The 288,358-nt window shown below is 44.2% G+C and overlaps 3 protein-coding genes across 9 annotated transcripts; all 3 read left to right on the top strand.

Annotated features, from left to right (window-relative positions):
• The first annotated feature begins 89,428 nt into the window (after nucleotides 1-89,428).
• Nucleotides 89,429-211,818, top strand: RGS17 (regulator of G protein signaling 17). Of its 5 annotated transcripts, XM_059714177.1 has the most exons (6): nucleotides 123,136-123,286; nucleotides 124,620-124,701; nucleotides 173,413-173,556; nucleotides 201,318-201,407; nucleotides 203,279-203,513; nucleotides 208,355-211,818. In XM_059714177.1, the coding sequence occupies exons 3-6, from the start codon at nucleotides 173,438-173,440 to the stop codon at nucleotides 208,541-208,543; spliced, it is 633 nt and encodes a 210-aa protein (XP_059570160.1). In that variant the 5' UTR covers nucleotides 123,136-123,286; nucleotides 124,620-124,701; nucleotides 173,413-173,437; the 3' UTR covers nucleotides 208,544-211,818. The 5 variants fall into 5 exon arrangements, with proteins under 5 accessions (XP_019343851.1, XP_059570160.1, XP_059570172.1 ...); XM_019488306.2 differs by lacking the exons at nucleotides 123,136-123,286; nucleotides 124,620-124,701 and adding an exon at nucleotides 89,429-89,561; XM_059714189.1 differs by lacking the exon at nucleotides 124,620-124,701 and having other exon boundaries at nucleotides 201,330-201,407.
• Nucleotides 211,819-218,544: 6,726 nt separating this feature from the next.
• Nucleotides 218,545-248,704, top strand: MTRF1L (mitochondrial translation release factor 1 like). 2 transcript variants are annotated; one of them, XM_019488303.2, is made up of 7 exons: nucleotides 218,545-218,888; nucleotides 225,632-225,711; nucleotides 227,345-227,528; nucleotides 233,870-234,033; nucleotides 237,184-237,301; nucleotides 242,461-242,597; nucleotides 245,271-248,704. In XM_019488303.2, exons 1-7 carry the CDS (start codon nucleotides 218,627-218,629, stop codon nucleotides 245,484-245,486), a joined length of 1,161 nt encoding a protein of 386 aa, XP_019343848.1. In that variant the 5' UTR covers nucleotides 218,545-218,626; the 3' UTR covers nucleotides 245,487-248,704. The 2 variants fall into 2 exon arrangements, with proteins under 2 accessions (XP_019343848.1, XP_014461047.1); XM_014605561.3 differs by lacking the exon at nucleotides 218,545-218,888 and having other exon boundaries at nucleotides 225,626-225,711; nucleotides 227,370-227,528.
• A 92-nt stretch (nucleotides 248,705-248,796) lies between these two features.
• FBXO5 (F-box protein 5) lies at nucleotides 248,797-265,412 on the top strand. 2 transcript variants are annotated; one of them, XM_014605560.3, is made up of 5 exons: nucleotides 248,797-250,237; nucleotides 256,957-257,684; nucleotides 258,774-258,864; nucleotides 262,181-262,354; nucleotides 264,282-265,412. In XM_014605560.3, the coding sequence occupies exons 2-5, from the start codon at nucleotides 256,975-256,977 to the stop codon at nucleotides 264,531-264,533; spliced, it is 1,227 nt and encodes a 408-aa protein (XP_014461046.1). In that variant the 5' UTR covers nucleotides 248,797-250,237; nucleotides 256,957-256,974; the 3' UTR covers nucleotides 264,534-265,412. The 2 variants fall into 2 exon arrangements, with proteins under 2 accessions (XP_014461046.1, XP_059570132.1); XM_059714149.1 differs by lacking the exon at nucleotides 248,797-250,237 and adding an exon at nucleotides 256,289-256,732.
• Nucleotides 265,413-288,358: the final 22,946 nt, after the last annotated feature.

The raw sequence follows: 288,358 nt of genomic DNA, 5'->3' as shown, positions 1-288,358 counted from the left end.
AGCTTCCACAACTGCTAAAGCAGTCAATTAAAAACACACACAGGCAAATACAGGTTGAACATAGTTATACTAAAAGGTTAGATAATGGATTGTATAGAATGGTTTAGATAGAGATAATCCTGCCTCAGGCAAGGGGTTGGACTAGATGATCTATGGGGCCTTTCCAGTCCTACATCTCTATGATTCTGTAAACGAATCTGAGAAGCCTAAAATGTCTTTCAGGGCAACAGAAACTGAGAAGAGGGAGGGGGAGCAGGGTGGGGGGAAAGACTGACATCTGTAGCTGGCCAGTGACTGTGATCTTTCCCTGAGTCCCCTTCCAATCACAGCGGTCTGGGAAAGAGACTTAGAAACAGCACATAAGCCTCTATCTGCAGCCTTTCTGTCCCTTTTGTGAGCTGTATCTGCCTGAGCAACAGTGTCTGAAAGGTACTGGACTGGTTTGGTTCCTAGTCAGTTTCCTGCTAGTTTCTGTTCTTGGAATGGATTGAATACAGCTTACTAATTACCCTTGCCTAGAATCCCTCTACTTATCCCTATCCAATCCATTTCTTTCAACTTATTCTTCCCCCAAAAACCTCTTATTTGTTCTTGGTGCCCACCCCCCACCCTCCCCTCAACTTTTTAAAAAGAAAGCTGTGTTTTCCCTGGCAGTGTGATCCATCACTGTACAGTAAAGCACGTACATTTCATAGATTTCATAGACATTAGGGCTGGAAGGGACCTCGGAAGATCATCGAGTCCAGCCCCCCGCCCAAAGGGCAGGAAGTCAGCTGGGGTCATAGGATCCCAGCAAGATAAGCATCCAGTTTCATCTTGAAGGTGTTCAATGAAGGCGCTTGAACAACCTCTGGTGGCAGGCTGTTCCAGACCTTGGGGGCTCGGACAGTAAAGAAATTCTTCCTTATGTCCAGCCTGAAACAATCTTGTAGTAGTTTGTGACCATTTGACCTCGTCATCCCTTGGAGTGCTCTGGTGAACAAACGTTCCCCCAGATACTGGTGGTCACCCCTGATAAACTTGTAGGTGGCCATCAGATCACCCCTGAGCCTGCGCTTTTCCAGGCTAAAGAGCCCCAGGGCTCTCAGCCTGTCATCGTAGGGTCTGCTTCCCTGACCTCTGATCATGCGTGTGGCTCTTCTCTGGACTCTCTCAAGCTTCTCCACATCCTTTTTGAATTGTGGAGCCCAAAACTGGATGCAGTACTCCAGCTGCGGCCTCACTAAGGCCGAGTACAGGGGGAGAATGACGTCCCGGGATTTGCTTGAGAAGCATCTATGGATGCAAGCCAGCGTTTTGGTCGCTTTACTAGCCGCAGCATCGCATTGCAGGCTCATGTTCATCTTGTGGTCAATGATGACCCCCAAGTCTCTTTCTTCCATAGTGCTAGCCAACATAGCACTGCCGAGCCCATAAGGATGCTGTGGGTTTTTTTTCCCAAGGTGGAGAACCTTGCATTTATCGGCATTGAACACCATCAGATTCTCATCCGCCCACTTGCTGAACCTGTCCAGGTCAGCCTGGATCAACCGCCTGTCTTCTGGTGTGGATGCTTTGCCCCAAAGTTTGGTGTCATCGGCGAACTTGGCCAGTCCGCTTCTGACTCCAGTGTCCACATCATTAATGAAGATGTTGAACAGTATGGGTCCAAGGACAGAGCCCTGGGGGACCCCACTGGTCACAGGACACCACGATGAGTGACTTCCATCAATTACTACCCTCTGGGTCCGACTCCCGAGCCAATTTTCCAGCCAGTGGATCGTGGAGGACCCAAGGTGACAATTGGCCAGTTTCTCCAAGAGACGATCATGGGACACCAGATCGAAGGCTTTTTTGAAGTCAAGATATATGACATCAATCTCATCTCCCTTGTCCAGGTGATAGGTCACCTGGTCGTAGAAGGAAATGAGATCAGTCAAGCAAGACCTACCCGCAACAAACCCGTGCTGGCTATCCCTTAAGATGTTGGTGTCGGCCAGTCCATTAAGGATGGCCTCCTTAATAAACTTTTCTAAGATCTTCCCCGGGATAGAAGTCAGGCTGATGGGCCTATATTTAGCCGGATCCACTTTCCTCCCTTTCTTGAAGATAGGCACCACATTGGCCTTCATTACACACACTCACATGCATACACAGAGAAGAAGAGGAGAGATTAATATTAATTACACACACATATAGTAAACAAAACAGAGAAGAAGTCAGACACATACAGTAATCGGAGAAGAAGAAGAGATATTACAGCTGCACACACGCACAGACACATTTTCCAGCACAGGAAAGATTAATGTGAAGTGTGCTGGAAAGGCAGGTGCTAGGTCTTCTGGCAGGGGAGGGAGAGGGCCTAGAGTAGGTAGGAGGAGAGCTAGAGCTGCAAGTTCCCCCTCCCCATCCCAAACTTAGACACATCCTTTTTCCTGGCAGTGATGAGTCTTCTGCTGTCGGTGGGCGCAAGGAGGTGGGAGAAGTACCTGTTCCTGCACCGGCACCACCTCCCCTAACACCAGAAATAGCCACCAGCAGCAGAATGACAGTCTCTTCCACTCCAATTTCATTTCCCAGCCTCCCAATGCCAGAGGAGGACCTGGATCTGGAACCAGGGGACCTGAGCACCCTAACAAAAGAAACTCTGGGGACCAAGAGGGAATCTGACTTTGAGCTCCACACCCCTCAAAATTCCCCTAGAGCCAGATCTCTTTTTCTGGAAAGCACCTTGAAGCAGGTTGAGGTTGTGGAGGCAATTGGCTCAGCTGAGTCAACTCTTGTTGTTATGCCTCAGCCTGCTGAGGAGGGGGATAAGGCAGGATCCCCATTCTCAACTGAGGAGCAGTTAGCTCAAGGAAACTGTTAGCTCAAGAAATCCACAGAATCACCACTTCAAAGCTTCAAGCTAGCTGTTGCTGGGGCTGGCAAGATACTGACCATCAATTAAAAAAAAAAACCAAACCCCTTCAGTATAACCTGAAAGAAAAGTAGAGAGCCAAATCAATTAAATTATCATATTTATCCGAATCCAAGACAACTTTTAATTTAAGATGACCCCCCCCCACACACACAAATAGATTCCTTCTATGGAATCTAATTTTTGGAGGGTCATATTAAATTCTTATCCCTTCACTGATGTGGTGGAAAAATCAGAGGGTGGTGGTGTGGGGACAGACCTCTTGTGCCCTCCCTGTTTGCCCCTCCACACTGTGCTCTCCCCCCTGACTGACTCTCTGCTGCCAGTTCTCCTCCTAGTGCCTGCCCCCTGCCTTATGAAGCAGTGTTGGCAGTTCCTAGATTGGCCACGTTGGAGCCAAAGGGACCAGAACCAGAACCAATGGTGGGGTACGTGGGTGAGAGGCTATGTAGTCTCCCCTGCTCTCCCCATCACCCACTGCCCCCCAGCTGCACACCACTGGTTTCTCTTCTGCGCCTTCACCTACCTATGTGGTCTCTATCATGCCCCCCCCCACTACAAGCCACCTCCATGGATGCCTGAGCTACCCTGGGCTTGATGCTGAAGCCAGAGCTGAGCTGCTGCCTGCCCTGCTGCTGCCAATCTAAAATAAGACTTTTTCCTTTCATGTTGATTGAGGGGAAAAAATCTCATCTTGGATTTGAGTAAATATGATAATAGGAAATTTATTTACTCCATTACAGTTTTGAAAGCCCCACCCAGTGCCCAGATATATGATTAAATACCTTCAGTAATGACAAAACCTGAGCCATAATCTACTGAAAAAAAACTCTGTACAGTAAAACCATGACTGTAAGCCTGTCAGTACAAAACTTGAAGTGCCTTATATGATGAGTTTGTTTTGCCGTATGGTACTTTTTACTGTCATGTTTCAAAGATGTTTATCAGGTAAAGACATGTTTGCAGTATCCACATTAATCTGTTCTCTCTCGGTGCACAGCTTAATTGTTTTATAGATGGCCGACAAATATACTTCCGGAGCCTGAAAAGATGTTCTCCTGTTACCAGTAGTAGTGCACTGACAGCAGTGGTTACTCAGCATAATTGTTCTGCAGAACAGTTTTGTTAATGTGTAGACCACTGAATATTCAAACTGTTTACACAGACAGTTAGCAATATAGTACATCTCAGAAACCCAGTATCATGATTCTAAGTTAATATTTTCTTTATAAACTGATTAAGACCGCCTCATCCATCAAATGATTTGTTAATTTTCATTTTAAATAGAAAACAAAAGAAACAATCTCAAGGCTATTATTCTACTGTATGCAAGTGAAAACACAGGGAAAAAAAGGATAACTCTTTAGAAGGACACATGAGAAACACTTATCGCAATCTTCTCTTATCTATAAAAAAATTTTTTTAAGTGCATGAGGAGAACAAGCAGGGTTGTGTTCTTTGTTTCCATTTGTTTTCCAATGAACATGCACCATAAACAGACTCAAGCAGTGATTCAGTCAAAATTCAGAGACTGCTATAGGCTTCATTCTAACAGCTTTTAATGTCCTCCCTTCTTGCTTTGCATCTAGGATATCACACTAAGCAGAGAGCAAGCTGTACCTGGATCTTGAGGAACTGTTGATCTACTTTGCTCTGTTAATTAGATCCATAATATAAGGGAGATTAATGACTAATCCATTCTATTCAAACCATTGTTCAGTCAGGGCATTCATACACACACTTTTTTGTGCTGCAGTGCACTGGAGATTCAGTGCATCAGACCAGACTCAGTTAATCAAGTCTGCTCCAACCACGAGCTGATGCGCACCATGCTGCATCGCCTGCAGTTGTATAAGTAGCAAAATGTGCATCAGTGTGGAGAAAATGGTGGCAGTGCACTTTTGAACTAACCACCAACATTTTCTGTATGCTGATGTGCATTTCACTGCTTATAAACTGCATGCATTGCAGAACTGGGTGCTTTCCAAAACACCTGGTGCTATACCGTGTGCATGCGTAAAAATGCCCTGAGAAACTATGTAATAGACTCACTGCAGCAGCTACTGCTTTCTCTGAATTCTGCTCTCGAGTTTAACATCACTATGTCTCAGTTTCATTCTACACAAGATGGGGGAAATACTTATTCCTTGTCAACTGCTTATAAAACTATAAAGTTTTATGAATATTACATACTAAGCATTACTGCTGAAGAACATTAGTTAACTGTCACAGTTGTAGTAATAATGTCCTATGTACATAAGCCTTGCATTAAAAATGACCCCAAGAAAAGATTCCTTTACTTTGAAGTACAACTGTATGCTATGTAGGTTGTAACAAAAACCCAGATCCACAAAAGGACCTGTATACATAGAGGGTGCATCCGCACATGCAGGCATGTGCACTTGCAGCAGCTCAAGCAGCAGTGGCACAAATTTGTGCCAAAGATTTGTGCTTCAGCACGTGCCTGAACATGCACTTTGGTGTGGGGCAAATTGTGCCACTTGGGGCAAACTGGCCCTGCCCAGCTCATTCCAGATCTTCAGCTAAGGGGAGCTTGAGGCTGGGGCCAGCACTTGTGCTGTCCCCAACAGTATTAAAGCTGCCATGGCAAGCAGTTCAGGGATACTTGCCCTTAGGAGCTTCTGAGGGCACTTGGTATCTGGGAATACTAGCCCCTTGTGCCAGCTGGGCTGCTGAAGCAGCCCTAACCTAGAATTGCCTGCACCCTGTACCCACTGAAGCAGTCTGGCAGTGGGGGTTGCTGCCTGGCTGTGAACTGCTGCCACCTGTGATAGCATCTGCCCCCTTGGACCTGCGGCTCCGTGCCTGGGTGCCTGTCAGACCTGGACAGGGACTGCACAACCACCTGGGTTGTGGTATGGGCATGAATGATGCATGTCCCCAGAGGCTGGGTGGCATGGCGACTGCCTGCAGGTGGCGGTAGCAGCAGCAGTGGTGGGGGCATGGCGGTGGCAAGGTCCCGCAGGAAGCCATGGTAGTGTTGGTGGCAGGGGCAGGCCGAGTGGGGAGCTCTCACAGTTGGCTACAGTGGTGTCAGCAGTAGGGGGAGGGTGGTGAGTGCCAACCAGCAGTTGGCGACCACCCACAGATGCCTCCAGCTGTGGTGGCCAGCGGCGATTGGTGACTGCCCACAGATGCCGCCAGCGGTGTCAGCAGCAACAGGGGTACTGGTGAGCAGCTACCACCCATAGGTGCCTCTGGCAGCATCAGCGGCACTTCTTTCAGGGGGGCGCACCACCAATCTCAGGAGGTGCACATGAACCTATGTGCACCCCCTATGCATTGCCAGTAGGTATGGGCACTGTAGCAGAGCCTTCTGCACCTCTGGGCCAGCTGCTAGTGGACCATGTCTGCACAGCTGGCCTTCATGTAGCATTGCTATTATGTCTGCTGGTACCCCAGTTCTACCATTTCCCAGAAGATGTGCTCATTGTAGTGACCCACTTTGAACTGTCAAAGCATGTCCTCCTGACACCAAATGGCTAGCAGGTCACCCACCTTGTCTGCCCTCCAGCTGAGTCCCCAGTGCTGACCCTGGGCAGGCTCTGCTGCCCAGATCCCACCACTTGCCTCACCAGCATGGATCCTGGTGTTCCCTGTTTAAAAATTGCCTTTATCATCATAACGAAATAAATTCTAAATATCTATATACTTTGGCATTTGCTTTTGGTTTTTTTATCATAGAAAAATCAGAGCTGCCTCTGCTGCCTTCACTCACCAAGATGTGGTGACAGCTAGAGCTGGACCCACAGCTGCTTTGTGGTGCTGAGCAACACTGCTATTCCATTGCCCTACACCTGCCCATCACTCCTGGGCTGCAGCCCCTGCCTACCATCCACTCATGCCCTGCTGGCAGCAGCTCCATTCCAGCACCAGGACATGGGCTCAGCTGCAGCTGTCCCACCTGCTGTTTTGGATCTCTGAGCAGTGCCAGCCCTTACTGTTCTGCTCCCTGTACCTGTGCCCAGGCCCTGGAGATCACCATGCTGTTACTGGGAATCCCTCAACTGGGGCCCAGGGACTGGGCTGGGCAAGTCCCTTCCCTTCCAGGGAAATTTCTCCCTGCAGAGGCTGCTCTAGAGGGGCAGGGGGGATTCCAAACTGAGCTTTGATGGCCTCTCCTATCCAGAGCACTCCCACATCTCCCACCCCTATCTCGCTTTCTGCTGCTACCCCTGGCCCATCACATACACCCACAGACCCTGCTACCACCTCAATCCCCCGTGCCCATCAGCCACCTCTACCCCTCCCCCCAGCCCATCACACTCCCCCAAGTTGTTCCTGGGGCCAGGAGCACCCCCCAGGCTGAGGCCATGTGTCCCAGCATTGGTGTGGGCATGAGGCAGGGCTGCAGTGTGGCAGTTGTGTTGGGGGTGGCTGTAGGGGTGAGTGTGGGGCTTGTGGAGGGATGTGAGGGTGGGTTTGTGGGTGGATTGTGGGAGGTTCATGGGTGTGGGGTTTGTGGGGGAGGTTTGCTGAGGATGGCATGTGGGGTTTGTGGGTGGGGGTGTGGGTGTGGGTGTGAGGGGTTCATGGGTGTGGGGAGGTTCATGGGGGTTATGAGTATGGGGTTTGTGGGGGGACCTGCCACATGCCCAACCATCCACCCCCAACAGAGCACAGCCCCTGCGGCAGCAGCAGCTAACAACAGGACCTTGGTGTATTCATGGCCCACTGTAGGCAGAGCCCCCAAGCAGCTCTACACATGCAGCGAGCCCTCAGGGCACTTTTGGCTCACAGCAGACAAAGCTCCCTGACAGCACATGCTGCCGCCTGAGTCCCAGGGGCTATATGTGGTGCATGGAGCCAGCCCACTCAAAACCAGGCCAGATCCTGCAGTCGCCCAGGTCTCCCAGCACTCAGACAGGAGCCTTGCACCATCAGGAGGCAGGAGCTGTCCTGACCTGATGGTGCACAGCTGCAGCCTGCAGTGCCAGAAACTCTGGGTGGTGGCAAGAGCAAGCCTGGTCCTGTGTGAAGGCACATGCCAGCGGACCAGGCTGGCTCCATGCACCACATGTCATCCCCAGGACTCAGGCAGTGCTGTGCACTGCCAGGGGGGGCTCTACCTGCAGTGGACCATGAGCACTCTGAGGGCCCATTGCTGGCTGCTGCTGCTGGTGGTGGGGACTGTGTGCTGTGGGGAGGCGGGTAGGGGACAGATCCCTCCCAGAGTCCCCCTCACTCCATAGTTCCCCCTCCACCCCCACACAGGCTCTGCTTACTGGGGACAGAGCCTGTGTCCCAGATAGCTCCAAGCTGCTGCTGCCAGCCTTGCCCCAGTTCTATTTCCTCCATCACACTGTGCAGCAGAGGCATAGCGCAGGCACAGAGCGATGCTCAGGCTGGGTGCTAGAACATTGGTTGGGAGGACCCAGCCTCCAGTTGCTTTGGGGCATGCTCCAGGAGTATGCCCTCTGCTGCTTTTTTCTGGCATGTTTTTGTTTTGGAATTCCCTAGTATCAAACGTAGAGTCCATGTTGCATATTTGCAGGGCAGAGAAAATTTTTTCATTCATGGCACGCCTCCTGCAGCATCTCAAACTGCTTTGAGATGCGGCAACAGACGCATGCTCACTTGTGTGGACATGGCCAGAGAGGGATTAGGTAGGATTTCAACACTAAAACTAAACTGTAACCCTCAGAAAATTCTGCCAATGTGCCTTATCCCTGGAGGTCCCTAAGCTCCATAGGCTGGGTGACTTCATTTCTTTCAAGTTATCAGTCACCTACAATTCAGTTTTTGTGCATGTCCAACAGTGTTTCAGTCTTCACAGAGCTGAGTAGCTTGTCTCCTAGTTCATAATTAAACCCCACCAGGATGCACAAGCATGACATGCTTGTATCTGGCTTCCCTGTTGAGATCTATTCAGAAGTCATCTATTGGACTAGGCTCTGGAAAACTTGCGGCAGCAGCTGATTACTTTTAAAACGTCTTGAACATGATACCTTTCCTCTCTTCCCACTCCCTTTACAATAGCCCACTGATTAGAGCTTTCACTCAGAAAGCTGAAGACTTGATTTAAATGCCTGTGTCTGCCTAAGGGGATTCAAACCCCTTCAATCTCCACTGCAAGGGAGACTGATACTTTGAGCCTATGGTTAGGACGCTCTTGAGAGGGAAATATCTTAAATCCCAGTCCCTGCTCTAAGGTTAGTCAGTCTTTGATTAATATTAAATTAAACATCAGATAAAAGCCATGCAAAATGGAACAGTTTTAGCAGAATAATTCCCCAGCTCCAGAATAGCCTGTATCTTGTCACTTGGTTGCTAGAATGCTCTTCTGGCAGAAATCCTCCTTCATTAACAGAGCTGAGGTGCTGTAACAAGCTGGTCTGTCCCCTCAAGAAGCGGCAGTCAACTCTGTAAGGGACACTCAGCTGTAGGGCAGTCTGGTAATGCAGGGGTATCCCACAGGGAGCTTTAAAACCCTAAAGAGGAGAACAAAATAGGAAGCAAGCAGCTTGCAAGGAGAAGAAACCAGGCTGCTCTGTTGGTGAAAAGCCAAAGTGGAAATTGCCTCTTCTTCTAATGTCTGGAGAGGATGGAGGATTTTATTTGTTCTGTTTGTGTGTGAGAAACTTAAGTTTGTTTGACAGGAACTAAACTGCCTGAGGAACTAATAGCAGAGCCAACTGACCTAAAAGAGACATCAGGACAAAGGAGCCTATTACAGGTACCTACTAAGAGAAGTCCAAGCTGTAAATCCTGCATGGAGAGAGCTTAATCCACGCAAATCTGGAGCATAACAACAACCACCACCACCCTTGATATGAAGCATGACATTTTATATCATTGGCCACTTTTTCTGACTAAATATATGGAATCAAATATGACAGTAACCTTGGTACCAAAGGAGTTATCAACATGATCATGCTAACTAGACAATTAACTAATCATTGGCACTTGTCAGAAATGTCATGAAGTTCTATAAACTCATTATTTGTATAACAAAAGGATTGTGTTTCTCTCTTTGGCAATCAACTATCTGGGATGCAATCAGAAGTTAAGAAATTTATTTTAAAACAGAAAATGTTTGAATTTTAAGAACAGTTGGCGCTGCTTAAATCAAAGGAATGGCATATTATTTTTCAACAAATGGGTACTTCCGATACCTGTGATAAGATAAGAAAATAAAAAAATCATTAATGCCAAAGTGAAATGACTTTACATGCCCTAATGCATGATTTAAAAATGGAAGCATACAAGATAAGACTAACAATGATGACAACCATGTTTACAGTTTATATACAGATTTTCACCAGTAGATCTCAAAGAGCTTACAGAAGAAAGTCGGTATCATTTTCCCCATTTTATATGTGGAGAAACTGAGACCTAGGGGGTTGAAATAGCTTGCCTGAAGTCACGCAGCAAGTTGGTTACTCACCTAAAAATAATGCCCTAGGTCTCTGAGTCCTAGTCCACTCTTCTGTTTCACAGATAGACTATAATATATAGTGGATTACATTTATCCTGATAGAACTTCATTTGCAATTGCCAGCGATAAATTTTGCTTACATTTAATGTTGAAGAGGAAAAAATTCACTTAAAAAATATAGCTTACATTATAACTAAAACTTCTTACATTCTATGTCACTGAAAAGCTTCTGAATGATCCTGTTAGATCTGTCCCATTAAAGCTGTCTCAAAAAACAAATTGGGTATAGTACAATCATAGAGGAATTAAGAATATTATATTAATAATTTTTTTTTTATAAAGTCTGGAATACAATTTCAATCACCCTTCTACCACACACCAGATGGCAGCAATAAGGGCTGAGTTCACCTTCGGGTTTTACACAAATTGATTATCTTGGTTTGAGCCCCTGCCCAGAAACTTGAGGAAATAATTTCTGCCTGGGTCTTCCAACATGAACAAACTTCTTCACTTACAAGCAATATCAGACTATGACAGGGTTTATTAATGGGGGGAAGGGAGATGGGATGACAGAGTTAAGAACCCCTTAACAATCAGTAGCCCACCTCAACTGACTATATTAACAGTTCAGCACAGCCAATAGGTTTGGATCTCTTGCTTAGTCCCACACAGAATGAATAATGTAGGCAGTAGACCTAGCACAACTCTTAAGCTTGGGTGGTGAGATGCAATGCTACCTCCTAGGAAAGCTCCAATATACAGTCTCTCCTCCTCCTCTTGTGATTCCTGAGCTGAGGGTCCATTCACCTCAGACTTCCACAAACATCATGGTGAGCACTGACCCCTCAACTACAACTACTCAACCTTCCTTTATAGCATCAGTCCCCCTATTAACTTTACAGTTTTAGACAGTGGCACTAGTGCACGCGAGCCTGACTTCCTCGGCCTCTTATATTCAAAATAACAAAAGCAGTTAAACATGTTATCACAGTCAAAACAAGCACACAGATGTTTTTCAGTCCCTTGCCCATGCATACCAATTCAGAATATGCAGATAAGGGAGACAGTCCCCCACAAGCCTATCTTACCTACCAATGGTGGTATGCAAATAATCACCACAGAGAGGTTGACATACAGGTACAATAGCAACAGAGTCACACAGAGATTATCCACTGTAAAACTGGCCAATACAGTAGGGGCTTGTCTGTACCACTGCGGCAACCAGCTTCCAGTGATGATTGGACTGCATCTTCTTTCGACAGCACTGGGTTCCTTACTTATCTGCGATTATCAGCTATGAAACAGGTAACAGTATATATGTTGTAGCCAGGTTGGTCTAAGAAATATAGACAAACCCAAGAGTTTTGTTTGTCTAAGTAACAGTATAAACATTTATATTTCAACTGCTAGACATCTGCATCAACACCTTACTAAAGTACATGGTCATAAGGTTTGGAGACTTATGTTGTTCTTTTTTAAAGGAAAGTAAGAGTTTTGGAGAAAAAAATGACAACTTGAAAGAGGCAAGGTAAGCTCCGTTGTTGCATCTCTCAGCTGTCCCCATTCTTAATCTATTTCCCCAATTCAAGTTTTATTGCATTTCATCTGGGCTTCAAAGTTGAGAACCTGGACATTTCACCCAAGTCATGATCTCTCACAATTTAAAGCAGGCATTAAGTCTGGAGAAAATGATCCAGCCATTTTGATAATTAGTCTTTGGAGGCTAATTGGAGATGCGCACATCCTGTGGATGAATGCTACTTTCACAGCAGGCAACCATGAAAGTTTCGAAAGCGCCTTATTTTTTTTCTCACCTACCAACCGAGTTTGTTTTCTAGGCACCCTTTTCCTAAGCTATGCTATCACTGATCACCTTGGTATATGAAAGATGCGTGAAAACGCAACCAGGAGGTCATGGCTAAAATTCTTGTGGTGGAAGTCGCATGGCAAACATGTCCAGTTGTGGCATTTAGAGTTTTCTTGGGTTTTTTTGTTTCTTGGCATACTGTCCCTGTGAGGGAGGTTAATATTTATATTTTCTACAGTAGTTATCTGTAAAGTTACAATCAGCTGCTGTGATTCAGGGAGTAGGCGAGCTGCTTCAGGAGGTTAGGTAAGATTAATTTCTCCCAGGATTATGTTAACATTCAGACCCTGCAGGGTTGGAAGAAAGACATTCCCAGTTTGCTTATGGAGACAGAGTACTTCAAGCCCTGAAAGTTTGAAAACTCCTGCCTTGAGGGATTTTTAGACAGCCTTTAGGCCTCCCTCTGAGGAATGGTAATAAAGTAATGGTAAATAGGTTTTCTGGCTTAACATAAAAAAGCCAAATCCTATTTCATCCATTAGATGCTAAGGTGTGACACTTTTCCACCCCGTTCAAATCCCTAAAACATTGTTAATGCATCTACTTTTATAACACACTTTCATCTTAGCCTTAAGATAAAATTACAAAAAGCAGTAGACATGCCTTTTGCAGAATTTTTTTTGTGGGAGGGGGGAGGGAAGAAGAGGGTTTTGAGTAGGGTCCACTGTCAGAGTAGGATTGCGTTTACATGCATATGTCTAATTAGGCATATAATAGGCCAATTAAAATTTGGCTGACTATATCTTTGGGCATAGACACACAACACTTAGATTGGTTTAAATGAAGTTTAAACCTGATGCAGACACATGTACAAGCCTGTTAAACTGGCTTAAAGCTACCTGGAATGCTTCAAAGACTATCTGGGAAACCAAGTACTCTTTTAAACCAGTTTACTGTGAACCAGGGCAATGTTACATGTGGATACTAAGTGTTCCATGATAGGGGTCTGGTCTATTCTGCAGTCATCCTCCTCAACACTCCTCATCACCCTACGCCACCACCCTCTGCCCCCTCCCTCACCACTGATGTAACTGGCCAAAACTCTATTGCCTTTTATTTCCTCTTGTGGACACTTTTTATTCATGATATCCCTTGCACTTCTTAGTCAATAAAATCTCTCTTTCTAACAACTAGCTACATCCTCACTATCTACTCAATTGTGCCTCTTCAGCATACCCCCACAGCTCCTGGGGACCCAAAAACATGGGTCCAAGCACTACACCTCTCCTAGGGCCCCCAAGTCAAGCAAATACACTGCAGAGTTCAGTCAAGTGCAGGCTCCTGAATTTTATTGAACTTTAGCAGAGAATGGAAAGCAAAAAGAGGGAAAACACCCCATCACAGGTCAGCCACCCTCTGGGAACCTCCAGCAAAACACTCTCTCCCCCCCCAACCGAGGCAGGTTGAGCTGGGTGTTCATTGCCACCACACGGTGTCAGAGCCACAGCACTTCAATGCCTAAAAGGTGACCACTTTACCTGGAATGATAGGACACTGTATGTATGGACATCTCTGACCTGTGACAATTGTGAACCAGTGTCCAATTAGTGATTTGGGATTGGTTGAATTGCTACATGTGTCCACACACTTAATATTGTAAAATAAAAATGTTTGGAAACATTTGCAAAGTTCTCTGGAAGCTTTTGGACCATACCCAGAATACAGACTACCGTGGGCTGCTGACCTCATGGCAAGTCATTTCACTCCTATGTAACTCTTTCTTCATCTGGAAAACGTAAAGCAACAACCTCCTTTTATAAAGCACTTTCAAGCTACTAATGGAAAATATTATAGAAGAATTAGGTATCATTACTGTAATAGTGTGTATGTGGGTATGTATGGTGCAATAGAAAGGATTTATTAGTATTCCATGGCATGACGAGGTCACTGACTTGTAGCTTTACCTACAAGCCTCCCAATCTCATGCTGACCAAGTCTTTATACCACATTTGGTTTAGAAATACACATGCATGTACACACAAACACATACACAAACTATACCTATGTAAAAAGAATGCTACTGTTGCCTGGTTTTAATCAGGAACTGTCTTTGTAAGGATTGTGTATGCTAAGCAAGTCAGTAGATTCCAAATGGAAAGGAGCACAACCAACCAGGGAGCAAGCTGATTTAAAGCCTCTCTTCAGTGGCTCCCAACAGTGAAGTTTGTATACAACTCCATGGGAAGTTAAAGCTATTACCCTCTGACTATAAACACAGCAGCTGCAACAGCACAACTCCCTTCTAGATGAAAACAACCTCCAGTATAAAGGGCTTAGTTGGTCATATAATCAGTGTTGACAGCCGGTGTGCTAGCAGGTGTATCATGTAGAGGAGAGAACCTTCTTAAGTAGGGCATGATGGCACATTGAGATAGTCAACAAGGCAGAACAATAGTCTTGATGTTTCTTGGTACTTTGCATGTTCTGCAGTCCCTCTGCTGAGCCACCATATGTCATTGCTCATTCTCTCAGCATGATGTTTAATACTACTTTGTATCCTTACCTTGGGATTCCTGCACCCTTTCCCTCCCACGTGACTGGTGTCAGTCAAGGCAGGATCTAACTCTACATCCAAAAGCCTAGGGTTCCAATTTTTGGTGTGAAACTTCTTGCTTCATGTTGCATACGGTCATTTTAGAAATGGCCAGATGGTAAAGCAGATTCTCCAATACCTTCGGGTTTCATTTCTGTTGTGTTACTTTCTTTACTTAATAGTGGACCCAGTCAGCATACCTCTTCTGTATAACTGGCCTCCAGACTGAAGGACAGTATTTGAGTGTTCAGCCCACAATTGATTTTTTTTTTCAAAAGTGTTATTTCTTTAAAAGCTTTGTCAGTCATGCTGTGAGAAAGACAGCAAAGACAGTGATTTCAGATGCTTTTCTGAACTTTTATCATTTAAAATGGCTCCAATTTTAATCTAAAAAGGTAAAGTGGTTTATTAAGTGTCACAACCCAAAGTTGTGATTTTGTGTTTTGTGTGTGCTTCGGCACTGCTAAATTATTTTCCCGCTAAATTGCAGCTTCTTTGCACGGTGGAGTTTTCTGCTGCAGAAGAGAACCCCGGTGCAACGGAGAATTTCCTGCCAATTCGTAGCTTTCTTTGCATGGTGCATTTCTTTTTGCATCTAAGAAATGCTCGGTGCAAAGAGTTCCCGCCATTTGTATTCAAATTCGAGCCACATTATTGGTTCACGTTAAATTATGCATACGTGGCAGCTAGCGATTGGTTTGCTAGCCATATAAAGAGCTTAAGTGGTTTCCGCCCAAGTTGGAGGACTCCACGAACACCAGGAGGAGGAGACTTCATGCTGTGTGAAGATCTCTAAGCACTGCGGATCCTGACGGACCCAACGCATTTCTTAAAAGGCAACAGGGGCCTGACCAGCCTCTGGCCTCTCCCCATCACCGATAGATTCCTAGACATATACCTTCCTGCGAGAAAAAAAAAAACGGAACCATGGAGCTTCAACAACTCCGTGGGAGAGAGCGAACTTGTCGTAATCCTCAAAGGAGGATTTAAGCAGAGCTGTGCCTGGAAAACTGTCCAGCCTACACCACGACCATCTTTGGTGTAAGTAAACAATCTTTAAATCAACCACTATGCGTCCGTGACTAATTCTAGCTCGCCCCCGGTCTTCTCCGACCCCGCATGCCCGGGCTGCTGGCCACAGCCCGCGTGCGCAAAGACGGGCCCGGATCGCTCCCGGCCCGCACATGGCGATGAGGACGGGATCAGGAGAAGACATGTTAGAGCTAGAATTGGTTAAGAACTACCCTTGGCGCGATAACCAACACCAAGTGAAAAGCTTTGAAGAACTGGAGGCGCATATCGCTTACCAACTGGAGGCGGGCGGAACAGGTGAGAGATTTGTCAGCGGATGCCTGTCACTGAAGGGAGAAGAGGGAGTCTCCGAAGACGGAGCCCCGAGAGAGAGGGAAGTGTATTTGCTCCCCGCGGCGTTCGGATGTATAATGAGGGACGAGCAGGTCCTGTTCAGGCCCCTCGATACTGTGTCCCTTGCCAGAGTTAACCCGGCGGGCGAAGCGAACCCGACCCTCACCTGGGAGTGTGCCCGATGCCTACGATAAGCTTGGGAGAGTGAAGAGCTGGTGCCGATCGGCCGGTTCCCTCCCCTCATGGTGTCTAGATTAAGGGGTCGCGAGCTTCCATCCGAGCTCCGCGAAGATCTGGAGATGGAGGAACGCGCCGCAGATGAGAGGGTGGCCCTGCGGTACGACAAGGGGGGAGAGTTAAGTGCAACTTTTCGTGCGATCACTAATTTAATGCACCAGAATTTAAGTTTGAAAACCCAGCTGCACATGCCTGTTCAAGTGGTCAAAGAAGCGGCTGAGAGAAAGGATCCTGAAACGCCAGCCCAAGATGGCGCCGAGCAAGAGGGAGACCACATGGAAGAACCGGAAAAGAAGGGTGGAGCTTCGGAGGAACCCGCGAGAGTTTGGTCAGCGACTCCGCCCATCGACGCAGCGTCGTCTCCGGCAACCCCGCCTAGCGACACAGCGACGCCTGTACCAACCACGCCTTCCTGCCAACGAAGGAGAAAGTCAAGCGGAGGAGTGCATCCGCCCCTCCTGCCTGAAGCAGCAACAGCAGCAGTAACTCCCGCGGTAGTTCAGCCTAGAACAACATCAACTCCCAAAAGAGCAGCTTGCCCTACAGCCACAGGCAACCAAGCAACTGATGAGCGAGATGTCATCACCAGTCGCATTCGTGCTTGGACAGAATTACAACAGCTATACAAAGAATCTGAAATGGAGTCCAACGAGGCTATAGTCTCATGGCTAGAACTCATGTCCATGGAGTTTGGGCTGGACTAACCGCCTTGTTGTGTATAAATTTTGTAAATATTTGGAGATACGTTAACTTATTTTTTAAGAGTTTTTTGTTTGCAGATCTGGAATTCAGAGTGCGTGGTGAAGAGAAGCCCCGAGAAGGATAACATCACCGAGAAGTGAGGGCCTGACGCGCGACTTCGCCATGACACCCACTGAAGCCCTGATCGTGCAGTTTTTAGTTATGAATCTGATTATGTGTATATGTATTTGTGCTGGTTATTATTTGATTCGATCCCTAGAGGACGAATTTCTTATGTTAGCAAATTTTGTGTTTACTCGTTTGCTTCAACAACCCGTAGTAAGAGCTCTTAATAACTTGAGTGATGAGCGTGCGGTCTAATTTAGCTATGCCTTCAGCAAGGGGGGATGTCACAACCCAAAGTTGTGATTTTGTGTTTTGTGTGTGCTTCGGCACTGCTAAATTATTTTCCCGCTAAATTGCAGCTTCTTTGCACGGTGGAGTTTTCTGCTGCAGAAGAGAACCCCGGTGCAACGGAGAATTTCCCACCAATTCGTAGCTTTCTTTGCATGGTGCATTTCTTTTTGCATCTAAGAAATGCTCGGTGCAAAGAGTTCCCGCCATTTGTATTCAAATTTGAGCCACATTATTGGTTCATGTTAAATTATGCATACGTGGCGGCTAGCGATTGGCTTGCTAGCCGTATAAAGAGCTTGAGTGTTTTCCGCCAAGATGGAGGACTCCACGAACACCAGGAGGAGGAGACTTCATGCTGTGTGAAGATCTCTAAGCGCTGCGGATCCTGATGGACCCAACGCATTTCTTAAAAGGCAACAGGGGCCTGACCAGCCTCTGGCCTCTCCCCATCGCCGATAGATTCCTAGACGTATCCCTTCCTGCGAGAAAAAAAAAATGACCCACGGAGCTTCAACAACTCCGTGGGAGAGAGCGAACTTGTCGTAATCCTCAAACGAGGATTTAAGCGGAGCTGTGCCTGGAAAACTGTCCAGCCTACACCACGACCATCTTTGGTGTAAGTAAACAATCTTTAAATCAACCACTACGCGTCCGTGACTAATTCTAGCTCGCCCCCGGTCTTCTCCGACCCCGCGTGCCCGGGCTGCTGGCCACAGCCCACGTGCGCAAAGACGGGCCCGGATCGATCCCGGCCCACACATTAAGGTCTTAGTGTGGAAAGTAAGGATTGGGTCTGGCAAGACATATCTAACAAAACCTGTGTACAGTTTCCCAGTCCTGGGGCTGTGCTGGGAAGCCCAGCCACTAGTCCCAGTGCCAGGAATGTGGTTTTCCTACCACCCCCCAGGCACCAGCTTATTTATAGTCCCCAGCTCTTCCCACCATCCCCAGACAGAACCATAACCCAATGGGACCACCAGCCCCACCTCCTGGAATAGGGGGTTTGGCAGGCTCAGTCAACAGCCTTTGGCCATTATATCCAATATTCAGGCCTAGATAAACATCCTGCCTCAGTAGGAGAAACAAGTCTTCTTGGAGTATAAGGGAGTAGCTAATGTGCAGGCTAATTCTGCCCTGACTCCAGCTTATTTCTTTATCTAGATTCTGAGCAACAAGGGAATCTAGACAGAAAGGAAACTACCTTACAGAGCAAAAATGTGTAAAATTAACCTCCTACTTTCATTTCTGACTCTTTCATGATTTCAATTATATCCACTTATAACTTAATTTTACTCACTAGCTTATAGCAGGTACATTTTATCATTTCTAAATTTGGCCCACAATTTTTTTTATCATACCTAAACTTGCCTTTAGACTAAAAATCCCTCTCACATCCATGTATTCACATATATTCAAAGACAGACAGACCTGTGTTGCTTGAAAACCTTGCCTTTCTATTTACTACTTCACTCAATTTAGCCTAAGATCTCTAAGCAATGCTTTATTCAGGGCCACTAGAAGTGCCACTACCTTCTTTCTGCATCTGCAGCCTTTGTACTCATTTCATATTCTCTGACTACAAGCTCTGGAACAACCCTGATGTGGAAACCCTTTGAAGATCAAAAGAAAGTTGCTGTAGCTTGGGAGAACTGTCCCTTCAATACCTACATAAACAAAAGATTTCAAAATTTCTTAGTATACAAAAAAACTGTAAAAAAGAAAACACACATTAAAAAATCAATATTTCTGCTCTTCTCACTTTGTGATTTTTAGTGTCTATCATTTTCTCCTTTCATCTGTGGCTCCAAATATAATTCACATTGGCACAGAGAGCCTGCACGAAGTCCATCAAACCAATTACTGAGCCATGTACAATGGTGTGCTGTGGGTAGGCTTTTTCACTGGAGTTAAATTCATACTACTCCAGTCTTTTCCAACCCTCCAAAAAAGCTGAGCTGAGCTCTCCCTTCAGGAAAATGAAGTTCAACATGTCTTTTTCATGCTCCAGTGTGTCACTAGCCTCCTACCAAAACTAATCAGTCACCTAATTTATTTGCTTTTTTTACATGCTTTAAGGAGCACTAATACAATGAAATGTCAGTGATGACACAAAGAATTATCAGTGACATCTGTTTTGCTAATTGTTGAAGGAGGCACTCCATTATATGAGACTTTCTGCAAATGCATGGCTTTATTGCTGCACCAATTATTTTATCCCACTCACTTCATAACCATAACAACCAACAACATTTTAAAAACTAATGCTGATAATCAAAAGAACATTTGGGAGGCTTACCTATATCTAACCCACACCCCTTCTATGCCTCATATTGTTTTAATTCAGTATGGTGCTCATTCACACTTTTGTTAACACTGAATTATAAGGTTTTAACTACTTATATGAGAGCTTTGTTATACATAACAATTTAAGCCTCTCAAATGTTGATCAATGTTAATATTAGCTTGAGTCTGGAACAGTCACAATCAGGCTAAATACCGTCTCTGATTGTCCCCAACCTGCACAGCTATGAGTTGCCACTAGAGGACTGGTGAACCAGGACAGGTTTCTATCCATGGGGGTGCGTTAGAGAGATGTGTTGGTGGGCTCTGGAGCATAAGGCTGAAAGAAGGAAGAGTTTAATGATGGGAACTGGGTGGCAAAATAGGAGGTGGAAGGGCAATGAGTGGGAATGGCAGCTGGGGGCTGGGTGGTAAAATGAAGGAGGAAAAAAGTCAGCCACTGAAGCCACTAAAGGATAAAATAAACAGAAGTAAAATAAATAAAGAGAATGTAAATTAAGGAAAGTCATGTTTTAATAAATTGGGATTGGGCAGCCCCAGCTCACAGGAACACTGCCCCTGTCCCAGGAGGAAAGCTCCAGCCTGGTCCCCTACCTTGCTCCCTCCTCCACACCCAAAAGCCCTCCCTCCAAGACCTGTCTGTGCCACTGCAAGCTGCCTGGCCAATTCACACCCCTGGGTGCATCCAGATGAGTGTGGCCATGCCATTGCAGCACCACATACTGCACAGTCCAGTGTTTGCTGCGCTGCGAGGGCATGCTGCCCAAGTGTGCTCTGTGCCAGGATTTTTTTTTTCTGCAGGTTTTTTTTGATCCTTGGATATCCAGGGGCCAGCATGTGCTGCTGAAAAGTGGAGCCAGGCTGCCTGGAATTGCACTCCACTGCCTTCTTGGCTCCACATGGCAAAATCACTGTGGCTGCAGCCCCTGGAGGCCCCCAGCCTCCCCTACTCCACCTGGGGCAACTTGCTGCACACCAAAGCATGCATAGCACAGGCGTTCCCCAGGGACAAGAAGTGGTAGCGCAGGGTGCACCACCACCACTTGTCACCAGGGAACCAAACATCCACAGGCATCTGGGCATGCCCCCTGGAGACAGAAAGGGAAGTTGGTTTGGTGCCAGTACCAACCCCTGAGCCATGGAGTTTAGGAGGTGGAAAGTTTGTCCACACACACACAGAGGGTGGGGAGAGGGAACACCACATCCTGGGATGCTGAACTGCAATATGGGTAGCTTGTCTCTGGGGAGTGACAAGTTTGCAGAACACAAACAGGGTAACATGAATCAGAGATAAACCTACCCTGGAGTGGTGTAACATTAAGACACCTAAAGGTGCTTAAAACTAGCTTACACACCTTCATGTGAGGACAAGAGTTAAAATCTCCCCGAGCCACTTAAAATTAATGTGTAAAAAGGCCCTGAAAGAAGCATATTTTTTTTATATTATTTTTTAATTATATGTTGTGAATTGAAGGTAGGATTTTCAGAAGTGCCCAAGTCATTTGGGTGCCCAGCTCCGATTTCAACACAAGGACTTAGGTGCTTTCCTCTTTGCTACTTCAGAACCGCATCTGCTGCCTAGAAGTCTTACACGGCTATATTGGTCTAGGAGGCAAATGAGTGGCTATCATTTCTTTATTAAAAAGATCAAATATAGAGCTGTAAAAATAAGCGAGAGGAAAAAAGACATTGTAGAGATCACACATGTAAGTGTAATAGATTCAGATAGGTACAGATACAGGTTCTAAAAGGCATTTTCTAGATTAGATATTATCTTGTTAATACATTTATAAAGTACTTGTAAGAAAGTTTACATAAAAACATGCATTGTTATTTGCTCTAAGAGTACAACTTTTCATTTCTGGAAAAAATGTTATGAGTGATATTTATTTGTTCAGTCAAAAGGAGGAAGTTAAAAACTTCTAACTAAGTAAAAGCCTTAAATTATGTTCCCCTTTACAAAAACCCTACTGACATATAGCAACAATCATTACAATCTGAGACAACCAGAGAGAGATTAAATAAATATATACATATAAGGAAGTATTAGTACTGTAGAGCATAATGAATATATTCTTGATACAACTGTCTGTTCACAGCCATCTTGATATGACATGGCATAACAGCTTCTGCACAGTACATGAAAGTCTCAAATCTGAAGGTTTTATTGTAATCTTTGCAAATTTAATTTAAACTATTTGGGTCAGGATTCACCGTCCTGCCCCTCCCCCCCCCCCCCGGCACGCCCCCCTGTGAAGAATTTAGTACTCCTATGGGTGTTGTAAAGTAAATAACACATTAACAATTTAATGCTATTTATTCTCTTTCTTTCTCTCTCTCATACATTATTAGTCTAAAAGGGCAATTTTGCCTCTAAAGGTTAACAAATCAAGGTTACTAAAATAAAAATTCCTTTAGATATTTATAGTCTGGATTAGTTCTGGCATTAGCTTCTGCTGCTACCTGTTCCTGACTTATCACCTCTTCATGATGTGTTTTAATCATTGTGGCAGCTCATTAATTTTTAATGAAGGATGTCCACATGTAACTGGAAGTAGAAGGAGAGGATTACACAAAGGAAATTTTACTCTGCCTTTTCCCTTTGTGACTCTTCCTATGGCTCCTAGGTATGTGCATTTCTATAATACAACCTAGTCTTTATGCCTCAAACCCACCTCATAGTTTAAATGAAATTATAAACCCATGTGCAACACAGTACAAGGGAAATGAATATGATGTCATAGAATAAATATCATTTTCTAGCTGCATTTATGGAGGAGTTTGAAACTAGACACAGTACAAACAGAATACAAATACCAATGTATTTACATACATAGAGGTAAGGGAAATAGGATAAATAACACTGTGACAAACAAAATGGTAAGGGAAATAGGATAAATAACATTGTGAGAGAGCACCTTCAGATGCCTGTCACTTTAAAGGCCAGAGCAGACATCAGGGCAGCCAGCAGGTGCATGCCTGGGTAATGAGGCAAACACATGACTGCAGGAGTGCCCTGGGATTGGAGGAGGGGGCTCTGCAGCCTCCATTTTAGATCCAGGCCCTCAGGGCTGAGGCAATAGTCTGCAAGACAGCACTCAGTGGTGAAAATAAGGGAAGGAGCTACAGGAATGGCAGAAGGCCATTCCCTGGGTATGACTGAAAATTGGGTATGACTGAAAATTGCACCCTGCTGGGGAAGGATGGCCTTGTGGGGCTGCCCATGGTGGGGTAGTTCCCCAGAAATACCAGGCCAGTTGCCTCCCCAGTGAAAGATGAGGAGGGGTGCCTTATAACCCCAGCCCACACTACCCAGTGGGTCATAGAAGGCAGTGGGGCCAGGCATGCCTATTGAGAGGCACCTGAGCCCAGGGGATGTAAGATCCTGAAGGTACTGGGGCCAGGCATGCCTAGAGAGAGGCACCTGAGCCTGTGGAGTGCAAGACCCTGAGGCCCAAGCAAAAGGGCAAAGTGAGGCCAGGTACACCTAGAGGGAGGCACCTAAGCCCAGGGGGTGTAAGACCCCAAATCCCCAGCAATGGGGGCAGAAGTATGTGGCTCAGAAAGGAGCTAGCCACTGAATTCAGCCCAGTGTGGGGCATAAGGCTAGTGGTCACATAGAGTAGGGTGTACAGTGGTGTCTGAAGTGCTGTGTGTGGGTTGGCCAGAGAGTGAGTAGCCAAGACTGAAGTTCACGGTGTACTTCAGGAGTAGGGTGGATTTGAGTGGCCCAGTGAGGGGCAGTATGAAAGAGGACCTGTGAGAGGGGGCAGAGAGAATGGGGCAGTGTGCAAGAGAGAATGCTAGAGGTCAACAAGGGGTAAAGTTTAGCCCAGCCCTGAACTGGTGCTATAATCAACTTATGATGCCATCTGCAAAGCATGGGGCACAGTAAGGGAAGGTCGGAGCTGGGTGAAAGCCCCTTGGCATCAGGACATTAAAATGGGCAGCCTCCCACTTTTTACCTCTGATTTATCCCAACAAGTCATGACAGGTGAGATAGGGAAGACTGCCCTAGATAAAGTGGTGGCACAGTATGGTGACCGGCCACAAGTTGGCACCTTTATCACAAACACACATAAATAGATACTTATTCAATAAATAAGAGATATGTAATGGTTTCTTCTGTACTGTTTTAAAGCACAGCCTCCCCCCCCCCCCCAACTCCTTCAAAGGATTCTATTATTTTGGTCACCCAGTTAACACAGAAACATAAGTAGTGCTTTACTGGGTCAGACTAATGATCCATCTAGCCCAGTATTCTGTCTCATACAGTGGCAGGAACGGACGCTATAGAGGGAAAGCATTGAACTGCATCTCCAAAACAATCTATCCCCTATTCAGTACCCTCCCTGACATCCACCATTATTGATTTAGAGATGCCACAGGAAATATTTTCAACCAATCTATTCAATAGCCATTAATAGATTAATAGATTCTAGGGTTGGAAGGGACCTCAGTGGGCCATCTAGTCTGACCTCCTGCCCCTGGAAGGCAAGAAAAGGGTCACCAAACCTGGGATCATGTGATCCCAGCCAGGTACCTGTCCAGTCTCCTCTTGAAGACCGCCAAGGATGGAGCGAGCACCACCTCCCTTGGAAGCCCAATCCAGATCCTGGCAACCCTGACTATGAAGAACTTTTTTCTAATGTCAGGTCTAAACCTACTCTCCAATAGCTTATGGCCATTGTTCCTTGTTATTCCAGGGGGTGCCCTGGTAAACAGATCATTGCCTACTTTGTGTTGCTCCCCCCTTATGAATTTGTACGTCACCACAACGTCCCCTCTCAACCTTCTCTTGGAGAGGCTGAAAAGGTAAGGTCCCTTAGCCTTTCCTCATAGGGCCTTCCCTGCAGGCCTACAATCAGATGAGTGGCTCTTCCTCGGATCCTCTCCAGGTTGTCCACATCCCGCTTGAACTGCAGCATCCAGAACTGTACTCCAGCTGCAGCCTGACCAGTGCCACGTAGAAAGGGAGAATCACCTCCCTGGACCTGTTTGTGAAGCACCTACGGATGCACAGCAAGGTGCAATTGGCTCTGCCAACTACTTCATCACATTGATGACTCATGTTCATCCTGGAGTAAACAGTGACTCCAAGATCTCTTTCTGCCTCAGGGGTGCTGAGAAGGCCGCCCCCCAGCCTATAGGTATGATGGCAGTTCTTTCTCCCCAGATGCAGCAGCTTGCACTTGTCCTTATTGAATTGCATCCTGTTGTTCTCTGCCCACTTCCCCAACCTGTCGAGGTCAGCCTGGATCCAGTTCCTCCTCTCCAGGGTGTTAGCTTCACCCCATATTTTAGTGTCATCTGCGAAACTGGACAGGGTGCTTCCCACCACCTCGTCCAGATCACTGATGAAGATGTTGAACAGCACCAGCCCCAGAACTGAGCCCCGCGGGACTCCACTGCACACATCTTTCCAGGTTGACACCGACCCATCCACCACCACCCTCTGAATGCGACCCCTGAGCCAGTTTGCTACTCATTCTACCATACAGTCATCCATGGCAACTCTCCTCAGTTTATTAATAAGGATGGTCTGAGATACCATGTAAAAGGCCTTCTTGAAGTCCAGCTAGATAACATCCTGTATCTCAACATTTGGTGTCCTTGTTGTAAAAAAAAACTAGGTTAGTCAGGCAGGACCTGCCCAGTATAAAACCATGTTAATTACCCCTCCGCATCACATTAGCCAGCGGGCTCCCACTGATGTGTTCCTTGATAATTTTTTCTAGGATTTTCCCTGGGATAGAGGTAAGGCTGACTAGTCTATAGTTCCCCAGATCCTCCTTCCTCCCCTTCTTAAAGTTTGGGATGACATTGGCCCTCTTCCAATCTTCCGGGACCTGACCCGAGCTCCATGAGTGCTCATATATCCTTGCTAGTGGTTTGGCTATGACATTCACTAATTCTTTCATTACCCGTGGGTGGAGTCCCTCTGGTCCCAGTGATTTGAACACATCCAGTCCCTCCAAGTGTCCTTTTACCGTATTGGCACTGACCATTGGTCAGCTGATGTTCCCCTTCTTGATGTTCATGTGATGTATATTGAGGGCTCGTCTAGATTCCTATTTAAGAAGACAGAGGCAAAAAACTCATTGAAGAGCTCTGCCTTGTCCCTGCTATCCAATCTATAATCCATGAATTTATCTAGGCAGACAAGTTTCTTTGGGTAAATCTAATATCTTTTTTTATTAGACCAACTCAAATAGTTAGAAAAAATCTTCTTTGTCAGGCTAAGGAAGGATCTGCAGTTGATCTGTGCTCATACTGGATGAAGTGGTAAAGCAGCCACAGGCCAGTATGTATGCAAGAAGCCAGTCAGTTAAAATGTCAATTAAGGTGGTCAGTAGGTGAGAGACAGGTGTGGGGGAGGGGGAAGGGAATGAAGGTAGCTGTAGTCATGTAGCTGTAGTCAGTGGATGGTGGGGGCAGAAGGGAGAAATGAGAATAGCTGGAAAAAGTGGAGGGTTTACGAGGGGAGTCCAGTGTTGGGCAGGTCATAATGTGTCATAAATCCAATGTCTATATTTAGTCCATGGATTTTTGTATCCAGTAGATTGGCAACCGATGCCTCTGAATTTATCTAGTCCCGTTTGAACCTGACTATGCCATTTGCTTCCACCATCTCCTGTGGCAACAAATTCCACAAGTTAACGACACATGGCATAAAAAGTCCTTTTTTGTTGTTTGTTTTAAGCCTCTTGCATATTAATTTCAGGGTCTGCCCCCTAGTTCTAGAATTCTGGGACTTAGTGAACAATAGTTCCTTGTTCACTTAGTCCATGCTCTTCATGATTGTAGCGACCTGTATTATGTCCTCCCTCAGCCTTCTCCATTTCCAACTGAAGAGTCCTAGTCTTTTTATTTTCTCCTGGTATGGCAGCTGCTTCTCACCCATGATCACTTTGATTGGCCTGATCTACCTTTTCTAGTTTCTACTACATCCTTTTTGAGCTGTGGGGACCAGAACTGCACACAGTATTCAGGATGTGGGCACACCGTGGATCTGTATAGTGGCACGATGATGTCCTCTATTTTGTTTTGAATTCCCTTTTTAATGTTACCCAATATTTTATTGGCTTTTTTAGTTGCTGCTGAACACCGAGGTGGCGTTTGTAGAGAGCTATCTACAATGGTTCCAAGGTCTTTTTTCCTGAGTCATAACAGCTCATTCAGAACACAGCATTCCACATATATAGTTGGTTATTTTCTGCCCCCCCCCCCCCCGTGCAGTACCTTGCACTTGTTGACACTAAAAGGTAAAAAGATATAACCAAGAGATGTAAGTAAATAACTGCATATTGATGGGTAGATGTCGAGTGTATCTGGTAACCTGGAAGGACAATTTTGGGCAATGGAAATAGGATTCAAGAGTTTCTCTTTCTAATTCAGACTCAGAAACATTGGCTTCATTATTTAATATATTTTGTCATTATGCCCTCTTTCCCACAACTCATAGGAGAGTTCTGCAGATAAATAGCTGAATATACATGAAGTGTCAGGACTAGGCTAAGTGAAGCTCATGCCCTGCAGTTTGATTAAGTGGGTCAACTGAACCAAATAAACTAGCCAGGGCCAGCTGAGCTCTATCTTGCAGGGGCAAAACTAAATAAGGCTTCTACCCTCCAGCCAGAGTAATCGAGCCTAACCAATTTACCAGCCCCAGCTGAGCCCTAGTCCCTTTCCTCTGATTCATTCTGAGACTGTTCTTAAGGAACCCTTCCAGCACATGAACCTTGCTGCACAACACACTGGTCTCCAGTCCATCTGTGGCTCTGGTTCCATAACTTCTCTGGCAAACCCTTTGGCTTAGAGTTTGGACTTCATTTTAATCTTGGCCTACTTTCTGACCTGTGATCCCTGGTCATTTCTCTGGCTTGGTTTTGGACTTTGGGCTTCAGTCCCCACCTTTCAGTTTGGAACTTGAATTGCCCTTGGTTACTCCCAACCCACAGTTCATCCCTGCAACCCCACCAGCCCTCACTCCCCATTCTACCCAGTAGGCCCAAATCTCTTGAACTGTGACATGAAGGGCTAAGAAATAAATCCGAGATGGTCTTATATTCTGCATAAGCATACTATAAAACATTTCAAACTCAAACCAAGGAAAACACTGTAGCCACCATGATTTAATTTTTACTTTGAAATCAAGTATAAGACTAGAAAAAACTATTATGTCTTGAATATCCAAAACACCTAAAGAATTTAGAAACTTGCTTACTTTTTCCAGAATTTACTGACAGTTTAGGCTACAATAAAACAATATAAACCAAAAGAAATTACATTGCTACTGCTTTCTGAGTAGGGCCTTTATTCATAGATTCATAGAATGTAGGCTGGAAGGGACCTTGGAAGATCATTGGGTCCAGCACCAAGAAGGAAAGACAATTGGGGCCAAGTGACACCAGCAAGGTGACCTTTCAGTCTCCTCTTGAAGATTTCCAGGGTAGGCAATTGCACCACCTCTGGAGGAAGCTTATTCCACAGTCCGGACACCCTATCTGTGAAGAAAGTTTTCCTAATGCTGAGCCTGAAATGGTCTTCCAGGAGTTTGTGACCATTGCTCCTGGTTTTCCCCAAGGATGACCTGATGAACAGTTGTTCACTGCGGTCTTGATATATGCTCCTGATATAGCGATAAGCTGCTACCAAGTCCCCTCTCAGCCTTCTCTTCTTCAGGCTGAAGAGTCCCAGGTCCTTCAGCCTTACCTCATATGGCTTGCCATGCAAGTCTCTGATCATATGGGTGGCTCTTCTCTGGACTTTCTCGAACACTTCCATGTCCTTGTTGAAGTGTGGCACCCAGAACTGGATGCAGTACTCCAGCTGCGGTCTCACCAATGCTGAGTAGAGCAGAAGAATCACTTCCTTGTTTTTGCTGGAGATACATCTATTGATGCATGTCAGACTCTTATTTGCCCTGCTGGCTACAGCGTCACACTGCCGGCTCGTGTTTATACTGTGGTCAGTTTCTCTCTTTCATTTGTAGTGTTGGTCAGATTGGCATTGCCAAGCTTGTAGGTGTGCAGGGGATTGTTCATCCCCAAGTGAAGCAATGTTAAACCTCAATATTAAACCTCATCTGGTTTCAAACCACCCAGCTTGCCTGTATCTGTGACCACGTTTCCCCATAACTTTAGTGCTAAGCTTCCATATCCTGGTTAGAGATTAAGGCACTTATGGTCCATTGTGGCCCCCATTAAAGTTGATGATTAAAAAAAACAAAAACAAATCTATCAAGCTTAATGGTATAGTGTCAGTCACTTAATGAAACATTGGCGATGCATAGGGGGTGCACACTGCTGCACATGCACCTGCACCCCCCCAGAGATTGACCGCCACTGCCACTGCTGATGGTGTCTGTGGGTAGATGCTGCTTGCCACCCCTCTCCCACCACCCCCGATGGCAGCAACTGCCCACCATTGCCATCGACACCACCGCGGCCATTTGTGGGCAATCCCCACTCAGCCTACCCTCACTGCTGCCTGTGGGCAGTTGCCATACCCCTCCCCCCCCCGCCTTGGGAGGCATGAGGCATTCATGTAATGAAATGTCACACTTCCTTCCCATGATTCAGTAGCTCTCATAAGTGAATGTGTGTCAAACATAGAAAGTGTACCCTATAAAATTAATTGCAGTCACTTATTTCATCTTAATTATGCTGTCATTTTACCTTAGATACACTGCTTAAATTCTTCCAAAAATAATTAATCCTGTAGCATCCACATAAGTATATGCCTAGCATCCATAAGAGATCTAGTACAAGAGTAGACAGTACTTTTTCATATTGTGCTTTTTCTGCGTATTGTTAATTTTCTCTCAATAAAAATATATTTTTTAAAATGCTCTTCTATGAGAGACCCACTTTAAACCTCTTAAACAGATGCTGGATGCTATAGAAAGCCATAGGCCCCATTCATAACAGTCTGATGTGCCCCGCATTGTAATATATTTTCAGGACATGATTCATTTTAGAAATAAGTAAACACATTAATTGCAGTTATGACATTTCCCCAGAATTCTATGCTCACTTTATACAGGTTTTATAACTACCCTTTCACATACCAAGCCTTTTATATGGTACTGACACGTGGGTTCTTTGTAATTTTAGATTTTTTTTTGGTAAACATTCAGTAAATTGAACCATCACACACTGCTATTACTCATCTGCCTCATGTATCCTGGTTCCTGTCAGTAGGACTTCCGCTATAGGACTTGTACTAATTTTAAGCTTTTCAGGTCCCATGTATGCAAAGTATTTAAAGATATGCCCAAGTGCTGAATAGGTATGAACTGAAGCCCATGCTTAATGTTAAACATCCTAAACTGCTTTAAGTACTTGGATACCACAGTGAGGGCTGCAGAATAAGGATTTGAAAAGAATAGATTGTCATTTACCACTGTATACATTTAGTCCTTAGGTAGCCCCACTGATGTCAGCAGTGAGATTGAATCTGACCCCTAATGATTTAGTGTAGTGGTGCTCAACCTCTGGTCTGTGGCCTTGGGAAGGTACAGCAATTAATGTTGCCACCACTCTTGCTGATATATTTCCAAACCTGTGGGGAGCTCCATAGCCCAGAATGATACATTCCTCTGCCAGATTGCACCAGCATACAGGATCACTTTGCAGCTGGACCCAGTCTGTGAGTGACGTTGAGGCACAGGGTTGCTCTACTGCTGCATTCAGGGAGTGGGGTCAAGCTGATGTTCTGCATTTCACCCATGGACTAACACTGTGCACCAACTCCATGCTGGAACTGGCCCACAAACTGACCCTGCCCATGGGATCTAGCACACAAACCGGTCCTGCACTTCTTATCCGACCATGAGGGATGGAAGTTTGCACACCACTAATTTAGTGAAATTAAAAGGTCAATGAAAACTTTCATAGTTTGTAAAAAAAAAATAATAATAAAATTTAAAAAAAGGAAAAAGTTACAACTGCTTCTTGAAGGCATAAATTTGAACTAGGTATGACAGTCATGGATGAGTTGAGTATTAGTCTATGAATAAGTAATAACAGTATAAATATTGCATGTGACCTGGTCAGTGAAGCAGAGTTGCTTCATAACTGTAGAAGGCTGTTAAAATTTCCTCTTTAAATGTACTGATCTAGCTGAACAGGAGGCTATGGAAAGAGCACACAAAACAGACAGCTAATAAATCTGGAACCCCACCACTCCTATCTACTTGAAAGATACTGAATCAGGCTGATCACTTCAAGAATTTGGTCTCTGAAACCTACTAGATTGTCAGTCTTATTTTGCCAAAGCTGGAGGTTAAAGATCAACAGAACACAAGAGGCTTGAAAAGCCTTTCTCAGGGAGGAAGGACAATGGGGTCCATTTGGCAAAAGTTGTCTAAGGAGAAAAGGTGAGCAGCTAAGCCAGGGAGGGTGAGACCCTCTGGAGGTATGTAGATTTCTATCTTCCCCCTCCCACCCCCACATTGTTTTGGTCCAAGTAAGTGGTAACCATTTTAAACAGGCTTCTTGATCAATGATTGCCATGGTCATTTTCCAGGAGGAAAGAGTAATGCAGAGCCTGAGCCAATTTCATAACCGTGTGAAATGGCTGGGCTGAAACCTGGGAATTCGCAGGAAAGTGGGAAATCATGTTAATGTCATTCTTAAAGATAAACCTGAGAGAATAGATGAGCTTGACATATCAGGCTGACTGCCCCTCTAACCCATCCTGATGAGTTTGATTCTATCCTCTTCATATATTCATATTCACTCTAGCATATAAAGATTTTAGCAGACAATTAAACTAATGTATTTTGGACTACTAAGACAATGTCATATATTACATGCATTCTTAGTTACACTACCCTTTTATGTTCTTTAAATACATCATGTACAAAGTTCATATTGTGCATTAAATCATTTTTAGAGATTCATTTTTCAGAAGTTGTTCATTTTTTAAGTGGCAATGAAGGGCAAGAACTGAGATACAGTGGGCACATCTACACGAGACACTTTACTCGAGATTAGAGCAAATTACTGCTCAGTAAGCATCATCATCTACCTATGTAAATACAAGTAGAATATTTATTCAGGAGTAATTACTGCACACTATGGCACATTTAGCCAGCTGACTAGAAGCAAATGCCCTGGCAAGAAGGAGCTCACAGCCCCCACTCTGCAAGTATGATTACAGAGCAAGGACTGGAAGCTCCCTGCTACCACGGCAGGGGGACATTGTCCCTGCCCAGGCTCCGGTGGCAAAGCCCATCCTAGCAGCAGGCAGCACCTTGGAGCAGGGAGCATTCTCCCTGCCCCAGCCAGGGGACAGCAGTCTCCTGGCCCCATGCTCCTTGTCAGCCCCTGAGCTAGACCCAGGGAGAGCCTAGAGCTCCCCCTGGCAGCTGCAGGGCTAGCAGGAGTGGGAGAAGACTGTTGCCATGAACAGAAAATCTTCTCCAACTTTCCTGCACATGTAGATGCCTGCCTGGGGTGGGTTTACTCAAGAGTATGTAGACGTGCCCAGTCAAAGCATAGAATTGCTTAAAAGTGACGAAAAGTTTCTTGCAATGATTTTTAAGATACAGATGTTGAATGCCACAGTACTTATTTCAGTGGCATCTGAGTACACAACATAACATGAATATTTCTACAGGATAGGGGAGGCAGGAAAAAAAATATGCCTATTTAAATTAATGGTAGGACCTCATTTTGAAACACTGCTATTCTAGGCAGTGTCTCAAACAGCCTACTTCAGAGTTTAGTGGAAGTGAATGGAAAGTGATAAGAATAACTAAAGGAATGGAAAGATAAACCTTATAGGGATAAATTTTACTTTAGAAGAGACAACCAAGAAGAGACACAAGGGCATAAAATAAGGACTGGTATAAAGAAGTTTGTTCTGCCCTGCAAGGGAATTTCATAACAGAAGAATAGGGGGGTGTTCAGTGAAACCCAAATGCAAGAAACTCAGAACTGACAGAAGGAACACCCACTCCCCACACCCACTACAAATAGACTGTCATTGTCCTGGGATGTTGACAAAGTCAGAATTTAGAAATCGTCAAAGAGGGGGTGGATATTACTTGGAGAGAGAGAAAGTTTAGTTATAATAGATCATGCCAATGAAGAGTACCAGAAGAAAAGTAAAGTCTCATATGCCAGCACTTAAACCAATCTCTGGCTAATAAGGATTAAGATAAAACCTAATAGAGGAAAGAAGAAAGATTGTCACACAGTAGACAGATGTGAGCTTTCTTGCATCTTCCCTTAAAGCATCAGGTGTTTGCAGCGTTTTGAGTCAAGAATAGAGGACCAGATAGATTGAGTTGATGCAGCAATTCAAGTTCCAAGTTGTGCACCCAGCATTCCTTTTTACCTAAACAAATATAACATTAGTTTTTCATTCCACTTGGGTGCCACTACAGAATAAGGGTCAGGCTTTATTTTACCCCTAAGATGTCTAAGTTTTTGCTGTCGTTAACTCAAAAGCTTTTACAAGGGGAAGTTTACTTCATGAGTGAAATCTCATTCAACTCAAGAATATGCATCTCTCTCCCATTCTAGGTAAAGGCAATAGACAGCCTGTAACATGGTGCACCTCCAGGGCTTGCCATGGTGGTCACACTACACCCATCCTCCTACTCTAGTTCAGCACTTTAGCTTTGCCCTCTCATCTGCCACACCTTGATTTTTGAGATAATACACTATTTTAGAAGACTGCTTTCAGAAAACTACAGTTTGATTAACCTTGCTTATCATAAGGCAGCCAGTCTGCCCAGTCCTCACACCCTAATCTCTCTCTCTGCATTTTCATTCCAGGCCCCATGACAGAATCAGCACCCAGGGGTGGCCATGACACCCTCTGGTGTCCAGTCAACCCCCATCTTCACTCCAGCTCCCTGGGGTACCTTCCCTTTCTACCTCATCTGCCACACTTTAATGTTATTCATAAGAGTGGGAGGCTACTCCCAGGAGCCCAAAGTGTCCAGCCTTGCCCCTGGGACACAATACTGTAGCCCTACTGGCCCTGTTAGTGCCTCAGGGCACCAGTTGCCTTATGAACTATTCATGGACTCCTTCCACCCCTGTAGCTATGCCCATGCCTTGCAGTTGTCACCTTTAAGTGGTCTACTGCACCCCATCTGGCCCATCCATTAGACACAATCAGCCTGTATGACCCCTGGCCCTGGCAGGACTCTTTTCCCTTGGCCCCTGGCCCTTTTACTCTGGTCAGCCTGTCATGTCCCTGGGCATGGCAAGGTTCACGCCTTTCCCTGAGACCCTGGCCCTAGCTTAGCTCCACCTCTTCCATCAAACCTTAGCCCTTGAGGCTTACACCTACTATGATTTCCATCCCACTTCTGGGTCCTTAGTCTTCCTGCCTTGTTTCCCCCCAGCCTTCTAAGATCACTGACCCCAAGCCAGGCTGCTTTGGCTCACTCCAGACCCCACGCTCAAATAGAGCCCTTAGCCCTCTGGATCCCTGACCCTGGGTTGCGTTGCTTTCCATGCTTCAGCTCTCTGGATCCCCTGACCCTCTGGCTAGGCCAGGGGTGGCCAACCTGCGGCTCCGGAGCCACATGTGGCTCTTCAGAAGTTAATATGCATCTCCTTGAATCTTTGGAAGCTGGTCACCGTGTGCTTGTGACAAGATTTAAGGAGATACATGTTAACTTCTGAAGAGCTGCATGTGGCTCCAGAGCTACAAGTTGGCCACTCCTGGCCTAGACTGTCTGACACTGGTCTTAGGTGTCCCAGCTTCAGCCTAATTCATTACACCAGCCTTGACCATCTGCATCCCAAGCCTCCAGTTACGCCACTTCCACTGGCCTTGGCTCTTGCAGCCGTGGTCTGTACCAGCCCAAAGTCCTCTGGGTTCCTGACCCCAGGATAGGCTACCTTAGAGTGCCCTACCAGGCACCCACCATAGCCACCACCTGGTCTTCTAGTTGACCTAATCAAAACAAACACAAGCACAACTGTATAACAATAGTCTCTCCCAAACTAGGTCAGTACTTCCCCACAAGATAAACGCTTCTTAGCTTTTCCCTCACAGTTCTCTAGGACAGCTTGGGTGCCAAGCAGTCTATCTCCTGCAGCCATCTTGCTAAGGAGCTTCTCTCCCTGAATCCTGCAAAGCTAGACTGCCTACTTGGTCTCAGGCACTGGCCTTATGCCTCCAGAGCCCCACCTCTTCCTGTCAGGTGGTTCTCCAGTCACCCACAGGGGCTTCTATTTTGGTCTGATGACCAGCCTGACCTCCTCTGCTGTAGCTTAGCTCTGCTGCTTTAAGCTGTTTCCTTCTTGGATGCCCAGATGTTCATCTCCTTTGTTTACTGTAGGGCAGCTAGCTCTCAGAATAGTTCCTCCCCAAATCTACTCCTGACCCAGCTGTTACTGGCCTGCTTGCTTCCCAACAACTAACCCTTGTTCAGCTGCTAGTCCCACCCAGCAAGCTTAATCTGCTGCAGCATCCCCTACAACCTCTGTTACAGGCCTCCAGTCTCATCCCACTCTAGTCTGGGCCCCAAGCCCTCTCACTTGGGTCTAGGCTTCAGTCCCTCCAAGGCTGTCCCCCACTAAGACCCCTACCCTACCCAGGCTTCAGTTCACCCACCCCAGGCTTCAGTCTGCCTAGGTCACACTGGGCCTCTTGCCCTACTTGGGCTTCAGCCCCTTAGGTTCTAGACTCTTGCAGGGATTATCTGGGCTCTAGCTCCTCCTAACATGGAGTACCACCCAGGCAACCCACCTGTAGTCAACTCTGCCCGCTTTAAGCCACCCTGACTCACAGTCAACTTAATCTCAAAAACAAATAAAAACATGCATCTTATCTCCCTCTGTTTTCCACCCCCTTCAGAGCTCCATATTGTTTATATGCCATCTTAATTTTTTATCTGTATTTTTGGGGTCTTCAGACCATAAGTCCTTTTACAGGGATTCTTTATCTATTTGTATTGGATTCAGGGAGCTTCAAATTTCATTGTTAGCCTTTTATAGTATAAATGTTTATTAATGTAATTATTTTGGTAGCAAGTATACTAATGACAACTCTGTTGAGAGATTTTGAAATAAATAGTGCCAGTGTCTCCAGTCTCTGTGAGTCTCTACATTTCCTGCCAAATATACACTGTAATGATATCCTTCCTAAGTGACCCCCATGTACTTGTATATGGAACACCTCTGTATTTTTGTCCAGTTTTTGTTCCCTTCCTTAAAGACTGTTTTCATGGTTGAGAACTTCCATACCTTTGTATATTTTATCTTGTCTTTCCACACACTCAATATTATCATGAACAAATTTGCTGCACATGTATTTTCCTTATAGCTCTTGACTGAATTCATTAAATGAAGTATGAGACTTTTAGTATCCTATCCTCCCCAGTGTATCTGTGTAGCAGCAAGCCACAATCTGGCCTATTACTTGCATGTGCCTTCTTCTTTTTAATTAATTAGTCTGTGCTTGCCCTTCACATATTTGGGGCATTCCCCACAGGCTTGTGCATTTAGTTTAAGCAGGTTGCTTTGGCATAATCCAGCTGGTGACTGCTGATCCTCTTGGTACTGCACTCTTGACTCTGAAAAGTAAGACTACTTCAGTCACCTGATTCTCCAGTGTCTTACATTTTGTGTGATCATGTACCACAAAGTAAAGGAATTGCAAAGTGGAAGTAAATGCTATTATTATGATTTGGTAACATTTTACCTACCTGTTATTCAGATTCAGCTGATATAAATAACCACACAAGGTGCAAGAATAAGGAAGAATTGGATCATTTTTACCTAATGTCTTACCAGAATATATATGGTTTCCCCTATGGATCGAGTACCTGGTCCTGTTTTTAATTAAGTACATCTCCATTCTTCCATATGTTCTGTGCTGTTGTATATGTACCAGCAAGGACTTACATGTCATTGTGCTGCACTGAAAACTTATTCTATTAGGAAATTAATATTTTAAGACTATATTCTGTTTACATTTATGCTAAACACACAACATAGTAATTGCCATTTACTGAGTTAGACCATAAGTTCATCTTGCCCAGTATCCTATATCCCACAGTGACAGAGAATGGATGCTGAAAGGAAGAGTGAACCCAGGTATGCCCAGGGTGTTTTTTTTCCGTTGTTCCTCTCACTTGCAGCCTCCAGAATTTAAGGTCTAGGAAGTCCCAATTCAGAGGCTGTATCCCTAACTCCCACACCCAATAGCTTCTGGTGCCCCTTTCCTCCAAGATCCCTTTTCGAATCTGGCTAAACTGACAACTTCCACAACATCTAGTGACTATGAGTTCTAAACTTCAATTATGCACCACATAAAAAAAATGTCCTTTTGTTAGTTTTAAACTTACTACCCACTTGTTTCATTTTGTGACCCTAGTTCTTGTATTGTGTGAGAGAGTAACTAACAAACACCTATTTACTTTCTCTTCACCATTTAGTATTTTGTGAACTCTTCATATGTTCCCCTCTCAAATGTCTCTTTTCTAAACAGAATGGGCCTAGTCTCTTTAGTCTCTCCTCATGTGGAAGCCCCTCCATACTGTTATCATCCTTGTTGCCCTTCTCTATTTTTTTCTAGCTCTTGTATATCCTTTTACAGGTGTGGGGATCAAAACCAGGCACAATATTCAAGGTATGAATACACCGTGGAAGTTATATGGAGGCATAATGATACTTTCCATTTTGTTTACAACTCCTTTAATAATCTCTAATATTTTGTTTGCCTTTTTGATAGCTGCTAAGCACTGAGCTGATTTTTTTTTAATGAATTCTCCACAATTACTACCATATCTTCTTATAAAGTAATAGCTGAGAAACTAAAAGAAACTACGGTAAAGATGGGTACCTAACTGATTGGATCATCATAGTCAAAGAATAGTAATCAATGACTTGATGTCTAACTAGGTGGAAGTATCAAATGGAGTTTGCCATGGGTCTGTCATGGTTTCAGGGAGGTTTAATATCTAATGATTTAGAGGATATAATTGAGTGCATACTTAATAAATTTCCAGATGACACCAGAGTAGGTGAGCAATCAGGCATTTAGGAGGTTAGAATTACAATTCTGAATTACCTTGATAAACTTGAAGAATAGTCTGAAATAAATCAAATAAAATTCAATAGGAAGAAGTGTGAGGTGCTGCATTTAAGATGGAACATACACAGGCACAAATACAAATTCAAGAATGACCAGGTAGGTCACAGCACTTTAGAAAAGGAGATGGAGTATAATGGACCTCAAGCTGAATGAGTCAGTGTAGTATTGGTGCAACAACAACAATAACAAAAGGCAAATAGGATCACAAGAAAGTTCTAGGAAGTGACTCTTCCGTTCTGGTTTTATTGAATGGAAGTCTTGCCTGGAACAATGTGCCCAGTTTTAGCCATTACTCTTTAAGAAATATGTGGATTAATTGAATAGAGTGCAAAGGAGAGCAACAAAAAATTATTAGAAGTCTAAAAAAACATGACATTTGAACAAAGTCTGGAAGAACTGGGGCTAGTCAGTCTGCAGAAGAGAAAACTGAACGCTGATTTGATAGGTCTTCAAATACCATCAGGGTTTTTACAAACAGGATGGGAATTAACTATTCCCTGTATTCACAGGGACAGGACAAGAAGTAATGTTCTACATTGCAAAAAGGGATATTTAGGTTAGATATTAAGAAGAATTTTCTGTGAAGGTGGATAACACTGGATTATCAAGAGAAGCTGTTTAATCTGCGTCAATGGAAATGCGGGTTAGATAACCATTTGTCTGAGATAGTTTAGACAGGAATATTTATACCTTGAGCAGGTGGTGGGACTAGGTGACCTCCTGAGGTCACTTCTAGCCCTATTTTTTTCCGTGATTCACTCAATAAGGGGGATTATGCTGGATTTACAAAAGGAAAAGATGAGAAACAGTCTCTTAATCAGGACATCTCTTTTCTCCCCTTTGTCCCTCATGCGACAGAAAGAAATAATGTTCATCCCAGCTTACTTGGTATTATAGCAATATACTGTAGTTGTGCACAGGCAGTGCAAATCCTTAAACTGGGGTAACATTACCCTTAGGCCCTTGTTATGCAATAATTTTGGGTGGCTCCTGGAACTCGTAAGCCCTAGATTGTCCGCACATTAACACCTGAAACTGTATCAGCACGTGTTCTGCAACTCAAAGGTCTACCACCCCAGGGCAGGAGCATCTCTGATCCATGCTACCCACCTCCTGTTACACTAAGGTGTTGTCACTCTAGGCTACACCTTGGTGTAAACACCCTGCTGGCTCAGACTGGGTTCACTGCCTGTTCTCCCCCCCCCCCCCGCCCCCCCTTTTACTTGTGCCTGCCAGCATTTTGTCCTAAAGGATCAGGCACGGAAGGGCCAATCTGCCTACCCACCTGCTGCCCTTTCCCCTGAACTGGCTGGGCAAATAGGTTAACCCTTCCCTGCCTGCTCACCTCAGGACAGACATCCAGGCAACTACAAGTAGGCAGGGGTTTGCAGGGTGGGGTCAGGAGAGAAGCCTGGAATCGGGGAAGAGGGCAAATTCTTACCTTTCAGTCCTCCAGGTCCCCGCTGGCCTGCAGTGCAATTGCTCCAAACTCGATCTAGCACTAACACCCATCAGAAAGTGTGTAGCTCATAATGAATGCATAGTGTAACAAGGCCCTTATTGAATGCAGTGTAGAGAATTCTCCTTCTTGTATTTTACTCAACATCTTTTTCATGCTCCAGGCTATGGTCCTCATTTTCATAGCAACAATCATTTTTTTTCCTTTTGACCCAGGCTCCCAGATACCAGTCTGTTCAGTTTAGATAAACAGCTGAAGGTACCTGTTATTGGACTTCCTTGTCAATTCATTATAGAAATACTTTTCTTATACACAAAGAGACATGCTTTGGAGATACACACAGGTTTAAAAGAGAATTAAAAACATAATGCCTCATAGAATATGTTAAATCATAATGCATCTCTCATTCACATTAGCAGCATGTGCACAATATGCCTTACAAAAGGCATATCAGGGACTACAAATTCTTTTCCAGTGAGCGAACAACTGTGATGTTTTAGTGCCTTCTTGTGTTGATGCCTGGAAGTGCAGATAACAGAACCTCCAAAGCTATATAGTCCATTGTGTTTCATACAGGATAAAGCAAAGCATTCTTCTACCTCTTTTCTTGAATTATTTTGCAAATGAATTCCAATTTGAACTTGGAATTGTCTACAAGAGTAAGGATTTGTTCTTTGGTAGCAGGAAAGCAATTTAACATAATCAGTTACTTCTTAAGTATCTGTGAATTGAATGATTTTTACCTTGTAACAGGACCTATAGGCTGGGGAAAGGCAGAGAATGAGTTGACATCTAGTTCTGAGATTGTTCATCTCTGCTCTCCCTCTTCCAGAACAGTTCCCAATTCTCAGAGCTGGTGACGCTGAATTTAAAACTGTTACTGATAGAGGGTTTTGTTCAAGTTGTAGGGCTGCAAAGTTTCTTGGGAATTTTTTTTTTTCCTTAGAGAGATCTATTACAGTTTTCCCCTAAAATATATTCCAGGGACAGAAGAAGAATAGCTAGCACTGGTGCTGAGATAATTTAGCTTAGATGGAAAATGTGGAAATATTATGGGATGAAGATATACAAAGGAAAACAGACTGGATAAATGGAAACAGCTCTTAACCGAACAGTCTATCAAGGTATAAAATACTTTCTTACAGGATATGATGAAGGAAACGTTATTCCCCGAGTCATTTTAAATATGGTTACATTTTGAAAAGTGACTCTATAGAAGTGGCATATTAAAATCTCAAGGTTTGTATCTCAGTTTTTTCCAGGTCAAAGAGGGTAAGTTTACTGTCAGCCCTGAAAATTCAAACTGAGGGCTGTGAGAAGTTAGAGTCTTTCCACTTTATACATTGTCACCAGTAATAAAGGTTCTCGAGGCTGAATTATGCTCCTCATGACATAACTGTCCTCTCCACACATGGATTCCATGAATGTGCACAGGTGTAAGTTGGAAGCTAGCTAAATAATTCTGTTGATGATTCATAAAAGTGAACAGAATTTCTAGCGCAGCCTTCTCTGTAATTTTCTATGCAGAGCTAACCAGGAGTAAAAGGCAGTAAAGAGCTGCTTGTTAAAATAGTTAACAGGAAAAACATTGACTTTAAATAAAGTTAGTAACTATGATGCATGCAGTGAATACATTTGCTGGATGAGATTGTACCATTCAAGCAGAGAAGAGTAGACACACAAGCACAACACAGAATATTCCTCTGTTGGCAAAGGACAGACAGGATGACTTAATACATATTTCTAGATCTAATTTCTGTGACACTGTGAAGTTCTTGAGCAGTTCAGGATATATTTCATACAGAGTTGGCAAGGAAATTTTTAAGGACAGCTTACACTTCATTAAAGATATCCTCAGTCACCAGTTTTCCATCAAGATACCAGCAAACAAATCAGTCAAGAGTTCTGCAAAAAAAACCCACCTGCATTCTTCTGATGCATTATGTGACAAATGTATTACTGCTGTAGGAATGCCTTTGTCAAAACTCAAAAATATGTTTGGCCCAGAATCAACTTGCTGTAGGTCACAACTTCAGTCAACTCTGGTTGGTGCCAAGTATTGTTAAAACGTTCTTTTCTTCATTAGTAGACTTGAACCGATGAGCAATCAGTTTTCTCACTCTAATGTTTGTTATTGTTATAAATAAGGTCTTAATTCATTATTAGTGGCGCACAATTGCTATCTAATAGCTGTTAACATTCTCTTCATGTCCCTGTTTTGGTCCCATTGATATCTTATCTATAATCCTGATGATCTGTACTAAAATGAAAGTTGGCAAATGGGGGGAAGTCAGCACTGACCTCAATGCAAGTATTATCTCTGATTTAAGGGGATTTTACCTATGGTCTCTAACTTTGTCTCTCACGATGTGTTTAGGCTGGTTAAATTGCTTTCAAATTAACAGCAATCAGAGAATTTTAAATGCTTGTGGTTTCAAATTTAACTTTGCACAAAAGTGTATCTTTATTCAAAAAAGAAATAAAATCTCTCATGCTAATTGTTGTTCATGAATATCTTAAATGTCTTATCCTTTAGTGAAACAACACCCCATAGTGCTGCAGCCACACTCCTTTTATGATACATGCTTCCTCAGGGATCTCTGTATTTCAGATGCAATGTTTCCTGAAACTCCCACCAAAACAGCTCTCCTTCATATCACTCCAGGATCAAGGTGTTCTTTCAAGTCACAAATCAGCCATGTGTTTATTGGGAATCCTGGCAATCATTCCACAATCTTGGGTCAAAGAATATAGATAAGGGAAACACATACAGACACACAAATTAGGCAAGACATTTTAAATCTGAGGAAAACCAATAAGACTCTAATAAAGAATTAACATCACTCTTAGGAATAGGATAGTTTCAGTGAACCTATGGCTACCCCATCATGATTGACAATTTGGCCAGCAGCAACAAAGGTAGAAGCCTCTGCCTTCATCAAAGAAGGGCCCTGTTAATGGAACTAAACAGAACTCCTGTTAAATTCTTATGACTTTTCCTTGAACTTTTCACTAAACAGAAATGGCATCACAGGCACTCTATCAATTCTGACATTCCAGTCAGAAGAGGGCAGTAGTATCATATGGACAAAAGCCAGGGTACTGCCTAATGTCAGGCATCCTCACCAGGACCATTGCTTAGCAAAGGCAAAATTAGACTGAGACAAAAAAGGACATAGGGACTTAGCAGCTTTGCAAACAGATCTTAAACTAGATCTTAAACCTCTACTCCTCCAAACTCTATTATGTAAAAAAAAGCTTTAAAACAAGCTGCCATACAAAAAACTAGAACTCTTGGTTCCAAAATGATACCTTTTATTAGACCAACTGGAAAATGGCAAGAAAACTGTCCTTTTCTGCAAGCTTTCAGGATCAAAGTCCCTTCATCAGGCTCTGGGAAAAGTATAGATGGTACAAGATGGTAAAAAGTCCCCATAGGTAGGAAATAAACTTCATTTTTGCACAGAGGAAGCTGAAGATAGAAGGCTGCCCCTCTGGGTCCATGAGAGTGTCTTTGGGAGCTGTGTTGAGTAGCTCTTTGATGTGTTGATCAGGTAGAATTCCTTCCCTGGAGGTGTCAAATGGCAAGCAGGGAGGTAAAAAAATGTCCTTGTTGTTCTGCAGTGTTGTTCTTCCTTGTTGTCCTGCAACAACCTCACCCCCCAGTTCTGGGAGAGAGGTACTACATCTTTGAAGTTCTTTATAAGCACAACATTCAGCAATGTTTTTTCCAGAGATTAAGTTTTGCTACAACCTTACATACAGCTGGAGGGTTTGGATGACAGCAGTCTTAGCTATCAGTCGAAAGCTGTGCACTCAGCTGCTTCAGCAAGACTCAGGCTCATGTCTATGTGCAATAATTCAGTGACACCCTTTAGCAGAAGAGGGGAAGGTGCTGAAAAATTTGAAGTGTGATTCTTTAAATGAGAGGTTCAAATACCATCCCTTTATCCTTTTTCTCAAGCCAGTACTTTTCCTATCTATCAAAAACTCCAGCTGATCTCCAATAGAGTTGAAAGAAGGGGATGGAAAAATCTTGTTCATGTTTGTTCTTTCAGTAAAACTGCCTTAAATGTAATATCCAAAACTGTGTGTGTACTATACTTAAACTCATAAGGCTGCTGAGTTGGTTTATTCAATCACTGCATCACTGATGTTTGAAATAATTCTTTACTTTGTAGAGCACCTAGAAATACACTGAGTATAAAAACTACTGTAAAAAGCGAAATTATTTATATATTTGAAAATGTTGGAAGTCTGAGCTCTTCTTCAACCTTCATACTGAGCCGTTATGAAATCACTTTTTTAAAGATGGAAGAATACATAAATATTTGCTAAGAAATGATAGACTAAAAACTAAATAATATAATAATTCAAAGTGACCCTGAGAAGTAATGAAGCTTCAAAAAATCTTCATAAAGCTAGATTTAGCAATCTTTTAGCCATCAAATACCTAAGACTGAAGCCAGCAGAATGTAATAATTATCTAAGGAGACACAAAACTGCCTATCAGAACTTTGTTGTAATTTGAATTTAACAAAATACTAAACTAAACTATACTAAACAAAAAATACTCTTTGTTTTAAGCTGCATTAAATTAAGGTTATTTAAGATATTTTCATTGTGATAACTAGACCTTGAATACAGATGCAGCTACAAAAAGAGAAGGAATGGAGGATAAGAGGAGAAGAAGTAGTGGCACCTATGGGAGTTGGTAGGAAACAAGACAAAGATGGATAAGAGAGGAAAGAAATGAGGGGCAGGAAGGGTTACTGGGCTGTGCAGCAAACTCACCGTATCAGGAAGAGTTTAAAACCTTCAAGGGGATATAAACTGGACCCTATTGACTCCCTTAAACAGATGTAGAGCATCAATTCATGCTAGGAGCTGAAGAGGAGGAGAAAGGAAAAGGGAAGGAATTCTTGGAAAATGAATCTGATGTATTCCTTTCTATAGTGCAATGTAACTTGCTGCCACGGACTCCTATTATGCCAAATGGTACAATAATTTTAAAGGGGGAAATCAGACAGTTGTGAAAAAGAACAGCCACTGCACTTTCACCTTGTGAAAAAAGATAACATTACATGAAATATTTTGATCTGTCTTCATGTGGCAGACCAGGGCTGTCCAACTGGTGGCCTGTGGGCTGCCTGCAGTCTCCAAGGAAGCTGCACTACCCCCAGTATCCTGCCAGGTAGCTTCTCCTACCTCTGCTCTAGCTGCAACAGCAGCTAGTCTCTGCTCCTCCTCTGGCTTACACTTTCCTTCACCCCAGGGGCAGGGCAGGGCAAGGCAGACTTGCACAGTATAGGGAGATGTAGGCACGTAGTGTAGCAGCCATGGGGGAAGGGCACAGGCATACAATACAGTGATGGTCGGAGTTCTTATGCAGGATGCATCTCCAGGGGCCAGTGGCGCACTGATGTGCCCTGTGGGTATCCAATCCCTGGGTACGGCCATCAGGATGCTGGGCCCCCAGCCACTTAGAAGTTGGGCATGTCTGCTACAGACAGTCACTAACTGGGTTCTGAAAGAAAGCTTTTATCATATAGTGTTGCACAGTTAAGTGCGGTACAGACATGATACATCTGACTATGAAGCATTGAACATTGGTCACTGCTAGGAAACTCATACTGGAATCTTGGTCTGTAAGGAGGTGTCAATGGCACTACTGATGCCCGCTACTGAGCCTGCTCCTTAGCTGCTGCACCCCACACACCATGGAGTACAGGGCTGTCCATCTACCTAAGACCTAAGACTCTCCCCCACCCCCACTTTCCACGGGTTGGCATTCTGTCCAGCGGCCGAGAGCACTTCAGGAACTCACTATGCCTCTGACTTGGGCCCCATTGGGAGAAAGGGTACAAACTAGAACCCAGAGTGTCTTCATTCTAAGGTAGCATCCATCTTATTGAGACTAGCTCCCTCCAGCATGCTTGTTTCCTCATAGCCTCATATAGCTTCCCCTCCTAATGGCCTAGTGGACTGCCTTCTCCACCACTATCACCTTACTTCTAGCAGGTATGCACAGAGAGTGACTGCATTCTACCACAAGTGGAAATCAAATCTACACTGTGTATAAGTGCCAAAAATTGCTATTAAACAACTGTCACTTACAAGCATGAAGGTAAAATAGGATTAAGCCCTTGGCATCAGATCTTGGGAATATAGGAGTGGAAAAAACCTAGTGGATTGAATATAGTACCCTACTTTCACAGGCAAGTACATCAGATAAGTCCAGAAGTCCTTTTATAAAGGTGATCAACCATCATTGTAAAATCAGTTTCTTTCTGCAGTTGAACTCCTCTGCAACAGTGACCCAGGGGCCCCTGTTACTGAGAAGGGAGAAATACGGCCAACAACCTAGTGGCATAAACAAACAAGCACTGAAAAGGGTTGCAGGCTGCAAACTGAAACAGCAGCCAGGGGGATTTGGCAGCTCATTAGCCCCAAGGACGAAACACATGAGTGAGCCTGCAACTCACCTGGCGCTGATAAGGTGGCAGACTAGGGGATAGAAAAGGGCCATGGAAGCTGTGGAGGGAGAACAAGCTCAGAAGCTTTACTGCAACTGGAGCACTGCAAGCAGCATGGTGGGGACTCAGGATGGGGAAGGCTCCATTGTGTATCAGGGAGTGGAACCTCTGTATTGAGAGTGATAGTCTACCCTTTCTTTATGTGCACTTACCCAGACCAGGGATGTCTGAGTTAAGACGATCATCTAACTGCTCTTCATGTTAGTTTACCCTGAGAAGGAATGGGGTTGTCTTTTGAGGGTTCTGAAAGAGCACCTTTTTCTTTCAGAATGGTTGTCCACCCAGAGCGGAGAGGTTTTGTTTAAGTAGATGGCCTGTCTTTTTGTTTAAGTTAACTGGTGGACTGGAAGTGACTATCAGGGAAGTAAGGAGGTCACAGGGTACCAGAGAGGCATGTCAGGAGGCAAGGCTGGGAGCAAGGACAAGAGATACAGTGGAACTAGTTGTCACGAGCCTTAGCAAGGAGGCAGTGGGTGCATCTACACATGTGCTTTAATGTGCATTAGTTTATTTTAATGTGCATTAAAGCATCACAAAAAAGCCATGCTCTTTAATTAATGCACATTAAAATAGGCTAATGTGTCTTTTTCTAGTACCTCACAATGTAATATGCATTACCTAAAGTGTATTAATGAATGTATAGATGTGCCAACTAGTGAGAAAGCGCTGACCCCACTGCCTGGGGAGGGCAGACTTTATTAGGTTACAGGCTGCAAGGGATGATCCTTTATTAGAGCGGGAGAAGAGGTGCCCTGATGTGGAAAAGGCCAACAGGGCCTGGGCCCAGAAGCTGAAGTCACCTGACACTGTGACTAAGGCAGGTATACCTAGATAGATAAAAGGAGGCAAAGCCGGGAAGGCTGAACCTACAAGGACTCTGAGGCCTGGAAGGCCAAACAACGAGTGGGGCAAAGCAATCTGTTGCGGTAATGACTGGTAAAACCTGGGAGGCATGGGTGTGGCTGTAGGGGAGGTCAGAGACCACGGACACAGCCCTTAAGGCATCTGGTGCCCAGAGGCACCATTAGGAAATGGCCTGACAATACATAGGACACTAGCTGGCCCTAGGCAGCCTCCCAATTATTTTCCCAAGTGACAACAAGACATGGCAGGAAAGAAAGAGGAAAAGGCCCACACATCAAGAAGAGGCAGGGGTTGTGGGGTCAAAGGAGAGTGCTACTGTGCTATTTAACCCCAGTCTTGCCAGATACCCTCTTCTCATGGTTAGAAACCTTCTAATTTCTATCCCAAGTTTATTTATAGTCTGTTTATGCCTGCTTTTACTTGTGCCAAAGAAACCTTTGCAGAGAGGCATCTACTTGGACTTTCTAGCCAAGGGTGATGCATGGATGTTATATATACTATTGAGAAAAATGCATGTAATTTCTCAGTCATGGAAAATCTACTTCTGAGTTAATAATGCATTCAACTATTTGGATTTAGTTAACACAACAATATCCAGAGCATATATTACTTGCAGTACTATATTGCCTTGGGGTCCCCACTGAGATTGGGGCTTCTTCCTCTTCAAATACACAAGAAACAGCCTCCACTTCAAAGCAATTTGAGGTCTAGATTGATATCAGAAACAGCTCCACTTCAGCCCTGAGAAGAAAAGGCACACAAATCTGTTTAGTATATGAAACCAGAAGATTAAGATATGTTTCTGTTACAATGCATAAGTTATTTCACAGAGAGAAACTAGTGAGTACTAATTAATTTAGCAGAGAAAAGCATAAGAAGAAGAAATGGATGGAAGCTGAAACCAGAAAAATCTCAAAGTAGAAATAATGCATAACCTTGACAGGGAATAAACTGTTGAAGGTCGTGGATTTTCCACTTCTTGCCTTCTAGAAAAACACCAGGTTTTTATTTGAATATATGCTTTTATCAAACACTAATTGCTGGGCTTAATACAGAAACAACTGAATTACATTCTGTGACTTGTTGTTGCACAGAATATTGGATTAGATATATTGTATTGATGCATCTCTTGTAAATAACAACATATTTCTTTAAAATTCTAGCTCCTAAAGGCCTTTGATTGGATGGAATCTCATGTTCCTTATTTTAGAAAAAAACTTGAACAATGACCAAATATCTCTAAAGGTTTTATAAAGACAGTTAAAAAATGTTGACTCTACTATTGAAAATAATATCTTATTTTTAAGCTAATATCATAATTTTTAACATTTAGAATCTGCATAATATTATATATAAGCAAGAGAAACTGCACACATTTATAGACTTTTATGATAGGTTTCCAGTTCAGAGTTGCCTGGCAAATATTTTTAAGCCCATGATCTCAGATGCTGAGAGCTGTTTTTCGTTAAACCCTCAGAACAGCAAAAGATCTAAACATGCCTAATGATTGTATAACATTAACTGTAATGCCAATAGCACAGATTCAAATGCTATGCATAAGTATTTTTGCTGTTCAGTAGTTTCCAGTGAGTTGTTGTTTTTAATTATGTGAAATCTTGCAAACAAAAATATTTCCTTTTAAATAACTTAAGTTTTCACATACATATTATATTAGGTGAAACTGTATTTCCATTTAGTCCTGAAAGAGGATAGAATTGAACAAGGCCTAACTAGCAAAATGTTGGGTGAAATCATAGCTTCGTGGAAGCCACTGGAAAAAATACTGTTGAGTAGTACATGACCATGTTTTCCTCTACAGTTATTTGTTTTTTTTTCTGACCAAACAGAAAATTGATAAAAACATAGGCAAACATGCAAAAATGATTTTGGGGGAAAACCAAGGTTAGCAAAATGGTCAATAATAACAATCATCATCATCATCATCGCCCATCGTTGTTGTTGTTGTTATTTTGGATCAACCAACATGTTTTGCTTGACTGAATGTTTAATTTTGATTTTAGGCTATGTAACTATTTTACTCCCTTAAAAATCAACTGTGAAATGAAAACATCATTTTAAAACAAAAAAAATGAAAAATAAGTTTCCTGAAAATGTTCTTTAAAAGTTTAGCTTTTCCATTTTTCTTCGTTTCTTCCACAATTAAAAATTTTGACTCTCTCTAATTTCATCCTCTTTGGTACATATCTCCTAGAACACTAGCTGAAAACTGTCATCTTTTAATTTGGAGTTTTGTGTCCTTTTAGAAGGAGAGACAAATTTTATTTTAAAAACAATATGTTTATTTTAAAACACTACATGTTGAGTTACCTGCTAGAAACATTTAAAACAGTGAACTAGGTGTATTTTCATTTATCCCACATTTTACAATGTTCATCAACATTTTGAAGTGAGCAAGTTTAACCTTGGTTTAGAAAAATCAAATTCCAGATTTTTATAAAAAGTTAGGAAAGTAAGGCTTGGAAATTAGAGAGTTTAGCCCAGTCAAAATGATAGTCACAGTACATGACAATACATCATCAGTTAAAACTTCATTTTAATTTTGACTGTATTTTCAATGTTGGTTACCCTGGTAGAAGTATAGTTTTGGCACTTGACACCAAATACATGCAAGATCTTAGTCTTTAGATCTTTCTAATATTTCATTTGAGAAGCTGAATTTAAAGGAACATTCTATTAATTAGACCTCAAGGAAGAAGATAATCCATGAGATGGACTCCTGTAACCGTTAAGATAAAGTGAATATATTTTATTTATTTCCACCATGACCAGGTATCTGATCCTGGAGATACTAATAGTGGTTAACTTATACATCATCCCTGGACATCTCTCAATATATCTCATATATATCTCATATATTTTTTAATAAAATGATATGTGCTCTTGAGCTTTCAGTTTCAAAAAATGAACCATCTGTTCTACAGGTCAAAAAAACCCGATAAAAATGCATGCCACACCAAGCTTGTCAGTAAATATCATTTTAAATTAGGAGTGAGTACTGATGTGGAAACAGATGACTTGTCAGTGCTGCTGTATCCTGATGCACATGTCAGCTGGCATAACACACAAGGCACTTTCAGAATTTCTCTCCATTTCTGTCCAATCTAGTGTGCTTGAATCAATGTGCTATTTCCAAAAGCAGAAGAGTTCAAAGATCAAGAAGTTACTTGTGCCCACCATGACATGTACTGGCTGCTCCCAGAGAAGGAATAAGGTCTTGGCTCCTGGCCAGGCCCCTGCTTACCAGGCCCTCTAGTGGCAAGTCACAGTTGTGCAGGGCAGCAAAAGCATTAAGCCTTAACTTGCAACTGCTTTCAAAGGGGTGCATCTACACATGAAACAGGGGTGTAGCTTGTAGCTGTGTTAGTCTAAGGACATAGGCAGACAAGGTTCTTTGGGTGAATCTGATATCTTTTATTAGACCAACTAAAATAGTTGGAGAACAATATTTATGCAAGTTTTCAGGTTCAAAAACCCTTCGTCAGGCTAAGGAAGTTTCAGCAGTTGGTATGTGCTCTTTCTGAATGGAATGAAAAGTAAAGAAGCCAGAGGCTGGTCTGGTATGCATACAAGACAGGCAGTCAGTGAAAATGTAGATTGAGGAGTCAATGGGTGAGAGACAGGCTGGGTGGGGGGGAGAGAAGGGGGATGAATAGTGGAGAAGTACCTGGGAAGTCAGCTGTCAGGCAGGTTATGATGGGTCATAAATCCAGCAGATAAAGGAGGAGCCATAGTCATCCTAAACCATGAAGACTACATAAAGGAAGCCAACAGACAGCTCTCTGACACCACCTACTACAAAGAACTACAAGAAGATCCTACTCCCCTTTTCACCAAGAAACTCAACAATACCATCAACTCATTTCCAACAGGATTACAAGAAAAACTAAAGACCTTGATCCTAACCCGGGGACTTTTTACATGCTCCCTAAAATCCTCAAACAAGGGAACCCTGGCAGACCTATCATATCCAACCATGGGACCCTAACTGAGAAAATATCAGGTTTCATCAAATCAATCCTAAAACCACTCATCACCCACAAAGTAAGTTTTGTCCAAGACACTACAGACTTTCTACGGAAACTTAAAAACATAGACCACCTTCCCAGCAACACACTCCTAGCCACCATTGATGCTACCAGCCTATATACCAACATCCCACACCAGGATGGCATCCAAACCTGCCTTACATATCTACATGAACAAGATTACAACTCAGAATACAGACCCAAAGATATTACTGACCTTATACACTTCATCCTCACACACAACAATTTCACTTTTAATAATCAACACTTCCTCCAGATGATGGGAACAGCTCTGGGCACTAAAATGGCCCCACAGTATGCCAACCTTTTTATGACCCACCTGGAAGAAGACTTCCTCAAGAACTGCACCATCAAACCCTTGCTATACTTAAGATACATCAATGACATCTTCATCATTTGGACTGAAAACCTGCAATCTCTGATTGAGTTCCATCAGAATTTCAACAATCACCATCCCTCCATCCAACTTTCTCTAGAATACTCCAGCACCAGCATCTCCTTTTTAGACACGATGATCAGTATCCAGAATGATAAATTATAGACCACAGTATACAAGAAACCCACAGACCAACATACATATCTGCACAGAACCAGCAATCACCCAAAACACACCAAAAAAGCTGTGATATACAGCCAAGCCCTCAGATACCACCGCATTTGTACTGAAGAGAACACCCGGGATTGCCACCTCACCAATCTTAAAAAGGCTTTCACCCAACAAGGACACTCCTCCAGAGAAAGAGATCGCACGTTTGAAAGAGCCACCTGGATACCACGTGAAGAACTGCTGCAGTACAGAAGATAAAACCCCCACAAATCGTACACCGCTGGTTCTGACATATCACCCCTCCGTCGAACCCGTACGGAAAATCCTCAAACAACTGCAACACATACTAGAAAGAGACCCTATTCTTAAAGAGATCTTCCCAGAACCACCCATCCTAGCCTTCAAACAAGCACTGAACCTCACCAACCTCATCGCCAGAAGCAAACTTCCTCAAGCCCAGAACACACCAAATGGATCCAGACCGTGCCATGACAAGAAATGCAAAACCTGCCAACACATCTCTACCACCCCCCACTATTACTACACCCCACAACAGAGCCATCAGCATCCCAGGATCTTACAGCTGCACCTCCAGAAATGTAATATACCTCATCCAATGCACCAAATGCCCTGATGGAAAATATGTAGGAGAGACCAAACAACAACTGCGCACCAGAATGAATGCACATCAGAAATCTATCACAGACAGGAATACCCAATTACCTGTGGGGGCACATTTCTCAGAAGAAAACCACTCTCTCTCCAATCTCTCAGTCCTGATCCTCAAAGGGAACTTCCAAAACACTTCCCAGAGACAAGCCTATGAACTCCACTTCATCAACCTCCTGGATACTAAAAATCATGGACTAAATATAGACATTGGATTTATGACACATTATAACCTGCCCAACATCCGACTCCCCAAGTACTTCTCCACTATTCATCCCCTTCTCTCCCCCCCACCCAACCTGTCTCTCACCCATTGACTCCTCAATCTACATTTTCACTGACTGCCTGTCTTGTATGCATACCAGCCGACCCCCTGGCTTTTTTACTTTTCATTCCATCCAGCAAGAGCACACATCAACTGTTGAAACTTCCTTAGCCTGATGAAGGGTTTTTGAACCCAAAAGCTTGCTTAAAAATTGTTCTCCAACTATTTTAGTTGGTCTAAGAAAAGATATCAGATTCTCCCAAAGAACCTTGTCTGTCTACACATGAAATTAATGCAAAGCAATAAACTCTTGCCCGTATCATGGTAGAGTTTATGGCTTTTGGGCACCGCATTTACATGTACATCTGGGACTGCAGCACGTTGAGCCAGGGCAGGACCAATGTGGGCAGGGCCTGTGGCCAGGCTGCTGGAATAGGGCTGTGGCCAGGAGTGAGTTGGGCTGGCTGGCTGAGTTGAACGGGCAGTACCTTACGGTACTTTCATCTAGTCTGTAGTTTCTTAGCTTGTTAATGAGAATGACAGAGGAGACGAGATACTTGTGGGAAATGGTTTTGTCAGGGATGTTCCTGTCTTGAACAGGTTGCTGGACTGGATAACCTCATGAGGTCCAGCCCTACTTTCCTATGATCTTACAGTCCTCCAACGAGGTAATGGTGTGTCCTATTGGCTAGCTCAGAACACCTGTTCTCCCTTTAGGAACCTCATGGATGGACCCAGAATGCACTGGTAGTGGTGCTTACCAGCTACCTGGTGGTATCACAGCCTGGGCTTCTACCTGTACGTTGTAAAAGGTTTAGTTTCAAATCCTTAGGGTCCTGACAGCCCAGTTCTGGTGTCCACACATGTTAATAACTTAAGAAGGGCTCAGAAAAATCCACCTTATTGTAGAACACGCTTTCTACTAGAAGACTGTCAATCTGACTTTACAATCTGACTTTAAGTTAAGAAAGTGAAGGTTAAGAGATGATTTGATCACAGTCTAAAAATACAGAAATTTGATAATAGAGGGCTCTTCAGTCTAGCAGACAGATATAGCAAAATCCAATGGCTGGAAGGTGACACCAGACAAGTTCAGAAAAGATACATGTATTTAACAGTGAGGGTACCACCAATGATTACAGTGAACTCAACTCCATCTTTTCTCTAAAGGGCATGCCACAGTTCAAACCAGAGTCATTCTGAAAAGTCCTCTGTTATAAAGGAGGTCAGGCTAAGTGATCAAAGTCCCTTCCACCCACTCTCTCCCCTGCCCCATCCAACTGCTGATGTTATAATCTATTCCTATTCCTTTGAATATAGAGGCCTACTTTTTAAAACAAAGTATTTCTTCTAAAAATGGCCTATATTACAAAAAAATAAAAAGGCCTTGAAGGTGCTATAAAGGTGGCATTTTTGTAAATGTGTTTTTGTTTGATGCTTTATTTTCTGTTACATTGGGAATCTGAACATTTTTTTATATCTTATATTTAAAAGAATTATGCTATATGAATCTAGTAAGATGGTTTTGCAAGATATCTATGATTTCTATTTGGAAAAGACATTGCTGTGCATAATTAAATACCTATACAACTGTAAGTTTCTTATCTTCTGTAACCTTGTTGAAGGATTGAAAATTTAACTAGGAAGGCCTAGGCAGACAAGGATCTTTGTGTCTATTAGACTAACTAAACAGTTGGAAAAAATGTTCTTTGCAAGCTTTCAGGCACAAACACCCTTCTTCAGGCACAGAGAGAGTCTGCTAGTGAACTGCTAGGGGGGCTAGCACTCATAATCAAAGCAGTAAAATTATCTCTAATTAATGCTTCACTACACTCCACTGAAAAGGGAACATAGTTTTTAAGAAATAGTTCTATCACTTCTCTTGAAATATAGATCTCATCAGAAGAACCAGCCTAGCTTGTGACCTTTAAATATTATTCTTTAAAGTCTAAACACTGAATTTTTCATTGATTTATGTCCCATATAGCCCCATTAACCACTTATTTTAGAATAAGATAGACTTACAGGGTTTTGAGAAGGCATCTCATCTATTGAATACCCCATTTGGCACAACTCATTGACATAAACAGAACTGATAAAGCCATCCATTTGCTTGATAGACATCATTGCTGTGCAGTAACATGGAACAACTTAGTAATTTAGACCCAGATTTTAAAGGTACTTAGGCATTGTTCTGCTGATTATTGGTGACTGAAATGACTCAGATGACTAAGTAACATTTTTTAAAGAGTCTTAGGCCCTAATCCCCAAAGGTATCTTAACATTTGATTTCCACTGAAATAAAGGACTCTAGGCCCAAATAATTTGGTACTTGCCATTTTAGGCTGGTAGTGATCAGCAGAATGATGCCTAAATACATTTTTATGTATCTGGCATAAGGGCCAGACCCCCATTGTTTTCACTGGCACCTCAGTCACAACTATTGATCAATATTAACCTTGTCAAAACAGCCATATAACTGCTAGTGCCTAGAATCATTAAGCTGCTCCATTTTGGTATGAGAGCAACTAGACACCAAGACTTAAACTTCTGTGTGTGCTGAGACAAGCAATACAGTTCAAGCAACTAGGCACTTAACTCCCACCACACTTTGTTGTGATCCAGAACGGAGCAGCTCAAGTCAACATAGTCCTTGATCAATTAACTGTCTAGCAACCACACTTAGGTGACAGCAATGAGCCTGGTACAATGGGGCACTCCTCCTAAGAGGAGTTTTAGTTTGCTGCACCCCAAGTCATTTAAGGTGCATTACACCACCAAATTTGCTACAGCAGTTGGAATTACTGTGCAATACACTACCAATGCCTACAAACACCAACACCATTAAAGCAGTGCAAAAGCATTTAACCCACTTTAAAATGTTGTGCACACATGCCCCCCATTTTGTCTACATGCAGCCATGGATAGAACCCAGAGTCACTCTGATTTGAAAATGGTAGTGGCAGTGGAACACACCTTTTATACAATAGCATGGTAGTTAGGGCACTTGAATAAGTAGCAAACCTGGCTTCTAGGTCCTCCTCAGGCTAAGGGGACTTAGCCTTCATCTCTTACTTCTCAGAACAGGGACCTATCTGCCAACCTATAAAATAAACTGGGTATGAGTACCTTCCACCTACTTACTGAAGGTTGGCAACTGGGAAGCCAAGGATGCAAGAGGTATGGAAGGAGAGAGAGAAAAAACAAGCAAGAGTGGGCCTGACTGTAGCCTAATGATTAGAGAACTAATCCGGGAGGGAAAAGACCTTGATTCTAGTCCCTATACTTGGAAGTACTTCTGTTTATTATCTAAAGACTGCCTGATGTTCTTATTCTGTCCCCATAATTTTTGCAGTGACCCAACATCAGCAAAATGGTGGAACATAACCCACCCTTCGTATTCTATAGTTGGGTGGTTAGGGCCCTCTCCTGAGAAGTGGGAGACATGGGTTTGAGTCCTTTTAAGCTAAGGAGAGCTTAGAATCAAGGTCTTACTTATTTAGTCACTAAATTATTGTGAAAAACAGCTATTAGCACCAATTCCAGCCAAGTTCTCAAAAGTGTCTAAAGCTACTGCACTTTAAATTGAACTAATGCTGCTGAGTTTTTTTGTGAGTTAGATGACTCTCCTCAGGTGCTCTAGATCCCAAGATGCCAGAGATGACTAATAGGTAGGCCTGGGTTATGCACTCAAGTCATGAAGAGGGACAGGAGTTAGGACCAATCCATGTGCCTACCATTTCCTATTGCCTAATTCTAGGTACCTCCATGCTCAGCACCTAGAATATCTGAGCATGGAGGTACCTAGAAGCATCTAACTGTCTGCATGACTATATAGCATTCTTAGGTACCTAATCCTGTCGATCTGGATCACCTACCTGGCACATATTTTTTAGATTAGGAGATACCTACAAGAACAATTTAGGTCAAGTCCTAATTGGTATGTATTACTAGGCAGTAATTATGTCTATCGAGCAAAGCTTAACTGCCTTAAATGACTTTTGAAAATGGGACTTAACCAGGTAAGTCACTTAGGCTTTGCAATACCATAAACCCTATTCTGTTGTCATCTGCGCTACCATGGGATTTCAAAGGGTGTCAAACAGTACAGAATTTGATTCTTTTACTTCATCTATCATTATCATTGGGTTGATGGTTCTTCTTTTGGTCACCTTTCCTCCACTGTTCTTTTCACTGCACTTCGAAGAATGACCTCCCTAGATTCATCCATTCTTTCCCTTCTCATGCACACTTGAAATTAAGAAAATCCCCTGTAAAATAGCCAAGTTTAATATTGGGGATTTTTTTTTTCCTTCAGATGTGATTATGCAAGTTCTTTTAGCATGTGGATTAATATCTCTAGATCAAATCCGCAACCACCTACTTATACTTGAATTCCTATTTGAGTCAATGGGGGATTTTCTTAAGTAACAAATTGAAGATTGGGTTATCTAGCATTCATTTGTATTGTACATTTAAACATTAGGTCTGATCAAACTGTACATTTTATATTCTTGCAACTATTTTTGCACTTAGAAGCATCAACGTATTTTATCTAGCCTCATACTCATTATTATTAAATAGGAATTGTGGGCCCGAAGGGCAAAATCACATCAAGGTACCCTTGTACTATAATTAATCACACAAGGATAAAATGTGCAACGAAAGAATATAAAAATACATTTTAACAGAAACAAATGTCTAATTATTCAGTACTAGCTCTGCTTTCACTCATGCCAGCTCCTGCAAAGTGTTGCATGATGTCATATAATAGAAAAAAAAGAAAAACCCGTTTCACTAATATTTCCAGGCAAGAATATTAATGCAATATAATAATATTTTAGATAATCAAATGAAAAGCTTTGCAAATTCTGATGAAGATAAAATCCATAAACCAAAACCAGAATAGTTGAGCTTAAGTCCTCTTTCCTTCTCCTCTGCTCTATAGAATTAAGTAGAACTGTGTAAAAAAAATTCAGACAGAAATATTTTCAATGAAAAACTAAGAATTGGGTCAACCCAATGATTTTGTGAATTTCTGTCAATTTTAGTGAATTGTTCTGGTTAAAAAAATCCAAGGGATTTAAATGTTTTGTTTTGACATTTTTTTCCTGTTTTTAAGAACTGTCAGTCAATCAAATAATCACTTAGTCATATAACTCTGAAGCTAAATGAGAAGTACCTTTTATTGTTATTAGCATCATCAAGTTTTGCAAGATACCCTAGCATTTTGCAAACTTTCCTGGAAAGTTGGAGATGGGGTTTCAAACCCTTAACTAAGAAGGGCTTAGAACCCAGATTCCTCTCTTCCTGGGGAAGAACCTAATCACTAGGCTACTGGAAGAAAAAAAGACTGGCATTGCTTGTTCTCTAGCTCCTCTTCTTTATCCTCTTTTACTGTGCTGCACACCTTATTTTGGCTTCAAAGCACAGAAGAGCTTAAATGGAGACGTCTAGTTGGCGTTTTATTTTTTGATTTTGTTTTGTTTTGAGCATGCATAGTAACCCAAAGCAAGGGGGAACAGGATCATGCTTTGTGACTCAAATACTTGTAACCATCCAAGTGCCACTTAGATGTCTTAGAGGTAAAAATAGGACCTGGGGCTTAGTTTCCAATAGTCCTCCATGTATCTATCACTTATATTATCTGACTATGATTCTGTTTAATAACCCTCTAAATATTTCATCATGAACTCAGCAACTAAGAGAGTGTTTTAAAATAACAGCATATTTTACATATATACTAGCTATTTCTTCAGTAGATATTAGAAATATATAGCATCCACCAGTGAAAAAAAATCTAATATTTATATCTAATATAATTAACAGATATAAATATGTAAATATTTCATATATGCACACACATCTATATCCAGGTTCTAAGAAAGATCAAAACGCTTGAAAGTTTGTAGATTTAAATAAATGTTAAATTCCATTCTTCTAGTTTAGGTAAACTCTACTCAAGAAATGAGTTTCTTTGCTGTAATGTTGGAGTGTATGTGCAAATTTATCTCGCAGAAACCAACATTCATGATTTTAAATGGATTCCTGCCTCCTGCTGGTTCAAAAATGTCTGTTCAAAAACGTCTGTTCACCAGAACACCCCAAGGGATGACAAGATTGAACAGTCACAAACTACTCCATGACCGTTTTAGGCTGGACATAAGGAAGAACTTCTTTACTGTCCGAGCCCCCAAGGTCTGGAATAGACTGCCGCCAGAGGTGGTTCAAGCACCTACTTTGAACACCTTCAAGAGACATTTGGATGTTTATCTTGCTGGGATCCTATGACCCCAACTGACTTCCTTCCCCTAGGGCAGGGGGCTGGACTCAATGATCTTCCAAGGTCCCTTCCAGCCCTAATGTCTATGAAATCTATGAAAAATACTATACAGTGCTTCCAGTATTTACACCCAGGAATTAAGTCCACTTGTAAACAAATTGTGGTTTAATAACCCCTTCTCAGTTTCATTTCTATATAACCCAACACTGAAGGCAGGCCAAACCCCGAAGGCCTCACTCTGGCCAGGTACAGACATTACATATAAACAATAAGTGGCTGAATACCATAATTTCATAGTAATTAGGGGTCAGAAGGGACCTGAATAGATCATCCAGTCTAACCCCCCACACTGGTTGGAGCACACACTGGGATAACATGACCCCAGACAGATGTTCATCCAACCTTTTTTTGAATTTACCCAAGGTAGGAGCAAGGAACACTTCCCTAGGAAGTTGGTTCCAGATCCTAGCTACTCTGACAGTGAAATAGTGCCTCCTAATCTGTAACCTGAACCTATTCTTTAGCAGCTTCTGGCCATTGTTCCTCGTCACCCCAGGTGGTGCTGGGGAGAATAGGGCTCTTCCTATTTGCTGCTGATCTCCCCTAATGAGTTTGTAGGCAGCCACCAAATCCCCGCTCAGCCTCTGCTTGCAGAGGCTGAACAGGTTCAGGTCCCTCAGCCTCTCCTCATAAGGCCTGCCCTTTTGCCCTCCAACCACACGGGTGGCCCTCCTCTGAACCCTCTCAAGGCAGGTCACATCCTTCTTAAAGTGCGGTGCCCAGAACTGGACGCAATACTCCAGTTGAGTCCGGACCAATGTCGCGTAGAGGGGGAGTATCACCTCTGTGGACCAGCTTGAGATGCATCTTTGGATGCATGACAAGGTGTGGTTGGCTTTGCTGGCTGTGGTCTGGCATTGGTGGCTCATGTTCATCTTGGAATCAATAATGACTCCAAGATCCCTTTCCATCTCTGTGCTCACAAGGGGGGAGCTCCCCAGCCTGTATGTATGCTGTGGATTCCTTCTCCCAAGGTGCAGCACCCTGCATTTATCTACATTGAACCCCATCCTACCAAATACATAGACAATTATATATTTAGATAATGTAAGTATGTATGTGTCATTCTGTACCAAAACACCTGTTTTGATGGTCTACTCATAAAAGCCTGCCATCTTATTTTGAAATGACTCCCAGAGAGAACGTTGCTCAATTGACAGACCACTCACTATGATCTGAAAGGCCATTATTTAATGTAACTTTTACACTATCCATACAGTTTCTCCTAATTGCCTTTCACCTGGTAGGGATACTGTTAATATCTGGCTTGATAGTGGGTGGTTTTTATTTATGAACTAGATTAGCAGTCTGGGGAACCTAGCTCTACCTCCCACTGTTCTTAGTGCAGGTAGCAGCTATGAACAGGATAACATTTGTTCATCTTGTCGGGAATCAGAGCAGCGCCGGCAGCTGCTTTCTGACTCCCGGAGCTGGAGCAGTAAACCTTTCACCTTGACAGGCGGGTAATTAATGGATGGGGTGAAATTAACCAGGCACAGACGCGTGTTGGTTGCAGGAGATTGTTTACTTACGTCGCCCAGATAGTGATGTGCGACGCAGGCAGAAGGCTTGCATTGTTTACATTCGAGCGTGTGTCTCAGGTTACAATCGACCGTGTGACGACGAGATACCATGAACGACCGGACGAGCCTGCAGGAGGGTTAGGGTACGGCGGGACCGCGATGACGGGGAGTGATTAGTGGTTGATCAGACCACTAAGTTACTCTGGTGCGTGTGTTCAGAGTTCTCCGATTTTGAGGAAGTTGTTTACACAGTGACCAATTGATTTAAGCCACGTCATCTGGTTTTCATCTGAATCTCCAATTATATAGCAGTTTTCGCTAGGGATTTATAGCAGGGATATCCCCTTTCACCCTGACCAGTCTTAAGTTTCATTTCTTGTTAGTGACGTGGGCATAAATTATATACAGCTCTCCGCCAGGATTTTGTTTCAGGAGTTTCTGGCAAGGATTTCTTTTAACCCTTAGTTGACTACTGTGTGCAAAATGAGGATGGTCTGAATGGTATCTCTTGCTAGTGGCATGGGCACTGATTAACTGGGTTGTGACACATCTCTTCATGGTCAAATGATTCTACATATTGCTTTTGCACCCCTTCTACAATGCTCCAAGTCTTTATCAGTTCCAGATTCAAAATGCTCCCTATACTTCCAGTTCCTCTTGGGACAGAAGATGTTGCAGAATTTAGCATCCCACATTTTGAGCAGTGTGCTACTTTGTAAACCCATAAAATCAGTTCTCTGGGATCTGAACAACCATTCTGCTGATCTCTAGTATGTTTTTTTAGGGTGCTTTGGTTTCTTTTTTTGTTTGTTTTGGGGTTTTCCCCCGAAATGAAGCTTAAATGCTCTCTCCCTGACTTTCTGTTCATTAAACACTGCTGTTGGGTAGCTTGTGCATGGAATTTTAAGTAATACTGACAAGTGTAGTTTCTGCTGTAGCACAAGTAGTAAGCCATCTAAGAAAGAAGGCTTAGCACTGACAAGTCCTGACTGCAGCTTGACATAAGTAGACAGAATAGGAAGTAATCTTATCATACAAGTGAAAAATAAGCATAATGAGTCAGTTGATATATGTTGGGCAATAACTGCAAATACAGCTTATATCTATTTTAGGGATATATTCTTAATAAATGTAACTAACTGTCACAAGTATTAACAAGCATAGTAACCAAATGACATAAATGCTAGTGGTGGATGCAATCAGTAATGATTGTGAAATAAATGGGTGATTAACTTGACAGACCCATTGCCTATTTTGAGTGTCCACCCTAAAGGGAGTTTATAAGTAAAATAAATGTGCTCATTCTGTACTCTAGCCTTTGTATAATCACGGATGCATTGTTTTAGTTGAGCTTACTGGCTAAGTACAGACAGTCAAAAAGCCTAAGGCTTAATCGATTCAGTCTTTGTGGGTTAATCTAAGTTGTACAGAATAAATTGAAACAGAAGTGAACAAACATTTACCTTTGATTCAGGAAATGCAGCTACATGCCTGCAGTGGCTCAGGCCAGAAGCTGGGGGTGCTAGAACATGGCTCTCTGGCTGTGTACTCACTTCCTGTTCCTGCTGCCCCCAAGGTCTCTGGGATTTGCAGTCCATAATCAGAGCAGCAGGACTTTGCAGGGTTGCTCATCACTTCCTCTTCCTGCTTCCAAGTGCCTCTGGGATTTGTAGTCCACAGTTGCAGCCAACAGTAAATTTGAGCAGGGGAAGGGGTGTTTAACCTCCCTGGCCCCAGAATCTAGCTGGGGTTTGCCGGGGATGGGGGCCACCCCCCCCCCCCCAACCTGGACTGCATCCCTTGCTGGGCTTGTCCCCTCTATCCCCTTGTCAATGAGCCATCACTGCTCCAACTAAGGAGCAGAGGGACAGGGCCAGCCCTGTTCTCTGGAGCAGACAGCCCAGCCCAGGGCTGGAAAGCATGCTGGGATGCTGGGGGACTATGATTAAAGGAAGGGGTCTGGGGCAGAAGTTTTATAAATCAGTTTGACACAAATCAGTTAAGTCTGATACTACATTCAACCAGGCTTATCTTAAACCAGTTTTAGCCATTTCAAAATGGGTTAATGTGCACTGAGCTGTTACAGGTTTAAATGAGTTTCTAATCACTTAAACCAGTTTGTGTGTAACGTCTGTCCGTAGCCACTAAGAAAAGGCATGTTATCTCATTTGTGTGACATGGAGGTCTTTGTCTAATGGTAACCAGTCTCCTGTAGCAGCAAATCTATAGACTAAGCCCTACCAAACTAATGAATGCTGAGTTCCATATAGATATATTCTAAACCATTGAGAAAGAGTTGATATGACAATCAAAACTTTCCTGAAGTGTGGTGGTTTCATCTGCTCCCTCTGCTAATCTCTCTGTGGTCCACAGGTAATAGCAGCCCACTTCCCTTTTGAATGATCCTATTCTTTTATATAATTAGGTTTATCTAGTTCAACAGATCTTGGTCTGTAGCTACCTCTGATAAGTACTCTTTATTCCTCTAGGTTTACTTCTCTCTTGAAGTTAAACAAAAATAATTGTTCTACCTGTCATTTATCTTGATTTTAGTTTCCCCACCTCCTCCACTGCCGCCCAGACCTGAGGAAGGGAATTTTATGCTCAAAAGTGTCTAATGTCTTTTCTAACTATACGGTTGGCCAGTGAAAGATGTTATCAAAAAATGTTTTCTTTTCCCATTGGAATTAGCAGGGATGCTTAAACTAGCTTATTCGGTGTCTTCATTATCGAAATCAATGGGATATGTCAAATGCCAAGTGCTATTTGCAAAATGTAAATGGCTGCCTGCCTGCTTAACCTGTTGGCACTAGATTTAGGACCCAGATGCCTTGTTCAGGGGGGACCCAAAACCCTCAGACCGACCAAGACCTTTCCATGATACATGATAATAGGCAAATTTTTTGATACACAGTGATAACAGAAAAGAATAATACAAGTAATTCCATAGCTCCCAAAACTAGGGCTGTCATCAGAGTCAAGATACATCTTGCCAGGACATGAGCTTCACTCTGAGGTTCTTTTCTTGAATGTCAGATGTCAGCAGCCTGAAGGTCAGAGGCCAAGGCCCATTCCCTTCCCCTCCCCACTCCAGTGGGGTGGATGAGACAGGCTGGTGGTATGCCCTCCATCCATGTGCCTAGGTTAGACACTCTGTCTGCCTTGAAAGTTATGAAACTGTGTAAGAACCAAGCCTTTAAAAATCAATTAACCCTCGCTGCTGCCCTGGGCAATTATTCTAATGCATATATATATTTACATACAAGTCAATTCCCGAAAGCAAACCTCTAAATATCATTTCCTAGCCATCAAACCTATGGACTAATAGATACTATAGTACAATTTGGAGATATGGCTAAAAGGGTACAAAACACAAAGAAACTTGTTTCCCAACCTGATGCATAAAAATCCATGTTTATTAACCTTCAGGGTGTGCTGCAAGGCCTATCTGTTCTTCCTAGCCTGCAGGGAGGGAGGCAAAAGATGAGATTAAGGATGTAGCTGAGGGTGTTTATTGAATTTTGTTAAGTTCATTTAGTTGCCAACATAGTTGCCAAGTCTACATGAGACTCTGCAGTTGTTACTACACAGTCATTTAGTACTGACATAACCAAGTACTAAATGACTGAGCAGTAAATGGTGTTACAGCGCAGTAGTATCTGGCACAGTTGCCTAGTGATGCTTACTGCTCTGTAGCTCATTACTACAATACGGTAGCATCATGTCATGGTTAGTGCCCAGCAACACTACTGCACAGTAGTAATGAGCTATGGCACAGTAAGCATCTTGTGCAGACACAGCCAGTGTTCTCAGTGGGTCAGTTGCTGTGAGTATGAATAAACTGTACTTTAAATATTGTCAAAGACATCTAGAGTTTGGGATCATTTTCTTTTAGGTGGATAATGTGGACCTCAATAAATAAGCAACTATATTTTATAGTTAGATTTCATTACGTGTATTTAATATGTTTGTCTAATAAAGAACATCATCTTAAAGTCCAAGCCAGAATACCTGGAAACACCTCATAACATTTTACTGAGCTTTTTCACTTCAGCTGCACTTTGCATTAATTAAGAAACTTCTCCTGACTGCAGTGGGAGTTTTTCTCAGTAAAGACTGAATTAACATTGACTAAATCCTGACTAAAGACCTTAGGATTTGACTCTTGAACTCCTGTTCTATTAACAGCTACTTACTATGCACAGACTGTTATGAATGTTCTTTAACCAAATGAAATGATAGCCTGGGAATGTGATATAGTAATTTCTTGAACTTTCTTGATCATTAAAAAAAGCTAACTATGATAAAGCAGAGAAATCTCATGGTAGATTCTGAATACAGGTTATTTTCCAAATGTGGAGATATTACATAAATTACAGCCCTTTGAGTTGTAAAAATTACATTTAGATCTTGGTTTATCCATATAGCTAAACATTCAATGAGATTTAAATGGGAAACAATTTTAGAGGGTTTAGGTATAGCTGAGAAAAATCTGTTAAGATGTGACTTTTCAATTTGAATGCAAGACATATGTAAAAGTATTTAGATTGCCTATTTGTTATTCAAACTCTCTACAAAGCTCCAGCAAATGAAAAATAAATCTAAGATATGAAATAGGATAATAATTTAACCTGCTTTTATAGAAACAAATTTACAATTTATCCGCAGCAAATATTACTTTTGAAGTTTTTTTCTGCAGCAAGTTTATTGCAATCTATACTATCCTTGCCTGTGCTGGATACTATCTGGGCCATTTGGCTATAATCAAGTTTATTCAATCTTTGCTGATGCATTTATACAATTCAAACAAGAAATCAGTTGTTTTATCTATGCTACTCCTAACAACCATGAAAGAGTCTGACATTCTTTGTTTTTGATTGGTCAAAGATTCATAATGTAAGTAATTGGATTTTTAATGAGTTCCTTCGACTTTCTATTTTTGGAAGGCCTTACAAATAATTAGTAGCTATACTGGCATTGTGATGTAGCCCAGTAGCAATTAACATTAAACTTTCTGGTCTGTTACCATAACCATGGCTCACTTTCTACCAGTTAGGGTGACCCTTGGAAATAATGTGATGAAACACTCAAGAGTGCTCAACCAATTAGAGCATGTGGATGACTGAATGGTCCAAGCCATCTCATTTCAAAGGGCGGGTGACCCATCCTGTGAAGTGTCTTTACAACCTCCCATAAAAGGCTGTCCCACTAGATTACAGGGAAAGAACAGTAGTGCTGAGGTGATGTTGTTTCCATGATGGTCCAGGAAATATGTGAGATGTTTGACCCACTGCATGGTAATAGACAAGCTTTCAGGTTACCCTTCCTTGGGCCTCTTGGAGAGAAGCAGGCACACCACAGCTGAGTAGCAGATGGAACAAAAGCTTATGTGAAATTCCATATGTAACTAGAAACAGGATATAAAGGAAATTATCATATAGTGAACAGCTGGTCCAATAAAAGATATCCCCCACAAGAATTCTTGCCTCTAATCAAAGTCTATTACACTGACATGAAATTATCTTGGCCAGTTAGAGAAATGAAGCATAGCTACGGTTTCTCCCAATCTGATAGTAAGTGATTACTGTGTGGTTGACTGTCAGTTACTACCATGAGTGGCTTTCGCCCATGCGCAAAAGCCTAATATTAAGGTTACCCATTATGTAACTTATTTAGTTTCAGCTTTTGGACTGGTCAAAATTCTGAATGTCAGGTGTTTGTTAATTAAAAAAAATAACAACAACAAAGTTTTCACCGGAAAGGAAATCACAACAAAAAGAAGTGATGAGCTATAAACCTGATGCAACAACTTTTAGCCATTAGAAAGATTTTACAAACATTTTGACATTTTCAGAAATGTAGAAAAGTGATTTTTTTAAAAAGTTAGAGTAAAATTTGTTTTCATTATTTTAGTTCCATCTAGTTCTGTTATTTTAAGGACTTAAGCAGGGTTGGACATAAGTTATGTGCTGGTGCTTTTATACACAAGTAATCAGAACTCATGGTAGAGATGATATCTTTTATTAAACCAACTAGATTTTTGCAAAAAAAAATTCTTTTTGCAAAAATCTACTTGGTCGAATACAACTCATAGCAGAGGTGATATTTTTTTATTTCTTTTGCCTCCAGACCAATACAGCTACAACCTGGATACCTTTATACAAAGTGAATTTTACCCAGAGTGATTATATAAGGGTTTCAGAGAGAGTCAATATAAATTATTCATTTAGGCAAACATTGTGCAGGTCAAAGACACAGGTATTAAAATTCATCATTGTCCTGGACAGCTTAGTATCTAGAAATTACAAACAAAGGCAAAAGTCACTAGGGAAATGCAGAAAAAATTATTATTTTGGACTACTTTTATAAACTTCATTAATAGCCACAGCAGATTTATTTAAAGTGGTATTTGGACCAATACCACTTAAGAGACCTGGCTATTTTTTTATTTAAATAATAAAATGTCTTCATTTTATAAGCTCTACTATTTTTAAAATGCTGTTATTTTCAGTTTTCAACAGCAGATTATCCTTGCTTTTTTATAATCCACCCCCTCACAAAAAAAATCTGTATAAGTTTTATTTGATTGATTTATTTTGCAGAAAGATGGGCTAATTAGCTATAAAGCTAACTGGTGCTGGTTCTCTGAGACTTAATCCATTAAAGTCTCTAATGTGTGTTTGAGATTCTAGGATTCTGGGATCTCAGCATGATGGAGATTTGGAAAGGTTTATTTTTGTGGCAGAGTGTATTAGATAGATGTATGGTATTTTCTTTTCTGTATTGCAGATGACTGAATTACTTTGCTTTACAGCATGAGTGCTTGCATGGGTCCTACACTGCTAACGTACACTCTAGTTGTACAGTGATAGATTGGAGACCCTGGTTCTCCAGAAGTCTATTAATCCATTTATGGAGACAGTGTAAGTATCATTTCCCTGTGCTAAGAAAAAAAGTAATATTGGAGAAGAAGAATTAGAGCATCTGTCTTGTTACATGGTGAGTGGAAGAAACTTTCATTAGCTCCACAGTAATACTGGGGGTGGAAAGCCCAATATGCTCTATTTCCAATCAATACAGTTTTCTTATTTTCTAATTACAATATATGTGTTTTTTAACTTCCCTGCTGCATAAGAGTGCAGCAGTTTCTTTTCAGCCACTTTGTTTCTTATACGATGTCTTATACACACAGAGTCTCAATAGGCTGCAACAAGAAATCTTGTCTATAGTGTCAAACTAGTCACAGCTTAAGGGAAGAACTTAACTAGGAATGATTTCTTGTAAACAATTAGATTCAATTTAATAAACTGTACACTAGAGTTTGCAATTAGTGTTTTCATGCTAAATAAATTTAAATGACAATATTTTTGCATCAATCTTAGGCTCAAACTTCTCTTTCTTGCCCACAAAAAATGAGGGATAGGCGCAAATGAGTGCTGGTATTTTTAGGTATTGCACTTATACCCACAATTAAATTGAAGATGCAAAAAAAGGAGAACCCACTCTTGTAACCCAACCCTGGCAAGGAGGGGAGTGGGAAAAAGCTGCCATGTCTGTGCTTTGTGCCAGCCCAGCTTGTGCACTCACCTACCATGCTTCCCACAGCAGCTTCCCAGCAGCTCACTGCCCCCCACCTCTTCCCCTTTACCCTCTACTCCACCACTCCCAAGGTACCTGCCAGCAATAAGCACTATTATTGCACTATTTCTGCACCTCACCACTCCATGGCAGAGAAGCTGGTAATACTGAAGCTTGTTTGCTCTGATTTAATTTCCACCTTGGGATAAAATTGACTAGCACTGCAGACACACAACCTGCACACCGGTGTCACTTATATCTGTGCAGAGTTATGTAGCATTATGTATGACTTTCTGAGGAGTAAGTTTACCCTGGTGTATACTGACATACTGATGCAGGAATATACATCATGTGCCTATTTTGTATTTATTTCCACATAAAGCCAGTCAGATCAGGAGCAGGGAATGTATCATGCATCTTTTCTATTACATTTCTTTCCCATTATTTAGTTCTCAGATATTTTCCTATGCAAAAATTGACACTATATATTGACATCGCATTTGGCTATTTTACATGCTTTAATATAATTTCTACAACACACCCTGCTGAAATACTTTCTTGCATATAATCACCAGTATATGTAGCAAGAGTTTAGTGGGTTCCATTAGGTGTTACTTTCATTGAGAATTTCCATTAGGTTTTACTTTGACTCAAAATTTCTGGTAAGTGTTTATTTGGATGGACTCTGCATAATCATCACCTTTTACTGAGCATATTTTCTCATCTAACCATGTGCTTTATAAGTACTTGATACAGAAGCAGTTCTGTGTATGGGAGGTACTCTTTCCCCAAGCTTCTGGGCTTATGCCCAATTGCAATCACAGTAATGTTATTGCAATGCCTTCCTGTCCCTTTGATGTACCATTCACTTTTTAAATTCTTGCTGGTTTTTCTCAGTTTGCTTTTTGGCTGGATTTCTGAAGTTAGAGGGCTTCTTTCAAGGACCAGCCTTTATTAGGGGGAGCATGTTTCATGCTTCTGCTTCTAATTGCTTCTCTAACCCATAGTTTACAGTCTGATAGATTCATTTAAGCATTAGCCATCCCTAGCTATATAGGAAGGACTATATCCATCTGAGCATAAGATGCATTATGCCCATAAAAATCACCTGTAATAACTGAAAAAGTAAGCACTGTTTTTTTCCCAAGTGATCTCCTTTCTATGCAGAGGACCACTAATAGCCCTATAGGTTGAAGTTGTTCAGCACCACTTAGAATGTGGTCCCTTCCAGGATCAGACTTACAAAGCAAGACTGAGAGGCTAGAAGCATAATGAAGTATAAATAAAACTGAAAGTCCTTTCATTTGTACAGATCCACGGTCCAAGAACGAAATACAAAAAAGCAAGCAGAAAAGAAATACAGGAACATAACCAGGATTTGAAATGTTTTTCTGTTTTAATCAGCCAAGGTGCTATTTGTAACAAAAATATATATATTTTACAGTGTATGCATTTTTAAAGCTGAAAATGTGCTTTGAATACTGCTTAGAGTTACTAATTACATTAATTATCTAGTGAGGAACATGGAGGCATGAGAAAAAGACGGTGAAGAATATTCCCTAAAATATAGGGAAATATACATGCTTAATAAACGAAGACCTGCCTAGGCTGCCCCATGTGCCTGCACTGGGTGGAGCTAAGGGGCCAGCCACAGGTGGGATAAAATCACTTGGAGGGCTAGATCCAGCCCACAGGCCATATTTTGCCCACCCTTGCTTTATTTGTATTTGTCACTTGTTTCTGGGTTCTCTCCAGTTTCTCTACACCCTTTTTTAAAACACAGTGCCCAAAACTGGAGACAGTACTCCAACTGAAGAATACTAGCACCAGACAGAGTAGGTAAATTACAGCCGGTGTCATGTATACTATGCTTATATTAAAACAAACCAGAATTATATTTCCTTTGGACATCATTCTGCTAACCTGTTGAGTTTGTTCCACCATAACCCTGACTCTTTTCATCAGTACTACTGCCAAACCAGTTATCCGCTACTCTGCTTTTGTACATTTGTTTGTCTTACCTTTAGGACTACACATTTGTCCCTGTTGAATTCCACTGTTGTTGTCTAGATCCCAGTTCTACAATTTACTAAGATTCTTTCAAGCCCTCCCAGTTTCATTCTGTCTGCAGATTTGATCAATGCACTCTACTTTGCATCCCAGTTATTAAAAAATGTCAAAAGGCCCTGAACCTCAAAAAACCTCTCGTGGAACCTCACTTGAGACCTTCTTGTAATCTCACCTTGATCTATCAATAGTTACTCCTTGCTTGTGATTATTCATAAAAAATAAGAATAATAAAGATAAATGTTAGCTATAAAGTTTCCTACTCATTCTTTCCTCCAGAGAGAAAAGCTACATGGCTGCAGTGTGGGAGGAATGTTGGAATATGTATTATGTGTTTTGTACGAGTTCCTTATAAGAAAAACAGCTGAAGAAAATACCTTTTGCATTGACTGGAAAGTGTTCAGGCTTATTGTCACCCTGTTTATTGGACTACAGTTTTCAAATGCCAGCCACCATTTCTGTACGTTCAGTCTTACAGTGACAAAAACTGTGGTCTAATTATGGCTGGGACAAGGATGTGGACTTCTAACACCAAAATACTACCACAGCTTGAAAAAGACAAGGGGAAAAAAACAAAAAAGCTATTAATACCTGGAAACTTTTTAAACACCAAGATTGTCTCCTACTAAGTTATGACTATTTTTTTTTTATTTTTTTATGAAAAAGAATGTTTGGTAAAAGAGAGTGTTTGTCTCAGAATATTTTAATATTCTACAGCTCAAAGCATCATCTCATTTATTGGGGTGGCAGCTGCATTACAGGTATAAATCTGAATAGGTGCATTTCTCATTTTTCAGCCAGGTAGTTAGATCTGAAAGTCTTTAAGGGCAGATTTTCAGTTGGTGCTACTTTCCATTGCTCCCTTGAAATCAATGGAATTTTGCCAATTTACACTAGCTGAGGATATGCCCTTCACATGCCTTTTTTGCATGCTATTAGCTTGTAGATGAGGGCAAATTCTGTGGGCTAAAGTAAAGATGACTAATCCTGCAGCAAGGGAAGAAACAGTTAGCACTGAGACAATCCTGGAATGAAGATATTGTTGGTATAGCACACAAAGCGTGTTACTACATGATGCTGCATCTTAGTAGTATAACGATCAAACAGGCTCCTTGAATAAGAGAAATATACCCATTTTTACACTATATGTTATACCACCTAATTATATTGCAATGGCATTGCCTCAGCCAGCTAGTGGGCAGGGAAGCCTCTGTATAATAATTCTGCATAGTTACTGAACAAAATCATATAGCTCTATCCCAATTATGCAATGTGCAATAACCATACCAAATGCAATATTTCTGAGAGGTTCACATATAGTCCTGGCCAATGAGTAAGGAACTGGAAGTTATTTCTTAAACAAACAGTAAACATGTAGAACTTTTTTTCTGGTTGATTCCTCTACACAGATTTTTTGAGCTTTTTGCCATCAGCAATGATCAGTTTCATATTCCCTTCAGCTGAATGTAACCAGTAAAATTCCTCCAAAATACTCAAGAAACAGAAATTTTTAAAAGCCTGCCAATCTGTGAAACAGCTGACACAAAAATTGTTATAGAAAATATGAAAAACAATTCACTCATGTTTCCTCCCACTCTCTTATACCCCTGCCACAGGTCAACAAGTCTCTTATCCCCATGTGATACATACTTTGGGTATTGTCATCATTCATACAGACTGAGGACAGTTTCTTGTCTTTACCTTTAATTTAATTTTGAAGCACAAATTCTTTTGTTGGTTACAGTACTATAAGAACACAACAAATGTATAGGAGTTGGCAGGAGAGGAGCAAGTTTCCTTGGAATAGAGATACTGTAGAAGACCTGTGGTCAGTCCTAGCTTCACTGGGCCAAAAGGAAAATTTCCATTCATACTGGTAAAACTGCGTCTTTCTAGTCTTGATGTATATTTTTAAAGAAAAATTTGCCAACATCATTTTAACTTATTTGAACAGTTATTTTCTACACATATTCCAAATGAGATATTTGGGCCTTGAGATAAAAAGGAATGGCTAGGAAAAAGGCCTGTGGTATGTGTAGCATTTCTGTCAGTTCCTGTACACACACGGAAGATGTCCAGTGCTGCCTAGACTTTTACTAATGACATTCTAACTGCCTGCGTCTTTAGAAAAAATAGACATTTTATCTTGTATTGGGTTCTGCAACAGCACACCGCCTAACACACATCCTCTAAAAGATGTTATTTAAGGTTACAGAGGGTGTGTCTGCACAAGACATTTACTGTGCAGTTGACGTCTTAACTGTTCAGTAAACATCTTGGCATCTACATGTGTGCCCCTATTAGGGCGCATGAAACTAATAAACTCTGCTGCAGGATAGGACCTGTAAATACAAGTCCTACCCTCTGCAGAGCTTTTCATGTGCAGCGGCGCACATGTAGACACTCACCAGGTGGCTAGGGTATAAAAGTGCTTCAGTTTCAGGGCTGCCTAGCAGCTAGCCCCACACTAGCACACCCTGTTGCCCTAGCAAGCCCCTTCGCCACACACTGAGCCTGGTGGGAGCAACCCTGGGTTGGCAAGCTGCCTCCCTGGACCCCCTGCTAGCCGGGGCTGCTCCAACGTGTTACGATCTGGGCATACATGCAGATACACCCAGGAGCTTCCCAGGTGCAATAAACTGTGGAGCAATAAGCTCCACAATTTATTGCTGACCCCTATTGGCATGTGTAGATGCACCCTGACAAGGTCAAGCTTGACCATAAGGAAACTGAGAATATGGAGCCTGTCCAAATATGAAAATTGCCTTGAAATGTGGTATAACTTCTAACGTGAATAAATCTCACTGTGTCTGCTTTCACGCAGAAGACAGGGCAGCATAGCACCTTAGAGATGAACTGGTTCAGAGAGGCACAAGTTTTTGTACATGACAGCCTGTTTCATAAGATGCAAAGTGGTCTGTTACCTGCAAAAGTTTAGGACTCTCTGAGCCAGTTTATCTCTCAGGAGTCACGCTGCCCTGCCTTTTGCTTGACTTCATACTAATATGCTTAACTGCCTCTCTCTGCCTACTTTCCTGTATATAAAAAAAATATTGATAAAGGGGCTACTTCAGCCTCAAAGGGCAATATTCTGTTCTCAATCCCCCATAGTCCTGACCAATGAATCTAAGGTAAATCTAAAGTGAATCCACTGAATAAGTTCAAAATTGCAATGGTGTTCATGAAAATTTAGTCCCATATCATTAATTACAGGAGTTCAATTAAAAATGGCAGGACCTGAGTCTTGAATTATTTTACTAGATTATTTTTCTCTGAACCTGAAGCAGTGAATGTATTATGCCTGTGCATAGGCAAGCAAGGTTCTTCTGCACTGCTCCCTTGCAGCATGGAGAACAACAGAATGTGCGGTATGTGCCACCACAGACACGTCTGTGGCACAGCTGTGCTCATCTGGATGTGGCCCTTTAGTTGTACCCCGGCTCCTCCAGCATGCCAGGAGCTGGGAGGAGTGGGGAAAGAGCAGGCTACCCAAAGTGAGGCAATTTGCTGCATACCAAAGCGCACACACAGGGACATGCACGGTGGCAAAAAGTAGTGACACTAATGTGTGTCACAACCTTTTTGCTGCTGCAAATGCATGTCTCTGCATGTGGAGATGTGCATTATGGTTACATCCAGGCAAGAGCGGACATGTGGTATGTGGTGCCATAGACCTGTCTGCAGCACCACTCACTGCACATGCAGCATGGGAGTGGGGGGAGGAGGGGTTCACCCCAGGAGATCCTTGTGTCAAAAAAAAACATGCTGAAAAAAAGCAGATTGGCACATGTGGTGGCAGTGTACACTACCCAAAACCAGAGCCTGGCTAGTTGGAGCCATGCTCTGGCTGCAGACCAGACTCCTAGCTGCAAGACTACCACAAGATAGTGCCATAGCAAGTGGGGGAGGGAGGGCAGGGGGTGAGTGGGACAACTGCCCCAGGCACCGAAGTGAAGGCTGAGCCACTCATTTGGGGGGGCACCAGGATGGGAGGAGGGTGGTTCCCAACACTATGTGTGCACTTTCAGGCAAGTATGGGGGGGTGTACCCCCCAGATCTGTGCATGGGGTGAAGGCGGACTGCTGCTGCAGGCTTGTCCCAGGCACCAAACTTCCTTGCTATGGCACTGCCCTAAGACCCCAGCAAGGTTTCTGGGGTCCACACAGTTGCTGGCCCTAGCCTCCCTCCTCTACCCAGAGTAACCTGCCACATGCCAGAGTGCATGTGCACAAGTGTTCCCTAGGGACAAGTAGCAGTGGCACAAGGTGTGCCTCTTCTACTTGTCCAGGGAAACAAATGTTAGCACTCATCTGGACATGGCCTGGTTTTTAAAAAAGTTTTGCACTCCAAAAGGATCTCCTCCTTTGGGTCAAATACTTCCAAAGGAAGAATATGTCCATTGAGGAATTTATGAGAAAATAGACCGACTTTACATTTACACCTTCAAGTTCTAAAATCAACTGTGAAAACCCTTTCCTAATTGAAAGGTATAGACATACAAACAGTTTAGCACTGGGTAAAAGGGAGCTGGGTTTTACCATGCATCAGCTGCTCTAGAGTAACTGCCCATCAACCTGCTCTTATCCCACAGCAAATTGAAGCTGAACTCTAATTCAGCCTTTTTAAACTAAGATATGAGTTCCTACTGGTTAGTTTCCTCTTATCAAAAGCTAAGAGTAAGCCACAGGCAGTTATTTTGGAACAGCTGATGTGCAGCAAAGCTCTACTCTCTTTTGTCACACAGCAAGTTGTTCATATGCTCACATGCGGCATGTCCAAACAAGCGCGCACATGCAGCTTGCAATGCCACAGACATGTTTGTGGCGCTGCAATCCATACACAGTCAACATGCAACTGTGTACTATGCTATACCAAAAATTGATACTGGGATGTCCTAGTCTCAATAAAAAAATCTCCGCAAAAAGCGGTATGGTGCACACAGCAGCAGAATCCACCACCAGAAATGGAGCCTGGCCATCCAGAGCCATGCTCTGGCTGCCAGCCAGGCTCTGTGCAACTGGATCAGTGCTGTTGCTACCTCAGCAGGCCCCCATGAAAGGCTACATGGCCTCCTCTCTCCTCCCCAGGACAATTTTTGCACATGCTGGAGCACGTGTGTAGGGGCATGCCCTGGGCACAGCTATGTGCCGCTGCTGTTTGTGTTATGGCAAACATGTGCCCCTGCCTGTGGGGACATGCCCATGGTGGGGGTATTACTCCACTATATCTGCTGTTCTCCCCAGATATATGCTCTTCAATATACCTGCACTACCTGTTCCAACTACATGAGACAAAACAAGAAAAGAGGTGATGGGGCCACCCTCCATTGCTGCTCATGGGCATACTGGAAATGGATCTGCAGAATAGTGTCAGGACCCCTTCTCAAAGTGGTTTCACCACATTCAAAGTTCAGTTTGGTGCATGCAAGCAAGAGTGAGTGGCCAAGGTATGTGCAAGACAGACATTTCCTGAGAGTGTCAGAGAGTGGGTATAGACATACTCCAAGTTACAATAGTATAATATGGAATTAACAGCGATAAATACAATGGAGTTTCTTTAGTTACATCAGTATAATTAAAAGCAGAAAATGGCCAATTTTTTTCTAAAGGACAAACAATTTTGAGTGCTTCAGGTTCAGGCTTATGAACTTGACCTTCCTTCATAGTTTCATAGTTGGTAGGGTCGGAAGGGACCTGAATAGATCATCAAGTCTGACCCCCTGCCATGGACAGGAAAGGTTGCTGGGGTCAAATGACCCTGGCTAGGTGATTATCTAGCCTCCTTTTGAAGACCTCCAGGGTAGGAGCAAGCATCACTTCTCTTGGAAGTTTGTTCCAGATCCTAGCAGCCCTGACTGTGAAGTAGTGCTTCCTAATGTCTAGCCTGAATCTACTCTCCAACTTACAGTGGTTATTCCTTGTTACTCCTGGTAGTGCTTGGGGGAACAGGGACTCTCCCATTGTCTGCTGGTCCCCCTTGTTCAGTTTATAGATGGCCACCAGAACCCCTGTCAGCCTTCTCTTGTGGAGGCTGAACAGATTCAGGTCCTGTAGCCTTCTCTTGTAGGGCCTGCCCTGCTGCCCCTGGGTCACGTGAGTGGCCCTCCTCTGGACCCTCTCAGTGCTGTCCACATCCCTTCTGAAGTGCGTCTATGGATGCATGATAAGGTGCGGTTAGCCTTCCTGACTGTGTCCCCACATGTTCATCTTGGAATCAATAGTGACTCCAAGATCCTTTTCTGCCTCTGCGCTGATGAGAAGGGAGTTCCCCAGCCTGTAGGTATGCTGCTGGTTCTTCTTCCCCAGGTGCAATACCTTGCACTTGTCAGTATTGAAACCCATCCTATTCTCATCCGCCCACCCGTATAACCTGTCCAGATCTAATTGCAGCCTGTCCCTTTCCTCTAGTGTGCCCACTTCTCCCCACATCTTAGTATCATCCGCGAATTTGAACAAGGTGCTTTTCACCCCATCATCCAAGTCGCTGATGAAGATATTGAACAGTGCAGGCCCGAGGACTGGGGAACCCCACTGCCCACATCCCTCCAGGTCGAAAAAGACCCATCCACCACCACTCTGCATATCAGCAGACTCTTAAAGGAGACGATTTTTTAAAGTTCCAAACAGCCCCCCTTTCTCTGAAAAATCACACTCATTGAGGTGTGTCAAGTTGGGCAACCACAACAATGAGTCACTTTGAAAAATCTTGGTATTTATTTCAGCAAGTCTGCTCCACCTGCCTCTCACAACATATGGATCATGAGAAACTGTTTAGATCTTGTTAATAACAGTTGGTCAATCTGATACAGGCACTACGTTTTAAGGTTTTTTGGTGTTATTTCATCTTGTGATATTCGATTTTACCCATGGAACATCACATATAAATTCCTTGTACTGCTACTTAGTATAATTAAATTTCCACCTGCTTTCCCCAAGTATGACAGACTAGACACAGGGATCAGACCTTTTTAGATGCCATTTTTAGTCACTTTTCAGAGTGAACTGCTCTTTATTTTCTGGTATATTGTCTTTTGGATAGTGGCAAGCACTGAAATGCTTTAACAAAGATAAATCATTGTATCATTTTTACTTTAAAGGAACATTCCGTTTTTTTGTTAGTTTTTCTTTCTGAAACGCTGTGCAGGACAACACTGGTTTCATCTTATTTATTGAGACATTAATCTTCAGACTGGGCTAGTACACAAGACATTGATCTGAAGGGCAGGGATTTTATGCTATGCAAAAACTAGTTTTAATTCCTTCTGCGTAGCTCTTCATAGTGATGTCTGCCTTATTTTTCAAGGCTAATACAAGTTGAAAAGCCATTTCATTTCATTGTTTGGTGGAAAATAACTTTAATCTAGACTTTGACCTCATGTGGCCATGAAATACTTTTTAAAGTCATCAACATTTATTTTGTGTAATATTCTGATAATTAATCAAAAAATATATATTTTTTTAAACCATCAGAGAGTTCAATATGAAGCACCTGACCCTAACCAGAATTTACTCATTATTGATGTGGTAGCAGAAATGTGCTTAACAAAAGAAATAAAAAATAAAAGGAGTTTTATAAAGTTTGAGAGAGGAGAAAAAGCTGAAAGCAAGATTACATAGCTTCTTGAAAGACTATAGTATGTATTGTCTAAGGATGCTTGCTTGTTTCAGATGTGGGACACCTTGTGGCTGGTTTGCCATTTTATCAATCCATAAATTGCTTTCACATGTGGCACATTGCAATGTTTGGTTCCATTAATGTATAAATCACACTAGAAATGTAACATTCGCGAGTGGTCAATATAATCAGGGTACAGAAAATCACAAGAGATGGCCACAGGCAGCAACAAAAAGAAAAGATGTGAAATAAACTCAAAAGTAAACAGGATGCAAAACAAATTTGACAAAAAGGAGTCCATAAGGAGCCACTAAAGTGCCATCCTCAGCAGTAAGGGGCAAATTTGTAACTCCTAGTCAGGCCTTTGCTCACCAGCCCTATAGTGGCAAGTCACAGCTGTGCAGGTAGGGAACAGTCAGAGAAGGTTTTTATCTGCAAGGTGTGACTGCTCCAAACTCAAGCTAGCACTAACACTGATCAACATTTGAGAAACTCAAAGTATAAGAAGGCCCTTTGTGAGTTACACCAATTTCTATTGTCCCAGAGAGGCAGAGCTGGGTTCACATACTGCCAAGTGGTCATTCTATTCTGTGCTGCTTTCCAACTCAACAGGGGCAGAAATCCACATGCCAGACCTCTTGCCATAATATTCATCTCTGGTGAGTCAGCATATGTGGCATTATTTACAAGCAAAGTTGCAGGAAGGACAGTGATCAGGAGGATGCTTCAGCCAAGTTTTGAAATGAGGACCATTTTTGTAAGGTAAGCTCAGTAGCCACTGCAAGACAAAAACTGACAAGTCACTGCAGAACCCAGTGACACTGAGCAGGAACTTAAGGTGGTTGTGTTCATGTCTGTGTCCTTTTACAAACAGTGAATATGTTCACCAGGGCTAAATCCTTGGCACCTCTCCTGAAGCAGAGACAATGTCAGAGTGCTGAAGGGCAGCAGCAGAGATGGAAGGTTTATGTGTACTTGGCGTGAAGGCTGCCTACTGAAATTTGTAAATACCATGTCTGGGGCAAAGGAGAGCTCCTGCAACACCCACGCTTGAAGTACAGCTGGCATCAGAGCCTTCCCCCTGCCACCTCTCTTCCCTGGGTTGAAAAGGTGGGTGATTCTCAACCAGGGTGACATGGAAATATGAGAGGTGGGGGGCTGTGAGATCCTTTTAAGGGTGCTGCACAACATTAGCCCTATCTGGTATGCAAACACCTACATGTGGATGTGTACACACGTACTAACTTTCTGACGGTTAAGTCAACTTAATTTTTTTAAGTTGGCTTAACTGTCAGACCATATATGCATATGTGGAGCAGAATTGACGCAAATGTGGCACAAAACAATATACTTCCAAGGTGTATTATCTTGAGTTGCATTAAGTAAGTTGACTTAACTCACAAGATGGCTGTCACAATGTCAAGGAGTGTGTACACATGGATGTGGCTTAAGTCTACCTAGTTAAGTCGACTTAACTAAGTTGCCTTATTTTAAGCTGACTTAATATATGTGTACACACCCTACCTGATTCACAAAATAAACCCAGAAGTTTCAAATAGGAATCCATAGCATCAGAAACATTCTGATGTATTATGGTTTTTCTGAGTTCTTTGCAACAGAAGAATTGTTCTGTTATTTTTCAGTAGTCAAAAAGTGAGGGAAAGCTAAGAGCTGCCATTTTCTTTGGGGTGTCTCGAGTCAGAAAAGGTTGAAAACCATTATTCTAATCACTATATTCTTCTGAGTTTAGCTTTTTCTGTTTATACCCTTTAATTATTAGTTTGTATTCTCAACTCTCAACAGTTTATACTCTTTCAATTTAACAAAGTTTTTGTCTGCAAGAATACATGAAATTAAGTAAAAATATGGTGTATCTAAAGTGATTTACTTTGTGCTTCCTTACACATGTTTAGCAACCAACAATATCTGGCTCATTGTAAAACATGCAAACATAACAGCAAATAAAAGCCCCCACTTAGAAAAGCATGTAAAAATATGCCTATATCCATTTCTATTCAGGCAAGTATAAGCAGGGCATGTCCACATGTGTCCCTATAGCGCCATTGTTACCACAGCATCATTTAGTATTTCCTTAAGCAATATCAAAATTCCTAGAGTTCTTCATGGATTCTTTGCACTTCTCTCTTCCTGGATCAACAATCTGTTTCAGGTAAGGTTTTGGTTTTGAGTTTTACATGTTATTAACTTTTTCTGGCTATTGGCAGTTTAGGAATAGAAAAGGGTTTCAATGATAACTTGTGTCTGTCCTATAATGTAAATGCCTTTCTGAAGGTGCAGCTTTTTCCTGAAGAATGCCATGCTCAGAACTTGCATGCTATCCTCCAGATTTTTTTTCCAATGTAGAAGCTAGGGCAAGGTGTTTCTGAGCCAGACACATCCCCTATAAAGCCTAAATGATTTATACAATCTGTCACAATTGTAAGGAATTATTACCATTTCATCCCTAATTACTTTTAAACATAATGGGACAAATGCTAATATCATTACTTTGTTTTCACTGAAACAAATCCCATTGATTTGCCTGAGTAAATACTGAATAAGGATTTCAGAATTTGGCTCAGGAAGCAACTGTTTTAAGGAACAACCTTGAGTACATGTCTACCATAAAGTCAATGGAATTTAAACACATTCTGAGTTAGGTGAATGTGGACGCGTCTACATGTGACACTTTGTCACCATAGCAAAGCGCTCCCTCAGTGTAGTGCGCCACTATGGCAATGGAGAGGCTAAAAAGAACCATGCACCACGTGAGCAATGCAGGACAGGCTGTTACTGTGTAATTATTTAGTACTTCCAAAAGGAAATACTAAATGATGCTGTCCATGATGATGTTCTATTCCTAAACTGCCAATAGCCAGAAAAAGTTAATAACATGTAAAACTCAAAACCAAAACCTTACCTGAAACAGATTGTTGATCCAGGAAGAGAGAAGTGCAAAGTATCCATGAAGAACTCTAGGAATTTTGATATTGCTATCAGTTTACATAGGGAAGCAGTCAAATATTGTAAAAGTATGCACAGAAAAAACCCATAACTCTGGTGAACAATATCATGATATAATTAAGCCATTGCTAACTTCCTCAGCAGTTGGTACCTGTTCTCAGTGAAGCAGAATGATTTCTAATGGGTCTTTCTACTCCAAGCATTGGGTGTCCAAGACTTATTGATGGAGAAACTTGCAAAGGATATGTGAATAAGTGAACTGATCTCACTTAAAATCTGATTTGATCAGTTTGAACTTCATCTTAACCAGGTATAGTTAACTGCATATGGCTATAAAACAGTACTGTCACCCAAAGGAAACAGAAGCCCAATTCAGGAAACTAAATATTTCTTCTCCCAAAATTATAATTACTTGTGGAATATAAGTAAATCAGAAACCTACATGATGTTATCAAAATAGCAATTCTTTATTGTCTTAAAAAGTCTTTGATTGTCTTTATTCTAAGACTGGCCCTTTATAATTTCTCTTCTGTTACAAATCAGAAGTGCTTAAGCACTGAATTCTTTAGACCATGCAGTCTTCATAGAGTTCATAGACTTCATAGACATTAGGGCTGGAAGGGACCTTGGAAGATCATCGAATCCAGCCCCCCACCTGAAGGGCAGGAAGTCAGCTGGGGTCATAGGATCCCAGCAAGATAAGCATCCAATTTTCTCTTGAAGGTGTTCAATGTAGGTGCTTGAACCACCTCTGATGGTAGGCTATTCCAGACCTTGGGGGCTTGGACAGTAAAGAAGCTCTTCCTTATGTCGAGCCTGAAATGGTCTTGCAGTAGTTTATAAGCATTTGACCTCGTCATCCCTTGGTGCGCTCTGGGGAACAAATGTTCCCCCAGATACTGGTGGTCACCCCTGATAAACTTATAGGTGGCCATCTGATCACCCCTGAGCCTGCGCTTTTCCAGGCTAAAGAGCCCCATAGCCCTCAGCCTGTCATCGTAAGGTCTGTTTTCCTGACCTTTGATCATGAGCATGGCTCTTCTCTGGACTCTCTCAAGCTTCTCCATATCCTTTTTGATTTGTGGGGCCCAAAACTGGATGCAGTACTCCAGCTGTGGCCTCACCAAGGCCGAGTACAATGGGAGAATGATGTCCTGGGATTTGCTTGAGAAGCATCTATGGATGCAAGCCAGTGTTTTGGTTGCTTTACTAGCCACAGCATCACATTGAAGGCTCATGTTCATCTTGTGGTCAGTGATGACCCCCCAAGTCTCTTTCTTCCATAGTGCTAGCCAGTGTAGCACTGCCGAGCCTATAAGGATGCTGCAGATTTTTCCTCCCAAGGTGGAGAGCCTTGCATTTTTCAGTGTTAAACACTATCAGGTTCTCATCCACCCATTTGCTGAGCCTGTCCAGGTCAGTCTGGATCACCCTCCTATCCTCAGGTGTGGATGCTTTGCCCCAAAGTTTGGTGTCATCGGTGAACTTGGCCAGTCCACTTCTGACTCCAATGTCCACATCATTTATGAAGATGTTGAACAATATGGGTCCAAGGACGAAGCCTTGGGGGACCCCACTAGTCACAGGGCACCACGACGATTGACTTCCGTCAACCACCACCCTCTGGATCTGACCACAGAGCCAATTTCCCAGCCAGCAGATCGTGGTGGGCCCAAGGCCACAATGTCAATGAGGTGCATCACTGTTTTACACATTGAGTTTTAAAACCCATAAAAATCTCATCAGGGATGATTACAGGGAGTATGGTATAAGAAGAAAAAGGAGTACATGTAACTAGAGGCCTGTGTCAAAATGGGACTAAGCACTATGCAAGGTTACTACAAAAAAGTGATGGAAGATGTCAGAGAGGAGATGGCAGGGATCATCTGGAAGAGAATGGACTGTCACAGACTGTTCAGAGGTGGGACCCCTGAAAAGAGTAATGGTGATAATGATGATGGTGGTGGTAGAGCCAGCGAGAGAGAAGGTGATGATGACAGTGATGACAATGACGACTGACAGGACTGGGAAAGAAATAAACATGGGTAGTGGAGGGAGAAGCAGGGAAGGAGCGGGCTTAGGTTTAGAGGAAATGTTTGCATGTTTTGTGATGGGCAAGGGTGATGATAGTGGACATGTGGATGCACAGACATGTGGGACTGTGGATGTATGGTGCGAATATTGTGACAGGAATGTGCATGATGTAATGCAAGGATGTGCTTTGGACAGTCAAGTAAGCCATAGTGGCCACAGTTTGGTAGAGGTACTATGATGTAGGAATATATATTCTTGAAAAACAAAAACCTGGAGGAGAAATCACCTTGCTACACCCTGTATGTAATTCCTGTAAGTAGGAAGAAGCTTTGTTGAAGTTTTCCTTTTATTATTGGTTTGTTCAATAGCAGATGTGTTGGATCAACTTTTAAGATAGAACTGTGTCCGTCAACCTGAGGTAAGGAAGAAGTTTAAATTGATTGTTCCTTTTTTTGTTTGGTTGATGGACACATGGTGCATTGAGAGTAACTATAAAGAGAGATATGAAGGCTGCAGGACAGGATGAGGAAGGATTGTGCCACAGGTACAACAATCTGTGGTAATGCAAACCATTGAGTGGTGTGGCTGTAAACTGGGGAGTAGCCTAGAGTCTGAGGCAAGCAAACTGAGATGGAGAAGAAGCCAGCAAGCTGTTGGCCCAATCAGGAAACCCAGGGAGCCACCTGACACAGAGCTCTGTCCAGGCAATGAGACCCTGCCTTAGGATTCTTCCACACTTTTGCTTCAAGCAGAGGTAAAATACCTCCCAGATTAACTATTTTTCCAACAAGGTGTGGCAGACAAGTGAAACTGGGAGGTCTCCAAGTAGGCACTGGTGCAAGACTGACTCCAGTGAGATAGAGAGACCTCCTCCCCCTCCCCCCACAAGGTCCAGTCATAGTACAGCATGTAAAAACTACTTAACATTGAGAGCTTTGAATTATTTTACAAGAATGGCTATCCCAGTTCTCTTGCACAAACTCCAGAGTCAGCATTCAGCTGTCTTTAGGGATCTGATCCACCATATTTAGTGCCTCTATTCTTACTGTTTGGTTCAGTAAACAATTTGTTATGTTTGTTAGTATGTAATCTTGGTTGTTTGAAATACTATTTGCTTACCCAAAGTTAACAGAGACAGCTGCAAAATGAAATGTCATTATGTGTGGGTCTTGCTCTGAGTGGGCTACAAGTGCACAGCCATCTGCAAAGAGTAGTTCTCTAATAAGGGCCTCTGAAACCTTTGTTTCTGCATGTAAACAAAACAAATGGAAACTCTGCCTGAGGAGACTAGAATCTGGATTGCCAGGGACGGATCATGAGTTGCTTCATCTAACACTACTGCAAAAGGTCCATACCATGGTGCAGTACCATTTAACACATTCTGCATGGAAAGCTGTCCAATTTTTGGCAATGTAAACATGAACAACCATGGACTTAGAGCATCTAAAGACCAGAATGACCAAAAGTAAGCAGGTCACTCACCCGGCTTCCTTATCTAGGCCAGCCAGCACTGCATCCCCATGCAGCAACCTCATCCCCACAGTAAATAAAGCAAGCAACACATTTAGCAAATATGCAAACAGTAAACAAAACCAAAATCTGCTGTCCTCCTTCACCCTTTGGGAGGAACAACCCAAGCTTTGCACTTCTCCCTTAGCACCATGGCTTCCTCTCTCCCTTTGCCCTCTGCTCCTGAAGCTTTGGACCCTCTTTGTAGGAAAGATCAGAGGAACCACAGATTAATGTGGCTGCACAAGGAGCTTTTCAGCTGCTTCAAAATAAAGACACTCATACCGTCAATGGAAGGAAGTGGTGAGTCACTAAGGATGTATACCAAGGAATAGCAAGAACTTGCAGGAACAAAATCAGGTCAGCACAGGCAAAAAGTGAAATACAACTGGCAAGGGATGCTAAAAACAACAATAAGTGTTTCTATAAATATGTGGAGCAGAAACTGTGAGTTCACTGCTCACTAGCCATGATGGACTATTTAATGGCAGAAGAAAAGAAGACAGACCTCTTTAAGGGTTACTTTATCTCAATCTTCACAATAAATAAATTGAGCACCTGTATATATGCCTTGGAATGGGGGGTGTTCATTAGAGCGGCTCTCAGGACAATAAGACTTATAAGGAGAGGCTGAGGGAACTAGGCTTATTTATTCAGAGAAGAGAAGACTGAGGGGGGATTTAATAGCAGGCTTCAGCTACCTGAAGGGGGTTCCAAAGAGGATGGAGCTAGACTGTTCTCAGTGATGGCAGATGACAGAACAAGGAGCTATGGTATTAAGTTGCAGCCAGGGAAGTTTAGGTTGGATATTAGGGAAAACTTTCTCCCTAGGACGGTGATGAAGCACTGGAACGGGTTACCTAGACAGGTGGTGGAATCTCCATCCCTGAAGGTTTTTAAGGCCTGGCTCAACACAGCTCTGGTTGATCTAGTTGGAGGTGGTCCTACTTTGAGCAGGGGGTTAGATTATATGACCTCCTGAGTTTCCTTCCAACCCTAATTTTCTATGATTCTATGACCTCAGGATTTTGGTGGATCACAGACTCGGAGCCAGTAATATAGGATCATAGGAAACTAAGAATAAAAGGGACCACAGGAGGTCATCTAGTCTACTCCCTGATTAAGGCAGGATCATCCCTGACGAAACCATCCCAGCCAAGTGTCTGTCTAACCTGCTTTCGAAAATTTCCAGGGATGGAAATTCCACAACTTTTCCAGGTTGCCTGTTCCAATGGTCAACCACCTTCATAATCAGAAAGTTCTTCCTGATCTCCAACCTAAATGTCCTCTGCTGCAGCTTGAGGTTACTTCTCCTAGTTCTGTCCCCTACAGTCACAGAGAAAAGCCCATCTTCATCCTATCCATAATTGTCTTGCACGTATTTGAAGGGTGTTATCAAATCCATCCCCTCGCCCCGGGTCTTCTCTTCTCCGGACTAAATAACCCTAATTCTTATAGCCTTTTCTCATAAATCGTGTATTACAGACCTCTAATCTCTCTCTCTGTTGTTGTTGTTCTTCTGCTCTGCTGAACTCTTTCCAATCTGTCTACATCTTTCTTGAAGTGTGGAGCCCAAAACTGGACACAGTAATCCAGGAGAAGTCTCACCATTACCAAACAGAGTGGAAGAATCACTTCCCTTGATTTACAAGAGATGCTTCTGTTAATACAGTTTGGTACATTATTGGTTGTGGTTTTGTTGTTCCTAGTTTGTTTTTTGAAACAAGAGCACACTGTTGGTTCATACCGAGGTTATGGTGAACTGTAACTCTCAGGTCCTTTTCTGTGGTACTGCAGCCTAACCAATCATTCCTCAGTCTGTATTTGTGTATCTTAGACTTACCTTTCAGAGGATCCACCCAACCCAGTATCATCTGCAAATGTGCCAAGTGTGCACTCAGTCCAGTTGTCCAAATCACAAGTGGAATTTTACCCCATGGTTAGATTGGTATTGACTCCAGGGGGTCTCTACCTGGGATTTCTTGAGTGTATATTGACATTTTATACAAGCATGACATTGGCTGCCATGGTTCTCCTGCTTTACTTGTGGCAGGTTTGCGTGTTAAGTCTATGTTGTGTCAGGGTTGAGGGTAGTTTTATGTAGAGTTTAGATTATGATTATATGGGATGTTTTGGATAGGGATGATCCTGCCTCAGGCATGGGGTTAAGCTACATGATTTATAGAGGTCCCTTCCAGCCCTACTTCTCTAGGACACTATGTTTAATGATATGTGGCCCAGAGTCCTGGGGAACCCCACTTGATACCTTCTCCCAACTAGACATTGAGCCATTGATAGCTACTCATTGGATGCATCTACACATGTCAGTATGGTGACGTTGTTACTGTGCCATGATTTAGTATTTCCAAAAGGAAGTAACAGCCCATACTGCACCGTATGTACAGCGCATGCTTATTTTTAGCAGCTACTTTGCCGTAGCAGCATGCTATACTGGGGGAGCATGTCACTTTGGCAAAGTAGCTGTTGGTCATGTGTAGATACCTGCAGCTGCTACATCACCATAGCACATTGCTACTGTGACATAGTGTCATATGTAGATGCACCCAAAGAATAGAATATTCCAAGAGTGACTTGGATGAGGGCATGGAGAGCATCCTGTCCAAGTTCGCAGATAATACCAAGTTATAGGACAAAGTTAACACACCAGAGGGTAGGGAATGGATCCAGGCAGATCTGGACAGGTTGGAAAAATGGGAAGAATGAAATAGGAAACAGTTCAACAAAGACAAGTGCAAAGTGCTGCACCTGGGCAAAAAGAACCACCAACACTTACAGGCTAGGGGATGACCTTCTCAGCAGCACAGCAGCAGAAAGGGATCTTGGAGTCATAGTTGATTCCAAGATGAACATGAGTCGTTAATGTGACGAAGTGATGAACAAGGCTAACTACACTTTATCATGCATTAACAGGTGCATGACAAACAGGTTCATGGAGGTGATGCTTCCCCACTCTGCGGCACTGGTCAGGCCCCAGTTGGAGGCACTGCATCCAGTTTTGGGTGCCACACTCCAAGAGGGATGCGGAGAATCTTCAGAGGGTTCAGAGGAGAGCCACTCATGTGGTCAGAGGCCTGCAGGCAAGGAGAGACTGAGGGACCTAGATCTCTTCATCCTTCACAAGGGAAGGCTGGGAGGTGACTTTGTGGCTTCCTATAAATTCAGCAGGGGAGGGCAGCAGGGAATAGGAGATACTCTATTTACTAGGGCACCCCCTGGAGTAACTAGGAACAATGGCCACAAATTGCCCGAGAGCAGATTTAGGTTGGACATTAGAAAGAACTTCTTCACAGTAAGGGCTGCCAGAATCTGCAAAGGGGTTCCAAGGGAGGTGGTGCTCTCCTCTACCCTGAGGGTCTTCAAGAAGAGACTGGAGAAGCACCTACCTGGGGTCATCTGACCCCAGTGCTCTTTCTTGCCCAGGGCAGGGGGTTGGACTCAATGACCTACTGGGGTCCCTTCTGACCCTAACACCTATGAATCTATGAAACCAACCAGTTATGGATCCACCTTGCAGAGCATTCACCCAGTCTGCATCTTAGCTGATTCATTAGAATTTTGTACATCAAGGGTTAACTTTGAGGCCATTCCCGTTTGTAGTCATTATGAATGTGTTTACTGAACAAATAAGATGACCACCTTGGAATGTGGTCTATGTGGATGACATGGTCATTTGAGCTGAGAGTCTAGAGGAAGTGCAAGCTGTATTGGACCGATGGAGAGAAGTGCTAGAGGGAACAGAAATGAAGATTAGTCTATCCAAAATGGAATATATGCACTGTGATTTCTCTTAGGTACCTGATATGGGAAATGTGATAACTGATGAAAAACATGTTTGAAAAGTTGACAAGCTCAAGTAGCTGGGGTCAACCATTCAGCAGAATCCAGTTAGATGAAGAGCTGAATCATTGAATAAGGGCAGGGTGGACAAACTGGAAATTGGCAACAGGAATATTATGCAACAGAAGAGTATCAGTGAAGCTGAAGGGGAAAGTCTACAAGACATGTGTATCCAGCACAGAAACATGCCCCCTGAAGAAAGCTCAAGAAATAAGACTGAACATGACAGTATGGGTGAAAGGGATATGGCTTCAATCAATTATTTCTGACAACTGAAGTTGAGGTGGTACACGTGGAGGCCCTTGAGATTTCAGTCATCTGTGCTGCCCTTTTGTTATTTAAAAATGTAGACCAGATTTTCACATCTAGGTATACAACTCAAATACAGGCATTTAAAATTAGGCCCCAACATCCTTATTTAGGCATCTATGCAAACCAACTCTGGTGTCTGAAGTGCAGAGCAATGACTTTCATATGCTTAAGTTCTAATCACTAGGAATCTGTGGCGTCAGTGCCAGGATTCAAGGATAGAGTCCAAATGATTATAACTGTTGTTCTCTGATAATTGGATTTGGGGTTTGGAAAGAAAATACAAGTGATGCCCATGCTTTTAGGAGCATTAACTTTATGGGGCTGTTTCATTTCAGCTGTGGTAGAATCAGAACAGTTTTGGCCTCATTTTCTTGTAGTGCTATACCACCACAATTTATTGGGATCTCAGTTATTCTGGTGGAATAAGAGGTGCGGTGTGGATGTTAAATAGAAGGAAGATATCCAGTCAGCAGCATTCAGGTTCCAAATTAACATTTTTGCACCTTTCTCCTATTATGATGTGTTGAGAGCCAGATTGTTTTGGTTGACTAGTAGAAGCAACATCTGTTGTCTGTTTAGATGCTAGGATTCCTAGAATGGGAGTGGGATTCAACAAAATCCAGAAGCCAAACAAGTGTTTCTCCAAAATGGGTGCACCGAGGCATATCAGAGTCCAGATTTTTAAGGTGCAGTGGGTATAGTAAACATGTGCTCTATTTAGACAGTGGCAGCTGTGAAACTCAGGCAAAATAATTGGCAACATCGTCCAGGCTTCAGAAGCTATCGCCACATGTTTACACTCCTGCTTCAACTAGATGTGTTGCAGTCTGAAGCACCCACACTTCTCTGTGGAGCGTGGGTGGCCAAAACGGTGTCCAGGGGCTGGGTCCAGGTTTGGGCAGCATTTGCACTGAGGTGCATCAAGTTTGGGGCTGTTTTATGTGCGTGCAGCAAAAGCAACAGCTAGCCTTTCTTTCTCTATTTGCACAATGGGGGAGGGACAAAAATAGGTGGCACCCAGGTAGGGCCGAGCCTTTGCCTTTTCCAGTCGGGATGCATTCATCCATGATGCCCGTTTTCCATTTCAAAGACAGAGAGGGCAGCTGTCCTGACTCGCCCCTGGCATCTATTTAAAGAGAGAGGTTGGGAAACATCCCACTGATCCATCACGCATCACACCAGGTGTCTTCAAAAGCCATCCCTGTAATCCAGCCTGGCTCGTGCCCGCCGGATCCCACGGGGCTGGGACCAGCATCGCCCAGGCTGGACCCCTCCCGCCTGCACGGCTCAGCGGGAGCTCCCGGGGGCCGGGGCTGGGGCCGGGCCGTGAGTCACAGCCTGGGGACAAGCGGGGAAACTCCAGCTGCTCGGGGAGGCTCCAGCGCTAGTGGCAGAGCGCATGTGCGCCGCCTGCCTCTCCTCTCCTCTCCTCTCCTCCCTCCTTTCCTCTCTCTCTCTCCCTGCCGGCTGGGTGCTGAAGTTGGGCGGATGGCAGCAACCCAGCTCCGCTAGGACCAGCTGCACCAGCCTTTCCCTGGGATCGCTCCGTGCCAAGCGCGTGCGTCCAGGCGGGGCTGGGTAAGATGGACTGGGGCTGTTTGTTTGGTTTGGGGGGGGGGGGTTCTTTTTGTTTTGGGGGGGGTGGGGGGTGGATTTGAACCTGAACCTTGGGAAATGACACCAAAATGTCTGCTTGCTCCTGGTGCGGGGGGAAAAATAATAAATTAATAAATACAAGAGAGATGGGGAGCGGGGGGAGAGGGTAAGGGATGGAGGGCAGCTGCAGAAGCACTCACAGGGGGGACTGCCTTGGGTGTGTGTGTGTGTAAAAGGGGCAGTGAGCAATGGATCGGCGGCTGAGACTGCAAGTGTGTGTGTGTGTGTGTGTGTGTGTGTGTAAAAGGGGCAGCGAGCAACGGATCGGTGGGTGGGTATGGGGGGGGGGTGTGAGTGTGCCTGTCGCTCCCCTGCACGGATGCACAAAGGGGCTGGGTCCCGCGGCTCTGGCGGCGGCATCCTCCCCGGTGCCCGCGGGTGCTGGCGCTGGCGCTCCGCGGCGCGAGGGATCCCGGCGAGGGGCGGTGATGGCCGGGGGCTGCAATGTTACACCCGCCGGCTGGCACATCCTCAACCAAGGCTGCCTCTCGCCCTCCCGCATGCCCCCACAGCGGCTGCAGGCTTCGTGCTTGGGTCGGGGGGGGCGAGGAAAGCCATCCTGGCTTTCAAACGGCAAGGAGATAAGAGAGATGCCCCTTGCCTTTCCTCCACTGCCTCGCTTCCTTCCCCGCGCAGGGGGCCCGGGCTGCCTCCGGATCGCCCACCCCGGCGCCGGGGATCCGGGGCCGGGCGGGTCCCGGCCCTTCATTGTTAGCATCCAGCCGGCCGCGGCTCGAGCAGGGGGCCGGGAGGGGCCGGATCCGCGCCCCCGCCCCCGCCGGGAAGATGTCGGAGGCTGGCGGAGGCCGGCTGGCCGCCCCCGGCCCGGCTGGCAGGGAGGGAGGCATCCCCGCGAGCTGGGCAGCGGTGCCCGCCTTGCCCGCGGCCAGCGCCCCGCTCCCGGCACCTCCCGGAGCCCGCACTCCGCCTGGCAGGCAGGCGGGTTTCCTCCCAGGGAGGAGCTAGTTTCCCCTCTGATCCCTTCAACCCCGGGTTTCTTTTTTTTGCGAGAAATGCTGACCTCCCCCCTCCCTTGAGACGCAGATGGAAGGTCCTGCCTAGCCACCTTGGGCTCCTGCAGCGCGCCTCCCTCCTAATGCTCTGGCCCAGCTTATTCCAGCACTGGTGTAAGGGCGCTTTAGAGCTCAGAGTTGGGGCGTCCAGGACTTTGGAGGGATAATTCTCCCCCCTCCTCCCCATCCTAAAGAGTGTGGCCCCCATGTGTCACCAGCACAGACCGGTTTATTGAGAAGTATTTAGGTATCCAGCTCCTATTTATGTGCCTAACTCCCAGTGATTTTAATGGGAGTCCTTTGCCTGGACACCTTGTTGAGCCATGTCTAAGATCTTTCTGAGCAATGAAAATGTGGGCAAAAATATAAAATAACCTAAGTGAATATTGTGATTGTATCAGATGCCAACCCAATAGCTCCAGAGATTGTAGAAACAACATTTACGTTTTCATACATCAGTGCATCAGTCTTTACCTTTGATCTTTAGTGACCTCAGAGTTTTTCACTGTCAGGGAAAATGGATGAAACAGAAGAATAGGCTGCACTGGAGGAAAGCTGGGGAAGGGGAGTTAGCGACTGGCTATGGATGTTATAGCTAAGAAAAAAATAACCAGCGCTGTGCAGCTGCACCAAGTGAATTCCCGTGTATTTCCATGAATGCTAATGTTATTATAAGACTTAAGAAATGTTTAGGTGACTTCAATTCTTACCCATTGAAGTAAACAGAGAGGAATTACCCCTAAACACTGGTAAGAAACATCATCTTATATCTTTGAAGGTATTGTTTTGTTGTTGTTGAGATATCCCACCCTATCCAGAAAGACTCAGAGCAGCTTACAGATGAACAACCCAAAAGATAAGAAACAAAAATAAATTCCCCAGTGGACACCCTAAAACTTTAAAACTCTACCCTATACCACCCATACCCATTTCCTGCATATTACTCAGGTGAGCAAATCCTCTGGCCCATTGCAGCCATGCTTCCCAAGACCCATTCTCAATTAGGTGTACAGAAACTTTTTTCTTTTCCTCCCACTCCTTGCCTACCCAGAAGCATAACAAGCAGAGTTGGTGCCCTGGGCAAGCCCTGGGGGAGAGCTGGGGGGGGTCATGTAGTTTCTGAGAGAGGGGGCACAGGTTCAAGAGTGGGGACGTGGTTCGCAGAGCAGTCTTAACCATGCTGGGGACTCTTGGCTGAGCTGCTGCTGCCCCTACCTCCGCTCTTAAAACAGCAGCAGCTGGGAAATTTTTTGGCCCTGGGCAGAAAACAAGCAAGTGAGTGAACTGTGTGGCTGCTCTTGCTTCCAGGACATGGACTCTGCAGGGCTGGGGGTGATTTCTGTGCCTTTCTTAACTTTTTGCCTACTCTCCCACCCCTAGATATAATACTGCCTCCACATGCACATCTGCCCCTACTCCCCTGCCTTACATCCAGGGGAGATACCCTCTCCTTCAATGTTCCTATCAAGTCTACTCCCCCAGTCTATCATTACTTGACCAAATGAATATCCACAATGTGCACGGTACCATGCACACACACAAGAGTGTGCAGGCTCTGCCCCAAAGAGCTTATAATCTAAGTACTAAGTCCAGATCAACAGAGGTATTTAGGTATCTAACTCCTATTTATGTGACTAACTCCCAATGATTTTAATGGGAGTCCTTTGCCTGGACACCTTGTTGAGCCATGTCTAAGATCTTTCTGAGCAATGAAAATGGGAAAAACTATAAAATAAATAATGTAAGTGAATATTGTGATTGTATCAGATGCCAACCCAATTACTGTAGAGACTGACTGTGCCCTCTCTCTCTCTCTCTCTCTCTCAAAAGCAGATAGAACACAGACAGGATAAACCTTTTTCAACTTTCTCAGGCTTGACCAGAAGGTTACCTTCTGGGTGCAAGGCAGATTGTTCTCCACCCCTATTCAGTCCTTGGTGTTTCTGATGAGACTACAAATAAGAATAGTGGGGCGGAGCTGAGTGTTTGCTTTTAATGTGATACGGACATTTGTGCACATGGAACTGGCCTAAAAATATCAAGTCAGTTCATAAAGCTGCTAAACAGCAGTTCAATGGTAATGACTTTCCTTCACTACTGATTTGGACCAAATGCAGACTGGCAACAAAGATTCCCTCTTCTAGTCTAGATCTCCGAACCAGCCAGTCCCTGGGAAACCATGGGCGGCTTTTTTCATGAACTAGGTTTTTTTTCCTCTCAAAGTAAACTGTGTGTAAAATACACTCTCTGGAAGGACATATAACTCCAAGTTTTGCCTCTTTGCATGGTACTGTTGCTAATTTCTACATTAAAGATTCATTTAATGTAATGTTCATTATTTGAAATGTAAGATAGAACTGCCCTACAAAAAAAGTAAGATGATTGGGAAGGAACTGTGACAGAATTGCTCCTCCAAGAAAGGCCTTGAGTCAGGTTCATGCATAAGAACACTAGAGTATATCAGGCTGGCTTAGCAAAATATTCTCCCAATGTATCCTGCGGATACAAGTAGGAATACCACAACTCCTCTCTAAAGAAGAATATAATAAGAAAAGATGGAGTCCTACAGAGCAGCAAAGCATGATGTGGAGTCCGAATACCACAGGCTGACGTTCAGAATGGATGAAATGCTGAAACATGACAATCTTCAGGGACAATGCATGGATGAGGTAGATACACATTTGAAGAGTGAGTCCCTCTACAAAAAATAAAATGCTAGCATAGACAAAAAGCTGAAACACTTCTTTCCTAAAAGTGAGAGGGTAGAGAAGAGGAGGCAAAGTTAACAGAACTCCAAGGAGGACATAGTAAAAGTATTAACCTTAATTCAGGTAGACATCAGGATTTCCTGCTGTTTCTGCAACAACATGTGTATGTAAAATGTCCTTCACAATATAAATAATGTCTTCAACCAATTTGCTAATCACATAACATTAGCTTCCCCTAGCTCTGTAATGAGTAAATAGGGCTACTTGTCTATTTCATATCTTTAATTAAGCAAAATAAGGAAATTCTTAAAAGTACTATAAAAGCATAGGAAATAAAAGAGTGATAGTTATTACAGAGGTGTTTGTAACAGCTGCTTTGTGATTCTTATAAGTCTCGAGTTAAGGTTAAGATCTATTTTTGCATTTAAAGCAGGACTCTGTTTTTGTTTCAGATAAAAAAATACATTAGCCTCAATATACTTCTTAGGTATACAGGTTGTAGCCATACTGGTCTAGAGGCAAAAGGAATCAAAACTCACGGCAGAGGTGATATTTTTATTAAACCAGTTAGATATTTGCAAACAAATTATTTTATTTATTTGCAAGCTTTAGGGCACACACACCTTCCTATGCTCAATGAATGTAAATAAATAAAATAATTTGTTTGCAAATATCTAGTTAGTCTAATAAAAGATATCATCTCTTCCACGAGTTTTGAGTCAGTATACTTCTAGCGCTTATTCTATAAGTGCAGAATGAATTCTCTAAGAATTTGCAAATAAATCTGTTAAATAAATTTGAGTTAAAACTAATATATAAATCCTTTAAAAATGTAGCATCTGTGTCAACCTTTGTAATGTGATCTTAAAAAAGAAATAGTACAGACACTTAAAATTCTCCACATTCTAAAAATTAATTGAAACCTTGTATACAGGCTCTCTAAATTATATAAAGGAATAAATTAAGTTGTATTTACTCTAAGCTGTTCACAGTTGTATCTAATTATTATGAATATATTGGCTACAGGCAGGTTCAGGTCTACTCTTAAGGTGGGTCATTGTGACATTGTTTGCACGGAACAATTCTATTGCAGTTAATGAGTCAGTGGTACAATGGAGGCTGCATGCATGTCACAGGCATTCTCACTGTTACTTGGTTCAGCAGTTAATGCTCTTCGCTGTGTTACTGTCTACATGCTGACTTGAGTAGCAACACTTGTAAGGCTTTGCATGGCAATTTTGCCTTGTTTCCAGTACTCAGAAAAGCAGCAATGATGGGTGCTAAATGACCAGGAGCCAGGTGAAGCATTTAAAACATGCAGACATTTGGTCTCAGGGTCTCAGCTGCTTTTGCCTTGCCTTCATATAACAAGGGTCCCCTAAACCAAATTAACAGTACACTTGGGCTGCTTTGCTTAGCTCTAGTGATTAAAAAAAAAAAGTGTAACCATATAACATGCTCTGGCTGCTTTGTGTTGTTTCAATGAATTATTGAATCTGCTTTTAAATGTTAAAAAACAAAAACATTCCCATTATTTAAGGTCACTATCACACATCTTATAATAATTAGAACTATATCATGGTATCCTTCTGTTTTATTTCCTTTTTTGGTGTTCATTTATGCAACTTTTCTATAATTTCTAGGGATAAAGGAATTCCTAGTAAATAGATCTATTAAAATGGAGATAAAATTAACAGTGTGGATCAGAAACAGAAGGTTCAAAATAAAATACATTAATTTTGTTATCATCCCAAAGCCAAGCATTACAAATCCAGGAAAATCATAGAAATTTATACTTAGATGAAATCCAAATATGGAGAGGTAAGATATGTATCCCAGTAACTTAAATCTTCCCCATCTCTAAAGCCATAGAAGGGAAAAATAGAAAGGTCTATAGTCTTTAAAAACTAGCTTAAATTTAAATCTGAGACTATAGAGCTAAAATCCCTTAATTATTACTGTACAGTCACTGCATGATATTGCTTTAGCTCTTTTTACCCTTACATTACTGATTCATATGTTCAACTTTAACTCTCTAGTTACAATTTATTTTTTGCCTGGGAATTATCAGTAGAAGCATTTAGAAAATACTAGGAGGAGAATCAGGAAAGAAGTATTTTATTATATATATTATATACTGGGGTGTCCAGGGCCCTCTAAAGTTGACACATTTGGAAATTTTTTGCTTGATTCCTGTAAAATGTCAAAAACTGCAAATGAACTTCCAGAGACTGTAACAGCTGGCAGGTTACTACTGCTACTTGACTCTGTACTTCAACCCTACCCACAGAACAGGTTGGAGCAGCTCAGGGGCCATTCTAGTTCATGGCAACTAGAAACAGTCCCCAAGGGATTGTCAGTCAATTGGGATTAGCTGGAATGCATTGTGGTCTGCATACACCTCCTTCACTCGTTCCCAAAACCCATCCACCTCTTCCCATATTTTCCCCTTACTTTCTTTCCACATACTCACCCTCAGTGCAGCATTGGGGATTGTAGGTGGGAGTTGTACAAGAATAGGTTATGCCCTCCGTATGCCTACTGAGACCTCAGCAGCTGATGATACCCTCAGCATGGCAGACTTACGTGCAGTCCCCACCACCTCCATGTCATCTTGGCAATGTTAAAACTGTGGTGTGACCCACAGGAATTTGTCCACTCAGTTTTAAGACAGATTGTTACTCCATTATAGTTTATGGTTTAAAATATACCATATAGTCCACCTCATTATAGTTCTTTCCAAACCCACTTTCATTTTGTTTTAGGAAAATAGAATGTGGTTGTAACTTTTATATAGAAAACATTGTCATTTTGTGTGGGACTTTTTTTTCATTTTTTAAAGCATATTATTAAGGGGGTAAAGTCACTGTCACACTATATTAACAGGTCTAGCTTAGGGTATAGCAAAATGGGTGCATCTACATGTGTTATTAATGCAAAGCAATACACTCTGGTGCAGTTTGCACCAGAGTTTATTGCTCCCAGGCACAGAGTTTCCACATGTGCCCAGGACCGCAACATTGAGCCGGGGCAAAGCAGCCCTGGTTGGCAGGGGGTGCCAGGGGTCAGCCTATCAGCCCTGGGTTTCTCTGACTCAGTTCAACATGTTGTGGAGGGGCTGGCTGGGGCATGAGGGTGTTCCAGTACAGGGCCAGCTGGCAGGCAGCCCCTTCACTGTAGCACCCTTGTGCCTGGGGTGACCAATGATCCTTCATTGGGCAGGGCAGCCCCAAATGGGAACCTCAAATCCTGGTCCTGGACCGCATGACTCTGGGACAGCATTTGTCCAGGATTTGCAGCATCATGCAGGGATCCATGGCAAATAGCACGTTTCCTCTGGCAGGCTGGCAGCATTCCAGCCTGCAAGGGGCTACCTGTAGTGGGATGCAGGGGGTGCCATATGTATGGGCAAACCCACACACATGCACAAGGCCAGAAACACAGACAGGCAGCCTGGAGAGAAGCTCTGCAGGTAAGTCTATGGAGGAAAGGGGCTGGGGGGGTGGAATGGGGTGCAGATCAAGACACCCTCCCCACAGTGAGGGAGGGAGTGAGGAAGAGGCTGGGGGTGCTGCCTAGCCAAGAAGATGCATGGGGCCAGGGCATGGAGCAGGGCAGAGCCACAGGCAGCTCATTCAGGGGGCATGGGGGGGGGGGAGGGGAGGCACATGCATCCCCCTGATTTGTGTGCAGGGTAAGGGTGGATGCAGGCTACCTGCTGCAGGCTCAGGGCTCCCTGCCCTGCTGCCCTGCCCCCGGGGGCCCCACACTGGCCACACTGTCATGGCAAGGCACCCCCTGCCCACCTGACAGCAGCAGAGGCGGCCATAGCATGGAGTTGTGCCCCCATATGTAGGCTTTAGAGAGGCCAGGCAGGCATGGGGGGCTGGCACAGGGCTCCTGGGGGAAGGCAGACATGTGTCTTGCCTTTCCCTTCTGAAAAGGTGGTCACCTACTCATGCCCCAGCCAGCCCTGTCAGTGTACACATGCATTGTAGCACAGTAAATAGTGCTGCCATAGGATAATACTTGTGTTGGGCAGTACTATCCTATGGTGGAGTTAATTAATTTACTGAGCCTAATAGCACTGCACATGTAGATGTTGATGCTTTACTGTGGAGTTAATTAGCTCCTCAGTAAACATCCCATGTAGATGCTCCCAATGTCTGTTTATCACCAAGTACTGTCAGGCAGAAGGTAGGGTAGAAATGTGCCCTCTATAGACTAAATCAGAGATGAATACACTTTTGTGAGACAGCTCACTTCATCAGATGCTATGAAAGGGCATGCACAGAGCAGGCTTTGGCTCACAAAAGCTTATGTATCTCTGATTTGATTATAAGGTGCATCTCTACCCTTCTTTCAACCTGACTTCAGACTAACACAGCTAACTACTCTGCCCAAGCAGAGTCAGCAACAGTAAAATAGTATTAAGGGGTCAGAGACAAAGCTAGTAAAGCACAGAAATAGGAGATTAAGGCTCTAGTGGTATCTTTAAATGCAGCACTGTTCTTTCTTTGTGTTGCAGCTCATTGGGCTCCCATCAGGAAATCTCAAAACACAGGGCATTCTGAAACATATTCTGTTCTGCAGTTCCTAGACACACAGCAGGCTTAAGGCAGGAAGGCTTAACAGGAAGTCTCTGGATTTCTTGCTTTGTCTCTGACCAATAAGGATGTTATCTACACATGTCTCTGTGTATTTGTATTAGGGGAAAATGTGTAAGGAATGACAAATTGCATGGTCACTACCTTACATTTATATTACTGGAGTGGCATCACCTTCTGAAATTAGGAACTCCTCATCTGTGTACAGGTCACCTATTACAAAATAATTATGGAATAGAGTCAGCCTCCTTGGATCAGATCTTTAGCTGGTATAAATGGGTGTCACGTCAGTTTATACCAAATTAGTTAGTTGAGGTTCTATCCTTCTAAGGAATAACTTACTCCATGAGAACCCCATTGCATAGCCCCATTAAATGAACATAATATGGTAAACTTAGCCCCAGTCAGTCAGTAGTGTTAAGTACTGAAAGGTAACTGATAGTTACTTCTGTATGTCAGAAATGACAAATGCTAAAATATTAATGAGCAACTCTCAAAGTTGTCTTTGGGAAGAAAAGTAAGATATACATTGCCATATAGTCAGTAATTTAAAAACTTGTATAAAAGCATCTATGCACCTAGAATCAAGCCAATGTAATTTAATGATTGTAATACATCCTGAAAAATCTGATAATAATATTGTAAAACCTAGGATTTATAATGTTCTATATACTAACTCACCTTTACAATACAACAGTGTAAGGAGTTCTGACAGATTTTTAACCGTATAAATAAGCAGCATCTCACACCATTACAGCAGAATGACTTTACATAATATTTTATATTTAAGACCGAATCCTGGATCCTTGCAGAGACACTAAGGATTTCAGAGTACTTTTTAAACATTAAATAATCCTCACAATTCTAGGACCTACTGTACATGGCACTGTTATTTTGCATTTAAATTAGCAATCAAGCAATTAAGTGTTTTCCCAGTATCACAAATGGCACACGTACAATGGAAACCTACTAAGCTAAGCAGCCGGCACCTGAAATATGCTGTGCTGGTCCACCTAGGTTGCCTGCTAAGCTGACAGTAGTATAGTTGGGTCCACCTTGCACTTTAGGCAGGCTTTATACACTTGCTTAGTGGCAGTGCCAATTAGCTGGCCTGCATGTCAGACAGATGTATATATGTTGCTTCTGGTGTAGTATGTTATGGTTTAGGAGCCAGGCAGTGTGTCCTTGGGTGCCACTACCTAGAACTCCTACCCTGGGGGTCTTTAAGAAGTGGCTTGATGCCTACCTGACTGGGGTCAATTGAGCCCAGTTTCCCTCCTGCCCAGGCAGGGTGTCGGACTTGAAGATCTACAAGGTCCGTTCCGACCCTACTTCTATGACTATGACAGTAAATTAGCCATCTAGACAATACGTGGTAAGGCAGTGGCAAATCCAGAAACATAACAAAAGTGTGAAATCCTAGCCCCCAGCAAAGTCAATGGCATAGGTCCAGCCTGTCCAACTGCCAGCCTGCAGGCTGCATGTGACCTATGACTGGTTACGAAGTGGCCCCAGGCTCCCACCTGGCTATTAAGCCCCACATCACTGTAGCTGCAACAGCAACCATGGGTTTCAGGCTCCCCTCCCTCCTCCAGCTTTCTCTGCCTGCCCCTGCCCTAAGTGGTGGGGCAGTGCAGTGCAGCATGGTCCAGGGGAGCTGAGAGTAAGTCTGGGACTGGCAGTGCAGTGGCAAAAAGAAGAGTGATTGCATGGGCATATGGTGCAGCAGTGAGGGGAGGTGCAGGGTGAAGTTTCAGGGTGCAGTGGCCAGGACAATGGAGAAGAGGCTTCTGCACAGTATGCAGACCCAGGGGTCTGTGGCTCACCCTGGTACAATCTGTTGGCACGCAGCCTCTGCTGGTGCAAGCCTTTTGGTTCGACCCCCGGCCACTTAGAAGTTGAAAAGCCCTGGCTTACATCATTGATTTTGACAGAGACAAAATTTCATTTTAACAGTGTTGACTCTCAGTCTCACCAAATGCTCCCTTTATAAAAACACTTTGACAGTTGAAGATGCCTAAAAGATCCAGTTAAAAAACCAAAGCAAGAAAATTTTCACAGAATTCAACCCTGTCAGTCTATCTATTCATAATGTTTATTTCAGTCGCTCTGAAACTGTCTGGGTTGGTTTAGATGGGAATGATCGTGCCTAGAGTAGGAAATTGGACTTGATGACCTCTAGAGATTCTTTCCAGTGCTACATTCCTATGATTTTGTGGAAATAACTACAACAAAGTAGATGCATTTTATTTCAATATGTTCATTCCTTTATACTTAATTTTGTAACCTAATATGCAAGCTGAATATGTAACCTAAATATAAGCTGGAAAAATGTTGGCCCTCCTATTGAACTATGATAAAAAACAAAATCCGTTATGAATATGAACTGTTCAAATGTCAAAGACTCCAAGCCAGACTAGACCCCAATATTTTGTATGCAGGAATAAAACTATATGTATATTCTGTAGATTTTACAGTTGGCCTCTTGATGTTTGGTGATGCTTGTTTCAGAATATTCATCTCGTCCTAGACCAGTTCTTTAATATTATCTGCTTTTTTGGTGAGTTGTTCCATCACAGCCTGCTGACCCGGCTCCCTTTTATGCAGGGAACTCCAATACAATGAAATCTAGTTAAATAAAATCCATCCCAGCTTTAGTAAATTGCTAATAATATTTTTCTACATTTCATTTGTCTTCATTATTAACTTTTGTGATATGACATTCTGGAACAGTAGAGTTGGAGTGTTGCAGCTGTGATGGTCCAGGGAATGTATGAGAGGCAAGAAGTTTTTGTGATATCTTGTATTGTACACTGTATAGTTGGAAGAGATTTTGGACAAGCTTTTAGGCATCAAGTGCCCTTTTCCTCAGTGCTCATCCTGGCCATGCAGTTATGATCTATACAGCACTGTAAGAAATATGTGAATTTGTTTACAATTGACAAGAGTAACTCTGCAAACTATACCTAAGTTCTAGAATTGAATATATGTTCTTTCAAGTATGTTGAAAGAACTAAAGGTTTTTGTTTTGGGGTTTTTTTTATCTGAGGGCATAATATACTGAAGATGGATCTGTAGCTTATGTGCAGTTAATTTAAAAAACTACACCTATTAGGCTGAGTTGGAGCTATGAAAGTCCACATGGGGCTTATCCAACCAGTACTTTCTAATGGTTTCCACATCCAAAGGCAAAACTCTATGATTTAACCTGTAATCAGTATGTTATTATTAAAACAGCAAAGTGTTTTTTTCCCTGCTGTAAAACCCAAAGAAAAGCAGGTTCAAGACTGTTTTAGAACATGTTAAGACCAAGTTCTGCAAGGTACTGAATGTACCTATTAAGGAAGTGCACACATCAACTTCTTTTGAACTCAAGCTTGCAAGATGCACTCACTGACCACATCAAGACAAGCACAGCCGTGTGGTATGTGGCACTGCAGACCCATCTGCGGCAACAAACACCACACATTCAGGTGTACTCTGCACTGAAAGGTAGCAGCATGGGGTTTGTTTCTGACCCCAGGAGATCCCAGGGTAAAAAAAACCCATGTAAAAAAAAAAGGAGCGTGGCGCATGCGGGGACAGTGCAAGCCACCCAAAACCAGAGCCTGGCCAGCCAGAGTCACACTCCAGCTGCCAGCCAGGCTCCAAGTGGCAGGAGTGCCATGGCTGCAGCTCCTGGAGGTCCCCAAGACCCAGGTAAGGCTACTGGGCAACAGTCAGCAACAGGCTGACAGGCTGACCCCCTGAACTCCCTGCCAGCCAAGGCTGCTCTGCCCTGGCTCAACATGTGTGGTCCTGGATGCACATGTAAATGCTGCTCTGGGCGCAATAAACTCCAGCGTGAACTGTGCCAGGGTTTATTGCTTCACATTAAGATCATGAGTAGACACACCTGCTCTCTCACTGAATTAGATTACTTCCTTTTAATATGACAAACTCGAGCAAAAAGGTACTTTTTGGAAATTTGGAAAAATAAAAATATAACATTGGAAGGGACCATCTGGTTCACTGAACCCAGTTCTCTGCTACAGTGGAAACCACGTCATGCAACCCCTTTAAAAAACTAACTAACTAGGCTGCATTTTAAAACCATTATGCTTTTACCCCACTACTCATATGAGAAGTCTGTTCCAGAACCTCACTTCTCTGATGGTTAGGAATCTTCTCATTATCGACCTTGATTTATTTGTAACCAGTTTATATCCATTTGTTCTTGCACCAACATTGTCCTTCAGCTTGAATAACTCTTCTTTCTTCCCCATGCTTACCTCCTGATATTTAGAGAGAATAATCATAGCTTCTCCCAGACCTCTGCTAATGCATGGGCCTGTTGTGCTTCTGAGATCCATGCACCAAAAAACCTTCAGTATGCAGATCTACAAATCTTGTGAAGGTGGCTGAGATACCAGGATAGGAGCATTTCTGCTAACTGTGAAGAAGGCCCTTCAGGTGAAGCATGTGGGTTGGGTGAGAGAAGTATGAAGGATAATTTCCTCCCTATCCAGGCCCAGGCGAGCTCATAAGAGCAATGTAACAGGTTGTATTAAAGTTTCTGATTTCCTACCCACTCCTACTAATGCCCCTTTAAAGGAGCTGTGAGAGAGAATCTGAGTGCCTCTACACATGTATAGTAATGCAATGTAATAAACTCTGGTGATTATCACACCAGAGTTTATTGCTCCCAGGTGCCACGTTTATACATGCACCCAGGACTGCAGCACGTTGAGCCGGGTCGGAGCAGCTCTAGCTGGCAGGGGGCCAGAGAGTCAATCTGCCAGCCTGGGGCTGCTCTGACCCAGCTCAACGTGCTGTGATGGTGCTGGCTGGGGCATGAGGGTGTTCCAGTGCAGGGCTGCCTGCCTGCAGTGCTGTAGAGGAAAAAACTCCACAGCAGGATTGCACTTGTATTTAAAAGTACTGTCCATCTGCAGAGTTTATTGGTTTGCTCCAGCTTACTAGCCCTGCATATGTAGATGCCAAGATGTTTACTGTGGAACTAATTAGGCAATGCCACAGTAAGCTTCTCATGTAGACAGGCCTCTGTCATCTAAAAAAATCCTGACTCTGGGACCAGAACTGGGGGTCAGAGAACAGAACTCTCATGGCAGCACAATTCCTCTGTTGATCCATCCCCCCAGATCCCAAGTGGATCAGAGAGCATCTGTGGGGTTTGTGGTTAAGTCTAGAAACCTCCAGAGGTGGGGAGAGTGGGAAACTCTGCAAAGGATATTGCTCCCTGCAAAGGATTTTCTTCACTTAGCACTTAGCCACCACCATAGTGACTTTTTTTTTCCGCCACAGGAGAAAGCAGTTAGACCATTTCTGTTTATGTACAGCTAAGTTATGCAGCCCTTCCTTGTTTGTTCCTGCGAAGAGTAGTGCCCAATCAGTAAGAATACTTGTGTAAGAAAGTGTTCGCCAGTATACGTAAGGATTTGAGTCTTGCTCTAATTAGTCATATTCTGCTGCTCTAATTTATGATGAGTAGTTCCTTACTCTGTGAGTAATTCATTGATTACAAGGTCACTTTTCACATTTGTAAGTCATTAATAACCATTAGACTGGCACTTAATTGGTTTCATCATATTCATAGATTCATAGATGTTAGGGTCGGAAGGGACCTCAATAGATCATCAAGTCCGACCCCCTGCATAAGCAGGAAAGAGTGCTGGGTCTAGATGACACCAGCTAGATACTCATCTAACCTCCTCTTGAAGACCCCCAGGGTAGGGGAGAGCACCACCTCCCTTGGGAGCCCGTTCCAGACCTTGGCCACTCAAACTGTGAAGAAGTTCTTCCTAATGTCCAGTCTAAATCTGCTCTCTGCTAGCTTGTGGCCATTGTTTCTTGTAACCCCCGGGGGCGCCTTGGTGAATAAATCCTCACCAATTCCCTTCTGTGCCCCCTTGATGAACTTATAGGCAGCCACAAGGTCGCCTCTCAACCTTCTCTTGCGGAGGCTGAAAAGGTCCAGTTTCTCTAGTCTCTCCTCGTAGGGCTTGGTCTGCAGGCCCTTGACCATATGAGTTGCCCTTCGCTGTACCCTCTCCAGGTTATCCGCATCCTTCTTGAAGTGTGGCGCCCAGAATTGCACGCAGTACTCCAACTGTGGTCTGACCAACGCCCTATAGAGGGGAAGTATCACCTCCCTGGACCTATTCGTCATGCATCTGCTGATGCACGATAAAGTGCCATTGGCTTTTCTGATGGCTTCGTCACACTGCCGGCTCATGTTCATCTTGGAGTCCACTAGGACTCCAAGATCCCTTTCCACCTCTGTGCCACCCAGCAGGTCATTCCCTAGGCTGTAGGTGTGCTGGACATTTTTCCTCCCTCGGTGCAGCACTTTGCATTTCTCCTTGTTGAACTGCATCCTGTTGTTTTCTGCCCACTTGTCCAACCTATCCAGGTCTGCCTGCAGCTGTTCCCTGCCCTCCGGCGTGTCCACTTCTCCCCATAGCTTTGTGTCATCTGCAAACTTGGACAGAGTACATTTCACTCCCTCGTCCAAGTCGCTGATGAAGACATTAAAGAGTATCGGCCCAAGGACCGAACCCTGCGGAACCCCACTGCCCACAACCTTCCAGGTCGAGACCGACCCATCTACCACGACTCTTTGGGTGCGACCCTCTAGCCAATTCGCCACCCACCGGACTGTGCAGTCATCCACATCACAGCCTCTTAACTTGTTCACCAGTATGGGGTGGGATACCGTATCGAAGGCCTTCCTGAAGTCTAAGTATACGACATCCACCCCTCCTCCATTCCTTTGTGTTTTATATTGTATACAATATAAAACACAAAGAATACTACCACATTTACCATTTGCTGGTAGAAAAGAAATGAAATGCCATTATTTTTGTATACATTTTCTTAGCCTTAATCAGTCATGATAAAGTTCTGAGGACACAAACAAAAATAAAGAAGAAATGGAAATATAAGTACAGTATGAAGAAATTTAGATATAATGCACCACTCAGAAATAAACATTCTAATCAGTCTTTAAAATGAATGTATGCTGAAAAAGTTATGCTGATTTCATGTACATTTAGAGAAGATTTAATCTAGAAAGAGACGACTGAGAAGAGACTTAATAGCAGCCTTCAACTACCTGAAGGGAGGTTCGAAAGAGGATGGAGCTAAACTGTTCTCAGTGGTGGCAGATGACAGAACAAAGAGCAATGGTCTCAAGTTGCAGCAAGGGGAGTCTAGGTTAGATATTAGAAAGAATTTTCTCACTAGGAGAAGGTAAAAATTCTCACAATGCCAATAGGGAAAAATAACAACAAATTTAGTATTTTTCATCTGGTAGAGTCACCCAAAGATGACTTCTATCAATCCCCTCTGTGCTCAACACCATACCATCTATCAGAGTGGTGGACATAACTATTAAAGCATTTCAAATGCATTTGAAATGTTTTAAAAGGTCAGTTATACAAATGTACAAGCCCTTTGAAACATTCCAAATGTGGCTAAAAGACTCTAAAATAGTACTTTTTAAATGAGTTACTATTTGGAGTGTTTTACTTTTGGTTATTTATGCACAGGGGAGGAAGGGAGATGGATGTGGACAGCTGATAATGGTGCAGATTCCAGGTCCAACTCCAAATCCCAGGATGTTGCCAGGTCCCCACTGAGACCCATGACTAAGCAGCGACTTCTTTCTTAACCATGCCTGAAACAAGGCTTGTACTACACCCCCTACCAGACTGCTGCCAATGCCCACGGACCCCCACCACTACTGGAACTGGGCTGTAAAGCCCCAGTTCCCTCTACCTGTCTGTTTGAGAGAGAAGAAATATAGGGGACTGGAGTTGGAGTGTCAGCAGGTCTGGGGAGTCCCCTGCCTTTGACTTTGCTCAGGGCTCTTGGCCCTACCATCCCCTCTGGTCCCTGTAAGGGATGGGGGACAGGAGAGTGAAGACAGTACCTACAAGTCACTACAGCCTCCTCTAGCATCCCATGGCTAGGCTAGAGAAGGCTGCAGCATTTTGAATGTTCCAGTCAGGAACAGACAACAGAGCTGTACTTATGTACTCCAGCTGCAACATTTTCTTTATGAAATCTTTCTAAGGGTGTTTCATTTGAAATGTTTTGGTTGCTATCCCTGTCCGCACCCTACATGAGCATTATCAAGTCAAAGGCCTGTCTAAGCCCAAGAGCCTATTGCAGCGGTATGCTTAAAACACACAAAGTTCTGTAGTCCATAGCACTCAAGGGATTGATGTACTTAATATCACATCCATCCACCTGTGACTTCACAGCCTGGATTGTCAGGTACCCATCTACTGCTGGGTTACCTAGACACAACCTTTACTATGAGTCTGGAGCAGGGCTTGAACTCACACCACTAGTGCTGAAGCACTAGCCTTATCTGTGCTGTCACTGGGTGCATCTGTTAATGTGCAGCAATAAACTCTGGAGCTTATCACCCCAGAGTTTATTGCTGCCCGGTACGTGTCTGCATGTGTGCCTAGGATCACAGCATATTGAGCTGGGGTGGAGCAGCTCAGAGGGTCAGCGTGCCAGCCCGGGGCTGCTCCCTCTTCCTGAACATGCTGCAGAGGGGCGAGCTAGGCCACGAGGGTGCTTCAGTGCAAGCCTAGCTGGCAGGTAGTTCCCACACTGAAGCAACCTTGTGCCCCAGCCAGCTGGGGCAGCATTGGCCACTCCTGCACCCCAGCATTGGCACGTGCACCCCCTGAGATTGGCTGTGCACCCCCTGGAAGTGCTAGCTGCAAACCCAGAAGTGCATTTCCGGTTTCGTCACTGGCTCAGCGATCAGCCGCTGGGGGACCCCACTCCCCCCTGTCGCGGATCTGGTGCCCTGCCAGACTCAGGAGGCACCAGTCACCCATGTGGGGCAGCATCTACACATGCGCTGCTGTTGAGCTTTTTACTCTGCAGTAGGATAGTACAAGTATTTAGAAGTACTATCCTGCTGTGGAGTAAATTAATACTATCATGCTGTGGAGTAAATTAGTTTATTCCAGCCTAACAGGGACACACATGTAAACACCGAGACGTTTACTGTGCTGCTAATTAGTCAACTGTGTAGAAAACAACTCATGTAGATTGTGTCCCTGAACAAGCATTATAGCAGAGGATTTATCAGGTAGACTTAATAAAGTTAGAAAACAAGGCTATAGGCAGTGCTCTATCTTGACAGGCTCATAAACCCAGTCATGAGTGTGTGAACCAAATGTATTGGCACAGAACAGACAAGCAGTCCTCTCTTTCATTTAAAGCTGCTTGAATTCCCTTCTTATCAAAGGGTCAAGTCATGCATTAAAATTAAAAATTCAGGCTGTTAAAATGAATTGCCTGAAAGAGAAGGTTCGTTCTCTTTACAATGACCTAGGTTTTCTAGAAGATATTTGCTCTGAAGAAATGTTTTCTTCCTTTTCTTCTCTTGGAAGGTTCTGACAATGAATCCTCAAGGTCCTTTATTCACTGGGCTGGCTATTTCAAAATATACATGTAGCCCAGGTGTACACGGGTTTGTACTCCCCTCTCCAATTAAGTGAATTATTGGCAGGGCAGTGTGCCGTGGAGGGATAAAGCAGCCCAGCCGCTGCCTCCATCCCCTATAGAGTGAAGCCCAGTCAATCAATTACTTAACTATATGCAAGTTTATTATTATAACAAAACCATTAGAGGGGAAGAATATAGTTTTATACAAACACACACACATATTCATATATACATATATATGAATATGAATACATTTACAAAACAATAAACCCTATACAATATATAGGTCCTCTATTACTCAAAATGCAAATAAACAATAGCACAATCCAGAACAAATTATATTGATTGGGCAACCTGAAAACCCTCTTAATATATAAGCTATTACTAGCCCAGGCCATCTTGTGCGGCACCAGGGCTAGGCCCACTCCCGGACTTTCTGTGCAGTGTTGCCTGTACCCACGCCTCAGCCCCAAGCCAGGGGTTAGAGACTTGAGCTGCTGCTGGTGGCTCCAAGGGTCTTGGTGCCGCTGTGCACCACCTGGTGCACTGAGAAGCCTGGCCACTTGCCAAGGGTCGTAAACCTGAGCTGCCTCACATGGCTCTCAGTGTCTGAGGCTCTGTGCACTGTACTGTGTGCTGAGAAGCATGGCCGCCATGTCAGGGGTTGCAGACCCAAGCCACCTCGGGTGGCTCCCAGGGTCTGAGCTCTGTGCACCCATATGTGCACTGTGCCCTGGCCACTTGCCAGGGGTTGCAGACCTGAACTGCCTCAAGCACTTCCCAGGGTCTGAGCTCCATGCGCAACCCTGCGCACCGAATAGAGCTGAAACATGGGTCCCAGTGAGTGAGTCTTTGGGGCTCTTCAGGGCAACTGGAAATGCCCACTGGGCAAATCTACCCAGTTCTTCTCTGTCCCTTCTTCCTCCTTCTCTGTCCCTGACATGTCTCTCTCTCTCCACATGCTGAGTATGCAGCTCCTTCTATTTGCTTCAGAGGTTCCGCCCCCAAAGTCTTGTCAGACTGGCAAAACATAGGCTTCAATCAGGTCTGGGAGGCTATTTGCCCCCACCCACCTCCATGCAAGGGGTGGGGCTGCCTTCCCCCAGCCCTTACCTGATTGGTGGACAGGTTCCACCAGTCAAAATGAAGATTGTTCGAGCCTGTTTGAGCCTGGCTGAATTTGTAAGCCTGGCACATACTCCACAGCACATGCAGCAGCAATGCACAGGGCAGCTCCAGCTGCATAGTGCTTATGGTGGCAGCGCAGCCAGCTGCCACTGTGGCAGTGGATATTTTTGCAACCCCTACCCAAAGGTGGCAACTGGGGCTGTTGCCAAGGTCTCCCCCTATACCGTCAGTTACTCTACTGACACCTAATACTCTTCACATTTCAATGTCAGGTCTTGCAAGACATTCAGCTCTACTGAGGTCCCTTTAATCCCTCCTGGACTCTTTCAAGTTACCACTTAGGGTCCTGCCACATTCAAATTAAAGCTGGTTAAACCAGCTATAGGATTGTTATACATTTTAAAGCACTAACTTTGTAGCTAGTTGGCTCTCTATAGCTGGATAGTCATTTTTATGGTATGATAATTACTTTGCACATGTGGCTGGTAAATGTATTGTGTGATTAACAAGTTAATTGTGTGATAATTACTCAGCACTTACGGCCAGTCTAAGTTTATTGCACGATTAACTGGTTAATTGCATAAGATATGTACTGTGTAGCAGGGGTCTCAGCCTATGTATTGCTGGATTCTTAATACTGTGTTTTTATTATATAATTTCACACATAAAAAAGAAGAAAACCTACTTGTTCCAGGTTTCTTCATCTCTGATAGTAGGAGTGATGCTAGCAGATCAAGGGAAGTAATTCTTCCCTTCTATTTGGAACTGAGGAGGCCACATCTGGAGTACTGTGTCCAATTTTGGGTCACAGGATGTAGACAAATTGGAGAGAGACCATCAATGAAAATGGTTAGGGAGCTGGGGCGTATGATTTCTGAGGAGGGTAAAGGTAGTAAAGGAAGGTAGTAAAACACTGGAACAGGTTACCCAAAGAGGTATGGCCTATCCTTGGAGGTTTTTAAGACCCACCTAGACAAAGCCTTGGCTGGGATGATCTAGTTGAGGATGGTCCTGCTTTGAACAAAGAGTTGTAGTAGCTGACCTCCTGAGGTCCATTCCAGTCCTAATTGTCTATGATGCTATGATTTGGATAAATGCATACTCCACATAAGTGCATAACCTATTTGTCCAGTATGTGAACTCCTGCCTTCAGGATGCATAGTTAAAATAATGTTAATAAAATGTGCTTAAACACTTAGATTGATATTCAACCAATATCAGATTTGGAGAGGCCTGGGTGCTAATTGCGTGGACTGTGATCTATCCAAATCTGACCTATATGAATGCTAGTACACTTCAGGCTCACCTTTGTCTATGCCTCTGCCTTTGCATAGTACAAAATGGTAAAAGAAACATTAGCATCATCAACATGTTGAAAACGCTTTGGCCTGTGTCTCCTAACTAGTACTCCAAAAGACAAGAAGAATGATAACATGGAACTTCACACATCAGCATCCTTGAGACAGATAAGTAAGAAACTACCAAATTCATGACAGAAGTTGGCTGTATAGTAGCTCCTTTGATCATGCAGGTTGTCCTATGAGCTCTCCCCCTCCCCCGGGCTGATTTATGGAGGGTCCCTGCCACTCATTGTTGACTGGCAGGGAAGTGAAAACTGTGGTTTCAACTATGGTGGCGTTTGCCTCCCAGCTAGTGAACAGCCAGCAGCAGGGCCACCAAGGCCCCTCAGCCAATCAGCAATGGGGTGGGGGGGAGGGGAGCGGGGAGGGATGTGCAGGGGAACCTGCAAGGTTAAAGGAGCTGCTGTGCAGCCCAGTTCTGCCGTGAACTCAGTAAGTCCCTGCAGATAAACAGTTACCACATGGATTTTTCTGAAGGTCCAGAATGAAGCTCCAACCAAGCAACTACTGTCTGTTCCTCCTAGACTGTAAGCAATCAGCATCTCTGGATCAACAATATAAAATGTAGCTTATAGAGAAAATTATGTTATCATCTTCACATAATCTTTTGTCAGGTACTGTTAGTCAATCATCAGCCAGAGCCACTGGTGTAATGTGAGATGGGGAGGTGAAGCCATATCAGCAAGGTTTAAGGAGATCTGAGATATCTAGATAGTTGGGGAGATGTCTCACAAAAACCTTCTCCAGAATTTTAACCAGAAGTGGAAGGTGAGAAATCTTAGACTGTCAGCAGCAGGAAATGTTTGGGGTTTTTTTTGTTAAACAACATATGTACACTTTCCTCAAGCCCCTGGTATTCTGCTGAGAGATGACATTAAAAAAAGTCCTCAATAAAGGTCTCAATATTTGCCAACAATCCTTCAGCAATGATAAGCCGAATGGATCCAAAACACAGTTTTGTTTTGTTTTGTTTTGTTTTTTGGGGGGGAGTTAAGTTTTTCCAGCATTTCCAGTACATCCATCAGCGGTATAGGCCCAAAGCCAATCAGAAAGAGCTGTACTTTCTCAAATCCTGCTCTACCACCACAGATGCCAACTGTTCAGCCTGAAAAGGACCAGTTTTCTCTGCAGTTCTAAGAAATTTCCTCACAAGATGGTGTATCTGAATCAGCTCCCAGGACAATACTGCTTATCCCATATACTAAGTGGGATAAATCTTCCTATAACAGGATTGGGCCTCAGGAACAGCCTTGATGCCCCCCTGGTGGCCATACAGCTTCTGTCCTGCTCTGGCTCTTTGAGTACCTTCCTTTTCCTCTCACCTGCCACACCTTTGATGTAATAATTAGTTTACAAAAAGGCAGACTGCCCCAGGGTCTCAGAGCAAGCCCTCTTCAATTCTTGGTCCAGCAGATCCCTCCTGGGCCCAGCTGATCCCAGCCTTGCCCTCAAGTTTTAAGTGGGGCTCTCCTGACCCTGCCCATGCCCCCCCAGGGCACCAGTCACCTTAAGGGCTTTGGTGGCCTCCTTTCATTCCTACAGACATGATCATGCCTCACGGGTATTACTTTTTAAATCATCCAGTGGCCCTGCTGACCTTGCCCATCACTCAACTAATTGAACTATCCAGCCGGGCCCCTGGCCTTGGCTAGGCTCTAGGGCATCTTTACATGTGCTCTGGGGTGGAGTGAAGGGCATTTTAATCAGAGTGGCTCTTGAAAGCCACTCAAATTAAAAAACCTGCAGGATCTTGTGTATTCAGCATCCTGTGCTTCAGAATGGTGGCAGGGGCACTTTAACTAAAGCTCATGCAACGTTCCCATGGGAGCTTACCATTTTGAAATGTGGGGACGCTGAATACACATGACACTGAGGCTGTTAATTAGAATAATTGACTCTGCTGTAGCATATTCTAATTAGAGCACATTGAAGCAGGCATCAGGCCCTGGTCCATTTTCCACCAGTACTGGGCTTCAGCCCCCTTTCAGGTGTTAGCCCCTTGGCTCAAACGTTCTCAGTCTTGGCTTCCCTACTATGGCCTTAGCCTTCTACTCTCTCAGTCCTTGGCCCTCGCCCAGCTGCCGTAGCCCTATTCTAGCCCTCAGCCTCCTGGGCCTCTAATCCCTAGGCTGGGCCACTTCTTCTCAGACTCTAGTCAGACTGCCGAACCCATGACCCTATCAAAGCTCACTTGTGTTCTCTGGGCCCCTCGCCCTAATCCCTCTTCAAGCTTTGGCGCTCTCAGCTTAAGCCTGCTCTGACCTCAGCCCTTCATTCTCTGGACCCCTGGTTCTCGTACAGCAGCTATAGGCCTGTTTTAGCCCTCAGCCTTCTGGGTCCCTGGCTTCTGGCTGTGCTGCTTCTGCTACCCCAGACTTCTGCCCTCAGGGTCCCTGACCCCAAGCCGGTCTGCTCCCCCTAATTAAGCACACAGATTTCCCTTTAGGTTTATGTAAAGGAGCCAGGGGGAGTCAGCACATTGGGCAGGAAACGACAGGGGAGTAGCTACTCACTGCCACAGTCAGGAGAAAGATAAGCCACATTGCAACGGAGCGGTGGCAATTTCAAAGCTGGCTCTCCCTCCAGATTGGAGGGAGAAGCACCGGCACAGCTACTTCTGGCCCTGGAAAGGGGCAGTGCAGAGAGGATGCTGGTGGACAGAACATGGAAGCCACTTCTGGGTTCTGCAGAAGCAGCCAGGACTCATACTCCAATGGGCAGGAGGGGAAGAGCCCACAGTGCGAGGGTGGCCGGAGGGTCGCATTGTATAGAAAAGAAGCCATCTTGCTCTGGACCCAGAGGCCCTCTAGGTACCCCAGAAAGTGCTGGACTTGATTGTTCAGGGACCAGCACTGACCTGAGCTGATTGAGGAGCAGCCTGGCACAGGGGTGGGTGAATCAGGAGGCACTGGGATGAGCGGTGGTGGTTTTTTCCCATTGATGTGCTGTTTTGGGGTCATGGTCTTGCCCTTACATGACCCAGGGACATTTACTCTGGCCCAAAGCAAACTTGAATAGCTCTTAAAGGACCAGCGACACTGAGAGCCAGAGAGGCTGGGTCCAAGCTTTCTGTTTGTTCCGTGAGAGCTGCAGAGAGTTGGGGGAAATGTCAGGGAAGTGAGCCCCTCAGGGATCTTCTGTAGAGATTTGAGTTGAATATAGACAGTGACCTGACCATAAGGCTGCTTGTGTCAGTAATTGAATTGCATGTGATGAGCGGTCACCAGACATTGGCAAAAGGACTTTGTTAAGATTGGAACCGTCTCGGGTGCAATCACTCCAGTGGCATCCTGAAAGAATACCAGTGCCTGAAAGGGGATGGTGCTGTGGAACCAAAAACCAGGAGTCTAAATCAACAGATTTGATGTGGTAATGGTGGGGTGTTAAGGGGTGTCAGAGCCCCATAAGAAATCCTGCCAAAGGGTCTTTTGAAGTCATTGGTCTCTTAATTCCAGTTCCCATTGAAGAAATTGTTCCATCAGGACATGGCAGGAAAGAGCGAACCATCTGAAGGAGGAGACCATGGCACTCCTAAAATCTACCCTTCACAGCACAGACTCACAAGACCCTGGGAAGGGGTGGGAGCAGCCCTATAGAGTGGCTCATTTACAGCTTAATGATCATCAGCCTGCTTTTGTAATACAGCTAGCTCCTGCTCAGCTGCCTGCTGCAAATTTCCCTTAAAGTAAAAGGAGCCCTTGGCTCCCTGTTACACTTCCATTCAGGGTTTAGCTAAAACTTAGAACCATTTCAGTGTGTCCTGCACAGCCATGTGATCTTAAAACATTTTTGTGTCACATTCATTTTCATGCAAGGACTTCTGCCACATTTCTTGAGCTTCCTTCTCACATCCTGAGGTAATAGTTGTTGAACTGGAGGAGCAAAGAGACTGCATTATTTATAGAGATAGCCTACAGGGAGATTGTAGAGTGAGTGATTGTAGAGAGTAAACCTCAAAACTGACTGCCCTAATTCTCTAGCCAAGCAAGCAATTCCAAAATTATGGGGCAGTGGTTAAAAGGTGATAGATTTAAGAACACTAGAAAGAAATGGATGGAATTATCAAGGAAAGTGAATGTGCTAGGGTATGAGACTTGTGAAAGTATGGAGTAAGAGTTCACAATGTCAGTTTAAACAGGAGAGAAGCTGTGAAGGGTTGGGAAGGTAGGAACAACGAATTTGGGTATGATGGATACAGGTACTCAGGGACCTGGTGCGTAATGATCATAGTGGTGTTAATAACTGATAATGCCCACTTAAGGGGAGAGATAGACCAGAAACTATAATTTTGCTGTAGTTAGGGTAAAAGCTGACCAATGGGTGGGCAAGGATTTTAACAGTATAAAGGTAAAGAAGAGATGGATTATGACACGATGAAAGGGCTGTATTCTGTGTTTGACTGGATGTGTGGGATAAAGGAATGAGGTGTCAACTGTGAGTGAAGTGACTAAAAGGGCCATGAAACAATTGTAGGAGAAGAGGAGAGGAGAGGAATTTTCTGGAGAAAAAAAAATGTTTTTTGTTCAATGATTTTAAGTAGACAGTGGAGCATCAAGGATGAGATATGAGATGACCAGTCCCAAATGAAACTGAACAGAGGAACAGAGACCATCAGGAGAAGGATTTCAGGGTCATCAATGGAGAATAATTAAAACCACTGGAGTAGAGTGTAGAGGGACAAGAAGGAACAACTGGTAATAGACAGTAACAGAGGGATAGGGGAAGAGGGAAATGAGGAAGGATTGGGGGAGGAGGGGAGCTAGGCAAGAAGAGAGCCTGGAAAACCCACGGTAAGAGACATTTTATGCTTACTATTTTAACTGGTTTGTTTTCTAACAGCTTCTAATTGTTCATAGGTAAGATTGTAGCATTTAAAGGCAACCAGTCTTTGCCCTTAATGCCCTAAAGCTTGTCATCATATGTTAAAGAATCTTATTCTGTGCCTCAAAACAAATTGCCTGGAGGACTCTACAGTCTATAGAATATGTTGCATTTTCCTTTGTCAGTTGGCAAGTGGGAGTTCTGTCGTGGCCATTTACGACATAGCATTGGCAGGCATAAACCATGATGCTATTGCGCAGTAGCAATGAGCTACTCGTTGCTCGTAGGTCATTGCTACTGCACAGTAGGGTTGGAAATGATCCATGCAGCACCAGGACTACACAGTACTGGTGGTTACTGCTCAGTCGAGCACACATGTCAATATACCCACTCAGAACGTGCTTAGTCTGCACCTCATCATAGACGGAAAAAGATCTGAATTATGATTTTATGTCCTAATAGAAGAGGATCCAATTTTCCCCTCTATACATGTTCCTGAATGTCAAGTGTTTCAGCTGCCTGGGTTGGTAGATTTTGTATGGCTTTGGAGCCGAACCTTGAGAAAAGGCAGAAAAGGTGTTATAGAATCAGGGACACATGTTGTCTGAGCAGCATTAGGTGATAAATTTGTTTGAGAGTTAACAAAGCGTTTTGGGTAAACAAACACACACATTTGATACTGAGCCATTTATTCACTTCTCCAATATTTTCCTCAATTTTTTAAAAGAAATTAAGGAACACATTATTAATATAATTTTCAAAATGATTATTTGTTCTTTTACTGAAAGCCAACTTTTAATAAAGGAAAAATCAAATATTATTTCTTTCAGTTTTTCAATAATATCTTCTTTTTTTTAAAGTAAAAACAACATTATTTCCACGAGATAAAAATGTCAAAAATATTGACAAAAAAATCTTCACAAAAATATAGCAGTAAAAATTATTTTAGGGAAAAGGATGTTTTTAATTAAAATTATTTTATTTGAAAATATAATCAAGTTCTTTTTTTCATGCATACCAATAATATTAAATCCTTTATTGGGGCATATTGCCCCTGAATAGAAATTGGGAGAAACAAATAGTTAGCTGTCTACTTTGAGTAAGAAGAAAGGCTGCATATTTAAGCCCAGATGTGCAGCATGATTTTGATCCATAAAAGCATTTAGACACGGTGGTCATGTCCGCACATAGCATGTGTGGTTTGTGGCACCACAAACCTCTTTGTAGCATCACATACCACATGTGTTTCATGTTAAACTGTGCACAGTGCTGCTGCTTTGCAGCACTGGGGCAAAATTTCCTACTGGGATTTCCCAGTAGCAAAAAAGCTGGAGAAAAAAACTGGCACAAAGCACACCAAAATAGATTACTGTGGAGACAGGGGCAGCAGGCAGCTGTGCAGCCCCTGGGTTGGCTCTGCAACTGTTTGAGGCACAGTGTGCCTTGAGCCTAGGGCTGCCTGCTCCCCCATCTCCACATGCTATGGAGCCCCTGCGCTGAGGCACACTGCACCCCAACCAGCTCTCTGGCTGGCTGGGATGCAGTGTGCTTCAAGATGGGGGAGCAGGCAGCCCTGTGCTGGTTGCTCCCCTGTTTCTGCATGCCTCAGCATAGGAGCTCCACAACATGGGGAGATGGGGGAGGAAGCAGCCCTGGAGTGCCTGCTCTCCTGTCTTTACATGTTGCTCCCCAATTGGCTGGGGTGCAGGGAGCATTTTACACCCACAGTCAGCATCTACACATGTTGTGTTGCAATTAATTAATACTCGGTAAGATACTACTGTCCCTGACAGTACTATCTTATGGTGGAGTCAATCTACTGTGCCCCAATGCCAGCACATGTGTAGACAGTGATGCTTTACTGAAGAGCTAGTCTATTCTGCAGTAAATCATATGCGTAGATGCAAGCTGTATGTGCAAAGCAGCCTCCAAACTTCTTAGACACATGAGAAATAGTAGGTGCCTACATTTTTACAACTAAAATTATTTAGGTGCCTAAAATTCTGCTACTGCGCTTGCCCAAAATGGCTACTGTCTTCACTGTATGTTGGAGCCCACCCCATGCCTAAACCCTTTTGGAATTTACAGACTAGGCCTAAGGCCTCTGAGAGGCTTAGTCCATTAAGTATGCTCAGAGATGTGGGTTTCCTGGAAAATTTTGAGTTGAAAAATTTTCCGGAAAATTTAAATACGGCACACTTAATGTGGTTTAAATGTTATAGTCAAACAAATTCAAAGCTTTATGTTGAAAGAAATAACTTTATTGGAATACTTGTAAAAATGTAAAGACAATACACAATAGCATGTACTTCCCTTACATTGTTTGTTTAAATTTAAGGGAAAGAAACAAATGCACTGAAAACTGTTGACATGCTAATTTTAGCACACCCAAAGTACTGTGCATGATATGCCATGGTTGTCCGCTCATCTACTTCAACAGAGTTTACCTCTCTTTCACTGAGGTCATAGCGACACCTCCAGTTTCACTGTCACTATCTGTAGAATCACTTGCACTACTTATTAGTTCCAGTTCAGAATCGGAGTGAGGCAAATCTGGTTCAGAACTACTTGAACCACGTTCTCTTTTGCTAAAGGATGATTTTACCAATCAGTCTATGGGCAATGGCAACTTATCATCACACTGCATCTTCTTCACTAATTGTGCTTCTGACTGATTCTCCAGAAGCAAGAGATTTTGAGAAATAGAGTTAGTCTATTCCTCCTTTTTGTCTTGATTGAGCTGAAAGCCTTCCAGTTCCGTTCATAAGAAGCAGCTGTTGGTGGGATGCTTAGGATCCTTAGAGCAATCCTGGACAATAGTCCGGTGTTACAGTATCCCTTCTACCATGTGAGAGGAGACATATTCTCTGCTGCCCACCAAATGATGTCTTTCCTCCAAAGTTTTTCTTTTGCGTGGTACTCAGCAATGTCTGTCATCATGGCTATTTCAACAATGTTGGCGACATTCTTAGCTACTTCCATAATTCTGTCAAAAGCAATAGATAATTCATCTTCTGATAAATGTTGTCCTCTCTGTTGAGGATCCAAAAAGTTTGCTGCCAGATGAACTGGATGAGAGCAAAACTCAGATCTCTTAGTAAACATTTGTTTTGTTACTTCTTCATTTTTGGATAGAGGTGAAGAAGGCAAAAGCTCAATTAGATTTTCATTCAGTTGTCTGAATATCTTTGGAATATTTGAAAGGCTTGGTGTAGCTCCTTCAAGTTTCTTGACAGCCACTGAAACTGGTAGTAGCAAATTGCATGCTCCTTGAACTTGAACCCAGAACACATCACTGTCGAGAATCTGCTTCCGAATGTTCACAGGAATAATCTGGGAGACTGTGTCGTCTATTGAAGCACACAGTTCTTTGTGCGCAGCAAACGATGTAAACACTTTGTAGCTGAGCCCCATCTAGTTTCTCCTAGCAATAAAAGTGCATTTTCCTTCCCCTGATTCTTTTTCTGTAATTTCTTCAAAGTTTGATTAGCAACATGATGATTATTGAATACCTTCACAATTACTTTGCAGTTTGCCAATATTGTCTTCACTGTATTCATACTTAGTATGTCCTTTGCCAGAAGATTCAACCCATGAGCAAGACAGACAAATACTATTAAATGAGGATACTTTGCCTTTAATATTTGCCATGCAGCCTTCATGTTCCTCACATTATCAGTTACACGGGCTTGTACTCTGGAGTGACCTGCACTTTCAGTCTCTTCACTGAGTAATTTAGCTGTGTATTCACCTGTATGATGAGAAGATTTGGTAGGAATTGCTTTCAGGAATATTGGTTCAGGTGTTGCTAACATAATGTTCAATAAAGGATTTCTTTGTATATCAGTCCTTCCATCTGACATCAGAGTTCGTGATTCTGCTTGACCTATCTTTTGAATAACCATTGTTTGAACTCTGTCATGCTCTCTATCTAAAAGAGCATGTGATAAGCGATAACGTCACAGTAACTTATATGGTGGGTGAATTCGTTTGTAATGTTCCTTCCAGTATTGATTTTCAGTTATGGAAAGAGGTGTACCACTTGGAAGTATAGCTTGAGCTAATGTCTCATCTGCTTTTTCTTGATCTTCTTTTGACATTTTGTCCACAAAGCTTAATAAAAAGCTTAACTGTCTTGAACAGCTACTCATGATGGATTGCATATCTGGTGACGGTGATCTTGAAAGTGAGGATCCTGCTTCTTTTTCCCCCAGACCTGGCAGCTGAACATTTTCATTTTCCATTTTTTGCTATTTCACTTGAGCTACAAAGTTCCTGCAACAAAAAGGGGGAAACATTTTTATTTTAGCCTATTCTACTCTGGCATCATCCATCAGAAAGAGAAAGAGAAGCAGCAGGGAGCTTGCTTCCCCTCTCCCTGCTGACAGAAACAACACTGTGCTGCTCAGCTTGCTGCTCAGTTGCCCTGGGACTGCAGAGCCAAAGGGAAGTGTAATCTGGCCTCTGCCATCAGCCAGAGGACTAAGCGTGCTCTGCTGGGTTGAAATAGTTAACTATCTATTATGTAATTTTTTGAAAAATTATTGTTAAGCCTAAGCCACTTTGGGTACTTAGTGCAAGCAGAATAGCAGGATACAAATATTTTAAATAAATAAATAATAGTCCAGAGTTGCATTAACAACTTTTAAAACTATGATGTTTTAAAACAATATAGATACTAGTCTATATTATGTGTTGTGTAACATTTTAATTGGTTTAGTTACATAGAATTCCTGAAGTAGACTTTTCTCAGATGTTGTTGTTCCACCGCTTGGTTGTATTAGCTTTCTGTATATGGCTTGCACTCTTTCAGGACAGTTTCTACATGATATTAAATGTTTCTTCGTTCTTGTTGCGTTGTTAGCATACTCCTGTCCATAATATTTATATCTAGCAACTTCCTTCCTTTCTTCAGTGGCTTGAACTTCACTATATTGATGCCACACACTATTTTTTTTTTTTTCTGATTAGGCATTATTATGACTACTTCAAGTCAAAACCACTAAAAAACTAACAGATCTTATGCAAACACTTCCAACTTCCCAGCTCAAAAAAAGATATGAGTCACTACTCGGTGTGTTTGCTGAACTGAAAGTGAAACAAAAATGAATCACAGTTTTAGTTTTGGTTTTGCTTTCATTTGCAGTCTGAGATGAAATAAGAATGTTAGCTTTGGTTTTGATTTGACCTGCACAGCCAATTAGGTGAATTCATAACATGATTTTTGGTTTGGATTATTATATGTGTGTGTTTACCGTCCTGTTTACAAATCAATATAACATATATATACTCTCTCACACACTGACTGGGGAAAATCACCTGAAAAACATTAAATTACAACTTTGAAACTACCAAGTTTGCCTAATAGTGCATTGGCATCCATTCATTGTTGCTAATGAATTTTATGAAACAATGAACTTTTAGAAATGGAAAATTTCCCACAGAAAAATAAAGCATTGGACATTTTTCTGTAATTTACTGTACTTTCCCACATCTCTGAGTTTGCTAAGAGTATGCCTCTCATGAATAACATGGAGTTCAGTGCAAATACACCATCTGGTTTCATTCAGAATAATGGCAGAAGGAAGTAATGATACATTGGCCCTTTGTATAATAGCCTTGTGCTTAGAACACTTGTCTAGGAAGCAGAAGACCTGTGCTCAATGCCCTCTTCAGGTGTTCAAAGCAGAGTACCCTAACTTCCAAGCTAGAGGCAAGGCAAGGCTGAAATGGGCTACAGAGTCATATTCCCTCTTATTTCCACCTGGGGTGAGGCAGGCACAGGACGGAGCCGCGGTTCATCCTGGGAGCATGGGGAGGGGGTGGGGGCGGCTCCCACTACTGCGCACCGCTTATATAGGAGCTACTGGGCTGGTGGCTTGTCAAGTGCTTGCCTGCTCATTCGGCAGCTTCCACCACTGCTCCTGCCACTCATCCAGGAGGGCATGGGGGGGGCGGGGGGGCATGTGCCCCCCCCCCAGCTTTGCATAGGCCCAGGGCTGCGCCAAGCTCTTCCTGGCAGGGTGGGGCTGGGCTCAGGGCGAGCAGTGGCGGTGCTGGGATGGGGGGGTTGTGGGGCTGCAGCCACCCCAAAATTCACCATAGCCTCCCCTATCCCCCCAGTCCCAGTACCACCACCACACGCCCCGCGCCCAGCCCCACCCTGCCCTGCCCTGCCAGGAAAAGCTTGATGCAGCCTGTGCAGATCCAGGGGCACACACCTCCCCATGCCCTCCCGGCTGAGCCACCAGATCAGTGGCTCCCACATGTGGCAGCCCCCGCCCCGCTCATCCCCGGACAAGCCACGGCTCTGTCCTGCACCCACCCTGCCCCGATTGGACAGTGTTTGCCCCTACCCCATCCCCAGCTCCACTCCTTCCTCACCATGGGGACCTTGATCTGTGCCCCCATGCCCCTTCCTTTCCCTTCCTCCTCCCCACTCCCCTTCCACCACAGCAGACTTACCAGCTGCACACGGCTCTCCAAGCCTCCTGGCTGGTATTGGAAATCAGTTCAGTGTCAGCTAATATGCCTCCTTAAAAATCGGCTGTTGGTATCACCCCCAAAAATCTCTGTTGATGCACCCCTAATTATTACCTGTACAGTTGCACAGTTTCAATAAAAAGCTGTTAGTGGAAGTATGTAGAGAACATTGCTGCTGCACGTAGTCATGTATTTTGTAGATTTTGACCTTGGATACCTAGGCAGAAGTCAGGTGCCTTATGATTAAGAGTGAAATCCTCAAGAGCGCTGCCTAATTCCTTAGGTACTAAGTTTTTATAAGTAAAGCTGCTTAGGAACTTAACGCTGCACTTTTGCTTTTAATCCAAACTGCCTCCATCTTGGCAGGGTAGAGTAGCTCTGTGCCTAAGTCCAATTTGAATACTCACCCTAGGCAGACACTGACAGCACTTATCTCTTCCCAAAACAGAGCAACTACAGCCATTTTCATTAAAAATACAGCCAAGGAGCAGATAGTGTCTCTCCACATTTACACAAGGCATAAGAAGACTCATCTAAGAAATAGGACGTGCGGTTTCTATTCCTACCTCAGCCTGAGGTGATTCAAAGCCAAATCTCTTACTTCCCAGGAATTTACCATAAATGCTTCACTAAAGGTACTTCCAGATTAAGAGGGGACACTGCATGCTTCTTATAGAAGCTGGGCCAATTCACAATGGAAAATTTAAAGATTGGACCAGAGAGAGAGCATGACTCTGTAGCTCAATGGTTAGGGAGACCAGGGTTCTGACCTCTCTCCTAAAAACTGCTAATTGTTTTTTCATTAAGCATTCAGTGAGAAAAAGTAAGAACCAGGACTGGAACATTTTCTTTTTCCCAGTAAATTTTAAATTATTTTTTTGCAAGTGGTACATGGCACAGCTTCAACAGAAGTGGAGAGTTCCTTTCTTGCTCTCAAGTCCCTCATAGCTAAATGCTTAGGACATTCTTGCAGGAAATGCCTGCGAGAAGCCTATAACCTATTGCCTTTAGGTCTCTCTCATCCTGGGTGAGTGCTCTGACATCTAAGATACTGTATAAAGGGATAGGGGCAAAATGCCACCTACAACATCTTCTGTTTCAAAGGAAAGGAATGATCCCCACCTGCCCTCCACTCCATAGTTTTTTAAAGTAATGACCTAGGCATCTAACCCGAGCAAAGAGTACTGGATAATGTAACCCAACCAGATATAGGTGCCTCTCTGCAGTGCAAAGTTGAGCACCTGAGCCCAGGGACAACGTGTAGGGGGTGCACGTGCACCCACGTGCACTCCCTGAGCATGGCAGCGTACCCCCTACGAGAAGGGGGCATCTGTGGGCAGTCTGCAATCCCCGCTGGACACCACCAATGCTGCCGGTGCCATCTGCGGGTGGTCGCTGACCCCTGGTCGGCACTTGCCACACCCCCCACTGCCAACAGTGCCAGCAGGGTCTGCTAGAGCTCCCTGCTTACCACCGGCGTGCTCCCGCCACCACGCTCCCACCACTCCCGCCGCCGCCAGGGACATGCATCGCTCATGCCTAAGCCACTGACAGGGGTAGGATTTAAGATACACCTTTCTCTTTTGTGTTTTCTACTGAGTAGCTTTACTGACTCCTGCTCAGTGTGTTAGTGGTTGTGAGTCCCATTCAGAAGTACCTTTATTTCCATGGAAGACAAAGTTCTTTGGTTAAATGTATTTCCATGTTCATTACATGCTGAGCTTATGGTCCTAATTGAGGGCTGTGGTTTCCACTGAAGGAACCAGACACCTAAAAGTTAGGCATTTCACAAGTTAGGCATTTCACTTCTTAGCTTCATCTAAGTCCCTTTGTGGGTCTAGCCCTTAGTTCAAGTGTTTGCAGGGTAGCAGAGCTGGGCCAGCTGTGAGGAATTAATCAGTCCCTAGAGCTCATTAACAGAAGAATGTGCTAGGAGGCATTGTGCAGAAAGTGTGAACTGGAGAGAAGGTGGAATATTATAGAAGGAGCAAGTGAAGCTTTAGATTCTTCATTTCTTCTTCTTGAAAGTCTGGCAAGATGAGTTGCAATGTAAATCTTTGCTTTTTATGGGTTGTTGTTTTGTTTTGTTTTTTCTTCCTCTAACATGTCACAATTTATAATTTCAGCAGCTTTTGCTGTGCTTGGCTCTGAAAAAAGAATGATGCTTTATTGGTTTGTAGTTTTACAAAGAATTACCCTGCACTAGTGTCTGAGTTTTATGTAGATGTTTGTGGAAACTTCTGTATCTTCTATAGCTCTGTCTAGTTTGTTACAGACTTCTAGCTTTCTCCTTAAACTTGCCATTGCCAAACATCTGCTATGAAGTGGCCCTTGATACCTATTGATGTCTCGCCAGAGCTTTAGTTTTTCTCTAGTCCATGGCTGAATAGCAGGAGTGGATCACAAATAACGTATTGATTTCGGTTTGATTTATGGAGCTATTTAAATATTTTACCAACTGTGAAACTAATCTGAAATTTCTTGGGTTTTTTTTCTTTAAAATTTATTTTTGAATTTGAAAACCTAAGCAATGTGATGAGACTCAAGTTATCATACACGACTTGACTAACATGTAAATAGCAGGAGGAAACTGTCTGTTTGTACAAGGGGAAAATGGCTTGCTCAGACTATTAGATAAATAATTAAAAGTAAATGAATACATTGTAAGAAAAATGGTATGGGTCTCTGGCTGGAAAAAAGGGCTATTTTTTTAACAAGAGCATTAAGTGCTTGTTACAAATATCTTCATTTCTCCAGACTGGTGTTGTGCCTGTTGTCTAAGTGCATTCTCACTCTAACCAGTCATCCAAAACTTTCCTTATCTGTAAGTTCTGCAGTCATCCCAGGTACCTACTAATCTGTACTTTTCCACTGTTAACAGTATTTTTCAGTTTCTTACTCTCTTAAAAATCTGCCTGTAACTTCTACCCTTTTGTAGTCCTTGTGACTCTTCTTAGACCAAGAAAATGTTCATGAATTTGTCTTCCACTGTTTTTCATTAGTTTTTCATTTAAAAACTTGGGCTTATCTTGATGTAGAGTGGAATTTTTATTTTGATATCAAAGAAGTGTTCCATGGTCTGGAAAATAAGTTTTCCACCCCTTTTTATCATCAGAACTCCTGTGTGATATAGGGAAGCACTATTGATCTCTCTCTCTCTCTCTCTATGGATGGGAGGAGAGCCCCTAGGACTCCAACCTTACTGAGTACATGCACACATCTACGTCGACGTTAAGACATGAACACATACAGCTCATTGACATAGTGACATCCATCTTGTGAACCCTCCCCTGCAGAGTTAACTTAACTAATGTGAGTCAGATAGTATGTGTATATGCCCTACTGATATCCATAGGATTTAAGCAATTCTATATCCTTTTAGGGTCTGCATCTGAATAACTTCCCCAAGGTCACGTGGAAAACCTAAGGTAGTTGGTGAATTCAGTCCGGACCTCCACTCCTAGGTTAGTTCCTAACCTCTGGGCTATCCTTCCTCTCTAATGCATAGATTGTTCTTGGTCAAGCAGGTATGGAGGCTGACAACCTTCATGGAGAACTTTCGTGCCTAAATAAAACGTGGGGTCATTTGAGAAAAGATTAATATCAATCTTTTCAGTTTTAAACGCTTCATTTTTAAATGCCTGTAAGTCATTCAGTGACACACTGCCAGATTTGAATCAAAGCAATACTGGGTGTTACGCTCTGGTGTGTGTATACAAACTGAAAGAATAGCTCTGAGGGAAAAGAAGTGTCATTATTCATATCAATAAGGTATTTCTCAAAGTCTAATTAGTTACATGTAAACATTATCTGTTGTGCTGCTGATGTTCTTGAAAGGAGCATTCAGCTAATGGTTTTCATGCACTATTAGATTTTTTGAGTAGAAAGAGAGAGAAGAGGAAATGAACACTGAAAAACAGATCAGGTAAGTATAGTTTGCTCTGTGTCGGAAAGAGAAGGTGGACTGAGTCCAGGAATGAAATAACAGTGAAAGAGAGATGTTTTAAGATACAGCTCTTTAAACTAAATAAAACTTTAATTGATACTGTTGCAACTGATGCACAGCACTCTTACTCCTTTAAGTAAAAGGCACATGTGATGGGGCAAGTTTCTTTCACTCTGGCTAACAGGCTGCTGGTAAGCTATTCAAACCTCCTATGCAACTGTCAAATGCACAAAATCAAGAATAAATTAATAGAGTAAGAAAGGATCATCCACCCCTTATGGTTCAGGAGTTTGGCAGAAAACAACAACAAAAAAATAAATAAAAAGGGAGATAAATATCTGTCTATGTAGCACTAAGCTTGTCTTGTACTTAAAGCTATAAAAGCAAGAAATTGCCAGACTGAGTGTTCTCCATCCTTCTGAGAGGAGTGATTTTTTTTTTTTTTTTTTTAGAACACCAGTTCTTACATCTGCTTTCTCGGCAACTCAAACAAACAAGGAGGTTTTAATGGGTCTTAGGACTTGAGTTTAGAAAGCTATGTCCTAATGTCACTTACAGTAAAACTTGAAAAAATGATAGCCTGTGCCTTGAATATAGCCATCTCAACCTTATTACATTAGAGATGCCATTAGAAGTGAATGGGCTTTCTGTAAAGTAAGGCCAGTTGCATTTGTAAGATATCTTCCAAAATGACAGCTGAGTTGCCAGACTCACCTAAAATGACTGACTATTAAAAGGGTATGTCAGGTGTATACTTTTATATCCATTATTGTCTTAACTTCCTATGTATCACTAGTAATGTAGCACTAATAATGAAAGAATGCATTATCCTCCATTGGGTAAAAGCAGATTTTTATTTTAAGTGGTCTAGCAGTTAGTGTGTTTTGTGAATCAAGATAATGCTTTAAAATAGGATTGGTTAATCTACATTGCAGGAACTCTGCTTTTAAAGAAGTTGTGTTTTAAATAAAACTCCTGCTTCTATTGAACTATCCTCCAAATGATATATAAAATAAATATAGTATTTTCATAAAATGGTTAATACCATCAGAAGTTGCTGTATGAAACATACCAAGTAACAATAGTGTATTAGCAGACATGGGCTGGAAGACCTTGATTCTCTTCCGTATTATTTCTATTTGGATTGAAGGGCTATTGTATTCTTCTCCTGAGTGCAGATTAGACTCCATAAATTCACTCAAGATAATGAACTTGGCGAGAACTGAGCTACCAAAAAGAAAGTGCTGCTGCATGAAAACACATTGAGGAATGATTTCTTGGATATCTAACTAAAAAGTTACTCAACAGATCACAGGCTGGATGTACTACTTCTGAATCTCATTTACTTAAGTAGTAATTGTTTAATATGTAGGACAAGTTTAGCTGTGAATTGTCACTAGCACCTTAGAGTCAATATGTTTGTGGGTTGAAGTGTGAACACTCGCTATGACACTGAGATACAGTTAGAGGAGAGGGTGAGGAAAGGAAGAAGATGCTAGGATATGATTGTCTTTGAAAAGAAAGCTAATGCTACACATACATGTTCCCATAACTTGCCAGCACCTGAGTATGAACAAAGGAACGTAAACAAGTTACAATACTCAGCATCCATCCTTAAGTAACTCTAATTCACTCCAGAATCCTTCCTTTATGCTGTTTGTACAAGCTTCTCATTCTAATTCAACCACATTAGCTAGTAAGTAGGATACTGCTCTTCAGGGAAGTAAACCTATAGGTGTAGTTCATTCCAAGGTAAGGAATTTCCCCATATATTTTTCATTAGCCAAACCCCAGTCTAGTCTTTGACTTGTCTATGGTATCTTTATTTTATTTTTTCAGTAACCTAGATCAACCTTATGGAACTGAAACTGGACAAATGAATGGGAGCCAGGACCTCATGCTTTCACTTCTCACTGAGCTGTAATCTACAGTTAATCTTTTTCCCATAACTTGCCTATAAGCATGTGATAAATGTAAGAAAGCTAAGACAGTATGTGTTCATACTGCCTCCTTCGCAATCTTGAGACTGCTGCCATGAAACCAAAGTTTCCCTTTTGTTCCTGCTTTGAACGTGCTGCAGGCTGACAGAATGTTGCCTATTTGCTGTTCAAGGGATGCCAAGCAGTAATGTAACTAAGGTGGGGTAGCAACCACTGTGCCCATGTGCCAGGTGTGTTCAGAACCACTTATAGGAGCATTTTTGAGATCCTGATAGTGTCCCCAGCACATACCAAAAAGCCAACAAAACGACTTTTTTCAGTAAGTAGCATGTATGCAGCTGGGCAGCAGTCTTGGTTGCAGTCTCAAGACCAAGGCCGTATAGACATTTTCTTTCTTGAAGGCTTATTGCGAAATGTCATAATATTTGAGGTGCTTTGAAGCTGATAGGAAGTGCTATGTAACTGCAAAGTGATAACACTGCGTAACAGATGGCGCATCACGCATAATGCCACCTTCTTACTGAACAAAGAGCTGTCCTACAATAGCTCAAACTGATATAAACCAGCAAACCCACTAAAAAAAAGCTTTAGCTGTCCATTACATGAAGCGAGCACCCATTGATGTAAGGGGGCATTAGGGATACAGGGTAGCAGTGCAGTGGTGCAGTAGCACCCCCTTCCACATTCACCAGCAGCTCCAGTTTCTCACAGCCCTGACATATGGGTCTCCTACACAATCCAAGGTGTGGCTGTAGCCTTGAGCTGGTGTGGGACCAAACAGGGAATGTGAGTTGGAGGGGACCTGGCTGCTGCTGCCACTGTCCCCAGCTGACCCAGAGGTAAGGGAAGCCTCAGGGCGGCTCCTGCCCTTCTGCAGCTGAGGATTGGAGGAAGTGGCTGTTGGGCTTAGGTAGCAGCAGAAGGTTGGTCCCTGTTCCCTTCTCCTCTACTGCATTCCCCTGCCATTCCAGGGGCTCCAGGTATGGGTGCCAGGCTCAGCAGGGAATGGTGGCAACATGCAATCTCCTGTGCCAGCACCTGCTCCCGGCCAGTGAAGGACACTGTGGGGGACTGGGTGGGGAGCAGGAGTTCCTGCAAGAGGAGATCTACATAACACCACTGTCCCTCGCCAAGCCTGGCTTCCTGCTGCCACTCACAGGAGGCCCTGGCTGGAATCTGGCTGGAATGGCTCTAGGGCTTCCCTTACCTTGGGTCAGCTGGGACTGGTGGTGGTGGGGATCCCCCTCCTTCTTACACCCAGAGGTAAAATCTGGGCAACCCCTGTGTGTGGGGGTTGGGAATGAGAGGGAAGGGAAGGTCCTGCTCTTGGCACTCCCTCCCCTGCTGTGCTCAGCAGTAAGAGTCTTACCTGCCTCCGGGACAAAAATGTCACCAGCTGCAGCTACTGTGTCCGGGGGGAAGAGGGAGGGTTGGGCTGCAACCGCCCTTGGCTTGCTGGTGGCATCTCCCACAACTGCCTTTTTGAATTCCTAGATCTGCCCATGGGATATAGAGACACACATAACATTTTGAATACTTTCAATGTGGGTTAAGTCTGAAGTGGACAGACATACAAGCGGTTAAGTGGTTTAGCACCATCTGGAAGGCTTCAGACGTGTACTTGGAAAAATCAAATACTATTTGGAACTGATTCACCATGAACTGATTCAATATTATGTTAACAGGTGTGCTGCAGAAACTTTTATTAATGTAAGTCTGCCTTGGGCTGGAAAAGGTTGGGAAACACTGCCCTACCCAGTGCTGCAACTGGCTGCTCTGGTATGCAGCCAAACCTCTACTGTCTCCCTTCCTCTCCCCCACTTTTATTTTATCAGTTTATCAATATTTATCGCTAAGCAGCTCCCTTGTGCTACTTGTTCAGTAAAAGCTATCTTTCTGCCAACCAGCTATGTTCTCACCCCTGATTCAATTGAATCCACTCTTCTAACATCTGCAGACTCAACAGAAGGAAGTAACCGTGGTAGTTTATTGCTTCTCCATGGAGAGACATCTAAATAGAAAGCTTGTTTGTAATGTATATGTAAACGGACCTACAAACTTAAACAGGCAAGTAACACTGGGGACCAAAAAAGCAATTAAAAATGAATATATACAACCTGACAGGTACCAAGTTGACTGGAAATTGATTCATAGTCCTTGTGTGTAAAGTATTGCTCCCCATGCAGCCTGTCAACATTTTTTTTAGGGAGTAAGCACTTCAAGAAATGAGTATTCTGGTCTTCATAGATTCTGGCTGCCCTGCTATAGAGCTTATCACATGGTGTAGACTGCTAAATGAGCAGTAGCCTGTAATTATATGGCTTATATCCTCTCTCCAAACCAGCTATGAGAGGACAAGATAATTGCAAACTGAAGAGCAGTTTTTTTTTCTCACCTAGGAAATGTAGTAGTACGTTAATCTGGTGCATCTTTTAGCCTGGATGACATGATGAAAACACTAGAGAAAATTGACTTGTCCACAATTTGTCTTTGCAAAGCATGATTAGAACTTGTCAAGGCTCCACAAGCTGGCACCATTAAGATTGCTTTCCACAAAGGTGACAGTTATCTCATAGTAAGGACTGACGATCCCAGTTTGGGCAATGAAGCTAGCTTCTCCAGTGTATACATAGTTCACATAAGATTAACTTTAAATTTAAAACAAAGCAATTCTGTTACACTAGTGCCTCATTTAGACAACTATAAATCAAGCAGTCTTGAGAGGAAAGTAAAAAGAATCTGCTAAAGGTTATGGCCTATATACTCTTTTCCCATTGCGGGGAAGAGAGGAGTGCAAAGGTGCTCCATGACATTATGCTGCTTCTACCCTCCCAAACACATGGGGTTTTATTTCCTGTTTGTGTTATCATCTCCTATAGTTTATTGAAGTCTAAGTGTGAAACACCAACTTTCTAACTCTGTTAAAACCATATATCTAGACATGCAATTCATATACTCTCTTGTTTTGAGAACACTGAAACTGAAAAATTGTAAAGACCCATAGTTGATTTACAGTTGTCAGGATTCCTGTTGCTGGGGCTACTCCTACATGTCTTTAATAGAAGAAATAAAATTATCATAATGCCCCAAAGCATTCAGTTTTCTACATCATTGTATACTTGCAATAGCAGAATACAGTCCAGTGATTTTTGTGTGCTTTTTTTTTCTTGCTATTCAGTAGTGATGGGCTTATTAGTTGGAGAAACTTTGGCAACTTATATGTATAATAATATTTATTTTAAGTCAAATATGTAACTGACTAAACACTCTGCATTAGGTGTAAAACAACCAGGTATAGCTTACAGAATTGGAAGCATATTGAATCAGTAGCAATTACTTAATTACAGCCAGATTGACAGTATTTGTTCATTTCTTAGAGAAAACAAGGTTTCTACACAAGTGGAATTAAAAATGCACTCCCTAAATATTGTTTCACTTTCCTCCAACCAATTATTTGTGAATTCTGTAACCTGGCCTGTGCTTTTCATTTCAGCTGTTTTCTCCTTCCTAATCATGTCATAGCAGTCTCCCTACTAGCATGTGAATATTCAGAGTATTTTTGTTATAACTTCATGAAAACATAATCATAAATTTAAATCTGGAAAATTAATGGGCTGTAGGCAAATAGGAAATGAACTTAAGAGGATTGTATCCTATTTCTTATGTGCTAGAGTTTCTGAAAAACAATTTATACTCATTCCTGCCCATTTTTAGTTTGGAGATGAAAACACAAATACTACCTCTATTCTAGGAGAATTTTCAAAAAAAATTCCTATTTTTAATAGGGACAGAGTTTCTAAAATATCACAAATGTTATGAAAGTTGGAAGCAGATCTGTCAAAACAATATATTCTTAAGGGGAAAAGGCAAAAAGAAAAAATAACTAACTAGAAAACAGAAACTCATTTTGAACAAATCCCAAAAATGCCAATGGGGAATTTTGACACCAGAGTTTTTGAAAGAAAAACTATTTTTGGATTAGGAGATTCAAAGCTAAACTGATTCTGTGTTCTGCTTTGGTTTAGATAAATTGTTATTTTCTGATAAGTATTTAAATGAAAAATTCCTAACCAGATCTGCTTTAGATTCACCTGGGAATTGATTGGCACCTAAGCACTGAGCCAAAGAAATATGATATTTGGGTTGAAGAGAGAGAAACAAGCTGAAAAGAAAGGTGATATAACAGGGCAGCTTCTTTCCCACAAAGGTCTTGTGGTAAACTTGCCATGTCTAGCAGCAGCTCGTTCAAAGATGTTGCACTATCACAGGCAGACTGCCTCCTGAGCTGGAAGCTGTACTTTATCACTCAGTAGTGGTATTAACCTGTTCAGTGTTAATTAGCCCAAGTACAGTGCTATACGGATTTGTCTACGTTGCTTTCCGTTTAGGAAGCAACCACTGTAAAGCAGCACAGTATACTTGAGGGTGCTGGTGATGGACGTAATCTTATTATGTAGGCATGGCCACAGGGAGCTTAAACCATTACTGATCTTGTATGCCGTGAAAAGACTAAACACAGTCAAAATGTCAGGCAATAGTGGATGGTGGGAAATCTAAGCTTCTAATACTCTCTGTTCCCTTCCATTTTTCCTCAAAGAACCAGTCTCAATCTGGCATGCTGTGGGTTCTGTACCTTAGTGAATGAAGGGAGGCCCACTAAACACGTGGGCCAGGGACAAGCGTTGCACTTATACCGATTATAAGTGATCATAAACCAGTCTATGGGCATCTTTACATGTGCTCCGTGGGTTCAGAGGCCACTTTAATTAGAGCAGCTTCAAGAGTTGCTCTAATTAAAGCACCCTCAGTGTCTCGTGTATTCAGCATCCTGCACTTCAAAATGGCAGTGGGGGTGCTTTAACTAAAGCTCATTCGATAAGCTGTAGTTAAAGTGTCCCCACCACCATTTTGAAGAATGGGGACTCTGAATACATGAATCATGGAGATTGCTGGTGTGCATTAACTAGCAAGTTCCAGCAGACTCAGTTAATTGAGTTTGCTCTGACACACCGTAATTATAGCATGTTGGAGCAGCATCCTCGCTTATCTACAGGCACCCTATATCCGTAATGGAACAGAAGTTCAGCTTATAAAACCAGTCAATATCCATAAAAGAACAGAAGTTTGGTATGCACAGACTGATTTAAAAATGGTGGAACCTGTTTTAAGATTTGCTCCCCCACCAAAGGGCGAATGTGTGTTTTGTTCACTACCAATCTAAATTATGTTGCTTACAGAAAACCATGTAACTTAAATCAATTCCTTCTTGGGTTTTTTTGAATTCCTGTACCTAGCCCTTACGGGCTGCAAATTATGAAGCTGTATGAAGATTCTAAGGAAGCATGTAATATGACTGCATTGTAAAGTTTAATGTTCTCAATTCAACATTTAATGGGCATATCGATACATGCTATTATTGCTATAAAAGCTTGCTGCTCAGTAAAACACTGCTCAATGGGTGTATCTACATGAGATGCTTTACTGTGCAGTAGAGCTAATTACTGCATAGTAAGCATCACTGTCTACATGTGCTGACCCTTACTGCACAGTTATTTGCTCTACTTGTTAGTAAATTCACTACCTGTAAATATAAGTAGCAGATTTACTCATGAGTAATTACTGTGCAGTACCGCATGTCTAGACAGCCAACCAAGAGTAAATTTGCTCCTAGTCAGCCAGGTGGCAAGGGATGGGAGATTGCTCCCTGCCCCCATCAGCTGCCTGCTGCCAGGGTGGGCTCTGCCACTGGAGCCTGGGTGGGGACAATGTCTCCCTGCCCCAGCAGCAGGGAGCTCCCAGCCCCTGCTCCACAATTGCGGGGTGGGGGCTGGGAACAAGCTCAGAAACCCTACCCAGCTGGGGACTCACTGCTAGCTACTCCACCTATGGGTCAGGGCAGGGAGCTGGGGCTTGCCCCTCACCTGCAGTTCTTTCCAAGGCCCCTACCCCCATGGGGAGCCAGGGGCTGAAGCTCCCTGCTGCTGGGGCAGGGGGACATTGTCCCTGCCTGGACTCTGCCACCAGAGCCTGTCCCATGTGAGGGGAGAAGTATGGGGCAACGAGAAAGTCCTGGGAAATGCAGTCACCCCATCCTTACCTCAGGTGAGAAAAGGAGCCCAGCTGGAGCCAGAAGCGTCCTACCATGTTTCCACAGTGAATGCTCCTTCTGGATTGGCATTGAGGGAACCAGGAAAAGTACTTCTAGCCCTGAAGAGTGGTAGCCAGGGATAGACAGCAGCATCCAGAGAGAGAGAGAGAGAGGACAGTAGAAGGCTCTGCAGTCTGTGCTGTACTACAGCCATCCATGGAGGAGGATTAGCAGGCACAGCTGGCACAAATGGTTGGAGGACCACAAATGAAAGGATGGACCCTCAGCTATGGAGAGCCAGGTGGACCCATCTGGGGAAGGACCAAAGCCCAGAGGACTGAAACAGGTATTGTATGCAGCAAATGGGTGTACAGGCATGGAGTGGGCCATGTGGTCTTGCCAGCATAAAAGGGCAAGATGCCTCCCCACCACTGAAGCAGAGAGGGAACACTCAGCTGCAGCAGGAACAAAACCAGTGAGATAGTTCACCCCAAGCCAGGATAGGGGTACAAGCCAGAATAGGGGTACAGCGCCTGATGCTGTACATGTCTGCCCAGGGTGTTTGCATGCGTAGACATGCCCAGGAAGTCTTCTCTTGGAGGACATCCACACATGCTCCCTGTTGGGAGGAAATCTGTTCCCAACAGGAGTAGCCCAGTAAAGGGCTGCTCCTATCCTGCTCTGGCCTCCTGTAGCAGCCAGAGGGAGCCCCAGGGTTCTAGCCTAGGGGCTGGCAGGGAGCACAGGAGTTGGTCCCAACACACACGGGGCCAGAAGGGCTCTGCCGGCTGCAGTGAAAGCTGTCTCCTGGCCCTATGCACATTCAGAGGGGCCCTGATGTGCATGGAGCTAGGAGACAGCTGCCACCGCAGAGCTCTCCCAGTCCTGTGCTCATGGGCATGATAAGCTTCATGCCCAGCAGGGTTTTCCTGCACAGCTGAGGGCTGGCTGGGAGCTGACCCACTTCTGGGGCAGCTCCCAGCTGGCCCCCAGCTGGGCAGGGATTTCCCCTCAGCCCGGGGCTGGCCAGAAGCTGTCCCAATTCTGGACTGTCCTAGAAGCAGGACAGCTCATGACCATCCCCAAGCTGCTCAGGGAAATCCCTGTCTAGCCAGAGCTGGCTGGGAGCTGCCTCAGAAGCAGAACAGCTCCCAGCCAGCCCCAGGCTGTGCAGGGAAATAATCCCTGACCAGCCAGGGCTGGCTAGGAGCTGTCCCAGAAGTGAGACAGCTCCTGGTCAGCCCCAGCTTTATGGAAAACCAGAGAGCTTCCCATTCCCAAGAAGCTTCAGTGCTTCTTGGCTCCCAGCTATAAATGGGGAGCTGGGAGCTGAGCAGCACTAGAGGACAGGGGGCTGAGAGCTACCCTGTCCTGGTGCTGCTCGGCTCCTGGTTCTTGGGGGAAGCCAGAAGCTGAGCAGTGCCAGGACCGGGGGAGTTGCCTGTCCACTGTACCCCTAGTTTGGAAATGACTGAAAGCAAATTTGCTCCAAGTCAGTGTCTACATATGTACTACTGTGCAATATCTACTATGCATTTAATTTACTATCAGTATTTACAGGTAGTAGCTAACTGTGCAGTAGAGTAATTTACTGCACAGCAACTAGTGCACACGTGTAGATGGTGGTGTTTTAATGCACAGTAGATTAGTCCTCTGTGCAGTAAAGTGTCTTATGTAGACACACCCAGTGGAAACTACCTAGGAGTATTTTTTGACGGGGAGAGAAAGCTTTATAATATGAAACTCTTGACTAGAAAACTCACATGCACCCTGCCTCCTGAAAGATTTATATACTACTTCTGCAAGCTGCTTCACATGTAGAATTGTCAAAATAAAACTAAAGGGGGTTTTCCCACTAAAATGGAGCAAAATAACGACTACTATTTGCTGTGACACTTCAGATTTGTAGCTCCTCTCATTTTGGGTAAATAGATGGTTAATCTTTTATTAATATGACCAAAGTACTTGACAACCCATCAGACATTGTCAACTACCCTGTGTGAGCAAATGCCTACAGTTCCCCTAAGTGATGTATTGACCACTACCCATCACTTACTTTGAACATGCAGATGGGCATGCTGTAAATTCTGAATAAATTACATTTGGAGTATGTCTCAAATCTCCATTTTGAAATAGCCAGATCCTAGGCACCAATCGTCCTCAATCATGCACAGTATCCTGGTAAGGAGAGCCACTAATAGCATGGACAGGATGCCCTTTGGTAACTTGTTTTATAAGGACAGTCACCTCCACATGAGCTTTAAATAGGGACCTACCAAATTCACAGCAGGAGTGGGCTGCACAGTGGCTCCTTTAATCTTGAAGGTTCCCTTGTGCTCCCCCCACTGCTGATTGGCTCGGCTCCAGGCAGAGCACCACAGGGGCAGCCACTGCCTGGGCAAGCTCTGCTGCACATGCCCTCTACCCCCTCCCCCTACTCCTGATCAGCAGGGAGGAGAAAACCATGGTTTGAAATATGGTGCTATTTTTGCCTCCTGGTTGGTCAACAACAGAGAGAGGAGCTGCCAGGGCCACTAGGCCAATCAGCTGTGAGCGGCAAAAACGGTGCCGTATTTAAAACTGCAGTTTTTGCTTCCTGGCTGATCAGGAACAAGCAGCAAGCAGCAGGGCACCTCCACCAATCAGCAGTTGGGTCACACAAGGGAACCTTTAAAATTAAAGGAGACACGGTGTAGCCCACTCCCTCTGTGAATTTGGTAGGTCCCTAGTTATAAAAGACAGAGAAATGGAAAATCTATAATGTTTGAATGGAGTGGCAAAATAATTCTTTCCTTCTCTAGAGAGAGTGGAAATAAAGTCTCATCTCTATGGATTTTAATGAGTTTTATACATCCTCATCAAGATAAGAATAAAGCCTAGTATCACCCTAGACCGAGTAAACCAGAAAACCCCAAATGTTACCTTGCTTCTGGCTGACCTACAGAGATCTCTTGACTTCTATGGATGTTGCTACAGGGTCCTCCCACGTCTTCCACAAAATTCCAAACCTCCAACTACTTTGGACATGTCAGCAATCTGTGTAGTTATTTCCAAACCAAAACATTCAAAATAGTTTATTTTTATACTGTGTCTTGTTATGGTGCCAGGGTCATCATATTTTTAACCACCCCTATGTGATGCACTTCCAGTGGGCACGTCTACACGTTCATAATGCACATTTGCTAACGTGCATTAAATGTAGTACCTCCTGGCGTTTTTTACATGTGCTCCGGGGTGGGGAGGATGCTTTAATTAGACCAGCTCCAAGAGCCACTCTAATTAAAGTGCCCAGAGCATCTTGTGTATCAGCATCCCCAAATTTATCTAACAAGCTTTAGTTAAAGTGCCCCCGCCACCATTTTTAAGTGCAGAGATGCTGATACGCGAGGTGCAGAGGCTAGCTGCAGCACGGTAATTACTATGCTTCAGCAGGCTAGTTTAAATGAGTCTGCTCCAATGTGCTGTAAATACAGCGTGCTGGAGCAGCCTTTGGGCTCATGTACAGGCATCCTCCATTGTGAGGTACTATAAAAAGGTGTGTTAGCTTATTTTAATGTGCATTAGTGACAGCGCACGGGTTTTTCATGACATTTTAATGCACATTAAAATGTGCATTGAAGCACACTTATAGACACGCACACAATCATGGAACTCCCATGACACATTATCTGATTTGGTCAGAAAGAAAAAGGAAATGCATCATGTGATGTGGAATCAGGCACAAAAGCATAGTACATAGGGAAGAATTGTGGCACAAGACATCACAGTATTTCCGACACGTGCAATTTATTGTTGAACTGACCCAAATGAAAAATGTTTTGTCCTACTCAAAAAATTTATAATGAGGAAGACAACTGGAAAAGGTTTAGACAGCATTTCACTCTGCATCTGCAAACAATGGTTTCCAGTGAAAAGCGAGAGAGTCAGAACATAGCCTTTTCTTCCGGCTCTGCAGCAGTTGATGTTTTTAGAATTTAATTGAATCTGCAATTTTCATAACTGAAAATTATGAAACTGGATTACAGAAATTGGAGGATTTTGTGTTGTTCTTTCAAGAATGTAATAAATTATTTTTGACAGACCATTTTTGGGAGGTATCTGGGTTCATGACAGGTAACTTCCAAATTCCAGTCATTTTCTGGGATTTAGGGAAAATCATTCAGACTACAAGAAGACCCAGAAGTCATCCAGGAAAGGAAGTCAAACAGGCCAGATTTTAGCTTGTGGAGGTTGCAGAGTGCTTTGACATTGTAGACAGGAAGAAACCTGAAGCAGGAAGGTATGTTGAGCACATGGGGCTGCACACATTGTGCAAACAAACAAGTTAAAACAATGGCCAGCACCTAGAAAGAGATGCAAAACCATTGTGGATGATATGATATCACTTGCAAGCATGACCAGAGGGTGCATAGGATAAACACAGGATGACAACGGCATTATTACTTCAGACAGATTCCTCACAGGAACAACAAACAACATTGCAGTGGAAGATAAATGGAGTACTGACCTGAAAGTAAATGAAACATTACATTTGTTGTATGTTGGATACTGGATAAGCCAATGTAGGAGAGCTAATAGTCCTGAAAGAAAAGCCATGGTCAGTAGAAGATAAATTGGTAAAATAGCAAGCCTACTATGGTAAGCTTATACTCACTAAAGGAGTATGTGAGCTAAAAGTATGGCTAAATAGACAGTTGGAAAAGATTCAAAGCAGCCATTATTGAGTTAAAAGTATGTCATATTCATGATCTCATAAAAAAGTGCAGTCATCAGAAGGGGAGGGGCATCAAAACATCTAAGAAAATCTCAAATGCTATGTTTTAGGAAATAAGGAAACTCTCAGTGCACTGTTAGCTGACATGGTGTTTTTTGATTACTTTTTTTTCCACCAGTGTGCAAATCTAGAATATCACAGCTGACTCCAATAGAGTTACTTGGATATAGCAAGCATAATTTATTTCTTATTCTTTCAAATACGGCTTTCACCATTTCTCACCACTTCACTTATTAGCTACATTGCCTGAAGAGCCTCCATCTTTGTAAAGGACAGGCCTGTATTAGGTCCAGAGTGCATATTCACCCCATCATCACACACATAGCAACAAGATATTTTTCACAGAGGGAGAAGAGGAGGGAGTACAACCTTTTGCTGGCTGGCTTGATATGTTTTTCAAGGTTTATGCAGGGAGGGAAGTTGTGCCAGTGTTATAACTTAAATTGTCTGTATGCTCAGAGTTCTTATACAAGTCTCTTAAATTATGTAAATGTTACCTGGTCCTCTTGTTATTATAAACTTTGTTTTTTCCTAAAATTTAACATGAAACTTGCCTTATTTCATTGTTTTAAAGCAATACAGTTCTTTATGCAACTTTTTATGTCTTTATGAATAGTTTAGTTATGTAATGCTGAATTTTCTAAGCATGGATAAAACAGCACTGAGGAGCTTCCCTTGTGAAACCCATATTCTAACCTGCATTAAATAAAGACATCAAACAAATTGCATTACCAGTGAGCAGAATTTATACAAAGATCAGTGACATAATAGACATTCATATCAAGCTTTAAGTAATCTGGGAAGATAACATTCTAAGAAATCTCATCTGCTGATCTTTAAGGATCTATTTATCAAAATTAAATGGGTTTACTGTATCCTAGTGCATGCTCAAACAGAATAACTACTTAATGGCTTTCTGTATGGTATTATAGCTAGGGGACTGCAAATTTGTGCTAATTCTCAGGATAAGATTAGAAAACAGAGAAATGTACAGGTCTGACTTGGACACAACACTTTCATTCTCAAATTTGCATGTACCCAGGGGATTTTCAAGGTTTCAATTTTGATAGCATGTCCTTAGTTCTTTTCCTTTGAACATTAGACTGTTTAATACCAGCACAATAAATAGACATGGATTATGATAAAGCCTGAAATTTGTATCACTGAGAAGTAGTTTCAAATTCCATCAAGTTCCTTAAATTGTATCAAAAACTAAACTAGCTGTTATAAATAAGCCTTTTTATATAACATTTTTCTGCAATTCTTTTACAAATAGATCCAGCCCATAGGCTATAGGTTGCCTACACCTATTCTAGAGCATACGGTTTACTTATTTCTCCTAAACTTCTGTTGTAATTTCCAGGGATATTGAAACACTGCAGGAGAACTCTAGTAAGTATGAACCAAATCACTTCATTCATAGATCAAGTCAACTGACAGAGGTGATACGTGCCAGAGACTCCAAGGTTAAACTTTTTATTGTTGAATCTGCTGTTGGTAAATGACTCAGTTTCACATTATGTTCACAATAGAATCTGTGCTGGTAAGCACAATGATATTCTCACCCACACTAGTGCCTTGAATTATATTGTTTCTTACTATAGCTGTGGACAACTACAGCAGGTCTGACTGGCCTTACTTTTTCCCTCTAGCTCATCCATTCTAATTCCCTGACAAATGGCAACAGTAATGTCAAGATGTAGGTAGGGGAGGGCCATTTTTTCTATACTCATACTCATCTACAGACCTTCCATTTTCATAATATTGTTTTTTCCTATTTGGTTGCCATGTCTCCCCTCTTTTCTTATGATGCATTTTCCTTAATAGGAAAATAACAGAAGAGAATATCCCCACCCCGTCTCCCCCTGGCTCCTCCCATAGCTTCTGCTAATGGCTGTGTCTGATCCTCTGATATCTAATCTTTCATCGTTTCCATTTGTAAGGCCCTCATTTATACTCATAGACTTTAGCATCCTGTGTAGAACCAGTGGGATAATGCAGGCGGCCTAACAGAGATCCACAAAACATGAAACGTTATTGTTTGGAGTTTAGAGTTGACACACGGGATTACCACCTACTGCTGGGGAGTGGTGAAGTGCAAACCATGAACTTGATTGTTTGTAACACCAGATTATCTTTAACATGCAAGAGGCTCTATACAGCATATTTATAAAATGTAAAATCATACTTAATAGACAAAGATACCCAGAGGCAAGTTATAAATAGATTCCACAACCCCCTTCCTCCATGTACAACACACAAAGCTAGCCATAGTTCCATTAATGCCAATGGCAAGTCTGCGAAATAGAAGCATTATTATTGTTCTTGATGTTGCTATTTAGTGGATTAGTAAAACAGGGCCCAAGCTGCCTCTCTTTCCCCACTCTCTCAAGGTGAGGATATTTAGGTTTTATATTGCTTTGCTTTTGTTGAAGATGTTCTGTGGGAAAGCAGGGTCAGATTTGCTCACTTTTAATGGCAGAAATTGTATGGGCACAATAGGTTGCTGTCCCATGTTTGAGGTAGACTGTCTGGAAGATGCACCAAATAGAATTCATGGGCTAGGGCAGACATTACACATGAACCAGTTTAAGTGATCAGAAACTGGTTTAAACCTGTAACAGAATAGATGTTCAGTGCACATAAACCAGCTTGAAAATGGCTGAAACTGGTTTGAGATAAACCTGGTTGAATTCAGTATCAGACTTAACTGATTTGGGTCAAACTGGTTTATGCAGTGTCTGTCACAGACCGCTTCCTGGTTTAAGTTAAAACAGACTCCCTCAGCATCCTGACATGCTCTCTGGGTTAGGCAAATGGTTCCACAGCAAAGCTGGCCCCTCCCCTCTGCACCCTGGCTGCAGCTCTGGCAGAGACTGCAGGTGTCTGTTTGGCTTCCCCCTGCTTTTTTTTATTCTGCACTGGTCTGGTCCTGTAGGGAGCAGACCAGGAAAGCCAAGGCTGCAACTGAACTCCAGCTAGCTTTGAGCATCAAGGAGAATAAAAAGTCCTTTTTCAGATATGTGGGGAGCCGGAGGAAAAGCAGGGGCAACGTTGGACCCCTGCTAAACCAGATGGGGCAACTGACAACTGACGCCCAGGAAAAAGCCAACCTATTAAATAGGTACTTTGCGTCGGTCTTTCATCAGCCCCATGGGACTCTTGTGCCTGCTACAGGGCCGGGAATTCCGGGTGAGGGTGATCCCCTGCCCTCCATTAATGCTGACTTTGTGAAGGAACATCTTGAGAAGCTGGATACCTTCAAGTCAGCCGGCCCTGACAATCTTCACCCCAGGGTACTCAAGGAGCTGGCGAGCATCATAGCCCAGCCTCTAGCGCGGATCTTTGAAAACTCTTGGCGCTCTGGTGTGGTGCCCGAAGACTGGAAGAAGGCCAACGTGGTGCCTATCTTCAAGAAAGGGAGGAAAGTGGATCCGGCTAACTATAGGCCCATCAGCCTGACTTCTATCCCGGGGAAGATCTTAGAAAAGTTTATTAAGGAGGCCATCCTTAATGGACTGGCCGACGCCAACATCTTAAGGGATAGCCAGCACGGGTTTGTTGCGGGTAGGTCTTGCTTGACCAATCTCATTTCCTTCTACGACCAGGTGACCTATCACCTGGACAAGGGAGATGAGATTGATGTCATATATCTTGACTTCAAAAAAGCCTTCTATCTGGTGTCCCATGATCGTCTCTTGGAGAAACTGGCCAATTGTCGCCTTGGGTCCCCCATGATCCACTGGCTGGAAAATTGGCTCCGGGGTCGGACCCAGAGGGTAGTAATTGATGGAAGTCACTCATCGTGGTGTCCGGTGACCAGTGGGGTCCCCCAGGGCTCTGTCCTTGGACCCATACTGTTCAACATCTTCATTAACGATGTGGACACTGGAGTCAGAAGCGGACTGGCCAAGTTCGCCGATGACACCAAACTTTGGGGCAAAGCATCCACGCCAGAAGACAGGCGGGTGATCCAGGCTGACCTAGACAGGCTCAGCAAGTGGGCGGATGAGAATCTGATGGTGTTCAACGCCGATAAATGCAAGGTTCTCCACCTTGGGAAGAAAAACCCGCAGCATCCTTATAGGCTCGGCAGTGCTATGTTGGTTAGCACTATGGAAGAAAGAGACTTGGGGGTCATCATTGACCACAAGATGAACATGAGCCTGCAATGCGATGCTGCGGCTAGTAATGCGACCAAAACGCTGGCTTGCATCCATAGATGCTTCTCAAGCAAATCCCAGGACGTCATTCTCCCCCTGTACTCGGCCTTAGTGAGGCCGCAGCTGGAGTACTACGTCCAGTTTTGGGCTCCACAATTCAAAAAGGATGTGGAGAAGCTTGAGAGAGTCCAGAGAAGAGCCACGCGCATGATCAGGGGTCAGGGAAGCAGACCCTACGATGACAGGCTGAGAGCCCTGGGGCTCTTTAGCCTGGAAAAGCGCAGGCTCAGGGGTGATCTGATGGCCACCTACAAGTTTATCAGGGGTGATCACCAGTATCTAGGGGAACGTTTGTTCACCAGAGCTCCCCAAGGGATGACGAGGACGAATGGTCACAAACTACTACAAGATCGTTTCAGGCTGGACATAAGGAAGAATTTCTTTACTGTCTGAGCCCCCAAGGTCTGGAACAGCCTGCCGCCGGAGGTTGTTCAAGCGCCTTCATTGAACACCTTCAAGATGAAACTGGATGCTTATCTTGCTGGGATCCTATGACCCCAGCTGACGTCCTGCCCTTTGGGCGGGGGGCTGGACTCGATGATCTTCCGAGGTCCCTTCCAGCCCTAATGTCTATGTCTATGCTCCCTCTCTCCTCTCCTCCTCACTCCCTACTAAGCAGGGATCCCCCCCCCCCTCCCCTGTGCCTTGCACAGACACCTCTCAGCATTAGCTATCATACCACATGCTGGCTATGGTCTGTGTTGTGGTAGACGGGACAAAGGCAGACAGGACTGTGTCCCTTTTGCAGCTAATCAACAGGTAGCTGGTAATGTTCCTCCTTGGAATGTTCCCTTCCTTGGAAAAAGTTGTTTAAGAAGAGCTTGAACTAATGCAAGGGGCATTGTTTTCTGATGGGGTGCTAAATCTTGATAACAAAACTTATAAATGCTCTGTTTTTAAGGGGGAGAGAACCACTCCCTAATCAGAGCATCCTTCAGGGCCTGGCCATGCCTGCCTCAGCTCAGTATTGTTGAAGGGAAAGGAGGGATGCTCTAGCACCCCCAGCTTCTAGCCTGAGCCACTGCAGGCATGTGCCTGCATTTCTGGGATGTCTGTACAGTTACAAATTGGTTTAGACTAGCCAGGTTAAACTAACCTAAAGAGTGAATCAGTTCAGGCTGAGGCTTTTTAAATATCTGTCCCTAGCCATGATCAAGAAAACAAAGGTGCCTTTTACAAGGACTGGAATACCTGACACTGCAATTGCCATTATATTGTGGCCCATCGTCAAGCTATATTCAAGCAATTCATTGTCATGCTGGGCACATCTACACATGGTATTAGCATGCAGCAATAAGCCCTGGGGCATATCATGCTGGAGTATATTGCTCCCGGGCACGCCATTTGAACATGCACTCAGGACTGCAGCACACTGAGCTAGGTCAGAGCAGCTCCAGCCTACAGGAGGCCCAGGGATTCTGTCTGTCAGCCCAGAGCTGCTCTGACATGGTTGAACATGCTGCAGAGAGTCTAGCAGGAGTATAGGTGTGCTCCAGTGCAGAGTTAGCTGGCAGGCAGCCCCCACTCTGAAGTACCCTTGTGTCTCAGCCAGCCACATTAGCATCTACATGGCTGCTGTGGAGTTTATTAGTTTTCTGTGGCCTACTAGGGCTTCACATGTAGACATGAGACACTTACTGTGGAGCTAATTAGTCTACTCCACTGTAAACATCTTGTGTAGATGCACCCACAGACAATTTGAGGAGAAGATACCTCTACCTGAGCAATACCAAGAACCAATGAGATGTTGTCCAACAAAATAAAGCCAACAGCAGAGTGGAAGAAACACCGACAGTGAGAACATAGAAAAGATGTGGGAGACTCAGTACTTGAGTACCAACCGAATGTGATTTCATAGATTTCATAGACAGTAGGACTGGAAGGGACCTCGGAAGATCATCAAGTCCAGCCCCCTGCCCAAAGGGCAGGAAGTCAGCCGGGTTCATAGGATCCCAGCAAGATGAGCATCCAGTTTGCTCTTGAAGGTGTTCAATGTGGGCGCTTGAACCACCTCCAGTGGCAGGCTGTTCCAGACCTTGGGGGCTCGGACAGTAAAGAAATTCTTCCTTATGTCCAGCCTGAAACGGTCTTGTAGTAGTTTATGACCATTCGACCTAGTCGTCATCCCTTGGGGCGCTCTGGTGAACAAACGTTCCCCCAGATACTGGTGGTCACCCCTGATAAATTTATAGGTGGCCATCAGATCATCCCTGAGCCTGCGCTTTTCCAGGCTGAAGAGCCCCAGGGCTCTCAGCCTGTCATTGTACGGTCTGCTTCCCTGACCTCTGATCATGTGCGTGGCTCTTCTCTGGACTCTCTCAAGCTTCTCCACATCCTTTTTGAATTGTGGAGCCCAAAACTGGACGCAGTACTCCAGCTGCGGCCTCACTAAGGTCGAGTACAAGGGGAGAATGACGTCCTGGGATTTGCTTGAGAAGCATCTATGGATGCAAGCCAGTGTTTTGGTCGCTTTACTAGCTGCAGCATCGCACTGCAGGCTCATGTTCATCTTGTGGTCAATGATGACCCCCAAGTCTCTTTCTTGCATAGTGTTAGCCAACATAGCACTGCCGAGCCTATAAGGATGCTGCAGGTTTTTCTTCCCAAGGTGGAGAACCTTGCATTTATCGGCGTTGAACACTGTCAGATTCTCATCCACCCACTTGCTGAGCCTGTCCAGGTCAGCCTGGATCACCCGCCTGTCTTCTGGTGTGGATGCTTTTCCCCAAAGTTTGGTGTCATCAGCGAACTTGGCCAGTCAACTTCTGACTCCAGTGTCCACATCATTAATGAAGATGTTGAACAGTATGGGTCCAAGGACAGAGCCTTGGGGGACCCCACTGGTCACAGGACACCACGATGAGTGACTTCCATCAATTACTACCCTCTGGGTCTGACCCCGGAGCCAGTTTTCCAGCCAGTGGATCGTGGAGGACCCAAGGCGACAACTGGCCAGTTTCTCTAAGAGGTGATTATGGGAAACCAGGTCAAAGGCTTTTTTGAAGTCAAGTTATATGACATCAATCTCTTCTCCCTTGTCCAGGTGATAGGTCACCTGGTCGTAGAAGGAAATGAGATTGGTCAAGCAAGACCTACCTGCAACAAACCCGTGCTGGCTATCCCTTAAGATGTTGGCATTGGCCAGTCCATTAAGGATGGCCTCTTTAATAAACTTTTCTAAGATCTTCCCTGGGATAGAAGTCAGGCTGATGGGCCTATAGTTAGCCGGATCCACTTTCCTCCCTTTCTTGAAGATAGGCACCACATTGGCCTTCTTCCAGTCTTCGGGCACTACACCAGAGCGCCAAGAGTTTTCAAAGATCTGCGCTAGAGGCTGGGCTATGATGCTCGCCAGCTCCTTGAGTACCCTGGGGTGAAGATTGTCAGGGCCGGCTGACTTGAAGGTATCCAGCTTCTCAAGATGTTCTTTCATGAAGTCAGCATCAATGGAGGGCAGGGGATCACCCTCACCCAGACTTCCCTGTCCCGTAGCGGGCATGGGAGTCCCATGGGACTGATGAAAGACCGACGCAAAGTACCCATTTAATAGGTTGGCTTTTTCCTGGGCGTCAGTTGTCAGTTGCCCCATCTGGTTCAGCAGGGGTCCAACGTTGCCCCTGCTTTTCCTCCGGCTCCCCACATATCTGAAAAAGGACTTTTTATTGTCCTTGATGCTCAAAGCTAGTTGGAGTTCAGTTGCAGCCTTGGCTTTCCTGGTCTGCTCCCTACAGGACCGGACCAGTGCAGAATAATCCTCCTTGGAGGTGACTCCCATCCTCCATCCTTTGTAGGCCTTTCTTTTTAGCCTCAGGAGGTATGCTAGGTCCCTGGAGAGCTGGGGGGGGGGGCTGCTGTGCCCTCTTGCTGCCTTTCCTCCGAGATGGAATAGACTTAGTTTGTGCATTGAGGATCGCTCCCTTGAGGAGCAACCACTCTTCTTGAACTCCCCTCTCCCCGTGGTCATGGTCCCTTAGGGCCTCACTGACAAGCCTCCTGAGCTTGTCAAAGTCGGCTTTCCTGAAGTCAAGGACTGCCGTGTTGCTGACTGATAGCCCTCAGTCTTTTTCTTCTCTAATCTCTCAAATCCTAGGTGTACCCATATGGTGGCCTTGACATTAGTAACCATTTGCCACAACAAATCAAACAAAACTAGAGAAAATCAGTTATTAAATGAAAAGGTGTAACAATTTGTGTGATACTCAGTGGAAGGTTACAAGAGGAAAGAGTTGTTTGGGAGGAGATACCAAGAAACAAGCATGTTAACCAAGACACATTACAGGAAACAGAGGAGAAAACAAGGATTTTCTATATTACTGGTCCCTCTGTACCACTCTCTACTACTATTTCAAGTCAGTCAAAAATGCTCATGTCATTCCCACCCCCCACCCCCCATCATCCTGACTGAATCATATGTTCATTAAATTGAAGCTTGTTACTTCCTGAAAAGGCCCTTTGTCTTGCATTGATCCAAATCTGTTCATCCTCCCGTTTCCTCTCTCAACAGATCAAATGCCCCAACACTTGAGATTCAAACCTTATTTATATCTCTGCTATAGCCACCTCAGAATTGGCTTAAGGGATTGAGTCCTCTTATTGATATTCCTTGAAGTATTCTTTTATTTCCATCTGTTCATTTTAGAACAGTGTACACAAGGATTTCTCTAAATGAAAGATATCTATTGATCAGATTAAAATCCTATAGTTATACACATTAATTGCTATTCTGCTTTTGGAAATTTGCCAATATGGCCCTCTATATTGTAAACATTGTACATCAATGTTTGAAAACAAACTTGTTATGATATCTAAACAGATCTTACTTTCTCTACAATACTTATGAAGTCTTTTGTTGAGCTATATATTTTAATTTTTCTTTTTAATTTTTGATGCAGGTAGCAAAACAATAAAATGCTTGGAACTCAAAATGAAATCTATTTTTACAATAGAAAAAATTTAAGAGCTCTGTGGGAGCCATAACAACAAAGCTTCTAGCTTTTTCATAGATTTCGTAGACCTTTCTAAGTTTCCTTTTTATACACTGAAGTAAAACACTACATGCAGTTACCTCAAACTCAAATAATTCATTACTGATTTGTAACTAGGCACTACAGGTTTCCTTTGCTATATGTGGTACATGCGTTCCTGGAAAATTGTGCATAAATCGAATTTGTATAAAGGGAACCCAGTTTGTAAAGTAACAAATAGGGATACATTCCCACAGTGGTGAGAGAGGGAGGGAGTAAGGCTGGAACTAGGGAAGGGACAGGGGGAGGGGTGTGGTGCAGCCCATCAGCCACTCCCTTGGGCTGCAGCAGGGAACAAAGCAGAGGGAACTGTCAGTGAGTGCAAAGTATTGGACAGGGCGGAGTGTGGGGGGGGGCGCGGCTCTTGCTGCTATGCACACCCTGGGAGGGCTGCGGGCTGGGGAGCTGCACTGTGACCCCAGATCTGCACAAAGGATGAAAGCAGGCTGCCACTGCAGGCTGGGGCCAGCAGCGGCACTGGGCTCTTCCCAGCACTCATGGTAGGCTGTGGCAATGGGAGGGGGGCTGCTACCACCCCAAATTCATTGTGCCCCATACCCCCCAGGCCTCTTCCTGCAGCTGTCCTGGGACAGCTACCTGTGGGAACAAGCAGAGCCCTGGGAGATTCGGGGTATGGTGCAGCACAACAGCTGCAGGCAGCTGGTGTCAGCCACTCCCAGGGCCGCTGCAGCAGGGGCTGGGGTGAGTGGGGACAAGCTGTGCCACGCCCCAGGGCTCCACTTCTCCCCACTCACCCCAGCCTCTCTGCAGCAGACCCAGGAGCAGCCGACACCACCTGCCTGCACCACAGCACGGTGCAGCCCAGGGGCTGGGGTGAGTGGGGACAAACAGAGCCCCAGGGGGTTCAGGGCATGGAGCAGTGCAGCGGCTGCAGGCAGCAGGCATCAGCCGCTCCCAGAGGAGCTACAGCAGGGGCTGGGGTGAGCGAAGCCCTGACCCCATGGCCCTTTTCCTTCCCCCCCACAGACTTACCTGTTTGGGGGAGGGGGGTGCATGCCTAGTCCGATCACATAAGAGTGAATTTACCTTGCATATAACAAATTTGGGGTATAAAAAGTGTCATTGCATAAGAGTGAATTCATATATACAGAACCTGCATAAATCAAGGGAAACCTGTAATGTCTTATTTAAAACTTTGAATCCATAACTTCTCTGAAAAGTAAAAATTAAATGGGGTTTTCTAAAGATACTATATTCCCCTTAAAATAATTTTTGTTTAAATCTCAATCAGCCTTTCTCACCATGAAGGCTGCCTAGCAGATTCATAAAAAAATCACTGTACACATGAGAGGGTCACTGTAGTGTCCAGTCAAATTAAAGAAACTAGTATTGGGCTAAATGGGCATTCATATCACAGTATTCCATTCAGTCCAATATAGTGAAATACTTCAAGACTTTCCAGTAAGCGTCCATATGATTTCTTCATATATCCTAGCAAAGTTTGTCTTCCTTCATTCACAGAGAAAGCCAGGTCTAAAAAGAAGCTAAATAGTCTGTAATGACAGATCTATGGCATATGGATAGTATTTGGAAAAGATTACCTCAGAGGATTTACTTGCTTAGCATGTGGCCAAAATATAATGATTGGTTTCTCCTTTCTATATATTTCCATTTATGTTTTAGAAAATATATTACTCACTAATGCACCAATGATCAGAAAGACTTAGTCCTATAATTGAGGGAAGCAAAAGGAAATTGTGTGAAGAAAGTATCACAATCACAAGACCTGTCAGGACTTGTCAGAGAGAGAGGATCCATTTACTTTATGGGCCAAAGGTTGATGAAGAGCAAGCTCTACAGAAATCATATGGCTATCAATAAAAACTAAGAGCAGGGATGCATGTACACAAAAATACTTTATGTTTATTGGGAGCATCAGGCACTGAAATGAAAGGCCTTTTAGATAGCTTCTCTGTGCCCTCATAGCTAAAAAAATAATTTGTTTTAAAAAAGCTTTATAAGAATCATGATGAGGTCCAAATGCCTTTCCAATAGCAGGGCCTAACATGACAAAGACTTGCTCCACAGTAAAAAAATCACCATCTACACATGCATCCCTATTAAGCCAGAGTAAATGAATTAACTCCATGTGGTGGAGCCCCTTTGGGGTGCTTCCCACGTGACAGGGGCTGCAGTAGGCTGGGACAAAGCCAGCAGGGAAGGCAGCCAAGTGAAGCCCTCCAAATGTCATTCTAAGGGGGAAGGTGTGTGGCGGAGCACCTTTGTGGGGGTTCTCGCCACTTGAGGGCTCACACAGTCTCTGAGGGGAGCCTGCTTTGGAGGAGCAGCAGGGGAAACCTCCCCTAGGTACCATTTTAAGGGGGAAGGTGTGTGGCAAGGCACTATTAATACCTGCCACTTTAAGACCTGAGCCAAGCAGCCCGCAGGTGCTTGATTGCGGCAGCCATTTTAGATCCCTGGCTGGCTATATAAACAGATCAGTCTGCTACTCTGGCAGCAGAGGCAGTAATGTTGTCTGGTTGCAAGGCTGCTTGCAACATCCTGGAGGTAAGGATAGGAGGGCCCTGGCCCAAAACTGCACCCTGCCAGGAGTAGGTGGCCTGGTAGGGTTCTTAGTGGTGCAGGAGCCTCCAGTAAATGCTTGGCCAGTTATCACCCTGGTGAAAGGCGGGTAGGGGTGCCTTAACCCTAGCCCTCACCTTCAGGTAGGTCTGGTAACATCAGAGGTAGGGGGGCCAGGCATGGCTGTGGCCACCTGAGCCCTGTGGGGTGCAAGACCCTGAGGAGGGACAGTGGGGCCCAGGCACAGCTATGGCCACCTGAGCCCACTGAGGAGGGAAGCCCCATTGCCCCAAGTGAGGGGGTGGTGTGGAGCCCCAAGTGAGGGGGTGGCCCCATGTGGAGGGAGCAGGCTAAGGTAGGTCTTTGGATGCCTGAGGCTGTAGTTTGGCCCAAAGGCCAAGTAAAGGGTGCTCTGTCCAAGAGATGGGGGCGAGTTTTGACCCCACTAAGTCCTCCATCACTGGGAGGCCAAGTGGGGGTCGAAAAGAAGAGTTATAATAGAGCATAATGACCTGCTGCTTGGGGGGGGGGAGTGAGAGTCCCTGTGAGACCCTAGAACACCAGTCCTGGTGTGGGTTACCCCTTAGCAGGGGCCACAAGGCAGACCCAGGAAAGAGAGTAGGGCTAGAGACTCAGAGGCCTGATGTAGAGTACCCTTGACTGGTCAGTGCTGGGGCCAGGACCACAATGGTCAAAAGGGCCAGGGGCCCACTGTGAGGGATGCCCAGAGCTGAGGGCCTGGGGTTCTGACTGGCCTTGGAGGTGAGGCCAGGGCCTGTATGGCCAAAGGTCCCAGGGGGACCATGCCTGAGAGGAGAAATAGTTTCAGGGAGCTAGGCAGCCCAGAATGAGGGTGGGGTAGGCTGCCTGAATGGAGGGATCTTAGAGGGGTCCTGATAGGAGGATTCTGGGGCCCAGTGTGGGGCCAGTGACACTAACATCTGTGGATGCCATCTGCGAGACTTGGGCTGTGGTGTAGGGAAGGATCGGAACTGTAGATAGTACCCCTTGGCATCAGGGCAAGAATGGGCAGCCTCCCGCCTTAATTAACATCGTCATTAATTAAGAACAAGGTGTAGCAGGCAAGTCAGGTGGGTGGCATGCCCAAAGGTAAGTGGGGAAACTAGCACTGTGGTAGTCGGGGAGCCTACTTTGCCACACTCTGCAATAGCATAGTACTGCTTAACAGAAGTACTGTCCTATGATGGAATTATTTACAGGCAGTCCTCGGATTTATGACATAATTGGTTCCTGAAAATCACATCTTAAGTCAAAATGTAACTCAGAACCAATTTTCTCATAAACAATGTTATAAATGGGGGATTGGTTCCTAAACCAAGGCCCAATATCCTATTTTCACCAAAAATGCCTCAGAATTTTGTACTCATTTAATTATAGATGAGTAATATAGCTACATTAATGTATTTATATTGTAAATGGCAATCATATGGATTTGGAAGGACTTCTTTGAGGTGACTTTGCTGGACTTTTTGAAGGGCTCTTGGCTGGAGTCTTCTCAGGAGTCTTGGCTGCAGTTTTTTCTGGAGTCTGGTCCGCTTTCTTAAAGAAAGCGTCCAAGGAAGTTTGGACGGATGTTCTCCAGGGAGATGAGCAATGCAGAGAACTTGTTCGCTGGTGTGGCGTTGTAAAGTTGAGGACTGCCTGTACTCTGCTGTAACACACATGTAGCCAGTGACCGGGGCTGGCTGAGGCATGAGGGTGCTTCAAGGTGGGGACTGCCAGCCAGCTAGCCTCACGCTGGAGCACCCTCATGCCCCAGCCAGGCCCTCTGAAGCATGCTGAGCTGGGTCAGAGGAACCCCAGGCTGGCCCTCAAGGCCCTCTGCCAGCCAGGGTTGCACTGCCCTGGCTCAATGTGCTGTAGTCCCAGGCACAAATGTAAATGCTGAACCCAGCAGCAATGAACTCTGGCACAAACTGTGCTGGAGTTTATTGCTACATGCTAGATGCACCCACTGACTGCATCCAGAAGTACAGGCATATGTAGTTTGTGGCACTACAAACCTCTTTGTGGTGCCACAAACTACATGCAGTAAATGCTAAAATGTGCCCCATGCTGCAAATTTGCAGCAAAGGGCCAAAATTTGCTATTGGGATTTCCTGGTAGCAAAAAAAAAAAAACCCACAGAAAAAAAAGGGGAGCAATGCATGTGCAACAAGCGTGCACTGGTACACATGGAGTCTGGACTTCTGTGCTGCCCAACCTGTGACCTGGCTGCTGCAGGCAACCAGGTGAGACCAGTGCTGGCCCCATCTGCCAGCTATCCCTGGCTGAAGAGCTGAGAGGAGGTAGGCAAAGGAGGTTTGCCCGTTGGGGTTAATTTGTCTTGCATTAAAGTGCACTCGCAAGGGCGTTCACTGTGGCAATTAGTGTTTCTGCAAGTACACATCCCTGTATGTCTGGATGTGGCCACTGTGCAAAACACACTTGGATCTTGGATCCCACTTGGGGAAGGAAGAACTACAACATCAGCTGCAGTAAGAGCCCCTAACAGTGATGAAACAAAGAAGTTTGTTAATACTTCAGTCTCCCAGCTTCAGAAGAATAATTTAATAGCTGGAGGGGTCCAGCACTGTGGCTAAAGTTCTGTACAAGGAAGGCAGATGATGATACAGGTTCAAGTCAACTCCTCTATGGGAAGCCCTTGAACCTGGGTCTACTACTTAACCCCAGTAAACGGAGTGGGTAAGGTTAAAACATTCAGGGGCATTTCCTCAGCACCTTCTTTTCCAGGACTTGTGCTTCAGTATGTGCATAAATAGCCAGGTAGCTGACCAGCGAGTATACAACTATTGACTATGCATGGTAGTTGTGGAAGTTTTACATATCCACTCTGAATGGGTAATGGCATCACATTATCCATTTCCCATCACATGGAAGCTGTAAGTACCAAATATACCAGTTACATGGCTGAAAACTGCCATTTAGACACGTAAAGAGCACTATAATTCCTCGCTAAGTGAAGCTATTATGACCTCAAGACTAACTCAGTGGATTGCTCTTCTCTGTGACTAAGCTGCATGAACTTGTAAATAGTTCTGTCAGTTGTAACACTTCAGCAGCATGAGGAATACGGGACACATCAAGAATTCTCATGGATTAAGTAAAGTGGTGACACTGTCATTGTTCTTTAAATGTATTTATGTATTGGGCGTATATGCTGCTCTTCCCCAGAAAAAGCTCAGTGTGGCTCACAGTAAAAGACAAAACAAAAAATTATGGAAAAATTAATAAAATATTAAAATAATAAGATAAAACAAAACAAACTCCACCTTCCCTCAAACCCCAACATTCAAAAGCAGTACAACCTCTCTTCTGGTCCCCTACTTCTGGCCTAGGACAACATCCATCCCTCCCCCCCCCCCCCCCCCCCGGCCAATCTAATCTCTCTTCCCAACCCACATTTAATACCTCCATAAAGGAAAACAATAATTCCCACCCCCACTCTTCCATCCCATTCCAACCCACTCCCACCCTATAGCCTCACACAGGGGGAACCCCCCCACCTTACTATCCTTTCTGAGCCCATAACTCCTTCTGTCTAAGGGAGCCTGTGTTGTCCCCAAAATCCACTCCTCCTCCTCCCCCTTCAAGAAAACATATTGTTCAATTTAAAACCAAAAAGTTAGAACAGGCAATGCAATAAAACACTCCTTTTCCTGCATCTCTGTCCCTGCCAAAGGTCACCATTGAACATTGCCCTTTACCAACCTTAGGCTGATCTGCAGTCCTTTTTAAAGCCCACAAGCTAGGAAAGCCTTTCCCTTTTCCAGATCAGCTGGCTGTTCAGTGTGTCTGCTCAGTGCTGCCTCCCCTCCACCTCCAGTCTGAGCTCCCCAAAGTGGGGAGGCAACAATGTTAGTTGGCAGGTGTTAGACATAGAGTGGCTACATGCTAATTAGGGGGCTGGGGCTTGAAATCTTCCCTTGGTACTGCTACCTCTGCTCCACTGTACACTAGGTACTGCTGGAGGAAACTGAGACAGTAGTACATCAGGTCTTCAGCACACAAACATTAAAATTCTGTTTTTCCTGTCCTGATTAACTTAGACTGGCAATACTAACATAGCCCTGTAAAACGCTGAATGCATTGCAAATGAAAAGCCAGATACAAGATGTTCCAGTTGGCTTTATTGCAAGAACAGTGCAAGCAGCTCTAAATGAACTAGCTGGTGTGATATGATTGCTTTGTACTACATTGGTATAATAGTAGATTTATGCTTTAACTAAAACATGATGTCAATACCGATAGTAGGTAAAAAGCAATAGAAATACTATGCAGCAGCATTCTCTTTGGTATTAAGCTTTAAAATCCCAGGCAAGGAAATCCCAGGTGAGCCATTAAAATGAATGATGGAGGCAGTTGCCTCCCAGAATTGACCCTGGGGTGAGATTTTGTGCTGTGCTCACAAAGACATAATCTCAGGTAAGAAGAAGTGGGCTTGGCTAGCTTTTTTGCCTTCCCAATCTTGGCCTGCTCCATGGGATGGAGAGGCACTTCCCCAATAGAATTTTGATAATCCTGAATGGAAGGAAGACATTTGAAGGAGGTTCAGGTAAAGGAGATACCAAAAGTGGCATAGTTGACAAAAGAGGGGTAAGGGACAATGCCAAAAGAAAAGCTCAAGTATGTAGTGGTGCAGTTGTGCAAGGCTTTTAAGGAAGGGGCGAGAAGTTTGATCTTACTACAATAAACGAAAGGAGCCAATAGAGCAATTGAGATAGTAGTCTGGTGCAGTGTCCAAAGGACAAAGTGAAGAGTACTGTGTTTTGGGGATTTCTGGGGTAAAGATTATAAAACAGAAGTTCATGCCCTTTGGGAGATGGAGAGACAAGAACAGGAAAAGATTTTGGACAGATTGTCTCTTCATTTGAGGTTTAAGTTCCAAAGGTGTGATCCATTACAGCTTTCTGACATAAAGTAGTCATATAATCAAATGTGTTTTACTGTGTGCACTCCTTTTTGAGCTCTCTTCTCAGGATGTTGCTCGTATCACAAGGGAGTTTCTGTAGTAATTACTCCTGAGTACACAGTGGAATTCATGGTAATTATTTCTCCTTGCTATAGTATTTGGATTTGAGAGTATCAAGAATCCTCATAGTCAACAATAAGCTTTACTTCAAGTGTCTTAGGTTTGTTAGTTTTACTCTTTCTACATTAATATGGGACTGACCATCTCCAAGCACTGCTTCCCTCCCGCTTTCCTTCCTAACTTTTATTTTCAAACTAGCCAAATACCTGTCAGGAATGACAGAGGGGTGGTGGGGGCGGGCAGGGATGGAGTGCTACCACTCATTACCCCGTGCCACTGTCATCTCTTGGGGGGGGAGGGGAGCTTGCCCTACTGTCCCCTCCGTCCCCCTCAGCCAGCACCCCGTGCCGCTGCTGCCTCTAGGGAGTGCGGGGGGGGGGGGGAGGCCAGCAGTGCTGGCCTCATCCCCCCATTCCATCAGCTCCATCGCCACTGCCTGCAGGAAGCGGGGAAAAGGGGGGAACGCAAAGCCAGCAGTGCTGGCTTAGCACCCTGCTCTGTCCCCTCCATCCTCACCATCATGGCAGTGCTCCACCATGCTGCTGACTCCACCTCCTGTCCAAAATGCTCTTGGAGCACTTGGATTGGTTGTTTCAGTCAACATTGTGATTGGCTGCTGAGACAACCAATCAGAGTGTGAATAAAGCATTACAGACAGACAGACAGACTAAGGCTTTCATTATATTAGAATGACTCTCTCCATTCTATACATGGCTCTGTGCATGTTCTTTCACAGCATCTGATGAAGTGAGCTCCACCTCACAAATACGTGTGCTATATAGTAGGCCTGTGCCAAGCAGGAAGTATTCGCTTTGGATTCAGCCAATTCGGAGGGACAGTGATTCGATTTGGAGATTCGAATCGCTGTCCCGATTCGATTCAACTGAATCAGATCCAAAGATTTGGTGCCGCTTTGGAGATTTGGCCATAGACTAAACAGGCAGCAGTCCTCACCACTCTGAACACAGCTGCCTCTAACTGGTAAGTCTGTTGGGGTTGGGGGAGGGAAGAATTGGGGCTGGGGCTGGGACAAGCTGCCCAGCGAGGGTGGGGGGCACAGGACTTGGGGTGGGGGAGTGTGGGACGTGGGCACAGCAGTGCTCGAAGCAAGGGCTATGCCCTGCTGCCACTTGCCGAGCCAGGGCAGGCGGGAGGCCAGGATGCGGACACAGCTCACTGCAGGCAGAAGGGGCAAGCAGCAGTAGGGCATAGCCCCCACTCCTAGCGGTGCCACAGCTGCACCCCTCACCCCTCCCCCCTGTGTCAGGTGGGCAAGTGGCAGCAGTTCCCGCCCCCACCGTGCTGGCTGGGCGCGGCAGCACTGGGAGCAGGGGCTACGCTCTGCTACCACTTGCCCACCTACTGCCTGGAGTAAGCCATGCCTGCATTGCGCCCTGCCTCGGCTGGGAACGCAGCAGCAGGGCACAGCTCCCATTCCCAGTGCTGCTGTGCCTGCATCAGCACTGGGAGTGGGGGCTCTGCCCTGATGCCACTTGCCCAGCTGGCATGGGGTGGTGCAGGGGGGGGCAAGCACTGCCACCACTTGCCCAGCCAGCACAGGGCGGGTGCAGAATGTGGGGGCAGCACCACTGGGACCTGGAGTTATACCCTGCTGCCATTTGCCCCGTTCCTCCCGGAGCGAGCCGCACCCGCATTCTGCTCCCCCCTGCCCTGGCTGGGGAAGTGGCAGCAGGACACGATCCCAGCTCCAAGCGCTGTTGCACCTGCATCCCACGCTCACCCGTTCCCCTCCCTAAGTCCTGGCTGGGCAGCTTTTAATTGGTCTCCGAATTCAATTTGGATTTCGAGCTTCGGTCACTGAATTGCTCTGAATCTCTTCTGAATCAAATTGGCTACCGAAGCTTCACACAGCCCTACTAGATACATTTCTAATTTAGTCTATAAGGTGCAAATCTACCCTGTTTTCTACTGACTGCACACACGGGATCTATATGATTCTCTTGCTTTGCAATGTTAAAGTTAAATTAAAAAAAAACAAAACCAGAAATTCACATCTTAACTGAGTAACTAATACTCAGATAAATAATCTATGCTGTTCCTGCACTCCATGTCTGTAGAACAGGAATAGTAGTGCCATATGTTACAGGTATATTATAAGCCTAAAAATAAAATCCCATTTGTGTTTGTGAGGCATTCAGATACTATCATGTTGAGGTCATAATATATACTAGAAAGTAGATCAGTCCTCATTTGAAATGTAGGTTGATTCTCACCTTCTGCTGTTGTAAATTAGAAGTCCTATCACTAAAGTTACAGCTAAGCTGAGCAGTCAAGTTACAAATGTCTTCATTATGACTGCATATGCAACCCTAATTGTGCCAAAAATGATATGATACAGTACTATTTCTGATAGTCAGTAGTCAGAAAAAAATGTACATATTTCACTTGTACGTCTAAAATTATGCAAAAAATGGATAATTTTAGGTATATATATATGTGGTGGACTGGCCGGTGGCAGCCTGGCTTGGAAGGGCTCCGAGCAATTATTTGGGTGTTCCCACCAATCAGGTGATGGAGATGAGACTAAGGAACTTTTTCCAGAAACCTTCCAGTCCCTGCAGGAGAGGAAGAATTTGAGTCCTGGGTTCCCCATATACATGAAACTTTGCTAATCTGGCAGATACTGGATGAAGAAAATCTTCATCATCTGCTGGATGTACTGAAAGAGTACTGTACTGAAAGAGCATTGGGGCTGTAAGGACAGCCAAGCTTCAAAACCCCAGCATCACCACCCAGCAATGTCTCCAGACTTTGCAGGATGTATTTGGATGACCTTCCAGGAGTGGAGGCACCTATTAAGAATTGCTCAGTACCTTCCAGCATAAGGGTGAGGCTGCTTCCTCATATATCAGGTGTTGCAGCGAGTAGTAGCACAAGGGGCCCTCAGCTTCAGCAGGTTCAGATTGGGGCACAGTATAGTTTGACCCTCATCAGGGATCTTAATTTGGCCGGGCATAAAAACAACCCACCAGGGTTTAGCCAGCTCATCAAAGAAGTGTGGGAAGAGGAGGAGATCCTCCATTTAAGAAAAACTATGTAGGTCCCAGAGGATGCCCCACCTCACAGAGGGCCCGTTTGTCTGGTACTGATGGTGGCTCCACAAGAGGAGGCCTCCTTAGGGACCAAGGAGGAGCCCTCGCCCCTTGTACTAGTGGGTGCTGTGGCCAGGGCCTTTCCTGGAGTGCAGCCCAGGCCAAGCCTTTATGCTCCAGCCAGACCTGAGGTAAGAACCCATCCTAGAACCACGGGGTTCTATTTTAGATGTGGGGAATATGGGCACCTGATCCATGGGTGTATGCAGCCAAATAATCCAGACCTGGTTTTCCAGAAGCTAGAGACCCAGTGGGAGATGGGAAATGGAGAAGGGGCAAAGGAGTTGGCTTCACCCCAGGCCCCATCTGACTCCCGAACTTCAACCCTGAACTCCCTGCTAGAGGGACTAGTAAGGCCTAGAGCCGAGGTCCTGGTGACTGTGAATGGCTGTAGGTATTGTGCCATTCTGCATAGCAGGTGACAAGTCACCATTCTGTTTGAATCTTTTTATAAGGAGCATTTTAAACACTTGCCCTTGCACCCTCTTCTGGGCTTAGCACTCTGTGGATTGAGTCAGGACCAATACCCCTATAGCAGCTATGTTGCTATATGAATAAAATTTCCCGCGCCAATAGCCAAGATAGAGAAAGAGGTGTCCACTATCACTCTGGTGTGTCCTGACCCAGGGTGGATGAAGGAGCTTCCCCCATTATAGGGACAAACTGTAGTATAGTTCAAGTTCTGGCATGGTATTGTAGACAGCAGGTCAGCCCATGTTACCAACAGCAATTAAAAATGCATACACTGTGCTCCGAAGCTTACACAAGGTGGGAGCATAAGGGTATGGATACTACCTCCCAAGTCTTTGGAACACTGCAGTTTTCTGGGGCTGCACCTCAAAGGATCCCAGGATTGCTTATGTTATGCCAATGGGAAAAGGGCCCCCAGCAAGTGGGGTTGGTCATTGTGAAGACTTTCCCTGGAAAAGAGGGACCTAGAGTTTTGAAGGTCCTCAATGGGCTATTTGAAACCCGAAGTATGTGCAGTGAGCCTGTTACTGTTGTTGTGGTCAGCCCCACTATGTGGGGTGTCATGGTGCACCCAGGACAGAAGGTGGCTACAGTGAGAGAGGCTGACGTGGTGAACCCTACATTGAGGGGTGACCCTCCACCTATCAATCCCAAATGGTTTTACTTTGGGGACTCCCCTGTGGCTGAGGCTTGGAAAGTCAGACTCTGGAAAAAGCTCCAGGGTCCATCCCATGTATTCTCCTTGCATGATTGGGATGTGGGAGAGGCCAAAGGTGTTAAGCACCAGATTTGCCTTAATGATCCACAGCCTTTCTGTGAAAGATCTCACCATATACCATTAGCTAAGATGGGGGAGGTCAGGCATCACCTGCAGGAGCTCTGAGACCATAAGATCATCTCCAAGTTGAAAAGCCCCTATGCTTCGCCCATAGTCATCATGTGAAAGAAGAATGGGAACTTGCAAATGTGTATCAATTACCACACTTTGAATGCCCACACTGTGGTCAACCAGTATACCATCCCATGAGGACAAGAAGCCCTGGACTGTTTGGTAGGCAGCAAGTGGTTCTCGGTATTGGACCTTCAAAGTGGTTATAATCAGATCCCTTTGCAAAAAGCCGATAAAAGAAAAGACAGCTTTCATCTGTCCTCTTGGATTTTATCAGTTTGGGTACATGCCCCAAGGCATCTCCAGTGCCTCAACCACTTCCAAAGGCAAAAGGTGGTTGGAGAAATGCACTAGACCCAGGTATTGTTTTACCTGGATGATGTTATTGTTTTTGGTAAAACTCTAGAGAAACATGAAGACTGGCTCCTCCGTATGCTAGATTGACTAGAAGTGGCAGAGCCTAAGTTAGCCATTGATAAGTGTAAATTCTGCCAGTCTTCTATCAAGTATGTGGGGCACATAGTGTCACAGGATTAGTACGGACCCTGAGAAAGTCAGTGCTGTGACTGCCTAGCCGTGGCCAAATAATTTTGGAGAGCTTAAGTGGTTCCTGGGGTTTGCTGGGTTTTACTGGTGGTTTGTGTAGGATTATGCAGCCATCATCTAGGGTTACCAAGTGGGAAAGCCATCCAGGAAGTGGGGGGCCAAAAGCAACTTTAAGGACCTTGCTGGGGTGCGAAGCCTAGGTGGGGTGCGAACCTTTTGGCTCTCGATGGAATACCCAGTATGAGGGTGCCTTCCGCAAGGTCATCAAGCGGCTTGCCAATGTTGGCCTACCCGATCCAAACAGGACTTTCATCCTGCATACAGATGCCAGTCTGTCAGGACTTGGGACTGTATTATATCAACTACATAATGGATGCCGATGCCCAGTGGCTTTCACTAGCCAGGGACTAGCCCCTAGTGAGACCCGTACCCTGCCCACAAGTTGAAATTTTTAGCCCTCAAGTGGACAGTTATAGAGAAGTTCAAAGACTACCTATATGGCACCATCTTCCAGGTGTGGATGGACAATAACCTCCTCACCTGTGTACTCACCAATACAAAGTTGGATGCCACTGGCCATCAATGGATTGCTGCCTTAGCTTTCATTATCGAGCTGGATGAAAAAATGTGAATACTGATGCCCTCCAGACTGTCGTTCCCCCACCCCTAGGAGCGTATGGAATCCTGAGACTGTACAAGCCATCTGAGATTTACAGACTCAGGACTCCGTGGTGGAGGGAGTGAATGCTGTCGGTGTGGCTGAGATGCTGGGGGTGCCCCCTGAAGGGATCCCACAGACTTGGGCTCAGTATACCACCCTGACACCCTCAGTACTGCCCCAGATGACTGCTGCAGAGTGGCGAGCAACACAAGAACAAGACCCAGATGTGCAGGACATGCTGCATGCCCGGCGATTGGGACCAAGCCAGCCTCCAGCCACATTACCCCCATGGCCTGTTTCCTATTGCAGGAATGGGAGAGGCTCAGATTATTTGATGGGGTATTACACTGTGAGGTACAGGATGCAGAGGGGTGGAAGCTTTGGCAGCTAATTCTTCCCCAGAGGCTTTGGGCACTTGCCCTCAAGTCCTTACATGATGATTTTGGACACATAGGAATAGAAAGTATCCTGGCCTTGGCTTGAGAGCATTTTTTCTGGCCCAGAATGGCTGAGGATGTAAAGGCAAAATGCCTCACATGTGATCAGTGTGTCCAGCAGAAGACTTTCCCTATCCAGACTGTATATTTACATACCATTCAGAGCTCCAACCCCATGGAGTTGGTATGTATGGACTTTTTATCCATCGAAGGGGATGGGAACCAGAAGGGAAACGTGCTAGTGGTAATCAAGCACTTTAGCCAGTATGCGCAAGCCTTTCCCACTCAAGACCAGACAGTGTGGACTGTGGCAAAAGTGCTATGGGAAAAAATATTTCTCTGTGTTTGGTTTGCCAGCCTGGATTTATTCTGATCAAGGATGGGATATTGAAAGTAAGTTGCTGAGGGAAGTTCTGACCATCGCTGGGATCCAGAAGTCCAGAACCATACCACAGCATCCTCAAGGAGATCCTCAGCCTGAGCGCTTTAATCACAATCTTCTAAATATGTTAGGCACACTCTGGCATGAACAAAAGGCTGCATGGAGCCAGTATATAGCATACTTGGTGCACTTTTACAATCCAACATGAAAAGATGCCACGGGAGTCAGCCCTTATCTCCTCATGTTTGGGAGAAAGCCCCATTTGCCCATTGCTTTGTGTTTCATGGTAGAGTGGCCCTACGGAACGCAGCTGACCCATGAGCAATTTGCCCAGCAGTTAAGAGACCACCTATGATGCACATATCGGTTAGCGGCAGAAACTGCTGGAAGGAACCAACAGCACTACAAAAGAAACTATGATGCCCACATCCACAAACAAGGGCTGTAGCAGGCAGACTGGGTACTTTTAAGGAGCCTAGGACTGACCGGGAAGCATAAGATCACTGACCACTGGAGAGCAGAACCTTACACTATAGCAAAGCAATCGGGGGATCTTCCCATATATGAGATCCCCCCTGAGACCAGGTCAGGGTAAAGTCAGGTCATGCATAGGAATCTCCTATTGCTGGTGGGAGAATTAGTGAGGCCTTGTTGGCCTGAGAGGGAACCACTGCAAGAAAGGCCTCACCCATCACATCGAGTCAGGCCTCCTGCCAGGGAACCCACACCTGAGGCACCCCAGTGGAGTCAGACTCCAACTTGGACAGGTGGTACCCCACTGTGTTTCACCAGAGTTTGAAGCCCACTGCTCCTGAAAGGGAGGAGAACTCAGGAGCTGTTTCCAGGGGGGCCTCACCTGGAAGGGCTGAAGGGGAGGACAACTCACCTGCACACTCTGGAGAAGAAGCGCCCCATTGTCTCCATTTGCAAGTAGAGAGGAGTCCACAAGTGAGAGGGAACCTGAGTCACCGGGGCCTTCGTGGAGCCCTGCCCAGGACAACACTCCTTGACCGAGGCGTGACCAATGGCCAGTCTGGCACTTCACCTATGATGCCCCTGGAGTGCCAGGGGAGTGCCCATCTTCGCTCCTTGGGCCCAGTAATCTCCGGGCCTGGAGTCCACCCTTCACCAGGGACGGTGTAGGGTTCCACAGGGGAGGATGTGGTGGATTGGCTGAGCAACTGGTGGGGTGTTCCCACCAATCAGGTGATGGCAGGGGAGAGGCTTGTCCTGCCCCTACCAAGGGGTGAGGTGAGGAGATGGACCTGAGAGGGGACTAACCCCCCCCCTCTCTCCAATTGGTCCATTTGCAATCTGGGGCAGAGCCTCCAAAGGGAATAAAAGAGGAGCGTGCCCAGCACACGGCTGGCCATGTTGAGGGATGGAGAATAGGACAAGGAAGAGCTGACAGAGGTGGCCAGTGGGGCAGAGCTGTTGCGCAGGAAGAGCCTGAAGACTCCTCATCAGATGAGGAGCAGCAAGTGGCTGCATCCCACAGCCCCGCCATGAGGGAGCACAGTGTTGGTACACAGCCAGTGCCCGGAGGGTCCGAGAGGGACTGAGACCCTGGGAGCTGCATGAGGCGGCTCGAGTTTATAACCCCCAGCACGAGGCCAGGCAGTTGGTGCATGGGTCAGTGCATGCAGGGTCCAGAAGCAGACTGAGACCCTGGAGCTGCATGAGGTGGCTAGGCTCTTCAACCCCCAGCGCGAGCTGGGTACACAGTGCACAGCCAGTGCATGGAGGGTCCGGGAGCAGACCGAGACCCTAGAGCCACACAAGGTGGCTCATGTCTCCAACCCTTGGCACAAGGCAGGGCCACCAGTGCACGGCGCGGTACACAGGGCCCTGAGCAGGCAGGAGGCTGAGAGAGCCCCAAAGCAGCTGAGGTCCCCCTGCCAAGGGGAGAGATGCCTCGCCCTGGAAGATGAAGACAGTCTCACCTGGCCCTTGGAGGAGTAGTGAGTTGCCTGAGAAGGGGATTCCCACAGGGGAGAGGGGGTTTCCTCCCATGATGAATAGTTGGAATATTTAAGTTGATTAAAGGGGAAGCTGGGGTGTCTGGTGCTTCCCACACCAGATGGTGCTCTCATCTAGGTCCCCTCCTTTTTCTGGGGTGTTGGTATTGTTTGTTTATTTCCCTCTGGGCCCTGCGCCTCATATTTTGTAGATTAGTATTTCGCTAGAATATAAGATTGCGGGAGTGAAGGAGCCACACAGGGAGCAGATGAGCCACACAAAACTTCCTTGCCACTGCTCACCCTCCGCTGCCCTGGTGATGTGCCTCCTGTGCATGCGGCTGCAGTGAGGACAGTGGCATGGGACTGCAGCCCTCAAAGCAGCAGCAGGCACTGGAGGCATGTCGCCAGGGCAGTGGGGTGGCAGCTTGCAGCAGCAAGGAGTCCCCGCATGTCCCCATTGTCCCCAGCCACACCAGGTCATGCCTGCTCAGCTAGAGAGGCCCCAAGGGAGGGAAGCAGGGCAGGGGCTCGAGCTTGCACCCTGTGCCTGCCCCGGGACAGATCTGAGGAGTGCAGGTCCCCACTGCACCCCAGGAGTGTGCACGGCAGTGGGGAGCCAGCCCTCCCCCTCCTTCGGACAAGCTATCCACGGCCCCATCCTGCTCTCCACCAGGGCCCCCAAACCCCACTTGGCTGGGCAGCAGCCTCAGCCTGCACCTGGCCTGGGTACAGATCTGGGGGGTCTCCCCTGCCCCCTTGGAGTGCATGCAGCAGTGGGGAGCCACCCTGCCTGAGCCTGCAGCCGGGGGGAGTGAGGTCAGGGAGCTATGGACCTCGGTCCACAGTCCTGCTTGCTGGGGACCCCCTCCAGCAGGGCTGGGGAGCAGAGGCTGTGAGTGGGAAGTGAGGGGCACCAGCAGGGCCAGGGGGGGCTGTTGGGGGAAGAGTGGGGCTTTAATTTTAATCATGGATTTGGGGGGGTTTAGCAGAGAATTTGTGAGTTTTTTATCAGGGAAAATCAGGATCTCTGCTCATAGTAATTTGTATACATGCAAATTATTAGGTGTACCTACAGATTTAGTTAATCCAGAAGTGATTCATTCTACCTTTTTTACAAACTGCTGCAAGTTTCAGCACAGAATATTCCATAAGGAGCATGGAGGGTGAGAACACACTGGTCACATGCAATGGACTGAGAGACAGCAATAGAATTCCTTCATCTACATAACCATTTGGTGATGTCAGACATTTCAGGCTGATAGAAACAGGAAAGAATGGTGCTGCTCAGCTGCGGGAGTGAAGAGGAAGTCAAAATGTATTTCATGTAGTGGTTAATTGTGACTTGAGAAAGAGTCAGCATTCACAGATTCATAGATGCTAGGGTCGGAAGGGACTTCAATAGATCATCGAGTCCGACCCCCTGCATAGGCAGGAAAGAGTGCTGGGTTCTGATGACCCCAGCTAGATGCTTATCTAACCTCCTCTTGAAGACCCCCAGGGTAGGGGAGAGCACCACCTCCCTTGGGAGCCTGTTCCAGACCTTGGCTACTCTAACTGTGAAGAAGTTCTTCCTAATGTCTAGTCTAAATCTGCTGTTTGCTAGCTTGTGGCCATTATTTCTTGTAACCCCCGGGGGCACCTTGGTGAATAAAACCTCACCAATTCCCTTCTGTGCCCCCGTGATGAACTTATACGCAGCCACAAGGTCGCCTCTCAACCTTCTCTTGCGGAGGCTGAAGAGGTCCAGGTGCCCCAGTCTCTCCTCATAGGGCTTGGCCTGCAAGCCCTTAACCATACGAGTGGCCCTTCTCTGGACCCTCTCCAGGTTATCCACATCCCTCTTGAAGTGTGGCGCCCAAAACTGCACACAGTATTCCAACTGCGGTTTGACCAGCACCCGATAGAGGGGAAGTATCACCTCCTTGGATCTGTTCGTCATGCATCTCCTGATGCACAATAAAGTGCCATTAGCTTTTCTGATGGCTTCATCACACTGCCAACTCATGTTCATCTTGGAGTCCACTAGGACTCCAAGATCCCTTTCCGCTTCCATTCCACCCAGCAGGTCATTCCCTAGGCAGTAGGTATGCTGGACATTTTTCCTCCCTAGGTGCAACACTTTGCATTTCTCCTTGTTGAATTGCATTCTGTTGTTTTCCGCCCATATGTCCAACCTGTCCAGGTCTGCTTGTAGTTGTTCCCTGCCCTCCGGTGTGTCCACTTCTCCCCACAGTTTTGTGTCATCTGCAAACTTGGACAGAGTACACTTCACTCCCTTGTCCAAGTCGCTGATGAAGATATTGAAGACTATCGGTCCAAGGACTGAGCCCTGCGGGACCCCACTGCCCACACCCTTCCAGGTCGATACCGACCCATCCACTACGACTCTCTGGGTGCAACCCTCCAGCCAATTCGCCACCCACCGGACTGTGTAGTCATCCAAGTCACAGCCTCTTAACTTGTTCACCAGTATGGTGTGGGATACCGTATCGAAGGCCTTCCTGAAGTCTAAGTAAACGACATCAACCCCTACTCCTGTGTCCAGGCGTTTTGTAACCTGGTCATAAAAAGAGACTAGATTAGTCAGGCATGATCTGCCTGCTATGAACCTGTGCTGGTTTCCCCTCAGCATAATTTGTCCTGCCGGGCTTTCGCAAATGTGAGCCTTGATAATTGCCTATAGTTGCCTAGGTCCTCCTTCCTCCCCTTCTTGAAAATGGGGACCACATTGGCCCTTTTCCAGTCCTCTGGGACCTGGCCCATGTGCCACAAGCATTCAAATATTACCGCCAGTGGCTGTGCAATGACGTCAGGCAGTGCCTTCAGTACCCTCGGATGGAGCTCATCCGGGCCTGCCGACTTAAAGGCATCCAGTTCCTCCAAGTGACTCTGCACCATCTCAGAGTCTACGCATGGCAGTCTGGTGCTTTGCTGCTGTCTCTCTACAACCCCAGTGAGAGCCTTGTCCTGCCCCTCGCTTAGGAACACTGAGGCAAAGAACTCGTTGAGGAGTTCAGCCTTGTCCCCCCTGTCCGTCACCAATTGCTTCTGCCCATTTAGTAGGGGTCCTATTCCACCCTGGGCCTTCCTTTTACTCCCTATATATCTAAAAAAAACAATTTTTTTTGTCCTTTACTTGGGATGGCATCCTCAGCTCCATGGTAGCTTTGGTCCATCTAACTGCCTCCCTACAAGTGCGAGCAGAGGAGGTATACTTCTCTTTGGTAATCTCTCCCTGTTTCCACTTTTTATATGCTCCCCTTTTAGTCCACAGGCTGCCCTGGATTTCTCTGGTCAGCCAAGGAAGCATCTTGGCCCCTTTCCCTCTTTTTCCTCGCATCGGGATCGTCTCCCTCTGTGCCCGAAGGATCATTTCCTTAAGGCACAGCCACCCTCCTTGGGCTCCCATCTCTTCAAAACTCCTACTCTGCAGTGCATCCTTGACTAATCGCCTGAGTTCATTGAAATCAGCTTTCCTAAAGTCTAGCACTTTCACCCTACTAGTTACCTTACCCACTCGACGTCTTATGGTGAATTCTATTATTTGGTGATCACTGTCCCCCAGGTGACTACCAATCTGTAGGTCCCCTACCATATCATCCCCCATTGCCAGTACCAGGTCCAGTAAGGCATTCCCCCTAGTGGGACCGTGTACCTCCTGCGTCAGGTGGAGGTCCTGTATGCAGGATAGGAACATGCATGAATGGTGGGACTTTTGCTGTCTGTGTCTCCCAGCAGATGTCTGGGTAGTTTAGGTCCCCCATGACTACCGCCTCCTTAGTTTTTATGGTCTCTGAGAACTTCCTCAGGAGCCCCGAGTCTAGTTCTTCCCCTTGGTGTGGGGGTCTGTAGCAGACTCCTACCACCAAATCCCTTTCTCCTTGCCCCCCATGTAACTTAACCCACAATCCTTCTACTTTCTCCTCCTTCAATTCCGTCTTGATAAGGGTCAATGTATATTGCTCATTGACATAGAGCGCAACCCCTACCCCTTTATTCCCCACCCTGTCCTTTCTGTACAGCCTATAATCCTCAATATGTACCTCCCAGTCATGGGAAGAATCCCACCAGGTTTCAGATAGCCCTACTAAGTCATAGGTGTTTTTTTCCACTGAGGGGGACTGAGCACAATGGGTACTATATCTTATTCAGATGGGCTGCACTAACCTAGCTTTGCAGTAAGTTCCCATCAGTAGATCGCTTCTCAGCCTGGTAGCCAAGATTAAGATGATGGCCTCATCTGGCTGGAAGGTGTAGGATGGATTGTCAGTGAATGGAGCAGCAATGGCAGCAGCAGTGTTTGGAATGAAGGCAAAGGAAGAAACAGGATGAACAGCACCTGGTGGAAGACAATGGATGAGAGCTGGGGGAAGGAAGTGGTTCTGCATAAGGATCTCCCCAAAGCAAAGTTTTCACTCTGGCATTTCAAAGCTGGAGGTGACTCAGCTGGATTTTAGCAGGATGATTTCAGCAGGGGACACTGAAGCTTTGGGCACTTGATATGAATTGCCTAATCCAGATGCCAAGCAACTTGGAGTGGGAGGTAATGTTTAGAGATGAGATGGCGTACCAAAATTTCTGAAAGGCCTACAAGGAATGTTGGGAAGACCCCATCCTGGTATATTTTGATTGTGTGGCTGTTGAGGACACCCAAGAAAGAGTAGTCACAATTAAGATGTATATGAACTTTATTGAAGAAGAAGCTATGCGTTTTTGGCTATTGAGGCAACGTGAGAAAGTAGAGAATATAGACAAGGTCTGAGGCCCAGAAAGGATATGGATTAGGGCCTGGAGAGCCTGGGTATTCCTCTGGGTGGACTCAGTAGGGGCAGGCGGGGTATGAAACCTGCCTCCAGGAATCGCCTTAGGGCCCCACAAAAGACCAATTATTTACTGTGAACAGTTGAAGCTATCCAAGGTGCAAGGTAGAGAGGCATTTGGCAGTGGCCTTCCCATATGAAATTTGCATGGCATGTGGGGACAAGGGTTATGGGGTGAGAGTGTAAGAAGGAATGGAAGTGTAATTTTTCCAGAGAATTGAGTCATGTGTTCCATCCCAGTCCCAAACCATTCACAAATGCAATCCAAAGAAGACAGGATGGAGGGAGTATGGCAGGGGAGAGCAGACAGGAAGAAGGGGGATGGGACTGCAGGAAGCAGAGATGAGGGAAGAGGAAGCAGATGAGGCAGGGAAAAATAATAGGCCAGATGGGTAGGGAAAGATGGGGGCCCATGGAGGAGGAGGAGTCTGTTGCAAGGGCGAAGGAGATGAGGAGAAAGGTTCCCATCAGTATGTTTCCCCAATATGGGCCATGCATTTTACAGGTATGCCCAGTGTGGGCTGCATTCAATCAATTTCATAGCTGGTTTCCATAACTGAGTGCATGCTGTTTCTGGCAGCAATTTAATGATAGACAAGGTGTTTAATGAGGTTTTTCCATATGTGAATATAAGGTAAGGGGCTTTTTTTTCCTATGCCAGTTGGGAGTGGAAAATAACTTATATTCAAGTAAATATGGTATGTAGATACTTTTCATTCTTATAATTTAACCCTGTATGATAATATCCAATATTTCTTTATTGCCAAAGACTGATCCTGCAAACACTTTGATGTGTGTTCACAGGATCATAGGCGGGTAAGGCCAGGAAGGGGCTTCATGAGGTAATCTAGTCCAGCCTCCTGCTTAAGGCAGGATCATCCCTGACTAAACCATTGTGGCCAAGTTTCTGTTTAACTTGCTTTTGAAAGTTTCCAAGCATGGAGGTTCTACACCTTCTCTAGGTAGCTTGACCACCCTCATAGTCAGGAATATCCTCTCACTCCAGCCTAAGTTTCCCCTGCTGCAACTTGAGGCCATTGCTCCTAGTCCTGTTCCCTACAGCCATAGAGAAAAACCCATCTCCATCCTCTCTACAATCACCCTTTGAGTATTTGAAGACTGTTATCAAATCCCACCCTCAGTCTTCTCTTCTCGAGGAGAAATAACCTTAGTTCTTTCAGCTTTCTTCAGAAATCTTGCCTCAAAGGCTTCTTATCATTGTTGTTGCCCTGCACTGGACTCCTTCCAAACTGTCCACATCCTTTTTGAAGTGCCCCAAAACTGGACACAGTGGACACTGTGCTCCAGGGGTGCGGGAGGTGGTGCTTTAATTAAAGCGACTCCAAGAGCTGCTCTAATTAAAGTGCTGCCGTGTCTCTTGTATTAGGGTCACCACGCTTTTAAATGGTGATGGCGGCACTTGAAGTAAAGCTCATTCAAGCTTTAGATATAGCATCTCTACCACCATTTTTAAGCATGGGGAGTAAGTAATTACCATGCTCCAGCAAACTCTATTAATTGAGTCTGCTCTGACGCACTGGAATTCCAGCACATTGGAACAGACTCCATGCTTGTGTATAGGTGCCAAGTATCCTGGTGAAGCCCCACTAGTGCTGAAGAAAGTGTAATCACTTTGCAAGCAACACTCCTGTGCTCATATTGAGGTTGTGGTCCATCATAACCCCCAGGTGCTTCTCTGCAGTACTGCAGCCTAGCCAGTCATTCCCCAGTCTGTATTTTTTCATTACGTTATTCCACCCCAAGTACAGGATTTGTCTTGTTGAATCTGTCATTTGTTGAATCTGTTATTTGGGGGGGAGGGCATTTGTCCTTGTTGAATCTGTTCTTGGTGTTCTGAGGGACTAATAAATCACGTGTAGTGATATCCAAAATGTTTATAGAGTTTATATCTGAGTAAATGTATTTACTTTCTATGTGGAAAAAAAATCTGTTTTGTATGTCACTACTCAAATCTTAGCCACTGTGCAGGCTTCAACAGGCACAACTCAAGGTTTTGGACATATCATCTCTTCACCTTATAGGATTTCATAGATGTTAGGACTGGAAGGGACCTTGCAAGATCATCGGGTCCAACCCCCTGCCCAAGGGGCAGGAAGTCAGCTGGGATCAGATCACCCCAGCAAGATAAGCATCCAGGTGTTTCTTGAAGTTATCCAAAGTAGGTGCTTGCACCACTTCTGGGGGGAGTCTATTCCAGACTCTGGAGACTCAGGTGGTAAAGAAGTTTTTCCTTATGTCCAATCTAAAACGGTCTCCCAGCAGTTTGTGACTGTTTAGACCTTGTCTTCCCTTGGGGTGCCCAGGTGAATAGACGTTCTCCCAGTTCAAACCGTTTGGAGTTTAAATTCCTCAGATGTGATCCATTATGGCTTTCTGGGCATTAAGTATTTGTATAATAAACCAAATGCTTTTAACTGTGAACAGGGCTGGCCCACAATTTTTTGGGGCCCCCTGGCATGAAGAAGGCATGGGGGGGGCAGGGGGGAGGGGGCTAAATGGCCAAAGAAGGTGGCGAGCGGCCGAATGTGAAGCTGGCAGTGGTGGGAGATGCCAAGTGGCCAGACGCAAGGGTTCCCTTGCAGCCACAGGTTTTGCAGGATAGGAGAGGCTGGCCCTGACTGTGAAGTAGCTTAACTGCAACTTGCATTAAGAGAGTTGTCCCTGTATACCATTCAGAAAAAGTGACTGTCAGATGTCTGACCTGCATGTCATCATGTTTCATAGTTTCATAGATGTTGGGAGCTGGAAGGGACCTTACAGATCAGACTGCTGGCATTTCCCCTCACCTTCCATGAATAATAAACCAAATGCAATGCTAGCATAAGAATAAAGGTACTCCTCTCAGCTGTATCAAAATATCCAATCAATTACCTATGCTTAGAGTTGACTAAAAGGTGAAAATCTCTACTGTAACTGTCAATGTCTTACAAAAAACACATCATTTAAATCTTCAATCCTCTTTGCTTACATCTGTGGCCTTCTATAAACAATGATAAATACAAACATGAGAAATAGCATCAGTACCATTAGTATGAGTCTTCACAAAGGGTAGATAACTCTTGTAGTTCATACCCAAGCAGTGGAAGCCATAGTTCTGGTTTGTATAGAGTGCCTTATGATTAAATCTGTCGTTCTTGAATATGATCCTACTTTTTTATTTATTTGATCAGGCCACTTGTATATAATAACAGTGTAAATACTATTCCTTTATTAACTCCCTGTAGGAAGGTGTACAAGCATTCCTACACTGCTCCTGGCCATGTTAGGGAGTACTGCAGTGAAGCACATCATGCATGGTCAGTGCATGTGAACTACTGCTTGAAAAAGTGTCAGGTACCTAGTTCATGGTGGGCACTAGGGCTGTGCAAAACAACACCATTCAAGGTTTTGACAGAACAGCCTTCTGTTTTGAATTTCATTTCAATTCGAAACAGATGTTCCATTTCCCTTGATCAAAACAGTGATGCTGTTTCAATGTTTTGCCTATTCGCTAAAATGGGGAAGTTCAAAACAGCCTCTCTCATCCAGCAGGCACATGGGGGCCTGCAACCCCAGGAGGGTTGCAGGGGCTGTGCCAGTCCTCCCGGGGATGTGGGCCCCTGATCTGCCTACCAGATGAGGGAGGGAAATCGGGTGCTGCCACCTGGGACTGGGAAGCTGGGGAAGGGAACTGAGCCCAATCACTCATTTCCCCTCCCCAGCCCTATGACTGGGCTGGGGAAAGGAACTTGGTTCCCTTTCCCCTGCACTGTGATCAGCTTCCCGCAGCCTGGCTACGGGAGTTGGGGAGAGCCAGGGTTGCACTCCTGGCTCAGCCGCATGGGGCTGCAGAGCCACTGGGAGCGCAGCCCTGGTTCTCCCCTGTCTCCCACCACCTGGCTGCTTCAAAACTCGAAACATTTCAAAACTTTTGAAATGTTTCAACTAGCCTCGTTTTGTTTTGAGGCTGTTTCAAAGCCCTTCATTTTGATTCAATTTTGCTGTTTCGAGCTCAAAATGAGTCAAAACAGTGTCATATTGAAACAGCCAGTGAAATTTTGCACAGTCCTAGTGGGCACCCACTCTGCTGCCAGGCTCTCACCCTCCATTTTGGTTTTTGCTGTATAGCCAGAGTTGCTTTAAAGGCACTATATTGATTTCCTTTTTGCAGCATTTGGCATGAGCAGGGTAAGATCAAGGGGGAGTTTCATTCACAGTAGGGCTCCTGAGCTCACCATGGAAGCAATATCAGCATGTCCTAAGAGTCTAATGCATGGAATGGAGGATGAAAACCTGAAATGACACCAGCCTCAGGTTGTTTGTGGGGATTTATGGTGCCAAAGAGTAGTGCCCATGATGGAGAATGTGAGCAGATATATCCATGGACTTCAGTAGCTACTGTTATGGAATGTAGCACTGCAAATACTTCAGGGACTTTAGAAAGAAGCAATTTAAAGCCAAACACGGACTGTTTCTGCTTGGGTGCATGCAAACTGAATGCTATAATTTGGTGTGCAAATGAAAGAAATGCCATCTCAACACTTCTAAACTAAATGCATCTTATCATTGGAGTTATTCTCTTCTGCAGCTAATGCCCAGGATATCCATTCTAGCTAGATATTACAGATCACTGGAAGGAAGAATAACTTGGCCTAACAACATCTGAGAAATAATGTTTGATGAGGGGTGGAAAAACTTTTTAAATCCAGGGTAGTTCCAAAACTTGAGAAGGAAAATCATTTACGGCTCTTTGAATTCACAAAGAATAGCTGTCCGGGGGATGAACCTTAAGTTATGATAATGATAATAATTATTTTCTCTGACAGTGAATTTTTACTTACATCAATTTTAGCATCCATCTCTGACTAGTGAAGTTAGTACTGATTTGAAGTAACAAAAATAAAACTCAGGCTCATGTTTTATGTGAATTACTGTCTTACGATTTTCAGTGAAAATAAAAGATTGTGATAGTTTCATTGTAAGTGATATCTTAAGCCCTACCAAGTGCTATGCAAGTTCTGAGGTATGTCCCCGTGTCACAAAGCTAGCAAGCATTTTTTTTATTCCAGTCAAAGTGATAAGAAAAGATGTGACTTTAAGACAGTGGGAGCATAAGAATGTCACTGATATGCAGTACTTTATCAAACTGTTTTTATCACAATAGAAGTATAGATAGAATCATGATCATGTGTCTTTGTGGCTAAATGTTTTTGAGTTTCAACATAAAGAATGTAGAAAATGTGATTGTACTTCATGTTTGAGTGTAGTAATTCTATAAATCTCTTATGTCTGTGTTCTTATAGCCACTTGGGTACTGAAGTAGCTGAAATGAGAAAAAGGCAGCAGTCACAAAATGAAGGAACATCTGCTGTGTCTCAAGCACCTGGAAACCAAAGGCCCAACAACACATGTTGCTTTTGTTGGTGCTGTTGTTGCAGCTGCTCATGGTATGTCATGCGGTCTTTTTGGTTCCACATCTAACACAGGTAAACACTGAGAGCGAAAACTGCCAGCTGCTGGGAACAAATGAACTTCTCTCAAAACCATGCTGCCAAAAATCAGAACTTATTTTTTCCTACCTAAGAATTTTACTAAATTATTCTTTCCTTTTCCTGGACTTGTATTATAGAAGGAAAAAGTTGTAACAATGGAAATAACTGATCTAAACCTAAAGATATCTAGGTAAAGAAACCTGAGATTGGAAAACTGAAATTTTACAGTCAAGACACTTTTTCTGTTTATGTTGTTTAGCATTTATTTTTCTCTAATCCACAAAAAATGTTTCAAAACTCATTAGCTCTACCTTCAGTGAGGAAGAGGCCAATCAGAAATGGGAACTCTAAAGTACTAACTTTTGCTATTTTGTTGCTGTATCATTACTCTATTCTGTAGTCTAAGATCAAAAGATGATATTGGAATTTGACTTTTACAATTGGCAAAGCACCACTTTAGTGGAGAACAGCACATATTGCCATTTTTCTCTTTCTAAATAAAGAATTGGACAAGGGAGATTGAGTCTTAAATCTATAAGATTCTTTTTCAAAAGAATCTTCTTCATTTCATTAAACTCATGTCAGAGTCCCCATTGCCATATTATGCAGGCCTACATATTTCACTTTAGGCATAAAATACTGCTATTGAAACATGAATTACTCATTTTGCAGAATTGCTCAAGGTTCATGCATGTTTATTAAATGGTAAAGGTATAATTGATGGAATCTCTCTGGAGTGTCTGTTCTGTATACAAGGGTGTTGGTTGTAGCCATGTTGATCTAAGGACATAAGCAGATAAGCTTTTTGGGTAAATGAGATATCTTTTATTAGACCAACTAATTAGTTGGAAAAAGTGTCCTTTCCAAGCTTTTGGGCACAGAAACCCTTCTTTAGGCATAAGGAGAGTCTGCTGCTGTTTTGTGTTCTCCTGGATGGAATAGAAGACAATATGCAAATCATGGCAGTAAGGATCAGAGATCAAAATAAGATCTGATTGATTTCCATCACAAATTCAATAATCATCACCCCTCCATCAGGCTATCTCTTGAATACTCCAGCACCAATGCTTCCTTTTTAGACACTATGATCACTATCCAGAATGGCAAAATACAGGCCACCATATACAAGAAGCCCACCAATATACGTCTCTGCACAGAATCAGCAATCACCCTAAACACACCAAGAAAACTGTAATATAGAGCCAAGCCCTCTGATACCACCGAATTTGCACTGAAGAGAACACCCATGATAGTCACCTCACAAATCTCAAAAGGGCTTTCAATCAACAAGGACACTCCTCTAGAGAGAGAGATCATACTTTTGAACGAGCTACCTGGATGCCACATGAAGAATTGCTGCAGTACAAAAAGAAAATCCCCATAAATCACACACCATTCATTCTAATCCTCAAAGGGAATTTCTAATCCTCGAAGGGAATTTACAAAACACCTTTTGTAGATGAGCCTACAAGCTTCACTTTATAAATCTACTGGATATAAAAAAATCATAGACTAAACACAGACATTGGATTTATGGCACATTATAACTTACCTGCCATCTGATGACCCCAGGTAACCTCTCTACATTTTACCAGCTACATTCTGTCACCAGGTCAACAGTCCCCCTTTACCCACACCCCACCTACCTATCTCACACCTATTGTCCCCCTGATCCTCCCTGTCATGCATTTGCATTTTCACAGACCTGCATTTTGTATTTAGGCTTCTATTTCATCCAAGAGAACGCAAAACAACAGTAGATTCTCCCCATGCCTAAAGAAGGATGTTTGTGCCCAAAAATCTATAAAGAACAATTTTTCCAACTATTTAGTTGGTCTAGTAAAAGATAACACATTTATTCAAAGAACCTTGTCTGTTCTGTATGCATTTGCTCCATTTGATCCCTTTCCCACATCTTAATACTGTCACAAATGTACTAAATGTCATAATGGCATAGCCTTTTCCAAGCCTCAGCCATGCCACATCTTTCTCTCTGAGGTAGGAGGAGTAACAGACTAGAACACCCATGAGGTTAGGTTTCCATTTCTCATGCAGGTAAAGGATCCCTGGGAAAAAGGAAGAATGAGAGGGACATGTTGTAACAACACTACTTTGCCCCCGTTCTATAAGCTCATTCTACATAGCCCACATGTGAAAGCAACTTAAATGTGAAAATTTAGAGCATGCCCCCACAAGCACATACATGCAGGGGGGGCATGTTCCCTGTAAGACAAATAGCAGCGGCACATATTTGTGCCACTGCTATTTGTCCCCCAGGACACCCTTGCATGTGCACTCTGGTGCACAGGAAATTGTCCTGGGTAGAGTAGGGGAGGCTGGGGCCAGCACCTGGGCTGGCCTCAGCAGCCTTACCTGGGTCCTTTGGAATCTCCCCAGGACAGCAGCAGCGCCAAGCCAACCACTTGGAGCCTGGGTGGTAGCCAGAGTGTGCGCTCATGGGGATGCACCCTTAGAGGACTCTTCTACCTCTGCTCTCATCTCCCTTGTGTAAAGAGTCTTGATGCTGTTAAATATCAAATTTACTTATGATACTTAAAGGCAACAGATCTTATTTTCATGAATACTAATGCTCCATGATACATATTTGGAAAATCCAGTTCTGAAGAGTTAAGTTTCCTTTGGATAACTTCCAGGGTGGTTACCAGTGCCCATCTATTTGTACAACTTGATCATATTCAATCTAGCTATGAGTAGGTACTGTTAAAATGGTGGGTTTACTGTCAGCTATTTTAGAAACAATATTTATTGCAGATAATGTCCCAGATTTTTTTATAGTAGTATACACTTAATTAAGTGGGGAAAAACCCTGTCCAACTAAGCCTATTTTCTATTTTTTAAAAGTTTAGTATGCTTGGCAAAGGAACATGGTAGAAATGCATTGCTAGTGATCTTAACACTGAATTGGACAAAAATCTGATGAATATAATGTAAAAAAAACCTGAACTTGTAGCTAAATGGACCCGGTGGTGGAATCCTGTTTCTCTGTAGTCATTTAAGTGGCAGTTTTTTCAGCATTTACGGCTGTGTATAGATGAAATGATGGGCATGTGTGCATGACACTTTAAAGTGGGTTAAATGCTTTTGCACCTCTTAATGATGTTGGTGTTTGGTGTTTGCATGCATCAGTGGCGTATTGCACAGTGATTCCAGCTGCTGTAGCAAATTCAGCAGCGTAATGCGCCTTGAATGATTTGGGGCGCAGCAAACTAAAAATCCTCTGAGAAGTTTTAGTTTGCTGCCTTCTGGCCATGGAGCAAAGCACTGGGCTCTGTGCAGCTCAGGGGCTCTGCAGCAAGCCTGTGCAGGCAGCCTGGCAGCAGCCCGGGAAGGCAGGCTGTGCCCAAGAAATAAAAAAGCGGCAGTCTTTTTCTTTTTTTTTCCTGCGTGGGGTCCCGGTGCTTCCCTCTGTGGCTGTGGTGCCCTCTGAGACCACACAAGTCGGGTGCCTGTGGGCGGGTGCCATCTGGGGGGGAACAGCCACTGCCACGGATGGAAGCACCAGCCTCCCCCCCACAGCCCAGGGACTGCTCCACCCACCAGCAGCTTGCCCTCCCCTCCCCTCCCTGCCACCAGAGAAGCAGATAAGTGCACGGGTGTGAGCATGACACATGGTTACTTGGCCTTAAATTGAAGTGGTGTTTTTAAAAACCCACCACTTCAATTTAGGGCTTCCATTTTATCTACACACACCCCAAGTGTCAGTTTTGGTACTAACATACAAATAGCACACCTTTTTGGATGCATACTTGCATCCATGTCCTGAAAATGCAGGTGGCCCCAGATCCAGGACTAGCAGGCGTTAAATGGAGTAAAAAAGTGAACTTCCCAATTTTTAGCCCCCGTTTTGTCTGAGTGATCAGGGGACTTCTCTGTGAAGCGGGAAACCCAGGTTCTAAGCCCCACTTAGAGAGGGTGTTAAAGCTGCTGCTCTTCGACTTCCAAGCTCTGTAGCCTAACAATCAGGTCTGGCATTATCCAGGCCTTTCTCCAGTTTTTCTTATGAAGCTGCCTCCTTGGGTAGCAAAGGGAGGGAGGTTTGTGAGAAGTATGTAAGAGGAGGACACAAGCAAACCAGAGAGTTCCTGGCTCAGTAAGCTGGCTACTGCTATGAAAGAGAATAGGACTGGGGCTCTACCTTGGAGCCTTGCTCCTAGTTCAGCAGATATTTCTCCACTACAGTACCCTCAATTTTATGAAAAGACTATTAAATGCAAGGCACAATGATTCATTTTGAAAAGAAATGCTGGAGATAGGACAGTGTAATACCTGACCTGTGGCATGGTGGTTTAAGCACTGTGCTAGGAAATCAGCATGTTCAAACCCAATCTAGGCAATGGTGTACCTAGAGTCTTCATCTTCCTAGGCATGTGAACTAACCATTCATTTACTAGGGCTAAAATATGAGGGGGAGTTGTCCTCCATTTATCTTCCAGGACTCATGCTCAAGTACGCATGTGCACAGTTGCCTCTGCATTCAGGGTTACACGTTTGTGGAAAATGAATTCCTACTGGCATGTAAACACCAAAACTACCATTTATGTGGCTAAAAACTGTCCCTTAGATGACCAGAAGGAAATACAACTCTAGCTCAGGTGGCCTAAATAGGACTCTAGCAGCTTTAACTTTTGTGATCTCTGATCGTTATTTTTGATCACCACATTTGGGATTAGGAAGGAATTTTACCCCATAGTCAGATAGGTACAGACAGATTTTTTCCTTTTTTTCTGGAACCAGGAGTGCGGCTCTCTTTGATCTCTCCAGCAGACTGGCAAATTTGAGTGCTAAATAAATTAATAAAGTCAGAGCTCCATGTTGAAGAGCCAGTATTCAAATAGAGAGAATTTTGGATGATATGAGCCGTATTCTTAGGGACCTACTCAAATTGTGATTTTGCAGATTTCACGGAAATCATGAAATTGGGCAATTTCCATGAAATCCCCAGAGGGAAAAAATACTAAAAATAAAATGCTGACTCATCAGTGGGAGCCAGCAGTCTTCATGGCCACTATCGCCTGGCCATGCAGCCTGCCAGGGGTGAAGGGTTGCAGGCTAGATGGCTACTGCCCCAGCTCCTTGCCACTGACTGGCTGAGAGATCTGCTTGTCATGTGGCTCTGCCCTTTCCCACCAGTCAGTGGTGAGGGCAGGGCTGTATGATGAATAGCCCTCTTCACCAATCAGTGGCAGAGGGCGGAGCCACCAAGGCCCCTCAGCCAATCAGAGACATAGGGGGGGCCACCACACTCCATCCATGAAAATGGTTGCCAGGCCATGGTCTGCCCATGAAATCAACCAACTACCTCCTCAAGTTCAGTAGACTTCTACTTATTCGTATCCACCCTTAATCTGCTGCAGGAAGGAGATCTTGGAAGGAGGTCTGTGACTAAGCCTTGTTAAAAAATCATCTAGATTCAATCCTATTGGGAGGAGGTCCCCAGTCCATAGGAAAAAGCAAATGGAGTACACCTCCACCAGGGAACAGAAGACTGAAGATGCCTCTGGGGCTGCTGTAGGGATGCACTAAATCAATGAAGCTGGCTGCCATTCTGGCGCACCCACTCTGCAGATAACTCCAGTCTCCCTCCCACCCTGCCCCCATCCCTCAGCAGTTCAGCTCCAGTGACTCAAAGTGTCTTGCAAGGCTGCGCTCCTACCATTGGTGGACTTTCTGCCACCACAGCACAGCTGGGCAAAATTTTAAAAAATCGCTGAGTTGCTATAAAAAAGCTAGACAGCCAGAAGATCCAAGCCCTTTTCACACTGCAGATCATATGTGATTTAATTAGTAGAAGTGTCAGAGCCACAATAGTTCAGTAGGAGTATTTTTTTATTTATATGCTTACACTAAGGTACATTAACTTAAGAGCCTAGGCCCTAGAACAAAAAAAACAAAACTAGAATGTGGATGGCCTCAAAATAAGCCTGTGACCAAACTTAAAACTGAAATGGGTCATGTGGATTTACGGTGTTGCTTAATAAGTAAAAGGAAGCTTTGAAAATCCTTCTTACTGTATTCAACAGTGAAATATACAAGAAACTTAAATATTTAAAATCTAATCAACAGAAATTCCTATCCAAATATAATATTCTGGTTCCTGGTTAAAGTATCTGTAGGTAGTGATCATTTGACATCTCAGAAGGTTTGGTATTTAGTTCACCAAAAAAATTAAAGAAAAATAACAAAATGAATTAAGAAGCATGCATTTCTCTTATTGCAAGTAACCAATATATTATTTCTCAACCCAGTAAGTTTGTTTTTTTTAATGTGTGAATGAAGATGACAGGGGGGCATCCTCAGTTGAATTTCACCATATTATATGCAGGTGTTATATAGACGTTCATGCTTAACTCTGGCAATGTACCTCTGTTCCAAATTGCAGTATGTCATCTATAATTAAGTGTTGGGCCTCTCTTGTTCAGGACTGTTTGTATTAAATTGTGTGGTGGTTGTCTTTAATGTTCCTTTCTGTCTGAGACCAATGTAGGGATTCATTCTGTATCTCTAAGGATGGAAAAAAGAGGTCTATGTTCAAATATATAACAGTTGTTTGCAACCATTTTGAAATAACTAAGCTTTTGTTGTGTAAAAACAGTTGGGTCCAAGTTAATTTAATATGGAAATAAATCCATTAAGCTCAGGATTGGCATCTACCCCAAATATAAAAATCTAAACCAGAAATTTTACAGTAACTTTGAATAACATATATAAGATAACATGGTCTCTTCCCATTCTGACAGCTCTAACAAGACTGAAGCTAAATCTAAGGAATACAGGGGGATGACAATAAAAAGTCCTACTTTTCTTCTGTAGCCATTTACATATGGGCAAAAGAACTGAAGGAAGCTATGCAAAACAAAAGGTAAACAAGAATTGGACATCATGTAAATAGCACTGGGTGTGTCTACATATTCATTAATGTACTTTTGCTAACGTGCATTAAATTTAGTACCTCCATTGTTAGGTACCAGAAAAAGGTGCATTAGCGAAAGTGCGTGGTTTTTTTGTGATGGTTTAATGCACATTAAATAGGCTAATGTGCACTAAAGTGCATGTGTAGATGCACCCAGTGAAATCACTAAGGTCACTTGTCAAAAGCCAACTCCAAATAGCTGGCAGTGAAGCTCATGTTCCTTCATCAGTCTTCAAAAGGGTGTTATATCTATTTATTTAGGTCCTAAACTAAAAGTGCCTTTAAATCTGTTGACAACACTACAGAATTATTTTCAGAATACCCTTTGCCAATATCAAGAATGTAGGGGCATAGCTTGAAACTACTGTATACAACTGAATATCAAAAACAATATTCTTTTGAAAGAAGAATTTAAATTGACATGAGGATAGATGGATTGTTGAGTGAGTTGTTAGCATAAAGAATAAGATAATGGCACCTTGAAATCTAACCTATTCTAAGGTATGAAACATGCCTAAGAAAGAATACAGGCCTGTAGTAATGACATAGACTCAGAAAAATCCCATTAAAATTCCATGGTAGGAGGCCACAGTTACTCAAGTTAAAGCAGTAAATTTCTAGGATATACAGAAAATGCGTTTTACATTTGAGACGAAAAACTAAAACTTTTTTTGTTTTATTCTTCCTGGGAGAAGACTAAGGCCTAGATCCTACTTTGCCTACTAGATATCTAAATCTCCATGTCCACTTCCCACCAAAAAGTGTCTTGCTTCAGGAAAGCTACACTAGTCTACCTTGAAAAGTGAATAGCAATCCCACTTTGTTAATGGGCAGCCCAGAACACACACAGAGCAAAAAGTTGCCCACAGGTACTCATTTGGAAAGTGTATGATCTTCCACCTCTCATGCATTTGACTCGAAGTTTTATAGTATATGCTTCCATTATCTCAGAATCCAAAATGCATGAAGGAGGCACTCCTTGTTCTTACATTTTGTCCAGTAGCCTAGTGGTCAGGACATCAGCCCAGGCAGTGGAAGACTTAAGTTCTCGCTACTGTTCCCAATAAGGCATTTTCATTTTGTCCTATGATTATGTAATGCACAATGCATAAATAACATTGGGTACAGACACCAGAATGCAGGATTCCCTCCCTTCCAGAGTAGTGCCCTCCATTCTGGACTACAGAATCCAGCACCCTACTATGTGTTCACTTTCTGGCCCCTGACTCTTGCACTCTATCCAGTGGCCCAGCTTCAAAATGACACGCTTGTAGTTTTGTCATTCCAGGCACTCTCCTGGAAACTGAGAGATATGGACTCAAATACCCTCAGGCTAAGCAGGACCTGGCGATCAAGCTTGCTAGTCCCTAACCTCTAGGGAAGTGGGCGAGTCCTCCAAAAGTTTCTGAACGTTTTAGTATCTTTCAATCTGAATATTGCATAGAAACCAGTATATCTGTATAATGCAAATTAATCAAAAATGTGTTTTTCTTCCACAAGTGCTAATTGTGAAACTACTTCAAGAAACAGGAAGACTTACAGTTTTATATTGTGATACACTTCACTAGCTGCACAGTACCATTTTTTCCTCAGTACTAGTCGAATTCTGAAAGAAGACCAAAGTTTGGGACAGTCCCTTTTTTTAGAGCAGCAGTTATCAATTTACAGCCCATGAGCCACATCTGACTCATGGAGCCAATGTATCTGGCCTGTGGAGCTGAGGCTTGAAACGTGTTTAGCAACAGGGGGCTTCTCATGCGCTCTACCGTGCAAAGCCAGGAAGCTGGTCAACCAGGTGACTGAGTGGTGAGGAGATTTGTCTGTGCCACGCTATAGGCCACTGGGTGCCAGTGCCAACCCAACTAGACCTGAGCTGACCTGAGCTGGGCCATTAGACCCCATTCCCAGAAAACATTGTTAACCTCTGTTTTAGAGTATTGCCAAGACTGGTGGCTTCCATTTACCTTGGAATGCCATATATATACTTAAAATGCTGTGCTCCAGTGCTGATATATTAAACTGGTGACATAAGAAGTGGGAAGGAGACATATTAAATAAGCCTGGTCTTTTTGAAAGGCTGCGAGAATAAATTACTTGTTTGTTTTCATATGCCCTAAAGCTCATGCTTATCTTCACTGAGCTGAAAAGAATCTCCCACCTTAACTCCTGGAAAACAAAAGTATTTCTGAACTGTTAAAACTTACTAAGTTGCTTCAAATAGCTCCCAAGCCACACTATTTAACTCAAATTGTCCTCTAAACATGATCATGCTAATTGCAAATCTCTTGAAAAAGATTTAAACTCTTACCTTAAATGTCTATAAATTAGAAACTGTATGTGTGCAGACAGATCAGAAGAACTGGGCTTGCAACAGGCCTGAAATGATATTTTGCTTACAAGCAGCCAGCTAATGGGTAGTTTTTTAAAGGCTATTTGTTCTGCTAATATGTGATGTTTGAATACATAGGAAGATCTGAAGGAGAAATGAACTGGAAGATCTGTTCGCAAATAGGTGATGTGGTAATGTAGCATGCATTGACACATGAACCTTTGACTGAGTAATATTATCAGATTTATCCCATGGGGCCAGTAAATGTAGTTTATCAGAAACTTTCCCATCCTGCTGTTTTCCTGTCCATCTTCTCAAGTTTTGTAAAAATCTTGTCAGGAAGCTCTACAGGGTCTAGCTCACTGTTTTAAAATGAGGTGAATAAATACAAAATTCTCTTGTAGACAGACTTCTCTTGTCTGAATTTTAGATTTTTGGATCTAATGCATTTTAAACTAAGAGCAATAGAGTTGAATGTTGTAGGTGTGTAGAAATGATTGTAGTTACATGTCTTTTTGAACATGTTCATAACTGGCCATTTGTTTGTTTTAATCTGGAAAAAAAATTTCAGAAATTTGGTTTTGTGGGGATTTTTTTTTCATATTCAAAACAAAATTATTTCAATTGGCAAATCCTCCAGAGAGGTTTGCCCAGCTCAGTTAGCAACACAGCAGCTCTGGAGAAAATGCCCATGAAATAGCCTCTGCTATATTAGCGAAAATCAAAGTCGATAATTACCTCCTAGAGTTTCCCCTAGCCCACAGGATTTGGGGCATGCCCCGGGGTGCAGATGACTGCTAGAAGTCTTCCTGTATTTGCTATTACTGCATATTGAACAGAAGCCAAGCTTTTCAGCTGGAAGCGCATTCTCAGTGTGCACAAGTGCCCCTCTGTCTGTTTTATCCGCTCTGTCTGAGCTGTATGCTCTTCAAACAAGAATATGGAGAAGGAGAAAAATTCAGTCATGCTATGCTACAATCTACTAAATGAGACGAGGCGGGGAAATGCCACAGGGGAAATTGCTAAAAAAACAGGTCCCCATGTTCTGGTTGTTTGAAAAGCTGAACTGTATCTTTTATGCTTTATATAGTTTTTACTTGACAGTTTGTGAGTTATATAAAAGATGCAATTTAATGTTTAGGTTGAGCAGTTACAAGCTGGAAAGTCAAGAAATGCCAAAGTTTAAAAATGAATACCTAGGGTGGCCTTTGGGGCCTGTGACTACACATTCCTTTCCCCACTTACGATTTTGGGGAGCTTTGAAATGTTAGAGCATTTTTAGCTTTTATTCAAAATCTTTGGCATGACAACCTTCTAAGAACTTACATCAGAGGTAGACAAAGTCCGGTCCATGGGCCGGATTGGGCCTATGGCAGACTCCACTCCCCAGCAGCCTCTGCTTGCGTCACTCTGGCAGGTGTCCATGGAGGTCAGCCCAAGTGGTGCACTGGCAGAGAGCTGCTCCAGGGCTGGGCCAGGATCTTGCAGTGGTGACAGTGTGAGCCAGAGGAAGCCAAGCCACAGTCCACTGCCTGCATGGCCCAGGGGCAGCAGATCGTGGCTGTGCCCTGGCTCTGGCCCATGCTGTCACTGCCACAAGATCCCAACCCCAGCCCTGGAGCAGCTCCCTGCCCAGCCACATGCCCAGCCAGTGCACCACTTGGACTGGTCTCCATGGAGTCCCTGGCTCTGTGCTGTCATAGGCCTGCCACTCCTGGGGTCTCCATAGAGACCTCCTGGAACAACAAAGGCAAGGGATGCTGGGAATTGGAGTCCAGCCACCAATCAGATCTACTATTTTGCTCACCCTTGCCTTACATGAACTGCGGAGAAATTTACTTACATGGGTGAAGACTTGTAGGATCAGCATTAAATTCCTAGATTTTCTATTAAAAATGTGTTTGAATGTGTAAACTAGACTTGCATCCATACTGATTTCTTCTAAAGACCCCAGATGATGTTGTTGTTTGTACCTCATCTTTGGGTAAACCAAATATGTCTCAGGCTTTTATGAAAATGTGGCCACAGGTAGCTTAATTTTTCTAAAATGATAGCTAAGCAGTTCATAATTATGTGTGTGGCCATTGCCAAGTAGATTGATTATAGCCTCTTGGTGCCTTTTGGCTACCTCCCAGCTGGCTGCCTGCCTGCATCAACTTATTAAATACAAATCTCCATAATTTAGTTTTAGCCACATGATAATCTTTGTCCAGCACAAAGGACAGTGGCATCTTTCACACAAATTCTGATTTTTATCTGTATCTGGCAGAACAGCACTCTAACTCCTGTATATTTTCTCTTACTAAATTCAGTCTAGATTTTAACTCCTGAAAGTGACCTGGGATTGGGGGGGAGAGAGGGTAAATACTGTTATTCCCTTATTATTTTGTTCTAGTTCTTTCTGCCTTAGGACAATAATGCCATACATTAAAACTGTTCATTATTAAACCCTGACTTAAAAATAAAAGCTGAGGTCACAGCAGTCCATTAGAAGCCAGAACCCAGGGCTTCCTCTCTTCCACTGAACCACAGAGCTATGTGAATATGTGATTTTTTTTTTTAATGTGGTTACTAGGCCAAAAAAAATCATAAAATGTTTTATTCAAATTGACCCAAAATAAGGATGTTCTTAGCAAAGCAAAAAGCTGAAAAAATGTTCGACATGTTCAAAATGCATTCAGATAACTTGCAATAAAATTGAAGGAAACAATCTTTCTTACTGAGGCTGTGCACCTCTGTGTGTGCATGTGCACATGTGTGTGTGTGTGTGTACAGTCCTCAACACCTCACCAAAACTCATTAAGGGGCCCTCCAACCCAAATAATCACCCACCCCTGTTCCAGATGAGCAAAGCTATTGAAAACAGGAATTAATTAATGGAAGTCTTATAGCCTGCATTATGCAGGAGGTGCAGCTAGACAATGGCAGTTGTGGGATGAAGAGTACCAGGCGAGAGCACAGTGTGGGAGTTTTGAGGGAGCACTAGGTGGGAGCAGGCCAGAGAGCATTATATTCCATGAGCAGGAACTCCAGAACAGTGCACGTTAGGTAGTATCATGGTGCACAGGAAGCCCTGAGACCTAGCAATCCAGGCAATGCTAGACATGTCTCCAGCAAGTGACACAGCAGTTTTCACCTGGCTGGCTTGTGGGTAAGTTCCTCTATCTCTCTCAGACCCCTGCTGTGGCTGCCAGGGCCTCATGCTCATAGGCTCTTGGTCATTGGCCATCAGGACAGACTGTGCCCTGTTCTCATGGCCAGTTTGTGTCTTTCCAAGTGACTGCACCTATACTTCCAGGCATGTATCCTTACCCGGCAGGTGCATCTTGAGGGTGAGGCAAGCTGTGATATAACTGCACACCTGATCCATTGTCAAGCATGCCATAGGCCTCCTCAGAGGCTTTGCCACTGCCTTCATGAATCTGGTGGCACATTACAGTACAGCACTGAAAAGGTAAGCAGGATTTTCATGGCATGTTGTATTCTACACAGCATTGCCAAAAAATATGACTCTAGCAGGGCACTGGGATGTGCCTTCTCCTTCAAGGAAGCAAGCACCTTGAGAGGCTGCCCGCACGTGGCAAAGGGGGGCTAATGAGGGACTTGCTTGACTGGAAGAGGACTCAGGCTTGAACTATACAAGTCCAGAGCCTGCACCAGTCAGTTAGTTTTTCCTTGGTAGCTATGGAGTAAGGAGCTCCTGATAGCAGAACAGCAGGGCTCCTGAATTGGCAGTGGCTCTGAATGAGAAACTCTGCAATGCAGGGAAGAAGGGAAGGTACCTGGGTCAGAGAAGGGTTTGGTTATACAGGCAGGTGGCCCTGTTTTATTTTAAGCCTAGGGTAGGCTAGAGTACCTGCCAGAGAGCAGGTATTTATTATCAAGATGCCCTAGTAGTTTAGCCTGGAGCTCTGCAAGGGCAGGCAAGTCTTACTTAGAGGGCGAGCAGCCCAGCAGGGGCTGAGAGCGGGGTTCAGCTAGTGGCAGAAGGGCCTAGATAGTCGGGATCCAGGGATCCATGAAGTAGGGACCCAGGGGCTGGGAGGGTGATCAGAGGGTCCAGGGACAAGCAGGGCTGACAGAGAGAGTGAGACCCAAGAAGGTCCAAAGACAGGGGGAGTACCTGAGTGTGGGACTGGAGGTTCAGGAGTCAGGGACTGACAGACCATTGGACCAGTGGGACCATGGGCCCAGGAACAGGCCAAGGGCTGTATGAGAGTCCATGAGTCTGAGAGGGGCTGTGCATGAGACGGGGGGCACGGGAGCACAGAGTGAGAGGCTATGAACCAGACTGGGAGTCCAAGTGCCAAAAGAGGCCAAATGTGTGAACTGAACATCATAGTGATAACATCTGTGAGGCTTGGGGAATGGTGTGGGGGAGGAAAGGACACAATTTGCACTTAAGGCTATAGGTGTCCTATCAAGCTGAGAGGGACCTATTAGGCCTGAGTGCTGGATTGAGGCTAGTAAGGGCTCAGGAGAGACCTGGTAGGAAATTGTTAGGATCAAGGCTCATTCTAAGGCCTGTAGGCAGCCTCCCTTAATTGACCATTAATAAGAAAAAGGCATGGCAGGAAAGCAATCTAGGGAGAGTGACATTAGAGTCCAAGCTGGGCAGGGGCTGCAAGGCCACCAGGGGGCATCATGGCCACCCTACGACCACAAGCCTGTCAAAATGACTTTCCTTTCCCAGAGGGGCTGGACATGGTCAAAGGGATAGAAAAACCAGCCACAGAGGAGGAGGAAAAAGAGTGTGGTCCAGGGAAGTAGACCAACCATGAAGCAGAGGGCACTGCATCACTGTGACAACTCTGCCAGGCATGGTGTAGCAGGTCCTGGCAATAGTGTGAGGAGGCAGCAGGGGAACCCTTTTAATGAGTCCTCTCCCTACCACAGCTACCCCTATTCAGGATGGGGAAAGCTGTCTGATATCTCCTAGGAATGGACTTTAACTGTGGAGAAATGGTGGATCCTGAGCTTTCAGCAAGACTCTCCTTTGGGTGCAGCCAGGACTTGATGTTGGTGCAGACATACTTCCCTAAAAGGGTGGGTGAGACACCTGGTTTGTGGCCAGGGCAGCATGGCTCCCCCAAAAATCTTTTTGCTAGGCAGCAGTGATGTGCCTGTGTTGAGGTGCCAATAATGTAGGGTGGAGACCCTATGGGGCTGCAGAGAGGTCCCCAGCAGATATCTCAACCAGCGACTCTGTAGAGACCTGACTGTGCTGTGCCTTCCTGCCCATTACTGGAGATGGGCATCCATCACCTTGCAGCTGCTACTGATCTAGGAAGTGATGGCTGGGAGGGCTCCAAGGGATGGAAAAGTACAGATGAAGACTCAGCAGTGGGACTGTCCCAGGGAAGTCAGGAGTCAGGGACACACTCTCAGCTGCAGTCGATGGATCTGGCTGTGGGGACGAGTTGAGTACCAGCTGTGGGTTATCCCGTGGCAGGGCCTGTAGGGGCTTCCTTCACAAACTGCAAGGAGGCTGTAGCCACTGCAGTAATGACCTTGCTAGGCCATGGAGTGAGGCCAACATCTCAGTACTCTGTTCTGCAGTCTACTTCTGGGCTAGTCTGGCCCACGTGACCTTGGACATGTCTGAGAGTGCTCTCAATGCACACAACATCATACCTAATCTCCCCAGCCCAGGCAATATGATATGCAATCTCATCCTCCCCAGCCTACTGCCTGCATGTCCCACTGGCTGAGTTGAAGAACAAAATGTAGGTATCTCATGATGGCTGTCCTGAGGGAGGAAGTGCCATCCCAACCCTGGAGAGCCCTGGCTGCAGACTTGGGTGCTCGGAGGCTAAGGAGGACTCTGACAATATGCAGCCAATATGGTTCCCTAGCCCAGAGCCTGCTCACCATTCCCCCAACTGACAGCCCTGCAACAGGGTGACTGTCTTCAGCTCTCACCCTCTCTGTATCTGGTGGTGAGGGTTTGTGGGTATTGCCTCCTGAGACCTCACTAGCCCTATTATGGAGACAGCGGAGGGGATGATGATTGAGCAGGGAGTTGGGCCAAAGGCCTGGGGTTATGCTTCTCCAAGCTGGCTATGAAGTAAAAAGAAATACTTTACTCCCTAGGCACCAGCGGTAGATCCTCCAGCAGACTGCGCCCTAACCAGATGGATGTGTGCCCCCTTTTGAGATTTTTGGATGTGTGACACTGATACTTTCTTAGGAGTTGTAGGTGGAAGGAGGTTCTCAGAAACAAGGTAGGGGGACCATAAGCCTATGTGATGTCAAACTGTGAAACATGACCAGAGATGACCTAAGCAGCATGCAGGGCCCGGGGCAAATCAGCCTGTGGAGGGCCCCATTCCTGGATGTGAGGAAGCTGGCAGCAGATTCAGTGGCGGGGGGGGAGGGTGCTGAGCAGCCAGACGTGAAGCCAGTGGTAGCTTCGCCTGGCTCCACGGGGCCCCCCAAAGCTCGGGGCCCGGGGCAGTCGCCCGTCGCCCCCCCAGGGATGGCCCTGAACACAACTGTGAGTGCATGTGACCCCAGGGCCTTGCTTCCCATAGGGAGACCCCACAGACCTTCTCCAGCCCCCTCATACTCTGGGCCCTCTTCTCCATGCCCATGCTTGCAACTAAGGTAGGAGGCCATTGTCAGGCTCCTGTTGTATCTACTTCATGTCATGGTGGTTAGTCACAAAGCATCAATCCACTGGCACTGTAGCAATGACTTTGGAAGTCATTGGACACAAGAAGGGCACGATGTGCCAAATAAAGGCCTCCCAGGCTGAGTGCCTCCCACACTTCTTGCATTCCTTTCTGGAGGTACATCTTTGTCCACTGCTTCAGGCCCATCCACCTTTTTCTGAATGGACTCTGTAGTCCATGTCTGGCTTCTCACCGCATACACCTACTACTATAGCTTCTCCCCCTAGGCAGTCATGCTCAGTCAGGGTGTTCTGGAGAACCTCTTGTCCCATTAACTCTTCCAGGCACTGGACCATAAAATCATTAGTGACCTGCATCTTCTGTCATGCAGGACTGCCATGGTACCCTCTGTACCTCCTTAGAGCTGGCTCAACTTCCTCTATCAATTCTGCTTTGCAGTTTGCCTTACCAGCAGCGCGCAAACTGGAGGCAGGCCCCCTTTAAAAGGTACTTGAAGCAGAGGCTGGGGCTACCTAGCCAGTAAGAAGTGACTGTGCATGCTCTTTCTCTGGGCAGTGGAGGGGCAATTTACCATCCACATACCATGGGCCCAAAGTACAGTAGAACTGGCATAGGCTCTAAGCATGTAAATAGCCTCATTTTGAATCTGCCTACTTAGATAACTGATCAGCAGTGTACCTATCTGTGTGCATCTGACCAGCTGCTGACATATCTGTGCTACCCAGCAGCCTGCCTGTGTGCAAAGCAGAGCTGTATGTATTGTCAACCTATGCAGGCTTGTGCTAATAAAAATTTCTGTGTTCAAAGTCATGTTTGTGTCTGCATGCACCTTGCCTGACCTGCTCTGTCTCCCTGGAGTGCAGTGTCCTTCTCCCCTTCCCGCCCAAGACCCTGCCCAGTTTCCCCCTCCTGCCTGTGGAGTGGCCAGGCTGTAGAATTGCAAATGCTTGCTTATGGCCAAAACTGGGAGAGTAGCTGCTGGGTAGAGACCCTGAGAGTGTTCTCCTTGGAGCTAGGGTGGGTGCCACAGTGTACTCACTTGGCACCAGACTGGAGGGGAGAGTTTTGGATTATGAGGAGGTGAGAACAGAGGGCAGTGACGGGGGGCCAAGTACTGGCAGGGGACCACAGCTGGCATGAAGGGTAGGCAGCTTAGCCCACCATCTAAGCAGCGCTCCAAAAATGTGAGGTGCCTAGTTATCTTTGTGAGTCTCAGTGTCCTCAAGCAGCTCCCAGCTGCAGTTCCCTGCCTGTTGAAGGAGTTGCCTATGAGGGAGTGTGCTGTTTGAAGCATGTGGCACTGGAAAGGGGACGGTAGATGGATGATTTAGCATGACCTAGCATGAACGCCCCTGTGTAAGGCAGATGCATAGTGAAACCAGAGCTGTACAGGTTGGCAATCTGTGTGATATTTGACAATGGAGATAGCAGACTGTTGTCCTATAAGGTGAGGTGGGCTAGAAGTAGAGGGCTGCAGAATGCTATTATGCACATGTGAACTTTATTTTTCTAAAAGGAAAACTAAAGACCTTCCAGTTTGTTATTAACAATCTATCTGTCTTTCTTTTCCTCTCTCTAAACACAGGCATGCACTTTTTCTTCTTAAGATGCTGGGCAGTCTCTTCCAGCAGGCATTTACTGCATGAAGTACTAAAAAGCAGACTCCCATTAGAAAGCTTTTCAAATAATATAGTGTGAACACATTTGGGGGACGTTAGTTGTCGAGATCATGCCTATGTCAATAGTATCTGGTGTAAGCCATGCACATATAGGCCAATCACCTGATTGCAGTAACATGATACTTAGGGCCATAGGTGATGCATAGGGGTGGCATGGGTGGGGCGGGGTATGTACCCCCCCGAGATTGGCATCAGCCAAGGAGTCGGGGTACTGAGAGACGTGCCGGTGGCACTTCCAGATTTGCCACCGGCACTTTGGATTTGCTGCCAGTGCTTCCAGGGTTAGCAATCAGCTGCTGGAGGGCACCCTCCACCCCCTCCAGGTTACTGATAGGCTGCTGGGGGGAGGGACCCCCCCCCCAGACTCAGGGGGCACCAGTTGCCTATGCTTAGGGACTTGTTACGTGGTAAGTTTAGATAGTAGCTTCTGGAGCTCTTAACCCCTGGAGTGGCTGCATGTGAACACCTTTTAAGTGGCTTAAAGCATTCATTATCTGGCTTATAGTTCCACCACTCCAGGTTGATCTCTGATCCACCGAATTTTGTTTCTATTCCATTACCATGTGCCCAGGTATTCCACCCAAGTTGAAGTCCTCCAGGATCCCAGAATGCTGTGAGCTCTGAGGGGCCCAGTCTTTTTTTCTCCACAGCTCAGGCAGTGCATGCTGCCCTGCACCCCACTAGCCAAGTTCTGCCTTACCTCCAAAGGGCCTGATCCACTCTTTGCCTGGCAGCAGCAATGAGCAAATCTTGCTCCTAGCCCTGCCCCTACTTATTAAGCCTTTGGTGACAAGTCACAGCTGTGCAGATAAAGGATAGTCAGAGTAGGATTTTTGTCTTACCACGTGACTGCTCCACTAAGCTAAATAACACTAGGCTGATTAACATTTGTTCAGCTTACAGCATAGGATATAACAAGGTCCTGAAGCACTAAGTTGTACAGACTTCACTGAACATCACTTTCAACACTGATGTGATTGAAATTAGAATCTAGCCTTTTGTGCTGTAAGAGATGTACTGACTGCCCAGAGAGTGAAGGATCAAACCCCCTCTATAAATTATTTCTATTTTATTTAATAGTAGTGGGACATAAGTGTCACAGTAAAGGCAATAAACAACTTTTTGTGTGGTTGAAAGGACTAGAAGGAATTAGTAAAACAGCTCAAGTAACTCTTAGTGAGGTTTAGGCTCCCGAATTACTTACACTACCCAGTTTGCTTTGCTTTTTTACCTTGCTATGTACCAACAGCCTGCAGTATTAGCTTAGAAAAGTAGCCTTTTAACAGAACAAATATTCAGTTGTTGAACATGTATATTAAAAGTGAGTTTCAAAGAATTACATACTATTCATCTTCCCGTGGGTCATCTAAAAACATATTGACAAGAAATTCTGGAGAAGTTTAACCTGGTATTTGCTTGTTTGTGAAATTGTACGCTTGCCCTAGCACTGTCTGATGAGTAATGTGTTTACTATTATGGTCTTGAAATCAAAATGAAAACATTGCTTACTGTTTGTATGATGTTATTTACAGCTGATAAAATTGCTGGGAGTAGGGAGTTGGTAGTCCACATTATTTTGAAAGCAGAACAAAATTCCTTCCAGCCAGCCCTACTGTAATATATTTAACTCTTACTGCTTCACCATAAAACAAGAAATATGGTAATCTTTCCAAATAATAGAATCAGAATCCATTATGTGTTTTCCACCTTCTACTTTATCCCCATAGTTTTCAGTTTAATTCACGTCAGTCTCTCATTATTTCTGATGCAACCATAGTGTGTAAAATGTGTCTCTAAAAACTTGAAGAATACTTATTTTTTTCAGGAAAAAACAGCTGAAATTATCTGATCCAATATAGTATGTTTTAATTCACTGTACACTAATTTACAGGAATGGTGTCATTGTAGACAACTTCCTTTTGTCTAACGGTTGCCTGAAATTATTCAAAGGACATTTTTTCCCTTCTTAAAAGCTCATATCAGTGGCTTTATTACATTGATTTTTATTCTGTTATTTTCAATTTAGTGCACTTTAACTTATGTTTTCCACAATGCAATGTTTATATTCTGATAAACTGCAACTTGCTTCCAACACAGATGACTATATTTATGGTAGTAACTAGAGGTTTTCAAAAACACCCATGGAACTAGAAATATCCAATCAAATACTTTGCCATTATGGACTTCTTGAATTTTCCCATAGAACTATCCATTGGTATTTTCATTTTTTTTCATATTATCTGGAAGTTGGCATAAAAAGAAATACCAATGCAGTATTATTAATTATAATATGAAATATGGCCATTCAGGCTCACTGTTACTTAAGTTGTTTATTTCATTGTAGCTTTGCAGGAAAAAAATCATGTTTCTATAGGTGCCACTGTTGAGCCCCAGCTCAAGTCTGGGTTCGTGCCCGGTATGCAAAGGCCAATAAAGATACCAGCGGTGAAAGTATAAAGAAGATTTATTGCTAGCAATAAAAGGTGCAAGCGGAATAATTTCACAGAACAAGCACCCCAATTTCTAATTCTAAGCATCTTTTATACAGGGGTTCTGGACCTTCATAAGCATCCTTGTTTGCTAATTGGCTATAAAGGAGTGACGCAAGGAGTTCTTTACTGAGCATGTCTCTATACCTGTGTTTTAGCTATGTATCTCATTAACATACATGTGTGTTTCATTAGCATACTTTTTCCCCACCTAGGGGCATGATTTTTAGTATTTTAATGAGCTCTTTGACCCAGTACTCTGATTCTGCTTTTGTTTTCAAGCCTCCTTTATCTAAGACTGTCTCCTCCTTATCATTGCAGATGGGCATTCGTCACATAACATTCACTTTTGCTTGGGCTTTGCATAGTAGTTTCTAGGTCACTCCTTACATTCCCCTCTCTGGAGCATTTTTAATTATTATGATTATTATGATTGCTCCATTCAATTTGACTTAACACAAATCTAGTATCCTCAGCTTTCTTTGTTTGCAAAATCATTTGATTCACCTTAGGCCTGAAGATAGATGTGATAAAAACAGGTATGCATTGGATACAGCAACAAACCATAATCCCTATAAAACAAAATAAAACAACCATACTAAATAACTGTTTCAACCATCCAAAATTGGGAAGCCAGGAAGTTAACCAGGAAAAGTCTAAGCCAGATGATTCTTTTAACGTCTGTGCCAATCGTTGTAAGGCACCAATTTTGTCTTCAATTAGCACAGAATTATCAGTGAGGTTGAAACAGCACATTCCTTTTAAAGTTTCACACCCAAGATTGTGTCGTAACAAGAGATAATCAATAGCGGCTCTATTCTCCAAGACAGCGTCCCTTAATTGTTTTTGTTCAGCATTCAGGGCTGAGAGCGCTCGGGATGTAGCATTTAGTCCTTTTGCTAAAACACAGGCAACTGCATTAAGATTTCTGCTATTACTTACAGCAAGACCCGGAACCCCCACCATGGATGCAGCTAATGCTACGTATTCAGCCTTAGATAATAGTCCAGGGGAATCATTCTCGTCACAATCAGCAGTGAGAATAGTGTATGCTCGTTTAAACCTCCCACCGAGAGGGGTTTGTTCAGTGTGCATTAGGTCAGATTTCCTTGGAAGAGCTGCAGTTACCCGGGCAATGGTGCATGGTCCCCCAGTAGCATTCGCTGAAAGGTATGAATATATTATTCTCCCACAGGCTAGAAACCATCCTCGAGGAAGGACGGTATGTGTGTATGCATAGGATATTTGACTGGTCTTATTACAGAAGATTTTTTTTACCTTGGTTCAATTTAAAGCAATTATTAGTACAATTAACCATTAGGAAACATTCAGAAGCATTAGCTGTTGCCTGAACTCGTACGGAAAACATATTTCTGCTTTTCTCTTTTACAACAGTCCCCCACTTATATATAGCCTGATATGTACTTTCCTTATTTCCATCTTTCAGCATAGTATAATTTTGTAAAATTTTCAAAGGGGTTGGTACTGCGATTAAGCATGAGGTAAAAACCAGGTGAGCATTGATCCCTCCCACTAAGCAGAAGTCCGTTCTATTTAAAATTTCCCAGGCCAGATAAATCCAGACATTTTCCTGAGGGTCAAATTTTTGTTGTAAAAGATTTTCCCCTCCTATGAGTAGGAGTGGACAGATCAGGGCGCCCCACAATAAAACCTTGAACAATTTCATAATAAGGCTTGTAAAACTTGATCAAATATTGACAAATTATTTAAAGTTCCTTTCTTTTGAATAGGAATTTTAAGTCTCTTATTGGCTCCACCTTCCGCTGTTCTCTGCCTCCGGTCCCGGAGTCTGCAGGGGTTCCTTCTTGTTCCGGTCCAGCCACCGGCTTTAGGCGACTGGAATGTATCCAAGTCTTGATTCCTTCGAGCTTTGCTGCCGTCAGGGTCGTTAAAAGTACCCTATATGGGCCCTTCCATCTGGCTCGAAGTGGTTCCTCGTTCCAATCTTTCACAAGGGCGTAACTCCCAGGTAATAATCGATTTTCCGGGGCAGGAGACTGGTCCTGTGTCTGCAGCATGTCCCATACCTGTTGCTCCATCTGTCTTCTGCAATTTCTTTCTAATATCTGGTGCACTCTGACCTATAAAGATCATATTTACCATGTGAGCGTTCGATGCATCCTCCGGGTACTCACGAGTGTATTGCCTGAAAGTAGTGTAAATTCTTTCCAAGAAAGCACTCGGGGTCTCATTAGTCTCCTGTCGAACCTCATACACCTTACTGAGATTCTGAGGTTTTTTCACAGTATCTCTCAATCCTCGAAGGATATATTCTCGATAGGCGCGGATGGAGGTCATATCTTGGTCTGGTTTCCAATCTGGCTCCTGGATGGGGACATGATCATCTCTATTTCCTTGCAGATTCCGTGTGGTAATTTCCTTTTCCACGTACTCACGAGCTTTGTTCAATACCATCCTCCTTTCCTCTGGTGTCAACAGGATATCTAAAAGAGACTGAACATCTGCCCAGGTTGGGTTATGGGTTTTGAAAATCGTTTTAAACAGGTTTCGTACCTTTTCAGGATTCTCTCTCAAGCTGGGGTTATTGTTCCGCCAATTATACAAATCTGATGTAGTGAAAGGAATGTGCACAAAGGTTCAACGGTAGGTTGGCTCACCGTCATCTTCGAGAGGCCCGGGTACCACTTGTTCTCTTAGGGGAAATACCCCATTTCCCTTCCCACGGCCAGGATCAGATTCCCTGTGATGTTTTCCCTTAACCCCGGAGTCTGCTCCTAACTGTACTCTCCACCCACCTCCCGGGGTTATATCAGGAGAAGTCGGGGATTCTGGAGATTGCCAAGCACCTGACGGCCATGGTTGGTGCTGTTCCAGATCCCTGGGTCGGGGAATATTCTCAACCTCTGCCTCGGGGGGGAAGAAGCAGGAAGAGCAGATGCCAACGAGGAATCAGATGAATCAGGAGGAGGAGGGGGAAGAGGAAGAGAATAAGGTAAAGGCAGCGGGGGGGGGGGAGCCTCCAGCTCCGGACAGTCCAGGACAGGATTTGCAGTTGGTCGAGCCACGGCCATCTCACAGATCCCAACCCCCTCCCCCAATCCACATTCCTCCAAAATCTTTCTATCTCTACAAAGAGACATAAACGCTTGCACATACATCAATTCCTCCCATTTACCATTCTGCCGGCAGAACAAAATGAATTGTAAGATGGTATTATAATTAACACTTCCCTCCCTAGGCCAATGTTCTTGATCATCTAGCTGATAGCGTGGCCACACAGTTTCACAGAAGAATTTAGCTTTCTTCTTAGTCATAGGATCCCCACCAAACTCTGCCCAATGTCCCAATACACAAGAGAGGGGGGTACATTCCTTACTGTTAATAGTACCCATCTCAGGGCTGCCTTCCCGGTTCTGACCATCCGACTTACCTGGGATCCAGGGATCTGTTCTTAGTCCTCGTCCTCACAGGGGAAAAATCACTGATCTTGGACTCGGGCCGGACAGAATACTTACAAAGATAATCCCAGGCAGACGTACTGATGGTAGGCCTTATGCCCTTTCTACCCTCTTACCCAGGTGCCTGTTACTGGTACTTTCACTCTATGGCGTTGCACCGTTAGGCTACTGCCGCCTCAGCGATCCAGCTCCCCCTGAAGCAAAAGTCTCACTGGGAAAAGAGATCCCGGGGCGCACCTGACATTTGATAAGGAAGAGCAAATCAGCTGGTCGTCAGTTAGTCTGGGCAAAGCTTATCTAAGGCAGTCCCATCTGGGTCGCCAAAAACTGTTGAGCCCCAGCTCAAGTCTGGGTTCGTGCCCGGTATGCAAAGGCCAATAAAGATACCGGGGTGAAAGTATAAAGAAGATGTATTGCTAGCAATAAAAGGTGCAAGCGGAATAATTTCACATAACAAGCACCCCGATTTCTAATTCTAAGCATCTTTTATACAGGGGTTCTGGACCTTCATAAGCATCCTTGTTTGCTAATTGGCTATAAAGGAGTGACGCAAGGAGTTCTTTACTGAGCATGTCTCTATACCTGTGTTTTAGCTATGTATCTCATTAACATACATGTATGTTTCATTAGCATACTTTTTCCCCACTTAGGGGCGTGATTTTTAGTATTTTAATGAGCTCTTTGACCCAGTACTCTGATTCTGCTTTTGTTTTCAAGCCTCCTTTATCTAAGACTGTCTCCTCCTTATCATTGCAGATGGGCATTCGTCACATAACATTCACTTTTGCTTGGGCTTTGCATAGTAGTTTCTAGGTCACTCCTTACACCACTGCACCCTGTTTTGAAAACAGGGCTTTCTGTATAGAAACACCCTAGAATGAAGAAATTAGATGTATATAAATGCATGGTGGATACTCAAACTTCTTTATGTTTTATTTTAAACTTGAAATTTTCCCCTTTTGTGGGAAAATGGTATATTACACAAATTTTGTTCAAATATCTATTCTTCTAATGACAGTAGAGAAGTTCCTTGAGCAACAGAGACTTAATACTGAATGAAATTAATTCAGTTGTACAAGTAATAAAGATTGCTTTCATATTAAGACATGAAAAAACTAACATGTTAGATGGAATACTAACATCTGTCAAATTTGGAAAAGGCCTGCTAGTCTGTATTGATATTGTTTTTAGCTAGAAACATACTGCAAAATGTAGGGTAACAAGTTTGGTGACCTTAACACAGCTCCAACTAAAGTAACTGAATCTGAGGAATTGTTCTAGTTGGCTTTTAACATCCCTTCAAAGTCATTTCATACTTCCTAGGTGGGCTCTCAGGCACTGAAAGTCATCTAATAATGGTGAGGTAAAGGAATTAGTACCAGGTGTTTATGTGATGCCATCAAATTTGCATACACGGCAGAAAACTGCAGCACTACAACTGCCAAAATATTCTGGGGTCTTTTTCAACATTTTCTCAAGATGTGTGATGGAACCCAATGTTGTCAACAAAGCAAACCACAGATCTCCCATTCCAATAACGGCTTTAATAAATATGGAGATGAAGTCAGCAGCGTCTTTGTCTGCTTCCTTATTTCTTCTTCTAACTCACCACCTCATTCAGGTTTGTTTGTTTTTTTCTCCCAACTCCAGAGCGAATCCTGGTCTTGAAAACTTCAACACAAGTTTTGCATGGCTAAAGCAAGCAACCTTTGACCCTCTCTTCCCCACTGTTTGCTTAAACAAACAGAATAGTCTAACATCTGTTGGCTGAATAAACTACAGCCCCGTTTCAAACCTAAGGTCTTGTGACTTGCAACAGCTCCACCCTGAGGCAGACAAATGAGCTCAGTACAGTTTAGTTGCTCCTTATGAGGCAGAAGAAAAAAAGGATGGGTTGTGCCATTGTCTTTAGAGGGAGTCCTCTTTACTCATTCATGTGAGTGTTCACATTAAAGTTGCATGAACAAAATAAGCAGACATTGAGCTTCTAAAGAGTAATAAAAAAATAAGTTATTTTATTTTTACTACTAAACTGTTTGAGATCCTAAATAAGAGTTTGCTGCAGCTGGTTAAGCAGGGCTGTGTGTCAGTGACCAAATGGGAGCTTTGAGAAAGAGCGTGTCTTAAATACAACCTGTCTCAAATGTATGACAGGGAGCTCTTCTATTGAACTGTCATTTTGTGTTGCCTCCACCAACAAAGTTCTGGGCTGCAGCCTACCAGTCTCCAATCCATTATTCCTCCAAGGGCACTAAAGGCCCTGTATCCAGAGGAGTATATAGACTGCTGTATGGGAAGAAGGGACCTGTGGAGGCCAAATCTCATATCTCCAATTAGTACTGCAACTGGATACAAACTGACCCTAAGCAGTGACATGTGTGGACTTAAAGATTACAAGAAATGAAGCAGATGATCCATATCCTGTCCTTGCTCTGTACTTGGACCTCCCATTGGCTTCAGTGGGTGGCCCCTTTACAGACGGTCAGGAAATGGGTCAAAAGGAGGCTTTTTACCTGCCAGCCCCCGAGTTCAGGATGTGTTGTTTCTCCTGCAGCAGTTGATGACATCCTAACACCCTAAGCAGCACAGGAGCTGCATTCCTACGCTGTAACAGGGGAAGCAGGACCAAGGGCCTGAACTCAGGTCTTGGCAGGTAAGTGAAGGAGCAACAGATTTCAAGAAGCTTTGTTTGAAATTGTATGTCTTTGTAATGTTTAAGTCTTAATATGTACTCTGCAGTATTTGGGATCTTAAACTTTAAATTCTTAAGAGTACATGAGTTCACCTATAAACTCTGCCAAACTAATAGTATAAACATTGTTGATGCTCTTAAGCATAAAGGGGATAAAGATAAACCTTATTTGTATATACTGTGATATAGAGTTGAGATTTATTTTTCAATGTGAGTGAAAAGTACTCAACTCAGTGGGAGACATAGAACTCTATTTTGTAAAAGTATCTTTTTATGTCTGTAGTTTATTTACCATGACTGAGGGCGTCATCCTCTTACGAATATTTGATATTCAGAATCTGAGACAGTGATCATGGTTTTTCCCCATTAGACACTGGGGTCACACAATGTGTTCCAAATTCATGGTGTATTCTAGTTTTCAAGTTTAATGAACACACCAGTTTTTCATGCAAATATTGAAGTTGTTCAAATTTGCTTCCTATAAATATCTTCCATTGTTCACCTGAAGTTCTGTAAGTATAGGTGAACAAACATGATTAACGCACACAAATATTTGCAGAAGAAAATGATTCACTCAGCTTTAAAGATAAATAAAAATATATCTTTTGAAAAGGGAAATCATTCTTCTCTCAACTCCTGGTAACAGAAAGTTATAAAAGCCTTTCTATTGAAAAGCCAATAAGTTTTATTCATGTGAAAAACTAATAGTACTTGGTATATGTCTTACCATTTCATGATGTATAATGTTTAACTTAATGATATGTGCTAAACTGGCAGTATCTTTAAAAAAGTCAGTGCTTACAGTAATGAATGCAAGTGTCCTCACAAGAAGGAATGAATTCCAGGAAGCAGCAACATGCTATAGTTTACCCAAGTTCTGAAAATTTATATCTTGGGCAAAATCTTGTTCTTAAAAAAACAATGAGTTCCCTAATAGATGAAACATTTGACAGTGCCCCATAAAATTGTATTTTCTTTCCTCTTACTGGTTACTAATGCTGCTTCATTTATACTTACAATCTTTCTAAACAATCTTTCTGAAAGTAATCTGTAAATGTATGCCTACAAACTGGCATATGCAAGTCTTCAAGCTCCATGAGCTCGTAAAAGATCATACATGCAAACAGCATCTATAAATACTAATCTGAGTTCAGGAGCATGCAAAAATGTGTAATCAAAACCAGAGTTTGAATTATGGGGGAGCTGAGCCCGTCCATAAGAGATGAGAGCCCCCCCTGTAAGATTTGAAAATCATAACCTGGGGGGTCTCCGATTTTATTAGGGCATCATGATGGGCAGCCCAATTTTTTTTGAAGACCCCCCCACAAGAGTCAAAGTGTAATGCAAATCCTGACCAAAAGTTTCCCAAAACTGTGGCCTTGAATTTAGAGGCTGGAATGCAAATTAAATGTATAAAATGCAACCCTAACTAAACCTGTAATCTTTCAATCTGAGTATTATTATATTCATTCTTTAAATTTACTTACTCTAGACAAAATAAAGTGTTGTACTACATTGCAGCCTCACTGTTAGGAATGAAGATAGAGGAGACAATGCAGGAAGGCCAACACATACAACCAAAATGGAAAGTATCCAGGTCATAGAGGAATGGTAAGTTTCTCACTTTAAATTTTCCATTGTTCACTATCTATTCTGTAAATTATTTGTGGTTTCAATTTGTCTGTAACTAGTGTCAAGGCATCACATGATTTCAGGTCTCTAGAAAGTTATTTGATAATCTTCCCTTCCTAATATTTGTACATTCTGACATGATAAATGTCAAAGATGGTATTCAAAATCTTCACTTAACTGCATTATATGCAGTTGTGAAACTGTGCGTTTGGCCAGATTTGGGGGGAAAATATGCTTAACTTGGGAGTGTGGATGTATAAAATTGTTCTATACAGGGAAGGTGATTTAGCCTATCCACTATAGAATTATCTTCTCACCTTAGCAGGAAGAAATAGTAATAATACAAGTGGGACAACAAGATTTGCCAAACAAATTTTTAAAGTGGTGATTTTTCTGTATCATAAATGCCTCTGCATTTTTTCAAAAAGAGCCAGGTAAGCATTTCTCTTACAGTATATGCTTGCTTCTACACAGGATATGCACTAGACACTCTGTCTCCATACCAGCCTATGTTTTTCCCACATTTCAGCTTTACTGGTGAAAGCAATGACCAAAATTTTAGAATACTAGAGGCCACTAGATTCCTGACACTGTTTTTCAAGGGAAAAAATAAAAAAATCAAACACAAAAAACAGGTGAAATTATTTAACGGCCCGAAAGATATATTACAGTCAGTAACTTGACTACTGGAGTCAATCACTGCACTTTGTGACAAAGCTAGACCCATATTAATACAATGATGGAAAACTTTCAGAAAGTGTAAGACTACTATAGATCGTCAGTGACTGGGATTGACTGAAGGCTTTTTACATCAGAAAGAGAGATGCTGCTTATCTGGTTTTCCTCTGACTTAAACCCTACTGTGGTTGTTTTAGTAGGGTATAAAGCATAAAGGGATGTAAATGCATGACGTGGCTCATTTATGCAGAATTTCTTAAGAATTCCTGAAACTCTGTAAAGCTTTTGCTGATGGATTTTATCTTGCAAAAAGGGCAGAAAAAACACCTAGTGTTAGTTAGTAATATATTAAACATATATAATAGTTGTTAAATAATTCGAAAAACTTAATCCTCAACTTTCTCATTTACATATTAAATAAGATCAACTTCTGATCATTTATCCAGTGCTTATGGTATAAAAAAATGGGAACAGCTTTCTTCTGAAACTGGGAAAGAGGAATTTCCCCCCTTCTTTTGTATCTAATTTTGCCAGAAGCATTTGGTGTTACTCATCAAATCATTTGCCACTAGATCATCATTCAGGTCAGTAGCACCAAACAAAGGGAAGCTTAGAAACTCTTAGATACTAGAGCAAAGAAATATGCTAATTAAAAAAAAAAAGATCTCTCAATTGGTATTTTGTTGGGCCTCATTAGTATGCTTTTAGCTGCCAGGGCCTTTTTCCTTTTCTCAGCTCTGCTGATCTACATAATGTAGCAGTACATGGTTGGTCAAGCATCATCTAAATCAAGCAGTTGCATCAGATGTCTTCCAACCCAGATTTGAAAGAGAATCCTTTATCAGCCATTCAAAATCTTATCATTTCTAAATGCAAGGGCAGTAATTAAATTTTGCATTGTTATTTTATTCTTTAGTTTTAGAACTAAAAATTAATTCTAGCAGTAAATCTATAGAAAACTAAAGGTGTAGCTCCTCTTAAAATACAATATGTTTATAGGGTACTGGGAGATTATGAACACAGAGCAAAATTCTTCTGTTAAAACTAAAGCCCTATTGCTTTCAGTATTAGTTCTTGAATATTGTGAAACTGAGAGAGAATTTCTGGACCAATGTATGAAAACATTGTTACAAAAATAGAAGCATATTGTAACGATGCTTTGTTTTTTGCAGCCAAAACCCTACTGCAGATGAAATTTTGTCTTGGGCTCAGAATTTTGACAAGATGATGAAAACACCAGCTGGCAGGAACCTTTTTAGAGAGTTTCTTCGAACTGAGTATAGTGAAGAGAACCTGCTTTTCTGGCTTGCATGTGAAGACCTAAAGAAAGAACAGAACAAGAAAGTTGTTGAAGAAAAAGCAAAGCTTATATATGAAGATTACATTTCTATACTTTCACCAAAAGAGGTAAAGCTGGAGATACTAAATGTATATTTTCAAGAATCCAAGAACAGCAATCGTGCATCTTGTTGATATCATGGAGACAGCGTGCCTGACATGCTAGATCAAAGATATTCTTCACACTTGGCTCTTCAACGAAAGTCAGGGGAGGGGGCCAGCAGGGCAAAATCCTCGATGGCACAGAAGCTGAGCTGTCTGACATCACTTGCTTAGCTCTTCAAATCCCTAAGTCAGTGATTCTCAACCAGGATGATGCAGCACCTTGGGCTGTCTTTAGATCCTTTCAAGGGTGCTGCAGGAGGCCATGCAATGGTAACACTGCTAGGTATGCAAACATGATTTACAGGATAAGCCCAGAAATTTCAAACAGGAATCCATAGTGTTAAAAACATTCTGACCTGTTGTGGTCTTTCTGAGTTCTTTGCAACAGAAGAATTGCTTTATTATTATTCTGTAGTCAAAAGGTGAGTGAAAAGTAAGAGCTGGCATTGTGAAGGGCTGCCCCAAGCCATAAAAAGGTTGAGAACCACTGCCCTAGGTAACAAAGAGGTTAAGCCATCACCGGAAGGCCAACTGTGCCATGTTGTCTCTGTCTAAAATGAAAGGCCCCTTTCAGGGACAGGGGGTAAGCAAGGAAAGAAGACAAGAGGAGGAGCTTTCACCTATTAAATACTAGACATGTAAGGGGAACAAAGCAATGGACCATGTTCAAATTATCCCCTGTAAGGCTTAACTGTGTGCATGATGGTAGTGTCCAATCCAATTGACTGCTGAACGTGGTTCTTTTAAAATATTTTAAAAGATATTTGCTTAGATCATGTCAAAAGTAATTAGTTCCCTTCCTTTTCCTACACAATAGACCCTCATTGGCTCTAAGCTAATAGACTATGCTGATTTATACCAGCTAAGGATCTGGCTATAAACATCTTACTTCCAGGATGCTCTCTGGAAGTATCTGCTTACAATGTCATTCATATGAATTTATAGAGTAGTTTTCTTCTTTTCTTCTATTTTTCAGTGTTCAGTGTTGCTTTTGACTGAGATGACTTGTCAGTAAAAGTCACTAGCTTTTTTTTTGGTTTTCACTTTAAATGGCTTTATAAGTCAAAATGTAGCTTACAAAACCCTTCAGATATTAAAACTAGAAAACTGCATGAATCCAAATTTATCATATTTAGCTGTTGACAGAACTGGTCACAGATTTTATGTATGTGGCACGAAAAAGCTTTATAGAAAGATCCCCTCCAATTCCAATGAATTCTGCCCTTTCTGTAGATCTTAAGAGAAAATTACCATATAGTGACTTAATAACCAGCACATGGTCTAAGAAGCTCTTTCCCTAAACCATATGCAGTTCTTCCCAGAAGAAACTTCTTTAAACACAGCCCGTGTACTTACATCACCTATATCTGCTTATAAACCAACCTGTTATTAAAGTACAAAAAATAAGTATAGCACCATTCATTATCTAAATAAATGCAGCAATTTTAGTTCTGTTAGAGTAGGGGTAGGCAATTATTTTGGCTGAAGGGCCACTTAATGAGTTTAAGGAGCCTGTCGAGGACCATATCCCTCTCTTCTTTCTCTCTGTTTGTCTCTTTTCTCTGTCTCTGTTTCTCCATCTCTCCGTCTCCCTTCCCCACCTTGCTGAACCCAGCCAGAGCTGTAGTTTGCCACAAGCCCTTATGCTCAGCTGTGGTTCCAGCCAGGAACTTCTGCCATGTTGGGCAGCTGGCAGTGTCAGCTGTGAGTGCAGCCAGCAACTTCCAGAGCCCTGACACACGACCTTCCAGCCGTGTCCATAGCTGATGCCTGCCCAGTGTGGCAGCAGTTCCTGCCTGAGTCCACAGCTGACACTGCCAGCAGGTTCTGGGTCAGGGCTCTGGGCAGGAGCTTCCACCATGCCAAGAGGGCAGTGGCATAAGCTATGGACCCAGCTTCCGTGTCCAGGGTCCTGAACCTGCTGTCAGCATACACAGTTGATGCCATTGACTGCCCACTGCAGCGGAAGCCCTGCTCGGGTCCACAGCTGACACTACTGTCCACCTGCTATGACAGAAGCCTCACTTGGGTCCACAGCTGTTGTCACCTCATCAAAGGCTGGAGCCACCAGCCACCCTCAGACCAGATGCAGTGAGTTGGCAGCCATCCACCCACGAGCTGGATTGAATCTGTTGGTGGGCTGAATCCGGTCCATCAGCCATATTTTACCCAACCCTATGTTAAAGTGTTGTAGGCTGTGATGGTCTAGGAATAATGCTAAAGGAATGGATTGTTATGGGTGATACATTTTATTGGACCAACTGTATGACTGGAATAGAGTTCGATAAACTTTCGGACGCAAAGCACTCAAAACATTTACTGTTTCTCCTTGCTGATTTGGGGATTTTATGAACTAAACTTAGTTCTTTGGACAATACCCGGCCCAACCTCTAGCTTCTTTACTATTTATTCCATCCAGGAAGAGCGCACATCAACTGTAGAGGCTCCCTCAGCCTGACAAAGAGTTATTAAACCTGAAAGCTTGCTAAAAAATTGTTTTTTTTTTCAACTATTTAAGTTGGTCTAATAAAAGATATCAGATTCACCCAAAGAACCATGTCTGCCTATGTCCTTAGACCAACACAGCTACACCCTACACCCTTGACCACACTACAGAAATAGCAGCTGGACACATCTGCACATACTATTAGGGGGAAACAATAAACTGAGGAGCTTATTGCTCCACAAATTATTGCTCCTGAGAAGCTCCCACGTGTGCAGTTTACACATGTGCCAACAGCACAGCACACTGAGCTGGGTTGCAGCAGCCCCAGCTAGGCCAGGGGCCCCGGGGGTCAGCCTGCCAGCCTGGGGCTGTTCCAGCCATGCTCAGTATACTGCAGGTCTGGCTGGGGCATGAGGATGTTTCAGCGCAGGACTAGCTGGCAGGCAGCCCTTGTACTGAAGCACCCTTTTGCCCCAACCAGCCAGCTCATTGTCTACATGTGCACTGCTTTATATGGAAAAAACTCTGCAGAAAGATAGCTTTACTGCAGAGTTTACTAGTTTTGTGTGCCCTAAGAGGGGCGCACTGTATAGACGCTGAAATGTTTACTGTGCAGTTAATTAGTCAGCTATGCAGTAAGTGTCTTGTGTGATGCGCCCCCTAGAGATTTTTTTGAGTCCCCAAAGCAGGTTAGATTCTGCCCCATGTGGGGCTGGAGCCCATGGCACAGAATCTTCTAGTTATGCCTGTGTAAAAAAAGACCCCTTTTTGGCCTGGATAACAATTCATTAACCTGAAAGCCTGTATTCATAACCTGAAAACCGGTACTAATAATTAATCTCAACCTACTGGTGTTATTTTAAGAGTGTGTAGGTGTGCTTGTTAATAAACATTGTGTTACAATTCATACTTGCCTTGAACAGTGCTCTTGACTTCATAATTTCAGTAAGAGCCACCACAGCATTTTTACCATGTGCATGGGGGCTTTGTTTATTCTATTTGTTGGTTAATTAATTATGGGTACATGCAGATATTACCCACCTAACATGGGTTAGGTGGATCTAAGTGATGAACTGTACATACATGTGGGAAGCTTAGATCTGGCAAAAAAATGGCAGGCCTGATTTTAGTTCAACTTACACTTAAATTGACCTAACTAGGGTTAGGGCGATCTAAGTGTTGATCTTGCATATATTCTGGGCCAGGGGTAGGGAGGTTAGATTGGGCAAAAAAAATGGCTGAGCCAATCTAATTTAGTTCACCTGAGAGGTGCACTAATTTAGATCGGGCACGGGCTAACCTAGTCTATTGAATATGTGCACACATTCAGAGTGCAGCTCTGGGACTGGGACTAGGACCCCTTGGCTGTACTTTTCCTAACCCCTTGACCAGGTTATTTGTAGCCCCTCAACCCCAAGACATACAGCCCCCCCCCCCCCAACCCACCAAGCCCCCTCTCAGACCCGCCAACCCACCCATGGGCTCACTAGCCCTTCCCTGCAACTTACTTAGATCACATTCCTGGTGTATCTGCACGATTGCAAATTGGGTCCCAGGAACATTTATCTGCTCATAACCCACTAACCAAATGAACATGTTCAGAGCACAGCCCTGGGGTAGCTCTGTTGCACCCTCCCTTCCCCCCTCTCCCCCCACCCAAACCCCCCCCCCCCCCGAATGGTAGTACAGTAACTTGAGGATGGTAAGAGGAAAGCTTAAAAAAACTGAACTACAGAAAACAAGGAAAGAAGATTTCAGCTGATTAATGAGAGTCATCTCAGTATCCCCTACTAAGCAATATCTACAAATATTTGTAGATCTAAGCAAAATGATCAGCATAAAAAGAAATGTGTGGGGAAATCCATGTTACAGCATAGCTTCTGTTAACTGCACTGTTTGGTCAGTGCTAGAGGTGAATCTTTATTTTGCATTTTTACCAGCTCATGATTTTCAGCATTGTTCTTAAAGTCTACGCATTGGGAATGTGAAAAAATTAGCTCTTTCTTTTATATATATTTATATTATATAAAAGAAAGACCTAAGTTTTTCACATTCCCGAAGCATAGACTTTAAGAACAATGCTAAAAATCATGCATTAGCAATACTGATTTCATAAGAGAGTGCAATTAAAGACTCAGGTGAACCAAAGAGTGTTTGGTAGGCTTGGATGGTTTTGTCCATGCTTCTCATGTTGACTTTTGAAGAAACAGATTATGCTAACATAGAACACATCTGAAAAAGCAAACTGATAAACTCTTGATGCTTTTTGGATTATGTTTTGTTGGGAAGTCTATGAAACAGATGCTTATAAAGCTACATCCAAAGTTGTTGTTTAACAGACATTTTATACTCTCTTCAGGTTAGTCTCGACTCTCGGGTCCGAGAAGTGATCAACAGGAACTTGTTGGATCCAAATCCTCATATGTATGAAGATGCCCAACTTCAGATATACACCTTAATGCACAGAGACTCTTTTCCAAGGTTTTTGAACTCTCAGATTTATAAGTCTCTCATTGAAAGTATTACAGGCTCTATTTCTGAAACTTAGTTCTAATTTTTTTTTTTAGCTTTTTTGGAGGGGGGGAGTAGGAAGCGGGAATTGGATGGGGGTGAATAAAAGTAGTTTAATAACATCTGGAGCTGAGTTCCTGGAGAACTACAGTTTAGCACTACTCAGGCTACTGTGAAGAAAACAAATACATATTATGGTCTCTGTCTACATTTTTACTAAGTTCCTCTGCTTGAGTTTGCCAGGGGAGGGGAACAATAGATTTGCCAAAATACATTTGTTTCACACTCCTTTCGCTTAACTGCAGTCAAGATTGCAATGATGTATTTGTAGTTTTATGAACAGTCTCCTTGTGTATCCTCACACTGCATGTACAAGGTAAAACTGCTTCACTTACCACTTAGTTGTTGCAATATTTAATCCAATAACATAAATTATATCTGTATTTAAAAAAAACTTTTTGTGCAATACAGTCTTATGGTACATAGAAATAATTACAGCAAACCAGAAGGAGGCTTGCATTTTTTTTAACATCACTAATACTGAAAAAAAGCCAATTTTTAAGGTGTAGCATTATTCAACATGCTCTACTGAGTACAATACACTGACTTTTTGAAGCCACTATTTCTGTACAGGAAAAAAGAGCTATTTATCACTGTTTATTTAAAATAAAACAAAGTAGGGGTTTCCTCTGGTTGTTCACTGCCAAAACTGTGGCATTTTCGTTACAGAGTCTGCAATGTCGGGGGAAAAAAAGCACAAACCAATTAAAGGGATCCATATCTGGATGACACAATCTATGCGCTGATATTATTTAACTGTTATAAGAACAAAGAGTTTCAATGTACATTTCAGATGTCAGATACTGTAATTGATTTATTAAAGACTGGCTATCCAGTTCTAACACTGTTGTCTAATGTTATGTACTTCAGCAAAAAAAAAAAGCAAGCTTGATAATTTAGTTTTTGAATAAAGAAGTTTAATAAAATAATGCCTACATGTAGCATTTTAGAGCATTTTGATGAATTGCATCTGGCCTGTAAGACTTTTTGAAAGCAAAGTTCCTTGAAATGATGTTTTTAAACAAAGTAGTGTTTTACAAGAGGAGTGGTTAAAGGAGATACATCTCAGTTTCTAGCCTCATTGATTTTTGAATAACTCCTTGAAAACGAGGGATTTTGGAGATCATTAAAACCAAATTTCAAGGGCTTATGATCTTATGCTTCTTACCCAAGCAAAACTCCTATGAAATCAACAGGTTTCTTTCATGGGTAAAGAACTCTGAATGAGCCTTTACTATTCAGTCAGAACTAAGGCGGTACAGTACTCTGAGAACCTACTTGCTGCCACGCTGTTTTTAACAGGTGTCTACTTGGCCTTTTTTTAAAACTATACATATATAATTTTAGTATGCATTTTGATGTTTAGAGAAATAATAACTTGCAACTTACAAAATCCCATCTTCATACTTCCAGCTATCAAAACTGTTTTCAGTGTTAGCATCCGCTGCAAACTATCCTTGAAGATAAATCATAGAAGGACTCTGAGTAGATGTTTCAAAGTATTTATTACTGGCAACTCTGGCCTTATACTAAGACTTAGGAGGCACGATTCTTCTCACTTACACTGATATAGATGTGGAGTTCAGTGGGGTTGAATGAGTCTATAATTGTGTAACTGAGTGGAATCTGGTCATAAAATGCAAGGCCCCCCAATCTACAAGCTATTCCTCAGGGACAGCTGTCATGTGAGAATCCTACACTGAAGTCACTGGGGCTCATGCAGGCACAGAGCTTTGCTTTCATGGAATAAACTGTATGATCTGGGCCTTAGTTTATTTGGTGGGGTGATTTTCCTTTGTTTTACTACCTCTCATTTTTTCTTAATTTATTGAACATTTCAAATAGTAGGTTTGGGATTCTTTTGGTTATTATGTTTACTTGAAACCCATGTGCTTTTTTGGGTAAATATGAACAATTTTTGGAATTGTTTCTTAAATTCACTTGGTTTTGTAATCTATATAGAATTCAGGAGATGATCAAAAGGGCTATTCTTTATTCCCTATGCAAATATTTTAACTGATGTAGTGTTTGACAAAATGGGATTAAAAAAATCTGCAAGGCAGAAAACAAAATTCTGTTTACAGTGGCGTTGCTGACTATCCTACCATATTCAGCACTTTTAAATATTGTTATTTATGAAAATGTAGTTTAAAATGCAAGACACAAACTATTTATAAACTTTTTTTAATAAATACCTGTTTTGTCTGAAAGTGGTGTTGTGTTACGACAGCTTTATTCATGTTGGTTAGTTATTTACCATTATGAATAAAATATTCAATGATTATATTGAGAGAATAATAGCTATGATGTTTACAAAAAGATTTTTCCTGAAGGATGGAAGAATTCAACAAGGAAGAATTGCCTCCTTCTACTGTGAAATACTGTTAATACAATGATTTAAAGATTTTTTTTTCTGAATTAGAACTTAACTATGGTGTTACATATCTATAGCACCATTTAGTTACAGCTATATTTACTATGGTACTATATAGATGTAGCACCATATATGTATACATTTACATGGTGTGAGTTAAGGTTTGTTAGTGTTTGAGGCACAATACATTTGGTGCACACAACTAGACAATGTGTAATAAGTAAAAAACCGCATGTATAATAAGCCTTTACAAATGTAGATTTGAATATTCTTGATGTTACTATATGATGGTGACCTGCTAACTATAAGCTATCTTTATAAGATACTGCAAACAAGTAGATTTTCTTGTTAAAGCAAACAATACAGCCTTTAAACATTTTTTAACAAAAGCTTAATATAAAGGCCCTAAAATACCATCCTGATTTCTAGCATAGGAGGTCCAAAACATCTGTATTTGGAAACTGTTCAATCATTTTAAATATTAAATCTTCGGTGTTATACTGCAATGAGATTGTGTTAAAAGCTCCATGTCTTATATCCCCTATTTTCAGGGATTTATAAATTGACTATAACTTTTAAAATGAAATTTCTTCCTAACAGTAAATATTCATATTGTTACTGTAAATTTCAACAATCAGGTTAGATTTTTTTAAAGTTTTATGAATAACCATCTCTGGTACCTCAAACTGTTTTGATTTCTGAAATCAATATTAATAAAGTAGGCTGTAACATGATCTCATTGCTTTTGATACAATATTTTGGAAACAAAATGTAAAGTTAAAATATTAAACTGATTTACTGTGCATGCAGTGTGTAAGACACTTTGGAAAACTGCCTAAATACATTTTCTCTATAGACTGGAATAAAATAAATATGCATTTACCTTGCATTTCAGTTTTTCATGAGACCACAAATGGCAAGAGCACTATGTTATATTAAGACTTCAATCTTCTATGTTGTAAGTGGCCTGAATCTGCATGGACATGACTAGGCAGAGCACTTAGGAGTATGCCTACATCCCTTTGTCTTCAAACACTATGAAGCATGTGTTTGCTGAATTGGGGACCATATGTATAAGTTACGCAAATAATTGCATTAAAGCGAATAAATGGTTCTGTTTTAAATTATTTGCATGCAAAGGTGTCTGCAGAACTGCTTCTAAGCCAATAGGTTGAAACAAGATATCCCTATCTGCAGGTGAATTAAATAGAGGGGTCAAATTCTTACTTGTAGCCACATTTGCTTTCCCTAGCCAAGGACATGCACACAAATAGCACCTGCATGTGAAAGTAGTGGCAGCGAAGGAGGAGGCCCTTCCTGGGGAAGCACGTGCTGGTAAAACTCCTATGTTTGTCACCTTGGGGGCCCATTAAGGAGAGGATCGCCTTAAATTCCAGTTAGTGCTTCTTAGAAACCTTGTTTGCAGAGGTTGCCTAGGATACATTTTCCAGGAAACTAATTCAAAGCAGATCAAACTAAGTGGAAAGACTCTTAACTTCAATAGGCTTTGAATTAGGCTTCCCAGTCCCACCAGAATTGAGGCTTCCAGTTACCAAGCGTCTGTGAACCTGCTCCTGGCAGAGCTAACAGAGCAAAGGACTCACAGCTTGCATCCTGCCGAGGAAACCCAATGAATCAGTTTAGATTGCTTATGGATAGACAACGAAATATGCCATCATTTGTTCACTTAATGTTGTCTGTCTCTTACTTTCAAAAGGTTTTCATACAATCCAAACTATTACTCTTCTGCAGTCCTCCCATTTAAGCTTTGGAAAAGCAGTTGTGGTGGTGCATTGCTTAAGAGACCTGCATTCTGATACATGTACCAAAAGACACAGCCCCAACCCCTTGCAACCTCCCTGCAACTTCATCCTACATGGTACTGTCTGCCAATGCCAGACGTAATCTGTGGGGAGGGAGAGCAGTGCATACAGCCAAACTATGCATTCAAATAGTTTGTACATTTGGGAGATAACTGTCCCAGCTTTGTACCTGGTGCCAAAATTGGTCTCTTCTTGTCTCATGTGCAAAAATATCGCTCAGTACAAAAGCTGTCCTTGCAATTTAGCACTTTGACACAAGCTAGGATGTTCAAAGGTTGACAGTCAGCTGGTAACTCACGCTGGCTTTTTTTCTTCACAAAAGCTTTACTTTAAATTAAGTGGCCCTGTACTCTAAAATTCCTGACTTCTGTCTATTTCTGTCATAAACAGTGTTAGGACGAGGGAGTAGTTAAAGCTAACCTTATTCATCGATATTCTATTTGGTTGTACAAGACAAACAAAATCTTGATCTTTTTTTTTTCTTTTCTTCTTTTTTGACACCCAAGCTACCGTATTAATTTATCTTTCATACTTTAGTGAGCTCCACTGACAGCTACCAGTGGATCAGAAAGAGACTTTGAATGCATGAATAGATTTCATAGGCAGTGCTTTTGGTTCTTATCAATGTCAGACTAACTGCAAAGACTGTATATTCACCATATAATCTTTTAAGTGTATTTTTCTTTTTTCTTTTTCTTTAAAGCTGTTACAATAGATTTTATCAATCTAATTATAGACCGTGATGGACTTGCTGAAAATGGTAATTCTGAAATTTTAACATTTTAACATATAATTTCCACAAACATATTCTAATGCTGAATGTATTTCGTTTGGGTTTCCAAAATGGGTCTGAATCAGAAACATTTTCATTTTTGACTGTTGCAGCAACTTTACCTAGGTAAGCATTATACCAACTTTTAAAAAACTACCTTTTGAAATGGACAACTCACTAATGTAATCTCAAGAGAAGTTATTGTTACTTCATTGGTGTATATCAATATAAGTGTACAGTATGCTTATTTTTGTTGATTAAGATGTGAATGTGAAAAGAAGAAAAGCATACACTTGACTTTGATTTGATTCCTTCCAATGGCTGTACTATAAATTTATTGTTTAATAGTTTTACAGAAAATTGCACTTTTTTTATAATAAAGCGTATTCTTTAAAAAACTTATGTTTTGAATTTAGCTGGGAGTCTTGCAGTTGATGTCATCTAAAAGAAAGTGATTTTACTAGAGATTGTTTGTACACAGGATATTGGAATGGATGACTTGCTAAGACTAAAAACTGAAAAGAAAATTATGCCACAAAATTTATTTGCAACATAGCCTCATAAATGATGGAGATCTTTGCTAGTTTTGGAATGATCTAGTAGCTGTGATGGTCCAGGAATTATGAGGCGCAAGGATTTTGTGGGTGGTCTCTTTTACAGGAACAACTGTACAGTTGGGATAATGTTAGACAAGCTTTTGAATGCAAACCATTCTTCATCAGGTCCTGCTTCATGCAGTTGGTCCAATAAAAAAATATCACTCAGAAATCCTTACCTCTTGACCTCCTAGCACAGTTTTTGTATTTCCAATTAAATTTTAAATTTTAAATGTATTTTGGAGATTTGTGATTTGAAAACGTGTCCAGTTTAATGCAGTCCCTGTCCACTAATCTCTGATTTAAAGACTTTTTTTTTAATATTCTGATATTTTCTTTTAAAAAGAAATAAATAAAAATAAATTATCTTTGTTTTTACTTTGAATGCTTTTGGTTTGCTATAACTTGTCTTGTGTAAAGATGGCTAAATGAAAGTTACTTAACCACTTTAATATTGAGGATTTTTTTCTATAGAAGTGGATAACTGAAAAAAAAAAAGATGAAGCAAATTGTGAAAGTCAAATCAGGGGGAGATTTTATATACGATAAAAAACAGTGCTCCACTTCTGTATATTTTAGTTTCTCAAACTGAATTTGGATTCATCTAAACAAGGAGATATTTTGTTTTGCTTTGCTTTTATTCAATTTAAACTAAATGTAAACAAAAGGCTATCTCATTATAATTAGTTGTCACATATTGAGTCTGGGGTTGTCACATAGGAGTCTGGGGTTATACCATTATAACATGTAAAAATGTCCCATGTTGGCAAGCCCTTATTCTGGGGACAGTTGCTCTTTTATGAGAGTTGAAAAGTTGAAGTAACTTGGATGTAAGCAGAATGGGATCCGACCAAGTTGTTCATTCTGTTTGTTGTTTAGTCTCTTTTTGCATATAGGACATCAAGTAAGACCCTGTTCTTTCTGTGTCTTTATATAGCAATACTGGAGGTTACTGCTGCTGCCTATTTATACAGAACAGCAACCAGTGTGATTCCAAGAATTTGTCTCCAAAAGTGAAAAAATACCCTTAATGAGGAGAAAGTAGCTGGCTCGGTTGGAATGAGGGGGTTGGTAGAGAGAATCTGGATACTTTGTGGGTAGAAGGATGAGACTGGACACTTCTAAAATGTATTCTTATGCAATACAATCTGAAAAGAAATCTGTGTTGCTAACCACCGTATATGCACAGAACCTTCTTGTCATCATTGATAGAAAAGTAGAGTTAAACATCTTAGGCACAGGAAGTAATCTTTCAAACAGGGTCCAAGTGATGGGCCTCACAGAAATTTGGCTGAAATTCTGTCACCTGTGTTATACAAAAAGTCAGCCTACATCCGGTGTGTCAAACATATGGCCCATGGGCCAGACCCAGCGCACAGAACCATTGCATCCAGCCCAGCAGTACTTCTGTGGGCTACCAGAAGTACATTGACCCTCAGCTCAGCGTTGCCAAACATTCCCGGCTGCTGCCAACCAGACAGTACTCAATGCTTCTGAGCAGTAGCAAGAAGTTAGGGCTGTGTGGCTTCATGAATGTGGCTCTGTGCACCTGCACACCTCCAGCTCCATGACACTGTCCAGTCAGCAGTGCCGGGGCACGTGACAGCATGGGCCTGAGGGTATGTAATTGTAAGGAGCCCTGTTTGTGCAGTGCAAAGCCATGGATATGTGTCTCTGACAAGCTAGGAGCGTGCAGTGGTGCAGAGCTCTGGTCAAATAAGACCTCGTTGCTGCACGCCCCCATCTCCATGTTGCTGCCTGGCCAGGGCTCCATGCCAGTACACACCCCAGGCTCCTTGCAGTGGCATGCCCCCAGCTCTGTGCTGCAGGAATGTGGGTCTGTTCCTCTGGGCCCAAGCTGCCACCTGCCGCAGACTCACACTACCACCCAAACGCAGACCCACAGATCTGGCCTGGGGAGAGCCCCTGCAGGTCTGGATCCAGCCCGGGACCCGGGGTTGACACCCATGGCCTATATGGACCCTTCTGGCTTTAAACTGTCAGCAGCCTTCACGTGGTCAAAAAGGGCAACAGCTCTGGTTTTGAGACCACAAGGGGAAACCAATGTTCCAGTCAGTTTTTGCCTGACCACTCCAATCCGGCCAGGAAATGAAGGTTCAACCTCGCTACCAGTCAGCACATGCCCTGTGGCAAACCAGGCACCACAAAGAGCAGCTTCAGTTTCTTAACCAGGAATGAAGAGGGGCAAAGGGAATCTAGAGAGGGGCAGACCCATCACCATATTTGGGACCAGGAAGGAATTTCACTCCTTGGCCAGATTACTACAAACTGTGGGGAAGGTTTTGCTTTCCTCTGTAGAGGCGGACGTGGCCCTCTGCCTTGGGATCTCTTGAGAATATACTAATAGTGTTTCATAGAAGCAGGACATAGGTTGCTGTGGTTCCCCTACTTTGTCTGTGACAGGGTAGGGTATTTGATCTGTGTTGTGCAGTAAGGCCAACTGTTGCAAAACCATTGCAAGATGGGATTTCTAAGTCAAAATAACTCCAAGTTGCGATCTCCGGATCAAATCCTCAGATCTCTGGATTTTCCTAGCTAGTAAGTTTGTGGAGGGGGAACTGTGGGGTGGGTGAAGGGAAGAGGCTGCCACGGTGACGGAGGGAGTGGGGCAGGAGCAGGGGTGGGTTGTCCAGAGGCGCAGGGGGAGGATGCGTCTGCCCACAGCTGTGGGCACCCCTGGGGTTGGCATGGGGGCAGGTGCCCTCCATGGGGCAGAGGCAGGCCTACCTAGGGCTCTGCACCCTACTGCCCTTGCCCTGGGAGCTCAGCCTCATGATGCCACTGTGTTTCATGCCACTGGGCAGGCAGGGGATGTGCCACGTAGCCAGTGTGCCTTGTGTCCGCTGCTTGCCCAGTGGGCAGCAATGGCATTGCACAGCTGAGCTCCCAGGGAAGAGGCAGCAAGGCGCAGAGCCCCACCCCACAGTGGGCAGCCCACTTCTGTCTTGTAGGGGGCACCTGCCCCCCATACCACCCTGGGGGTGCCCACAGTTGCGGGGAGCTGCATTCCCCCCATGCCTCTGGACAACCCACCCCAGCCCCAGGGTCCCATTCACTCCTGCCCCTGCTCCTCTCCCTCTCTCACTATGGGGACCTCAATCTCCCCCCTCCCCCTCCACTTACCAGCTGGGTGCTGTGTGTGCACCTGCCCCACTCCCAAGCCCTACTGCTGCCTCTCACTCCTGACCCACTGTACCCTGCATCCTGCCAGGGTGTGCAGGGACCCTCCCCCCTCCCCACTCCAACCCCCCCCACACACCCATAGTCCCCCACACTGTCACAAATAACCCCCCACAAACACACTTCAAAAATAGCATCTTATGATTTGCATGCCAATCTCTTGATTTTTTAAGAGTTTTGTGTTGTGATTTTGGCACGATGGGGCTGGCGAAACTGGCTGCATCAGGCCCGAAGGTAGTCTTGGGTTGAGTTTAGATTAGGGTTGTATGGGATGGTTTGAATACGGATGATCCTAGGGGAGGGGTTGAACTACATGACTTATAGCAGTCCCTTCCAGCCCTACTTCTCTAGGACTCTGCGTCACAATATGTGACCCAGAGTCCTGGGGATGGTCCTGCTTCAGGCAGAGGGGTGGCCTAGGTATCTGGTTCTCAACCATTTTTGCACCCGGACTCATTTGTAAATATCCATAGCCAGTCCCGACTCAGTGCCCCTCACTCCAGACCTACTGCCCCCAGCCTCGCCAGTATGGGGGGGGACAGGCGTGTGTGTGGTGCGGGGGGGGGCGGTGCTGCTTGGGCGCTGCCAGCCTACCAGGGACAAGACTCAACGCGAACCCCGCCCCAAGCGGGGACAGCGCATGCGCCGGCCCAGGACGCTTGACCACGCCCCCCACCTGGCAGACCCCCCCCCGCTAGGCCACGCCCTCTCCTCAATGCTAGTGGGGCCCAGGGGACGCTCCGCCAGGCTCCCAGCCCAATGACAGCCAGCCCAGCAGGAGGCTCGGCCCCCACCCCTTGTCCAATGACAGCGAGCGCAGCGGGAAGCTCGCTCTCGCCCCTCGTCCAATGACAGCGACGGCGGGGGGGCTCGGCCATACCCTCTGCCTAATGACGCCGGGCCACGCCCCTGCTCAATGACCGCGGCTCTGGCGGGAGGCTCGACCACGCCCCCTGCCCAATGACAACAAGCCCCAAAGAACGCCAGGCCACGCCCCCACCTCAATGACAGCTGCTCGGGGGGGGGACTCGGCCTCGCCCAGTGCCCAAATACCAAAGGGTGCTAAGGGCCGCTAGGCCCCGCCCCCTACCCAATTCCACCGCTTCCGGGCTCCTCGGCCCCGCCCATCGCTCGCTTCACGCCCAATCAGAATCGACGGGGGGGGCTGACTCAAGCCGAAGCGCTTCGGCTCTTTCTGGCGAGCGTGTCAACAGATCGTTCGGTTGCTTCTGCAGCCCGGGGGCGGGGCCCGAAGCGCCTCGGCCCTTTCCGGCGGGGCCTCCTGTGCTGTGCCATGCGGCTGCTCCTGCGGGTGCTCCGCGCGGCGCGAGGGCTGGTGCCGGCCGGGGCCGGGGCCGGGGCCGGGGTCAGTCTCGGAGGGAAGCAGCCCTGGCGGCCGCTGAGCGCCGCGCCCGACCTGACGGAGCTGTTCGCGGCGCCGGGGCTGCCCCGGCTGCTGGAGGCGCGGGCGGGCAACGCGGAGCTGGCGGCGCGGATACAGCGGCTGCGGGCTAAGGAGCAGGAGCTGCGAGAGACACAGGAGCTGGTGCGCTCAGGTGGGACCGCGCCCCTCCTCCCAACCGCTGGGAGACCCCGCCCCCTAACCAGTGAGCTTGAGGTTACGTCCACGTGCCTTTGATGCCCGGGGGGAAGGGGGGGAACCTGCTGCGGCCGAACCTCTTCAACTGTTTCCGGACGTGAGGGGGCGGGACCGGAAGGGCTCGGAGCCTCCGCAGTGACAAGGCAGCCGGGCTGGGGGTGGGGAATCCCCCAGGCTGGAGGACCCGGGGTGGCTCCTCACCGCTTTTTTTTTTTCTCGTGCGGTTTTTTTTGATGCAGCTGGTGTAAAAAAAAAATAAATAAAATCCTGTCCTCTGCTGCAAATGTAGGGTTGCCAACTCTGAAGCTATTCCAGATTTTTCCCCACCCCCCAACATGACATAGTCACTAATTGTGCTGAGGAACACAAAGGCAATGGCATGACATCGTAATGTTTCACCAATGAATGAACTTCCGTACGAATTACGTGCATTTATTCTATTCGTTAATTTTTTTAAAATATCCTTTTAAAATCTCCTGGATTGCTTTTAGGAGTCACCGGGAGCTGGATGCCTATTCCTGTAGGCTCCTGGCCACTCTGGGAGGGTTGGTAACCCTCCGTGTGCAGTTTGACCTGCAACGCCGCAAACCACACTTGCATCCGCATCTGTAGGCATCCTCTGGATTTCTCTTGCGGATGGCACTCTCGCCTTGCTCATGCTGCTTGGCCCTCCGCGTCTCCTTTAAAACGATTGCCAGCCCTCCTGGGGTGCTGTGATGCTGGGGTTGAAAATTGCTCGTCAAGGCAGTAGCTGTCACGCTCATGCCTGTGTCACCCTCGTCGCCCTACTTCCTGCTGATCCTCTCTGTGATCTGCCCAGGTTGTAACGAACCTCTCATCTGTCTGTGGAGGCTGTCACACTTGGCCTCTACACCACTTTTTCTCAACCTATGGGTCATGACTCAAAAGTGGGTCATGAGAACATGTGAAACGATTGTGAACAAAGTTTAAAAAATGGATTAACAAACATCAAAATGGATAACATGGGAAACGATGGCTTTTCCCTTGCAGGCTGGCAGAGTTAGAGCCTTCAAGGGGCTGCTTGGGGGTCTCCTGCCCCGCACATACCCCAGGGGCAGAGGGGCAGGCGTGAGGGCCACTGGGTCAGGACTGGCCATTGATGTTTGGGTCCTGGTACAAAAAGGTTGGTAACCACTGCGTACACCTAGGAAGTTGCTCAGGGCAAATGTGACAACCTCCACAGACAGGTGAGAGGTTCATTAGAACTGTGGTGGGATCAGAGAGAGTGACCAGCAGGTGTGAGGGCGTTGAGGGTGTTTTAGGGAGAAAGCTATGAACTTCTTCCTGGATAAAGAATGAGCACTGTGGAGCCACGTACAGCTTTTTTTTTTTTTGATGATGATGATGGTTTTAATGACTAAAACTGGAATTCAAGAAACTTATTTCAAGAAATCTCTGCAAACAAGATTCCCCAGAAGCACTAAAGCTATGCTGTCCTTGATGGGCCCCCAAGGTGATAACTGGTAGGAGTTTTACCAGCACATGCTTCCTCAGGAAGGGCCTCCTCCTCTGCTGCCACTACTTTAACACACAGGTGCTATTTGTGTGTGTGTGTGTCCTTGGCCAGGGAGAGCAAGAAGTAAGAATTTGACCCCTCTATTTAATAATAAATTTTCATCTTGTTTGCCACTTGTCATTCCTAGTTATTTTTCCTAACGAAACCTTGTGTGTCCCTGGTGGGTATAATTTGGTGCTTTTTTCCTATCCAGATGGATATGTCTTGTTGATCCTGACCGACATTATTCAGATTCTTACTTCTTACATTTTTATTAATCTAGAAAGATAATGAATGACACCTTTCTTATTTAATTGATTAAATGATTACTTTTTTTTGGATTTGTGTCAGATTTCATTTGAATGGACATTGGAATTTGGTTAGAAGTGCATAAAATCAATATTATAATATTATAAGCAATATTATATGCATGTCCTTAAAAATACCTGATAAATGTAATACATTAAACCCCATTTTGCATTTTAAACTTAATTGATTTGTTAAACAGAGGAAACTGGATTGGATAATGGTTTCTGTTCACGATGTTTATCAAGATTTTGCAACCAACGGAGTTCATCCTCTTCATATTGTTTTTCTTCCTCATCCTTCCTTAGAAAATAAAACTAAGCTTTCTTGCTTTTCAGTTTCTAATCTGGTACCTGGCTTTGAGTGACCTAAGCATTAAATTGAATAAATAGGAATAAAGAAGATTTTTTTTCTGTTTGTTAAAAAAGCTACTGCCAGCAAAAGCTGGTTTTAGCATTCCAGGAAGCTGGTTCTGAGTGCTTAGAAGGCAAGGTATATTTGCCTAGACTAACCAAAGGGTGGTGCGAAGAGAGCTTATTCATGCACATCAGTTGCTGTGAAAGGGTATGCAGAAAGCAGAGTAAGATGGAGAGAGAAACTTGAATGCAAAAGACACGAGAGCGGGTGGGGGAAGGGGCAGCACTAGGAGAGGCAGTAGGAACAATGGAGTCACAATTGGGATAAGAATCCATAGTCCCTTCAACGGCAAACTTCTTCAAACTAATTTGAATGGGAAATTGCAGAACAAGAAATCATCCGCAGAGTGGATGTCTTAAGTACAGTTTAAACAGGGACTATGGATTCTTATCTCATTACCTGGATTAGTTTTTGTGACATCTTTATTCATATGTTTGGGTTTTCCTGAACATGTCCCCTGTCCTCCATCCGTGCAGGTTTTTAAAATGCAAGCAAATGTCCAGGTTTTTGCTCTGCCTCTGCTTTTCCCTGGCACTACTGGCTTAGCTGCTTGGGGCTGGCAGCAGCAGGGAAAGGTGATTGACTGTCAGGGATCATGTGCTCTGCACATGGGACTGGCAGCTGCTGGCAGGTGAGACAGACAGCTGCGGGATGGGAGTGAGGGGCACTGGCATAGTTCAGGAGTGAGAGGCAGCAAGAGGGTTGGGAGGGGGCTGTGGCTTAGGAGTGAGGGGCAGAGGCAGGGCATGGGCATATCACTGCCCCCCCGCCCCATCATATACCCCTTCCCTCCCCCCCCATAGGTGTGCTCTTTTTTATATTGGAAATATGGTAACCCTATTTATTCTAATGGGTTTACTGTTTGTTTGCCTCTCCCAACACTGCCCTTTACCCCTCCCTCCTCTGTCGCTTGTATTCTAATTTCTCTCCTTACACTCTGCTTTGTGTATATATAAGCATACTTGCATACACACTTACGTTATTGTGCTCATGCCCTCTCTTTCTCTCTCTCTCTTCAGTCTATAATAGGGTTACCATATGTCCAGTATCATAAAAGGACACCAGTGCGGGGGAGGGAGGGAGGGAGTATATGATGGGGGGGGGGGGGGGGGGCAGAGGTAGTGATATGCCCACACCCTGCCCATGCCTCTCATTCCCTAGCCACAGCCCCAGCCCAGCCCTGCCGGTGCCCCTTAGTGCCCCTTACTCCTGACCCGCAGCCCCGTCAGTGCCCCTCACTCCCAACCTGCAGCCCTGCTGCCCCCAAAGAACCCTCCTACCCCTTTCCTCCACCTCCCCGCCCTGCAGCAGCCCCAGCACCAACAGGCATGCGCGTGCATACTCATGCACAGACTTACCTTCCTCCTGCTGCCGGGGCCTGTGCGAAGAGCACGTGATGCCCCGGCCTCCAATCGCCTTTCCCCACTGCCCCCACCCCCAAGCAGCAACTTGCTGGAGTAGAGGCAGAGCAAAGTCACAGACATTTGCTGATATTTAAAAAACAAACAAACCAAACAAACCCCTGGACAGAGATGGGAGGACCCAAAACGAGGACATGTCCAGGAAAACCTGGATATATGGTTACTCTAGTCTATAAGATACAAATCTACCTTGAGTGCTAGCTAAGCTTTTAGCAGTTCAGTAGCTTGACTATCTACTCTAAAACTTTATCAGTAACCATAATGCTTGGGATCTATTTAATGGCTATAATATTAATAGATCATAACAACTTTAGCTTTAACTAGGTTGTCAAATTTAATTTAAAAGATATGCTTTTTAAAAGGAAAAAATAGTACATTAAAAATATATTTTTTTTTAATCTGTTATTTTTATCCTTGTATAGAACCTTTCTTAAATTTTCCCTTGACCTTGAATTATCAGAGATGTTGACACTGGTTTGGAAATTAATATGGCAAGTATTTGACCTTAAGTTGTTAACATTTCAGTCCTTGATTTACAGTGTACACCATACAAAATGCACAGCTTCAGAACTTAAAGGCTATGTACTTATCCAAACTTAGTGTGAGCTAAGGCTGTCCAACTTTTGAGCAGCCAGGGGCTGCAAACCCAGGGGTCCCATGGCCCATGCAGCTATCTGCATGCCATGTGCCCTCCCTCCTGACTATCCCCACGCAGGTATCCTGATGCTTGTCCTCTCTCTTTCCTCCTCCCCCCTGGCTCCCCCCTTCTGCTCCTTTCTCCCTTTCTCCAGGGCAGGTTCAGAAAAAAATGGTGGAAGAGGGTAGGGTAGCCTTGAGATCCTCATAACAGCAGCCACAAAAGGAGAAATGCCTGGGTGGGAACCCACAGGCTGAGTGTTAACCCCATGTGGCACATGGACCACTAGTTGGACAGCCCTAATTTAATCAGTCGACGCAGGGGAGCCAGGATTTTATTTTTAGTAAGGTCTTTATTGTCCCCACCCCCCCCAGCTGATTTTGTGGAGATTGCTCCATGTTGAGACTTCTGCAAAACTGCGATTTGAGTAGGTCCCTATTTATATCACTCTGTACTTGAGCAATATGCAGACAACAGAAGTTTGTTACTATCTGCAGTAGGTAGCAAATTGGGACTGACCTTGGCTCATGGCAGCAGCAGTGAGCTTCCCTGCCTGGCCCAGCTCTGCACTGCTGTGCCAGGTCCCGCCTTCTGGGCCTCAGAGGCCCTGGGAGGAGGGCAGCAGGACAGGAGCCTGAGCCTGCAGCAGGCAGCCCACACCCACCCACCCCCCACGGGCTCCACTCTAGCTGTGCTGCCTGTGGGCAAGGGGGAACCAGGCTCCACACTCCACACCCCATTTGTGCTGTAGCAGCCGCTGCCTCCCGTGGGCAGCAGTTGGGGCTTGGACACTGCTGTGGGGAGCAGGGGGCTACAAAGCGAGACCCCTAGTTCCATAATTCTGGCAGCTGGGGGGTGGGGGCTGTGGGTGGGGAGTGAGGGGCAATGGCATGGGCAGGGCACCAGCATATCAGGGCTGTTCAGTGCCACAAAGCAGTGTAGGGGGGACAGCCGCAGCTGGACCCATGTCCTAGTGAGTGAAGGGTGCGGGGACAACCCTGATTTTTCTATGATAAAAAACCCCAAATTAAATGCCAAAATGTATAGCTATTTAGAATTTATTTTATTATAGTGATAGAGGCACTAGTAGGTTTCCAAATTGCTTCAAAATTGAAAATTATATCAATAAAACATTGTATTCAACTGATATATAATGGTATTTCATTTTAATTGTGGATTTGGGGGCTTTTAATCAAAGAATTTGGGGAGGCGCGTTATCAGAGAACTTGCAGTTTTTAAACAGAGTAACCTGGATATCACACAGGTTAAAAATAAAATCGTCTTTGCTTCAAATGATGCAATGACAGGCTTCCCGTCATATTCAGCTAAATTAATTCGAAACTTTTTTTTTTTTTTTTTGCTCATGATGTCGCAGCACTGTAGTTAACAAAAAGTAACATTTGCTTTAGTGAAGTGCCCGTGTGAAGCCTGATGCACTATTTTAAGCTTTTTACATTCCTAGCAAAATGAAATAAGGAAATTGAATGTGAAATAGTCTTTCCATAAATAATCTTGATGACAGTAGAGCATCAAATAACTGTTCATTTTGACCACATGGCATATTTAAACTTTTACTTACAGGTAGCATATGATTTTTATTCAGTAAAGAATGTGGGTTTATCATATGACTAGCTAATTGTCCGTCAAGACTGACAGATTCAGGTGGCCCCCTCACCTCCCACTGACCCTTCCGGGCCGGCCATGTAAAGACTCCCTCTGCTGCTGCCACCTCCTCCAGCCTCCGGTGCTGGGGCTCCCACCCCCTGCCCACCTCTGCTTTGCAGCAGGGCTTCCCCCCACTTCCCCTCCCCTCCCCGCTGCCTCCCACTCCCTGCAGCTGTTGTTGGGGCTGGGCAGCACCACCACTGACCCCCCCCCCCCCCCACACACACACACACACTTCTCCTCCCTGCTTCTCTCCTCCTTTCCTTCCCTGCCACCTGGCCCCGACAACAGCTACCACTGTGACACCCCACCTTTTCCTCCCCCCGCCCTGTGCCCGCCTGGGCCTGCACAGCCTCCCTCCCTCCCTGCCCGCTACATCCCCCTCCCTGCCAGCTATTCCGGGGCGTGGCGGAGGTGCACTGCCACCATGGCCTCCCCCTTTGCCCTCAGGCAGGGAGACGTGGAAAAGCATCACTGCTTGGATGGCTGGGGCATGTTCAACACCACCACAAACTTTCCCAGCAGTGGCTCAAACGGGCCTGCGCAGCCAATCACCGTGCACCCTCTTGGCAGCGCATGCACAGCTGGCCAAAAGTATTACGGACAGACAGACACACAGGCAGACACACAGACAGACAGACAAAGCCCTTTATTATATTAGAATGATTGTGGGAGGAAGTTTACTGAGATTTGCTTAAATCATAGCCATTGAAAACTAACATATTGTAATGTTCCAGATGAAAATGAAGATTTGCGTAAGCTTGCTGAAAAGGAAATCATTTCTTGCCAGGAAGAGGTAGCTGAACTGAAACGCCAGGTATATTCCTTTTAAGAGTAATATTGCCTACTGATTAAGCACTGTTAAATTGCCGAGAGTCAGACTGAATCCCAATTTATAAACATAGAATCTTATTCAGATAGTTTTGTTTGTTTCTTTGTTTTTCCCATTTCTGTTATGCATGTCTATAAAGCTTGATGTGTGGACCTCCTAGGATTCACAGACTATAAATACCAGTAAGACTTCCTCCTTTCTTAGGCTGCAGAATAAATCCTTTGATTAATTTACTATGTATTTGTACGCTTCAGGTGCCTTGGGCCCTTATCTACTGAGAGCAATACATAGAATCATTGCAAGAATAGGCTTTTGTTTAAGACATTTTAAAACGTTGTAGCTATTACTCAACTGTTAGTTTGTATAGATATCTTTATAGTAAAATCTTTACTGAAATATATTCCCTCTAGAATGAAGGTTATTGCTCAAATCTGATCTGTTGAGACAAAATTAGTTTTGCCCCAAGTTCTGCTCTTCAATCAAATACTTGTTTTATATGTTGTTCACAAAAATATGCAAAAAGATTTACAGGAGGAGTATATTAGATGCGAAGAACATTCATTTAATAGGGCAACTAGTAATAGGTTGAAGACATTACAGAAAAGTTCAAAATTTGAGGTTGGCCCATCATGCAAGTCTTAAAGTATATTAATTAGGAAACTTCTGGTTTTGATATCAGTGCATCTTTAATTTCAGGTCTTCCCAATTTAAAAATGACAAAGTGCAACAGTGCAATTCTGGATACAGACAAACATAACGTATACTGACTTTAAAACATACTGGTATAAGAGGCTCTGACATAAATGTTAGGTCTGTTTAGTCCTACCTACAACAATACAGGTGAAGCAAAACTGTTGTAATTAACCTTGTTTCATTCAGGGTTAAAGTTAAAGCAATTTAGCTTGCTTATCACTGTTGAAACAGACATAACAGTTAAATTGGAATAACTAATTTGCACGCCTCAGGCACAAGTTCCCCACCCCTTCTAAAATGGTTTAAGGTTACATCTAATCATAGCTTTTGATGCACTTTTGCACTTTTTCAGTCAGAATTATTCAGCTAATAAGTTAGTATTGAGTTTAAATGAGCACAAGTTCAAAAGAGACTTGGTTATCAGGAACTCATCAGCATTTTCCAGAAGAATACACCAATTCTGACTCCTGAAAAACTCTACAAGGTCAAAAATAGTCTTCTTTTAGCACATATATATGGGGCTCCAGGAAGTCTTAATGCTCATGTATTAGTGGAAAAGTCACTGGAGTAATATATACTTTGTGTCTTGGGCATGTCACTTCCCCTCATCATCCTTCAGTTTCCCATCTATTAAATGAGGATAGTAATAACTTCTTTCCTTTATAAAAATCCCTTGAAACCTGAAAGTGAAGAGTGCTATATATTAAGGGGAAAAGTATGTATAGAATGCCTACAGGTTGTGTTTAAGCCCTGAATAGAGGGGTAAAGCACTAAGAAATCTACCTCTCTGGAGACTGTCAAGAAGCTACTGTAATGGAGTACAACACAGAATGATAGCCTAAATGTATGGCATTCTCATCATGAACTGAGGTGTCATAGGAAGATCTTAGATGGGTAAAAGGGGGTGTCATTTTTGTATTTACAGATAGTATTGCTTTTGATTCCTTCAGAAGAAATGGACAACAATGACCTTGTCATGGAATTAGCTGCTGGAGTTGGAGGACAAGAAGCCATGCTATTCACTGCAGATATATTTGATATGTATCAACAGTATGCTGCTTATAAAAGCTGGAGCTTTGAAATACTGGAATACTTTCCCAGTGAAATAGGTTAGTAGTTATTCATTGAACTTAAGTAAAACTTAAGAGACTGGGGGGTGGGGACTAAGGGCCCAGAAGGTAGAGGAGATGGGAGTCTACGAGGGATGGTCGTACCTTAAGGGGGTGATCCTCCAGGCCCAAAGGATAACAGTCCCTGAGAGAAGCAAGGGGGGTAAGAGTGCTCAGAAACCCCCTTGGCTCAGCAAGGGCATACAGGAATGCCTGAGGACTAAAAGGGGGGCATACAACCAGTGGAATGAGGAGCTATTACCAAGGAGGAGTACTCCTCCTTGGCCCAGGAGTGCAGGAGGGCTATTAGGAAGGCCAAGGTAGAGATGGAACTCAGGCTAGCATCCAGGATTAAGGACAACAGAAAGTCCTTTTTCAAGTACATTGGGAGCAAGAAGAGGGCACCAGGCAATGTAGGGCCCCTGCAAGACGCAAACGGTAACCTTGTGGCTACGCCAGACAAGAAAGCTGATATTTTTAACAGTTTCTTTGCCTCTATTTTCTTGAACATGGACCAGGATATCCCACCTACCAGAGGTAGGGACAATCTTGGGGATAGGTCTATCAGGCCTTCAGTCAGCACAGATGTAGTTAGGGATTTCTGGAAGGGCTACACATTTTTAAATCTGCAGGTCCAGATGCCCTCCACCCAAGGGTGTTGAGGGAGCTGGCAGGGGTCATAACAGAGCCCTTGGCCTAGCTATATGAGCATTCGTGGTCATCTGGCCAGGTGCCGGGGGATTGGAAACTAGCTAATGTGGTCCCAATTTTCAAGAAGGGGAGGAAGGAGGACCCAAGTAACTATAGGCCTGTAAGCCTCACGTTGGTCCTCAGGAAGATCTTGGAGAGAATCATCAAGGAGCACATCTGTGGGGGGCCTGCAGGGGAGATCATACTCAGGGGCAATCAGCATGGGTTCATCAAAGGCAGGTCCTGCCAGACCAACCTGATTGCCTTTTATGACCAAGTAACTAAATCCTTGGATGATGGTGTCACCGTGGATGTAGTCTTCCTAGACTTTAAGAAGGCCTTTGACACTGTCTCTCACCCCATCCTCATCAATAAATTAAGCAACTGCGGCATTGATGCCTGCACAGTTGGATGGGTAAAAAATTGGCTGATGGGGCGCACCCAGAGAGTAGTGGTAGATGGGTCGTACTCAACCTGGTGAGATGTGAGCAGTGGGGTCCCGCAGGGCTCGGTCCTCGGACCCGCACTGTTTAACATCTTCATCAAAGACTTCAACGAGGGGGTGGAAAGCACGCTCTCCAAGTTTGCTTATGATACTAAGATGTGGGACGAGGTGGACACACTTGAAGGGAGAGAGAGGCTGCAACTAGATTTAGACAGACTACAAAAGCGGGCAGATGAGAATAGAATGGGGTTCAACATAGACAAATGCAGGGTTCTGCACCTTGGGAGAAAGAATCCACAGCATACATACAGGCTGGGGAGTTCCCTTCTTGAAAGCACAGAGGCGGAAAGGGATCTTGGATTCATTATTGACTCCAAGATGAACATGAGCTGCCAATGCCAGACTGCAGCCAGCAAGGCCAGCCATACCTTGTCATGCATCCAAAGGTGCATCTCAAGCCGGTCCAGAGAGGTGATACTCCTTCTCTATGTGACTTTGGTCAGGCCGCAGTTGGAGTACTGCATCCAGTACTGGGCGCCGCACTTCAAAAGGGATGTGGCCAGCCTGGAGAGGGTTCAGAGGAGGGCCACCCGCCTGGTGAGAGGGCAGCAGGACAGGCCCTACGAGGAGAGACTGAAGGACCTGAACCTATTCAGCCTCAGCAAGAGGAGGCTGAGGGGAGACCTAGTGGCTGCCTACAAACTCATCGGGGGAGATCAACAGCAAATAGGCAGAGCTCTTTTCTCCCCAGCACCGCCTTGGGTGATGAGGAACAATGGTAATAAGCTGATGGAGAATAGGTTTAGGTTAGAGATCAGAAGGCAATATTTTACAGTTAGGGTGGCCAAAATCTGGAACCAACTTCCCAGGGAAGTGGTCCTCGCCCCTACCTTGGGCAAATTCAAGAGGAGGTTGGATGATCACCTGCCTGGGGTCTTGTGAACCCAGCATTCATTCCTGCCTGTGGCAGGGGGTCAGGCTAGATGATCTGTTTAGGTCGCTCCTGACCCTAGCAACTATGAAACTATATGAAATGTATAAATGTACATTATAATCTGCCTGGCAACTGACTCCCCAGCCCAGCCCGTGGCTTCTTTACTTTTCATTCCATCCAGGAAGAGAACACACCAACTGCTGAAACTTCCTTAGCCTGATGAAGGGTTTTTGAACTCGAAAGCTTGCCTAATAACTATTCTCCAACTATTTGGGTTGGTCTAATAAAAGATATCAAATTCACCCAAGGAACTTTGTCTGTCTAAATAGAAACATTGCACTTCAAATGAAGTTTTAGCTGTTTTGTCCACAAGTACTTAACAATTAGATAGAAGTAGCATATCTCACTGGAGCAATTTTTAGCTATAAGCAAGGATTTGAGCTATTCTACTGTGTATGAATAAAATGTCATTTGAAATGTATCATAAAGTAACAAAATTGTTTCGCACAGTGCAAATGGTATCCCTTCAGAAAAATCAGTGAGAGTTGAGTGAAGATGTCCACTGACAGAGTCATTTTTCATATATTTGGACACGGTTGTTCTTTAGCTATTTAATATTCTTGATTTTATAATACCTTCATTGTGTCTAGGTTGGTCTAAGGACGTAGGCAGACAAGGTTCTAATAAATGAGAGCAGATTCACCCAAAGAACCTTGTCTGCCTTCAGAGTGTGTGTGTGTGTGTGTGTGTATGTGTTATGCTAAATATCTAGACTTTGCTTTGGATTTCTTGGCACAGAAAGGAGTACTGCATAACTAAAATATTGTCAGTGACTAGGCAGAAATACATAGGATTTATCTGAAATGTCGCCCATTATATTTTCTGGTCTGATTTGCATGTTTTATTTCAGTAAGAAAAAAAGTAAAATAAAATTGGGGTGACAATGCACAAAAATGACAGTCTTGCTGTTGTTTCCAGAGATTAACTATCACGTTCCTGTAGGAATATCTCTTAATAAGGCTTAAGTTCTTTTTGTAATGCACTATCAATTCCTTTGTTCAGAAGGTAATTTGCAAAATTATGTGATCTGCAGTTATTACTTCCAGCATTCATACAGGTCAAGAAAGTCCTTCTCCATTTGCCCGTGAACAGGAACATTCTAATTAACATGCACATTATTTTATTTATTGACCTCCCTACTGTTCACTGTCTATGCACTTTCTGCATGTCAGAAAACTTCAGGGTCTCCATATTAAGTAGCAGAAACATAAGATTTTATGTTTTGTTTTGTTTTTGTTTACTTTCCTTTTTACTAACTGTTGTAAAGTTAAACCTGCAGTGAGATTAAAGACAAGCAGGTTTAGTCTTCTTCAGTTCTCCCTCTATGAGCTGACAAATTGTGTCTGATAGTTGTTAATGAACTTAATTAACTCAGTGTTTCTGTATATTTCAGTATTTTTTTCTAGAGATGCAGTTGTTATTTGTATGAATTAGTTCTTACATTTTTGAGACTTAGATTAAAAGTTTTCCATCAGGTAGTCAAAGCAAATAAAAACAGCATTATGTAGGAGAAAAAGACCAATTTAATCAAGTTAATTAATGTCCAATCTTAGGGGTGCAGCACTCACATCTAAGACATTTAAAGGCATGCCATTGATGCAACTAGGCAAATAGCTTTCCTGCAAACTGAGTATTCTGTGCACATATTTTTTAAAACTTCTAATTTACCAGAGAAGTTCAGCCTAAACTGAAGGTTTCTCTACATGGCAAAGCTAGTATGCAGTAAACTAGGTTGTAAATGTACATCACGCTAGCTAGTCAACACTGATTTTTTTTGTGTACAGTGTGGCTTGTACAGGATAGCTAACTCCTGTTTAAAAGTGCAGGTACAAGCACTTTTGTGCTTGTAACTTCTTAAGAGCTACCACATAAGCAGCTACTGCACTGAAAAATAGCACTTTAATATACTGCACACAAGTGGCCCACCACATGTCAAATACGTTTTTTGATTCTGGATAGCTTTGACATGTTGGTTTTGGAAATGTAAATATTTTGGGAACCAAGTGTATGTCTACACGTACATCAAATGTGTGACTATTTGTGTACCACTACTGAGCTATCTTGGCTGCAGATAAGAATATAGCTGCACTGGTGTGGGGCTTAGCGTGAACTGATAACTTATCTGCTTACTCAGTTTCTTGGGCAGGTTTTCTTGCCAATTACACTGAGGTCAGTGCTATAAATGACTGCATTGTCATTGATATCCATGCAAGCTAGTTTAATTTTAAGTTAAATTAGGTGTGTCTACGTAACTTTCAGTTTCATTTTGACTGCACTATAGACTTACCCAGGGACAATAAAGGCAAAAAAGATTAGTTACTACATGCTGCTAGAAACTGTCATGTCAGATAATAAAGACTCATCACTAGTGCTATTCATAATATTTTAATAATGATATCAATCTGTTGCTTCTGTATGTACCTCTGTAGGGTATACTTAGCTTTTTTAATATTCATTTTAGCAATAAAAGTAACAAATTCTCTAACAGTGTTTTTAGTAAAGCGCAAATCTGTGTACTTAAATGAGGCTACTTCAACTAAAAAAACCCACAAAAAACAAAGAGGCCCTTTCCTCCATCTGGTGGTGGTCATGTAATACAATTTAAAGACTGGAATAATTGTTACCATTTGAGGGTGTTAATTTAAATGCCACTTTTCTTTGGCAGACCTCATTTAACATCAAAACCATATCTTGGATAACTGCTATATTAGTGTTTAGCAGTGATTGCAATGTTCAGTGTGAACATAATCAGTTCATACAGCCTGGCAAGTCTCTTAAGCAGTAAGCTCTATTTAATTATGCATTCTGTAAATGTATCAGTCTATTTTAACCCCTGTTGTCTTGGGAAGTGGGGATAAAACTTTTAAAAAATCACCAAGATAGGTTAGATGGTATTGTAAGGGAGAAGGTAATAAAAATATAAGAGTGAGGGATTGTTGTTTTGTTTTTATAAGACTGAAAAAAGTATTGAATATATTACAAGATAAAATTAAGTCTACAGAGAACAGTAACATTTGCAAAATCCTATATTAGGGATGTTAAACACCTGGCCTTCAATCTGGATCTGGTGATTTATATATTTTTGGTGGGCCAGGTGGTATGTTCACATTATGGCTATTCCTTATGCTTGCTAAGATAACCAAAAAAACTGATGCAGTGAGGTCTTTTGGAGTCTTTGATAACTTGAAATGATAGTGTTAAAAGGTGTGAACCCCTTTTACTCTGTTGAATGTTAATTCTAAACCACAGAATTCTAGCTATGACATTTCAGTATCTGCGTTAACTATTTCATTATTGACCATTGTAATGGGAAAGGAAATAGAAAGCTTTTTTCCCCATCCATGCCAAAGAAGGCAGTGAGGAAAGATGCAGAAAAAGGAAGAGGGGGAGAACCAGAAAGGAGAACGGGGAAGTGGAAAAAAAAGTACAATATTAAAGTTGGACATATTTGTGTGTGTGTATGTATGTATGTATATATGTATGTATATGTACGTATATGTGTGTGCTGTAAAAGAAAGTTAACTAAAACCAAAGATAGATAAAATAATCCTTTGTAAATGTCATAGAACACTTGGGTAGAAAGAGAAGTTGCCTGCCTTCTCACTGACTAATTAGTGTTCTTGATCTTTCTTAGTACAAGACACGTGCACAGAAAGGAAACGAGCTGTAGAACAAAGGTGTTCAACCTTCTGGTGCTGCAGGCCAGCTGAGTGGCATGGAGTCAGTCAGCAGGCCTGATCTGGCATGGGGTTGGCACCCATGATCAGTCTGTGGATATAACCCCATGCACTGGTGTTATCTGGCATGTGAAGCCACATCGTCAAGCCCCCCAGTGTTTCCCACAGGTTTGGAGTTTTGGCAGTTGGGTAGTGGTGACAGTATTGATTGCTATGGTTCTGGAAACCACAGCCATTAATGATGCCATTATTCCCCCACTGCCACATTTCTGGACTTATGGGAAGTCTAGAGGACTGGATCAGTTGAACACCACTGCTTTAAAATATTTGGTGTACCGAGAATGCAGTTTTCCTAATTAGGAGGGGTTTTTAAATTATTGGGTGCATGCATAGTTTCACCTGCTTAATTATGCCTAACTTTTATACAAGAACAAGTGTTGGTCACATCTGAGGAGGTTGTTTTTTTTTTTTTAATATTTTAATGTAACTATCCTGAACTGTCTGCTTAAGGCTGTCTTCCCTTTTTTTTTTCAAGGTGGCTTGAGACATGCAGTAGCCAGCATAGCAGGTCCTGAAGCATACAAGAACCTGAAGTTTGAAGGAGGAGTGCATCGTGTTCAGCGAGTGCCAAAGACAGAGAGGCAGGGACGTATTCACACCAGCACAATGACTGTTGCAATATTACCCCAACCCACTGAGGTAAGAGAACTTAAATATAATTAACTTTGCTGTGAGCAGTGGCCATTACCTACAGTCTCAGAAACTGTGTTGTAAAACATTTCTGTTTTACATTTTGCATCCTTCTTGTGTCCTTATTAGTTTTTAAAGTGCTGGGTCACATTGTGCTCATTGTTTATGTCCAGATAAGCTACAGGACCGGATGTCGTGCCCATAAGTATGTGTATTTGTGGTTCTCAAAATCTTCACTCATAAACAAAAATAGGTAAACTAACTTTTGAGACCTCACTTATCATTTTTCTCTTCCATATCTGGGGAATTATTTTGTAAGAGTAGACCGGACTTCAGAAAAACAGACTTTGACTCACTCAAGGAACTGATGGGCAGGATCCCCTGAGAGGGTGGTCTGTAGTGGGGGAAGGAGTCCAGGAAGGCTTGGTTGTAGTTTAAAGAAACTTTATTGAGGGCACAGGAATGAACCATCCCAGTGCTCAGGAAGACTAGCAAGTATGGCAGAAGACCAGCTTGGCTTAGCAGGGAACTCTTCAGCAAGATAAAACACAAAAAGGAAGCTTACAAGAAGTGGAAACTTGGACAAACAACTAGGGAGAAGTATAAGAGTATTGCTCAGGCATGCAGGGATGAAATCAGGAAGACCAAAGCACAGTGGGAGTTGCAACTAGCAAGGGACATGAAGGGTAACAAGAAGGATTTCTACAAGTGTGTCAGTAACAAGAGGAAGATTAGGGAAAGTGTGGGTCTCTTACTGATGGAAGACAGATGATGCAGAAAAGGCTGAAGTACTTTTTTCACCTCAGTCTTCACAGACAAGGTCAGCTCCCAGGCTACTGTACCTGGCAGCACAGTTTGGGGAGGAAATGAGTGGCCAACATGGTGAAAGAACAGGTTAGGGACTATTTTAAAAAAAGCTGGACATGTACAAGTTCATAGGGCCGGATGCAGTGCACCTAAAGGTGCTGAGGGGTTTGGCTGATGTGATTGCAGAGCCACTGGCCATTACCTTTGAAAATTCATGGCAATTGGGAGAGGTCCTGGATGATCAGGAAAGGGCAAATATAGTGTCTATCTTTAAGAAAGGGAAACAGGAGATTCTGGGGAACTTCAGACCAGTCAGTCTCATCTCACTCAATTCCTGGAAAAATCATGGAGCAGTTCCTCAAGGAATTAATTTCTAAGCACTTGGAGGAGAAGGTGATTAGGAATAGGCAACATAAATTCACCAAGGGCAAGTCATACTTGACCAACCTGACTGCCTTCTGTGATTGATGACATACTGGCTCTATGGATCCAAGTAGAGCAGTGGACGTGATGTATCTTGGGTTTAGCAAGGCTTCTGATATAGTCTCCCATAATGTTCTCACAAGCAAGCTAAGGATATACAGGTTGGATGAATGAACTGTAAGGTGGATAGAAAACTAGCTGGATCATCAGGATCAGAAGTTAATAATCAACAGCTTGATATCTAGTTGGCAGCTTGTATTAAGTGGAGTTCCCCAGGTGTCAGTCCTGGGGCCAGTTTTGTTCTGTATCTTCACCAATGACTTGGAAAATGGGGTAGAGAGTCCCCTCAGCTAGTTTGCAGATGACCTTGAGCTTGAGGAAGTAGTAGATATGTTGGACTAGGATTTAGACAACTTGGAGGGTTAGACCAAAAGAAATCTCATGAGGTTAAAAACAAATGCAAAATCCTACACTTAGGATAGAACAATCCCATGTAGTGCTACAGGTTGGGAACAGTCTGGCTAAGCAGCAGTCCTGCAAAAAAAAACCTGGGGGTTGCAATGGACAGTGAGCTGAATATGAGCCAACAGTGTGCCCTTGTTGCCAAGAAGGCTAACAGCATACTAGGCAGCACTGGTAGGAGCATGGCCAGCAGATCAAGGGAAGTAATTCTTCTCCTCTATTCAGCGCTGGTGAGCAGCATCTGAAGCAGTGTCCAGTTTTGAGCTTCCCACTACAGAAAGGTTGTGGACAAATTGGAGAGTCCAGCAGAAGGCGGTGAAAATGGTTAAGAGGCTGGGACACACGACTTCTGAGGAGAGGCTGAGGGAACTCGGCCTATTTTAGTCTGAAGAAGAAAAGACAGAGGATTTAATAGCAGCCTTCAACTACCTGTTGGTTCCAAATAGGATAGAGCTAGACCAGGGGTGGGCAATTATTTGGGACTGAGGGCCACATAGGGAGTTTGGATGAGCTGTCATGGGCCAGGTCAGTACCCTATCTCCCCCAACAACTCATCAAAACTCCTTCTGAGGCTGCAAATGGGTGGGGAGAAGTGTTCAGGAGCGGGAGGGGTAAGTGAGGCTGGGATCATGGGGCTGGATCGTGGGGCAGTGACAGCTCTGGGAGGCTTGGGGTATGGGTGTAGGGAAGTGGAGGGGTCCTGCCAGGGTGTAGATCCTGGGAGCCTGAGATGAGTAGGGGGGCAGGGGTGTATGCATCAGGGCTTGCCCAGCCCCGAGCCCCTCACCCTCACACTGGAGAGGCTTGCGCCGTGCTCCCACTAGCACCCACAGCCCAGCCTGAGGTCTCTTCCAACCCAAATTTTCTATGGTTTTAAATCACTTTAGTTTAGCTTGTCTTTGCTGGGCTGCATAAATACTAGACTGTCTTAAAAATGTTTAGAACTGAAGTCTGTCTATTGCAAATCTAGAAAAATACTTAGTATTACTGCAGTAGGAAACAAAAAATGTGGTAGATGAAAAGAGAATATTTTGGAAATCAGTCATCTAAATGTTGTTACTTCCTAAGTGGACTTAAGAAGAGGCTTGTTGTAGGAATCTCTGTATGCCCGACACAAACTGAAACTAAACTCTTTGCCACTATCTAACTCAGGGATTTTATTCACATACACGTTCTCTGTATAATCTATATTTTCCTTTTCCCATAATGGCTGGCTAAACACTTTGCTTCCTTTTGGGTGCTGCTGAACTAACAGTGTAAAGCTAGCTGAGAATTAATCTTGTGTTGATCTTCACCTCTTGTTAGCTTGACTGGGATTATTTTATACTGCAAATAAGTGGCTTGTCACAGTGCAGGCCTCATCAACTCACAGTAGTTTTAATCTCCTATTTAAATGATCTGTTTAAAATATGCACATTTAGAAGTTGTCTTTTTTGTGGTTTTTTTCCTCTTTCTTTCTATTTGCAGATTGATCTGTCAATTGATCCGAAAGATTTACGAATTGAAACTAAGCGAGCCAGTGGAGCTGGAGGCCAGCATGTAAATAAAACGGAGAGTGCTGTGCGGATTGTCCATATTCCAACAGGTATCTGCACATTCCTTTTATTTACATTGCAGATTCTGTATTACGTTTTCATAAATAAAATGGAAACAGCATGTGAGTTTGAAGGGTCAAGAAGCTATAAAGTTGTAGTTCTGTTCTCTACTAGATAATTAGTATTTTCTTAAAAACAGGCATTAGTATTGGGAGGCAACATAATTTAAACATGCTATTTGTAAAACTTTTTCAAGGGATGGGTTTCAAAATCAATTTTTTAAATGAAATTTTAAAAAGATGCTTTAATAAGGAGGACAACGTCTACTTGCTGCAGCTCCCAGAGCCACTGTGTAGGCATGGCCAGCATGCAAAAGTTAACACTGCTGTTACTCTGAACCCCTCCACTGATTTGCTTGCTAAACAGCAGTTACACTTGACATTCAGCATTGGATAAGGGGGAAGAGGGTGTGGCATTAACCTCCTTGTGTGCTAGTCATACTGACAAAATATGCAAAATATAGATACTAAGACTATTTTCCTCTCTTTTAAATTGGATATCAGTTTTCTGTTCTTCCACTAGCTCCCTGTTGTCTACAATATTCAATTTAATCATCTTGTCTGTACCATAAAGAACCTGCACAACTCCATTCTTGCCTAGCTGTCAAAATTATTTTAGACATGTAAGACCAAATACACTTCCACTTATTCAGAGGTTCATAGATTGTTAAGGGCTGGAAGGGACCTTGTAGATCATTGGGTCCAGTCCCCCTACACTAGGCAGGAAAAGACAACTGGGCTCAAGTGAACCCAGCAAAGTGACTGTCCAGTCTCCTTTTGAAGATTTCATAGGGTAGGTGACTGCACCATCACTGGAGAGAGTTTATTCCACAGCTGGACACCCTGACTGTGAAGGAGTTTTTCCTGGAATTGAGCCTGAAGCGGCCTTCCAGGAGTTTTTGTATCCATTTCTCCTGGTCTTCCCCAGGGGTGCCCTGGTGAACAGCTGTTCACTGAGTTTTTGATGCACTCCCTGTTACCAAGTCCCTTCTCAGCCTCCACTTTTGTAGGCTAAAGAGGCCCAAGTTCCTCACCCTCTCCTCATATGGCTTGTCTTGCAAGTCCCTGATCATACAGGTGGCTCTTCCCTGGACTCTCTCTCAAGTTTTTCCACCTCCTTGTTGAAGTGTGGCGCCCTGAACTGGATGCAGTACTCGAATTGCGGTCTCACCAGTGTGGAGTACAGTGGGAATATCACTTCCTTAGTTTTTCATGAGATGCAATGGTTAATGCATGCCAGCGTGTTGTTTGCCCTGCTGGCCACAGCATTGCACTGCTGGCTCATGTTCATGCAATGATCAGTCACTACCCTTAGGTCCCTTTCAGCTGTGGTGCAAGTCAAATTGTTGCCACCGAGCCTGTAGGTATGTTGGGGATTGTTTGCCCCCAGATGCAGCACCTTACACTTCTGAGTGTTGAACTTCATCTGGTTCCAGTCCGCCCAGCTCTCCAGCCTGTCCAGGTCTGTCTGTAGCTGCAACCTATCTTCTGGCATGACCGTGCTCCCCCATAACTTGGTTGTCCACAAACTTGGCCAGCGAGCTTTTCACCTCCGCATCCAAATAATTGTTTAAGATGTTGAAAAGCACCAGTCTAAGCTCAGACTCCTGAGGGACACCACTGGCCACTTCTTGTTAGGACAACACGGATCTGTTCATGAGAACTCTCTGGGTCCTACCATGCAGCCAGTTTTCCACCCACCGAACTGTTGAGCAGTTAAGCCCACAATCTTCCAATTTTTCTGTAAAGATATCGTGGGATACTGAATCAAAAGCCCTTTGAAAGTCTAGGTATATAATGTCGACCTTCTCTCCCGTGTCCAGGTGGCAAGATACCTGTTCGTAGAAGGAGATGAGATCAGTAAGACAAGACCTACCCATGACAGAGCCATGCTGGCTGTCATTCAGAATCTTACCTTGAACGAGCGTATCGCACATAGATTCTTTAATGAGTTTTTCCAGGATTTTCCCTGGATGGAAGTTAGGCTGATTGGCCTGTAGTTGCCTGGGTCATTCCTCTTCCCATTCTTGAAAATGGGCACAGTGTTGGCCCTCTTCTAATCCTCAGGGATATCCCCTGTGTGTCACAATTTCTGAAAGAGTTTTGCCAGGGTTTCTGCAATGACCTCATCCAGCTCCATCAGCACTCTTAGGTGAAGTCCACCTGGACTTATAACTGTCTAGTTTTTCTAGTTGGCATTGCACCAGCTCAGCATCCACAGTGGGAAGGATATCATTCCCACCATGCCCCCTGTGATCCTTATCTTGCTTGTCTTTCCCCTTGGTCCGGTGAAATACCGAAGCAAAGCGGGCATTCAGGAGTTCAGTTTTTTCCTGAGTGTCTGTTACCAACTGTCCTGAGGTGTTAAGCAGGGGCCCCACGCTAACATTTGTTTTCCTTCTGCTCCCTAAATACCTAAAGGAGGATTTCTTATTGTCCTTGACTCCCTTGGCTAAATTAAACTCAGTTGCTGCCTTAGCTTTCCTTATCATTTCCCAGAAGTGCAGACCACTGTTGTATACTGTCCCTAGCTTCTACTGTGTGTGTGCCTTTTTTTCTTTTTCAAGAGGACAGCGATGTCCCTATTGAGCCAGGAGGGCTTGCCAGCCCTCCTGCTACCTTTCCTCTTCATGGGGACGGTTTTCTTTTGTGCTTTGAGAATTGTGTCCTTGAGGAACGACCACTCTTTATGCACCCCATTTGCCTTCTGTCCCTGATCACGCATCACCTCCCCTACTAATGTCCTGAGCTTGTTGAAGTCAGCATTTTTGAAGTCCAGGGCTTTAGTTCTGGTAGTTCATTTGTCAGCCTTGTGGCGGACAGCGAACTTGATGAGCTCACGGTCACTGTTGCCCAAACTATCCTCAGTGTTCAAATCACACACCAGATCATCTCCTTTGGCCAAGACCAAGTCTGGGAGAGCAGTACCTCTGATTGGCCCTTGCACTTCCTGGGTCAAAAAGAGCTCCTTGATTTACAGTTAAGAAGCTACATGACTGATCTGACCTAGCCAAGTGTTCCTTCCAATCTGTGTCCAGGTAATTGAAGTTGCCATTGCAAACCAAGTCCCTTGCACATGCAGCCTCTGTCAGTTCTTGAGAGAACTCCAGATCAAGCTCCTCCCCTTGGTTCGGTGGCCTATAGTAAAGACCCACAGTTAGGTCTCTCTCACCTTCCCCCCCAAGCTTGACCCAGAGGGTTTCAAGCTGCTTATCTTTGGAGCCAATGGCAGTCTCCAGAGAGATGTAGTGCTCCCTCACATCAAGAGTTACCCCTCCTTTTCTACCTGCTCAGTCCCCACTGTGCAGGGTGTAGCCCTCTACGGCTACGCTCCAAACATGCGAGGAGTCTCATCAGGTCTCCATGATCCCTACCAAGTCATATAGCTCACTAGAGAGCAGGAGGGCTAGCTCCTCCTGCTCGTTTCCCATGCTCTTGGCATTGGTGTACAGGCAGCTCAGGCCTCCAACTGACACCCTCGATTTCCTGAGACGCTGTGGGAGAACTGTTCACTTAGCATTTTCAAAAACAGTTATCTTAGTGTCCTCCACGTGGGAACTTTCCTGTGTGCCAGTCCCCAGGCATGCTGCACTTGGAGATTCCCCATCTGGCAGCAGAGTCAGTAAAGAGCCCTGTCTAGTAGATCAGCCATCCTGGCTGAGAACAGGGCCTTACCTCTCCATGCAAAGTGGATACCATCTCATCCAAGGGTCCTCTCTGCCTGAAGTGTGTGCTGTGGTCAAAGAAACCAAATCCGTCGCAGTAGCACCACTGTTGGAGGCGTCTGGTTACTTCTTCCAAACAGCCTTCCCTCTTGGGTCCATGGCCTGCAGCAGGGAGCACAGAAGAAAAAACTACTTGAGCCCCGAGTCCCTTGAGACCAGCCCCCAGAACCCTGTAGTCACTCGTGACCCAGTCCAGATTACTCCTGGCTGTGTCCTTCGTGCCCACATGGATGAGGAGCGTGAAGTTGTAGTCGGAGGGATGGACGAGCCTAGGGATCCTCTCCACAACGTCCTGGATGTGGGTCCCAGGAAGACAGCAGACCTCTTGAGCCAAGGGGTCCAGATGGCAGATAGGTCCCTCTGTGCCCCACAGGAGAAAGTCCTGTCCCCCCACCACCACCACCCAGCATCCCTACCTAGGGGTGAAAGTACTTGTCTCCTGAGTACTTGCCTCCTCCTCTGGTGTCTCTGTCGGAGTTTCCACATGTGTAATGAGGGGAGCATACTTGTTATGCAGCATCTGGGGAGGAGTAGTCCGAGCTCTACATGCTCTGGATCTGGAGACTACTGTCTTCCAGGTAGCTCTGGGAGGGTCTTTGTGGCTAGTCTTCTTCATGGTCACCTTCTCTTCCACCTTCTTCTCTACTTCTTTTTTCCTGGAGTAGGGCCCGGCAGTAGCTGTCAATATAATCTTTGTCAGCCTTGATAGTGTGTAACTGGCATACCACCTCCTCAAGCTCCCACACTCAGCCCTCCAGAGACTCCACCAGGGAGCATACCCCATAAGCAGCGGTGCCCCCATGCACAGTTGTGCCAGGCAGCCCCCACAATCCAGGGCCACGGGCTCTGTCTAGGTGGAGGTCTCAGCGATGCCCGAGAATGATTGTCTGGTAATAGGCTATGCTACTACCCCCGAACTACCAGCAAACTGCTTCCCCTTTTGGCAGTCCCTGTTCACTGGCTTACTAGTCACAGGCTCCCTGGTCGCCTGGGGAGTCTCCTTTTATATCCATCTGGGCCTGGGCTGACTCAGCCCCTTTATTATGGGGCCTTGGTAGATCCTGTTCTACTCTGAGCCCCTGAAAAATTGCTGATACAAAGTGCAGGTGGTTTCTTCTCTGTGGTTTATTGTTGTGACTATTTTAAAGCTGAGATAATGGTACATTGCAAATGTAGATAAGTTAATAGTTTCTCAAGCACTAGAGAGAATGGTGAAATTAGGTCATGCTTTGAATTCTGAGGTGAGATAGGCTGTAGGCCTTTATGTTTTAGAAGTTTTTTTGACTGCTTTCCACCTCCTCCCTTGCATACATTTTTAAAAAAATATATTTTTTTAACCTTTGCATAAGATAATTTCTATGTGATCATATTCTTATTAAATAACTTATGAATATAATGAGATTTAACATTGCATGCTCTAATTAGGTGTGGTGGCTGAATGCCAAGAACAAAGATCTCAGTTGAAAAACAAAGAGAAGGCTATGAAAGTACTTCACGCTAAACTGTATAATATCCAGGTGGAAGAAGTAACAAGAAAGAGATGCAGTACCCGAAAGATTCAGGTATGATTTATTTTGCGAATGTGTGTGTGTGTGTGTGCGTGTGTGCGCGCGCACATAAATGCATTCTTCACTGAGGTAGAAATAGGATACTAGGGGTGCATCTGCACATGATGCTATGTCACGGTAGCGAGGTAGCGTCCGTGGGTGTCTATACATGACAAGCAGCTGCTTTGCCATAGTGACATGCTTCCCTGATATAACACGCCACTACAGCGAAGTAGCTGCTAAAAATAACTGTGTGCTGATCATACGGTACAGTACAGGCTGTTACTGTGCTGTGATTTAGTACTTCCAAAAGGAAGTACTAAATCACAGTGCAGTAACAACATTGCCATAGTGACACATGTAGACATGTCCTAGGGAAGGTAGGGTCAGACTGGATCCAGAAAGGAGTATGAAATGAGCAAATAGAATGGTGGGCAGTGAACCAGAAGAAAAATGAATTGGGTGGAATGTGTCTGTGTTCCAGTATCAGAATGAAGAAGACTCAGGGAGAGGAAGTAAAAAGGAGCGCTTGAAGGAGGGCAAACTTTGGCAAGACATGGAAAGAGGAATAAAGGAAAGCATATTGGACCTGAAAGAGACTAGAGCAGGGGGAGGCCCAAAGAGCTATAGAATGCAAGCATAAAAAATAGGAGGCACGTGATGTGTGCAAGGAGACTGAGGAAATGAGTGGGGAAAGACAAAAACTCCTCTGCCTCATTCCCTTCTATATTTCCAGAAGGAATAGTTCCCACCATCAGAGATTCTATCTGTTGTCTGATAATATCTTAGAAAAGAGGCCTCAAGATCTCTCAAAAGAAGGTTCTGTTCTTGCATGTCTAGTCTGTAGGGACGGAGGAACATGGGATTGTATTGTTTTGAATTGTATTGGAGATGCGTTTTGTAAAACATACATGTATATATGGTACAATACTGCAGTAAAAGCTGTGTTATCTGGCATCCATGGGAAATGGGGAGTGCCGGTCAATCAAATATGCTGGTTATCTGAGAGGCATCTTTGCCGGTTTGGGCCACTGCCCCTCCTGCCGCGTCTGGTGCACCAGGGCTTTCACTCTCTGGCGTCAGTGTGCCGGTAGACAGGGAGGGGGGCCTCATGCAGGTTGCTTTGCCCTGGGCTGTGGTCCAAAGTCGGTGAAGTGGGACTTGGTGAAACTGGAAGTGCCACGGTGAGACTTCCGGTTTCGCTTTTGCCGTGTCAATCGGCATGCCGATTTAAAAAAGTGCCAAACAACACAGCTTTTACTGTATATACCTTTTTTGCTGTATTCAGCAGTTTCTATCACTGGTGAAATAACTTCTCTCTGAAAATATTTAGCAACAAATACCAGTAAAATACAAATATTTTTTCTGCTGTTCCACTAGCCATAATAGTTAGTTGTATTTTAATTGTTTTATATTAGATTAAATAGAATATTGATTTCTTTACAGCCAAATATAACACACAGCTTATTTTTATTTAAAACTTCAGAAGATGAGGTTTCAAAATGCATAGTTGGTTTTCATATTGGCTAATTATCTTGTACGTTGAGCTAAGGTTTTGGAGCCAGGCAATGTCATACAGGGCTTGAAGGGCTTCTATTACATATACATTGTCAATAGCAGTATGTCTGCTGGTCCTGCACTAGTTCTCTAGGCTCCTTCAAGGCTTAATGTGGCAGACATTACAAGCCCCTGAGTAACATTCAGACTGCTTTCTCTGTATGGTCCTGGGGCAGGTTAAGTCTGTCTTTTGAATCATCACAACTAGAAACTATAAAAAGAATAAAATGCAATACCAGTTGGTAACCATGGTAACTTACAAAATATTTGACCTTTTAATACTGTGGTATGACATGCAAAAACATACAGTAGTTCAATATAAACTCCCTTTTCTAACTATTTTTACATATACAGTACTGTACAGATCTAGAGACCTACTGAAACCAACTGAATAAAATACAACTATAGCAGGAGTGTCAAAGCAGGGAGTGGTGCAGGGCTGGTCTGTTGGTCAGGCAAGACCCACAGACCAGCCCAGCATTCTAGCATGTGTGGAGTGACCAGAGTGGGCTCCATGTGTAGTCCAGTCCTGCTCCAGCTGCTCCAAGGCTGCACCACATAGCTCTAGAGCCACCACCACAGGCTCCAGAGCAACACATAGCTACTCTAGGGCTGTGCTGCATTCAGTGACCACTCTGCGGTTCTGGGATGCGAGCGGGAGTAGACGCTATGTGGGGGACATAGGCCATCCAATGCAGTCTGCATGCTGCTTGTGGGTCACTGAGACCTACAATTAGCACTGGGGGCAAGGTGATATGGCTCTGCAGTCCAGATCCAGCCCATGGGCAATACCTTTGATATCCCTGAGCTACCAAGTACAAGGAGCCAAAACGCTAGAAAAAAAACCAACTTTAAATACATACATAATTTTCTCATCCTATAATGCATACTCAGCTGTTCATGTAAATTTATGGTAAGTATAAGAAACACAATTGAATTCTTCATTTATGTATCTAGTTAATATAAGGCTCAGCTGTAGATACAGTTAACAGGAATAGATTTGTCCCATCACTGTAATCATTTTCAATGGAAAGAAAAGAGAGAAGGTTCACACGCTGAACTTGTGCAGTATGTGATGGGTAAAAAGGTGATGATAATATGGTGGTAAACTGGTCTTTCTTGTCTCCATAGATTGGGACCAGAGGAAGATCTGAGAAGATCAGAACATACAACTACCCACAGGATCGGGTGACTGACCACCGGATAAGCAGATCAGTGCATCACATTGAAAAATTCCTGTTAGGGGACGAATTGCTAGATGAAATGATAAAATCCCTGAGGGAATATGCTGATTATGAATCTTTAATGGAAATTATTTCAGCAAACGAACAAACAAAACTTACCTGAACTTTGTGCTTTGCCAAGCCCTGGTATGAATGCTTACCCAAATCAGCTGCACAACAGCTTGCTGCAGCATCATACAAAAGGTATAAGTGGCTTTTTAGTTCATGAAAAAGGACCATCTCCTCACTATTTATAGTCAGTTCTTCCACTTGTTGAAGTAGAAGACTGTAGTGTCTTTGTACTAAAACATTGTTGTTACAGTGTTGAAAACTTAAAGTAAAATGACTGAGTACAAAGTGACTGCCGGTTTTGTATCCTCCAGTGAAAAGACACTGCTACTCCACTCTCAAAAGGGATGCAGAAAAAAATGCATTATTTCATGCTTCAGGCTTCATCTAAGTCATAGCCTAAAAGCCAGGTCGTTAAAAAAACAAACAAAAAAACTACACACAAATTACCCTGTTTTTTCTGAATAATTTTATATAAAATGGTTGCTAAATGCCCTCTACAAATCCAGACAAGATGTAAATAAGAATTCTTAAGATTTTGAATGGGGTTGAGGAGTAAAGGGTTATTTTAAAATACTTCCTTTATGTCTTTTTCCTTCATCCACTCCTTTGTTTCCTTTGGCTTCTAAATAGACAGCTAAAATAGACTTCGAGATAAGTCTTTTCTTTTCTTGAATCCTTAGAGTATTTCAGTTGCAGTTTGACATCCAGTCTATTTCTTAGTTGTCGGTTTTAATTACAGAAATGTTAAATTGGGTGTGGACTGTTTTTCCTTTTCTGTGACTTTCAGCTATGTGTATAAACAGTCTGATTTGTACGTGTGAAGGAAACCTTGCTTTTCTGATCTACTAACGTACAGTTGTATACAATTAAATAGTGGATATATGGGAAGCATTGAATACATGTTTGCATGCAGTGTATATTTAAACACTGTAATATGACAATCTGAAACCAATAGTGTAAAAGATCCAAAATGTTATTACCATACTATATCACCATGCATTGCATATATAATAAAATCTATAAGCCAATGAAAGAATCATATCCTGAGTCAGGGCTGTCCAACTTCTCACAAATTGTTAGAGAGAAGTTCAGGCCGGACAGCAGGAAACATTACTTTATGGTTAGGGCTGCCAGGCTCTGGAATGGGCTCCCAAGTGAGGTGATACTCTCTCCTACCTTGGGGTCTTCAAGAGGAGGCTGGACAGATATTTGACTGGGGTGATATGACCCCAGTACCCGTTCCTGCCCAGGGCAGGGGGTCGGACCTGATGATCTCTTTAGGTCCCTTCCAACCCTAAGCACTATAATACTAAGTCATAGGCCAAATTTGGTCATGGGCCAAATGCCCTATGGGCTGCACCATCATGGACTGCGTGCCCAGGGCCACACCAGGATGAATCCACAGACCTTTGGGCAGTATACCATGCAGCCACCTCCCACCCATGTGGGTGTCCAACCCCACTGCTGCACCACATGCCCATGTGGGAGTCCCCTTCACGCCGCATGGAACTGCATGCCCATGCAGCCCTAGGCTCATCTTGAAATTAACAGTGTAGTTTTTCTAAAAGGTTAGGAAATGGATTTGTTTTGGATGCTTTGGATAGGAATGATCTTGCCTCAGGCAGGGGGTTGGACTAGACCTCTGGAGGGCAGTTCAAGCCCTACTTCTTTCTGATTCTATAAATCCCCACACTGCACTGTCCTTTCACCTGAGGTGAGACAGGAAGTGGAAGCTGGGAGGGAGAGGGAGCCTGGAGACTCCAGTTGCAAAAACAGCCAGGGATAGGAGGAGTGTTAGCTGGCCTGGTAGCCCAGGCTGCAGCTTACCCTCAATTGGACAGCCCTATCCTAAGGAAAGGTGTAGCTATGGGTAAAAATATTTACTTCAGATTTCTGTTTAAAGAGTTCACCATGACATAGAATAAAAGCAAACACATGCAGCAGTGTTTGCTAAATGTTGCTTATACAACTGGACAATGTAGTGCTGCTTCTGTAGTCCAGCGAGTGGGACCCAACGTGGGAGGGTGCTGCTGCTGCTCCCCTCAGACAGATTGTGCTGCCCTCCACACCACCTCCCCTCTGGGGTAGAGCCGTGGTCTGGCATGCGAGCAGCTGGCAGTAGGAAGAGATGAGGGCAGCACCCCCCTCCTTCCCCTGCCCTGATCCATTATTCCTTGTGCTACTGGCAACACGGCTGGCACAGGGGCTCCAGGGGGCACTGGCAACAAGTCTCGCCACCCCACCGCACCCTCCCACGCTGGGTCCCACTCGCTGGACTACAGAAGCAGCTCTTGTCTGTGTCGGTCTGGCCAGGCTGCAGCCCCATTGTCCAGTCCTGAGAAGTGTGGTCATGCCCACATGCTTCTGCACTGCATGCTCTGGATGTTGAAAAAGTTTGTGTGACTTGGGTAGGTGAAACGTTGCTAGTTGATGCTTTTTGGCATATCGTGTGCGTAGGCTGTGTTTTCGTGGCAGCAGTGCCCAGCACAGTCTGACAATTTAGACTTGCTTAAAGTTCTGTGGTAGATCTACTCATTCAGCCTTACCATCTCTGTTATGCAAATAAGTTTGGGGTCTTCTAATTGGTCTGGCAGCATAACTGTTACTGCCTGACCATTTTCAAATTCCATCCCATTCTCTGGCATCTGGGATGAAGAAACGATTTTTTTAAAACTGTTTTGTGTCTTCATTCTTATTTGGGATACAGTTTCCTGAGCTGTGAGATGAGTCTGGCCCCTGGCACACGTTACATCTGTTGTGTGATTCATGGGGGTTGTGTGTGTCAAATGGTATTATGTAAATAGCTTTATCTATCACCCAGCAGAAGGCATTGTTTTCACAGACTTTCTAGAAAAACAAAATGAATTGGGAATTTTATGGATTGCTTTGTCATCCCATCCTCTCCCAATGGATAGATGGATAGTAATAAAACTACAAATGACCAAATTATAAGGAATCTGGTCGTATCCTACCTGACACCATATGCCAACCTGCTCATTCTTCCATTTGTTAAAGCTAAGATAAAAATAAGGAAATGCTAATGGGAACATCCCAGACTGATGCATCCAAAAGCAAATGGGAAAAAATACTCTTTTTTTTTTTCCCCCTTTTCGGGTGAGGGGGGAAGAAGGATAAAAGGAAGGAATTTTACCCCCAGTCAGATTGGTAAAGACTGGGGATTTTTGCCTTGCTCTGTCGGGTGTGGCTGTCTACCCAGGACCATTTGAGCATATATTGGTGATTCTAATATTAATAAAGCCTTAATCTGTCTGTCTGTCCATAACACTTTATTTGCACTCTGATTGGCTCACTCAGAACACGAATACAGTGTTGGGACGGGAGGTGGCAGCACAGCAGAGTGCCACCACGATGGCAGGGAAATGAGGGACAGAGGCCTGCTCCTCCCATCCCCCCATTGCCGCTGCGTTGACCCAGGCCCGCTGCTCTGTTCTCCCGCTGTGGCGGTGAGGAAGCGGGGAGTGGGCCCAGACCCCAAGCAGGAGGAGGGAAGGGGGAAGCGGGCCGGACTCAGGGTGGGGGGGCGACGGGGGAGGATGACATCGCCCCCCCCCCGTTATTCTTGACGGGCAGTTGGCTAGTATTTTATAGAAGCAGGACATCGGCTGCTGTGGTTCCTCTGCTTTGCCTGTGGCAGGTTAGGGTGTTACATCTGCATTGCGTCAGGGTTGAGGGTAGTCTTATGTGGAGTTTAGATTATGATTGAACAGGATGGTTTGGATACCAACAGTCTGCCTCAAGCAGGACAGTGGCCTAGGTCTGTGGTGGTCAACCTTTGTTGTACCAGGCCCCATTTGTAAATATCTGTGACCAGTCCCGACCCAGTGCCCCTCACTGTCAACCTACTGCCCCCAGCTTGTGGGGCACACAGGGAGACCCCAAGCAGCCCCTCGGAGGTGGAGCTCTGCCAACCTGCCAGGGAAAAGTCACCATTCCCCACATTTTTCTCCAGTAAAGGAGAATCCACTTTTAAAGTTTGTTCACCCCCCTTTCATATATTTTCATGACCCACGTTTGGGTTGTGCCCCACAGGTTGAGAAGCGCTGGCCTAGGCAGCCTCTGGAGGGCCTTTCCAGCCCTGCTCAGAAACCAGCTGATGGGAGCCTGTGCCCTGCCTGCTACCTCTGCCTCTCAGCCGTGGGGTCCTGACCCAAAAGTGGGGGGCAAGAGTACAGGAAAGGGTTACGAACAGACTTGAAAAAGGGACCAATCTCCATTAAAGGAGAAAAAAAGTGGGAAGCGGTGGCTTTTCCCTGGCAGGCAGCCGGAGCCCCAACCTGTGAGTGGCTGCTTGGGGCTCCCCATGCCCCACACACTGCGGGGCTGGGGCAGGGACGGGCCGTGGATGTTAAGAAATGGGTCCTGGTGAGAAACAAGCATTTAGTGAGAGCCTCCTCCCCCGGGCGCTAGGACCAGCTCGCGCCAAAGCGAGGAGGGGGGGGGCGGGGCTTCCCGGGCTGCTCCCCCCCGCCTTCCGGTCCCGCGCTCGGGGCCCCGCCCAGGCGAGCGGCGCGCCGCGGCGGTTAGGGCCGGGCGAGGCCGCAACCCCGCGCGCGCGCTCTTGCTCTCCCTCCTTTTTTTTTTCCCTCGCTCTGAGTCTGCAGCGAGGTGGCTCCGCCCCCCCGAGCGCCGCCATTGGCTGCCGCGCCCCAAGGCCCTCCGATTGGCGGGCGGCCTCGAGGCACCGCCTCCCATTGGCCGCCGGGCTTTCAGGCACCAAATTCAAAGTTTTTAAAAGTACCCGGCAAGCGAGCGCGGTGTGCGGAGCTTCTCGGCGCCCGGCGGGTGAGCCGGGCGGGCGCGCGCGGTGCGGGGCCGCTCCCCCCAGCGGCGGGGCAGCGTGGGGGTCGGGTCGGGCTGGGGATGGATGGATATGTGGGGGTCGGGGTGCGGTGCGGTGCGGTGCGGTGTGGTGTGGAGTGGAGGGGGGAAGGCGCTTCCCGCGCGGTGGCGGATGCCGCTGGGGCGCGGGTTGCGGGAGGGAGGCGGGTGGGGCGTCCCGCGCTTGGCGCCCGCGGCCATCCACGTCCACCCCGCGCCCCTGGGCATGGGGGGCACCGGCGCGAGCACGTGCGGGGCCCTCGGCAAGCGGCTCCCGGTCCGGCGGCAGGGCCCCGCCCTCCCCCCCCCCCCCGGGGTGCTGTTGAGCTAGCCCCAGGGGCGCGCTGCCCCGGCCCCGCTCGCGGCTGGCGGGTCGGGACCCCGCGCTTTGGGGCTCGGCCTCTCCGGGCTGCTCCCGCCTGGGCGGGCGGGCGCCGACCGGCCCCGCGGACGGGAAGCAGAGTTATCCCGCCCAAAATGTCTCTTCCCCCTTGGGAGGGGGAGTTGAGAAATGACCCTGCTTCTGGCCCAATTGCCCTGCACCCTGGCGGGATGATGCCAAGTGATTTGAATGATCAAAGCTAGGGTCTTAGTTTCATGGCTAGGAGGTTCATACTCATCCAGAGTCCTCAGCCAGATCCAGGCCATGAGGCTGCTTGTGGGCTGGATCCAGGCTCTGGAGCTGTATGGCCTGGACTGACCCCACATGCTGGCCCCAGCCTGACATGTGCTGCACTCAACATGTGGTCAGTCCAGGGCCTGGCTGCATATGGTGCCTTGCCTGGCTGGCCCAGCTCGCTAGCTGTGGCATGCATGAGCAGCCTGGGGCCTGACTCACATCAGCCCGGCAGGGTGCTGCAGGCAGGCTGGGTCCCTAACCCCCATGCTGCGTGTAGTGCGGGTCTAGCTTGTGTGCTGCATGCAGTAGGAGCCCCAGAGTGGGGCCAGTGTGTGCCGCACATGGTTTGCAGGCTATGCCTGCAGCACAGTCCCAATCTGGCCCAGCAGCCCTCATCTGGCCCATGGGGCTGAATGAATTTGACACCCCCGATCTACACCAAGGACTCCCATATGCAAAGCTGAATAAGTCAAGGATTTTATTTCTTCACACTCTGGTCAACATAGCTATGGCAGCAGAAGTCTGCAATGTAGCCTTAAGTGGTCTTAAATACATGCCCTCCAAACCATGTGGTGCCCTTCTGGAGTACAGCTTCCATAATGTGTTATGTAATTTAGATGAGGATCTAAGGGAGAGGATTTAAATATCCCATGTTATTTCTTGCAAGAATCAACACCATGTTTACTCGAATATAGCTGAGCAGCCGGGAGGCAAAAAACATGCCCTATTTAAAACCACAATTTTTCCCTCCCTATTGATCAGAAGGAAGTGGCAGGGGGCGCTTGGGGAGAAAAATTCCAAGATTAAAGTAGCCGCTGTTCAGCACACTTCCACCACCATCTTGGTAGGTCCTTAATTATAAGACAACCCCTCCAAGGATTAGACTCCCTATATGGATAATGTGTACATTTGATATAATTTTCCAGGTATATCATCTAATTATTGCAGGCTTGTATTGAATTTGTCCCCCTCCCACTGTTACAGTAGGGAGAATAAATATTGGGGGGGGTCACATAGCCCCTTTTCCCTCTGCTCACTCCCAACTTTTTCCCCTTGCAGTCCCTTCCCTCCTTTATTGTCAGACCCTGCTTTCCCTAAGCTCATGGAAGTGAGAAGAAAATTCGAAAAAACTGATCTTGAAGTAAACACAGCAAGTTGCATATTGTACCTATAGACTTAGTTTATCCAGAATTGATGCATTTTATCTTTTTTCTAATTGCTGCAAGTGTTAGCACAGGGACTCCGTAGCACAGGGACTCCACTTTTAAGCAGCAGATTTATACATATATAATACAAACTATATATGATATTAGTCCAAAGCTAAAAGGTTCATGATTTACTGTATAGCTCATTGAGTGGGGCCCCACCAGCCAACAGCATTTCAATCCATGGTGACCCCATAGTTCAGCACTGTTTAGTATGTGTATATCGTCTAGCTACAACCCACAAAGGATCCATGTGCTAACTAGTCCCCACTCATGACTGGAACCAGAGATCCTCCAAAAATGTGTATGCAGATGAGGTATAGGCAGCCTTGTCCAGCTGTATCTCATCATGTGCACCAGGCTGAGAGAGGGGCTGACAGAGGGATTCTGGGTGCACAGTTTGGGGCCTCATTTGGTGATGTTTCCCAGAACTTTACAGCTGCTGAAGAAACGGGAATCGTTGGAAATGAGAAAGAGGTGCAGCTGAGCTGTAGGAGTAAAGAGGAAGTTGAAATGTATTCAGTGTAGCGGTTCACCATGACTTTGAAAAAGAATTGGTGCTGATGGGGACTGAATGCAATGGACACTATTGGAACTTGCTCTGGGCTCTGATTGGCAGCATGGTATACTTATTTTCACCACAGCCAAGGTAATGCAATTAAAATGGCTGTGTGTAGCAGGGAGGGTTGCACCCTTGTCTGCTTGTGGACCGGACTCCCTACGAGACTCATAATTAGCTTCCTACTGCCCAACTTCCAGTGGGAGCATCCCAGCTACATGCTGACTTTATGGAAATGGGAGATTCCTCCCTAGCTTGCTCCTGTGGCCATATGGCTAAGGGCAAGCGAGACTCGAGGGCATCCGAACCCCAAACAGTCCAGAAGATATAGTAAGGCAGCAGCCCACAACCTTTTAATACTGTAGGTTGGCATGACCCAGTTGCGGTCAGAGGTAGGTGGGTGGGCATGGATCTAGCTGCCTCCACTCTTCCCTAGCAGTGGAAGGGGGAAGGGCCCACAGCCAATGCTTTTCCTCATGGTGGCATGGGGAGAGCACCCTCAGCTGGTGGTCTTCTACATGACAGCATGGGAAAGGTAATGCTGCTGAAACCCCACCACCACCAAAGCTTCATGTCTGCAAGCTGGATCTAATGGCAATGTGGGCCAGATTTAGTTTCTAAGCCCTGCATGGCATTTAGTATTCTGTGACAAACTGAAATTACTCATCCCTGTAATATGCATGGGAAAATAGGCTTTTGTGTAATGTAATATTAGGGGTGCATCGATTTTGGGGGGGGGGGGGGTTGATACCAATGACCAATTATTAACCAGCCATATCAGCCAATGTGATTGCTGATGTGCAGCCTGGCAGCTTGGAGAGCAGTGTCCAGCTGGTAAGTCTGGGGCAGGGGGGAGGGAAAGGAAAAGGGGGGGCACATAGAGGCCTCCACAGTGAAGGAGAGAGTGGGGCTGGGGTTGCAGTAGGTGCTGCAGAGCCAGTGCAGGGCACGGGACAGAGCCACAGCTTGTCCAGAGGGGTGGGGGTGGCTCCCGCCACTGCATGCATCACCCCCTCACCCCAGGGGAGGCATAGGGGCATGTGCCCCTCAGTTTTGTCCATGGGGTGAGGGTGGGCTGCGTGCTTGGAGCCAGGGGCTGCTCTGGCCTCTTCTCAAAAGGGGTGGGGGGTTTGGGCCCAGGCTGTGGGCAGGGGCAGGGCAGGTTGTAGCCGTGCTGGGAGGGGGGGGCTGTAGTTACCCCAAAATTCACCATAACCCTGCTCCCAGCACCACTGCCACCTGCCCCATCCTTGCCTGCCCACAGCACAGCCTGGGCCCAGCCCCCCCACTAGGAAGAGGCTAGTGCAGTGGGCAGCCTGCCCTCGCCCTGCGCACAGATCCGGGGGTCACATGGTCCCCATTCCTCCATGCAACGGCAGGAGCACACTCCCCAGACAAGCAGCTCCCCTGCAGCTCTGTCCCAGGGCTCACCCTGGCTGTGCAGCCCCTGCCCCAGTCCCACTCCCTCCCTCACCACAGGAGTCTTGATCTGTGTCCCCCCACACCCCTTCTTCCCCCATATAGACTTACTGGTGAGATGCTGCTCTCCAAGCTGCTGGGCTGCACTCCTGGCTGTGTGCATGCTGGAGCTGTGCATGTGCATGCAGCATTTATCAACAACATTATCAGCCACATCAGCCAAAAAAAATGATTGCCAATAATGCCAATTTTCCTTTTATCAATCCTGATAAGATATAGAGCAATATATCCGTGCACCTCAATGTAATATTAATAAAAATAAGTTAATATTATGGAATCAAGTCTATTTTTCATTGTAAGCACTTAATATTTAAATCAAAGATGAGGTCCACACCCATTCAACGTTGTGGGGGAAAAGCTCCTCATCTTGGATTTGAGTACAAAGCAGAGTTGGCAGCAGGTGATTGCTGTCTTTCCAATTCTGGCCCTGAGCCTGGGTCAAGGCCAGAGTCACAAAAGCAGCATCTGTCTGTTTCCCCTCCCTGTGCCCACTTCCATCCCCCACCATCTCCCACAGCTTCTTTCCCTTCTCCCCCACTGCTTACTGTCGAACTCCATCTCCAGCCCCTGCCTGGCCACGTAAATATGGTAGTCTAGCTCTCAGATGGCACTGTATGGCCAGAGCTTGTGTGTATTCTGTGCCCAGGAGGGAATGGAGCCAAACCCACACCAGACAATAAGCAGGTGGGGTGGAGGTGGGAAGAGACTGCCTCCCGTCTGGCATCATGTGGCGCCAGCACAGGCCAGAGCTGCCACCCACTTTGCCTACTAGCAGAGCCAGAGACCTGAGCATGGCTCGCCCAAGGCCTGCTGAACAGGGGTGGGTGGGAGGGCTTTTTCTACCCAGCATCTCACTGGAGATAGGGAGATGCAATTTGCCTCTGCAGGCTCTGATCTGCACTTATGTCCTGGCCTCTGCTGGCAGGCAGTGCTTGTGGCCTGCAGAGCTGGACTGCATCTCGCAGGCACCGTGTGGGACGCTTGGCAGAAGTAGCTCCGGCCATCTGGCACTGTGCAACTGACCCCGAGTGAGCTATTCTCTGATGTTGACAACTCCAGCCATGGGGCAATGCTGAGCAGGCAAATAGGGCTACTTCTGCCTAGTAGCCACCGGGGCCCAAGCACAGCTCATCCAGCCCGGCCTGATGTGTGTGCTTATCCCCACTCTCTCCTCTCTGGCTCCCAGGAACCCTGATGACTGGATGGGACAGGCTCCATCCCCTGCCCCCACAGCTGTGGATGCAGCCAGCAGGTGCTGGTTGCGGGTGCAAGCAAGCTGGGGCTGGGGATTGTGCATGTGTGCGCATGCACATGTGTGCATGTGTGGCCCTCAACAGCTCACCAAAACTTGTCAAGTGGCACTCCAGCCCAAATATTTGTTCACCTCTGTGTAAAGGCCTCTGAGGAAGGGAAGGTAGTCTTTTGATCATTTTTGGAGTTTTTCTGTAGACGGTGAATTTCAGAAAAATAAATGGACCAAGAAGTTTGCTATCATATTAAGCATGTAAAAGTTAAAAGGTTAAATAATAATTATATTTATACTGTTTATTTATACATTTGCCATTTACCTCCTGGCTCAGTGCTGCCTCCTGTCAGGGGAGTGGCCCCCAACAAGGATTACACTGTAAGTGGCACAGATCCAGGCTGCAGCATCGTGCAGCTGCTGCGACACGAAGGTAGCTTGTGGTTACCAGTGGGAGTATAGCCAGGCACAGTTGTGCGATGGACCCACAGTCCTTAAATAGGAGTGAGCGCAGTGGTGGGATTGTCATCAGGTGCCATGGGCAGGCTGCACAGAGACAGGTTCCCCCACATAGCACCCACAAGGGCTCCTGTCTCCTGGGACTGGTGGTCCTCCAGCCCAGAGCCACAGGCCACTTGTCCCTCCTGGCTGTCCCCCAGTGGTGGATGGATGTGCTGCGCAGGATTGTGCTTGAGGCATCCACTTGTGGGCTGAGCACCCTCTTCCAGGAGCCGCACCAGGGCAAGCCCTCAGGTGGGTGGGAGGAGCACGGTTCCAACCTGGCTGCTGACAGCATCCAGATGGGGAAGGGAACTGTGGCAGCTGTCAGGGGTGGGTGGGAGGAAAGAACTACTACCTGGGACTTGAGGCATAGTTGGCTTGGAGGCACTGGGCATGGTGCGGCTGTCCCAGCAGACAGGAGCTCCTGTGGATATTGTGTGGGAAGGGGTTCCTGGCTCCATGAAGCTGACACCCAGTGGCAGCTGTGCTGCTGTGCTTGTTTGTATTTAAGACCTGCTGGCTCTACTGTTCAACTTTTACTGTGCTCTACTCCCTCAGGTAACTGCTAGTTACCTTCCTCTGCAGCAGCCACATGATTCTGCAGCCTGGATCTACACTGGCACCTGGGCAGCTCCTGCTACAGCTGCTTCTGCAACAGCAGACAGTGCAAAGCTGTGGACTCCGCCAGCCTGCACTGCCACTGTTGGCACCACTGCCTGCCCACTCCCACACTCAATGTGTGGAGCCACAGACTTCAGTCCTGAGTGGTAGCAGAACTCGATGCAATCCCCACGCTGCCCTGCTCCTCTGCTGCAGGACTATATAACCAATATACTTAAAGGAGTTTAAATGGGTAATTTTTAAAACAATATTTACATCCCTACATCAGATACAAGGAAAACTGGAGCAAATGGTTGCCAATATAAAATATGTACTCTGGTTTTGTGTATGCTTTGGGTATAGATGTTTAAAGAAGGATGGAAGCCAAAAAGTTTGTTTGCAATAGTGTGTGTGGATTAATGTAAAGAAGATTTGCTGTTGTTTTCCCCTAGTTAAACACTGCTATTTTTTTTGCAGGATACAACCAATAAAATAATGAAAGCAAATCTTAACCATTCTATCAAAATGAAATGCGATTTTAATTGTAACCATGTCCATACTGGATTCACCCCATTAAAGCCTGATGCAGCAAAGATGAGAGTAGAAGAATCCTGTGCTTCAGATAATGAAATGGTGACTTGTAAAGACTGTGCCAAAGAGTGTCATAATCTACTGCATAATACAAGCCCAAGAAATCTAGACCTGAAAACTGAAGGAAGGCCTGTACATAACAAAGAAAACCAGCAAGTACTGTGCAGACTTGGGGAGGATGCCCATGAAATGGAGACACTGGAAAACAGTAGGATTAATGAGGACAGTGGTTACTCCTCTATGTTAAGCACCCAAAGTAATGATCCAACAGACCATGAGGACAGTATACCATTGGCAGGAAATATCTTTGATACACCAAAACACTATCTTATAAAGAACCAAAGCCGGTTGCAGCTTCCAAAAAAAACCTCGCTGCCAGTTACTCATTTTGAAGAATTAATTTGCTCAACTTTGAAAAAGAGTGGTAAAAGAAATCTTGGCACCTGGGCTATTGTGGACAGAATTATTTCCAGGGAAAGCATTGGACTTCAGAATCTAATTGGCAGAAAAATGGGATTAGATAGAATAGACATTCTCAGTGAACTCTTCCGAAGGGAGTTCAGACATCTTTTAGCAAACATCTTAAGGCATCTTGATGAGCTGGACTTAATAAAGTAAGTTTAATAACTTTCTGACTTTAATTGTGAAAGTGAATAGAGCGGTGGTACTTCAGACTGTAGTTTCTGAGCTAGGAGTACCCCTTGAACATACCACTGCTGATTTTCACAAAAAAAGAATATTGAACCTGTTTTACTACACTGATTAGTCTGTTCTGCAATCATGACTAATGCAACATATGCTTACCTTTTCTAAACTATTCTTCCCTATTGTACTGTATAAATATTAACTAATGTTTTGGTTTATTTGTTGGGGTTTTTTTACTTTTAACTGGACAGTGTTTTCTGCAGTTCAGCTGTCTGTCTCTGTTTCAGGAGCTCCATGAACAAATGCAGGAGCTCATGGAGCTCCTGAAACAGTCTGAGTAGAGAGGTAGTAAGGTATTTTGGAACCATAAAGGATATTGCTGTTTGCTAAAGCACATGACTTCTGCATTTTAGTCAGTGTTATGCTTTGTACTAATAATTTTGAAAGCATAAACTTTTAGCATATGTACATTTTGTATAGGGGTGATATGCCCTTTCATAGGAAAATCTTCATGAAAAACACCTATCAAAGAGGGGGTTTTCATTTACTCCTATAAATCAATAGTTTGCTAGCCAGTTTCAATACTGAAATAATTGCCTAAAACAGTGAAAATAGAAGTTTGCCACAATATAAACACGTTTGATTTTGTCAGAGAAATAGAATACCTTAGGAGTTAACACCTCAGTCCTAGTTATGAAACTTTATTTTTCTGACTTTTGCTTCTTTTATTAATTCTTCATGAAAAGAATAAAATGACAATATTGCCATGCTGAATCACCAGCAAATTGTATCTTGCCACCTACGTCCGTCCCCCCGGCCGCTTCTGTTATAGTTTCCTTTTGTCTGCTTAAATGATAAGCTCATAGGGAGGGGGACCTGTTACCTTTTATATTTGTGCAATGCCTAGTATATTGTGAGTTCAGAATAATTTAGTGTCTGGGTTATTCTGTTTCTTGAAGAGGGGTACTTTTTTATTACTAGATTTGAGAACAATTATTGAGCAACAGTTTTTCTATTATTTCCACATGATGACTAAAGTGCTTGTGTTTTCACTACAGTGTTGCGAAAGTAAGCACAACATGGAAGAAAATTCTGCAACAAGACAAATGGGCTTCCCAGCTGTATAGTAAAGCAGTAAAACACATATCTGTAAGTTCCTACCTTTGATGGATTTTTAATCTAACTCAGAAGTGCCTGACCTGTTGTATAGGCACTGCTTGCAGTCCTCAAGGGTAATGCTATTAAGGAAATTCCTATTTGATTATAGTTGGAAATGTATTCACTGTACACTTTGCAGTGGTTAAATTGAAGTGCCCCTAACTTCTTGTGAAGATTAGAGGTTCTGTCAAGTGCAGCTGTAGATATAGAACCTCTAATGAAGCCTTTCATGAACATTCATAGATTGTAAGGCTGGAAGAGGCCTTGGAAGATCATTAGGTCCAACCACCTACACTATGTAGGAAAGACAACTGGGGTCAGGTGACCCCAGCAAGGTGACCATCCAGTCTCCTGAAGATTTCCAGGGTAGGTGATTGCACCACCTCTGGAGGGAGCTTATTCCACAGTCTGAACACCCTAACTGTGAAGAATTTTTTTCTAATGTTGAGCCTGAAACAGTCTTCCAGGAGTTTGTGGCCATTACTCCTGGTTTTCCCCACGGGTGCCCTGGTGAACAGTTGCTCACCGAGCCCTTGATGTACTCCCCTGATGTAGCAATAAGCTGCTTCCAAGTCCCCTCTCAGCCTTCTCTTTTTCAGGCTGAAGAGTCCCAGGTCCCTTAGCCTTTCTTCGTATGGCTTGCCATGCAAGTCTGATCATACGAGTAGCTCTTTTCTGGACTCTCAAGCTTTTCCATGCCTTGTTAAAGTGCAACACCCAGAACTGGACACAGTACTCCAGCTGCGGTCTCACCAATGCAGAGTAAAGCAGAAGAATCACTTCCTTGAAAACATGTGCTGTCTTTTCTCGCAAGCAGTGGTTCCAAAGCCTGTCTGCCTGCTGCATTGCAGAAGAAAGAGAGAGTAGTTCTGATCCCTTTATTTGGCTGTTTCCCTGTGGGCCTCTGATAGGCCTGGAAATTTTGACTGATGCTGTTTGTGCCTGGGACAGTATCTAGCAGCAGATGGTTCTGTTCTTCCTAGGACAACCACTTGGGGACTCCAAAATAGAGGAAGTAGAGAGGAAACTTGTTGAACAACCTGTTATGAAATCTTGGCCCTGGGCAGATGTCCTTCCAGCAGTGAATGAGAAGATATGTGCCTTTTCATATGCTTCAAAAATAAACTTATAAGTAGTAACTATTTATAAGCACTATAAAACAAATTACTTCCTGGTATGTGAGCATGCACTATGAATAGGATTGGCAGGATTTGATTTTTGTTGATAAACATCAATTTCACCTCATACTCACAGACTGACAAAAAAAAATCCATTGTTCATAATTGAAACTTATAGAAAGGGGATGTAAGAAAAGTGGCTGATTGTGTGTGTGTGATGTCAGGGGGAGCAGTCCTACAGAACTGTGCAGACTGTAGTTTAGACTGCAACTCCCAGAAGCCCAAGAAGACTGGGAACAAAGGAAAAGGAAGTAACAAAGTGGACGAGGGAGCTATGGTCAAGCAGAGCTGGGACTGATGGCAGCTCTGCCATTCAGCTGGCAGCAGTCCTACAGTAGTTACATTTGTCATGAATAAATTGCTTGCCCCCCACACCCTTAATTTCACTCAATCCTGAAAATTTAAATTGATAAAAATCTAAATACTTAAAAATAAACATCAATATCATCCATTGAAATTATTTTCTAATATAGAATTCTGCCAAGCCTAACTATGAAGTATGCCAGAGGAGAGGGCTCAGTGCTCCAGTTTTGCAAAGTATCTATGTTTTTGTAAAGCTGGCCCTTTGAAACATTTCAAATGCCTTTGAAATGTTTCCACTGTTATATTTGTCTGCCCACTGACAGATGGCTCTACTGAAAAGCACTCCTTGACAGTCTGCTTCACTACCCCTGAGTTTGCAGGGTAGAGAAGAGGGGGTGAGAAGAGCTGTGGGATGCAGTAGACTCCTGTTATGCCCCTTACCTGGCAAGTACTTTGCTGCATGAAACCACAGTGATTTAGCAGGGGTTGTGTGGCAGGGGCCTGAAGGTCTGTCTAACTGAAGCACTCTGTTTTTTAAGTGCTTTAAAGTGTAGCTGCATTTTGAAGAATCATGTATCTGTCTTCTGGCTTTAGATTCTTAGCCCTAGCATTAGGGGCTGCTCAGATTAACATCAGGTACCAGTAGTCTCCATGACTGTCAGCTAGGTATCAGGAAGGCATCTTATACCAGCCATGCCTAGCATCCAACAAGTTTATGAGAGATAGTAAATACGAGATCCAATTATGTTACCCTTGGTGGACTCTTTATTCAAAAGACTAGGCATTTATTCCTGAGTGGTGCAAAGGAAATGGAGCAGGCTAGAGAAGATACCATAAAAGGTTGTGACCTCTTGTTTTGAAATGTTGACCTCAGGCTGAAAACACTGGACACCATTGATACAAATACAGGTCCCATTACATTTGCTTCTTTCTTTGCTAATCTTGTGTGCAAGTCTGGAACATCTGAACTAGAAGTTTACTTGTTAGGACAAAAAGAATCACAAGCATTCCTATCTATCACAACAGAATTTCAAGAAAAGATTCTTTGGAGAGATTTAGAAGTTTACCAGGATTAAATTGCAGTTTGTCTAAAGGAAAGGATTTTTGTGGGTGATATGTTTTATTGGACCAATGCCATGGTTGGGACAGATTTAGTCAAGCTTTTGAAGAAGAATGTACTGCATTCAAAAACTTGTCTAAGTCAGTGATTCTCAACCAGGATGCCATGGCACTCTGGGGTCCCTTGAGGTTCTTTGAGAGGTGAGATCATAGAGTGCCACACAATGTTAGCATTGTTGGGTGTGGAACATGATTCACAAGATAAAACCAGGCATAATGTTAAAAACATGCTGACCTGTTATATAATCTTTCTGAGTCGGTATTTTCTGAGGGGTGCTTTGAGTCTAAAAAGGTTGAGAACCATTGCTCGAAGTCTATCCAAACGATGCAGTTGGCTCAATAAGAGAGATCACCCTCAAAAAATCCTTACCTCTCGCATATTTCCCAGACCATCAGAGCTACAGCATCATTCCTGCACTACCATGATTTAAACGTCTAAAACCATTGTTAATTTGGAAATAACTTGCAATATAATTGAAGATTTTAATGGGCTGGCTCGCATTCTCCTGTGCACTTAATATTGTAATTGTGGTAAAGTGATCAATTAGCTAACTATCCAGACTCAGAAATATTGGAAATCTAGTGGCCAGAGAAAGGCTTAAGAATACAACCCCTTTACTCTTAAAGGCACTCAAGTCATTTTACGTCAAACTAAGTTGTCAAAGAGAAGCCTTGTTAAATTTTAACCTCCTTTTACCTCCCAACAGGACAGCAATGCAAAACCCTCAGAACATGCTGCAACAAGGGAATATGTTCTGTGTCGAGCGGCTTTAGCTTCTGTTCAGAAAGCAGTACCTCCAAGCATTTCATGCAAGAAATCATCCAGAGCCAAAGCACCCAATCAGAACAGCCCTCACAGCCGACTTGTGGAGTTTTCTGAGGTAACTTGGTCATTTGTTTTCATCTTCAACTATGGGCGTGCTGTCAAGCATTTTCAATATCTAGATTTATCTGACATCCAAAACAGACATTTCTGACTTAATGAAGTCTGCTGGGACTATTGTTTGGCCACAAATTCAATTTATTATCCATTTAGAAATGTTTTTGAGATTTAACTCAGTTGAATAAGTTTCTAAGTTTTAAAAGTCCACAGTAAAGTTTCCTCACTAGGCAGAGGTGTCCCTAACTATTAATAAATTGAGTTACTGCTTTCATCAAGTTGTGGAAGTAGTAATATTCAGTACATTTTTTCTTTGGCTATTGCCACATTTTTGCTGCTTTTTAGCGTTTTGCTGATGATTTTTTTGCTGTTTTTTTCCAAATGAACTGCAATATGATTTAATCTGTTTCTTGTGAAAATAAAAGTATTTAAAATAGTGGTGTACATGTTATTTTAGTCAAACATGCAAAGATATACATGACTAGCAAACTTTTTTTCACTCAAATGTAATAGTTCTTAGCCAGATTAAAGCTACCCTGTATTTGAAAACTCGTACAAATAAACATTACTTTATAGCTCTAAAAATGTGAAAGCATTATTAGAAACAAGAGTATTTGTGACTTAATTAGTTTTCATTGTGCAGGCAAGAGAAATGTGTTATTTTGTATGTGTGTGTGCATATACGTACACACACGCACACACACACACATGCGTATAAAGAAAATAACAACAGGAAAACTGGATTCTTAGAACACTTATCTTTGATACCACTGACATAAGAAATGTGTTTACATTACACAGATATGAATTTTCAGGCGTGGTCAGTGATTTGGAGTGCATCTGTTTTTAGGCTAAGTGCAGACCGTCAAAAAGCCTGACACTGAAGCAATTCAACCTTTGCAGGTTAGTCTAAGCTGTATAGACTGAACTCGTAAGCAAGTGAACATTCACTTTTGATTCTGGAAATGCAACTACATGCCTGCAGTGGCACAGGTCAGAAGCCAGGGAGTGCTAGAGTACACCTCCGTGCTCTGTTGGAGCAGACAACTTGGCCAAAGCTACCCTGCCCACTTGCCACGGGGAGGGTTTACAGGGGAGGTGAAAAGCAACTTGGGAAATTAAACATACACTAGTATAAGTGATCATAAACTGGTTCAAATCTGTAACAGAACAGAAGTTCAGTATACATGAACCACTTTCAAAATGGCCAAAACTGCTTTAAAATAAATAGGGGTGGATGTACTATAACTGATTTAGGTTAAATCAGTTTGTTGAACTTCTGTCCCAGATCTCCTCCAGATTCAAGTGAACTCACAGCCCTCAACATCCCAGGATGCTTTGCACCTCCCCTGCAAACCTCACTTCACAAGCTTGGCCCAAGCTCTGTGCTCCAGCAGAGTAGGGAGACGTGCTCTAGTATCTCCTGGCTTCTGGCCTGGGCCACTGCAGACATGTGACTGCATTTCCAGAATCAAAAGTGAATGTCTGTTCACTTGCTTATCAGTTCAATCTGTGCAGCTTAGACTAACCTGTAAAGGTTGAATTGATTCAGCCTCAGGCTTTTTGACTGCCTGTACTTAGCCTATGATAGCTAATCCAGGCATTACAATAGTAATAATTTAAAGACTGCAGTGAAAGCCAAACAGTTCCCTGTTCCTGATTACAGGACCAATGTTATCTTAAGATCGTCTCAAGTAGCCCATCAACATGTGTTTTAGGTGGATTAATCTCCATAAAATCCCCAAAAGAGTTCCTACCTAAGTCCCAATTTGTGTGTTGATAATTTATCTTCCAACAGAAGGGGGAGATATGACTGCATTATGTCCCTAACTGTTACAGAGCAAGGAAAGAAACTTGGAATGGTATATATTAATTTATTCCTGTGATTTTCTTTTTGATAAAAAAAATTATGTACACTTTCTTAATAGGCTGCCAAGACCTTGAAAAACACTGAGAGCCTTAAAGTCTGCAGTCGCTGTGGCTCACCAGCAAAATATGACTCCTATCTACAGAGGGCAACATGCAGCCGTGAAAGCTGTAACTTTGACTTCTGCACCAAGTGCCTATGCAGCTACCACTGTGCCAGAGACTGTATGAGTAACAAGCCTGTGAAATCTAGCTTTAATCTAGGACCACTTCCCGGCACCAAAAAAAGCAAACAGCATTTGCGGAGGTTGTGACCTGTTGTGCTCGTAGTAGTGACAAGTGGACTGGAATGGTTAATTCCTACTCAGAAGGTATCCTGAAAAAAAAGTGAACATGGAAGCGCTTCTTGTGAATATGTACTTTTAAAAAAGAAAGTTGAATGTATTCTAGAACGATTTCTTAGTTCTACTCAATTTTAAAACTTTGTCCAATTCAAAATGTATTTTCCTGATTTATACATTTAAAAGAAAAAAAATTGGTATGGATTCTACAGCATTTTTTAAACAGTTTTCTAACCTATCAGTCCTAATCTGCAGTGTCCCTATTTTTTAAGTTATTTTGGGAATGTAGTCTTTAGTGTCTTTAATTAGCATTTTTCAATGATAAGAGGGGAGAAAAGAGCAACATGTTTTTAGAGAATGAGTATATTTTTATAATTGTTGCTTTTGTTACCACAGAATTGTCTTTTTAAAAGTTTGCAGTGGGAATTTGAATGTGCACATTAAGGAGGTCTTTTATATAAGAAAAATAAGTTATGGTGGGCCCTTGATTATAAGGAGCTGTCTGGGAATTAGTCATCTGCCTACGGTTTAAAATTTGAAAGTTGACAACATCAGCTAATCTAATGATTTACCTGGAATTAATCTTAGATTTAGTTGATATTTCTTCATTTTCCTTCTTGTAAGATGAAGAAGCTGCAGACTGGGATAAACCTGTTACCATACCCTTCCCTACCAAAAAGTAAATTGGGATAATAGATGGCATTACCAAAAGAAAATCACATTGGTTTGATTTTCCCTTTTCCAATAATTATATTTTAAAATTCTGTATATATTTGTAAATATTACTTTAAATATTTTCTATGTGTCTTCTGTGTTGTGACTGTGAAAATAAATTATGCGTTTTCAAGATAATTCATGAAAAAACTCTACAATTCTTGATTATATTACATCGTTTCTAGAGTTTAATTCTAACCCTTCTGCACTGCCCAGTCCCTACAACTTCAGATTTTAAACCAAGACTCTACTCTATTTTTTGTATAAAACCTGTTAGATTCAGTCCTGTGGTGGGCTGCTTATAACTTCAGGGAAGCTAGTGGAAGTTACTAAGTACTGTCACATCCAAAAAAAACAAAACATAATAGGTGGCAGATATACTGGAGGCTTAAAAGTTAGCACCATAAACTATGTAGACCTAGACTACCGGCTGACTTAAAGTATAATTTGGCTATCTCTGCAGAGACTTTTTCATTGCCCTTAAATGCCATAAAATGGCCAGTTTTGAAGCAAATAAGCTGTAATTATCCGGGTATTTGCAACAACCTCTGGGCCCTTACATCTTGGCTAGATAAATAACAGGTATTAAGAAGGCAACCCAGTAAGTTCAACTGGGCACATCTACACTAGATGCTGTACTCTACATTAAAGCAAATTACTACATTGCAGTGCACACATGCCGATGCTTATTGCACAGTAATTTGCTCTAATCACAAGTAAATTTGCTATCTAAATATAAGCAAATTTCCTCAGGAGTAATTACTGCGCAGTATGACAAGTGTAGACAGCCAACTGGGAGCAAATGTGCTCTCAGGCAACAGAGTGGGAGATTGCTCCCTACCCCCAGGCACTTGCTGCTGCTGGGGGAGGCTCCACCACCAGAGCCAGGGCTATCATAGAGCAGAAGCTGGGAGCTCCCTGCTGCTAGGGCAAGGGTACATTATCTCCATTCAGGCTCCAGTGGTGGAGCCTGTCTTGGCAGTAGGCAGCTCTGAGGGGCAGGGAGCAATCCCCCAGCCCCTGCCAGGAGACAACTGTCTCCTGGCCCCCTGCTCCCTGCCAGCCCCTGGGCTAGCACTCAGGGAGGGCTGCCCTAGAACGCCCTTGGCTGCTGTAAGGGGCCAGTGCAGAGTTGGTGGGGTCAGGAGCAGACTGCTGCCATGAGCAGTAAACCTGCTCCTGTTTCCCCACAAGCGTAGATGCCCACCTGGGTTGGGTTTACTCAGATAAATTACCCTAGGGTAAACCCATCCCAGAACATTCGCATGTGTAGATGTGCCCACTGAATCTAATTTTTTCCTCCTCTTAGATCTGTCCACAGAGCAATATCAAAATGCTACATCCCAGCTAAGATAATGCTCAGCCTTTTCACCCCTTCATAGTAGCAACAGTTTGCATAGTGTAAAAGATTGACTATTTATTGTTAGAAACTGGTTATTACAGCTAAAGCTATGATGGTTAGAACACAAGTGATTGCTTGAGCCTGTCTACACTAGTACTTTTCATCATTGCAGCTCTGTCTTTAGAATGTTTTTAAGCATAGATTAATTTTCCTGGACAAAGCAAGAGGGGTTTGCATGGGAGATGGCAGCTCAGGGAGGAAATACAGAAACTTGTATTCAGTCCCATTTGCCAGGTAAGGTACAGTGCTTTAGTGAATATAATTATTACAATATTATACATTACTAGGCAAGGTATTTCTGAAAGCTTGTTAACTTCCTACAATGTATCTTGGCCCTCCACCTTTATGTTGTGATGCTTTTATATTGGATTCCCAACTTCCTAATGGAATAAATGTTTTGTCTTGGCTGCGACCCCTTGCTCCTACAGAACATTTGGCATGTTTGCCCAAAACATTTCCATACCTATTTTGGAAATCAATTTTATGAAACATGGAGCCTTGAGCTTCATGGTTTTTTCAGATGTCCTATTTCCAGTCCCTGCTAGACCAGCAAAGTACAAGGAGAAAGCCAAGACACAGAAATGTGTTCTTAGTAGCTAATATCTTCTGCCTCCTGCATGACTTTGCAGCAGTCGTTCCTTCCCTCCTAGCTACAGTGTGGATAAGGACTTGGACCAAATTGATTTAGTGGGCACAAGTGCAGAGGCACCACAGGGCTATGAGGTAGATATGCCTACAACAGTACTTCCTGCTGTCACAGAATTGTCGCTGAGGTAGCAAGGATGCCACAGCAAGTCCTTCCACGAAATCTGGCATGTCTTGGACTCCTGTTTTGGCTGCAAAGTATATAATATATTCTAATGGTCTTAGAATTTCCTGTAGCTTCCTGTTAATGAGCTAGCAAGGATGCCATCAAATATGGCTTTTGGATCCCTGACGTTAAACAAAATCTCTTCTGCATAATTCCATTTAAAAATTCTACCATTCCCAACACATGCAATACTGCTGCTCCCAACCTCAGTCTCATATCAACTGTAGTCAGAATAAATATTTAAGAGGGGACCTCACCAACTTCACAGTCCTAGTAAACTGAATACTTAGCATGTAGCGAGCAAGTTAAAAAAGATAATTTTTGCCATGTTATTCTACCAGTTCTCAGATTCTCCTCAGCTTCAAAGGGAGTTTCAAAGAACATAGATAATGTTCCCTGACTGATTTTGACTCAGACTGATTCCTTTGACCTAGAAGGTCCATCCTTACATCTTTTACCTTTGCAATACAGACAAAAAGCATGTCATCTCAATTTGTTGCTGACCCTGTCTGAAAGACAAGTCAAAGAGATCAAAAAAAAAAAAGGAAAGGTTTTGTGATCTAGTTTATTGCTCCCAGAAGAAAACAAATTATCCATCTGACAAAAGGGAACAGAAACTCAAGAAATTCCTAAGTACCTTTTAGAAAATGATGATTACCTTAACCCATCCTCAGCAACTAGAATGAATGGTAGGTGATTCATAGATAGTAAGGCTGGAAGGGACCTTGGAAGATCACTGGGTCCAGCCCCCTGTACCAAGCAGGAAAGACAACTGGGGTCAGGTGACCCCAGCAAGGTGCCTGTCCAGTATCCTCTTAAAGATTTCCAGGGTAGGAGATTGTACTACCTCTGGAGGGAGCTTATTCCAGTCTGGACACCCTAGCTATGAAGAAGTTTTTTTTCCTAATGTTGAGCCTGAAATGGTTTTCCAGGAGTTTGTGAGCATTACTCCTAGTTTTCCCCAAGGGTGCCCCGGTAAACAGTTGTTCGCCAAGCCCTTGATGTACGCCTCTGATGTAGTGGTAAGCTGCTACCAAGTCCCCTCTCAGCCTGCTCTTTTTCAAGCTGAAGAGCCAGACCCCTCAGCCTTTCCTCATATGGCTTGCCATGCAAGTCTCTGATCATACAGGTGGTCCTTCTCTGAACTCTTTCAAGCTTCACTGCATCCTTGTTAAAGTGTGATGCCCAGAACTGGATGCTGCACTCCCGCTGTGGTCTCACCAATGCCAAGTAAAGTGGGAGAATCACTTCTTTGGTTTTGCTGGAGATGCATCAATTGATGCATGCCAGGTTATTGTTAGCCCTACTGGCTACAGCGTTGCACTGCTGGCTCATGTTCACGCTGTGATCAGTTATTAAGCCCAGGTCCCTTATATTTGTAGTACTGGTCAGGTTGACATTGCCAAGCCTGTAGGTGTATGGGGGTTTGTTTGTCCCCAGGTGGAGCACTTTACATTTCTTGACATTGAACTTCATCTGGCTCCCATCTGCCCAACATGCAAGTCTCTGTAGGTCTGCTTGTATCTGCAGCCTATCTTCATGTGTGACCACGCTTCCCCATAACCTGGTGTTGTCTGTGAACTTGGCCAGTGAGCTCTTCACGCGCACATCCAAATCATTGATGAAGATGTTGAATAGCACTGGACCAAGCACCGACCCCTGTGGGACACCACTGGCTACTTCCTACCAAGATAGACACAGATCCGTTCATTAGAACTCTTTGGGTCCTACCCCACAGCCAGCTTCCTACCCACCTGACTGTCTTGCAGTTAAGTTCACAGTCTTTCAATTTTCTTGCGAGAACATTGTTGGATACCCGATCGAAAGCCTATTGGAAGTCGAGGTATATAATCTCAATGTCCTCCCTCTTATCCAGATGGCAAGCCACCTGATAGTAAAAGGAGATGAGGTTGGTAAGACAAGACCTGCCTACAACAAAGCCATGCTGGTTGTCATTTAGAATCCTACCTTCTGCAAGCCTGTTGCATATAGACTCCTTAATGAATTTTTCCAGGATTTTCCCTGGGATAGAAGTTAGGCTAATTGGTCTATAGTTACCCAGGCCCTCCTTCCTCCACTTCTTAAAGATGGGCACAATATTGGCCCTCTTCCAGTCTTTGGGGACCTCGCTGGAGCACCATGAATTTTGGAAGAGCTTTGCCAGTGCTTCCATGATGACTTTGGCCAGCTCCTTCAGCACACTCAGATGAAGTTAATCCGGTCCTGCTGATTTATGTGTGTCCAATTTCTGTAATTGATCACACACCAGTTCTACAGCAATAGTAGGAAGGCAGTCACTTGAACCCTGCTCGTTCTGTACCCTAGCCGACGTAATTTTCCCCTTGGCCTTGTGGAAAACCGAAGCAAAGTAGTCATTCAGGAGTACAGTTTTCTCCTGAGTGCTAGTGACTAGCTGTCCTGAGTTGTTGAACAATGGCCCCACACCACTCGTTTTCCTCCTGTTTCCTACATACTTAAAGAAGGACTTCTTGTTGTCCTGGATTCCCGTTGCTAATTTTAGGTCAGTCGCCACCTTAGTTTTTCTAATCTGAGCCCTACAAGTCGGGGCCATAGCTATATAATCCCCCTTGAGAGCTGTCCCTAGTTTCCATTGACTGTATGACTCTTTCTTCTTAAGAGGACCGTGATTTCCCTGTTTAGCCAAGAGGGCTTCCCAGCCCTTTTGCTACATTTCCTCCACATGGGAATGGACTTGTTTTGTGCTTCAAGGATCATATCCTTTAGGAACGACCACTCTTCATGCACTCCTTTTGCCTGATGTAGAATGTTTCACATTCGCAGCTGAATATTTAATCCCTAGTAATGTAATGATGCTATTGTACATATTTACCAATGTAATCCTTCTTCCAGAGAAAGCCTTTTCTGCTGTATCCTTGTGTTGTGACTGTGAAACATGGAGGGAATAAGAGAAAAAAATGTTATCTGAAAAATTTCTTGGACCCCACCTGTTCCATAATCAACCCTGACCCTGGCTGACTAGTCCACATACACATTCTCATTTGTGGGTGTGTCTTACACCTCTGAAATTTTATTGAAGACCTTTTTCTTGAGCACCATGTAGCATGCTCTGTCCCACCCCTTCCTTGTGTCCCCTCACTCACCGGATAAAGGGTGGTGCACACTTCCTTTTTTCCTCTCAATGCCTGGTTAGAGAGAGAGCATCTTCTGGGTCATAATGGCTTCAAGCTTTTGGAAACACTTCAGACCTTCACTTTTTCTTATTTTTTGTTTTCCTAATACCGTTGCCTGTCTAGGACGTTTTTGAAAGTTGTTGATTTAGGAGCAGCCTTTTGGTTGTGACTTAGTACTTTTTTTTGGTATGCCCTTCCCTGATCATCTCCATCCCCTGACCTTTGGAAAGATGTTATAAGGCATTGTGATTTTGTGGTATCACCTCCAAAAAATTCTGGTTGGTTCACTCAAAATCTTTTTTCTTTTCCACTTCAACACAGATAGGGCATTTTTATTTTCCAGTTACGTAGCCCTATCTAGAGTCACACATCTTCTGGGCTTTTGGCCATGCCCTTCATTTCTAGCTTGACTCCAATATCTGACAGCCATTCAGTATTCTTTTTCTACCTTGGGGGAAACCTGCATTTCTAACAGGTGCTCAATCTATCTAAGAACAAGGTAAGAGAAGGGATAGCTAAAGTTGCTCCCAATTAGTCACTCAATCAGTCATTTTGCTGCAAAGATTATTTCATATATGGCACTGAATGCAGCTGATACCACAGCCAGAGTCATTGCCATGATGGTAATGATACTCAGGTCTTGTGGTTACAACATTTTGGCAGTCCAATAGAATTGGGTTACTGTAGTGGACCTGCCATTTAAGGATACAGAGCTAGAGGACAACTTCTTGCTTATCACCATTGGTTGCCATTACACTGGTGAAGACTACCTCCCATCCATGGGAGCCACCTAAAAATTGTGATTCCATTGGCAGAGAAACCTAGTTGCACCACAGTTTGGGGGGGCAGAAGAAAATCCTGTGCCATTCACCTGCCCATCTAATACCTCTTAGCCCTATTCTACCTGTCATGGTTCCATGCTACCTCAGACCAAGTGGTCCTAGATGTGGTAACAAATAGTTATTCTATTTAGTTTGAGTTACTATCTAGTCACAGGCCCCTTTTCCTATTACTTTTCAAGGAGTCTTCTTATGAGAGTCTGCTGAAGAAAGAGGTTAGCCCCTTTCTGGTGGTGGGTGATGTAGAAATTTTCCCTGTATTTCATGGGAAAGGGATTTTCCACCTGTTACTTCCTGGTTCCAAAGAGAAAAGGAAATTGGAGGTCAATCTTGGACCTAAAAACACCAACACATCTGCAAGCGTATGTTCAAGATGGTCAGTCTTGATAATCCTCTCCTTGCATCAAGAAGACTGGTTTGCACTTAGCTTGTCAAGTTCTTACTTCAACATTGCCATAAGACACTTGTATATGAAGTACCTCAGGTTTACTCTGGGTTAGAGCCACTACTTACTAGCGCAGGTGGTAGCCTTCTGGCTCTCCACCACCTTGAGAGTTTTCACCATGGTTTTGATTTCAGGTTCTCCTGTTTTCCTGGTCAGACATTCTTGGACACTGCCATTAGTTTCTTATCTGTTAACTTGCAATGGGGGGAGAGTTCTCCACCCAGATCTTTACTCCCTTCTAACCATAGAAAGGATCATCTGTGGCTATATCAGGTAAAGCAATCCATCTCAAAGGTATTCTCATTAACAGACAGGACTCAACCAGACACATTTACCTGGAAAGGTGGATCAGGTTTTCATCCTGGTGCCAGGTAATGAATATCAACCTGGCCAGCTCTGTCATACCAAATACACTTGATTATCTATTGGACCTTATCTTACTGTCAGTTCTGTTAAAATCCACCTGTCAGCTGTCTTGGCATTTCATCTGCCAGTCAATGCTTGGTAGGTATTTTTTCACCCAACAGCTCTGAGGTTTCTCAAGGACCTGGCTGGGGCCTTCCCTAAAGTAAAAGACCCAATTCTACAATGGAACCTGAATTTGGTTCTAACATTGTAAATGAGAGCAACCTTGGAGCTTATGGGAATGTCTCCTATCTTTCTATGAAAACAGCTTATCTGCTAGCAATTGCATCAGGTCGGGGGGGGGGGGGGGGGCGCAGATAAGATCAAAGCACACAGGGAAGGATCCCCCTTTGCCACCTTTCCCAGATAAGCTGAACTTAAGGACTCACAGAAAGTTTCTGCTCAGAGCTATCAAGACACTTTTATATGGAGCAGAAAATTAACTTGCTGGTGTGCTTCCTGAGGCCCCCATAATGAGTAGAGGAATTGCTGCACTTGTTAAATGTTAAGAGAGCTTTGGCCTACTACCTTCATAGGACCAAACTGTTCAAGGCTACTGCTCCGGTTGGCCAGGCTCCGGCTTTTGACGTGGCACACTGCCACTGTGTGCGCCACTCTCCTTTTTTTCCTGTGGGTCCAGGGGTCAGAAAAACCCTTCATGTTGCTCCCTTGTAGTGCGGACAACAACTGAACATGTGCAGCATATGTCACATCCTGCACAGTCGCACTCACCTGGACGGGGCACTTGAGTGCATCCTACAAGTACTGAACAGTTTGATCAAGGTCAGGGGTAGAGATACTCACAAATGAGAATGTGGCTAATGCATTTCAAAGAATGCCAGTTACTGGGAAACAATTTGATTTTCCAAAGTACTACAAATTTAGTATCTATAGTATTTGAAGCATGTTGCCAATGGTTGGTTGAAAGTTCAGTTGTAAGTAGTTTGTAACAGGCTGCCATATTTTGCTCAAAAAATGGAGAAGGCTCAGAGTTTCTATGCACCAGCCAGGAGCAAAGGTATGGTTTACCTCAAATCACCCAACAGAAAAGAGGGATCCCCACTTAAATTGATGACATGAAAAGTCCAAGAAAGAAAAAGTCATGGAAGAACTATGCTATATAGTCCTGGCAACTATGCTATATAAAATACTTTAAAAGTAATATATGCATGCTCTGCAAAGGGAAAACCACAAGATGGTGCTCTTGAAACACTGCACAAAGTCATTTTCATGAACTTCCTTTTGCTGTATTCATCAAGAATATATCTTCCTCCATTTCCATGTAAATTGACTTAAATCAATAGTTTAAAAAAAACCCAAACCTTGAACGCAATTGCTGATTTTGATTTTATCTTTGTTGCTTTCCAAAAACAAGTCCACAGGAGAGGCAATACGGTTTCATTATGTATGTTTAATTAAACTTTGGCTGCATTTCCTAGAAGACTAAAAGTACTAGTGCTAATACCACATCCCCCAGGTTGGTTTTGGCTTGCAAGGAGCCCATGGTCTGTATCCAGCCCACGGTGCAAGTTGAGATGGCACCCTTGTGCAAAACCAATGTTTCTTCAGAGATGTCATTATCATGGCACCCTCCCATCTCCCTGTCCTTTTTGTGCCGCACTACGCTAGATGCCTTGATAGTAACCTCAGCAGTCCACCATGCCTTGGAAGATAGTACCAGCCTAGCCTGGGAGATGCCCATGCAGTCAGATATACTCTTATTTTAGTGGTACCCCACTCCTGGACATCACTCCTCTACAGCCACAGGCCTCCTCTCTGAGGATGCTGCCAGGTCTGCTAGCAGGTCCTATTTGCTTTTCCTTATCCTTGCCATTCACTGAGCTGTACAGCCTTGGGCTGTGGTCTTGGGCTCTCAATGGCAGTGCCTATGGGAGCACCTATTGTTTATCCTTGAATGACAATAAATAGATAAGTCATTGTTAAACTTGTGTGATTTGATGAACTCCCCAAAAAGTTTTTGCACTGCATTTTGGGAGCCTTTTCACATTTGCTACAGGTTCCCAAGATGGTAAGTATACCAATCCCTAGGCTTCTGCATGGGGACTCTTTCCTTTCTGTCACCCAAGTATACATGCTGTTTGTCTTTGGTAACCATGTGGTGCAGAAGCCACTGTAGGAAAGGTGCCCTTACTTGGGCTTACTAGAGCAAAACTTATCCTAGGTATTTTCAGAAACTGAACTGAATGGGTGGGGCAGTGGCCTTTGGTTGGTCTCCAAACCCTGATATTCCTGATAATCTCCCTACTTTTGCAGGCAGACCACCATGATTTTCATCGATGTGTCTCTCCTCAATGGTCTGAATGCCATAGAAGAGCAAATATATGCAGTGTCTTCAGGAAACCACACAGTCTATGCTGTCCTAATAGTAGGGGAGATAATCCTTTCCTCTTGGAAGGGCCATATTTGTTACTGCAAGAAAGAAACAGACTGCCTTTCAACTTAAGAATAAGACTGGGCTGATCATTGCCTGAGGAGGTTCAAATATCTTCCCCTTGAGGTCAGAGCTTCAAGACAGAATTCTATTGACTCCTTCCTCAAATGAAGAGGTTGTCAGTGCCCAAGGGCTTCCTGTGCACTTTCAAACCCCACTGCCTCAAGAGAAACTTGCTGTTTGCTAGCAATTATCTCCTGAAGCACTTAAGTATGCCTCCTGTAAGATCTTTCTCTACTGAAGCTTTTACTCTTTACTCACCTGTGGAGAACCTCTACTCCTCCTTTGAAGACCACATTGAAATGCCTGTTTCTTGCAGAATATTAAATTCTTCCCCCCTGCTTCTATGCTAGTGTTAGTGAAGCTCCCAAAAACATTTACACATTGCTTGTATATTATTCTGCTCAAGCTACAGCCTACAAACATTCCCTGAGACACTTAAAAGTCCAAGAACAAAGATTAAGTGAATGAATGGACAGATCTTGGCTTTAGCAGTGCACTATAAGAACAATGATACACCCCAGACCATTGCTGCCATTGGTCTTTAAGGCAATCTATGACTGTCACAGAAATGTATTGAGAGGAGAGGGAGTATTTTCTACTGATCTTATTTGACTGTTTGTGATTTCTGCTAAGGTTTACACTTCTGCAAGGGGTTAAGTCACAAGAGAAGCTGACTGAGGAAAGAAAAGATCATCCAGGGTATTTATATCCTTTTGGGCGGGTACTGACATTTGTGAATGCTTTCTCCTCCTTCAGTCTTGCTGCTTTGTTTGCACTTATCTGCACCAGCAAATACACAGTTCTCTGGCTAAAAGGTCTTTGTTTCTTCATCCTGAATTCATTTCCTAGGATGCTTTCATTTTTTCTTAGGTCCTTAGTTTGCAAGGATGGAGAAGGGGACAAGTGACAGTGCTTCCATGGCCAGTGCAGAGGGGTAGGAGAGGACCAAGCATGATGATGAGGGCAGGATGGTGTGGGTGTTTGGAATGGATCTTCCAGGCAGCAACAAATAGAAAATGAATATAGGCAATTCATTTCCACAACCAGGGATGTGGGGTGACTTGGGAGTGGAGGACCCTGCTGCTGGGGGCAGGATATGGGAGAGGAGTAGAAATGCAAGTCTCTCACTGCCCTGGAATGGGAAGAGAGATGGGCAATCCCTAAAGACCAAAAGTGCTGCACTAAACAAATGACATTCCAACTTGATGTAACCTCTTAGGAAGTCTCCTAATGACCCAGGAGAAGTTTCCAGAACAATCACCATTATTCCCTCTAGAAGGACACAGCATACCCACTTTTTCACACAGCAGTGCCTAAGTGGGCTGGGTGGGAGAGATGCTTCTCTATAAACAGTCCCTTTCCTGCTCCTCTTTCCCTCCCTCCCCTCTCCTCCCTAAGTAGACCACAGTATGGTCTGCTAGCACTCCACAGTCCTAATGACCCCAGAGATGGCAGCACCAGTCAAATGTCCCAGGATGCTCCCAAGGCATAACTATCCTCACCTTCCTTGGGGGCTAGTATATGTCCCCCCTCTTTCCAAGGCTTTTCTCTACCAGACATAATAGAGCTGCTGCTGGATACTTGTGGGTCCAACCATGCCTCAGAACTTGCATAAAGCAGACTTGGGGTGCCCCTAACTATTGTGAGGAAGGGACAAGGTTAGAGATGCTGCCAGAAGTGTGGATGCCCTGCTACTCCTTAGTGGGTTCAGTGTCTAGACTTGCAAGCATTTCCTCTGATCAGCTGGGCTCTGGATATTGAGAGAATGAGGCTAAGTCAATCAGGACAGATGAAAATAGGATGGCCAGGTGGGACAATGGTATACTGATCTGGAGGGATGATAGCAAGGTGGTTGGGTTAAAAGATGGCCAGACAGATGTATACAACGATGGTAGGATGTTTGAGTGAAAACTGGTAGAATCATTAACTGGTCCTCCTCAATGTTGGTGCCACCTTAGGTTCATAGGAAAGTAGGGCTGGAAGGTATGTTATGAGGTCACCTAATCCAGCTCCCTGCTAAAAGTAGGAGCATCCCTGATTAAACCAATTCAACCAAGAGTCTGTCCAACTTGCTTTTGAAAATTTCAAGGGATGGAGATTCCATAGCTTCTCTAGGTAGCCTGTTCAAATGCTTGACCACCCTCATAGACAAAAAGTTCTTTCTAATCTCCAACCTAAATTTCCTCTGCTGCAATTTGAGGCCATTGCTCCTAGTCCTGTCACCTACAGCCAGAAAGAAAAGGCTATTTCTATCCTCTTTATAATCATTCTTCAGGTATCTGAAGACTATTATCAAATTCCTCCTAGCCTTCTCTTCTCCAGACTAAATAACCTTAGTTCTTTCAGTATTTCATAGAATTCATAGATGTTTAGGGTTGGAAGGGACTTTAGTAGATTATCGAGTCCGACCCCCTGCCCTGGTCAGGAAAGAGCTCTGGGGTCAGGTGACCCTAGCCAGATACTTGTCCAGTCTCCTCTTAAAGACCTCCAAGGTAGGGGAGAGCACCACCTCCCTTGGAAGCCCTTTCCAGATTCTGGTAACCCTTTACAAAGAAGTTTTTCCTAATATCTAATCTAAATCTGCTTTCAGTCAGCTTGTGGTCATTGTTTCTAGTAAGTCCAAGGGGTGCCCTCATAAGTTATGTTTCTTAGGGCTTTAATCATTTTTGTTGCTCCCCACTGCACTCTTTCCAATATGTCCACATCTTTTCACCTATAGGTATTGAATGTGAAGTAGGTTGGATAGAGTCTTGGCAACAGATTGTGTAGGATCTGTGTAGTTGCATCCATTATACTGCTAAAGTAGTTGCTGAATATGAATAGGTCTTCAAATACTGAGATGTCCTATTTTCTGGAAAATGTTGCCTATGGATTTGAGTTCATGTTTCTGTTAAATACTAATCAAAAAGTATTTCTGGATGGCTGTGGATAAAATATAAGGTGTTTCCAATTATCTGCTGTTTGTTGTACACTTTCTACTTTACTTTTTCAGGATTCTATGATTCCCTCAATTTGTTTGTTGACATTTCGGACAATGTATCATAGCCAGGGACAATTATGATGCAACCACAGTCCCTTACCATAAGAAGTCATGTTTATTGTGGGAGACATAGTCTAACTATGAAGTTTGCAGAGGGGTAATATTTTCTTGTAGGAGGATTGAAGGAAACAGAATGGGTTCCTTGAAGCAGTAGTTCAGGATGGGCAGAGGCAGTGTTTTGTTTGACATTTGTCCAAATTTTCATTTGAAAAATAAGTTGTGCCATAAAAGAGGCTTGTGTGTGGCACTGAATCCTTTTTGAGCTGAAGAAACTGGTCAGTTGTCATGTACACAGAGATGAAGTTGCCTGACACATTTTTCTTAACCAAGACTACCCTATTTTTATCTGCCTCTAAATCTAAGCTTTTCTAAAGTGCCTGGCACTGGCACTGCTAAAGGAATACATACTGCAGTTTACTTTTGAAACTCTAGATTTCTGTGCTACGTTTTTAACTTCCACTAGAGTGTGCAGAAACCTTTACAATAGGCAATGTGGGTGATGAAATCTCATTCAGGGACTTTACTGATAATTTAATAATGCATGAAACACAATATGAACAGTGTGATGCAAGGTTTATGTGAGGTACCTCTTTATGTTTAATGTCAGTTTCTGAGGGTCTGCTTCATTTTAGCTAACTACATTGTACTACAGATTTTCTTGAGTCAAATTTAGACCTCATTTTTCAAGCTTGTCCCAGGACACCCAATTACTAGGGAAAACTCAGCTACAATTTGCTTACAAACACATTTATAGACACCAGCTGTTTGTAAAAGTGCATACAAATATTTTAAATTAGAATGCTTATTATTGATCCAATAAGGCAATAGAGTAATGTAGCATTAACTCCTTGTGTGCATTTGGATGTCCCAAAGCCTACCCAGGACTACTCTTACCCTCCTTGGGAGCTAGCATATGATCCTGCCTTCCCAAGGCTTTGCTCTTGATTTGCATCTTGATAAAGAGCCCAGGTAGGATGACCACATTGCTCACATGTCTCTGCAATGTCTTATTATGCTTAATAATTTTCTTACAGGTGTTTATGTAAATTGCAGCAAGAAAAACTCACTGGGTGTGTCAACACATGCAATTAGTGCTATGGGTTTACTCCACAGTAATTTACTGCGGAGTAACCCTGCCCCGGACAGGAGTCTATACATGCAGGCATTTGGGAGCAGATTTGCTGCTCCTGGCAGTAGCCTGATCCCAGCAGTAGCCTGTTCCCGATCTCCTCTGGCTCTGCATCAACTACTTGCAGGAGCCAAGGGGAGCTGGAGGCTCTGGCCACAGCTTCATGTGGCCACCACACAGCTGCTACCACACAGCCATCCCTCCCCACAGACACCTGACTTGACATTGCCCTTCTCAAGCTGGCCATTCCTGCTAGCCTGCATTACATCGGCCACCTCTTCAGTGCAGACAAGGCGACTGCTAAGGAGGCTGTCCTGGAGGTTTGCAGCGCCCTCTAGTACATGCTGGGACACACCATACTCCAGATGCATGACCCCCTGGAGGTGGTGGTGGGCCCTGGATGGGACCCACATTCCCATCACCCACACCATGGTGACTGCCTCTACTACTGTCAGTGGGGCTTTCACTTTGTTGTGCTCCAGTGTCTTTGACCATCACAACACTTTCACCAACATGAATGCCTGCTGGAAGGGCAGTGCCCACAATACCTGCATCCAGGGGCAACATGTAGGGGGTGTACATGGGTGCACATGCATCCCCTGAGCATGACAGTGCACCCCCTATAAAAAGGTGCCACTGACAGTGTCAGCAGTGCCTACAGGCGGTCCACAATCCCCAGTGGCTGCTGCTACCAGTGGCAGCTGCGGGTGGTCGCTGACCCTTGGTCGGCACTCGCCGCCACACCCCACTGCTGCTGATAACACCGGCAGTGTCTGCAGGAGCTCCCCTGCGCATTGCCGCTGCACTTCCACCGCCACCATGCCCCCCCAGCCACCGGAGGCACGACTTGTTCATGCCTTCATCTCCTGCAACTCTGCCCTGCCAGTCCTGGTGGGCAGTGAGCACTTCACACCAAGGGTACTGGACCTCCAGCTGGGTGCAGTGGTGGTCCCACTCCTCCTCATTGGGTAGCTCACCTACCCACTTCTCCCCTGGTGGGTGCAGCCCTACACTGGCCAACTAGACCCCCCATCAGGCACATTTCAACAGGTGCCTGGGCCAGACCCGCATGCTGCTGGACTATGCCTTCAGGCACCTGAAGAGATGCTGGTGCACCCTAGAGGTTGCAGAGGCCAACATCATCTAAGTCAGTGCTTCTCAAAGTGGTGATCCACAGACCAGTATCAGTCCGTGAGCCACCAGCTGCCGGTCTGCAGCGAGTTGCCAGGAAAGAAAGAAATATATTTTCAGAAGCATAGCATTGATATGTCCTAGCACCACAGTTTGTATGTTCCAACACTCCAGGTGACGTCATGTTGTGTGAGGTGAGGAAAGAGAAAGAAACAGCCAGTCACACATCTGTGTAGTGCTGTTACACGCAATTGCTGCCACCGGCTGAACTGGGCACCTGTCCCTGGCCCACTAGAAAAAAAATTGCTGGTCTGCCACATCAGATAGTTTGAGAAGCAGTGCTCTAGGTCATCACAGCCTGTGTGCTACATAACATCTGCAAGACCCAGGGGGAGCTCTTCTATGACGTCTGGGTGGAAAAGGTTCAGTGGACAGAGGACTGGGACCTGGAACTGGGAACACTGCAGTGGCAGTGACAGTGATGGGCCCACCCCCTGCCAAGGCCCCAGGCAAGCCACACACCCACAGTGGGGGCCAGGGCACTGGCTGCAAGAGGCACTGGTGGACTACCTTCTCCTGTACTCCTCACTGTAGGCCACCTGGATGGCCACCCACAGACCCCAGCCCCTTTGTACACTCCCAGCACTACGCTCACTGAAGACAGTTTTCTGAAATTCAATTTACTCCCCTCTACAAACACAGACTCCATCTCCACTACTGCCCCAACAACAGAGCCCTTCCCCACTCCCTCCCCCACAGCAAGTCCCATCCCCCCTCCCCAACCAGTTGCCCCTCTCCCCCACCTCCCAAACCACAGAGCCCCTTTCCCCTCCCCCAACCCAATAAGTCCCTCCATTAATCACCCCACCCACTACCAATAAAGCACCCTCTTTCCCATGCAGACTATGTACAGTATGCTTCATGTGCCCTGTTTGGCTGGGGGGGGGGGGGGGGGGGCGCCTAAGGAGTGAAGCCCTGGGAGAGGCAACCAGCACCCCAGCCACTGGCACCACCACAGGTGTGCATGCTGTGATGAGGTTGCAGGGCAGGGGGCTCACCTGGGAGTGAGGGCAGCTGCTGCTCTGCCACTCAGCTGTCTCTTCCTCCTGAAGCCAGCAGGCTGGGTCAGCAGGGCCTGCATGTGGTACTGGCCCTGCTGCAGGCAGCTCCTGCTTTGGGGCCACATGGAGGTGGGACGAGCGATAAGGCAGGGCCCAGGTGATGGGGTTGGTTGGCTGGGTCAGGGGGACCTGGCCACTGGAGTTGCCAGTGCACCTCAGCCCAAGCCCACTGGGCTTCCAGCTGGGTGGTGGGTGGCTGCCAGGGGCAGGCAGGCCTGGGCTGGGTGTTGGGCAGTGGGCAGCATGAGGGTGACTGCCAGAGCCAGGATGGTGTCTAGCACCAGGCAGTCCTCCTCCATGACCACCACTGCCCTGGCCACCATGGCAGCCTACTGCTCCTGGGCCTCCAGGTGCCTCTCCTCAAGGGCCAGGAGCCTGTCCTGGAACTCCTGGTCTGCCTGGTCCCTCTCCCAGTCCCTCTTCTGCTTACACACCATGTCTTCCACATGTCAGGTCTGCAAGTCCACTAGCTATTCCTTGGCCACTGTAACCAGCTGGTTCAGCAGCTTCCCTGTTCATCCTGCCATCAGTTGTGGTAATTAATTTTTTTAGGCAGATACTTCCACATGGAAGTGAACTGATACTATTAACCCTGCACATGTGGATTAGCAAACAGCTCTCTCTGGTAGTTAATAATTTTGATTATTATTTTGTTTTTTCACAGCAAAACGTATTTCTTTCTCATTCAGAAATTATTTGTAATACTAATACGTTAAAGAATTATTGCAGTTTCTGTTGTAGTAAGCCTGTGTAGTAAGAATTTATTCTATACAGTTGTGTATAGTCTCGAGATTTTTATAGAACTCAAGATTCCCCACACAATTAGACCTTAAAGGTGTAATACATCACCAAATACATTATCTGATTATCCACAAATCTTTCAGCAAAACCAGGCTTGTCACTCAGAATACAGTTTAAGCAAAAGCAGCAAGGAAGAAAAAAAACCTCACCACCTTTTAGGTGTTTTTGTACATCTTAAAGGAAAAAAAATGGGAGCATAAATTGAATTTTTAGAAAATCCTTTGTAGATTGATTCTAAGTTCTGAATGCAAATTTGGTCTCAGCTTCTCCAGACATGTAAATATTTAACTTTACAATGATACCATTAGCCCCTCTCTTAGCCTCATTTGAATTACCTTCAAATATTTGGAGTTGGAAAAAAATCAGGAAGAGTGCTGCTCTTCACAGCAAAATGTATTTATTTACACCTTGAACCTCCCTAGAATACTATTTCCTGTCAAATTAAAGTGAAATAATACACTTGATTTTCCAAGTTAAACTTTAACTTTGGTTTACTCTAAGTTTCTTTCCTTTGTTGGTTATTTCCCCATTGTTTTTGTCTCATTATTGAATTCAAAATGTGCAAAAACAATTGAGTATCTCACATTCCCCACTCTAATTTCTAGTTCATATAAGTCTTATAACTGGCTTATTGTGTATAATTGGCTTGTTGTATACATACTTGGGAATTATAGTTTAGAAATAGTTCAAATTACTGACAGGTTCTGAATCACTACTTGTTGGTATAAATATGTTTTAATCATATCTAGTTCATTAGTCAAAATTATATCAGCTGCCAGAACATAACCATGAAACAGATCATTCATAATATAGAGAAGGGAACAGGTTAGCGAAAGAGCACATGATAAGTGTTAATTTGTATGTTAATATTCAGACTGTTCCTCAGAGTCCTGGCATTCCTGGGTTAGCCTCCACACCATTTTTTAACATATGTTAGGTTGGAATGTGTGACTGCCTATGCAGGGGCGACATGTAGGGGGTGCATGCGGGTACATGTGCACCCTCTGAGTGTGGTAGTGCATCCCCTACAAAAAGGTGCTGACAATACCCCCACTGCCACACATAGCATCTGTGGGAGCTCTCCCGCTTACCACTGCTGTGCTCCCGCCACCAATGCCACGCTCCTGCCACCGTCGCTGTGCTCCTGCCGCCGCGGTGCCCCCCCAGCCACCAGCAGCATGCATTGTTCATGTGCCTATGGGAACAGGGCCCAAACTTCCTCAGGGTCTTGTTACAGGTTGTACTTTGAGCTGCTCAAATGCTGATTGGTATTAGTATTAGCTGGAATTTGGAGCAAGCACACCTTAAAACTAAAAACCTTCTCTGACTGTCCCTCACCTACACAGTCATGAATTGCTACTACGGGGGCTGGGTTGGAAGGGGGTTAGGAACATTAAAGTGGGAGACAGAGTTAATGGGGTAGGGGTGAGTAATGAAAAGAGAGGTAAGAAGGAAATGGGATTGGGGGAAGAGTAGTGAAATGAAGAGAGTCAGCCACTGAAGGCTAAAATAAAAAGAAGAAAAATTAAAAAGAAATAAAAAGGAAGCAAATTAAAGATGTTCTCATGTATTAATAAATTTGGGATCTGGGACTGAGGTTTAGGGGTTGCTGGTTGTGCTTCCCAGGATGACTGTGAGGTGCAAGAAGAGCAATTTTGTTATATGGAGCAGTAGGTCAAAGAACTAGAATAATTAGTGACAGAATCATGTATTCTTACTATGAAAAAATGTTAAAACATGCTTTAAACTGTTAAAGCGTGTTTTTTTTTTAAAGAAAGGTAAATTTCCCAGATAGATGATCATTTTGACAAAGAGTTTCATTTTTCAGAAAAAAGTATTTTTCAGTGCAGTAAGTGGTAGAGGAATATGACCAGCTTTACTTTTGATCCTTCTCCCGTTTCAGTTGTGACTGAGCTAAAATTGCCTTATGAGTTAAGCTGAAAATCTGTTTGTTAAAGACAGTGGGTTGCACGCAATAAGAGATATGGCCTAAAAACTAGAATAGACTAGAATGGTGTTTATACATATGCTTTGGGAGTGCAGGGGGGTGCTTTAAATAGAGCATCTATGAAAGCCAATCTAACTAAAGTGCCTAGAGTGTCAGCATCCCTGCACTGAAAAATGGCAGCAGGGTGCTTTAACTAAAGCTCATTGAATGTTAAAGCACCCCAGCCATCATTTTTCAGCGCAAAGACATGGATACATATGACATGGAGTCTGCTGGAGTGCAGTAATTACCACGCTCCAGCAGACTTGATTGAATCTGCTTTGACGCACTGTAATTACAGCACATTGGAGCAGCCTCGCTGCATATGTATAGGCGCCAGAATAGAATAAAATAGAATAGAAATCAAACCGGAAGTTGTTATGCTTAATCTTTATTTTGAAAGACATAAAAACAAGAAAGCTTTGCAGGACAAGTTTAAAGGGTTATAAAAATATGTATTTTACTTTATAAACTTCTCCTGATTTCCAAATATGTCACTGGGTCACAAAAATAGAATCTCACCAAATCCCTGCACCTCCCTCCCTCCAGAAAAAACAATTTTACAGTCATTTTTCAGCATTGAAGGGGACTTCAGATTCTTCAGAAAAACATGAAATAAACTAAAGAAATGCCAAATAGGGAATGCCATTCCACGATCCTTGTGGCTGCCTTTAAGTTCATCACGGGGGCACAGAAGGGAATTGGTGAGTATTTATTCACCAAGGCACCCCCGGGGGTCACGAGAAACAATGGCCACAAGCTAGCAGAGAGCAGATTTAGACTGGACATTAGGAAGAACTTCTTCACAGTTCGAGTGGCCAAGGTCTGGAACGGGCTCCCAAGGGAGGTGGTGCTCTCCCCTACCCTGGGGGTCTTCAAGAGGAGGTTGGATAGGCATCTGGCTGGGGTCATCTAGACCCAGCACTCTTTCCTGCCTATGCAGGGGGTCGGACTCGATGATCTATTGAGGTCCCTTCCGACCCTAACATCTATGAATCTATGAATCTATGATCCCTTGCAGTCGAGGATGATTGTCTTCCATGATTGCCTTATTTGTAGATCTGAAGATAGCTGACGAGTCTGATCCAGGATCAACAGACTCTGTTGCAACTTGGGCACATGTTTCTATGTGGCGTGAATGGCTCCGATTTCTTGATTCGGGCCATAACAGCTGTTTCTCCCACTCCCGCTTTTCTACCTCCTGTTGTTGTCATGAGGTTTCAAAGTACTGAGATCCTTGCAGTAGACTCTTCCTTCATTTGGGATGGTCCAGGGTGATAGTGTCCCATGAGTTGATGTTGATGCTGTATTTTTTTAAGCTGGTCTTGAGGATGTCCTTGAAGCACTATGTCTGTCCTTTTGAGCGTATGCCTTGACTGAGCTGGGAGAATAAGACTTGCTTCAGGAGTCTGGAGTCAGAGATGTGGCCAGCCCAGCAAAGTTGATGTTGGATGATCATGACCTCAATGCTCAACATGTTTTCTCATGAAAGGATGCTAATGTTGGTGCAGTTATCTTCCCACTGGATTTGAAGGAATCCAGAGAATGCCATAATGCAGAGGTGAGTAGCACAAAGGATGAGTGGTGCAAAGCTGATCTGTGGGCTGGACCAAATCCTCAGACTGGATGCCTCATTCCAGTGCATGTCCTGGACCAGCCACAGTGGGCCTGTCCTATGCTGGCTACTCCAGGGCTGTGTTACATGGCTCTGGAGCCATAATTGTTGAGGCTGAAAACCTCAGTGTCCCCTAGGTTAGTAGATGAACTTTTGACCTACTGCTAAAGGTGACCTACTTGAAGATGGTCAATCTACTTAGAGATAGATATGTCCAGCAACAACTGAGGTGGCAGGAGGAGTACTCTAACACCTTTATGAAGTAATACGGGAGGTGACTGATGGAGAATGTGAGAAGACTGATAGATGTTAATCTATATAAGGTGATCATACCTGATGGGGGAGGCACAATGTGTGAGAGAGCAAGTGAGCGAGTGACCAGGAGAGATGGAAGCTTAAAAGATTGTGAGAAGTGGGTCAGCATGAGTGAGGCCCAGAGCAGTCAATACCTCATTGCAATTGACTGTATGGGTGTGTGTTGTGTTTGGGTGAGGTCCTGAGAGGACAATATCCCATGAGTGTCTTGATCACTGTGTATCAAAGTAGGTGCGGACATCAATCTCCTCTGTGTGTGTGTGTGGGGGGGGGGGGCGATGAGGACCTGGGGGGCCAATATCATACACTCGTAAAATAGTAGGACCAGAAGGGACCTGTAGGATCATCAAGTCTGGATCCCTGCTGTGGGCAGGAGGTAGTTGGGCTCAAATGAGCTCCACAAGGTGGTTGTCCAGCCTCCTCTTGAACACCTCCAGGGATGGCAACTGCACCATCTCTGCTGGGAGTGGGCTCCAGATTCTAGATAACCTTATGGAAAAGAAGTTTTTCCTTAAGTCCAGCCTAAATTTTTCCTCAACTAGCTGGTGCCCATTGGACCTCACCCTCCCAAGGGGTGCCTTTCTGAAGAGTTGCTCCCCTAGATCTTGGTGTTTGCCCCTGACAGACCGGTAGGCAGCTATCAAGTCACCTCAGAGGAGTAGCCAGTGCTGAGAGAGTGAGAGTGAGTTTGTGTGAGTGGTGCAGCTACCAGCGATTGCACGCTGAGAGAGCAAGTGAGAGCTGGGGATTGCTCTCTAGTACCCTCTAGGAGAACTCCTCTCTATATAGATTGTGTCTATTATGGTTATTTATAGTATTGTAATATAGCACTGTTGTTGATTGTTTTGTTGTTGATTATTGTTGTAGATCTTGTTGTTTCAATCTTTGATTCATTACTCTTTATATTGTGTCTTGTATGTTTCATAGCTAATTAATTATTGTTGAATGCTAGGTGGGGCCAGGCTGTAGGCCAATGCCTAGTAAAAGCAGCCCACCCACTTTTCCTTTAATTTACTGTTTGCCAATTAGCTAATTAATCACTCGGCTAACTGCTCGTTTAATAGCCACCATGTGCAGTATGGCTTTAGAGTGGCATGTGCCCACTCTGGGGCTGCGCTGCATGCACTGACCACTCCAAGCTGGTGAGCAGGTGCCACCTCTGGTGCATGGGACCATCCAATGTGCCCCATATGCTACCCATGGGTCACTGAGACCCAGAGGCAGCAGTGGGGGGACTGAATGATATAGGTCTGTGCCCTGGATCCAACCCATGGGTTGTACCTTTGATACCCCTGCCATAACGTATCAGCTCAAACTGGTACACAACTAAACAATATGTGTAATTATAAGCAAAATATTCCCTTATAAAATCACCACAGATTTCATAATTTTTGGTAGAAAGTTTTACACCTCAAAGCAAGTGTTTTCAAACTCATGCATTTCTATTTTAAGACTGGTAACCCATCTTAAGAAACACAGTTGAAAGTTACTCACATCAACAAATCAGAGTGCCTATTTAAAAGTTTAATAGAACAAGAAGCACCATGTCAAAAGCCTGTTTTCCAGATTATTTTGGGGGGCCTATATGAAAATAGCACAGGGCTGAAACAAAAAACTGATACGTGAAAAAATCAAAACCTTTTGGACCAACCTCTGCAAATCCAAAGTGGCAATTTATGCATATAATATGATTGGGAGAGACAGTGTTTACAGAGCTGGAAAATCTGACGGGTCAAATTCTGCCATATAATATATATTTGGCTCAGGAGATTGGCTTCTCTGAAAAAATCAGCTTTATATAGATATCTCTTTCATATATTTATTAGATCTATTGGGGACTAAGTACAAAAGATTCAGATTTTTCTGGAAAACAAGTTCTAAACCTTCCTTTGCTCCTGGGGTTTTTGTCCCTCTGGAATCTTAAGAATGAAACAGGGAAAGATAAAACTAGGAAGTTAGCCGTCTATCACCAGGCAGGAAGAGCTCTTAAAACATCAGCTGGTTATTATTGCTGAGTCTGAAGTAGATGTAGATTTCTTTATATCTTGTTACTTTATCCAGTTCTTATTCAGTTGTTCCTTTGGTTTTCAGTGCTGGTCCAATTGGGGGCAGTTTCCTAAGGGAGGCCATTACTGCACACAGAAACCCATATCTTCTGTATAGGTGTTATGAAGGTACCTTTTCCTACCCTTCTGTACTGTCCACTGCCTGCTTTCACTATATGCAGTGAACTTCTAACTCAGGTGGGCTGACAACACATTCTTATTTTGTTTTTGCATTTCTGACTTACAGCAGATAAGCTTATTTTTCATGAAACTTTATTTTATGTTGTTTTTCTTTTGTTGTTGTTCAATTTTTCAAATTAGCTCCAGAGACAACACTTCGCTGTCAGGCACTAGGAATGTCATAGTACTGCCCTGTCAGGGCCTCGTTACA

The sequence above is a fragment of the Alligator mississippiensis genome, chromosome 1 (genome assembly GCF_030867095.1).
Source record: "Alligator mississippiensis isolate rAllMis1 chromosome 1, rAllMis1, whole genome shotgun sequence".
NCBI classification, from domain to species: Eukaryota; Metazoa; Chordata; order Crocodylia; family Alligatoridae; genus Alligator; species Alligator mississippiensis.
This window is presented reverse-complemented; position numbering and strand designations above follow the sequence as displayed.

What these genes read in the sequence shown, in the direction of transcription:
- RGS17 (XM_019488306.2), top strand. Translation starts at nt 173,438, where the DNA reads ATGAGAAAAAGGCAGCAGTCACAAAATGAAGGAACATCTGCTGTGTCT. An exon ending in TGTTGTTGCAGCTGCTCATG is followed by an intron (nt 173,557 to 201,317) that starts GTATGTCATGCG and finishes ACTACATTGCAG; the next exon opens with CCTCACTGTTAGGAATGAAG. An exon ending in ATCCAGGTCATAGAGGAATG is followed by an intron (nt 201,408 to 203,278) that starts GTAAGTTTCTCA and finishes TGTTTTTTGCAG; the next exon opens with CCAAAACCCTACTGCAGATG.
- MTRF1L (XM_019488303.2), top strand. Translation starts at nt 218,627, where the DNA reads ATGCGGCTGCTCCTGCGGGTGCTCCGCGCGGCGCGAGGGCTGGTGCCG. An exon ending in TAGCTGAACTGAAACGCCAG is followed by an intron (nt 225,712 to 227,344) that starts GTATATTCCTTT and finishes TTGTATTTACAG; the next exon opens with ATAGTATTGCTTTTGATTCC. An exon ending in GCAGTACCCGAAAGATTCAG is followed by an intron (nt 242,598 to 245,270) that starts GTATGATTTATT and finishes TTGTCTCCATAG; the next exon opens with ATTGGGACCAGAGGAAGATC.
- FBXO5 (XM_014605560.3), top strand. Translation starts at nt 256,975, where the DNA reads ATGAAAGCAAATCTTAACCATTCTATCAAAATGAAATGCGATTTTAAT. An exon ending in GATGAGCTGGACTTAATAAA is followed by an intron (nt 257,685 to 258,773) that starts GTAAGTTTAATA and finishes TTTTCACTACAG; the next exon opens with TGTTGCGAAAGTAAGCACAA. An exon ending in AAGCAGTAAAACACATATCT is followed by an intron (nt 258,865 to 262,180) that starts GTAAGTTCCTAC and finishes ACCTCCCAACAG; the next exon opens with GACAGCAATGCAAAACCCTC.